At 45.6% G+C, this 263,667-nt stretch overlaps 4 protein-coding genes across 5 annotated transcripts; 2 read left to right on the plus strand and 2 right to left on the minus strand.

Moving 5' to 3' along the window:
• Nucleotides 1-29,659: 29,659 nt before the first annotated feature.
• Nucleotides 29,660-83,035, minus strand: LOC119178587 (uncharacterized). The gene is made up of 5 exons (XM_075883551.1): nucleotides 82,857-83,035; nucleotides 64,997-65,148; nucleotides 35,065-35,132; nucleotides 31,121-31,207; nucleotides 29,660-29,824 (listed from the first exon to the last, which is right to left on the minus strand). Exons 1-5 carry the CDS (start codon nucleotides 82,974-82,976, stop codon nucleotides 29,688-29,690), a joined length of 564 nt encoding a protein of 187 aa, XP_075739666.1. The 5' UTR covers nucleotides 82,977-83,035; the 3' UTR covers nucleotides 29,660-29,687.
• Nucleotides 83,036-91,157: 8,122 nt separating this feature from the next.
• Nucleotides 91,158-107,735, plus strand: LOC142785148 (uncharacterized). Its single transcript, XM_075883599.1, has 3 exons — nucleotides 91,158-91,243; nucleotides 96,405-96,447; nucleotides 107,186-107,735. The coding sequence occupies exons 1-3, from the start codon at nucleotides 91,206-91,208 to the stop codon at nucleotides 107,603-107,605; spliced, it is 501 nt and encodes a 166-aa protein (XP_075739714.1). The 5' UTR covers nucleotides 91,158-91,205; the 3' UTR covers nucleotides 107,606-107,735.
• A 7,545-nt stretch (nucleotides 107,736-115,280) lies between these two features.
• On the plus strand, nucleotides 115,281-212,915 carry LOC119178608 (uncharacterized). Its single transcript, XM_075883552.1, has 22 exons — nucleotides 115,281-115,477; nucleotides 119,553-119,644; nucleotides 120,153-120,242; nucleotides 124,394-124,512; nucleotides 125,301-125,417; nucleotides 126,405-126,489; nucleotides 126,674-126,741; nucleotides 131,569-131,625; nucleotides 134,956-135,095; nucleotides 137,193-137,322; nucleotides 138,823-138,939; nucleotides 141,426-141,542; nucleotides 144,808-144,988; nucleotides 146,347-146,435; nucleotides 149,593-149,621; nucleotides 158,141-158,231; nucleotides 179,620-181,908; nucleotides 183,922-183,989; nucleotides 185,112-185,245; nucleotides 195,316-195,622; nucleotides 206,038-206,138; nucleotides 212,091-212,915. Exons 1-22 carry the CDS (start codon nucleotides 115,431-115,433, stop codon nucleotides 212,168-212,170), a joined length of 4,548 nt encoding a protein of 1,515 aa, XP_075739667.1. The 5' UTR covers nucleotides 115,281-115,430; the 3' UTR covers nucleotides 212,171-212,915.
• A 10,646-nt stretch (nucleotides 212,916-223,561) lies between these two features.
• Nucleotides 223,562-234,186, minus strand: LOC142785117 (zinc finger CCCH domain-containing protein 10-like). 2 transcript variants are annotated; one of them, XM_075883553.1, is made up of 5 exons: nucleotides 233,850-234,186; nucleotides 233,132-233,373; nucleotides 232,325-232,477; nucleotides 227,787-228,032; nucleotides 223,562-224,442 (listed from the first exon to the last, which is right to left on the minus strand). In XM_075883553.1, the coding sequence occupies exons 2-5, from the start codon at nucleotides 233,273-233,275 to the stop codon at nucleotides 224,071-224,073; spliced, it is 915 nt and encodes a 304-aa protein (XP_075739668.1). In that variant the 5' UTR covers nucleotides 233,276-233,373; nucleotides 233,850-234,186; the 3' UTR covers nucleotides 223,562-224,070. The 2 variants fall into 2 exon arrangements, with proteins under 2 accessions (XP_075739668.1, XP_075739669.1); XM_075883554.1 differs by lacking the exon at nucleotides 233,850-234,186 and adding an exon at nucleotides 233,545-233,657.
• Between the last annotated feature and the right edge of the window lie 29,481 nt (nucleotides 234,187-263,667).

Below are 263,667 nucleotides of genomic sequence, written 5' to 3' on the forward strand. Positions count from 1 at the left end.
CAAAACAGAAGATGGTTTCTCGCTCTACAACATACCTCGTGGCATCCGGAATAGTGCACGCCGTGAAGTGTGGCTACAAAACATTTCACGCGAGGACTTCCGTGCAACGCCATCGACGCGGCTTTGCGAGGTGAGTTGATTTATCGGCTTTTGTTGAAACGCTTCACAACGCGCGTCTAACGCGCGTCTAGTACGTCACCTTCGTTACAAATATTTGTGCGTATGCATGTACGGCTCAATACAGCTTAAATGACTGCACTTTCAGGAGCATTTCACGCCAGACCAGTTTGAGCCACTTGCTCTTGAACGCGGCGTAAAGAAGCTCAGACGCGACGCTGTGCCAACGCTTTTTAAGCCTTCCCGGCAGCGAAGGCGCACGAAAAGACCTCTGCTTTCAGGTATGTCATTGCGCTGTTTGTATTACTCGTGCTGCATTATCTGAATAATCGCACTGCTCGATATCTTGTAGGAGCATTACACGTTTAGTTTTTAGGTAGACAAACAAACATAGCAACTTGAACATAGCTACTGAAAGAGATTGTCGGGCTGTACGCGACGGATATTTGGTTCCTGCGGTAAGCACGGGATGACTACACTGAAAGGCGCAGTGGAGTAAAAATGCATCACAGCTGATCTCGCTTTCGCGCGATGCTGCAAGATTGCTAGTTTGCACTGCCAGTATACCATCCCAACCCCCCCCCCCCTACCCCCACTTTATTTGTGAGTGGTAACGCCGGCACAGGAACGTTTTGTCTTCACGTTTTAATTAAAGAACATTCTGCATTCGCAAGAAATCGATAGACTGTGAAAAAAATCAACATGTACGGAGAGGGAGAAAATTCAGTTTTAACGTTATTTCTGTCATCAATACGTTACAAGGAATCACTTGCAAGAGCTAATCACTTTGTTCGAAATAACCTGGTGTATTTCTTACGGACTCGCATGCATTAATGAGGGAAAAGTCGCATGCTTTATGCCTTACGCATAATTTTACAATATAACTTTCTGGGGCTGCAGCAAAGGGACTCATTAAAGATGTACGCACGTATGAAGCACACCGTATGATCAGTTGCGTTAATGCTGTCATGTGTAAGTGACGACAGGGGTTAGCGACCGCATCGAAGCTTTGTGAGCCGCTGAGACCACTGAGGTGCTTGGGGCACCTGGCCCTCCGTGTTGGTTGCTTTGTGCATTGCCCGTTGGGGCCATCGAGTAATTGAGTGCTTCGGACGTCCCCTAATCGAAAACTGATTGTCTTAAGCTGAAGCCACCATTGCTGAAATGACGCATTACGGATTCGGAGTTTCGAAATGACAGCCACTTGGCAGCAAACAGCATTTAAGGGTTGTGCGCTCCTTGCTACTGCAAACAGTTGAAAATGCAGTCATTTCTCCTCTGTGTCTCTATTTTTGTTGGTCCGTTTACAGCGCTTCATTTCACCAAGTTAGAAATGCATTTTGGTGCACAAATAAAACACATGTACGCATTGTTGCATGCAATCCACGTGGTAGCAGTTGGAGGCCATGCAACAAAATCCAATGTATTTTGTTTTCCCTTTGTGCATGTTTAAATCTTGCAGCAATATTACGTGCACTGTTGCATGAACTTCAACTGCCCTGCCTTAATTTGCACAGCTGAACATGGTCTCTGGTTTGTGCAATCGATGCGCCCTTTTTGATATTTGTAGCGACAAATGTTACGTGCACACAGTAAAAAGGAATGTGTCCATCGATTGTGATTACGTGTACATGAAAGCATACGCTTAAGATTCGAAGCAATGTTGTGTCTCACGTATTCATCAGGCATCCCATCAGTGTGGCATACACGCTAGTTTTGTGTTCAGATGCCGGAGTTGAGGAGCTGTGTGACAATAAACATTGAAACACTAACACAATGAGTGCAGTGAATTTGCTAGGTTGGCGTATAAGGAGACTTCAAAGTTTGTTAACAAAGCGTCGACTTCTTTGGAGCGGTTTAAGTGAAAGCAGCTGCTAGAATGGTTGAATAAAACGGCATTTCAATCAATTGTACTGCCGTTGTCTTGTTTGATTTTATAGTATCTGCTCATTTATGAACGACATTTTCAGAAAATGGCATGAGCATTGACAGCAGCTCAATAGGACATGACCATTGCTACTTTCACGGATCTCATGAGAGTGATACTCAAGGTACGATCGCGGTGACATTCATGGTGTAGACATGGAAGTAATGCTTGTAATTAACCGAGATGGGTGGCTTCTATCTTGTAGAAATGTCCCCAGAGGATACGCCCCACCTTTCAATTGAAGCAGAAGTGGTTGGCCAATGTACTCTGGACATTGTGCAACAGAGTTCTGCATGCAGTATACCAAGTAAGCAGGTGTATGTTTATTGCATCATGCACGTAACTATTTTTTTTTCTTTTAGTGAAGAAAACAATTTTTGAAGTTTAGTCCCACTACTGCACAATTTTACTACGGGGCTATAGAAACCGACTCAATTTGCTGCATAAAAAAAGAGTTGTGTACTCGCACTACAAGGTTTTAGGTTTTTTTATTAGCACTTTATTTTGTATGTTCGTAAATGCATCATCCTAGTGGAAGTATCTCCTCATGACCATGAAATTGGCTTGCGTAGTTCCACAATGAAAAAGAAAAAACACTGCAGTGATTGTGCGCATGCACAGCTGGGCCACTTGGAGTTCGTTGCTACACACATAATGTTTGTAAACAAAGAATACTGAAAAAGGTAGACCTCCTTAAACTGTATCGGATGCTAGTACTTTATTGTAATTTCACTGTACAGCTAAGCTGACGCACCGTTGTCTTTCGAAGCAGACCTAAGTTATGCAACTTACTGGCATTTATGATACCATGTGATGCACTTGCAGTGCTATTTAAGGAAGCGCATTCACACTGCATGTGCTTAGGTGAAGCGTCAGGTATTTTGAAGCTTCCAATTACTTGAAACTCGTAACGCTGCAGTTTATGCGCAGGGAATTTGTTTACGTTTTGTTGCGAAAATAAAATTTATTCATTCCCGTGAATGTTTTTAGCTATCACTGTCCCTATGAAGCTACAGATGATACACGCTTCACGAATTCCATGACGGCGTGGAACTGAATGGAAGAGCTTTTTTAAAAAAATGGCTCGAAGCTTGCACTAATCTACGCGATGTCGATACACAGCTAAGCTGATCGGCGCCATGCTTATTTATTGCTGTATAAAGACACAGCATTTGCTATAAGGGTGCTTAAATTTCGCTGCAGCGATGTTGATGATTTGATTGATTTGTGGGGTTTAACGTCCCAAAACCACTATATGATTATGAGAGACGCCGTAGTGGAGGGCTCCGGAAAATTTTGACCACCTGGGGTTCTTTAACGTGCACCCAAATCTGAGCACACGGGCCTCGACATTTCCGCCTCCATCGGAAATGCAGCCGCCGCAGCCGGGATTTGAACCCGCGACGTGCGGGTCAGCAGCCGAGTACCTTAGCCACTAGACCACCGCGGCGGGGCGCTGCAGCGATGTTGAACTTTTGCTTGAACTTGGCTTGGTGGACCCCAGTATATAACTCTTCCGTGTTAAAAAAAAAAAAGCAATAATATGTATTGTTAAGCTGCGAACTCGCTCCAGGGGTCTGAAACATGCTGACTGCAGCCTGCAGAGGACTGTCTTCGTCCCGTATTTCTTTTTTTTTTCATTTTCTTAATAAGTGTAATCATGAGCTCCACAGACATGGCCGGCCTCAAGCATTCTTTTCGTGACGCAGTTCATTAGGCCATCACACGTTGAAACATGGTCGTGGAACGAAAACTCTTCACTCAAGAATTGGCGTCGATTTCAGTCATTACGAAGACAGGTATCGTTATTTCTCGAACCCTGACTCTAAATACCCTTCGTAAATTAGACACATATGTGATATGGGGAAACCGCTCTTTCAAGAGGCAACTATAGCTGTCATATTGTTCAAACGCACCCACCGATCCCCTCGCCCACTAGTTCACACTGCGCCTGCCTTTGCAGTACTCAATGTAGTGTCTTCAGCTCGCTGGCTGAGGTGAGCTTGAGAGCCCTGCTTTACACAAACGCCTTTCTTTAATATGTAGACTAAACTTGGTATTGCAACGAGATGCAATACTCTCGCCATAAATTATTTTCGTAAACAACACTCCGACGATACTCTCCCAAATTCGGAAGGATTCCCACGCGATAAAAAAAGAGATTTCCTCCAAGAGAATCTAGCAGCAGACTGTTTTCAGTTCAACAGATCTGTACTATTTTTTAAATACATTTGAGATGGTAGCTGAAATGACTTGGACGTTTCACGTAGAATAACCCAGATGTCATTGTTTTTTATTTAAGTATACATCCTTTACTTGGAGGTACAGCCTCACATGCAGCTCTGTTGGCCAGAATAAACGCTCTGGAACGACAGCTGACTATTGCGAAGGCTAAAGCGAGGATGAAAGAGCGGGAGCACAAGAAACTTATGCTTCACCTAACTTCGTACATAAATGAAGACCAGTTCACCAGCTTGCATCGTTCACCAAGAGGCACAGTGTGGTCCGAAGAAACATTGACCAAAGCATTGAAGATTCGCCTATCCTGTGGCTCGAGGGGCTATGATATGGTCAAGGAGGTCGGCCAGCCATTGCCTTCACAGCGTACACTTCAACGTCACATCGAGCACTGCAAGTTTCGTCCAGGGCTGCTGGTGGACATTATGGACTCTCTCGCTGTTAAGGTAATCGTAACGAATTTGTCCATTTTGCAGCACTATGGAAGTTCCGATATTTTAAATTTTTGTTTGCATTTTCTGTACTTATGCTGGCATGCCTCATAATACAATCACGGTGTTCCCGAAAAATGGTTAGCACTCCATGGTTGCCTGAATGGAAGTTAGATAGCATAGATTTCTCATTTTAGCTGCAACCCATCTAATAACAACCTAGGCCGTGCAGGACACTACAATACAATCTAAGCCATCAAACATCCATTTGATTGTTGCCTGATCATGACAGGATGCAAGAGAGTTTTGTGATAGGAAGCTTATAGTTTATAGTGTAAGGTAGCGGGAGATATTGGCCAGATAAAGTGTGTTGTTATATAAAATAACGAAAGTGTTCATTGCACGTTCTGGTTGTGACAAGCGTACCGAATCAGTGGGCTGCGCCAAAACCACGAATCATCCCTGATTGACTGAGCATGCATATTCCTGACGACGCTTTTGCGCATTGCAAGCTCTCAGCGGTATCTTTCGACGGCTCATGTGTTTGTGTCATGATAAGCAGTTATTTCATTACATTGGTCGACCTCATTCAAATGGATGCTTGGTTAGGCAGTGCTTCTATGGAGGCGACCTTAACCTTAACGGAATGATTACCTTTGACTGTGGGGCTGTTTACGTTATGGCACCTTATTGCAGCCTACTTGTGCGACGTAATGTACTTAAACACTAACACTTCTTTTATTTCCTGCCTAACCTTTCATGTTAGTTATTCGTATCTTCCAATCATGCGCAGGTCAACTGCATGACAGAGTACGAGCGCCATGCGTGCCTCATGATGGATGAGATGCAGATCACCCCAAGCCTCATATATGATCCTTCAGCTGACGCAGTACTGGGCAGACCTACGATTCCCTTGGCAGATGGCAGCCTCCCTGCAGACACCTTGGCTACCCCTGGCCTCGTATTTTGCTGGGTGGTGTTACTACCAGGTGGAAGCAGGTCATTGGGTACCATTTGACTGGAAATTGTTTTCATGCACTCTCTGTCAAGCAAGAACTCTTGAAAATGATAAGAGCATGTGAAGACATTGGCCTTAAAATAGATGCTGTTGTTTCAGATATGGGTGGTGGCAATCAGGCTCTATGGAGGTTATTTCTTGTCAGAGTCGGCAAGCACAGTCGGCCAAATTGCAGTGCTACACACCCCTGCGATTCGAATTGGAAGCTATGGTTTATAGCAGATGCCCCTCACCTGTTGAAAAATCTGCGCAATCACCTCACCAGGGGCCAAACTTTGTATCTTCCTGATGAATTGTTGTAAAAGCTGGTCTCTCCACAAATGCGGTTCTCATTGAACCAATAAAAAACTCATTGAAATTGACAGTAAAAGAGACTTCAAATTGGCTCCGCACCTAAAACAAACTTGTGTTGACCCTGGTCATTACGAAAAAATGAAGGTGCGCCCTGCTTACAGTCTTTTCAATGTGGATACTGGGGCTGCACTGCGCATCCTTGTTGAGAAGGGCATGCTAGAGAAGTCCGCGCTTGCCACTGCTTGGTTTATTGAAACTGTGGCCAAGTGGTTCCGCATCATGACATCACGAACAACCAAACTTGCCTTGAGTAAAGTTATTGAGACAGAGAGGCAGGCAAGTATTGACTTTCTCAAGAATTTTGTTGTACTTTTTGGAGGGCCCTCTATCGGCACCGTCAAAAATGCCCCATGGAAGCCTGTGCAGACAGGGGCTATTCTCAGTACGCTCTCTGTACTTGAGCTGCAGGAGTATTTCCTATCATTTTGCAAATTCCGCTTTCTGTTCCTTAGCAGGTCAAGATGCGCTGGAAAATTTCTTCTCTACTCTTAGAGCTAAGCATCCGATTCCCAGGTTATATGAATTTAAGTGCGCGTTGCGTTCCGCAACGCTAGCACAGTTTCTACACGCTAGTGCTGATGGCAGCTACACTAAGGACGGTGGCTTTTTACTTGCTGGTTTGAGCTCAGACAATGAAGACAGCACCACAAAAACAGATTTAATTCCTGCTGACATTCATGACATGAATATGTTGGAGCACGAGTCCTTTTTGTACTTCGCAGGGTATGTTGTTCACAGTGCTAAGAAGTTAGTAAAAGACGGTGATGCTTGTTTAAGTGCCATGACAGGGAACAAAGACGTTCCGCGACTCACACAGCTGAAATCGTACAAAGAAAAGTTAGCGTTGTGTGTAGCTTCTGAAGCAGTTGTAGAAGTTCTAAAGGTAGCGGAGTCTCACTTTCAAAAAAATAAAGAGCAGCATATCCATAATCATGTTCCTGTATCAGCCACTAAAATTGCTGTTAAAAGTGTGATATCGTGTAATACCTTGTTTCCACACTGTCATAATGTATTGGAGGCTATTCTTTCCGTGTTCTTCTCCGCAAGGATGCACATACAAGTAAGGAAAGAGACATTGTCTCTAAGCGTGCAAATCGACAATAAATGTGGAAGTAAAAGTGTAGGAATGAGAGCTGCAGTGGCCAACCTTCCTTAAAAAATAGCAGTGTAGAAAGCGCCCTTGCAGCCAATGTGGCGTGCGTGCCAGGATAGCTCCTTGGAGAACGCATTTTTATTCTATCTAGCTGCCTGCGCACCTTCAATAGCCTTGTCAAAATCTTCCCATCTTGCACGTCGTGCGTGGTTGAGAAACTGAAGTACCAAGAGCCATACTGTCCGAGTTCCTTAATGCTGCCATTGTCAACATCCTGACTAGATATACATTCCTTGAAAAATTTAGTGCAGCCTAGGTTCACAGCACTATCCCACGTGTACCATGCCATTCAAGTAAGCGGAAGTATAAGGACCAAAGCACAACCTGTTTTGGTATGTGATTGCTGTATTTTTCATCGTTTTAGAACATGCTTCCGGCACGGGACAACTCTTAAGGTACCCTCTGTAGTTTACAATGTGACATGACAGCAAGTCACATAGATGAGCGCGATAAAAATAACCTGTACCTTTCCATCTTCTGCCATGGATGCAGTCATGTACAATGCGAAAATTTTTCGTGCAATGTTTTCATGTACTCATTGCATTCTCTTCAAAACACACATACACACACAATGCCCAATTTACCTTCCTATAAGCTCGCACGACAAATGAACGAGAGGCACCTTAGGAACATCTCTTTACACAAGGTAATATTTCATTTCATTTGCACCATGAAAGCATTACCATCACTTGTGCAAATCGTAAGTGCAAAGTGTCCATTGAATACTTGTTCAAACAGTCTAGTTACTCCTCTAAGCAATGATGAACATGCCTGTCTCTTATCTGTTATGTAACGTACGACCAAGGTTTTGCGGTAATGTGTGGATATATAAACTGTACTGCTACGTTTATGCCACAGGGCACTTGTTTAGCTAGTGGAAACGGTAGCTAACTGTTACAATGCAACTTCCCGTCACTTTGGAAATATCAGTTTTTTTTTTTTTTCAAACGTTATTTCACCATACTGTCCTCTAGGCATACGCACAACGTGGCAACACCTTCTCTGCAGTTTACATACACCGTTGAAGTGTTCCTGTCATGCAGACATTCGTGTATAAGTTTGTGGAAATTGTTACTCCAGTGTTTTACTAGACATCTCAAATCACACAGGTCATTTTTGCAAGCATTATTGAATGCGCCTTTCACTAGTACGTCATGTGACATCACAAACTGTATTGTAACACGTCTGTGGATGTAGTGTGCATTGTTTAACTTTCATGATCCGATGCGGACATTTGTATGGAAGTCTGCGGAAATGGTTAGTGCAATGCTCTACTGTGTCATCACCTGTATATTTGAAAACACGTATTATTGATCCGAAAGTTACTCAGTGAATCTTGCTGTTATACACCTCATGTATATGACAACAAGCTGCAGTGGAAATCGGTTTGCATGTTCACCATTGTTCATGCCATTAAGGCATTCGTGTCTGTGCAAATTGTCAGTACAGTGTGTTGCTAGGCCATTGATTGTATGTTTCAAAGCACGCATGTTCATGTTGAAAAAAATGTAACGGTGAGTCTTCCTCTGGTACCTGTTGTTCAGGCAATGGTCAAGCAATGTTCTACATTGAATGTCACATGCTGCAATTTTGTTCATAGTTTTATTGTTTACTGACAAATGAAATGTCTTGGTGTGGTTTGCGTGCCTTTGCGACAGCCCAGGACATGCTTGTTTATTCATAGGTGCCTGCTATGAAAATGTTGCCAGAGATTGTAACGAAGTAACAAGAATAAATATTTGTAGTCAACATTGTGCCTCATTGTTCCTTCAACATTCCGGTGTCCTGATTTACAGAGGATGTTGAAATAGTGCCGTTGTACGTAGCTCAGTGCATCTATTGATGCATCAGCGCCCTATTTTTGTCTTTTGCAGAACGAACGCCCCTGCCAGCGTTCTTGTGTTGACGCTGCTTGCGTCCCCTCAATTGAGCGTGCACTTCAGCGTTTAATAATTTCATAACCGATAATTCTATATTTGTGTATGTGTATCAGTTATCATCTCTACAAGTTACATGTGTCGCCTAAGGTTCCTATTTAAGCAACTTTGTTTTATGTGGGCGCCTTAGCCGCACCCATCTGCAGTTTTTTTTTCACAATTTCCACCAGAATAGCAGCATTCGACACTTCGTCTGTCATCTCTAGCTGTCTGTTAACGTTACAGTAACGTTTTTTACTTTATTGTTCTTCGGGGGTTGCTCAACTACTTGTCAAGCTTTTGGTTTGCTTTGAAATTAGCCCCACATGTTACCACAGCTACATTGTACTTTGAATATCACGGGAAACAGCTGAACACTGCACAGCTGCTTAAAGTATTAACCAAAAAAGAGGACAAATACCTTTGTGGAAAAAGGTTTAGCTATGGGGCTGTCTTTAAGATTATATTCACTAAATGGTAATAAGTGCTCAAGAAATTACACTGGAATTCTAAATATTATTGTTCCACTGCGGGCAGGGCAGCAAGATCTAAGGTGCCTAGTTAAAACAAGGAACCTTGGCAAGATCCTTCCATCGCTTTCTAAGGGGTGGCATAGGGTGCGGATGCATGCTGGAGGTGAGGTGAGGGCGAAGTGCTGGTCGGTGCTTCTGACTGAAATTACAGCCCGTACTGGCTCGGGTGCACTCTGTAAAGTATTCGGGTGTGCGGGAATGTAGCCACTCCAGCCACTCTGTCGAACGAGTTAACAATGACGGTTACAAACGGCACAATCCCGTGCACAACAGAGAAGCGCTAGTGGTGCGCCAGCATTTGGTTAACATGCGGGAAGACCAGTGCTACAGCGAGTTTGCTGGAAAAGCCACGCTCACTATCACGCTTTTCTAATGCCCATTGTTCAGTATTCCAGCACATTTCTGCTACTTGCCACTGATGGTGGGGCGACGACATCGTCGCAAAGTTCATCACTTCAGGACAGTGAATGCGGCGATGAGTCACAAAGGGCACAACGTGCGTGTCTGTTGTCACTCACAAACGTCTCTGTACGCGCACGCTGTAGTGCCGGGACACCCCACTCGTAGAACCCTAACTTGTCGTTAAGTTGCGTGCACCCGCATTGCGGTGCCGCAGTCTCTTTCATAGTCACCCAGATAACATAACATGCACCACGATTACCTGTCATCCTTATTGCGAAAGTGGACGTATTTTTTCAGAAAAAGCTGTAATCGCAGTGCTGCTAGTCAAGCGTTCGTTCCAGACTGGCCGCGGTTTTTCCCTGTGTGCTCACAAGCGGCTATGATCACTCGTCACAACGTCACAACAAAGTGCTGCCCTGTGGTAAGTCAGGGACACAGGATCCAGCAAAAAGAACGTTAACTGTGCCACATCACATGCACGAGCAAAACACATTCGGAGAACTGGACGAACTACGACGTACGATGCGAGACGCCATGGCTAATGGTGTGAAATATAGAACTTGCACAACGTTGCCAGTTGGGTAACACACATCACGCTTCTTCTTATGTTGCACCGCTTATTTTCAACTAAGTAACCTTTTATCCTAGGTCTCATTTACTTCTCATTTGGTATAATTGTTTCTATCCGTCGTAGTAACTGAACACAAACGTTCGCTTTTTTATGCACGCTTTGACCCTTCTTGGGGGCGCTTCAGGCAAATAAGCGAGGAGGAAAAGGGAGGGTGTCGCTACCTTTGTTTCATCTAGGGACCTTAGTAGGACGAAGTGTGAAGTGCCACGCCAAGCATCCATATTAACCAAGCTATTCAATAGAACTGAATATTGCAATAAGATTCACGACTAACAGTTAGTGATCTGTAAGACAAAGTTCCCCTTGTTGACCGCACTAGAATTTGCGAAATTATAGATCATAAGTTCAGATATCCCAAAGCTTGTTGAAGATAGGTTCCAAAAACGCTTACTGACCAATTCAAACTCCAAGTGGATGGACGTTTTGCACTGCTACTGATAAGTCAGGGATGATTTGTTTTCGCACACTGTTTCACCCGTGACGACGCTTGACAGTGTACGCAATCGCACAAACAACGCAGTGGTGACACTACTCCTTTTCACATTGATTGACTGATTGATTGATTGATTGATTGATTGATTGATTTATTGATTCATTGATTGATAGGTGGAGTTTGACGTCCCAAAACCACTATATGATTATGAGAGACGCCGTAGTGGAGGGCTCCGGAAATTTGGACAACCTGTGGTTCTTCAACATGCACCCAAATCTAAGCACATGGCCCTGCAACATTCCTTTTCACAAATACCGAAAAAGTCAAGCAACTAATTAAGCGAACTCCAGTTAGATAATGATGGTCATCATTTTCCAAGTCCAAAAGGGCATATTTAGTGTTTATTTCATAAAATGTGGGCCATAGTTACAGCTGAAATATACTGTGAAACTCTCAACAATGTGAAAAGTGGGATAAACATTGATTACGTCACAAATTTTCATCCAGAATCGTCCTCCTACATGACAGCACACATCCTTGCACCCTAATTGATTGATTGATTTGTGGGGTTTAACGTCCCAAAACCACCATATGATTATGAGAGACGCCGTAGTGGTGGGCTCCGGAAATTTTGACCACCTGGGGTTCTTTAACGTGCACCCAAATCTGAGTACACGGGCCTACAACATTTCCGCCTCCATCGAAAATGCAGCCGCCACAGCCGGGATTTCATCCCGCGACCTGCGGGTCAGCAGCCGAGTACCTTAGCCACTAGACCACCGTGGCGGGGCATCCTTGCACCCTAGTCAGAACCAATGGGAAGATAAAAAATTTTGGTTAATAATACAGATTGCACGCCCTACTGTCCTGAGCCAACACCATGTTAATATTTCCCCTTCTTTTACTTGAAACAGGAGCTCGGCGTACGATTTGAAGAAAGCGAAAAATTCAAGATCACCTTTAGCAACAGGTTCAATTACCAGGCGGCACTTTTATATGCATATTGACAAAAAAAATAGTGCGATGGTGCGAAAAGTGCTAAGAAGTTACTGGTGATTCTGTAGAAAAGTGAAGTAGGTTTTTGCTTAACTAATCCCACCAATAAAAAGTTTTGTTAATGAATATTTAGTTCTTGGGAACCAAACGGTCCTTACTCTTTGAATGACCCTCAAACTTTTTCTGCTTTGCATTGACAGATGAATAAATCAGTTTTCTTTTTGTGTCAATGGTGCATAGTCATTAAAGACACTGCTCAAACCATAGACGACCGCACAAGCTGAAATCACATTTTCATTCTTCACTACTTCCTAACTGTATACGTCACTCTAAACATAGGTATCATACAAAACTAGTTCTTTTGGCTTCATATCCTAAAGCATTATCAAGGAAATAGCTGTTAGTACACTTTCAAATCATCATGTACAAACACTGCCAACGCTGTTAAAAATAAACATTCTTTGACATGTGTAAGAATTTCTTGTTTTGTGTGAGGTCTTTTACATAGAACAAATCTTAGTTCAGTAGAACGTCGTTATTTGAAATCGGTTAAGTAAAAGCGCATAGCCCTGCGTAATTCTATGGGGAAAATGTCTCGATAATTTGAACACATTAGTATCCACTTCGGTTAATTCAAACTGGGAGCCCCTTATTTTTGTTGCTGCTCGCACAAGTCTATCCGGAGGGATCACAATAGTTTGCAAAATCAAACCAAACAAAATTTGCTAGAGGTGGAAAACAACTGAACAGCAGCAATTTTCAGCAGATGAGATTTCAGATGCTGAACTGAAGCCCTTGGGCAAGGTATACGAAGAATGGTCCAAAGAGTCACAGTCGAAGAAATACAAACGAATGCAAAAAACTGATTAATTCTCATTTCGATTGCGTCAACTCTGTCATGTAAACGAACATGTTTTAATGCACAAATATTGCCATACGTTTCAATATTAGGGGTCACTGCTTGCGTGCATGCCGGTGCTTCGTTTTGGCGTATCATCAGCCTGATTACACCCACTGCAGGACAAAGGCCTCTCCCATGATCAGCAAATCAACTTGGTCCTGTGCTTTCTGCTGACATGTTATACGTACAAACTTTTTAATATCATTGGCCCCCCCTAACCTTCAGTCTTACCTCATGTGTTTTCCTTCTTTGTGAATCCAGTCAGTTCCCCTAATGACCAGCGGTTATTCTGCCTGCGTACTACGTGCCCAGCCCATGTCAATTTCTTCTTCTTGCTTTCAACTATGATATCCTTTACGCCGGTTTGTTCCCTAACCTACTCTATTTTTTTTTTGGCTCTTAAGGTTACACCGATCATTTCCTTTTCCATTGCTCGCTTCGTCGTCCTCAATTTAAGCTGAACCCTGTTTGTAAGCCTCCGAGTTTCTGCTCCATAGGTATAACCTGCAAGATGCAGCTGTTATATACCTTCCTCTTGAAGGTTGGTAATTATCATTCATGATTTGAGAATGCTTGCCGAATAACATCCACCTTATCCTGGTTCTTTTAGACAATTCACTCTCATGGTTCAGCCTTACGGTTGCCACCTCTGCAAGACATGTCTCGCTTAAAGAAAGGACGAGTTCTTGCACATTTTCTTTTTTAAGAACTTTGACAGTGTCACTCCGACCATACACGCGGTATTAGTAACTTTGTTTCAGCACTACTGTAGCTCTACCTACTGCTGCCTTCTAACAGTCTTCACATTCACCTAAATCTATACCTAATGTCAAAAAAGGGCTGCTAAATATGCACTACTACAGGCCCATTCGTTACCAAGTTTTATGCGATACTCTACGCAAAGTTTGACTCGTAGAGTGAAGTACAGTATGTGCACCCCATCACATGCATTGTCCAAGAAATTTGAAGCCTGCACATTTCCTTTTAACTGAGTAATTTATAAAGCAAGCACCGACAATTTGTGCACCCGATTTCGAACAGCTTAAACATACCGCACACCATCACTGATTTTCAGTATAAGGCTTCCATTTGTTCTCCTGGTATATTGGTTGCGCATGGGGTTGTCACTATGGCAATTTTCGAGCTTCTTATGAATTGATGTTGGTAGCTTGAAAATCAATGGTCTCTTTTTTGTCCAGTTTTCTGAGAAGAAAAAAAACAGTCATGAAGAGGGTAATACAAATGATGAAACGAAAATAGGTTCAATAAATAAAGTGTCTTCAACCATACCTTGCGAGTATTTCGGCCCATGAGCTTGCTTTCAGTAACGACACATTCCCCGCTTACTTGAGTTAAGTTCAGCAATGAAGCATGCAAGCGTGCACTGATTTGAGCAGTTCCTTGCAGGCTGGGGTTGGGTTGTAAGAGAAAAAAACAGTCCTGGTTACTTTGGTAGAATCGTGAACAGATTTGTGATTCATGACTAAGAAGAATGTATACGGGAACACTGCATATAAGAAAGGTATCGTGGACATAACACTGCTATTTTTATGCATTTGTCTTATGGATGGCATTTAAAGAGTTTGTTTTAATGACGTTCTTCAGAAGACAAAGCTAGGAAATTGCCCAACTGAATGGGCTATATGGCTCATGCTAATGTAATATCCTTGATCGTAAACTTAAAAAGTATACAAACGCGTATACGTACTAAAGGTTCACTTGGCTCTACCATGCGTTGAACTTATGAGAATATATTGCAGCCGACTCATTTTGATCAGAAACAGGCAAAACTTATGCTGTTATAATGTGATCTGTGTTAAAAGGGTATAGCAGCAACGATATTTTCAGCGAATGTGGCAACGAAGTAAACAATCTCAAGCATTCACAACGTGTGCATCTCATTAGCTGTACAAGTCAAAAAGCCTTATGGAATGACAAAGACAGTATTACATGCAAAACAAAGGAGCCATGTTTAGATGCAAAGCAACAAATTCTCACTCACCGGCGAACAAGCCCACATTGCGCATGACTATTCCTTTTTTGTATGCCGTCTCCGAGCGATTTGCCGGCGTTGGATTTTCACGTTGGGGTCTGCGCAGCTGGACGTCGATGAAGCACAGCAGCTGACACGTTTTACTATCTTTAGAGGCGTTCAATTCGTCGTAGCGGCGCGTAAAGTCTGACACACAAACTCGCATTGATGTATCAAATCTGAATCAAAGCGGAGCTTCGTAATGCCGATCGATAAAAAGCACCACAGCTAACCGCGGTACAATTTAAACAAATGAACCGACCGAAACGCAATCCATGCCAATGGGCTGCAGCTTTTCCAGCATCAGGATAGCCCCGACGCGGTGGTCTAGTGGCTAAGGTACTCGGCTGCTGACATAGGTCGCGGGATCAAATCCCGGCTGTGGTGGCTGCATTTCCGAAGGAGGCAGAAATGCTGTAGGCCCGTATGCTCAGATTTGGGTACACGTTAAAAAACCCCAGGGGGTCGAAATTTCCGGAGTCCTCCACTACGGCGTCTCTCATAATCATATGGTGGTTTTGGGACGTTAAACCTCACATATCAATCAATCAATTCAGCACCAGGGTAATTTTAATACATAAGTTCGAACAGTCAGCGCTCTTTTAATAATTTTAAAGGAAAGAAAAAAAACAGTTTCCTCAATTTTTATGAAAAGCTATGGTAACTATTTTTAACGGTCTTTTGATACATCCTGAAATCAAAATATTTGCAGCGTTGAGCGCCCCTAAAAGGGAAAATGCACACTAACTTACCCGACCGCTAAAAAAGGAGTTAGTAGTTCCACTACACGCGCACATGATGAAACTCACCGTGGTCACTTTTTCCGCCCTCTACGGCCATCGCTAGAACTTGAGAGTTTCCGGGCACGCCTATGGGTGACCAGAACTGGATAGGTGGTGCGCCGAAAAAGAGCACCTGGCGGAGAGTCGCGGCACAACTCAGCTGCTTGCACCCAGACAACCGGTCACTCTGAGAGCACGCGCGTGCGCTGCTGTCGTGCTTAATTTTGGAACAAGCAGTCAAAATCCGTTGCGCCAGTAATACTGCACTGTGGTTTAGAAAAATAACTTTGTCCGAAGACTACTCTTACATAAAAAGCACTAAATAACGGAGAAAAACCTGGCAAAGCGGACGGCGCCTATAGTTATAGTATCGAAGGGACAGTGCTGTGCCGTGATGACAACTCCCTCGTCCTCATTTTCTAGTTGCGTGCAGAATTTTGCGCTAATATTAGCTTGCGCTGGCTGACCTACCCCCATTGATATGTCCGTGCTACGACGATACCACGCTGCCAATATCTGCAGTAAAACAACACAAAAACAAAAGCATAGTGAATGGTAGATGCGTCAATTTTTTTTTTTTTGCATCGTTTGTACGCCCTGTCCGCAGTATCTATACAGGGGGACGTTGATCAGGCATATTACTGTGGCAGCATAGCACGTGTGGTGTCGCACTGCTATTCTTGAGGGCACGGGATTGATTAGCGACCACGGCGGCCGCACAGTGATGAGGGTGAAATATAGAAACAACACCCGTGAACCAAGATATATATTTGAAGAACACCAAGCAATAACAATCCTGATACGCACACTACAGCGTACCTCTAAATGATATCCTTTTTGGCACATGAAAGCCTAGCAATTAAGGATGTTACACCTTCACTTTAGCTTCATCTTCACTTTAAGCCGACACAGGCAAGCTGAAAAACTAAAGGTGTGTGTTAGGCGAACTAAACAACGAGGGAAAATTGAATGCATTTGGTGCTTCTCTAGCAAGGCATATATTTCGATGTTACATAGATATGGCAACCAGTGAGAAAAACGCTTACCGCATCGCCAGACTCCAGAAATCTAAGCTTGGAGTAGTCCGCTGCTTCGCTCGTCACTAGAACCCTGTCTTTTGCATAAATTAATTTGAACAGAGAACTCGGCACCGAATGTTCACCGCGAGAGTATTTTTATAACTGTTCAGAGGCGTTGGTGAACGTGGCCCCGCACAAGTTTTGGGGACAAGGCAGCTTTCCTTTAAAACTCTTTAAAAAATACGCAACTCTTTAAAAAATATTACTACCTCGTCGCTCGAGCCCGGCGGGCTGTCCAAGCCAGAGGGTTCCTGGAATAAGGGACCCTCCCTCCTTCACTCACAGGCTTCATTCAATAAATGTTTTTTTCCCTCTCTCTCTCTACTTGCCTATCGTATCATTCTCTTCACGAGGCGCATCACGTGAAGTTTAATGGTGGTGGTCAGATGAATGGATGCATAGAAACTTTGTTAGTCCTGAAGTGCACGAAAAATTCTACATATGCCGCATGTTGCACAACACGTTCGCTCTGTTTCCGGCCAAACGCCGTTTAAACTCGACTGTTCGGTCCTGGTTTTCCGGGTGGCTGTCTTCACTACCGAATAAATATAGCGGACACGTGCCATTCGGTTTAGAAACGAGCCCGACAGCACTAGAAAGGAGAGCAAGAGCAGAATTTCGATCTTTTTTTTTTTGCTTGGATGCAACGCCACCTCCTCTTTCTACGTCTTCCTTTTGCTTTGTACGTCCCCCCCCCCCCTCTCTATTTATACATTGTTGCACTTGAATGCGTAGCAGTACGGCCAGCGCCCTTTGGTTTTGTTACGGCGATGCGCACCCGCACCACCTCTACCAGCTACCACTCTTCGCTGCGGGAGCCGCTGAGAAGTGCGTGCTTTGACCGCTAGGGTGGTCGTAGAAACTCCAGCGCTGGCTTCCTACTCCTGGCACGTGCGCGCGAAACGTCCCGAGAGACTGCGCTATGATGGCTAGAAGGAAAGGTGTCAGCATCGTCCCGGCCACGCCTTGAAAACAGGCATTCTGATATTTCATTCCGCCGCAAAGCGGCGTGCAAGTCGCCACCACGATCGGTCGAGAGCGCTTGCCAGCCGCTAGCGCGGCACCTTTAGTCGCTCGCTCGTGTGCTAGCAAACCGCAACATTTACGCTTTGCCTATTTGGACTTGTTCAGGATCAATACGTGCCAATGTGACCATGCAAGTGATGAGTAAACAGCAAAGACACAGCTTTGCACCTGGATGCAATGAGGGATATGCTTCGGTCCGAAAACAAGGGAAGAAAGCGTCTCTCTTCTCTGCTCCCGCCGACGATGAACAGCGCAAAGCCTGATAGTGTACGGTTCCTCGCACTGACAAACCACTGGAATATAACTGCGTTGTGTGCGAAGCTCATTTCGACGAAAGATTCATCGTCCATAGCGACAAGCATGTTATCAACGAGTTCTTAGCCACTTGAGAAAAAGATGTGCCTAAGGAGGGTAGGTTCCTGAGTGAATCAACTGCCCAAGGACTCCGCGACACTCTAACCAGCACCCTTTCCATCCGGCACTATGTCACGAAAACCTTGGGTTATAAATACTTGATGACGTCTCGCCTCTGCCAAGATGCACTTAATTTTTTTTTTATTTTGCAACTATTGTCTGGTGTCACAAGGTCCCGTTAATTAGGAAGCGCCTTTTTTGAGCGCTCGTTTTGTGACATCTGGCTCGAATGATCACCCTTAGCCGACACAATTTTGTATCTTGGTGAATTGCCTCAGTTCATACAGTTTGGCACAGTCACCCTCCATTGGAAACATATACCTTCTGGAGTACTGAGCAGCTTTCTATGTCCTGGCATTCACAATAATTCAATAAAATGGCAGAATAAGCTGGGTGAGCTGCTAGATGTGGGGCGTCTTAATGAGGTCCATGAAATTATTGTTGCTTGTGAAGCCCTCCCTGACCACACTGATCTCATTGGACGCAAAATTTCCTCCCGGATCACATTACTTCAGTGGCTATGTGGCCTGGAAGGTGGTGAAAAATACGAAGTGACACGAATGTAGCAGGCTGTTGCTTCACTACGAATTCCAGCTTACTTCCGGCAGAATCATGCTTTCTGTACCCGTCCGAGTCCTTAACAGACCTGGCCAGAGCTATGGAAGATGCGTTCACCTATTCCTTCAGTTTCAAGACGTTTAAAAGTGACCGCATAACAGACCTTATCTCTTGCCTGTCTGTTAAGAGGTTAAGTATGGTCAGCTGTGAACCCCACAAACTGGGAGTGACAAATCAGATAATTAGATTTTTACACAAACCACAATGCATTTTCTCGTTGCTGGAGAAAATGCGTCCAATAAAAAAAAGGAGAGAAAAAATAAAGTTCTTGAAGTTGAGACGTATGACTTAACTGTTATAGTGTTAACTCAGAGAACAATGTTTTATTTTATGTTTTTGTGCATCACTCACACTTTATTGTTTCTTGTGAATTTAATATGGTCTTGTTCACATTGTTACAAATCTCCCGTAAACAACAGTAATGTCACTGTCTGGCTATGTTTCACATACGCAGAAATCAATTTTTTCGTGAACTGGTTTGTGACTATATTTATGTTTGCCAATGAATTCTCAACGTTATGTGTGTATGTATGCACATTGTATAATCGTATATTCACTGTTTTCTTTATTTGCCTTATTCACATGCTTCAGCTGAGTTTAATATAACTTGCAGTTTTCCTCTACCTTAATACATATGTTGTGTTCAGTTTTCACGTTGTTTTTTGCTTTCGAGAAAATAAATGTCTCACTTGTAAAATTAGACCTTGATTGCACAAGTCATGAAAATAACGGTTGCGGGTACCTTCACGTGCATTCAGACTTCACAGAGAACACTGCGGCATAAATTTTGAAAACTGCATGGACTTTGTTTCGGTTTCAAGCTCACGGCATGTCATTTGATTCTCTATGTTCTAAGCTACGTAGCTGATATACTATGAAGTGAATTGAAAATACTAGTTTTCAGTGTCAATACACGCTTTGCGGCGCGTAGCCAGAATTGTGACAGGTAGACTTTGTTATAATCCGCAGGGTAGCGTGAAATATTTGCAACAAAAACGACTGATGTGCGTCCGCGCGCGCGAGAAGGGGCATCTCGAAAGCGATGGCAGCGCCGCCGCATCCGGATGAATTCTCGCTCGCTCTCTGGCGCGCTGATGCTGACACTTCTCTTTCTAGCCACCACAACTCCGCGCACGGCGCCCCAGTCGACATCCGCTACCGGATGAGAGGCGTTAAACGTCATTCCCCGCTCCCCCAGCGCGGCAGATTGCAGAGGAGGGGAGTCATGTCGGGACATGAGAACGCAGAGAGTGGCCGCAAAGCCCGCGTAAAGGCAGCGGGCTAGCCTCAATTCCCACAACATAAATGAACAATGATGACAAAACAGTCTACTTCTCAAGCACGTTTAAAATAAGTGTTTAACGACTCAGTCTACTTGGTAGTCTAGTATGGGAGATCAGAAAGCCGTCCTAGAAAGACTTGCCATGTGTTATGTTGTGTTGTGTTGTGTTCAGAAAAAGTTGATGATTTAGAGGACGATGCACACTATTATAGGTGAGAATAATGCCGCCCCGTGGGCCTCCCACTTTATGAGGTCGTGGCGACAAAAGTTGAGTTGATCCCTACAGTGTAGTATCCGTAGAATAAACATGTGTTTAGAAAAAGTGGTAACAATTTAGAGTACTTAGTACTCTACTAGGGTTGAGGATAAAGCCATCCCGTGTGCCTGACACTTCACGAGGCCCTGTTGGCAAAAGTTACGCCGGTAACGGGTTCACAGCAATCTGATTTAACAGGAAGTGTCAAGAATAGTGGTAAACAATTTAGAGTACTTGATACTCTACTATGGGAGAGCATAGAGCACTCCCCTCGGCCTCACACATGGTGAGGCCCTGTCGACAAAAATTACGGCGTGAATGGGCATGGGCACCAGAGACTCCACGCCACTTGCTGCGCCTACCGCCTGACGTCAATAAACTGCACTAACTTCTTACAAGTCCATCCGTCTGTCTGTCTGTCTGTCTGTCTGTCTGTCTGTCTGTCTGTCTGTCTGTCTGTCTGTCTGTCTGTCTGTCTGTCTGTCTGTCTGTCTGTCTGTCTGTCTGTCTGTCTGTCTGTCCGTCGAACCGTCTGTCCATCTAGTGAACATTCAATGTACCGCCATCTCGCATCTTTTCACGGTATATTCATCAAAAAAGTACCGCCATCTATCAGGCATTCCAAAAATTAAACGATAGGTGGCTTGTTGCAACTACATACATTGAGGACGCACGAACCACGGCTTAAGAAGCTTCACCTCTAAAACCACAAAAAAACGAATATCCTGTCCTTGAGTATATATCACGCGTATTCACTGCTACCGAAAGACTAATCGCGCAGAAACGCAAGCTGTTCCACATGACCTGCCTTTTAGGTTCTCTCACCATGATGTTACGGCGTTTCTTACAGTTGAAAACGTGCGCTCGCTAGGCTCGCTGGGCACGCTGGGCACGTCTCTTCCTTCATCCATGCATCCGTCTGTTTGTGCGTGCATCTGTCTGTCTGCCCGTCTACGCGTCCGTCTATCTAGTGAACATTACAAGCACCGCCATCTCGCATCTTCTACTACTTCTACTACTATAACATATAACTACTACTACTACGCCCCCCCCCCCCGCGGTGGTCTAGTGGCTGAGGCATTCGACTGCTGACCCGCAGGTCACGGGATCGAATCCCGGCTGCGACGGCTGCATTTCCGATGGAGGCGGAAATGTTGTAGGCCCGTGTGCTGAGATTTGGGTGCAGGTTAAAGAACCCAAGTTGGTCGAAATTCTCAGAGCCCTCCACTACGGCGTCTCTCATAATCATAAGGTGGTTTTGGGGCGTTAAACCCCACATATCAATCAATTACTTGTACTAATACATACATCGCGAACGCACGACCCACGGCTTCAGGAGCTTCGCCCTTTTATACATTCGTCCTGCTGATTTCTTCGAAACTTCAAATACTAGCAAGTCAGAAGTCGAATCGAATTCTCTTTTGGCCATTATTCCACTCGAGCTCAATACCCAGGTATCCGTACCGACCTTGATACATTGAAGAGCGGAGCTGTTTTAACTTTACATTGCACCAGCAAGTGCGAGCAAAAATTATCATCACCAGGAAACAGCATGCGCTTGCTTTAATCTTACAATGCATGTATAGTTGTTTGAAATGCAATAACTCTAATGGGTCAACCTGATCAAGTAAATACAAATCACGTAACATCACGTAACAACTGGTCGCAGGACAAAAATCACACGGCAACTAGTCGCGTGAACAAAATGAGTAAACATCGGTCAATTCTATAAAATTACGCAAAATCACGTCAAACTATACTCACGTCACTAAACATCGCATAGGATCACCTAAAATCTCGTACCGTGACAGAAATTTAAATAACAACACGTAACTTCTGGTTACGTGACTAAAGCTTCGTAACAGTCGTAAGACATGAGGCTAAAAGATGAGGGAACATCGGGTATGTCCTAACATCACATAACAGCTACAGTACCTGTGACTGCAACACGCGATGTCATGCAACAACTAGCGAAGTGGTTAAAGTTACGTGACATGCCTAACAACTGGTCACGAGACATGTTCCCACCGAAACCATCGTAGCAGCTGATCACGTGACTGTAGTCATTACAGCCAGTAGCAGTTATTATGGTAACAAGTTCTCGTTTAAACCACGTAACACGTGCGTGGTGTAGGGAATTGGACGGAACCCTACCAGACTAACCAAGTCTGGTCACACTTAGCACGGATGCAATGACACCTGTTAGAGAAGTGGAGCGCGTGCCTATGGATGCTGTTGTTGTCGCCAGCTGCTATCTCTCGTTAGCTACAAGCTTCCCTTCATGTTTCAACAGTAGCGCTAGGACCCAGCATGCAGTATTACTACGGGAGGTATCAATACAGCGTCGTTCTTTGCATATTTCTACAGGAAATACCCGCTTCGGCGGCCGGCTTGGCACTCTAAAAGAGTGTGGTTCTGTCAGCCAGAACCTTACATCTCCAGCTAAAGCCGGACAATACTTGCATAAATCACAGACGCAAGCTTCCAGACGGAGCTAGGTTAGGGAGACTTAATGGGGGCGCGTCTTCATTCATTCGTGTTTACCTTTAGTCCAGTGTGTGGGTTGCGACGTAGATTAATATTTCACTTCAGCATAGGAGCCAATACCCACAGATGCCCCTCACACAGAGAAATGCTAGCGCTCACACGTGGCCGCGAATATTGGAAAGATGGCGTTTGTGGGTTTCGTTACGTAATTCAATTTAACATGGGGAAGGCTTCGGGCGTGTGGATCATTTACCGTTTGTAGTATATGGCTTCAGATGAGGCGGCACTCACTTGCCACCAACAATTAACTTTATTTTCCTCCGAAACCAGGAGAAATATCTCTTCTCCTAAATACTCGAAACAGAATAGTTGGTCAGAGTAGAATAAATCTATCATGTAGGCTCACATTACCAACAGCCGGGCATGCAGATGAGGCGCTGGCTCATCTACTTTGAGCTATTTTTACCCATTAAATTGTAAACAGTTCAATTGTTGCTTTTAACAGTGCAGATCACTGTAAGAGATTGAATTTCTTTTGTTGGATTCCTTGTTATACTCTGAATAGCATAACATTACTTTTGGAGCACGAAATGTATTATGAAATTACAAAACTCGATCATATAGTGGCGAAGTTGTCCGCCGCCATCGTGGCAGTGTAACAAAACACGCACAGTAGAAATGGCAAACAGTATTTATGCTATATGTTGCAGTATCTCCGTGGTATATGCGTTAACACAATGAGGTCTGTAAAAAGTCATCAGAATTGTTGGCTGCTTGGAAACACTATGAGAGGGAGAAATAAATAAAAGGAAGAGACAGGGAGGTTAACCTAGACGAACTGGTTTGCTACCCTGTACGGGGGTGGGGAAAAGGGTCGGAAAGAGGATAGATATAGAGAGATATAAAATAAATTAGAAAAAAAACACACATGCGCACTCATTCAGAGAGTTCCGATCACAGTCGTTTGGACAGGCCGGTTGAACGCAAGAAGCGCAGGAGCGCCTTCACAGCCTTCTTCTGCGACATAAAGTCCTGTCGGCAGCGCAGGAGGCTTTCTTCCGAAAGAGGCTGGTGTTCCAGTTCATCTAGTGCATTGCAGAGTGACTGTCTCTGCGAGCAGTATTGTGGGCATTCACACAAAATGTGCCAAGTTGTTTCATCACTGCCACAATGGTCACATGCAGCAGTGTCGGCCATTCCGATGCGGAACGCGTACGCATTGGTAAATGCGACGCCCAACCATAATCTGCACAGCACAGTAGCATCTCGTCGGCGTAATTCCGGAGGAATTCGAAGATTGAGGGTTCGGTCTAAAGTACCTAACCGTGCATGGATGAAATGTGACTCATTCCATTGTGACGTGGTGCGCTTGCGAGCAAGCATGCGGAGTTTCCGTGCAGCGTCAGTTCTGGAAAGCGGAATCGATATTTCATCGCTTTCAGTATGGGCAGAACGGGCAGCTCGATCGGCCCGTTCATTGCCACTTATTTCACAATGACTTGGAAGCCATTGGAAGGCTATTTCATGTCCTTCCTCAATGAATTGGTGAGTCTTTTCTGCAATCTCAAATACCAGCTGTTCGTATGGGCCGTGGCGTAAAGGTGATAGAAGGGATTGCAGTGCCGCCTTTGAGTCACTGAAAATTGTCCATTTTTGTGGCTGTTGATCGCTAAAGAATTGCAATGCGGCACGAAGAGCTGTGAGCTCTGCTCCCATTGATGTCGTAAGGTGGGAGGTCTTGAATTTTTTTGTCGGGTCTTTTAATGGTATAACAAATGATGCCGTTGAACTCTTCTGTAAAACAGAGCCGTCGGTGTATACGTGTATACAGCCTTGATACGTTTCGTATAACAACAGCAGAGCAAGCTGTCTAAGAGCAGGTGAGGACATATCTGTTTTTTGTCTTGATGCCAGGTATAGTTAGCCTGATATTAGCCTGAGTCAGGCACCAGGGAGGAGTCGAAGGCCTGGCAGCGGGTGTGAAGCATGTTGGCAAAGAATCGCGGTATGTGGTGACCGTTTGGCAAAATGACGAACGTGGTCTGTCTGCTGGTAAAGAGGGTAGGTGATGGCTGGGTGTCCGAGCAATATGCCTTATATGTGTCCTGAGTGCCTCAACGTCGATATATGTCGTGATGAGGTGGTCAGGGCGATAGCAATAGTAGCCATTGTTGACGCACTACGAGGCAAGCCAAGGCAAATCCGGAGTGCCTGTGACTGAACACTCTGTAGCATTCGAAGGCTTGTTTTGCTTGCATTGGTCAATGCCGGTAAATTGTACCGCAGGAAACCGAGAAAACGTACTCTGTACAGCTGTAGCATTGCACTGGGAGACATTCCCCAAGTCTCACCTGCAAAGAACTTCAGTATATTACAGATGTCCATTAGCCGTTTCTTCATGTACGAAACGTGATCGCTCCATGATAGATTCCTGTCAATTATGACACCCAAAAACTTGTGCGATCGAACGTATGGTACAGTTTGACCATTGATGCTAGTGTACTTATCCATAGACTTTCGTGTAAAAGCTACGAGGGCGCATTTCTCGGAAGAAGTTTCCAAGCCTCGATTTCGGAGGTAGCGTAATGTTTCAGTGGCAGCTTTTTGATCTCTCCCTCGTAACTGCAGGCGTGTTACAGCCGATGCCCAAACGCAGATATCATCTGCGTACATTGATAGCCTGACCATGCTTGGCAGATGCTCAGTGAGAGCAATTAACGTAAGATTGAACAGCGCAGGGCTGAGTATGCCACCCTGGGGGACGCCACGGTTGCTGTATTGTGGAGAGGTTGGACCGTCTTCAGTGCTCACAAAGAAGGATCGCATTGACAAATAACTACGTATCCAGCGATACATCCGACCACCTACTCCTATACCTTTGAGAGCGGTAAGAACAGCTCCATGTGTAACGTTGTCATACGCCCCTTGGACGTCTAGGAACAAAGATGCGCAGAGACGCTTACGGCCTTTCTCGTGTTGGACATAAGTGACCAGGTCGACTACGCTGTCAATCGATGCCCGACCACGCCAAAATCCTGCCATGGCATCTGGGTAGATGTTGTTACACTCCAAGAACCACTCCAGGCGTCCCAGGATCATCCTCTCCATAACTTTGCCTACACAACTGGCCAATGCGATCGGACGATAAGATGAGCGGTCCAACGGTCACTTGCCTGGCTTCAGAAGTTGAACTAGGCGACTTGTCTTCCAGCTTGTCGGGAGCGTTCCATTTTGCCAGGATTTGTTGTACAACTCCAAAAAGGAGGATTCTCGCGCGTTCACCCAGATTACAGAAGGCCCTATAAGAAATTCTATCGGGCCCTGGTGCTGACGTGCGTCCACACAAAGCTAGTGCTGCTCTCTGAGCTCCACGATGGAAAAACGCATATCCAAGCGGGAATCCAGTGTTTGTGGACAGTTAGTCGAGAGCAAGAAGCTACTCGGCACTGCGATTGGCCCAGATACTCTGACACAGAAGTCTTCTGCCACGTCAATGCCGCGTCTCTGTTCAGAAAGTGCGAGAGCCCTGAATGGTGATCACTGAGTGGGTTTTGTGCGGAGACCTCGTACCGTCTTCCACAATTGGGATAAAGGTTTGCGTAGGTCAAGTGACTCACAAAAAGCAGTCCAACGTTGTGACTCGAGTTTATTTATCCGGCGCTGAATCTTCTTTTGTATACGTCGAACAATCCGTAAGTCTTCTATTGCCTCCGTGCGTCGGTATCTTCGTTCAGCACGCCGTCGGATTGCTCGAAGTTGTTCTAGCTCGATGTCAAATTCCGTTACTTTGGGAGAGCAGGTGAGGGTACACGTAGTATCATGTATTGTGCTTTTAATTATCTCCTCTATGTTGAGGGATACGTTTGCTTCACATTCCTCTTCCATGTGAGACTGGAATTTCATCCAGGCCCCGTCGCGGTGGTCTAGTGGCTAAGGTACTCGGCTGCTGACCCGAAGGGCGCGGGCTTGAATCCCGGCTGCGGCGGCTGCATTTCCGATGGAGGCGGAAATGTTGTAGGCCCGTGTGCTCAGATTTGGGTGCACGTTAAAGAACCCCAGGTGGTCGAAATTTCCGGAGCCCTCAACTACGGCATCTCTCATAATCATATGGTGGTTTTGGGTTTGCTTCACATTGCTCTTCCATGCGAGACTGGAATTTCATCCAGTCCACTCTCTGAACACTATCGCGTATCTTAGCATGGGACAATCCTTCGATTTTGACGTAAGTGGGAATGTGGTCACTTCCATGCGTTTCTATGTCTGGAAACCACTCAGCATGCCTGACGAGGCGTCGTGAGACAAAAGCCAGGTCAAGGCAGCTGCTATACCTTGAACCACGTAGGAAAGTTGCACTGCCATCATTTAGCAAGAAAAGTTGGTTGTCGGAGGCGAAGGAAACCAATTTTCTCCCTTTAACAACAGCCAACATCTCCTTATATATCATATCAATAGAAAAAACATTGGCCTTCGAACTTCCCCAGATTGTATGATGGTCGTTGAAGTCACCAATTATAATGCATCGGTGAGAAGTTGCTGATAGGATACCTTGTAGTCTTGTATGGTCGAAACGACTTGACGGAGAGAGGTAGGCACCCACAATCGTGATGGTAAGTGTCCTTTTCACTGTTATACTTATATATTGATTGTCGTCATGGGGTGACACCGGATGATGAATGTAGGTGAGGTCGCGGCGAATAAACATCAGAAATTCGCTATTATCCGCAGTTGTAGACGACATGTATGACTCATAACGAGAAAGTCTGATTTTTTTCTGCAAATTTGGCTCGCAGATGACAATAATGGAGAACTTATTGGTGTACACGAACCGACGGAAATCGGTGATGCGTGACCTCAGTCATCGGGCATTCCATTGAATAATCGCTGCCTTTCGGACCTCTTCTCTGAAAGACAGTGGCTGGTGAGCCATTATTTACTCAAGTGCTGCGAGTACTGTACTCAAAGCGTCCAGTAATTGCGATGCACTACTTTCTGACGGTGTGTGCAAGTTGCTTAACAACAAGCGAATGGCGTTAATTAAGGGTCGCAAAAGAGCTATCACTTGCTGATCTGCGTTCCGCAAGTCCTCCATTGCAGCAGCTTGCTCTGAAGAAGACGGCTTCTGGTGCGGCTCCTCTGAGCGTTGTGTACGCGTAAGTGGGGTCCACTCTTCTGTAGAGACTGGTCTGCCCCTTTGCTCTTTTCCAACGTATGTGTTTGCCGTGCTGTAAACTGCAGCTGGTGACCTTTCCTGATGCGTCGACTTATCGCCGGAAGTTGGCGCTCTCTGACGTGAAGGCCTTCGACGGCGACGTCGTCTTCGCCGGATTTTCTCGGCAGCTTCTTTGTGGCTTGAGCTGTCTCGTACCATTTGCTTCAGAATAGAAAATTCTTTCTTTATGTGCGGACAATCTTTCGAAGAAGCCTTGTGAGCACCCAGACAGTTAGGACACTTCAGTGTGGTAGCACTACAGTTGTCTTCCGAGTGTGGTTCGGCGCACCGGGAGCACGCTGCGGAGCTCCTGCAAACACCCTTTACATGGCCGATCTTCTGACAATTGAAGCATTGCACGGGTTTAGGAATGAACGGTCGAACTTGTGGACGAAAGTGGCCAACCTTCACGTATGCGGGAAGACGGTCACCTTTGAACGTTACACTCACACAGCGTGTGTTACCAAGCCGTCCAACACTGACAATGACGTTGTCTTGACTCGCTGGTTTTATAAGTATTGGAAGGTCTGCGTTTGGTATTTCTGTGTTAATGTCGTAAATGACTCCTGATGTGGTCACACCATCGACTCGTATGATGGACCTAACTGCAATGTTTCCCAGTTGTGTTACTTGTGGCAGCGCGCTCAACGCACTCGAGTGCCGCACATCGACAGCCAGGATGTTTCTTCTTGTATTAAGCCGTAGGTCTTTAATCTCGTTCTGCACAGTGTTCTCAAAATAGAGCGAAAGCGCTTGCCTGTTCAGAACACGCAGACTTTTGGTAGCGTTCTTTGGCACAAACAGGATGGAATGGGGCCATCGCTGGGGCGCCGTTTTCACGGTGCCTGTACTTGACACCGGCGATGGATTGATGATCTGTCGCTTGGCCTTTTGGTGCAGGACAGGTTGAAAGCCATCGTCTGAGGACTCGTCGCAAGATGCGGAGTACAGCTCAGTGTCATCGGTCTAACTGGATGTGTTTCCTCGCTTCCTCGAGGTAGTAGCCGCGGTCGAACCGGAATCGGACGTCACCTCGTGAGGTTGTACATCCATTACCGCAACCTACGGGGCAATACACCCCACAACTGCAGCGAAAAGTCCAGAAAGCACTGAGACAAGCGAGATGTCTTCTACAAAGAATTACTTCGACCTTGGAAACAATATGAAAAAAATGGAAACACTAATAAATTTGTGCTTGGTATGTACTGCGCGGGAACCATAAAGCTATGACCGCGTAGCACAAGATCGGCAAAAAAAATAATAAGGGGTGACAAATGCCGAGTCACCTTGCACCTTTCTTTTTACTTTTTCAGCTGTTTTGCGCTCAATAGTCTCAAAGACAGTGCACATTCATTTGGGTTACGTCTGGGCATCGCTCCAGAAAAACATCGGTGGTAGAAACTGACGGGAAGAAGGCAACGATGTCGGTTGCGGCAAGTATGGCAGATTTATTTAGTTGAAGTTTTCGAAGGCACCACAGGACTCTTGGTCATAAGCCAGTTTTCCATCGTCGCAGTTGTCTTCGTATTGATCTTGGCAATCTTTCGGAATGTCGTTGACGACATTCCAGGTGACCCACAGGACGCATTCTGCGCCAGGAGAGATGCTGTCAGTGCACGCGCAAAAACAAATGACCAAGAACAGCCTTAGCTCAGTTACAACAAATCTGACACTTCAAAAGCATAAGTTTTGTACAAAACTTTGTATGGTCCATTTAAATGCATAACTCAGCTTACACTTGCCCCTACCCCCAAAACCCTACTTCCTGCTTTCAAAAAAAATAAAAAATAAAACACGCGTTGCGGAAAGCTTGCACAACGGCTGTCTTTGCTTGTTTGCGTCAGCTTTTCTAGAAGTGACCTGCATTTATGTGTCCAAAAAATTGTTTACCTCTTTTGAAATAAAGTTTGCATTTCATCATAACGTGTTAAAGTATAATTAGGGTGGAAATAAGTCTTCATTTATTTCAACGGTTCCGTAATTCTGCTGTGCTATTACCGTGGTAGACTGCAATATCACCATGAAACATGTCAAGCTAATTCGGAAGTCCTCACGGAGGAGTCAGGATGCGGAAAGTAAAATCAAGCGACAAACGTTCTACCAACTGATATAAAAGCACTGCTAATCTTGATATGTTGCTGCATTCTTGGATGAAGATGTCCCGAAGAACTCGTGCGTTAGATGTGTTGGATCAGAATGTGGAATTCGAATAATTTTACAACGACGTTCCTGTTCATAAAGACTCCCCACTGAATTGGCATACGGGTTTGGTCAAGTAGCATTATTTATTTGTATTTCCTTCTTGCTGCAATTATCAGTTATGAGGCAAAGAAGTGCTTCACTTCTGACTCTACATGGTGATATGGCTGTTGGGTGCGACTGCCAAGTATTAACTGATATACGCACATACACCTGCAAAGTTTGCATACTTATGTTAGGCCACATAAAAACATCATTTTGTTCTGCCAAGACAGTCTGACTGGCATTCTGGAGATAAAAAAGGTTCATTGAATACAACAAGAACAAGGGTATAAAGGAGAGGGGTGCAGGCAGGCCCCAATTCCTCATTGTGCATGTAGTTCAAGTTTCTATAATCGTCTGTGGATAGGCAAGTTATCCATCAGCTCTGTCCAGAAACTCCATTCAGGGAATACCGGGAGAGCTATTGAGACAAGTTTCCTCTTACAATGCTGCTGACTGCAAGAACGTGGATTTCAGCAGCGATGATCGAGTCACTGCGTTAAATTTGCATTAGCTTTACACTCAAGAGTTTCTCTGTTGTAAGGTGTTATTTGAATGATCCCCGAATAAAGCTTTGTTACTGTTCAATGGTGGAAACGTGGACGCAAGCTTCTCGTTCTTTGAAGGCCTCGCTATTTTTTTACCTTCACTATCATTGTAAGGCATTTCCATGACGACGCAGCTCTTGTAGTCTGTGTAGTCGTAAGTGCCCTCTTGAACAGGTTCATCGGCTGAAAAGTAAGAGAAAAAGTTTCTACTCATTTGTGGCAGGAGAAATATTCATGACAGCATGAATATGCGTTGTGGAAGGCAGCATCAGTTGGCGTGTACGTCCCGAAACTTTTTTTTGCTTGGGCTAACTCGCGCCTGGAAGGTGGAGGGTTCGAATCATAAGAACTTCATGTTATACATTGATAGTGGCGAGAACAGTGCCGGCCGCCTTGTGCTCTGATCTGCTAGGAAGAGCATCGGCATTTACACGCGAAGCATCGAATATTGGAGCCTTACCGCTGGTACTCTCGTAAGCACTCGAATAAACTTGACTACTCGCGTCCAGCGCGTACACTTAATAGCATTATTCTGAAAATGTTCCACCTCCTCAAACACAGCGGGGCCGTTAGTACCTATAGCGTTCCCGACATTCTTTGCGGATGAAACCTAAACTCACCTGCCATGCCAGCAAGGAGAAAGGAAGCTTTTATATGTCTTTCGTGATTAAGAGCCTGAGGTAGCTTCTATTATTGAACGTACTCTTTTGAAGAAGTTCCATTTGTGCCGACGTCTCCTCCCACAATACGCTTGGATCGTTGCTCTCTCTTTAATAAAGCTTCCTTCCTCAACAAGCCGCGGAAGTCATGCTTCCTGTGACCAGGCGCTTTGAGAGAGCGCTAGAAAACGTACCACTTAGTCACCTAATATATCATAACCACGTGATTCAACGCAACCGCAAGAGCTGCTTATGTAACAAAGGAACGCCGCGAGAGGTACTGGCTGCTGTACCGATAACTAGGAAAGAACTGGCGAGGGACGGGCAATGCGTTGGAGGCTAACGTTTGAGGCATTTAAATATATAATGTCTTGCTTCCGACCTCCGTATTCAGTCTGATTAGAGCACCATGCATTAAAGCGGAAAAAACGCCCTGAACGTTCCATGAAGATTTCTGTATCGTGTGTTTATGTCACAGAATATTCACCACCTTGCGCCAAAAGCTCAATAGATGATTCAGGAGACACCATACTGCTACCAACTCTGCCCGGTTTATGAATTCGTTTTAGTGGGTGCATTTTACTGAGACATTGAAAAAGTCTCAGCTTTGTCGTAAAGACGAAGCAATGAACACGATAGCAACAAACTGACGAGCAGAACGGAAAGCAGATCGAAACGTGCCCCGCGTTTCTGACGCACAAATAGCGCACGAAACGTACTCACAAGTACGTATGCACGCGAATAAATGTATCATTTGTTACTTTGCTTTGTCTGAAAAGCGCACGCTTTTCGCAAATGGCGACTGCAATGATTGCAGTGACCTTTGGGCACCCGATAATTACAGCAGAATCGTTCCTGGTACATGCAGAGGCCAGCGAAGACGTACGATCCTCCCCTCCTCACCACCACGAGATAAGAACGCGCGAAGGAGCGTTGGTTCCCTTCTCTAAGCCGAGCAATGTACGCGTAGAAGATTTAAGTGGGCGCCACCACGAAATGTGGCGACGCGCACTCATTGCGCCATCGTGCTGGTAATGCTGAAAACGTAATTATCCCCGAGATGCTCGTGAGCAGCGGCTAGTGGTATATATATATATATATAAAACAATGACCCCGTATCTACATGTTTCACTGCAAATGTCGTCGAACGACAATAGTCTTGCGTGTGGAGAGAGTGAACAAAACGTTTATTTACTGTTCTGAGTGACGAAATCAGTGAATTGTATTCTGCAAGCGCTGCGTTAGAGACTCTCTCGATTCGTGCAGAGAAGGCAAACGAGCGCATCGAGGCACGTTAGACACAAGCGCCATTTGACAGTTATCTTCCAAAACGAAGGAAGGTGTGAGCGCCCGCGGAAAAAGATGCGCACCTGTCTCGGAGGCGACAAGGAGTAGAACGCAAAGCGACGGGCAGGTGCCACCACCCTGTCGTCTTAGCAAAGCGTTGGAAACACTTGCCTATTTAGCATCGCGTTGCATTGCCAGCGCAGCGGGCTAAATGCTACGGTCCTTAGAATTACGTGTGTGTGCCTTCTCCAGTATAAAGGCACCCATACAAAACATCGACGTGTTGTTATGGTACCTCAGATATGCGCAGTAAGTGTTTTCAATTTTACATCGCACATGTATGAATGCTGAAACTTGAGCAATATTGGTGGACGCTGCGGATGGGGTTGACCGTTCAAGGGATCGTTTGGTGCCTTTAAGGGTATCCAAGATTGTTGCCACAGACAAACAGACAAATGTACAGACAGGAACATACAGGATGGACATACAGGCAGAAAGACCGACCATAATTTTGGCGTCGAAGGTCCCCAAGAAAGATATCGTCTTTAATAGCTTCCCGTATTGATGGTGAAAGACGTGCTCTGGGGTGGCAGAGTATACTCCAGTAAAATATCTAGGCGTGTCTTTCCAGCACTACAAAGACACCAATGATTACTGGCCTGAACAAATAAAAGAAACGCGCGAAAGGACAGCGCAGTGGAATGGCAACTGTCTCTCAATGTTTGCCAGAGCCACTGTATGCATCCTTTTTTTTTTTTAATGAGCAAATTATGGTATGTGATGCAGGTTTTGTGTTGCTCACGGGTGCATGTGCAAAAGCTGCATAGGATATTTGCTGTGTTTATATGGGGGTCTACTTGGGAAAATTGTAGTAGGAAAAATCTGTTCCGAAGAGTAAAAAAGGGGGGACTAAGCCTGTCGCATCTGTTCGTGCGACAACTAGTTAATCGTTTTATTTTCTTTCGAGATGTTCAACACCTCTTCTTAAGAACAGTATGCCAGTTACGCCTTTGTCGTGTTCTGCCTAACTTTGTGGTTAGCACCGCAAGCATGCCGGGAGCTATTTGAGGTTTCTTTAAGGAAGTTGCAGACAGTGTCCGCTTCTTGTCAATTCGGTTTTCCAATGAATACCTTTTTTCGGTCGGGCGAAAGAAATTGCATAAAGACATATGCGACATGATTTTTCCAGTTCCTATGTATAGGTTAATTAATTACGGGGGAGAAGGCAATGATGTTCTTAAGCGTGTTAAGAAAATGCTAATTCAGCCTAGTGCAAAAAGCTTTTTCTTTAAATTACACTCCGGAACACTACCAGTTAAGACTTTTTTAGAAGATAGAGGAGTTTATATGCCATGGGGTTCGAACTGTTTGTTCTGCCGAAAGCCGGAGACAATTGATCACGTTTTTCTGCATTGTTGGGAAGGGGTTTACTTCTGGGATGTTTTACGGGGAACTCTAAAAAAGGAACTTCCCTTACATTCACTGGGTATCAGGTTTTTAACAGTAGAAAAAGAGGAGGGACTGCCTTTTGATCTTATAATGCTGCTTGGCCTCCATTGTCTATGGCGGGCAAGAATGGCCGGTTACTACTGTGACTCTCACAGGCGTCCGGCCCGTATGCTGTTCCGCGAAAGCATAGCTCAGTACATTGATATACTCAAACAACAAGATTTTGTTCCGGAATGGCTCTCCAGGGTCGAACCCCTGGCGAACCTGAAGGAATTTTAGCACTGTAATCACTAATAGTTCCGCGGCTGTTGTGTCATCACTTCTGTTTGTATGTTACTGTTTACAGTGACTTATGTATATGTGTGTACCTTGTGCGAAACCGGTATTAAAGAAAAAAAAATCTGGGTTGGCTGAGTGGTTAAAGCCTCGCTTTGACGACGCAGAGGTCTCACGTTCGATTCCGCGCAACGGAGTGAATTTCTGGGTCTTTGTTTTTCTTTCTTGCATTTTCATATATATAGATGCGGTTCTATATACGGTGAGTGACGGCGACACCAAAGCCGGCGGCAAAATCTAGCTCAGAGTGTCCTTCTAATTGCTATCGCAATAACATTGATCCTTTGACGTGCGTGAACGAGTACTTACTGTCTTGGTTTTTGAAGAGAAACTGGTTAGGTTTAGGTCCTGCACGAACTTCATACGAGATGTTTTGCCTGGAATTTGAATCAAACATTCATAATAAGTAAAGTAACGTGCCTTATTGTTTTATAGGTTACCTTAGACCATTCAGTGCAGTCCTATATGACAAAATAGTTCTTAAACTTGAAAATACAACCCGCCATGGTGGTCTAGTGGTTAACGCACTCGGTTGCTGACCCGCAGATCGTGGTATCGGATCCCGGCTGCGGCGGCTGTATTTTCGAGAGAGGCAAAAATGATCTAGGCCTGTGAGCTCATATTTGGGTGCGCATTAAAGAACTCCAGGTTGTCTAAATTTACAGAGCCCTCCACTACAGCGTCCCTCGTAATCATATCATGGTTTTGGGACGTTAATCTCCAGCCATTATTATTATAACTAGAAATACAGTAAAGTCTGTGGTATCCACTTTTTGTATATCTCTATAGTTTTCTGGCCGGAAAGATTTCATGGAGATGCCTGGTTAAAAAACAGTCTGCCCTCCAGCCGCAGGGCACTGTCCTCAGCTATCTTCCTATTTTAGTATACACAAAAAATATCTATTCTTTTCTTAGGCTCCAGACAACTGGTTTTTACTGAAGGTCGGTATCAAGACCCACCAACACTTGTTTCCAGAGTCCTTTATTTGTACCGCGACAGCCCGGAATCTAGAGGACACGATGTATTTTGGCGCGCTTACAATAAATTCGCCAAGAGATTTACATGGCCTCACATGAAGAAAGACGTCAGTCAGTACGTTCGTTCCTGCCATGTGTGTCAAGTACACAAGGATAAAGAGCCTACGGGTGCTATTATACTACCTTGCCACTCGAACGTACCTTTCGAAGTAGTTCATCTGGATTTCGCCGAACTAAATAGGAAACGGGATCGAGTCAAGAAAACGCAAGCTTTTCTTCTGGCCATGGATGAATGCACGAGGATGGTTGCCGCACGGGCAGGAAATAAGATGCAAATAGCGTCATAACCCTTCTCAAAAGAGACATGTTTAAGACTACGTGGTCAATCGTATGCGATAACGGGCCTGTATTCAAGAGCGAAAAGCTGGCAACATGGGCTCGGGATCACAATATATCGATCAATTTCTGTCTTCATACCATTTCGCAGCGAGCTGGCTGGCAAAACGTGCCATACGGGCCCTGACACAGTACAATAGTTAAGATGTACAATAGTTTTCCTGGTGGATGGAAATGTTCTTTAGAAGCCGCCGTGAAACATCGTAATCGATCCTATACACGTGGCTTGGGGTGCAGTCCACAGTACGCTTCTTCAGGAGAAACCCCTATTCTGCAGGCAGACCGTGAGTTGGGACTCCTGGAAAATGTCAAGATTGTCGAGGAGAAGCAAGAAAAATTACAGGAGGAGAGATACTGAAAACGAATGCAAAAGAATTTCGACAAGAGGCATCGAGCAGACATGTTATATATTCTGGTCACTGACCTCGTACTAGTGAGAAAAGGAATCAAAGGTGAAAGCACCAATTTTACGGTCCCTACTATGTGACCAAGTGAGCCCCAAAGAACCAAATTTTGAAAACTGCCTGGTACACTGGTGAACGTGGATCAGTTGGATGTGCTTCAATTGGAAATGTCTTCGAATATTACCCCAGAAGAGTGTTATTTAAAAAAAGCCGGGAAAGATGAAAGTGGTATGAGCCTTGGGACAGGAGAAGGTGCACGAGAGCCGGGGGTCAGGAAAGAAGAGAAGGATGAAGTTAATGAAGTTAGGGATAAAGCCAAGGTAGACGCTAGTTCCATACTGAGGCTATAATGCTGTTCCGTTCTTTAGGTAGGAACACTACAATTTATATATATATATATATATATATATATATATATATATATATATATATATATATATATATTGCCACTAGTACAAGTTCTGAAACTATTATTTCTACAGATGCTAGCATGCTTGTATGTGCCACTGTTCAGAAGAGGACAAAGATGCGCGTGCAGAGAAAAACAATAGTCGTACTGCCGTTGTTCGAATCAGTTTGACGTCCTTGTGTGCCCTTATCAGCAGGTTACAGTCACGTTGTAACGTGACACTGGTGGAGGTGCTGGGTAATAGTCTATGCACTGTTACCACGAGGAAGATCTCGGTCCCAACATTGACACCTTAGTAGAAACAGCCAACCTTCGACGCAGTCGGTGGCAACTAGGCCTACCACCCCAGTTCAGCCCTCTTCCGGAACGCTCCAGAACCATGGCATATGCGACAACTGCAAGCCAGACTGAACCGTCCGCGACTCCGCCAGCACCATGGCTACCAGCCTCCCGAACGCCAAAGCCCTTCCATGGGGAGCCCTACGAAGACGTTGAAGACTGGCTGGACCAATACGATCGAGTCGCCGTCGCCAACGAATGGGACGAGCACCGGAAACTGCGGTATGTCTATTTCTACCTGGAGGATTCGGCGCGTATTTGGTTCGAGAATCACGAGGCCGCCCTGACAACCTGGCCGGTGTTTTGCACTCAGCTGCGGAACACGTATGGTAGCGCTGACCGGAAAGAACAAGCCGAACGTCTCCTCAATTCTCGCAATCAACGACCCAATGAAAGCGTGGCCATGTTTGTTGAGGAGATGTCTCGTCTGTTCCGTCGAGCGGATTCTGCAATGACGGAAGACAAAAAGGTGCGCATTCTGATGCGGGGTGTCAAGGAGCAGCTGTTTGCAGGACTTGTACGAAACCCACCAGCTACCGTGGCAGAATTCCTCCGTGAAGCGACGACAATGGAGCGAATGCTGAGACAGCGATCTTCGCAGTATGAGCGGTCCGACAACCTTGCATGTCTGTCAGCAGCCTTGGTAACATCCGATGTCACGAGCGTGAGAGACCTTGCTGAGCTAGTCCGTAGCATTGTACGCGACGAGCTGCAAAAGCTTCACGCAGTGCCATCACAGCCTCAAGTGGCTGCTCTGACAGACGTCGTCCGTGAAGAGGTGCGGCAGCTGGTACGACCATTAGCGCCACCTCCAACCGAAGCTCCTCTGCTAACGTATGCGGAAGCTGTACGTACTCCTGCACCGGCAGCCAGCTATTTCCCCCGACCGACTAGCCTGCAGACGCCACAGCACTTCTCGGGCGGGCCACGCTATGAAAACCAACGACTGCAGATGCCGCAGTACTTCTCGGGCCCACCACACTATGAGAATCCGCGACCCAATTTGCGTAAATCTAGCGTGTGGCGCGCTTCCGACAATCGGCCACTATGCTACCACTGTGGTGAGCCAGGTCACCTGTACCGGGAGTGCTCGTACAGACAGATGGGCCTACCTGGATTTCGGCCAGACACTCGTCGGCCCAGGGACGGCGAACGACCCCGCGCCATCGCAGAATACTTGGCAAGTCTACCGTCTCCGAATCTTCAGAGACGCCAATCACGCTCTCCGTCTCCTCGACGCTCTACGTCCGCGAATCAATACTCCACTTTCGCCGATGTTGTTGCGGGACGATCCGCTAGGTCCCCAAGTCCACGCCGGGGAAACTAGAATCAGCGGCCTCCGGGGGTTGGACCGCTGTTAAGCTATCGTCAAAACAGCCTCCTCCGACCCTTCCACCGACCTTCGACGATTCCTTTCAGCCGACACCTCACATCGCTGACGAACCCGTTTCTGCTGACATTGCCGTTCGTGTCGACAACCATCCAGTGACTGCTCTAGTCGACACTGGCGCCGACTACTCAGTTATCAGCGCTGAACTTGTGGCTGAACTCAGGAAAGTCACGACTCCTTGGGGGCATGGACCAAACCTTCGGACAGCCGGTGGTCATCTCTTGACACCAATCGGGAGATGCACCGCAAGGCTGCAAATCTGTGAGTCGACGTTCGTTGCTTCTTTCGTTGTGCTTCCCGAATGCTCCCGGAAAGTAATCCTTGGCATGGATTTCCTTCATGAGCACGGCGCTGTTATAAATCTTCGAGACTGCCTCGTAACGTTTGCTGACGACTATGGCCCGAAGCCTAGAGATACCAATCCGCAGAAGACTGCGCTTCGCATTGTCGACGACACCGTCACACTTCCGCCACGCACCAGTATGTTCGTTACAGTACAGGGCGACATAGACCATGACAGTAGTGGTATCGCTGAAGCCAACCTTTCGGTGCTCTTGTCTCAGCAAATCTGTGTTGCCCGCGGCATAATTCAATTTAAACGTGGGATGACTGAGTTGTTGGTCACCAATTTTAGTGGATCATACCAACATTTGGCCAAGCGAACAACTATCGCTCATTTCGAATCCATTGACGATGAAGCGTGTACGACAATAGCCCCAATTTCTGCAGCCGTTGAAAGTGACACCGCGGTAACCGATGCAGTCGATGTCAATCCGAAGCTGTCATGTGCACAGAAAGAGCAAATCCGCTGTATCCTCCGCATGTTTAGCGACTTTTTGGCGTCTACATCCAAGATAAAACAAACGCCAACCGTAAAGCACCGCATTGTCACTGACCATTCTGAGCGACCCATACGTCAACACGCCTACCGAGTATCACAAAAGGAACAAGAGGCTATACGCTCTCAAGTGAAGCAGATGCTCGAAGATGGCGTAATCCAACCCTCGAACAGTCCATGGTCGTCCCCCGTCGTACTGGTAAAAAAGAAGGACGGCACTCTCCGATTTTGCGTCGATTACCGCAAACTCAACAAAGTCACAAAGAAAGACGTTTATCCGCTTCCGCGCATCGACGACTCACTAGACCGCCTCCGACACGCCCGATACTTCTCCTCTATGGATTTACGCAGTGGCTACTGGCAGATCGAAGTTGATGAACGTGACCGAGAGAAAACAGCATTCATAACGCCTGATGGTCTGTACGAATTCAAGGTGCTGCCCTTCGGTCTGTGTTCTGCCCCTGCGACATTCCAGAGGATGATGGATACAGTGCTCTCCGGTCTCAAGTGGGAAGCATGCCTTGTTTACTTAGACGACGTCGTTGTCTTCTCCCAAACGTTTGAGCAGCATTTGCAGCGACTTAGATCTGTGTTTGCTGCAATTCGCACGGCAGGCCTATCACTGAAACCCGAAAAATGTCATTTTGGTTACAACGAATTAAAGTTCCTCGGTCACCTTGTTAGCCCTGATGGTATTCGGCCGGACCCAGACAAAACATTCGCTGTCGCAGATTTTCCACCACCTACCAACAAACGTGATGTGCGTCGATTTTTAGGCCTCTGCGCATACTACAGACGCTTTGTGCAAAATTTCGCAAACATTGCCGAACCCCTCACTCGTCTGACAAAAGACGACGTTCCCTTCGTGTGGGGCCTTGAGCAAACACGCGCTTTCTCCGAGCTCCAGCAGCGTCTCCAATCTGAGCCCTTACTCGGACACTACGACGAATATGCCGACACTGAACTACACACAGACGCCAGTAACATCGGCCTTGGTGCAGTCCTTGTCCAGTGGCAAGGCGGTGTCGAACGCCCTATTGCTTATGCGAGTCGGATTTTATCATCTGCGGAGGCAAATTACACAACAACTGAAAAGGAGTGCTTAGCTGCTGTCTGGGCAATAGCTAAATTCAGACCGTACCTGTATGGTCACCCGTTCAGAGTTGTTACCGATCATCATGCGCTCTGCTGGTTGGCGAACCTTAAAGACCCTTCCGGACGTCTGGCCAGGTGGAGCTTACGCCTTCAGGAGTTCGATTTGACAGTCGTGTACAAGTCTGGCCGGAAGCATACTGACGCGGACTGCCTTTCCCGAGCTCCTCTTAAGACAGTGTCAGGTGATCACGATCTCGACGGCCGTTTTCTCTGCGCCGTTAGTGTATCCGACTTGGCCGAACAGCAGAAGAACGATTCCGAGCTTCGACAATTCATCGAATATCTCGAAGGCCGTACGCCGCATCCACCACCAGCATTCGCCCGCTCGTCATCATCGTTCTGCGTCCGCAGAAATATCCTCTATAAAAGAAACTTCGACCTTTACGAAACTGAGTACCTGCTCGTTGTCCCGCCAGCGTTACGAGCCGATGTCTTGTCCGCCTGTCACGATGAGCCTTCCTCAGGCCACTTGGGATACACACGTACCTTGGCCCGGATTCGCCAACACTACTACTGGCCTAAGCTCAGTCGAGACGTGAAGCATAACGTGAAGACGTGGCACGAGTGCCAGCGCCGTAAAGCACCACATCAGCGCCCAGCCGGCTTTTTGAAGCCCATCGCTCCTCCGACACAACCGTTCCAACAAATAGGCATGGATCTACTCGGACCTTTTCCCAAGTCTCGTGACGGCAACCGCTGGATTGTAGTCGCTACTGATTACATGACGCGCTACTGCGAAACGAAGCCATTACAACGTGGCACCGCCATTGAGACTGCCCACTTTTTTATGAAAAACATCGTCCTCCGACATGGAGCACCAGCAGTTGTCATAACTGATCGTGGCACAGCTTTTACCGCCTGGATGATACAAGACGTCATGCAGCTTAGCGGCACAGTACATCGAAAAACTACTGCATACCACCCACAAAGCAACGGCCTTACAGAGCGACTAAACAAGACGATCGCCGACATGCTATCCATGTACGTTGACCAAGACCACAAAAACTGGGATGACATCCTCCCTTATGTCACGTTCGCTTACAACACCGCTGTGCAAGAAACAACTGGATTCACACCATTCCGGTTGCTTCATGGCAGGGAGGTCACTACAATGCTGGATGCCATGCTTCTACCAGACAGACACCAGATTAGTGTCAAGACGAACGAATTTATCAGACTGGCAGACGCGGCTCGTAAGCTTGCAGTCGAACGAATCCATAAGCAACAATGCATCGACTCGCTGCGGTACAATGCTCGTCGTCGCGATGTCTCTTACCAACCCGGAGAACGAGTATGGCTGTGGACTCCCAATCGACAACGGGGCCGGTCGGAAAAGTTGTTACGCCGCTATTTTGGTCCCTATAGAGTTCTCCGTCGTCTCAGCGAAGTGAACTACGAGGTTCTTGACGAGGACATGGCTCGTCAATACCGCCGTTTACAACAGCCACACGTCGTCCATGTTTCGAGGATGAAACCATTTTACCAACGCTGACTATTCGTCACACTCCCTTGAGTAGACTTACAGTGATTGTGAACACCCCCTTGTGTACTGCTTATCGTGTGTGTTTTCATCTGGCAATAATGTTATGACATCGGGACGATGTCCTTTGGGAAGGGGAGTAATGCCACTAGTACAAGTTCTGAAACTATTATTTCTACAGATGCTAGCATGCTTGTATGTGCCGCTGTTCAGAAGAGGACAAAGATGCGCGTGCAGAGAAAAACAATAGTCGTACTGCCGTTGTTCGAATCAGTTTGACGTCCTTGTGTGCCCTTATCAGCAGGTTACAGTCACGTTGTAACGTGACAATATATATATATATATATATATATATATAGTATAAAAAGAGGTCGACAAACGTGCGAAAAAACACTAGTTTTACTAACGTTTCGGCAGGTGGGCCTGCCTTCGTCGGAGTGAATGGTTACACATGGCACACAGGGCACATATATAAGCCGCTTCTTTGCGTATCACACGGCTAAGTCATTATCAGTAGTATAGGAAACAAGATTATATATCACCAAAGGTACGTGGCTATAGTGTATATACAGCTGAAAACGCGTATCATTATACAATAGTGAATTGGCACGTATTAGATACCCTACAACTAGTGTGGAATGAAACAGGTCAGCAAAATAACAAACTGCGCACGCAGTAGCTCACTCGGTCATACGTTCTGCGGGATAAACACAGCCTAAAAACATTCAGTAAGCCTTTAAAAAAGAAAAAGAAGTTTAGAGAGATAAACAAAATCACAAAGCAGGCAGAGCAAAATGAATGCGAGTAAATGATGAAGTGACAAAGGCCACCTACATTATGTAGGTAATATTTGACAATAGGCCAACATCGTGCGAAGAATATACACTTGTCAGTAAAACAAAAAAAGCGATTTACTAAGGCAATATGCAAGTAAGCGTACCCGGGCTCTCGTTCATGCCGGCAGATAGTGTTTTAAATTTATGAATTAAAAATGACTCTTTTACTTCGCGTTCATGGTGTGATTTAAAACCCGATTCCAGTATTGTAGCTTTCATGTTACTGAATGAATGACCTGCCTCGGTGACATGCCTTGAAATCGGTAAGTTAGGAAGGGCATGCACATGAGCTTTATGATTATTGAAACGGTATCGAAAAGCAGTTTCAGTATGACCTATGTATTGTACATGACAGATTGAGCATTCTAGCAAATATACGACATTTGCAGTATCACAAGTAAAACTGCCCTTAATTTTGAACTTGAAGTTCGTCGCAGTACTGGCTGCCAGTGTTGTTGTCGTCATGTGTGCGCACACTTTACAGCGGGGCTTTTTACAAGGACGGCAACCAAGCGCCTGGTCGTTATTGCTCTGTCTGGTTTTAGAGGAAGTTAATAAATCTCGCAAATTTCTGCCTCGTCTGTATACAACACGTAGTGGTTCTGGAAACGCTTTTGCAAGGCGTTCGCTCTGCATAAGTATGTTGTGGTGTTTACGGAAAATTGATGCTACGTTAGGTGCCGATGCGTTATGGGTTAAAACCAGGTTAACCTGTGAATGACTTTTAGGATTTTTCTTGGGGATGCAGAGTGTTGTACGGTCTTGTGCGTCGGCACGCCTTACTGCGTCATCGACTAACTTGGGCGGATATTTCTGTTTAAGAAGTGCAGTGCGTAGCTGGTTACAGTTATTATCAAAGTCAGATTGCTCAAAGCAAATTCTCTTAAAGCGTAAGGCCTGGCTGTAAGGTATGCTGGATTTGCAGTGCCTTTTGTGGCTGCTTTGAAAGTGTAAATACCTCTGTCTATCAGTCGGCTTGCGGTACAGTTTAGTGCTCAATTTTGCATTATCGAGACAAACGGTTACATCGAGAAAGTTAATGGTCTCTGGTGAATATGTGTGCGAAAAGGATATGGAAGGGTGAGCATTATCAAAGTCCGAAATAAAAGACAAAAGTTCCTCCTCTCCATGTGGCCAAATCATGAAAATGTCGTCAATAAATCTTTTATAATAAAAAGGTTTTAGCGAACGACCCAACAAGAATTTGTTCTCAAGGGATCCCATAAATATATTTGCATAGCTTGGCCCGATCTTAGTACCCATAGACGTACCACTTACTTGAACATAATGCACTCCATTGAATTCAAAGTTGTTGTACTGAAGAATCATTTCAAGCAGTATAGCTATAGTCGAGCTATCAATGGACTTGTCGAGAGCGGAGTGATCGTAAGCCTCAACCACGGACCTTATACCATCCAAGTGCGGTATGCTTGTGTAGAGAGACGCAACATCGAGAGTTACAAGAAGAGCGTTGTTAGGTATAATAAGGTTGGCAATATCAGAAAGGAAGTCGTTAGTATCTCGCAGAAATGACTGGAACGTAGGGGGTATCTGGTTTATCAGGCTATCTACGTAACGCGACAAGTTTTCTGTCACGGTACCTATGCCGGAAACAATTGGGCGACCAGGATTGTTGTGTTTGTGGATTTTCGGCAACAAATAGAATCTACCAGCTGCCGGACTAAGAGGGATTAGAGAAGCTGCCCTATCATTTAGTTTTTTCTCCTTTATTAGTTTTCTTATTGTGCCGTCTAATATCGCTTTATAATCCTCAGTCGGATCGGCCTCGAGTCGCTTATAAAACGACCTATCATCAAGTTGCCTGTTCGCTTCAGCAATATATTTGGTCGTGTCCATGACAACGATGGCACCTCCTTTGTCCGCAGGTTTTATTGTGATGTCGGTGCGTTTGCCAAGGTTTGCTATAGCTTTTCTTTCTAGGGTCGATAGGTTTCGACGAAAGGACTGGGGTTCATTATAAGCTTGAATGATATCTCGCTGCACTGCTTTAATAAATATGTCCAAGTGTTTGTCACGTTGTGACCCCGGTGTCCAACGTTTAGCCGAGGGTAAAGCGGTTGGATCGTCGGCGGGAGTCGGCTGATCGAAGAAATATTCGCGTAGTCTCATATTTCGTGCGAAGTTGTCTAAATCTTTGTATAACTGAAATTCATTATAGTTACCACTTGCTGGACAGAAGCTTAAACCACGGGATAAAAGACTAAGTTCTTCTTTAGATAAGATAGCAGTTGAAATATTAATAATGTTGTCGGGTGCAGGTTTACATGTTCTTTCCTTGGCCGAAGATGGAGGTGTTGAGTTTCGAAGTTTTACACCATCTCTGAGCAATTTTTTGCGTTTCTGTGCGTTAAGCTTGGAACGTTTCTTTTGCTCATATGCTCTTAGGGACGATGATTCCTCTGGAGAAAGGCTAAACTGATCGAGTAGTTGGCGCTCCCTGTTTATCAGCGATTTCACGGAAGATCGATAATGGTTTAATACAATGTGTACTAGCTCAAGTGAGGCGTTCTTTAAGGTGTCAAACCACTTCCTCGCGTTGCATTTCGATAGCTTAGATGTTGCTGGCTGTAGACAGAGACTTAAACCTCTAGGCGGAATGGAAGCCGCTAAATATGCTTCTAGAGTAGACACATGTAGCTCGTAACGGACACGTTTCTCGACAGACTTCCTAATTATTTGAAACTGCTTAGAACACTTTGAACTCAGGATACTATTCGACAATGAATTTTTCTTTTTTAAAGGCTTACTGAATGTTTTTAGGCTGTGTTTATCCCGCAGAACGTATGACCGAGTGAGCTACTGCGTGCGCAGTTTGTTATTTTGCTGACCTGTTTCATTCCACACTAGTTGTAGGGTATCTAATACGTGCCAATTCACTATTGTATAATGATACGCGTTTTCAGCTGTATATACACTATAGCCACGTACCTTTGGTGATATATAATCTTGTTTCCTATACTACTGATAATGACTTAGCCGTGTGATACGCAAAGAAGCGGCTTATATATGTGCCCTGTGTGCCATGTGTAACCATTCACTCCGACGAAGGCAGGCCCACCTGCCGAAACGTTAGTAAAACTAGTGTTTTTTCGCACGTTTGTCGACCTCTTTTTATACTGCATTTTCCACCGGATCCATTGAATATCACCCCACCATATATATATATATATATATATATATATATATATATATATATATATATATATATATATATATATATATATAGTATGAGTTCATTGGACGCCATCTTCCTCATCTTCTGTCAATAACCATCACCAGTCTTCGCTCCGTTCCTCTTCATCATCGGCGCCATCTTGCTGTTGCTTGAGTAAAGCGTGAGCTGAACCGTTGTATTTCAAGTGGTGGAAGGTGCTTCCCGATCTCTTCGGCCTCTCTCCATCTAAAGCCAGCTCCTGGAGCTCCGTTCGGGACGTCGCTTACGCCAGCAGAGCACCATGGTACAAGAGCAAGCCCAACCGAACCACCCGCCGGCGCAATAACCAGCCGCCAACCCTAGCCCGGTCAACAACCCCCCTAGGGAGCCTCCGATCTTCTCCGGTCTGCCTGGTGAAGATGTCGAAGACTGGCTCGACAGCTATCACCGTGTAGGTGTCTACAACAACTGGAACGAGGTATCGAAATTAGCACGCGTCCAGTTTTGCGTCTCTCAGGTTGCCAAGACGTGGTTCCTGAATCATGAAAGCGACTTCCGCGATCGGTCTTCCTTCAAAGACCAGCTCCGACGCATTTTCGGCACACCGACCGTCCGTTCGGAGGTTTCTCGCAAGAAACTGGCAGAACGCGTTCAACATTGCGGTGAGTCCTACACTTCCTATATTGAGGATGTGCTTGCACTTTGCCACCGTATCGACGACACCATGCCAGAAGGTGATCGTGTCCGCCACCTTCTGAAGGGTATCGGACCTACCGCTTTCAACGCCCTCGTCGCGCACAACCCTTCGACGGTTTCCGACGTCGTCTCTGTAAGCCAGCGTCTTGATACCTTGCAGTCAATCCGCCTGTGACCCGACTTCTCTGAGAACCACCTGGCAAATAGTATGGAGCTCCGATCCATCATTCGAGCCATAATTCCTGAGGAATTTCAAGCCTACAGTTTACCTCCTTCTAACAACGTTCCCGCTCAACCCGCCTCTAGCGATGTGCGTGGCGGAGAAGACGCACGAGAGCCGGAGGTCAGGAAAGAAGAAAAGGATGAAGTTAATGAAGTTAGGGATGAAGCCAAGGTGGACGCTAGTTCCATACTGAGGCTATAATGCTGTTCTGTTCTTTAAGTAGGAACACTACATTATATATATTATATATATATATATATATATATATATATATATATATATATATATATATATATATATATATATATATATATATATATATATATTGTATGAATTCATTGGACGCCATATTCCTCATCTTCTGTCAATAACCATCACCAGTCTTCGCTCTGTTCCTCTTCATCATCGGCGTCATCTTGCTGTTGCTTGAATAAAGCGTCAGCTGAACCGTTGTATTTCAAGTGGTGGAAGGTGCTTCCCGATCTCTTCGACCTCTCTCGATCCAAAGCCACCTCCTGGAGCTCCGTTCGAGACGTCACTTACGCCAGCAGAGCACCATGGTACAAGAGCAAGCCCAACCGAACCACGCGCCGGCGCAACCACCAGCCGCCAACCCTAGCCCGGTCAACAACCCCCCTCGGGAGCCTCCAATCTTCTCCGGTCTGCCTGGTGAAGATGTCGAAGACTGGGAAGAAATGTCAGCGTTTCAAAGCACCCAACATGCTCCACCATGCATCCAACCTGCTTCGTATGCACACATCGTTTCAATGCAACCCTCGCCGTCTCAAGTACAACCCGCTGTGCCTGATCATGAACATCTCGCACCTCTAGTCGCCCCTCCACCGAACCCAACCTACCATTCTTCCTGGCGGGTCCCACGGCCTATTTGCTACTGCTGTGGAATTCGAGGACACATTTCCCGGGTCTGTCGACGTTGGCAGCAAGATGAACGTCGTGGTTATGCCACTTTCGAACGAGACGACACATGTGCTCGAGGTTACTAGCGTTATGCCGACAGTCGTTCCAACTACCGATTGCCGTCTCCTGTGCGCATTTCCAACATGACCAACAATACACGTGCGTCCCGACCACGCTCCCCTTCGCCACTCCGACGCTCTGTTTCACCACTTTGCCCTGTTTCTCAACTGGCTGCCCAGCGATCGGAAAACTAAACAGTGCAGTTTTTGGAGGGAAAACATCGCGGCGAAATGACACAAGTCTTCCTAAACGACCGTCAAACATGTTATTGGTAACTGTGCAAGGTGTGCGGGTGTTGGCTTTGGTGGACACGGGAGCAACTATTTCAGTGCCGACTTGTGTTCTAGATTGGGGAAAGTGAAGACACCCTACCTTGGATTATCTTTGATTGGGGCCAATGGAGCAATAATTAGACCATCGGCCTAATGTACAGCGCGTGTCTTAATTAATGGTATTCGTCATCACATCACCTTAGCTGTCTTACTTTCATGTGCTCATTAACTAATTTAAGGTTGGGACTTTCTCTCATCAGCATCTGCATTAATTTCTTGCCGTCAACGTGTAGTCGAAACGACCAAGACCGATCACTGCAGCGAACACGTCGACAAAATACCATTGCGTTTCTTCACAGCTTCCGAATTCATACTGCTCCAGGGTCAGAAGCAACTCATCACCATCACTTCTCCGAATATTGCCAATGGTGACGTCCTTATAACCCCTTCCAGCAGCTGTCTAGCTCGCAGCTTTGTAGTCCCCTCCAGCCTGGTGTAGTTCAAAAACAAAGCTGTGATAATCCTTGACCTGAAACCTACCCCAGAGCCTGTCCTCCTACCCCAAGGTTCTGCAGTGTCATGTAATGTGGATACCCAACCGGTATCTTTGGTCTCTCTTGACGCCTTGACAGCTCCACCACGACAGGCCCAGTCTGCTGCTTCCTCCTCCTTTGCTCCCGGGATAAATCCTGACCTTTCTGCTTCTCAACGTGAGGCGTTGCTAAATTTGCTAACGAAACACCAGCCCTCTTTCGACGCCAATGCTTCGGCACTAGGACAGACCACAGTTGCGCATCATCCCATCGGCACTGACGGTCACACTGTTGTACGCCGTCGTCCCTACCGAATCTCCTCGGCCAAGTGCGAAATCATCGAGGAGAACGTGACCGATGTGCTAAAAAAGAAACATCATACCACCCTCTACCAGTTTTTGGTCATCACCCGTTGTGTCTGTACAAAGTAAGGATGGATTGGTACGATTTTGTGTTGATTACCGCGCGCTCAACAAGATTACCCGAAAGGATGTATATCGGATGCCCCGTATAGATAATGCACTTGACTCATTGCAAGGTGCCCAACACTTTTCCACCCTTGACCTTCGGTGCGGGTATTGGCAAATACGAATGGATGAAGCAGACAAAGAAAACACCGCCTTTTCTACGCCCGACGGTCTTTACGTGTTTAACGTAATGCCATTCGGCCTATGTAATGCACCCGCCACATTTGAAAGGATGATCGACACTGTTCTTCGTGGCCTCAAGTGGAAAACTTGTCTATGTTACCTCGATGATATCGTCGTGTTTTCTTCCACTTTTGCTGATCATCTGCAACGCCTGGATCAAGTGCTCACATGTCTCTCCAATGCTGGACTTCAACTAAACACAAACTAGTGCCATTTTGGCAACACAGCTATAAAAGTTCTAGGACATCTCGTTTGTAAAGATGGCATCCAGCTCGATCCTGACAAAATTTCCGCAGTCTTCAACTTTCCGTGACCCTTTCGCTCCAAAGAACTACGCAGTTTCCTTATTCTCGCATCGTACTTTCGCCGCTTCATTCGCAACTTTGCCACTATTGCCCCTCCTCTCCACAAGCTCCTTGCCAGTACCGGTTCCTTCGATTTGAATGATCAATGCGAAGCCTCGTTTCAAGAACTCAGGCAGGCACTGACATCCCCACCGGTGCTTGGTTATTTCGATGACAGGGCACCTACGATATTACACACTGACGCTAGTGGACAAGGAATTGGCGCCGTACTCCTCCAGCGCGACCATGGCTTTCGCGAGAAAGTTGTCGCGTATGCAAGCCGCACTCTGACCTCTGCAGAAAAGAGGTACTCGATAACCGAACAAGAGTGCTTGGCTGTTGTCTGGTCCATCCAAAACTTTCGTCCGTACCTACATGGTCGACATTTTACTGTTGTGACAGACCACCATGCTCTTTGCTGGTTGTCCACAATCAAAAACTTGTTGGGACGACTTGGCCGCTGGAATCTCCGATTACAATCTTATGCCTTTGACGTCATCTACAAGACTGGAAGAAAACATCAAGATGCCGACGCTTTGTCACGATGCCCTTTGCCGCAGTTTTCGGCACACGTCACATCCCCTTGTCAAATTGGCTATACGGAAGGCGCCTCGTTGATATCAGCCATTTCTTCCCTACCTTCATCCACCCGTCCCTCAGTACTTACTACTCACCAGCGAGCCGATTCTTACTGCACTGACATCATCAGTCTGCTTACCGGCGCTTCATCTTCCCCTAATTTCAGGCTCCGGAAACAACTCCGACTATTCAAGTTGGAGGACGATGTGCTATATCGATACATTTTCCACCCGGAAGGCCACCGATGGGTTCCCGTCGTACCACGCGCACTACGCACTGAAGTTCTGCGCGCTTCCCACGACGACCCCACGTGAGGACACTTGGGTTACTACAAAACATACGAGCGCATCTGAAGTCGATTCTTCTGGCCAGGTCTTTCTACGACGGTAGCTAAATATATTGCCTCGTGCGCAATTTGCCAACACAGCAAGCGGCAAACAACTGCTCCAGTCGGGACCCTACAACCACTTCCTTGTCCATCAGAGCCGTTCTCTGTCGTCGGAATTGACCTCTTCGGGCCCCTCCCAACTACATCAGATGGCAAGAGATGGATCGTCACCGCCGTTGATCACTTGACCCGGTACGCTGAGACAACATCGATCACTTCAGGAACTGCTTCGGAAGTAGCAACTTTCTTCTTGAATGCTATTTACCTACGTCACGGAGCCCCTCGCGTTGTTTTGAGCACGGGGGCAAGACATTTCTTTCAAGCACGCTCAGTGAAGTTCTGCAAGCATCAAAAACAGTTCATAAAACAGCATCTAGCTATCACCCGCAAACTAATGGCTCAACGGAAAGATTTCATCGCACGCTGTGTGACATGCTGTCCACGTATATCTGACCGGACCATCGCAATTGGGATCCTATACTTCCCTTTGTCACGTATGCATATAATACGTCAGTTCAACGAACCACAGGCTATTCTTCATTTTTCCTAGTATACGGACGCCAACCGACATCACCACTCGACGTTTCATTCTTTTCTAGGCCCGTCAACTCTTCACCATTCGTTTGTGACCAGTTTCTGTCCCGTGTTCCTCGATGCCGTCGTCTTGCCCGTGTAAACACCGAAGCTAGCCAAGAAGATCGCAAACATCGTTACGATGCCACTCACCGCGTCGTTCTCTACCGCCCTGGCGACAATGTAATTTTGTGGACTCCTGCGCGAACGCCTGGCTTATGCGAGAAGCTTGAGTCACGGTATCTTGGCCCCTACAAAGTTGTCGAACAGACCTCACCGGTGAACTACCTTGTCACACCTGTTCATGTTCCTACTTACCAACGCTGCTGCGGGACAGAGATTGTGCACGTTTCGCGTCTCAAGCCCTATCGTTTGCGTTCCCCAGATTAATTCGCAACAGGCTGGCCGCTTCCGTCGACGGGGGAATTTAAAGTACGAATTCATTGGACGTCATCTTCCTCATCTGTCAATAAACATCATCAGTCATCAGTCTTCGCTCCGTTCCTCTTCATCATCGGCGCAAACTTGCTGTTGCTTGAATAAAGGGTCAGCTGAACCGTTGTATTTCAATATATATATATATATATATATATGTATATATATATATATATATATATATATATATATATATATATATATATATATATATATATATATATATATTGTAGTGGGGAATTCGCAAGGCAATGACTAGTGGGACTATCGCTAAGTGCGAAGCGCGAGCGGGAGCACGAGCTGTAGACGCTGGACTGCCTGAGCATTTGTTTCCGTGCCGGATGTCAGCCTATTACCTGGCGTCACTATTAAACCCCCTTGCAAAGTGGTGGAGGTGCTGGGTACGCAAACCTGGAACTTCGAAGCTGGAAGCTGCCCACTGCATCAGCAATGCCTGATCAGACCACCGAGCAAGGCACCACCCAGCAAAGCATGGCCCAATCTCAACTGGTAATCGTGCCTACCACCCTGTGCCAACGAAATCCGCCCTTCTTCAGCGGCACCGAGGACCAAGATGTGGGGGACTGGTTGCAGCTGTTTGAAAAGGTGAGCGCCGCCAACAAGTGGGACGACCCCTCGAAATTGGAGTATGTCCCATTTTATCTCAAAGACGTCGGCAGCCTGTGGTTCACAAACCACCGTACTGAATTTATTACTTCGGCCGGTTTCAAGACCACCCTCCCAGCTGTGTTCAATCGCCCTGCAGTGCGCAAGCTGCGCGCTGAGCAGCGCCTACGCGGACGTGCACAAAGGCAGGGCGAAAACTTTACTAGCTATATTGAAGATGTAATCGATTTATGCCGGCACTTTAACCCTTAGATGACCAAACATGACAAGATCAGGCATACCTTGAAAGCCATAGACGATGATGACTATGAAATTTTACTGGCAAAGCGCCCAAGTACCGTATCCGAACTTGTGACCTTGTGCCAGAGCTTGGAAGAGATTCGGAAACAACGCGCAACAGTTCGGAGGTCGACGACTGCAGACGACTCTCTCGCTGCCCTGGCCGTCGGTGGTGACAGCTGCCTGCTGGAGCAGATAAAAGAATATGTACGCGAAGAGGTCGCACGACAGCTTTCGTGTCTCTCGTATCTGCCGACCACCAAAGCACCAACTAACCGCCTAACGCCGACAATCAGACAGGCTATTCAGGAGCAGGTCTCCGAGGCGTTGCCATTACCTACGCCTGCCTCTCCACCAACCCCTGTTGCCACGCCACTGACTTATGCGGCCGTCGCGGCAATGCCTCCATCTCGTCTGCCAATCTATACGCCACAGCCTGTGCGACCATCCACCGCGCCGTTTCCAGCTACACAGCAACAGGCCGGAAATCCTTGGCGCACTGCTGACAACCGGCCCATATGTTACTTTTGCGGAATTCCAGGTCACGTTGCACGTCTATGTAGTCGGTGTTTCACAGTTAACGCACCAAGATATCCTGACTATTCGTTTCGGCCTCCGTACCACGCGCCTCACGTACCCCCTGAAGTTCACGAACGCGATGCGCAAACTGCTTCCGGTGCCCGAACATTCGCTTCTAGACGTTCTACTTCCCGCTCGCCTTCACCTTTAACAAGTCGTCGTTCTGTATTGCCTATGCGTCGACGACCCACCCCCACTGAGACGGAAAACTAACTGCCACAGCTCCGGAGGCACGAGCTGCGTCATCGTCTAATCGTTTAAGTCCTCGCCTGTCTCCCGCCAATCTTATCGATGTAATCGTCGAAGGTGTACGAACACTCGCACTCATCGATACCGGTGCCGCGATATCTGTGATTAGTCAAAGACTCTGCCACTCTCTTCGTAAAGGGACGATGCTTTCTCCCGTGGTTTCTCTTAGTACTGCGAGCGCCCAACAAATTGAGCCCGTCGCGGCATGTAAAGCAAAAGTGGTTATTCGAGACGTCTTGAACACCATTGAATTTCACGTGTTGGCTTCATGTTCCCACGATGTAATCCTAGGATGGGATTTTTTTATCACGTCATCACGCCGTCGTGGACTGCGCTCGGGCCGAAGTGGAGCTGTTGCCGTTTCGTGATGCGCCCTCTGTTGATGCGGCCGTATCTAGTGTGGCTAACCTTGTCGTCGCGACGGACATAGACCTTCCTTTTTTCAGCGCCCAGTTTGTCCCTGCCTGCTGTGCTTCACTTTCTGACGCTACCGTCCTATTCACGCCATCTGACATCTTCGGTAGCCGCCACCACACATCGCTGCCATTCGCCGTTCTTGAGCTTTGTCAAGACACTACCGGGATATTTATTTCCAATCCCAGCTCGTGCCCCCTCAGTTTGCGCCGCAACGAGACGCTCGGCCACATTCAGCTTATCGAAGAAGGTACTATCGTGCCTGCCGATTTCTTCGACACCAAGCCGAATATGGAGCTGAACGCGTTGGTTCCTCACTTCGCCTCAAAAAGCGTGTCTACCGATGCATTTTACCGTTCTATTGACAGCCATCTCGCCCCGGCTCAACGAGAGCAGCTTGTTACCCTGCTGCACGAATTGAAGCGTCGTTTGACTTTCCCCAAGCGGTGCTAGGAAGAACTAACACCGTTGTGCACAGAATTGATACAGGAAAGAGTACTCCTTTAAGCCAGCGCCCTAATCGTGTGTCGCCAGCAGAGCGTCGGGTAATTGCAGAACAAGTAAACGACATGCTACAGCGTGGAGTAATCAAGCCTTCTCGTAGTCCTTAGTCTTCCCCAGTTGTACTCATCAAAAAAAAAAAGGATGGTTCAATCCGGTTCTGTGTAGACTACAGGCGCCTAAACAACAATACGAGGAAAGATGTTTACCCTCTTCCCCGCATAGACGACGCTCTCGATTGTCTCCAAGGTGCCGAATTCTTTTCCTCGCTTGACCTTCGCTCGGGTTATTGGCAGGTCCCAAATGGCTGAGTCTGATCGTTCAAAAACGGCGTTTGTCACACCGGATGGCCTGTATGAATTTACCGTGATGCATTCGGACTCTGCAATGCGCCTGCCACATTCAAGCGAATGATGGACAGCATTTTACGCGGTCTCAAATGGAACATTTGCTTGTGCTATGTTGATGACGTTGTGGTTTTTTCACCCGATTTCACTTCGCATCTCACTCGTCTGCGTCAAATTCTACAGTGCCTTACAAACGCCAGGCTTCAGTTTAACCTGAAGAAGTGTCACTTCGGGGCTAAACAACTCACCATACTTGGTCATGTCGTCTCTAAAGCCGGCATTCTTCCCGACCCTGACAAGCTCCGTGCTGTTGCCGAATTTCCTGAGCCGACTACTGTTAAATACCTACGGAGCTTTGTGGGCCTGTGCTCCTATTTTCATCGCTTTGTCCGGAACTTTGCCTCCATCGTCGCTCCACTCACCAAACTCCTTGCTGGCCCTGCAGATCTTTCTAATTGGACAGCAGCCTGTGACGAATCCTTCGCAACACTGCGCCAACTCCTTACCTCACCACCCATACTGCGCCATTACGACCCTACTGCGCCAACCGAAGTACACACGGATGCAAGTGGCGTCGGCCTTGGTGCAGTACTCGCACAACGCAAGCCAGGTTTTACGGAGTATGTGGTCACCTATGCCAGCCGCGCCCTCACTAAGGCAGAAGCCAACTATTCTGTTACGGAAAAAGAGTGCCTCACGATTGTTTGGGCGTTAAACAAGTTTCGCCCCTATTTGTACGGTAAAACTTTTGATGTGGTAACTGAACATCACGCACTCTGTTGGTTGGTTTCGCTGAAAGATCCTTCCGGCCGCCTCGGACGTTGGGCACTACGCCTCCAGGAATTCGACATACGCGTCGTCTACCGATCGGAGCGAAAGCACTCTGACGCAGATGCGCTTTCACGATCACCCGTGAAATCTGATGATACGGATATATCAGCCCTGAACCTTCCCGTCTCTGCCGTCAGCGTCACTGACATGCCATCCGAACAGCGGAAGGACCCTTGGATTGCCTCGCTCTTGAATATGCTTTCTCACGCATCAACTTCCGGTTACCCGCGTGCTCTTCGCCGCCAAGCAACGCATTTCGCCATACGGGATGGCCTGTTATACCGTCGCAAGTATCGAGTGGCGGGTCGTAAATGGCTGCTAGTCATACCCAGCCATATGCGGTGTGATATCTGCAAATATTTCCATGCTGAACCGCAACACGCACACGCCGGTGCGCTAACGACGTATGAGCGGATCCGCCAACGTTACTACTGGCGGGGTATGTACACTCTTGTACACAAACACATTCGCTCATGTTCCTAGTGTCAGCAGCGCAAGACATTCCCTCATTCACCCGGTCAACTGCAGCCTTTGCCTGGTCCTGCACGCCCATTTGACCGTGTTGGGATTGACCTATACGGCCCGCTACCGTGCTCTGTTGGTGGTAATCTATGGGTGATTGTGGCTGCCGACCATCTGTCAAGGTACGCCGAAACGGAAGCGCTACCTTCGGCTGGCGCTCGTGACGTTGCAACCTTCATCTTGCACCGGTTTGTTCTTCGTCATGGTGCACAACGGGAGCTCCTGAGTAACAGAGGACGCGTATTTTTCTCCAAAGTTCTGCAGCAGCTCCTACATTCATGCCGTACGGTACACCGCACATCAACAGACTACCACCCTCAGACGAACGGCCTAACGGAACGTTTCAACAGAACCCTCGGAGACATGCTCGCTATGTATATTGATTCCGACCACTCCAATTGGGACGTTGTTCTTCCTTTCGTGACGTACGCCTTCAATACGGCGATTCAATCAACAACAGGCTTTTCTCCATTTTTTCTTTTATATGGTCGTGACCCATGCAACACACTCGACACAATTTTTCCATACAATCCTGATGCCTCCGAGTTCAGCCCAGTTTCTGAAATGGCCGAACATGCCGAAGAGTGTCGTCACTTTGCACGGTCCTTCACAGCCGATAACCAAGCCCTCCAAAAAGACCGCCACGACCATGATCTTGTTCAGAATACTTTCCCCGTCGGTTCTCTCGTGTGACTCCGACTGCCTTTCCACTCTCCTGGACTGACTTCCAAGTTTGCACCGAAGTATACGGGCCCTTACCGCGTCATTTCTGTCACCTGTGTGATTGAACCGCTCAAGCCGTCTACGGACAAGCGCCGCCTTGGTCGTGAGACGGTCCACGTCAGTCGCCTCAAGCCCTGTTACGACCCTCATGTTCTCTCGTCACCTTGAGTCGCCAGGATGGCTCGTCTTCGTCGCCGGGGAATTGTAGTGGGGAATTTGCAAGGCAATGACTAGTGGGACCATCGCTGAGTGCGAAGCGCGAGCGGGAGCACGAGCTGTAGACGCTGGACTGCCCGAGCATTTGTTTCCGTACCAGCTCTCTGCCTATTACCTGGCGTCGCTATTAAACCCCCTTGCAATATATATATATATATATATATATATATATATATATATATATATATATATATATATATATATATATATATATATATATATATATATATATATATATATATATATATATTGCAAGCACATTTATCGTACTTCATCATTCTCACTTCTACATAACCATCATCATCGTGATTGGGCTGTTCGGAGCTAACACGAGGAAGATCCATACCTGACAGCCTTCAGTAGTCGAACTAATTTTTTTTATTATCGCGCTGCACCCGCCACGCGGCACTATGCCAACTTCGTCCTCCTTGACGAGCGCCGCATTCTGGAGTGCGACAGCCCCCCCCCCTCCCCCGTAGAGCGAGAGCCATAGGAGTCACCAGAGGAGTCGCCCAGTGGACATGCTTGGATGTGGGCATCCCAACGGAAGATTGAAATCCCGTGGCCGCGAGAGCGGCGATATACGCAGGTTTCAGTCGATCAGCAGCCACGACGTCTTCGCGGCCATTGGTGTCCAGCGTGAACGTCTTAGGTGTACGATTGAGTACGCGGAATGGGCTATCATAGGCTGGTGTTAGTGGGGGCCGTATTTGGTCACGCCGAACGAAGACGTGACTGCAGTCATGCAAATCGTGGCTGACGAAGACAGAATGAGGGTGTCGGAAGGCAGGGATTATAGGAGCAAGGTCTTGAAACGTGGTGCACAGCTCTCGAATGTACGAGGAGGCATCGCGAGTGGAAGGTGGCAATTATGGCTCGAAGAATTCTCCTGGAAGATGCAGGGAAACGCCATCGACTACTAGTTCAGCTGATGAGCAGCCGAAATCTACTTTCAATGCTGATCGGGTGCCCAGAAGTACGAGGGGGGGGGGGGGGGTCGAGCCAAGGTTCCCTTGGCTGGTGAGCAGTGAGGGCAGCTTTCAGTTGTCGATGAAGCCGTTCCACCATACCATTGGCAGAAGGATGGTAGGCAGTTGTGTGGATGTGTGAAATGCCCAGGATATTGGCAAGTGCGGTGAAAAGGGCCGATTGAAATTAACGACTGCGATCAGTGGTGACGACAGAAGGGCATCCAAAGCGCGACACCCAGCCATTTGTGAAAGCCTTGGCAACTGTTGGTGCTCTAATGTCGGAAATTGGAAACGCTTCCGGCCACCAGGTGAAGCGATCTTCACATGTCAGCAGGTAACAGGCTCCTTGCAATGACGGGAGAGGGCCGACGATGTCGAGATGGACGTGGGAAGAAAACCTTGCTTCTGGAGGCCGAAAAGAGGATGTTGCCGTGACTGTGTGATGGTGAACTTCAACCCGCTGGCACTCAAAGCAGGCTCGCGCCCATTGTCGGACATCAGCATTGATGCTTGGCCAAAGGAAACGAGATGTGACTAGCTTCTGGGTCGCACGAATACCAGGATGACTCAAGTTGTGCTATTGATCGAAAATTGCACGACTAAAAGCTGAAGGCACGAAGGGCTGATGGACAATAGTAGACATTTCGCACGTTATTATTAATGATGTAGAAAATGTAAGCGGGTACTCAGTGAACGATAGAGACGTGGATGAAGAGCGAAGACGATGCAGCTCAGGATCGTTGCTTTGGGCAGCTGCTAGCTCTTCCTAGTGGTGGCTGGGTCGACAAGGCATCGATGTGGCATACTGCATCAGCAGCAGCATTTTCCTGCCCATGTACGTGTCTGAGATCCACAATGAACTTGGAAATAAAGCATAGTTGACAGACCTCCCGTGCAGTATAATTGCTGTGATTTCGATGGAAGGCAAACGTCAGGTGCTTGTGGTCGGTAACGACATAAAAGTCCCGGCCCTCCAATAAATGACGAAAATGTTTGATGGCGTGGTATACCGCGAGGAGTTATCGGGCATATGTACTGTATTTTGCCTCCGGTGGCTTCAGTTTTTGCGAAAAAAACATGGGGCTGCCAACCGGATATGTACATGCTGCTCGAGAACGGCATTAACTGCCACACATGATGCATCGGTGATGAATTGGGGCATCAGGGAGGGGATGTATGAGCATGGTGGCGTCTGCCAGAGCCTTCTTGGCAGTGTCGAAGGCGGATGCAGTGTCCTCGGTCCACTCCAGTGGCGCAGCCGGGTCTTTCTTTTTAGCCAATAGGTCGGTCAAGGGCTTTACGAATGTGGCTCATTTTGGAAGAAACCGGCAATGGAAGTTTAGTAAGCCCAGATATTCCCGGAATCTCTTAAGTGGAGTCGAAGGTGGAAAGTTTTGAATAGCTTTCACTTTGCTGGCCAGTGGTCGGATACCCTTTGGAGTAACAAGGTGGCCTAGGAGCTCTAGTGTAGCGACGCCGAAGAGGTATTTATTTGGATTAATTACGAGGCCGTGATCATCCAGGCAGTGGAACAGGATGCGCAGGGGGGCTTCATGCTGAAGGCTGGATGAGCTTGCTACAAGGAGGTCATCAAGATAGGCAAATACGAAATCGAGGCCTTGCGTGACTTCGTTGATAGTGCGCTGAAAGGTCTGTGCAGAGTTGAGCAATCCAAAAAGCATCCTCACATATTCAAACAGACCGAATGGGGTAGTGATGGCCGTCTTCGGACTGTCAGCTGGTTCTACAGGAATCTGATGGTAAGCCTTCACTAAGTCAATCTTATAGAAGATTGTGCACCCGGCCGAATTGGACGTGAAATTCTGTATGTGAGGAAGTGCATAGTGGTCTGGTAACGTGTGGGCATTGAGAGCGCGGTTAGCCTCACATGGTCTCCAGTCACCAAGATCTTTCTTCGGCACTATGTGGAGTGACGGCGCCCAGTTGCTGGAGGAAGGCCGCACAATGCTGAGTTCCAGCATGTGCTCAAATTCACGGCGGGCGATGGTGAGGCGTTCTCCAGATAGTCGACGGGGTCGTGTAAAAACAGAAGGTCCAGTGGTCACAATGTGGTGAGTGATGGAATGCTTCACCGGTGACTTTCTGGTGTGCGGCTTCGTGATGCTGGGAAAGTCGGCGAGTATTTTTGCATACGATGAAGCAGGTGTGAGAGCTCGCAGTCCCGTTGGCGAGGAAGTACAGAGTACACCGTTGATGGAGAGGTGGGTGTTGAGATAAATGAGGCGATGAGTAGGCATGTCCACAGCAAGGTTGAAAAAACTGAGGAAGTCCGCTCCAAGAACAGCTTTCGAGACGTCAGCGAGGATGAAAATCCAGTGGAACGTACGGCGTAGTCCAAGATCAAGTGTAATAGAGCATTGGCCGTATGTGCGAATGGCAGAATTGTTGATCGCTTGCAGTGGGCAGGTCTGTTCGTTGCAACGGCGATCTGCACACGTGGCCGGGAGGATGCTAACCGGGGCTCCTGTTTCTACTAGGAAGCAAGCGCCAGTGATCTTACTAGAGACATAGAAAAGGCGGCATGATTTTCGACCAGTACCACTTGCCGCCGTTACTGGCCGGTCGTCGCATTTCCCCGACCAGGAGCGTGGGTGAGTGCACTTGCGAGCAGAGCCACCGAATCGACGATGGTACCAGCAAATATTTGAGAATGAGACGTCCCGCGGCGTGTCGGTTGGCTGAAATTCCGGGGAACGTGAGGGCGTCGGGGAGCGACTGTGTGTTTAGAACCTGGGTGACGGTCGATGACGCGCAAATACAAAGTCATCGAGGTGCCTGACAAGGGCGTCCAAACGGTTCTCGATGCTCGCGAGTGCCGGGTCTGCAACGGTGGCCGGTGGCAGTGTGGTAACGGCGTTGAGGATATATGTGCCCGCGAGCAGTCCGCCACTCAGTCAGCCATTTGAGCGCGTGTGTCTACTGGGACATCTGCGGCTACGATTACCGGGACCATGCGCTAGAGGAACAACTCACGTACCACCTTCTCCTCTTGGGGGGGCGGACGGGCCACCAAGAAGCTGGCGCATGCGTCGCAGGAGCTGTGATGGGCGACGGTCACCGAGCTCTGTAGCCGTGATGAGCTGTTGGAGTCTGCTTAATGAGACTCGGACTTGCGGGAAATGATAGCTGTCTTACGTGTCGTAGGGATGGCTCGAGTGTGGCGACGCTAAAATATCAGCTAAGTCGTCGGCTACATACCGAGGTAAGCAGGACACCAGATGCCAATACCTGGCCTGTTGGCTGGTGATTTGCCGTAAACGGAAGTGTGCCTTGACCTGCAGAAAGCATGTGCAGGGGCTGTTAGGCCAAAATGGTGGCAGGTTGACATGGTGAATCGCTGTGACTGCAGCACTGCTAGGTCTGGCGTCTTCTTGGGCGTCAAACCGGTAGGATTGGTGGAAGAGCAGGCGAGACCCATGTGGGTGATCGGGGTTGTGTGTTCTTTGTCGGGTCACCATTAACTGCCGGAGCTAACACGAGAAGGATCCAGCCCTGACAGCGTTCAGTTTTCGAACTGATTTTTTTATTATAATCGCGCTGCACCCGCCGCACGGCCCAACGCCACCTTCTTCTTCCTTGACGAGCGCCGGATTCTGGGGCGTGACAGGCTCATTCGTTGCTGTTCTGAGCCAAGGCAATCATCCCGGAATAAACGCCTCTGCTGGTCCTGCCTAGTGAAGTCTTCCTGCGTCACAGAGAGTGTTGGGGGTGCCGTGAAAAGATCCCAACGTCCTCCTTCGTTCATGCCCCACCTGGAGCAACAATCCGGTCGCCTATTGCGCTCGGCCACCCCCACAGCTATGCCGACAACGGAACCAACACCTAGCCTTAACCCTTTCCTACTAATGCCTACGGCCACCCTCCCTTCGTCCACTGTCACCAGACTTAATCGCGAACCACCCATGTTCGCAGGCCTCCACGGTGATGACGTCGAGGACTGGCTCGACCTTTACAACCGTGTGAGTTCAGCCAATTGATGGACCGAAGCGGAGATATTGAGTTATCTCCCATTTTATCTCACCAGCGTAACCAAAACGTGGTATTTCAACGACGAAACTGACTTTGTTGATTGGTCGACCTTTGCCACGAAGCTTCAAAAGATCTTCAGATGCTCGTCAGGTCGTTCCAAAACCACACAACAGAAGCTGGCAACGCAGGTTCAACATCCACACGGGAAATACGCTTCGTATATCGAGGATGTTTTGGCTCTCTGTCACCGTGCGAAGAGCAATACGACGGAAGCCGAGCGCGTTCGCCACATCCTCAAAGGAATCAGCACGATTGCATTCAACGCCTTGGCTGTAAACAGTCCCACTACAGTTTAAAGCATGATTTCGACATGCCAACACCTTGATCAGTTGTAGTCGCTCCGCCTTCAACAAGACAGCGATCCCCACCTTATGCCTCCGTCCGCACGATCATCTGTGAAGAACTTCGAGACCTGGAACAGCTGCGGTCCACTGCCGTCTCAACTCCATCCGCACCATTCGACTTGCGGAATCTTGTGAAGCAGGAGTTAGCGGCTATGACAACACCGACAGTGCTGGTCTGCTCCATCAGCATGCCCGCTGCCCACATACGCTGATGTGGCCTCCGTGATGACACCGACAGCATCGGTTGATCAACCACTGATGCCCACATATGCATATATAGCAGCTATTCTGCCTTCTGCGACCACATTCGGGCCTGCTGCAATTACTTGTGGCCATTCGGCTTCTGTGCGATGTGGCGTACCTGCTCCAACTTTTTGTCCTCAGTGGCGTTCTTACTGTCCTGTTTGTTTTTTCTGTGGTATCCGAGGTCACATATCTCGTTACTGCTGTCGCCGCCAGCAGGATGAACGACGAGGCTACGCTGAGTTCGAGTGAGACAGCTATCGACGGCCCGAATATTATGTTCCAGAGTCCTACTCTTTCACGCAGTACAAGTCTCCGTCTCCTCCAGCATCCCCGCGTCAACATCAGGACTCCATACGATGCTCTCCATCACCCTACCGACGCTCGGCATCGCCGATTCGCTCCCTTTCCCGCACTGTTAATTAACAGTCAGAAATCTAAGGGTAGCAGTTTTTGGCGGGAAAACTGCGTCCAGTCGATGATCAAAACTACCTCCTGGTTCCCCGGCTAACGTGCTGTTAGTGACTACTAAAGGTGTTCCTGTGCAAGCGTTCGTTGATACCGGTGCCGCTATTTCTGTTATACGTAGTGTCTTGTGCTCGTGGCTGCGCAAAGTAAGAACCCCTTATGTAGGACCTATGTCGCGTGGCACAAATAACGCACTCATCCAACCTGATGGACAGTGTACGGGCTGGCGTTTTCATCGACGGCTTACGTCCCCACATCAAAATGATTGTGCAACGCACGTACGTTCATGAACTTATCCTGGGTTGGGGCTTCCTGCATTCCGCCTCCGCTGTCATATCAAGTAAAGAACACGTCGTTCACATCGGGGATACATCGGAAGCATCTCTGTCAGATCCGCCTTCATTGGTCTTCAACTGAAGACGCTGAAGTTGCTGAAGTCGCTGAAGGCTGTGTTTTGCACCCTGGTCATGAACACGTGGTAGCTGTTGCATCTAGCCAAGTAGACGATGGTGACGCCCTAGTTGTCCCTGCTCCGCGCTGCACTCATTGTGGAATTCTCGACACCTCCTGTCTGCTCCGGTTGTCTCATGACCACGCTCTTCTGCCCATTTGCAACACAACTGCAGAATCAATGATGTTACCCAAGGGGATGTCTGTAGCGACGATGGACGCCTCTCCACTGACCTCCATCGCAGCACTTTGCCCGTCTCCATCATCACTGCCCACGTCAGGTGCGAGTTTTTCCTCCTTCCCCGCCCTAATCTAACACCTTGGCCCTAATCTAATAATCATCCCTAATCTAACACCTCCACAGTCCACAGCGTTACTTGCGCTTTTAGCTAAGCATAAGGCCTGCTTCGACAGCTGTGTCATGACACTTAGCCAGACTCCCGTGGTTGTACAGCACATTGAAACCAATGGTTCTGGTGTTATACGCCGTCGGTCTTGCCATGTCTCGCAATCGGAAACGAAACTCTTCGAAGAACAAGTTGACGATATGCTATCACGCAAGATATGCTATCACGCAACAGGAGATGGCGTAGGGCTAATCTAGTCGGCCAGAGATGCGCTGTCGTAGTCGTAGGGGACCGGCGGCAGGAGGTGGCGTAGGACCCACCTAGTCGGCCAGAGCAGCGCTGTCGTCGGAGATCACGAGGGCACAACCAGTCAGCACGGAATCTAGCGAACCCCCGTGATGTACTCCAACAAGAGTTCGGGACGAGTAACGGCAACAGAAACTACAGTGAATTCATGGTGTGCTCCAATTGAAAGGACGCGTTAACATCGGTCTAAGAGTACTACGTGGTAGAAAACATGGACGGGAAAAAGTCTGCACTTGTCCTTGTCTTTTTCTCATCCGTGTTTTCTACCGCGCAGTACTCTTAGATCATGTTTCACCAACTGGCCCAATCGTCCACTTTGGTTAACATCGGGCAAGATACCTGTGATGAACGGAACTTTAAGTCGACCCATCCGCTGCTTCGCCTGCTACTCATAGTTATATTTAGTGGGATATTGCGTAGTTTTTTTAACTACGTCATATATTTTAAACACAATGTTAAATGAGTGCTGCTTAGCAGACGAGGTGCCGTTTTTGCGGTAGTTTATTTCTATTTATACAACATAGCTGAGAATCTCGTGAACTACCTTTTGACGACCTTATACGTCATTCGGAGCAGAAAGACCAAGTATGATATGGTCACTAGCCGATATAAGATGATTTCCGATGTCAAACCATCGTAGTTAACCACAGCTTTTTATGCATTATCAAGCGAATCGAAGTTGCAAAATACAACAATCACTCACGCTTTGTGGCCATTTAAACCTTTAAGAAACCAGACGTAGGTAGCGGTTGATGAATGCTTGTCGTAGTATGTGCGTGCACCACTCAAACAATCGAGATCCCCGTCCTTGTCTATATCAAAGATGGCGACGACGCTGTCAAAATTATCAAACACCTGAAAAGATACACCAAGGGGTTTTGTTAAGGGCAGGGTGTCAACCTTTCCCCTTCATGATGAAAAGTAAAGATTATGTTATTTTATTTTGACAGTGAAAGCAGTTTAGAGGTCACAACAACAACACATTTTGGTGGTGTAGTGGTCCGCCACCGCGGCCGCTTTCCGTAACTGCCGTAGCGCACAATGAGATAAATATATCCAGGACCGAAAGGCAATCAAACTTAACCACTTTGCCATAGCAGGCCTGAACCCTTTTGAAAAAAAGCGCTATACGGGGTTCGTGTAGGGCAAGGAATCGTCTTAACAGATGCAACAAGACGCGACATAAAAGAATAACACCGGGCGTCACACAATGTAAATGGCCCAATTAAAGTCATCCTCAAATGGCTCAGGCCTTTTGTAATAGGTGCACTGGCGTAAGCGCTTGTGCACGTACACACGCGCTAACTTTCAAGAGAGATTGATCTGGACAGACGAGATGGATTGCAACGGCGTCACTGAAGCCGGCAGGTTGTATTAACAACACAGTGGGGTGCGATGTTTGTGAGGTCATGTTACTGTTATCAGTGGAGCCCGTGCTATTTGTACGAGCGAACTCCCGCTAACTGTTGATGTTACAAAATTTCGTCCTCAAAGATAGCCCAGAGCAGTTGTTTTTCATAATAATTAATTCGAGAGGAACGAACTCCATTACGAACCTACGTATTGACTTGAATTTTTTCTAGACAACCTCAGGTAGATGGCCGATGCAGTTTTGGGGCGTGTTTTGCTTAAAAAGTAACTGCTCAATAAGTTGGGCCTTGTGAAAAAAAAAGATGACGACATATAACCTTCCTTTCGTAGGTCAATGTAACTTTCATTTCCCAGGTTCACTAAATATAAAGATTAAAGTACAACAATAATTACCCTGCTATTTCTGACTCGCGTAAAAGAAGCGTTATGATATGCATGTAGTTATTATTGAAAGGAGACAGGACTACACCGTGAAAAGTGTATTTGTATACACAGTATTATTTAAATACGCTGTTTGCTTGTTTGTACGTTTGTTTGTGCCTTTGTTGTTGTTGTTGTTGTTCTTGTTGTTGTTGTTGTTGTTGTTGTTGTTGTTGTTGTTGTTGTTGTTGTTGTTGTTGTTGTTGTTGTTGTTGTTGTTGTTGTTGTTGTTGTTGTTGTTGTTGTTGTTGTTGTTGTTGTTGTTGTTGTTGTTGTTGTTGTTGTTGTTGTTGTTGTTGTTGTTGTTGTTGTTGTTGTTGTGCTTCCGTGAGAGAAATCACAGTTATGGTTCTTGAGAGTTTTTTTGTTTTTCTGGGTAAAATTACAAAACTCATTGATCTTGGGTGCTAGGCACACATAACTTCCTTCAGGTCATTTTTTAAGTTATCTGTTTCTTGGTTTACACTGTCTACTCGTATGAGAAGCTGTATTTTATGTTACCGATTTTATTGTCGTGCTCTTCGCACTGACTTGGTTATACATAATGCCACGTTCCATTTCCCAAGTTTTTGTTATCGTCCCAAAACACCACACGATTCTCAGCGCAAACCACGCCTGCAGTTTTCGAGAAGGTTTTGGACTGTAGTAGATCATTTCGATAAGATCGCGCCCACTGTGCGAACGGTACAGAATATTCTAAAACCTACGCCACCGCCAGCGATAACGCTAGAACATTCGACGGCAAGAGTATAAATGCCGACGCGCTTCGCCGCTTGTCAGTTGTTGATCGAAGGCTGACGCTCCGTTCGCCGCTATCAGTCCGAGACTGCTATCTGTGCAAGACTGCTGCTGTAATTGGACTTTCCATTTACCGGGCACAGGTTCGCCCAAATAAACAGTTAAATCCCAACACGAAGTCTCCTGTCTTCGGCCACGTCACGACCCCGTGACAATATCCTCCTCCACATCCTTCCCTTCACAAAGCAGATGGTGCCGCTTGGCGGCAACTGCAGACCAATTGATTTCCTTGCCTATATATGCTAAATCGCTTTCATCCAGCTCAGCAACAGCCCTTTCTATGGATCTGCACCAGCAGCAAACGAGGTCTTCTGCAAGTCTAAATTTTGAAGCAGCCCATACAATTATCTAGTAAATGTGCATAAATTGAAGTGACGAACTGAGGCGCTGAACGCTGAAGCAGCAGCAAGCAAGCTCTCTTCATTGTTGAACCCTCTCATGAAAACAAACAGGGTGACAGCGGGAATCCTCAAATGGCCACGACTACTATTTCCGATCTAATTAGACCGAAACGCGCGTCCATGGTACTCGGTGCAAGTGTTGCGTTAGCGGGAATTGCATCGCAGCCTTTGCTTAGGTTAAGAATCTTGGTGGTGGAATGAGAAATTGTTGTTGTATGCATTGATGGTAGATATCACACGAGCTAAAATTTTAGAAACGAAAGTGAAATCGCTTGAAAACATTGAACACACTCGAAAATGAATTGCGGGTAGTGTTAGACAGCTACAAAAGAAGAAAAGGAAACATTATAGGAGGTTCCAAACTGAAACATTCTAAAACACCTAAAGCATGAACGTCTACTGACGAGGTATGTTATTTTGATATTAAAATTCATTTGCGTATGCTGCACCTACCGACATCAACACTTGATTGGTGTTAGGCCACTACAGTACCAATACTAGCGACTCAAGAAGTGGCAGCCAGGCTATTGAAATGTCAGGTAACAAAATTTCTGAAATAGGCGCTTGTGCGTCACCAAAACATTCAAAGAGGGCGCTTGTGTGTCGCCAACCCATAGATGAGCCGCCAGGATTTCTTATATAGGATAGGGGGGGGGGGGGGGCGGAGCAAGTGAGTACATCCTGGGGCCGTATCAACCGCTAGTGCCCACAAGCGAGGGTCTTTTCAGCACCGCCGCTGTCTCAAAGTGTGGAGCGGGCATTGCTGCTGACGTCACGATATCTTGTAAGCATGTGAAGAGAAAATTTGGACGTCACAGCACACTCGGGGCGCAGTTGAAAGATAGACTTGGTTTAGCAGATAGTGCGATTCGAGAAAGCTTGTAAAATTGAGCTTTTTTTGTGTGTTATCACAATTAAAAAGAAAAAAAGTCTTTACGTCATGGACAACCAAGACAGCATTATAGGTACTTTGTATTAAATCTGCAACATTTCTTTGCGAACTTTAGTTATTTTAAGAGTATCTATATACTTGGCCACTTACGTTTGGGTGTTCTCGTCCGAACACGGCTGCTGACACCAAAGCCCGAGAACTCGGAACGAGGCTTCAGCTACCTGCCTTCGCTTTTAGGTGCCAGGGATGGAATCGTCAGCTATCTCAATTTTACATTATTTTACCTAATTTTCCGCCCACCAGGAGCGATGGTAGGCATTCTTCGCAGCTAGCAACCGGAAATAAAGTTCGGGATAGTGAGCTGGCCAGAAGGGTCGCCGAAGCACAGCAATGTGCGGCAATCTAGAGCGGCCCGAGAGCCCGTCGTCACCCTGCTTCCACTTTCCCTGCCACACCTGCCCTCAAATGATTCTTCCGAGGATCAATAGAGTCCCTTACCTACCTCAGGCATATTTCTTCATCTCCTACACCCACAATGTGAAAACATATTACGAATAGAGATTGCACAAAAAACTTCAAATATTGCAATTTTCTCTTCAGATGCAGCCTTGGGCAGGAATATTTTAAGGGCTCTGAGCAACTCTCACTTAACACAAGTAAACGACACGTCGAAATCCATATCGGAGAACCCGGTTCTCAATAGCTTGCACTATCCTCCGCCGCGCAAGTGTTTCAACGGGTGTGTAGATCTTCCTTTGGATTGTAAAATAGGGGGAGAGCGCGAACGCAGTCCCCCACTACCAAAAATTGCATGCCCCATCTGCCCCAGTTTGGGGTAGTGGCAGGGGTCAGCACGAGCCCGCCAGGTATGATGCCAGCCAACGGGTCGCACTCGGTCAGCACCCATCGCGACGTCTTGTGTCATTCTGGTGAGGTGCAGACGACGGTCGAAGATTACTGTTTGCTTCTTATATATTTTGAAGAGCCATTCGAAGAAACACTAATGGCACACTAATATGCATCGACCTGTTAAATAAAATCGAACGTAGCTCTGATTGATGTATAAAAAAAGCTCAGGTTTGATCAAATATAATAGCAGTTTTATCGCAACAAGGTTGAATCATCTTTACGCCGCTAGAGGCGCTAGCGCTACGGTCAATTAACGGAGGGCGCGCGTTTTATCCAAGGCTATTCATGTTCATGCACTTGTGCATGCATTTCCAGCTCCACATCATGACGTTCCAGTCAATAAAGAAATTACAGCACAGTCACTTTCCATGTGCAGGTTTCGCATAACATCGACTGCGAAGATACGTGCGATCTACTAATTGTTTTTTTTTCTGCGATTCGGGAAGGGATGTTTTGCATATTCGTACATTTTGATCGACCCATTTTTTGTTATTCGAAGGTTTTTTTTTATGGAAAGCAAGTAGCGAGTTACAACGCACCCGTCCTCTCGTGCTTGTGGTACCTTTGTCTTGGGAAAAAAAATTCATGGGCGAAAGCCAATACGATTTTAAAGACTCAGCTGTGTATAAAAAACTGTCATGTGAAACTCAGGCAGTTTGAAAACACTCTGCGCTTTCATATTCACACATCATTTTCGAACGCATTGGTTTGAACTGGGCAAAGGAGGTCTTCTGCAAGTCTAAATTTCGCAGCAGCCCATACAATTATCTAGTAAATGTGCATAAATCGAAGTGACGAACTCAGGCGCTGAACGCTGAAGCAGCTGCAAGCAAGCTCTCTTCATTGTTGAACCCTCTCGTGAAAACTTTTCAGCGTCTTTTGTTGTAGATCTCAAACAGGGTGACAGCGGGAATCCTCAAATGGCCACGACTACTATTTCCGATCTAATTAGACCGAAACGCGCGTCCGAGGTACTCGGTACAAGTGTTGCGTTAGCGGGAATTGAATCGCAGTCTTTGCTTAGGTTAAGAATCTTGATGGTAAAATGAGAAATTGTTGTTGTATGCATTGATGGTAGATATCACACGAGCTAAAATTTTAGAAACGAAAGTGAAATCGCTTGAAAACATTGAACACACTCGAAAATGAATTGCGGGTAGTGTTATACAGCTACAAAAGAAGAAAAGCAAACATTATAGGAGGTTCCAAACTGAAACATTCTAAAACACCTAAAGCATGAACGTCTACTGACGAGGTATGTTATTTTGATATTGAAATTCATTTGCGTATGCTGCACCTACCGACATCAACACTTGATTGGTGTTAGGCCACTACAGTACCAATACTAGCGACTTGAAGTGGCAGCCAGGCTATTGAAATGTCAGGTAACAAAATTTCTGAAATAGGCACTTGTGCGTCACCAAAACATTCAAAGAGGGCGCTTGTGTGTCGCCAACCCACAGATGAGCCGCCAGGATTTCTTATATAGGATAGTGGGGGGGAGGGGGGGGCTGAGCAAGTGAGTACATCCTGGGGCCGTATCAACCGCTAGTGCCCACAAGCTAGGGTCCTTTCAGCACCGCCGCTGTCTCAAAGTGTGGAGCGGGCATTTCTGCTGACGTCACGATATCTTGTAAGCATGTGAAGAGAAAATTTGGACGTCACAGCACACTCGGGGCGCAGTTGAAAGATAGACTTGGTTTAGCAGATAGTGCGATTCGAGAAAGCTTATAAAATTGAGCTTTTTTTGTGTGTTATCACAATTATAAAGAAAAAAAAGTCTTTAAGTCAAGGACAACCAAGACAGCATTATAGGTACTTTGTATTAAATCTGCAGCATTTCTTTGCGAACTTTAGTGATCTTAAGGGTATCTATATACCTGGCCGCTTACGTTTGGGTGTTCTCGTCCGAACACGGCTGCTGACACCAAAGCCCGAGCACTCGGAACGAGGCTTCAGCTACCTGCCTTCGCTTTTAGGTGCCAGGGATAGAACTTGTACCACTCTACGTGGGAATGCTGCGCTCCGCGGGGTGTTCCTCTCATTCACAAACCTATTCCTTCCTTTTGGGAGTCTACAATGCTCAGATTACGCCAGCAGGAACAGTAGCAGCTGTTCCAGCGGACTCGCAGGGTCGCACAAAGCAGTAGAGCTCTTGACTCGGGTCCCCACTCAACCTCGGCTCCCCATATATGCACTCGTTATAAAAAGTTTGTTATCTCTTGGCAAATAATTTGTAATGTCATCCTAAATCATAATATGCACTAAGCAGTCACATACAAATATTATTGCACAAACAACTAATTATTGATGAAGATCTAATATTTTAGCGGTATCTATATGGCCGTTATGTACCATGTTTCAGACAGAAATTCTTAGTGGACACACTGTCTCACTCACTCTCAGCATTTTTGTGCATTTCAACATCTTGAATATCGCCAATTATATAAGGTACCCACTGAAGTTTGTTTTTAACAATTTCTGCGCAAATCATTAAGCAGTCGATAGATATGTCAGAGGATGGAGTAGGTGTGCTTTAATTAGAAGCAGTGAGCAGAAGTCAGCGGGGTATCATGTAAAAATGAAAAGCACTGCTTTGGGACGACTTCAGTTAATAATGCCGTAACAACGAAGACGTGGCACGACACGATGTAATGCTGTAGTTTCAAATAAGGGTCAACTTTTTTGGGTGATTTTGCGTTCTTTTAACTTACTACAGAAGGTTATATGGTTGAAATGAAAAGAAAAACATCATGCTGTTTCTCTCAGCGTTGGTGACAGCTGTCGCTAAGCTGAGGTGCTGGTCAATGGTAACACAAACTAAGTTCAATTTAAATCAGTAAATGACCCCTGTTGTAGTCTTGAAGTTGTTAAGAGTTCAACAATATAGTACTATGGCTTGGTGCTCTTTCAAGTTGCGCTCTTCTTAATGGAGTTAAGAAAACTGCTGGTGACATAAAAATATCCCCGTAGGCTGATGTCTTGGCAAAAGTTTGTTGTACAAGCAGATTACGGGAAAGCATGCTTCCTTTCCTAGTACATGCATCACGTCAGAAGCTGTGAAGGCAGATGTTCAAGAATTGGCCTGTGGCAGGAGCCATTAGCGGAAGTTACAAACAGTCCATTTCACCTTGTGAAGTTCTGAGGAACATGACGAAAACTTAACGAATAGAGCCAAACAACGAGGCGCATTCCAGAGGACTAGGAGAGAGTTGAAAGGAAGCTTGGCGACTATTTCGAAGAAATGATTGATAGTGACAAGAATGGGCAAACGATGTAATGATGGGGAAGACCCGCAGTTTCCACCGTAACTGGAAATATGCCAACACGGTGACATTTAAAATGGATGTGGCTATGTTCAATCTGGTTGCGTTGAGCTAGGAGTTAAAGTTCTCGTAGTGGATGCACAATGAGTTGCGACCTCGTTCCGCTACAAGGCTTGTATGGAGAGAACGCCTGCTTCTTCACCGTCATCGACGCTGAGATTCGTGGAGACGCTATAGCAGGAGCCATTGCTTGCTTCTAGCGAACACTTTTCGCCAACGTTGGCGAAATGTCATACTGAGAAAGAAACCCAGCTAGTCGAAATCTCCAGAGCCCTCCAATGCGGCATCTCTTATAATCATGTGGTGGTTTTGTGACGTTAAACCCCACATATCCATCAATCAAGGACACACGGAGGGTGTACATCGCTTGAAGGAACAGCGATGGTATTGGGAATCAATCAATCGATCAGTCAATTTTTCAAACAAACAACAAAAGTATATTAGGTGCGAAGCAGCTCTTTGATTAGCCTGTGTAACGCTGTCCCTGAGTTTACACCACTCCCATCGCCACAGGTATTGGAGTGGTGCCAAGTAGCTCACGCCCACCTAGCAGTGCATGCGTGGCAACCTCTCTCCCTCGCCTGCCACGAACTCGCCGCGTGTCAGCTCTTTCTCGCTTCACCCTCTCAACCTCTCTCAACGCTCGAGCCCACCTTCACGTGGGCATCATCTCACCCGCGCCACCTCTCTTCAACTGTCGGCGAGAAGAAGCCGCGAGCCAATGGGTGCGCGCACAGCGCGCGCCTCGAGAATCTCGCAGCGCTGACAATGAGCCAAGATCTTCTAGGCCGCAAAACAATGTGGAGAGCGAGCCGCTGCTTGCCGTGCGATCATGCTGACGGGTGGAACGCCATCGCGGCATGCTTCCAGCTAGTGTGCGCGTGCCTTTCGCGGCTGTCGCCAGCGTTGCGATGGTTAGCAAAGCTGATCACGTTTGCAAATGGTGACGTCCACACCGACGAGACGCTAGCAGGAAAACCCGAACGCAAGCTTCGGCAGGGGAAGACCAGCGACATCGACGAGGTGCCAATCAAGAACGCCGATCGCGTTCGAGAATACAGACCACGCGCAGGTAACACCGACGAGACACCAGCCAAGGAAGCCGAGCGAAAACACCTTCAACGCGTCCCACCTCCCGTATCTTTGCATTTCAAACAAACGTTTGCTCGAGTAATCCAAAACTTCTTGCCTTCGGAGTGGTAAACACCTATCAGGATCTCCGCGAGGCTCACCGAGCAAATATATACAGTTGCCTGGTGCAGACCCCGTCAGGCAGACGACTCCTGATCGCCTACACGTTCGGCATGAATTCCACACAGAGGAGCGGGTACGAGTGCCCGAATAGTGGAAATACGCGATTCATGTTCGATCCCTCCCCACCAATATGTCACGTGAGTCGCACGCTGGCCGTCGAGAGGCGCGGGCTTTTGCTCTCAGGCGCCACTTCGGCTGTAAACAAAACGTATTTTACACGGGCATCGCCGGCCCTTACCGCGGGGGTTGGTATACGGCTGCGTGGTCCACCAAGATAGGCAGGTGGATGGTCTGTCTTTCCGTGCAACCAACTCTACCCGTGCTAAAGAGGTGGCCATAGCTGTGGCTATATTACACGACAGTTCTCAAATTATATCATCAGACTCCGAAGGAGCTTGCCGAAATTTTCAAGTGAGCTGGATAACACCTCTAGCTGCCAAAATTCTTAAATATTCTCCGCGAGTAGGTTACCCCTCTCCGCGTTCAATAATCTGAACCTCTGGCCATCAGGGCCTCGCAGACAATGAAGTGGCGCACGCTGCAGCCCACGCACTCATTCCGCGGGCCACTGCCTTGCCCACCGATGACCCCTGTGTTCCACAAGAGAACGTTCCTACCCTAACTTATAGAGAGATAATTACTCATTACCGGGACTCCCACCACCGTTTTCCTCCACCCTGAAAAGGACTCAGGAAGGTGGACGAGAGAATTCTTTTCCGGTTACTTACCAATACTTTACTGTGCCCGGCAGTGCTTAAACACTGTCTCTTCCTTTTACGGCCTCTGCCAGTACTGTGCGGAGGTGCCTGACACATACCACATGATATGGGCATGCCAGCTCAATCCTTCTTTACCCACGAAACCACATCCAACAAGAGAGGACTGGGAGGTGGCCCTGCTCGGTTGCCAGGATCTTGCGGCCCAACGAGCCATGATCCAGCGTGCCAGGACAGCGGCCACGACCAATGGGGTCCCTGACAAGATACTCCACCTAGTACTGCAGGGGCTGGTCTTCCTGGCAACCTCTTTTTTTTTAAATAAATGTTTACTACAACTACTACTAGTAGAGTAAATGCTACACGAAGTTACGCTTCAAACCGTTCTTCCAGCACCCGCGTCGACGCCCATTTCAACCGAGTCAACGCTGTGCGCACTGCTGTTACTTCGCATCCCATCAGGGTTCCCTTCGGGGAGATGGTTCATAGATTTGGGGGACGAAGCTTCCTATGCTGTTGGCCATGCGTCTACAATGTATGCAGTAGCAGCAGCAGCAGCAGCAGCAGCAGCAGCAGTAGTAGTAGTAGTAGTAGTAGTAGTAGTAGTAGTAGTAGTAGTAGTAATACGTAGCCATCTCCACGACCAGACTAGAGGAGCGGCACACGCGCATCCTTTTCAATTAAGGTGGAAACCCATGCACGTTAATGATACATAAAAATAGTTCTTTCTGATGAAATAACCTACAGAGACAAGTATCAGTGACTTAATCTCTAATAAAACTTGCCTTGAATTTGATGTTTACAAAAAAACAACTACTATCAGAAGGACGCACTTTCAGTGCTATCTGACCAGAAAGGGTTGCCACGTTAAACTCGCTGAGCACAACCTCCTTGGTTTTCGCAATGTTTAGCGAGGATTGGACCGCAGTGCCATGAATATAGTGAACTAGTGTAGAGCCATGAACTAGAGGCGGTGAAAGGTGGGATGCAGACACGAAGCGCAGGCCGTAAGAAAGTGTGCGAGTGCCACCTCTCGTTTAGTTCTTGGAATGTCCGCTGGATGGCGGTAGTTTTGTGTGCTGAATATATGATGGAAAGATACGAGATGGGGGTACTTGGAGTTTTCACTAGATTGACGGACAGATGCACGGACGGACGCATGAATGAATGGACGCAGGACGAACGCATGGACACACACGCGAATGCACGGACGGATGGATGCACGGACTGTCACATATACAGACGCACGGGGGGATGGAAGCGAGAACGAACGGACGGATGGACGCTTCGCCCCACTCATCATCATGCACTCCGTCAATATGCCGTGATATTTTTTTTTTCCGAAACGAAAAATTTCATATGCGAGGGTTCTTTATACCGGTACATAAAGTAGCTATAGTGGTCGTTTCAATGCAGCATAGAATAAAATAAGTAGAGGTCCACTAAGAGGAAGAAAAATGAAAATTAACATATAAATAGATTCATACTCAGCTATACAATTACCCTTCTAATACATTGGTACTAATTAGTTCGCAACTTATATAGCTGAAATACATAGGTGCTCATTAAACAATAAAAAGTACACAATACGGATCAGCTCACACAAGTTCTAAAGTATGCATAGGTTTACATGTATTTAAAAGTTGATAAAAAATTATTGCACACTAAGTTGAAATTGCGTGCAGTTTTATTTTAAATGGATGTCACATTTCATGTTTCAGCTCCATTAAACACTGGTAGTATATTGTCATAAATTTTATGACATATAAATAAATAGAAGTTTCTGTTTGAAGAATTTCGCATATTGCGCATGGGAATAGAAAAAACATTGAACAAGGGGTGAGTTTCTAATAGCTGTATTACTGATTGAAGCAGCAATTTTGTAGACTGTAAACAACGGTACTCAAAGAATGCCCAGTGATTGGATGCATGACAGTCGCTGGTGAGAGAGTGGACGTGGCGTGAAAGAATGCAGGCTAGTTATCGTTCATTACAGCCGTTTTTGTATTCCTCTAAACACTGACACTCCTTTATCATGGCATCACCAGCAGGCAATGTCTGCGTACCACTAAACTGAACTCGTCATCTGGCAATTTAACAATCTAGACTTACAAGTTCTTTGCCCTCAATCTCGCACTACAGTACATGCGTTAACCACATGTGCTACGTTGGCAGATTGACGGCAATGGAATACTAAATCTAGATTGTTCGATAGTTATCAGACCACGCATATTAATACACTAATTGCATTTACATCTTCGAGCCCATAAGGACCGGCTATATCAGTACCGCACATAACGTCTATTAAGTGAACCAGCAGGAATGTTTTCATGAGACAGTGGCCAGTATGAAAGTACGACATAATATACACATCTGGTGTCTTGAAATAGCACTGGTACGTCTTCTGCTGATGAAAAACATGACGAAGGTGCGGTGTTGTACCAGGTGGTGCTACGTAACTGTAGTTGTAAGAGGCAGGTTGCACAGTCAGTAACAAAACTCGTTTATGTATTCTCTAAACTAACAATAATATTGATGAAACCCTTGATATGTTGCTCAAAAAGTGCAAATCGCATAGATGTTGCGTGCCGGGCTATGGTGACATGAGTACTATACATGGCAAGGATGACAAAAAATCTGTTCCGCAAGTCGAGCACTCCGGAATAGAGTACCAAAGTTTGATAAGTTTTTCGGGTGCAGCCAAGCTCGGGGCTCAAACAGGAATGTGACACCCAGTGTCGAGAAGTCTTAATATCTTACATCTATCACCCTCCACGTCCAGTACACGTCATCGCCTCGGTTTTATATGTCTACGGCGTTTTGTGAATGAGTGGTGCATGCGACGTTACTTCAGCGCACTGCAACGCCTTGATGGAAAGGTTACGGAAAGCGGTGTGAGGGCTGAATAGCTCATCTGGTCACCTCTCGTTGACAGCCTAAGCCATGGCCAAAAATTGGCAGATCCCACGTACAGTGGGAATCAATTATATGTGAAGCACGAATGAGAACTGTTGATATGTCACTTTAAAATCAGCGCAACGTTACGAGGTGGAGGTAAATGATGCCGTATACATGACTTCCGTGTCATGATTATTATGTTTATGTGTCGTTTACCTTCGTCATCTATTCACTTCACGTGATACCAAATTTAGTATATTTTGAGCTATCGAAACGGCCGCGAGCACGCTATGAGCGTGGTATGTTGTCGTGTTCTTATATGACACGTGTGTCAGGATTATCATGTTTGCACCAGTCATATGTTTCCTCATTCATTGACGTCACGTAACACCAAATTTGGTATATGTGGAGCTAGGAAAACGGCCGCGATTGCATCATGAAGAGCCCAATATACTCCAATGTAGCGTTGACGCGCGCGCACGCTGGGCACAGCGACGCTACGTTATGAAAACGCGAGCACTCTATAGTCTGACGGCAGGCGCGACCAGCGTCCGTCCCCGCAGCCCGACGGCAACCGGCGCGAAATGCGCATGCTGCATTTCGCGCCGATGCGTTACCAAGACAACACTGCGTCTCCCTGTTTTCGTGACGGAGGGACGCCGGACGCGCTGAAACGCGCATGCGTCAAAGCAACGCAGCGCGGCGCGCGCCTGCGAGTATTTGACAGGACCAGCACCTGGTGTGGCAACGCCGGCATGACGTGACGAAATGAACACCGGCAAGCACGCCCACCGCGACACGTCGAAATATATTAGAGAGTTTTAGTACTGCTTACGCTGCGTACGTGGCGGCGTTGCGTACGTAAGGACGCCACGCTCTGCGTAGTGTGCATGCGCAAACCGCAACGCGCACGTATCGCGTTACGTACGCAGCCGCTACGTACGCACGCATGAGATGCGTGCGTGCGTACGTATGAGCTGATCGCGCCGCTCTCGAACAAGTTCGCGACAGCGCGAGACTTCGTTTTGCAAAATGGCGGCATTGAAGGCAAGCGCTGACTGGCTCTGTGGCTTAAAATATGGCCATAATCTGGCTATAACACTTGGATTGGCTCACATTGGCTGTCAACAACACGTGCTTCTACTTTGATATACCAGATGACGCAACACGCTTGACGCTCGTTACGTACGCGGGTACTACAGCGTACTAAAAGCCGATCTGTGGCAAACGACGCCACGTAACGCAAGGCGCTTGCGTGATGCGTACGTAGCACCATTCCGCAGTACTAAAACTCTCTATTGGCGCTTTGACTGTGGCATGTAGTCATGTTCACACGTGACATGCATATCATGATTATCATGTTTGCACCATTCACATAACTTCGTCATCCATTGCCGCCACGTAATACCACATTTTGCATATGTGAAGCTAAGAAAACTGCCGCGATCGCATCATCAATGTGGCATGGTCTCATGTTGTTACGTGACACAGATGTCGTGATTATCATGTTTGGACGTGTCATTTACTATGTCGTCTGTTCGCGTCACGTAATACCACGTTTGGCACATCTGAAGCTAGCGAAACGGCCACCAGCGCATCATGAGCATTGCAAGTAGTCATGTTGCTACATGACACGCATCTCATGATTATCATGTTTGCACCAGTCACATACCTTCGTCATCCATTCACGTACTGTAATACCAAATTTGGTATAAGTGACGCTAGTGAAATGGCCGCGAGCGCATTATGAGTGTGGCATGTAGCCATGTTGTTACAAAACACACATTTTATGATTTTCATGTTAGAGTCTGTCGCTTGTGTTCGCCATGCAATCATGTCATACCATACCAGTTTTGCAACATGCCATGTGATCGAAACCACCGGAAGAGCTGCAGGACCATGAAATGGAAACCATGACATTCATGACATACATGTCATCATTTTAGGGGCGAAGTTCTTTGCAGTGGCACCCGTTCGTCCCTCATAGCTGTTGTAGTGCGTAACAAGTATAACATTTTGACCTCCAAGGTGGTGCCGGTGTATGCCCCGCCGCGGTGGTCTAGTGGCTAAGGTACTCGGCTGCTGACCCGTAGGTCGTGGGTTCCAATCCCGGCTGCGGCGGCTGCACTTCCGATGGAGGCGGAAATGTTGTAGGCTTGTGTGCTCAGATATGGGTGCACGTTAAAGAACCCCAGGTGGTCGAAATTTCCGGAGCCCTCCACTACGGCGTCTCTCATAATCATATGGTGGTTTTGGGACGTTAAACCCCACAAATCATCAAGGTGGTGCCGGTGAGAGATTTCTTCTGTGCGTTGTTGAACAATAAAAAATAGTGCTCAGTGTACATGCCAATGGCTGCTAATGGAGAATGAGAGACAGAAACATTCGACATTTAGTTATCGCGCACGCTGCGATCCCCATTAGCAGCCATTGGCATGTACATTCAGCACTATCTGACAAGAAAGAGTTGCTACGTTATACCTGCTGGGTGTAACCTCCTTAGTTTCAGAAAGGTTTAGCGAGCGTTGAGCTGCAGTGCCATGAATACAAAACCATGTAGTATATACCATGAACTCGAGCTGATTAAAGGTGGGAAGTATATATGAAGCGCAAGCCGTAAGGAAGTAAAAGCCGAATTCTCCTGTCTCTCATTTCCCATTAGCAGCCATTGGCATGTACATTGAGCGCTATTTGGCTGGAAAAGGTTGCTACGTTATACTCGCTGGGCGTAACCTCCTTGGTTTTAGAAAGGTTTAGCGAACGTTGGGCAGCAGTGCCATGAGTACAGTGAACTAGTATATACCATGAACTCGAGGTCGTTAAAGGTGGGAAGTAGACCTGAAGTGCCAGCCGTAAGAAAGTGTGCGTGTGCCACCCCTCGTTTAGTCCTTGGAAGGTCCGCTGGATGGCGGTGCTTCTATATGGGTAATATATGATAAAAAGATGCGAGATGGTGGTACTTGGAGTGTTGAATAGATGGACGAAACGACACACAGACAGATGTATGGATGGACGCATGAACGGACGTAGGGGCAGATGCATGGACGAACGCAGGGACGGACGCACGAACAGACGCACGCACGAACGGGCGGATGGACGCATGGACGTTCACAAAGATGGACGCATGGACGAACGGAAGCAAGAATTAATGGACGCACGAATGCTTCGCCCCACTCTCAATCATTCATTCCGTAGATATGCTGCCAATTTTTTTTTATGTTATGAGTAGTTAAATATGTTCTTCATACAGTCATGTTATGCCATACCAAGTTTGGTATTGATACCATTATCAAAAACGCCAGGAGAGCTAAAAGCGTAGGCGGGTAGATTAGATAGATAGATAGATAGATAGATAGATAGATAGATAGATAGATAGATAGATAGATAGATAGATAGATAGATAGATAGATAGATAGATAGATAGATAGATAGATAGATAGATAGATAGATAGATAGATAGATAGATAGATAGATAGATAGATAGATAGATAGATAGATAGATAGATAGATAGATAGATAGATAGATAGATAGATAGATAGATAGACAGACAGACAGACAGACAGACAGACAGACAGACAGACAGACAGACAGACGGACAGACGGACAGATAGATAGATAGATAGATAGATAGATAGATAGATAGATAGATAGATAGATAGATAGATAGATAGATAGATAGATAGATAGATAGATAGATAGATAGATAGATAGATAGATAGATAGATAGATAGATAGATAGATAGATAGATAGATAGATAGATAGATAGATAGATAGATAGATAGATAGATAGATAGATAGATAGATAGATAGATAGATAGATACGCTCAAAGTCACCAAAATTTGCTAAAAAATGCTTCGCATTTAAAAGTGAGAGCATTTGTAGTGAATGGTCATGCTGCAGATAACAGACCTCAATGGCTCGGTTCTAAGCGGTTGGATGCCAAAAGATTGATTTTGGGATAAGTTGAAGAAAACGATGAGGAACGTGCACGTCGTCACATTCTTTGGCTCGATCCCGCGACATGCGGGTCAGCAGCCGAGTACCTTAGCCACTAGACCACTGCAGTGGGGCGGACCGAGCTATTCCGCTCTATCATTAAAAGGCGCGCAGAAGTCGCTCTCGGCAACGTTTAGTTCGATCTTTAGCAAAGTAATAGAGACACTTCTACACAAAAAACTTGGAAAGTGAGTCCATGTAAATTATTCGTATACGCTACAGACGCAATTTTAGACAGACGTCAATAAAACTCTGGGCGCTGATGCGAAACTATGAGTAAACAGAAACATAATACTTCTCAAAGAGCTGAAGGAAGAGAGTGTCCGATCATTTTGAGTATTTCGTACTCAACTATGGGGCAGTGTGTTTTCGATGGGCTCACTTCTTTATCGGGCAGCTAAATGAATACAACAGACAGTTAGGCCCATATAACCACTCCGCATGAGCAACTTTCATATCTATTCAGTCTGTGATTTTCCCACAGCCATCCTGTTACTGTTCTGTATATTGATTCCGCAGACACTCTGATTCCTAATTACATAGATATTCTACTTACTTTAGGAGGTTGCTTTGCCGAGACAGCCGACTCGACATTCTGTGGTCTAAGAAGACTAAAACTGTACACGCTGAATATAGTTGGCTGACGCTATTCTTGGAGAAATGCACACTTATGTTGGTTTTTTGGTGCAAATATTAAAGATTTCCGGATTCACAGATTGCTTTCATTTCAAAGGAATTGATCGAATTTTCGTGAGCTGGTGGCACGTGTTTCTTAATTAATTACAACTGCTGACCATTAATTGGGCATGAACTGCGAACAAGTGGATACTTCTATATGCTTGAGAATGGCCTGTGCTTGGGGTGCAACAACTTTAAAACTTATACACTTGTCACTTGAGAGCTCACATAGTACTGTGCTGTATTTTACTCAACTATATAGCGTTATCAGTGAAGTGCTTGCCGTGTTTCAATCGCAAATCTGTGACTGACGTCGGCAGACACACGTAGACGCATCAAATTTTGTCCAATGGCTGAGTATTCTTGCCCTCAGTATTTTAAACTCTACTGGCTGACGGAACTTTGGGCGGATTATTCTAATTGTCACATTTTTTTTAATTATATGGTCTGCACGGGTCATCACAGAACCCACTATTTTTACATGAAATCAAGTATCCGTGTCTCCAAATGTGGTCCTCGTAATGAATGGGTAAAAGTGTATTCCAAAGAATCGGAGGCAGTTTAAAGATGGTTAGCAGCAGATCATGGCAATGCCTATACAAATTCTAATTTCGGCAGACAGTTGTTATCTGTGTAATTTTCGCAAGAAAAAGCTCTGCCAGTTTCATTTCGAGAAAATTCTAAATATTTTCACCTGTAAACGAATAGTTATTTCCATGATAACATACCTGATGAGGCTCTAATGTTTTTTTTTTTTTTGGAAGCAACATTTTGTCGATGTCACAAAACAAGTACAAGTACAATTTGCTGCAGTTTTCGGGAATGCACAGAGAAACCCTTATGAGTAAGACGTATTGGGCAGTGTCGGAACGTAAAGCATGTGAAACGGGAAAGCACATACCTTTTTAACGTCGGCGATTTCATGTTTCAACTGGTGTTTGGCTTTTCCGGTAGAAAGTGGCACTGAAATCAAGCAAATAATGGTAAGAGAATTAAGGATCACTTGTGAAACTGGCGCCATTTTAGATGTACACCGGGGCGTTCTCCTGTAACTGTGTATATCATTCGGAGTGGGCCCAGGTAAGAGGAGATATGTTGACTCGTATATATGTGTATACATAAGCGAATCACCAGCATGCATCTTCCTCAAAGCAATTAGTGGTATCAGTCAGCGACGTTTGCGAAGTTTAATTAAACTTTCTTTATTCATAAACTATAGTCGTCTGCTATTGTGCACGTCATGTATGACAGTTCGTCAGATTACCAAGAAAATATTAAAATAAAAAACAAACGGCATTTACATCCCGTAATAAACACGCGTCAATGTGCCAAGATAAACGCACACAGACACACACAAACGCACACAAACGCACACAAACACACACACTGGGTTAGAACTCGGCTACCAGCTCCCAAGTGGCGTTCGTGTGTTTCGAACAGTTGACGTAACTATGTGAATGATCTACTGCCACAGAGTGAAGTAGGAGACATAGCGAACGTAGAATGCAGCGGAGATGAATAGAAGCTGAAACTAAGAAGGTGGGAGAAGGGGAGTAGAGCCAGGTACAGCTCAAGGATGAAGCAAAGAGCGTTCTAAAGCACAAGTGACGCCATTCACAATCCTCTAATCAAGCATCAAGCAGCCGAGGGAACCGTGCTTGTTAAGGACATGGCTTGTAGATTTCGTCCCAGCAGGGTGACCAGTCTTGAATGACAAAGAAGGCGTGTATGCACAGTCAGTTCTTATCTGGTCAAGCAACGTCGTTTTTTCTCTAAAAATTCTCTGGAATACGCGTGACTTCTCGGGAAACTTTGGGATCGATTGATTGATTGATTTGTGGGGTTTAACGTCCCAAAACCACCATATGATTATGAGAGACGCCGTAGTGGAGGGCTCCGGAAATTTTGACCACCTGGGGTTCTTTAACGTGCACCCAAATCTGAGCACACGGGCCTCGACATTTCCGCCTCCATCGGAAATGCAGCCGCCGCAGCCGGGATTTGAACCCGCGACCTGCGGGTCAGCAGCCGAGTACCTTAGCCACTAGACCACCGCGGCGGGGCTAAAAACTTGGGGATCGCCCTGAAGTGATTGCGTACTACATCCTTGTTGTTCTGGTAAGTTTTAGGAGTTCTTATTTTTGGAACGCAAGTTCGTGCTTCGCATGCAAGGGCGTCAGCTTTTTCCTTGTCTTCATTTCCAGCGAGGAATGGGATCCACTAAAATTTTCATTGAAGCTCTTGCCAATGAGGTGTTTAATGAGCGCCAGAGATTGTCCTGTAATTTTTTTTTTGAGGTAGCCCTCCATGCAGTCACTGTAACGATGACTGCGAAGGCGTTAGCACTACCACGCCTCGTGCAGAAAGCGTTTGCAATTTTCGCAAAGCCGCAGTGACACAACACGATCTAGGCTGCCCGACCATGACATGCCCAGGGATGGTATGCAGAAGCCCGTTGCGTAGCTATCCATCTATGTGCTCACTAATCCGACTGTGTAAACTTGTAAGTGACCACGGTACATGGTGATGAAATGATCCAACACCAGAAACTTTTCTTCCCCAGATGAAACAGTGCGCTTCCTGGGCAGTTTAGGAATGCTGAAGTTACACGCAACATCCACAAAGGACCATGGCGGGTCGATAGGGCTCTGTTGAGGTGATTTAAATCCTAAATGTCGAAATGTGTTCAGCGCCGCGTGAAAACGTAAGTCAGTTCTTGCTCTTAGCCACCGGTGAGGGGCCGAGCCTGCCTCGCCCAGTCTTGATAGCTGCGTCAACAGTGCATGAGACGTCTGTAGGCGGAGTGCTAGAAACTCGGCTTTGTTACCGACCTTGTTTGACGCTGCCTTAGGTACTCCCGTCGCAAACGAAGACCCTTTCTGTGCACTGTCTCTAAGCGTTCAAACTGGCTTGGTGACGGCGATATCAGTGGCAGCTGGTAACGAATGCAGCTTGTCATGAGAGCAACATTCAGCTTAAGCATCGACATAGGATTATTGCCCCAGCGTATACACCTGCCACGCAACGAAGTGCGTTGAGTCTCTGCGCGGATGTGGCCACAATACCATCAACCGCTCGTCACCATAGTAACTTATCATCGATAGTAACACCCAACAAACGAACACTCGTCACACGACGAATGGAATGGCATCTGATATTCAGCTACAGGTGCGTTGACTTCTTTCGCACCACCGGGAAGAGCATGAAGGCAGATTTCTGCGCTGATAAAAACAGGCCAAGTGTCGACAAATGGCTTTCAGTGATTGAAATGGCGCCCTGTGCTATCCGGTCCAGACGTATCTGTTGGTACTCTGAGATCCACATGCAGATATCATCAGCATACATGGATACTTTAATTGCTTTCAAAGCTACTTACAGAGTGCTAGGAAGGCTGGCCATCATAGCAAGGTAGGACCCTTTCTTGTGGAACGTCGAGTGAAACGCTTTGCTCTCCGTTCGTGACACTCCCAAGCTAAACCCAGACACAGGGGTCTCCGATAAATTTATATACGAAACAAATAGCATTTCCCGATACCCCCATGGCTTCTAATCCGTGGGCGATGCCTGTATGAACTTTGAAGCACACGGTCATATGCTTTGCGACATCCATGAAGACGGCGAGTGTTGGCAGGCCGCTGACATGGTGGTGTTCGATGTGGCTCAGCAGGTTCAAAACACCACAGACTATTCGTGGAGCGGAACACCGAGCGCAATTGTCTGTTAGGAGAACCTCCATGGCGACCTTCTTGCGTGGACTGATGTACACCGACGTTGCACTCAGTTTTCGGCTTCCTATGCACACTTGCATCGCAGCAACTTCCAGTGAGTTTAAACAGACGTCTTGCACTGGTAATGCGACTTGAGGCACTTCCCGCCTGCTGTATATTGTGGCGCTGTATATCATGGTCTACATTATTTATTGAAATAGGATGGAAATTATAAGGACACTCTCAGCTGGAGTTTGCTGCCTACGTCAGCGTCGGCGTCACCGTCACTCACCGAATATATATATATATATATATATATATATATATATATATATATATATATATATATATATATATATATATATATATATATGTACAGAAAAATACTCCGGCCCAGGGAATCAAACGGGGGACCACTGAATTGCGAGTGTGAGGTGTTAGCCACTGCGCCACGCTGGAGCACCTCTTTCAACATTTAAATGGCAATCTATTTATATCCACCAAGATGGCGCAATGAGCATGCGTCGCCACATCATCGTCACGATGCAGCGGCACCCGTTCTCATCTCCCACGCATTCTTTGCCCCGCGAATAAGGTGCAGGGTGAACGCTCACGCATGTGCTTGCTTATCTCGTGGGGGAAGGGGCAATCTTACGCATTGACTGGCCTTGGGCTTTCACCGGACAATTCTGTTGTAGGTACCGGGCGCACAAAAGTCACTTCAATTGTTGCACAGTCTTCGTTTGCGAAAGGGCACGTTTTTCAGACTCAACGAAGTAACAACTAAGGCACTTACTCGCGTTCATCTATACCTGTGAGTACGTTTCGTGCGTGATTAGTGCGTGAGCAACACAGGGCACGTTTCGATCTGCTTGCCATTCTGCGCGCGCGTGACCTTCCTATTTGTTGCTAAAGCGTGCATTGATTCACCTTTGCGGCAAAGCTGTGACTTTTTATTTACTGAGTGTTTGCTTATTTTTCGCGATTGCGGTTACGTACATCGACGGCGGCTGCGGCCAACTACGGCGCCGTACGTGACCCGTGACCTCATAACAGCCTTCGCTGTAAAGTTACTTAGGCGTGATTGGTCAAGGCCCCATAATTTCAGAGCCATGCATGCGATAATATAATGTTATCGCGGAGGCTTCGAGGTTATTTTTGGGAGATTTACCATCGTTCTCGCACAAGTGGGTCCTCAACAGTGGCGTACGTTGACATTGTGAGGCCTGACTCCCTCGCAAAGACCATCCCCACCTTCTTCCGGTCCTCGTCCACCTTCCATAGGATCTCTGACGCACGAGGCAGGCACAAGTAAGGCAGAATTCCCTGTCGACAAGTTAGAAAAAAAGTAGCTCCATCTCCAGCAGGCACATGCTAGGCTCAGTTCTCTTGGATACAAAGGCGTCTGATCCATAAACGTCTACCAGTTTGTCTTATCAAAGTTGTACTGCATGCCTATCGTCGAAGTGTCAGAAGTGACCGCTAAAGTACGCTCTTCTTCGTCCTGGGTGACGCTCTTCGGAGCGATGGGTGATCACGTGGCTTCTGCGGCGTAAGCCACTTCCTACTTCCCGTAGCGAAGTTTGTGCATGACGCTCAAGGAGGCACCAGCGTCAGTGACGCAATCTGCAATAGCATGCCGGACCTGTAGTTGTTCTGTTGAGGTATCAGCGCCACGCCATCCTCTCGGCCAAGTTCCAACTATGGCGATGGCAGGTGAAGTCAGACCCGCGGTGATATCGATGTGGCCTATGGCTCGTTTGCTCCCCTGTAGAAGGCTGTCGAAGAACTGGCCAACCTGTCGACCACTTCCTAAAAGAAAGCAGCTTTCTTTTCAAATGCAAGAGCTTGTTCTTGTTGACCATCTCTTGTGGCTCATGCCTACTGTGAGGGACTGACCAATAATTTAGTGGTCTTATAAAATCTTATTGATAAGTTTAGAGTAATGAAGGTTATAAAATGAAAATGCTACAAATTTTGGAATGAGTGAATGAATTAATAAACATTATTTAAAGTATGGCAATTTCCTTCGGGTGAGATGGGGGAAGAGGGGATTAACTCCTGTCCTTTCCCACCTTTCATCGGTTATGAACAAAAGTTTGAAGCGAAGAGCTTGTCTTGTCTTGTCTCCTAAGAGATCTGTCAGAGCAAAAGTGGCTCGAGACACGTGCACAAGCTCACGCGCCTTTTCTTCTTCTTCGTGTGGTTTCTTTTTTGGACTGTGGACGCTCAAAAAGACTATGCACCATCTCTGAACAGATTTGCTTCTTCTTGAGCTCTAAGGACGCCTGGTCAAATGAAAAATGTGGAATTCTTTGTAGGATAAATTGCATTTCACACTTGTGACTCGATATTTATACTGTGCCCAATTCTGTCCATACACCAGTGAATGTTTAGTTTAGTGAACTTTCTCACAAGTGAACTATATTCAAACGTCTCTTGAAGTTCACGCATGTGATATCTAATTTTAAATAGCATTGTAGAAGAATAAATAACGACCAGGTGTCACACACTGCACATTGTGACATGAGGCGAATTGCGTGAACAGTGGCCCATTACAAAAGGCTCTGCCATAATTTCTTCATCGCCATTGGCCACAGCGTCAAGAAGGCGCACGTAATGCCTTAATGCGTGTCTCAGGTACCACTTCCACTATAATGATGAATAATCATATATTGCTGCCTCACTACGGCGCGAAAATTATCGTGATTACAACACCATTATTTTGGCGTCGTAGTGAAGTGGTACGCGTGGCCCTGTGGTATACCGTTCAAATGTACTTCAATTAGATGCCAATGTAGCCCATGAGGCCCCCATGAGCCATGCCCCCAGTAGCTCAATAGCGTCCTCTCTCGCTCTCTCTCTCTCTTAGGTTAGCGTATCTATTACATTGGAACTTATCCAAATGGGCTGCCATAATCTTTCATTGTCATCAGCCACCTCATCAACATAGTGCACATAATACCCTGCACATGTGTAGCGCGCACCTCTGCGTTTAACTAAATAATGACGTAGTTACTGCCCCCGATTTGACGAAAGCAATAATTAATGGCGCGGCGGATAGTATGCAAGTGTATTTGCATTAGTAGCCCCAAGTCTGTTTATGACGCGTGTGCCCTTGATCCTCTCTCAGCAGGGCCACATGTGCTTGAGCGCGCTCCGCCATTGGCCGGCTTTTTTCACCCACCGGGACAGCCAATCACGCTCCTGCTCTCTCTTCCTTTCCGCACCACCTGCTCGTTCCCGCAGTGCTGCCCTCTCTGTCCGTGATGATAGTTATAGTGCGAGAAGAATACGACGACACAGAGACAAGAAGGACACGAAAGACACGTCTCTGTCCAACTTCACACTCCCCATGTCGTTACGCTTTTTCTACCAGGCTAACTAGCTGATTTAGGTATTCCTCCCAAAAGTTTAGGTTTACTCTTTCTCTCCCTATTGTAAGGCTTTGCTCTCACAGTTAGACACAGGACGATCGGCAGGAATTTACCTCATCCTTAAACAGCTCCGCAGTTGAAGTGTCGATTTCCCGACTGCCAGGGGTGTAGCTAGGAGTGGCGCACCAACCACGTGCCCCCCCCCCCTTCCCTCCCCTCCCAAGATTGTTTTCGCCATGGCATAGAGAGTGAAAAATGGCCATTCTGAAGAGGGGCCCTTCCCGAGATCAAGGTGCCCCCCCACACCGAAAAAAAATTCTTGCTATACACGCCTGCCTCTTGCTCTGTGCTTACGTCTGAAGGTGTAAATTTACATTAATCATCGATTTCATGGTTATTCCCCATAGTTATAGAAGTTTGTAGTTTTCTCCATCGGGAAGGAGCGAGGAGGCACAGATTTATTGACCCTCCCTCGCCCCCTGTTGCAAATAAAGGAGGAAGAAGGTACAAACTCCAGTTTGTCTCCCCTGAATCCCAAGCAAGTCGATCATTGGTACAGCGAGCAGCAGCGCTGTTACGAGCTGCACTCAACCGAGCACGTGGACTCCACGACCATCTACGACGCCGCCAAATATCACAAGAAGATAGCGCCTGACGCAAGAGACCTGCGCTGGATGTACGAGCGCCACACTTCACTCCTCCAGCACTACGCCATGCGCATCATGCAGGGATCCGGCGCAAACGAGGGCTTTCGCCAAGCGGCATCAACCGTGATCAACCAGTCGTCTGGAGACTTCTGCAGTGATGTCTCCAGAAACACCATCATGCGTAAGACTCATGAACATGAAAACGTCAGCTCGATGTGCGCCATCGTTCACGATGCTGGGACAGGCGCCGACAATCCGCTCACGGCAACAGACTATGTGGATGAATCTCCGCTGCCTCTCAACGCTGCCGAGATTCCCGTTCTTGACGAGGACACTGCACGATGGAATTAAAAATCATTTGGCATCGTCATCGTCCTCGTCAACCGAAGAAGAGTCGTCGTCGACATTGCAGTCTTCATGCAGCTCAGAAGCACCTGTGAGCCAGGCACACGCTCAGGACCACATGACACTCAAAGTAATCAAGCAGCACATGATCGCGCGGCAGAGAGAGAATCTTCAGATGCAACACCAGGAGCAGATCATGTTCACCTCCCCAAGCGTCACCACCTCCCCAGAGCCCTCCGTCGCCACCGTGTAACAACCCCATCCTTTCTATTGTTCGCATTTCACTCGCCGACGTCCGCCTGAACTTATGCCGCTGTGCACCCGAACATTGCCGCGAGTTTCCGCAGACGCGGGAGTGTGTTGCAAATAAAGGAGGAAATGGGGGTGGCGTCCACGAGCACGAGTCAGGAGTGCTGGCTTGCTCAGTTGATCCCTTGACCTTCAACGCAGCCAGATGATAGAGTCCGAGTCCCCTTCTTCGTTTCTCATGCCAGCCATTGGTCGTCCACAAAAGACATGTTTGATGGTGTGGACTTGTAGCGCACAAAAATTTTACGCTATATGTACAACCAACTGGCCCATAATCTGTCTCTTCTGGCATGCATCACCATTGATGAAAGAACTAGAATGAAACGATGGCGTGCTTTCCACAATGTACTTCATTTTGTCCCTGGCTTTCCGGCAGCAAAGGGGGTAAGTAGTTTCTGGAATGTCACATCGCCCCGCCGTAGTGGTCTAGTGTCTGAGGTACTCGGCTGCTGACCCGCAGGTCGTGGGATCGAATACTGGCCGTGGCAGCTTCATTTTCGATGGAGGCGAAAGCGCTGTAGGCCTGTGCGCTCAGATTTGGGTGAACGTTAAAAAACCTCAGGTGGTCGACATTTTCCGAGCCCTCCACTACGGTGCCTCTCATAATTATATGATGGTTTTGGGACGTTAAAACCCACATATCAATCAATTAAAATGCCACATCCGGGATCTTCGGCCACCGTTATTGTTGAGAATCTGCGTGGTCGTAACCATGCTCTCAAAAACATTGATGACACAGCTCCGACAGACTAGAAATGCGGGTCAGACTTCAACCCCTCTTCCCTTTTGGTGATTACGCTCACGACGCACTCCTACGCCCATAGTGGGTAGAAGCCAATATTAAAGGACCAAGCAAACAACGACAATGTGGGTCAGCATTCTGGTGACTCATCTTGGTCTGTGGTGAGTATTTCGACGCTTTTCCCGTGTCTTTTTTTTTCATTGTCGATGTGACTGTTGGGCGGGTGGTTACGTTTCAAAGGCTGTGTTTCCCGATCGAACGTGCAAAGCGCTTAGCTGCAGACTGTGTGTGTTCCCTGGTCGGCTTTTGTCGCTTGGTCGATGCACTTTATTAATGAATTGGAACCACCAGGCAAATTTGTGAAACTTAATTTCCAGCACGGGTTCTTTATACATATACGCTCGTAACTTCCATGAAATCCTTAAAATGTAGTTTAGTTCGAGTGTCATGAACCGCAAGTGCCAGTACATGCAGAAAGCCTGCGTATTTGTTTATAAATGTAATGCACGTCTGGTGCTAATTTATACGCACTTATTTTCAAGCATGCTGCTAAACAATCATTAAGTGTGACATTTCACTTCAGAAACATAGTTGTATTTTTAGGCTCAATTACGCTTTTTTAACTGTTGTATAAATGGTAATAACTCTCACGTGTATGTCCTAGTGCTTCTACGTACCCATTGTGTTGTTGTTGTTCTTTTTGTCCAATCAACTCGCTTATTAAATACTGTATTTAGTAAAAATGGTAAACATTTCGGGGTACTTTGTTCTTTACTCTGAGCCTTCCCGCTAGGGAAAAAAAATTGGGGGACTCTTAAGCCTCGCCTTTAAGAGTTAAACGCGATAGCAAATCCAGCCCCTAGTGCGCCCTTCAACCGCTAAGTGCATAGTTATTAATATGTTTTGTTACACACACACGCACAGAAACGCGCGCGTGCACAAGTGTGACGTACCTATTGTAATGCAGTGACTGTGCACCGTGGCCACTTCCCTCTGCTAGAACGGCGCTCTGCTGTAGTCGAGACACGTTTTTCACAATGTTTCACAGATGGCACACTGACACACATACACGCGTGCGCGAATGGTACATACAGGTTTTTGATCTAAAGCAAGAATCGCATGGCCTCCAAGATACACGCCGCGCGCTCGCCATCTCGGAGGCTATAAAGAGTCTGACAATGCCTCACAGTTGGCAGCACATTATCTAGCATTGTCTGCTTGATCAATGCCTCTGGGAAGGCATATGTTTTCCGCTAGATAGACATAGCTGTCAATTTTTAGAGATGTTTGAAAGTTTCTGTGTGTTTTTAGCGGCGATGGCTGCACTATCCCGGCCTTTTTTGACGTAGTTTGATGGTCTCCCAAATGCGCCTACTAATCGCCGAATGGGCTCGTTTTCGTCGTACCATCTTTCGAACAAAATGCGTTAAGAAGACTCCTTCCACTACATGACATTCATGTACAGTTTCTTTTTTTTTCGTACAAGCTGTAACATCGTGGCTTTGTGGTAGGACACCAGCTTGCCACGCGAACGGCCCGGGTTCGATCCTCATTGGGACCGAACAATGTATTCTTTATTTCATTTGCTTCTTTCGCGATTTTAGATGCGGAAGCATCTTATACTCGCGCCTTGTAGTGCGCCGTCCGCGCCGTCCGCACCGCTTCTCGAACATTGGACAGCTGACGCGCGCGCATGCGCCGTCGTGCCATCGCCCACTCTTCCACCATCTGTGCATCCCTTCCTCCTCTACACACCGCGCGCGCTTCACTCCTCCACCATCTGTGCACGCTTCCTCCTCTACACACCGCGTTCGACATCTACAATTCTCCTGATTCTCCAGTGGACGCGCATGTGGCGTCGCGCTTCGAGAACATTCAACAGCTGACAGTGCATGCGCCGTCGCGCGGTATATATACTCAAGGTCGGCGCTCGCTCGCTCAGTTGCCGCTCGTCGGTTGGTTTGTACGGCGCGTCGACGTCCAAGGTCGCGTGAAATGAATTCCAACGAATCCACAAACACAATGATCGACGTCCCTTCGACCAGCGCCGCCCTTTCGCATACGTGTGTACGTGTTCACTCATTTAACACCCCCTCCTACAATCACGTTAACCAATTTAGCCATCGACCCAAGTAAGTCGCAATTTAACACCCCATTTCACAACCACGTTAACCAATTTAGCCATCGACCCAAGTAAGTCGCACTTTAACACCCCGTTAACCAATTATATGCTCCGCATCCTCCTCAGTGTTCCCCCGAGGGAAGCTGCGGGCAATTTTTTTTCGCTCACAACGAACGGTACCGATGCCGACGGCGCAATTTCTGCGACACGAGCTCTGAGAGGGGCCCAGCCAGCCAACGGTCGAGAGTGAGGTGCGAGTGGATTGGAGAGTGGGGCGCAGAGAGGAGAGACAGTGAATGGCGAGAGAAGGAGCAGCGAAGCACTGCACCTACCCATCTCCTACACTCTTGCAACACATGCCGGAGATTCGCTCGCAGGATTTCAAGCTGGACGGTTGTGCCCTCGCGATCTCCGACTTCAGCGTAGCTCCCGCCGACTGGTTCGCCCTCCGCGGTCTCCTGAAGCCGTGCAGCTCTCGCATTGTGGTGCCCCGCCCTTGGACTGCTTCGACCGGATCCCCACTTTCCTATCTCCTTCTTTTTCCTCTCGTTGGCTGTCTTCTCCTTCTATTTTCCTTCTATTCTTTTTATCCCTCCTTCTCCCCAACCCTACAAGGCACTGTGCCGTGTCGCCTGAAGGCAGACAGAAATTAGGTGCCTTCTTCCTCTTCATTGTAACCACTACCACCACCAACACATGCCCCGGTTGCTAGTAAAGAAGTTTTATGGCGCATGCACACCTGACAAGTGAAGAGAAACGAAAACGCCGCAGGCGCCGGAAAACCACAGCCGCACACGTCGAAGATGTTCACATTCGCTCTGCCCCATCCCGCCGCCGCTGCCATCGCTACCTTGACAATTAATTCGATTTGGCCTGCTTCCTGAGATATAAAGTTCGTATTATAGTCATTGACACAAAGAAACAGCTCGCACCTTTTCAAACGTTGTTTCGGGATATAAGCCAGCAGAAACGACACAAGCGAATGCACCGGCAGCGGCGGCGCGGTTTCAACCGGCTGTACACAAAAGCAAGACATGTTAGGACATGCTGACTCGCTGCCGCTGCACCATCTACTTCCAGAGTTCTCGGCGATCGTAATCCAAGTCAGGCTCTCGATGAACGCGTCCTTGTTGATGCCATCAAGCTTCGTCGTGCTGCACGGGTAGTTTGCGATTTGAGCCGATGCGAGTCACTACCGACTCCTGTGCCGCAATGTTGAATATCTGGCCAGCTGGTTAGGTCACGTGGTTCAATCTAGCGCAGGCAAATCCGTGAAGCGGAAACCGGATCCGGTTTCACGTGGCGAAAAAATTGGTCTCGGAGCTATTCTTGCGCACCAGCTGCGCGGCATGGTTTTCCGGCCGCTTGGGCGGCGAAACGAGCCAGCTTCCGGTGAATTTTACCGGTTTCGCTCTCTTCAAGGCCAAGTGTGAACGCGCCTTAGCCGTGTAACGCGTTTGGTTTGTTTTGCTATCTGCCATGCTCAACCATTCAAGCCAGAGGTGTAAAGGGGGGGGGGGCACCTTTTTGAAGTGGCCATTTTTTGCTCTGTATGTCATGACGAAAAAATGCAGGGGGAGGGCGGGAGTGGTCATGAGTATAGTGTTCTAGCGCAGCCAGGGCATGGCCCAGGCTACGCCACTCACTCAAGCCAATTGTCTTTGGCACCTCTAGCAACGTGTACTGCTGTATTTGAAGAAAATAAAAGGCACTATTATCAGTATCGTTGTTGCTGTTGTTGCTGTTGTTGCTGTTGTTGTCGTTGTTGTCGTCATCGACGTTGTTGTTGTTGTTGTTGTTGTTGTTGTTGTTGTTGTTGTTGTTGTTGTTGTTGTTGTTGTTGTTGTTGTTGTTGTTGTTGTTGTTGTTGTTGTTGTTGTTGTTGTTGTTGTTGTTGTTGTTGTTGTTGTTGTTGTTGTTGTTGTATCGGGTCTTCGATGGCACCGTTCGAAGTGCCATATTTCTAGCAGCTTTTGGCAGACAAGTGAAGTGAGACAATCAGCACTTCTCTGTGTCACCTCTGATGTTCATTTTTGTTGGAGCCTAATTTCTTCCAGATAAGTTTTTTTATGCAGTGACCCTTCAATGCAGGGTCGCCACTGACGTTCGTGTGAAATTCGCCAAATGACGAGCCAAATGTCGCCAATAGTTGTGACTTTTCTACAATTTTCACCAATAACGTCGCCACTGTGCAGTGTATGTGTGGCCTGCCTAGTGATAAAAATTCCAAATTATGTGTAGCCTAACGGAGTACGGTACCGTCCATAAACCTTGAATGAAATTCACGCTTTTTAATGCCAGTCACATCACCAGCTTCACCATGAAATAATTGTCGTTCAGGCGCACAAAAAACAAAGCAAGAGAGGACCTGCATATCCAACTAGCCCAACGTTCGATTTTGTCCCTATATGAGCACTGAGAAAAGGTACGCATTCACTAAGAGCGTCCGTGAATGCTAGCACCTCATAACAACAGTTTGATATGGTTTCAACTGTAGCGAATGCAGATTGAAGCAGTCGCTACAACAAGAGAGGGACACCGTGCGTAGCCCTTCTGTAAATTTAGATAATTTCGCTGCAGTGGAATTATTAGTGTGATAGTCAGAGAAATTATTCACAAAGCAACGGAAATAAATTCAAAAGCACTGCATAACCGTCACAATGTACACATAGCCATCACAATGTACGTGTGCGTCAACGCTGCATTGGAGTATATTGGGCCCTTCATAATGCGCTCGCGGCCGTTTCGCTTGCTCCCCGTATAATAAATTCGGTATCACATGACTTGAATAGATGACGAAGGTAAACTAGACATCCATACATGATAATCATGACACGTAAGTCATGTACAACATCACTTACCTCCACTTAGTAACATTGTGCTGATTTTAGAGTGACATATTAACTTTTCTCCTTCGTGCTTCGCATATCATCGATTCCCACTGTACGTGGGATCTGCCTTTTTTTTTTTTTGCTAAGAAGGGCCTTTCTATACAAAAAAAATTGCTTGGAAGAATCAACACACCTCCTAAAAGTGGTGTCAGTGCCTCCTTAAACGCCAGATGCTCGAAATTTCTGGAGCCCCGCACTGCGGCATGCCTCATAATCGCGTTTAGGTTTTGACATGTAGAACAGCTGGCATTACCGAGCACCCTCACTGTTTAACGGACATATTTATTTTTTCTTTCCTTTGACTTTCAGGGACTGGTGCATTTTTCCGAAATGCTCATACTGCTGCTTCTGGGTAAGCTCGATCGCGCCCTCCACCGAAGCGCGCGATGCTCATGTCACTGAAAAGCGCTTTCTTTCGCGAAACCCAGCCGTGAAACTACCGTACTTACCCGATTGTAACGTGAGCTCTACTTTAGGTAGCGAAAATTTTTAAAAAAATTAACTATTATGAAACTGTGTTCAGTGAAAGCATGAAGCTGTTTAACTTACTACGTGTCTTTTTTTTACATTCCCAGTGGAAAGCCGCATCATAGAATGGCGTATGTCTTTTTATTAATTTTACCGCAAATCGCAGTGTGGGACTAATCGGCCTTCTTTTTGCATGCCTTCGTAGAAAGAAAGAAAAAAAAGAAAGAAAGAAAGAAAGAAAGAAAGAAAGAAAGAAAGAAAGAAAGAAAGAAAGAAAGAAAGAAAGAAAGAAAGAAAGAAAGAAAGAAAGAAAGAAAGAAAGAAAGAAAGAAAGAAAGAAAGAAAGAAAGAAAGAAAAGACCACTGCAATGTTGGGTTCTTGAAACGTTGACCATCTGGTGTTGTTTAAAGGGGTCATGCCACCCTATTTTCGATTATGATCAGTGTTACGAGCTTTAATTATTGTGCGTAACTGAACAAGCTGAAGAAAGTTGAGTGCATTGTGCCGAGTGTTTAATTTATGAATAAACGTTATGAACGCGCGGGTTGCCGGAGAGTCGGCCTTAACGATGCACTCGCGAGCCGTGACGTAACAAGTGACTAGCTGTGCGAGCGTCTGAATTCCAGCGAACAATATTAGTCCATGCTCTGCTCCGCGTGCAGTCGAAATAACTTGGCTTTTTCCTGCTTGGCACCGAAACTGAACCACTCGCAGCGCCTAAAATTTGTTAGAAAACTACGGCTCCCTCCTTCCAGCTCATGGCGTCACACGCACATGGTGAAATGGCAGTCACTGGTGGTGGGCGAAGTATACGGCCTGCTATTTCTTAGCACTGAAATATTCTTCTATGGCGCATTTTTCATCTCCTTATAAGCATAATGACGCTCTACTTCTTGCCTGGAATGGCCCCTTTAAAAGGTTATGAGAGGCTGGAAGTAGAGTGTCCAACCTGTCGTGGCCCCTTTAAAGGGCCACGACAGGTTGAACATTGAACCATGAAAGGTTCAATGTTTACATTGATAGTGTTACGTGAAGGCACACGAGGAGCTGGGCGTTTGAAGATATATTTACAGAGCACCAACGCGCAAGCCAAGATGGATAACAAGAGCTGTGCCCTACACCAAATCACGTCGTCTTCCTCGGCGCCTATCTAACCGATTTAGTGTGATACTGTGCCATAACATAACCCCGGGTGCTGAAGCACCGTCTCGGTGCTTTCTATGATGTTGCCGAGTGGTAAAGCTTAAGGCGAGATACATGAACAATGTCTGTAGATAGTGAAGGGGAGGAGGAGGAAGACTCGAGCGGGGCTATCTCGTAGGTCACATCTGTCACCAGGCTCAATACGCGGAAGGGTCCCGAGTAGCGGGAAAGCAGTTTTTCAGAAATTCCAGAGCGCCTAGTCGAAGTCCACAATAGCACAAGAGAGCCCGAAGTAAAGGAAACTTGGCGATGATGGGAGTTGTAACGCTGCCGCTGCTGATCTTGCAATGCTAAAAGGCGCTGACGGGCAACTTCTCGTGCTTTGCGAGCTCTGGTGATAGCATCGCAGGCGTATTTGGTCGTCGAGTCGACGGCTGTCGGAAAGATGGTGTCAAAAGGTAAAGTTCGATCACGTCCAAACACGAGATAGAAAGGTGAATAACCAGCTGCATCGTGGTGTGAAGAATTATAGGCGAACATAACGAAGGGCAATGCAACGTCCCAGTACTGGTGGTCAGATGATACGTGCATCGCCACCATATCAGTTAAAATGCAGTTAAATCGTTCAGTCAGTCCGTTGGTTTGCGGGTGGTAGGCTGTTGTAAATTTATGTTTTCTCTCGCAGGAGTGAAGCAGGTTGTCGATAACTCGGGATAGGAAATAGCACCCACGATCTGTGAGGAGTTGGCGTGGGGCGCCATGATGAAGTATGTCGTCGTGCACGAGAAAATCGGCAACGCCCGTAGCACAGCTGGTTGGCAGAGCCCGTGCAATGGCGTACCGGGTTGTGTGATCCGTCGCAAAAGCTATCCACTTATTCCCAAAAGTGGACCTAGGAGGTCAAGACGATTCCCAGCATTATCGCAATGGTGGGCAGAGTGTCCCATTATTGCCCAATATCTAGCTTCTGCTTTCCATCATTTCCACTTTACCCATCATCTGTACACCAAACCACCCGGTATGTCCCGGCATAACCACCATATTTTCCACTACGTCCCACCATAGCCATCATAATTTCCACCATGCCCACTATTATTTCCACTACGCCCACCATGTTTTCCAGTATCCACCATGGCAACTTTTCCGATAGGGCAAATCGAAAGAAGGGATCGAAGGGAACGTCAAGTGGTTGGAGGAACCCGGCAGGACTCATATAGAAGGTTTTTTCGGCGTTGACACTGGTCGCATGGGGCAACGTAGCTTCGAACCGAGCGATGAAGACTAGGTCAATAAAATCGGCGCTGTACGCGGTCATACGTCCGAGACAGTTCGAGGTGACTGGCAGTGGGAGCGTCGTGGAGCTGGCTGATCACGCTCGCACGTAAGTGGGAAGGTACCACAGGGAGCAGTTTGTGTCCATCAGGGCGGACGTTGTAACGGTACAATGTACCATCCTTGAGCACGAACAATCGAGTAGACGGATAGGGTGCCGCAAAATGAAGATTCTCGGTGATGTTACGTAAGACAGGATCTCGGCGCTGTTCCTCACCAATGTTGCTTAAAGCGGAGAGAGTCAGCACACATGGCGCTTCATCGAACGCCTCAAGTGGGTCTACTGGATTCCGAGATAAGCAGTCAGCGTCATGGTGTAAACGGCCAGATTTGTAGGACACCGAGTAGTTATACTCTTGGAGTCGTAGTGCCATGCATCGACCAAGGCCCCCAGTCGGGTCCTTCAAGGATGCGAGCCAGCTAAGTGCGTGGTGATCGGTTGTGACAGGGAAATGTCGACCATGTAAATAGGGCTGAAATTTTGCTACTGCCCAAACGAGAGCAACGCATTCTCTTTCGGTGGTTGAGTAGTACTTTTCCGCCTGCGAGAGGAGATGGCTGGCATAGGCGATAACGCGGGCGCAGCCACTTTGATGCTGGACAAAAACAGCAACAATTCCGCGGCCACTGGCATCGGTGCGGACTTCTGTAGGGCAAAATGGGCCAGAACAGTTGGTTCTGTTAGTAACGTAATACGTTTAGAGAACGCCGTAGCCAGCGTCGCACCCAATGTGAATGAGACATCTTTTCTCGGTAATTTTGTGAGAGGACGGGCTACTTTCGCAAAGTTATTCACAAACCGTCGAAAGTACGAGCACAGACCGAGAAAGCTGTGGACTTCTTTAGTGCCGGTCGGAATGGGCAAGTTCCGCACGGCTCGCACTTTATCAGGATCAGGGCGTACCAGAGGAGTCGGCAAGTGGCCCAACAAGGTTAGTTTCTGGCGTCCGAAGTGACAGTTTGACGAGTTCAGTTGGAAACTGGCAATGCGAAAAACAGCCAGTATTGAGGATAGGCGATCGAGGTGGGTCTCAAAGGTTGGAGAAAAGACAATAACTTCATCAAGGTAACACAGATAAATTGACCATTTGAACCCACACAAAAGAGAGTCCATCATCCGCTCGAAGGTGGCCGGAGTGTTGCATAACCAGAAGGACATGGCCTTAAACTGGCGTGACAAAAGCGGTCTTTTCGCGGTCCATGTCATCGACAGCAATTTGCCAGTACCCTAATCTTAGGTCAATAGAAAAAAACATACTTAGCGCCGTGAAGACAATTCAGGGCGTCGTCTATGCGCGGTAGCTGGTAGACGTCTCTGAAGTGATCTTGTGCAGATGTCGGTAGTCAACACAGAATCGCCAAGTGTTGTCTTTCTTTTTGACAAGAACTACAGGGAAAGCCCATGGACTGCATTATGGCTCAATTATATGCCTCTGGGGAGCATTTCGTCAACTTCTGCTTGAATTAAGTGAATCTCGGTTGGAGATACGTGCTATGGCCGTCGATGGACAGGGGAGGCATCGCCGGTGTCAATGCGGTGCTTTACAGCAGTCGTTTGACCTAGCGAACGATCACAAAAGTCAAATACGTCCCAGTATGACTTAAGAACGTGAAAGAGTGCGTCAGCTTGATGCGGCAAAAGGTCTGACGCGATCATTTCTTTAACGTCAGCAGATGGGCTTGCTTGCGAAGATCGAGCATGCGTGTAGCTGCAGTGTCCAGCATCGTTCGAAGACAGAGCTGAGATCATGCATTCGTCAGAGGGAGTCAGCATGGCGAGGAAAATTCCACGCGGGAGCACTTGTGGACACAGATCAAAGTTGAGCACAGGAACGCAGGCGCGGTTTGAACGTAACTGATTAACAGGTGTGGTAAGGTAACACTGTGAGTCAAAAGAATGCATGTGATGGGCGCGAGCACATAGTCGCCATCAGATACAGGTGGTGACGGCTTTACGGTGATGCAGGTCACAGTTTGCGGTGACAAACGGACATGTTCAGCTGAGCACATACGAGCTTGGGGTGGACTGGGCGGATCAATCAGACATGGTAGGTCAAGTTGCACAGTACCAGCTGAACTGTCGATGAGGGCGGAATGAGCGGACAAAAATACAAGACCGAGGATCACATCATTGGTGCAGGGAGAAAACAGTGAAGAGAACTGAAGTTTGACGGCCGGCGATAGTAACGCGTGCAGTAAAGACGCCAATAACAGAAGCCGTACCACCATCAGCAAAACGAGCACTGCGTGAAGGGGCTGGAGTAAGGACTTTCTTTAAGTGGTCACGAATGTGCAGGCTCATCACAGAAATATGGGCGCCAGTGTCTACCATGGCTTTAACAGATAAACCGTCCGCTTCAACGTCGATCAGGTTCTGATTAGTCGGGAGCATCAACAGAGGAATTGGAGAGCAAGTCGTATCAGCAGCGTCACCTCCAGGAGCTGCAGCCGTTAGTTTCCTGAAGAGAATCGCCGGGCAGAGGATGGGGACGGGGAACGAGGGGGTGGCGGAGACCTGGGAGATCTACGTCGAGGTGAAGGTGAGTGACTGTACTGGGCAGTGGTCGTATTGGTCGGGTCGTAATTATCTGAGCCTTCACGCCGTGGTAGTTCCTGGCCATAGAAATGGGCTGGTGAGTGCAAGTTGGGGAAGCTTGAGTTTTCCCGATACGGTGAGGTCCACGTGCTTCGGCAATGACGGGAAATGTGCCCCAAACGTTCACATCGAAAGCAAATCGGCCTGACGTCAGGCGTCCTTCACGCATTTGGGTCATGGTTACGTGGAGCAGGGCGGTGGTAATGCTGTGGGTGGCTGGAGGTAGATGAACTGACAGTGTCGGGACGGTGCACAAAGCAGACTGTGTGAATACCCGCGTTGGCTAGTTCTTGGTGAACAACAGTCTGTATTAGCGATATGGTCGGCTGAGGATCACTCGGTGCTATGCTTTCAAGGGTGCGGGTGATGTGGCCTCAATTTCGTGGCGTACGATTTTCGTAATGTCACCGGAGTGTGAATTGGGCTGGGTCGCTATACGGAGATCCTCGCAAGCTGACATCACAGCAGAGTTGGGAAGGCGCGTAAAGTGGTGGGAAATCCGACGGCTTTTAGCCTGTTGAAAGCGTTGGTACTCCAAGATAACATCTTGCACAGTGGAACCGCCTTTGCACACAAGGAGGTTAAATGCATCGTCTGCGATGCTCTTGAGCACGTGCGCTTCCTTGTCGGCTTCAGCCATGGTTTGGTCAACTTTACGGCAGAGTGTCAGCCCATCTTGTATATACGCCAGGTAAGACTACACGTGCGCCAAGTTCTTTCCTTGCGGCCTGCTTGCAGCAAGCAGATTGACCAAACAACCTGCGTAACTTGGTCTTGCATACGTCCCAGCTCGTGATCGCGTCCACATTGTTATTAAACAATGTCTTGGCCGTTTCTTGCAAATAAAAGATGATGTATGCAAGCATTAATGTTTGGTCCCACCTGTGATTTTGGCTGACGAGCTCGTAGAGTTTAAGCCACTCATCCACGTCCCCACCATTCGTTCGCGAAAAGTTGCCGGGATTGCGCAGAGGGAGCGGCCACAAGAAAAACAGGGGAGGTCAGCGCCGTTGATGCATTGTGCGCGGCAGTTGACGAAGTGTCGCTGCCGGTTGACATGTTGGAAGCAGTGACTAGGCGTCCGCTGCGTAACTCCGTCGTGCGTTGTAACCCAGCACCTTTCACCGAATAGTTACGTGAAGGCACACGGGGAACTAGGCGTTTGAAGATATATTTACACAGCGCCAACGCGCAAGCCAAGATGGAGAACACGCTGTACCCTACACCAAAATCAAGTCGTCTTCCTCGGCGCCTATCTAACCGCTTTAGTGGGACACTGTCTCATAACAATAGAAAATAGGTTTCACAATATATATTGGTGCTTGGCAACTATAACACCAATTCAAGGGCTGTCTTGGAGTCGGTAAAGATCAACCGCTGTTGAGGTAGTTGTTGACTGACCAAACGAAGCGCAGCACGAACAGCGGCAAGTTCAGGAGCTGTCGACAAAAGAAGGCTACTCCACCACAGCAGCTGGACGCCGGTCATGTTTACTAGTGCTCTATTGTCATTGTTGCCTCTATGACGAGAGTTAATTCTCTGATTACACCGTGATACACCATAATGCGCCGTTTACCATAGGTGCGTGAGCGTGGACTTTTGGTGGTGGCAACTTTATTTCAGCGACTGACGTGCGTAATCAATTATTAAGGAAACCCTCGCCGCAGAACAGTGAGAGAGTAATCCGAAAGTGTGATGCGATAGACAGAAAAGCGTCGCTGATTCAAAGCAAAACTTGGGATAAAGTCACAACGGTGGCACGTATGCTGCAACGTGCGTCATGGTATTAATGGTTGCTGTGAGTGACACCGACGCTTCAGATTATTTGCTGGCGAAAGTCAAGGCCCAACCTGGAGGGACCTCAACTCAAGTGGGAAGAATATTCAGCATGCTCCCCTCTTCTTTTACAGGCCTGAGCTTTACCCGGGAGTTACCTGTTGAAGGCAAAATCCGTCTCCTATATATACATGGAAATTCACTTCGACCGAAACCATACCTGCTGATCCTGCGCACCATGCACACTTGTAGTTCACTTTATCATTTTCTTCTAACCACTCTAAGCTTGTGAAATGGGTCATCACTTGTGGGGTCCTGAGAAATGTCATGGTTCGCTGCTGCATGCTCCACTCGATCGCAAGCTGCTGGCGTCGCTAACGCTGAGGCTAAGAAAGAGCGGCTGGACGGAGAGCTGATCTTCGTTGACTGCAGCCCTCGAAGGTCCACGAAGGTACGCATCCCCCTGCAGCCTTCAAAGTTCAAATACTGGGGTAATTCTTAATTTGCACAGTGTTTCCCACTGCTTCAAGAAGGTTGATGGACGAACGCAAGTCCATGTGGTACTCTCGGCCCACAACAAACAAAGCTCCCTATGCAAGAAAGTAAATGAAACGGATAAAACAGGCAAGTAGTGTGGAAAAAAGCACGCCAAGACCTACGTGGCTTGCCGGTGCGAAGCGGCGTACCCGACAACCTGTGGGAGCACCTATATTGGGCAGACGGGCATTTGCTTAAACGACCATCTGCGCCAAAAGGCAAAGAGCCTCGAGGCAAGAAGTGGTAGCGAAGTTCACTATGCTAAGTGTGGCTGCCTGCCACGTTTTCGGGGGACTCGGATGTTGCACACGTACAAAATAACAAACTGCACGTGAACTTTGGGCTGCTTTCTTCATTAAAGGAGAAGATGAAGAGTGTCTTAGCGCAACCTTGATTAGCCTAACAGACGAAGTATGTAGCTATCGACAAAAGTAATCTCTTATGACTAAACAGAAATATGCTGGTGGACACAGATGCAATCAGAACATTTGAACATGTTCAGAACAGAACATGTTGAGCTTCTCTGAGGAGGAGGAAGAGGAGGAAATCATTTATTATAAAAATACGGCGGCCTTGGTGGTACGGATCCCACGCCTTGGAGTCAGCCAGGAGCCCTCCGGCCCTGGCGGCGTCCTCTGCCAATCGAATTGCCCAGAGCTGTTCATCTGGGTCTGAGCTGAGCAGCATGGTATCCCACTGCTCATCATTATCAGCTGTGACCCTGTCAGACCACATTTCGACAGGCCCAGTGGATCCACCTTTCCCTTACATAATTTGCACCTATCGTTGTATTGACCTGGGCAATATCGGCTATATGCCACCGGGTTCGAGTATGCGTTTGTTTGAAGGAGGTGCCAGCAACCGCTAGCTCCTTGCTGAGTGTGTGGTGCGTGAGAGGATACTGGGCCCTTTCCAATCAGTAATGGTTTGTGATTTCCTTAGGCAACCATGCGAATTCCTCTCCTATAGTGTGGCTTCTCCGTGACTCGGCGTGTGAGTCCTCGAGCCGCGGCATGAGCCGCATCGAGTTTCCTGTTTCAATGTATGTGCATGCCCTTTTCAATAAACAAAGCAGTTGGCAATCAACGCTGGTCCTGCGTGAATTCTGGTCCGTGTTTACTTCACACTGTTTTTAACTTTGTACGTAACAAGTGGCTCGTACTAGCGCTATTTTAAATTAGCATGTCCAGCGTCCATTGCCGCAAGCTGAAAGGTTTTCCTATTTGTTATTAGGAACCAGCCAGTCCAAGTGCGTGAATTACGGCTGTATGAGCGGGCTATAAGTGGCAAAGTCACTGGGTAGGCAATTATGCAGGGAGCAGGATTGGCAGGCATTTTCCGGCAAGCTATTTATTGCGCGCGTCAAAGCGCAGCGGCAAGACGCATTCATTAATTTCATATAAAGTTTCTGCCACGAGATGAAGTTAGTTTCTGTCGTGAAGCCAGTTTCAGTGCAGCACATTGAAATCAGCTTGAATCTTGGCGCCAAAAATATTGTTCAGTGTTCGTTCAGCCCATAAAGACGGGTATATCGCTGTTTTTCAGCGTCAAAGCATATGCCCAATGAAGTGTAAAATCAGGCACCCGTTGGCGTTACAGCTCGAAGAGCAAGAAAACTTTTGTGACCAAGTGATGCCGTCACGTGATTAGGTCAATACAGTAGCAAGATATTATGTACCATGCTTTCTCATTCATTGCATATATGAAAACATATGCGCCCCTTCAACTTCCTCTTTCAACGCATCTTATAGGCACAGGTATACGTTCGGCGAAATCGTGTGGTGTGTTCTTCAAAGGACAGGCCCACAGTAGCCGTTAGATGGTGGCAAGTAACACTGCCAAATTAGTGTGATTGGGCTGTCTGTTTACCACACTGAGACTCCGCAATCTTGAGGAACTGTCAAAAACTAATCAAGTCGGTCAAAGCCGTTAATGGGACGCGTACGATAAGAGAGCGCATGCGCAATTAAAAGAGACTGGTTTTGGTTTCAGGTACATGCATAAGGTGCACTTTCTTGGATGCGGCCAGTAGCTATCCATGGGGTGCGTTGTAATGTTAGCTGCCGATAAAATGTCCTCAATTTGCTGCCATTTACACAGCAGGAGTTCAGATTTGCGCAAGACCTGCTCGTTCTATCCGGAAAAGAAAAAGAATAGACATGTCCAGTGTAATTGATGTGTTCTATTTATATAGGGTACCATTATTAACTTGTAAACATCTGGCGGTTTACACTTGCCAGCTCATTGTAGGGAGTGTGGCTGCCAGCCAATGGAAGAGGAAGCCTCTTGTTTGTTTGGCCATAAAGACCAATACAGTAGGGGCGCTGGGGATGATGGAAGCATTCTACATTGAAAGGTAGGGGGAAATGTGCGTAATTAAAGCGTCTGTAGCCCTTGGTGAAAAGGAACTATAGGTTAGATACTTGGGTTCAGGTTTGTTCTTTTTTCTCGGGTGTTTACACACGTGATTAATTTCGTCACTATAAGGTAATGTTTGCGCTCTATTTGCTCTGCTGCGCAGACGCCATGCCACGTGGTTACAGGTCGGCCGCTTGATATGCGTGCGCGTGCCATTCAATAAATTTTCTGTTGCGAGTTCAGCACCTGTGTCGTGTCTTATTCAGTCCTCGTATCTATTTCGCGGTGTTTTTACACTCCAAGCATGAACCTACAACTATCCCAACTTTCTCTTCTACTTCTACCACGCAGTAATATTAATATTAATTGTTGGCGTTTAACGGCTGAAATGCAGGATGCGATTCTAAGGCGTGCCGTAGCTGAGGGCCTTGCAAATTTCTACCCGCCGGTATCCTTTCAAGGACACATAAGCCTATAGGAACATGGGCTCTCGGCACTTCGCCTCCATTGCATGTGGCCACCGTCTCGAGGACTTGATTCCGTGACCTTTGAGTCAGCAGTCGAGAATCATAATCACTGGACCGTTATGACGGATATAAGGAAAGCACGTCTGATAAATGACGAATTTATATGTGGGACACAAATACTCGCCAAATACCCTTGTTGTTCTTGTTAGAGAATGGAAGCGTCTTCAAGGCCTGATATAATGTTCATTCAAGAGACTGGGTGTGCTAACACGCACACACGAAAGAAGTCGAGACATCACAAACGCCGTGGTGTCCTTTATTCTGCTCGCTCTTACTCTAAGCATATACAGTGACTTTGTGCATGTTCCAAGCCTCTACGGGGACTCTATATCGTTGTGCAACATTCGTGCAGCCATGCAGGAAGCCTCCCAAACGCAAGCCCTTCTGCGAGCGGCTGCCACCAGGGACGACGGGGCCCCCGCTTCCGTCTCGAGTGCCGTCCGACACGTCGAGCACGTGGAACGAGAACGTGTACGACGACGTCGAAGTGCCCGGCTACCGGAAGTCTTACCTTCACCTGCGCGACAAGGACGGGTCAGCCGAAATCTCCTACGAGTCCGTCCCTGAGCTGGACGACGTCGAGATGACTACGTCACGGGACGGCAAGAAAGGCGACGTCTCGCGCGGCGCGGAGGGCTCTGCAGCGGCGCACGGTGCCAAACCCAAGGAAGGGGCCGACTCTGCCAAACCCAAAAAAGTGGTCGGCCCTACCGTACCCGCAAGCGAAGAGGAGCACATCTACGAGGACATCGATGAGCTCCATGCAAATTAACGGTGGTCTGCAAGGCTCGCTTCAAGATTTATTATATTGTCCAGTGCGGGCTTTAGATATATATGCGCGTGTACCCCCAAGAGGGCGTATTTGACAAAAAAAAAAGAAATTTCTAAATTTAGTGACGAAAAGGCTGTGCGTTTACGCAATGAAAGAATTCTATCGGAAATCGTAGACGCCGGTGTGCTTTTCCTTTGCAGCGATTTGAACATGGCGTCGACAAGCTTCACCGCAATGCATTCAGTCTCTTAGAAACGTAAGAATTACATCAGGCGTGTCTTCGATACCGCCGTTTGTGATTATTTTTTTCGGCAGGGACGCGGCTATTATTTATTTATTTATTTATTTATTTATGTATTTATTTATTTATTTATTTATTTATTTATTTATTTATTTATTTATTTATTTATTTATTTATTTATTTATTTATTTATTTATTGGTCCCTCAAGGTTCGCAGATAATTACAAAAGAGAAAGGTCGGATGTAATAGCAACTATCCCGCTCCCACACCTTGAAAAAGAGGACTAAATACCTAGAAGCAATAGAATCTGTGCTTGTGATTATGCAATAATATTGAGCGAGAGATACGATAAAACAAGGAATTATAACATAAGCATAAATATTAGATAAAGTAACAGCGTGCTGTTTATAATCATATAATAATATCAAGTAACAAATTGGAATTGAATTTCATTTTAAATTTCAAGATGAATCATCTACCTTAATTTTCTCTGCTAATAATGAACTTATGTGAGTGAAACTTTTGGCATTAGAGTTCTCACAGTACATTTTGTCAATCTAAACCAAGTCACTCTTTCTCCTTAGTGTTCCTTCAATATCTGAGGTCCACCTACGTCGGGCGTGGCAATCACCCATACCTGAAAGTGTGCAGATACCACCACCTCCATGAAAATTTCTAATTCAGTATGTGTACGTATACAACACCCATTCAAATATGGTAGAATTCTCTCCTCCCCCCCCCCCTAAAAAATAAAGATCAAAGGGGGTACCAAGTCTGTCCCATGCTCGTAGCCAGAATTTTTTTTCGGGGAGGGGTGGGGGTACTTGTGAAAGGCTTTAAAACACCTATTTTCATTATTTATTCTCGGTAAACTACCACCTTCGGGAGGTGGGGTAGCTTATAGGCCCTCCCCCTGTGCCAAAAGTGTGGATATCTGGACTTGCTGGTTGGACATGCTTAGAAAACAAGGCGAAAAGCTACAGGACACATAAAAAGGGAACGCACACAGCGTTGTGTGCGTTGCCTAGCTTCAGTGTGTCCTGTGTTTTTTCAAGCTGTTTCCCAATCATAACTCCCACCCTTTGGCTACGGGCTTGCTTGAGACACACCTATTGTTATATTTGTCCTCGCTAAAACACCCCCTTCGAATTTTATTTTTTGGGGGGGGGGAGCTATGGCTTTCCCTCTTGGCTATGGGCCAGGTCGGATGTGTACGTTACTTATTAAAGTGTGGGTTTATACAACATCAATAATGGCGGCCGAGATATCAACCAATGCTTCATTTCAAGACCGGTACTGATAAGGGGGGAGCCGTTGTGAGCAACATGTTATCACTTCATCTTCATTTATGCAGGCATGGCAAATCTCAGTGTGTTGTTTCGGATCTTTCAAGGACGCCGGGTATGAAAGGGGCCACTTGCCCTTCCGGCAAAACTTTTTTTACAGCGAAAGCTATTATGAAATCACAACTCGGGTCACGCCCGGCATCGTAAGGGTCTTGATTGATATGTGGGGTTTAACGTCCCAAAACCACTATATGATTATGAGAGACGCCGTAGTGGAGGGCTCCGGAAATTTAGACCACCTGGGGTTCTTTAACGTGCACCCAAATCTGAGCACACGGGCCTACAACATTTCCGCCTCCATCGGAAATGCAGCCGCCGCAGCCGGGATTCGAACCCGCGCCCTGCGGGTCAGCAGCCGAGTACCTTACCCACTAGACCACCGCGGCGGGGCCATCGTAAGGGTCTGCCGCCACTAGTGTCGGTAGCCCCTATCGCACGAAATAGAAACCTAGAACCAAGGACACAGACTCCAACCCGGGTGCGCTGAGTGCCAGCTCAGTATTCCACCACTGAGCCACACCGGTGCGTGGGACTTGTTCGCAAACTTGTCTTAGGCAGGCTTGATGCCGGAAAAGGAATCGCATTAATATGAGTAAAAAATCGTTTTAGAAAAGCAAAAGAAAAGCCAGGCGTCACGCAATGCGAATAGCGTAACGAGTGGGTCGTCCAATGCTCCAATCCATTAGAAAAGCTTGTTCGGGATCACCTATTAACTGCGGCGCATACCCACTTTAGGCATAATTCCTCATCGTGGTCAGCCACTGCATGGACTATTCGCACAAAATGCTTTGCAAGTGTTTAGCCGATAACACGCTTCTCAGAAGAATGACGAGGGATAGCATAGTGAATGACGGCATACAACCCAGAAATTATTACCAATAATGCCGTAGTGGGTACCCAGCAAGTGTGCTTGCAGCAGTTACCCAATGAGGGTTTAGAAAAACCTATCAAAGCCGCTCTTATAGCTTTCACTGAGACTGTGCTGCGCCTTCCGCGCAGGCCTGGCGTTTTTTTTTTTACGTTCAGGGTTTTTATTTCAACCATGTCGTTCTTGAATGTTTTTGCGCGAGTGCACATATATACGCACATACGAAGTGTACGCCCAAGACTCTCCCAACACCACTGTTGGGACTCGGGAGTAATCAAGCGTAACGTTGCTTCCAGCGCTCTCACTGAACGTCGCACACACTAAGGGCACGCCATACAGGACCTTTTCTCATATAAACATAACATTTGGTGCCATTTACTTTCACCTTGGCAGCAGAGTGGCGTCACAGTACATGAATTGTGTTTTTAAGACGTTTCGCGACATTCGGTACTTTATGCGTTTTCAATATGCCCGCGCTCTACAACTCATTGTCAGTGTAGAACAATTTTTGGTTTATTTTAAACGTTTTATTGCATAAACAACGTCTTTATAATTTATTTCAATGCTGTCGACATACTAAGGTGAGGCACGGGTGTGTATTTGCATTTTGAAAGCCTCGTCACTTCGCATAAATCAAGGCCTCCTCTAAAAAAATGCCTGTGGCATCACACGCTTTTGAAAAATTTCTCATAGTTTGGTAATTTTTCCGCAAGGAGCGCTCGGAGCCAACATTACTACTTTTGCTAGGTTCAGAAGAGGCGTAATCGCAAAAACATGACTGTGTTGCCTCCGAGACGGCACTAGACATTTTTTTTTTTTTAATCTTAGAGGCTGCAAGGTTTAATGCGGTCGCTGCACCAAGCGCTCACAGCCGACCCTGTTCGAGAGAGTGGTGGAGAAGAGAACAGGACAAGGATATAACCAACGGAGGAATGACGATAGTTATAGCGCGAGAACAAAACGACGACACAGAGACAAGAAGGACACGAAAGACACGAGCGCTTCGTGTCCTTCTTGTCTTTGTGTCGTGGTTTTGTTCTCGCGCTATAACTATTGTCATGCCATACCAACTAGCCCAAGCTGCCACACTTCCACGGAGGAAGGTGATATAACCTCTATGGAACAGAAAACGGTCGGGAACCAGATCTTCGGCTCAAGTCGCAGGCATCTTTCTAAAGGATACATTGCATAAACAACGCCTCCTCTAGAAGATGCCTGCCGCATGAGAAGAAAAACGGCTGCCACACCCTTTCTCTCCTTTATTTTAGAATGTTCTCGGTCGCTAGCGTCACCTGTGGCGGACGGTGCAACAACACAACACTTTGCATAGCCTCCGAAATAGTGGTGCACAGTTGCAGGTCTCGAACAACTGTCGACTGGCGTGCTCCTATGGGCCGCAGATGAAAAACGCCTAGCCGTAATGGATAGATGAATGGATAGATGAATATGGCTGTACCCTTTAGATCGGGCGGTGGCTAGCCCCACTAAGCCGTAATACTTAACGTACCAAAAACTACATTTTTTTTAAGTGAGTGTGAGGATTAGTACTTTGCAGTGGAGGGTTTAATTTTCACTCGTGCCTTGACTTTAGCCACCAATCAGATAACCTCCTTCTAGTTAAGGCTATCCGCTTAAAGTCTATTTTGCCCTCCCGGTCCCTAAACCCCATTGCTTTGAAAAACTCTGCGCCATCATCCTGAACTATAGGGGGCAGCCCTTTACAGAACATTATCAAGTGTTCGGCAGTTTCTTCTTCCTCTCCACACGCACTGCATACTGTGTCTACCTCTTCGTATTTGGCCCGATAAGTCTTGGTTCGCAGTACTCCCGTCCTGGCCTCAAACAGTCGAGAACTACCCCGAGTATTATCATAGATCCTTTCCTTGGCAATTTTCTGCTTAAAAGTTCGATAGATCTCTAGTGCGGACTTCTTAATCATGCCCATTCTCCACATGTCAGTCTCCGTTTCCTTCACTTTCTTTTTAACCGATAGTTCTTTTTGGTTTGGCCACTGCTGTTTTCTAAGTATTTACCAGTCAATTTCCTGGTTCGCTTCCTCCATTTTATATCGACATTCTTCATGTACAAGTAGCTGAAAACCTTCCTAGCCCAACGCTCCTCCCCCATTTCTCTCAATCGCTTCTCAAATTTTATCTTGCTGCTAGCTTTCCTGCCCTCAAATGATGTCCATCCCATATCACCTTGTACTCCCTGATTTGGTGTATTCCCGTGAGCTCCTAAAGCAAGCCTACCTATTACACGTTGCTTAATTTCTAATTTTGCTTGAACTTCTGATCTCATGCACAAGACCGCATTGCCAAATGTCAGACCAGGAACCATGACCCCTTTCCATATTCCTCTCACAACATCATACCTATTGTAATTCCACAGTGCCTTATTTTTCATCACTGCTGCATTCCTGTTACCTTTAGTCGTCACGTATATTTCGTGTTCCCTCAGGTACTCGGTCTCATTGCTTATCCATAAGCCCAGATATTTTTATTCATCTGTTATCTCTAGCGTGACCTCCTTTATTCTAAGCTCACTACCTTCATTGTCATTGAAAATCATGACTGCTGATTTTTCCTCACTGAATGTAAAATCTAACCTACCTCCCTCATTACCGCAGATGTCCATCAATCTCTGCAAATATTCCTTGTTGTTGGCCATTAGCACTATATCATCTGCGTACATTAATGCTGGTAGTGCCTGATCAATGAGTTTTCCTTGTTTGACTAAAGAGAGGTTGAAGCCCAGTCCACTTCCCTCTAATTTGGCCTCTAATCCTTGTAGGTACATCATGAACAATAAGGGTGACAGGGGACACCCCTGCCTAAGCCCCCGTTTTACCTCTGCAGGCTTGGATACCTGTTTTTCCCACTTTATAACTACCTTGTTACCTTTAGAGATATCCTTTAAAAGATTAGTGACTACATGTTCCACGCCTAGTGTGTCCAGTATTCCCCACAATTCCTCTTGAACCACGCTATCGTACGCTCCCTTGATATCCAAAAATGCTAGCCACAGGGGCCTGTGTTCCTTTTCTGCTATTTCGGTGCACTGTGTCAGTGAGAACAGATTGTCTTCCAACCTCCTGTGTTTCCGAAACCCATTCTGCAGTTCCCCCAGCACCCCCTCGTCCTCTATCCATGCCTGCAGTCTTTCCTTTATAATCGGCATCGCCAGCCTGTAGACCACTGATGTCACTGTTATAGGACGGTAGTTGTTTATGTCAGCTTTGTCCCCCTTTCCTTTATAGATCATGCTCATCCTGCTAAGTTTCCATCCATCGGGAACTTCACCATCGATTATTATTTTGCTCACTGCCTCTCTCAAAGCCTGCTTAGACTTCGGACCTAATGTCTTTATCAGCATAATTGGAATGCCATCTGGGCCTGTTGATGTACTACTAGGAACCCTTTTCTCAGCCCTTTCCCACACTGGTTGTGAAAATGAAGCCGTTGTACCACTTGATTCGTCCTGGATGGATGGATGGATGCATATGGCTGTACCCTTTAGATCGGGTGGTGGCTAGCGCCACCAAGCCGTAATACCTAATGAACCAAAAACTATATTTATTTTTTTTCCTTAAAAAGTGAGTTTGAGGATTCGTACTTTGCAGTGAAGAGTTTAATTTTCACTCATGTCTTGACTTTAGCCACCAATCAGATAACCTCCTTCTGGTTAAGTCTACCCGCTTAAAGTTTATTTTGCCCTCCCGGTCCCTAAACCCCAGAGCTTTGAAAAACTCTGCGCCATCATCCTGAACTATAGGGTGAAGCCCTTTACAGAACATTATCAAGTGTTCGGCAGTTTCTTCTTCCTCTCCACACGCACTGCATACTGTGTCTACCCCTTCGTATTTGGCCCGATATGTCTTGGTTCGCAGTACTCCCGTCCTGGCCTCAAACAGTAGAGAACTACCCCGAGTATTATCATAGATCCTTTCCTTGGCAATTTCCTGCTTAAAAGTTCGATAGATCTCTAGTGCAGACTTCTTAATCATGCCCATTCTCCACATGTCAGTCTCCGTTTCCTTCACTTTCTTCTTAACCGATAGTTCTTTTTGGTTTGGCCACCTGCTGTTTTCTAAGTATTTACCAGTCAACTTCCTGGTTCGCTTCCTCCATTTTGTATCGACATTCTTTATGTACAAGTAGCTGAAAACCTTCCTAGCCTCCCCCATTTCTCTCGATCGTTTCTCAAATTTTATCTTGCTGCTAGCTTCCCTGCCCTCAAATGATGTCCATCCCATATCACCTTGTACTCCCTGATTTGGTGTATTCCCGTGAGCTCCTAAAGCCAGCCTACCTATTCCACGTTGCTTAATTTCTAATCTTGCTTGAACTTCTGATCTCATGCACAAGACCGCATTGCCGAACGTCAGCCCAGGAACCATGACCCCTTTCCATATTCCTCTCACAACATCATACCTATTGTAATTCCACAGTGCCCTATTTTTCATGACTGCTGCATTCCTGTTTCCTTTAGTCGTCACGTATATTTCGTGTTCCCTCAGATACTCGGTCCCATTGCTTATCCATACGCCCAGATATTTGTATTTATCTGTTATCTCTAGCGTGACCTCCTGTATTCTAAGCTCACTATCTTCGTTGTCATTGAAAATCATGACCGCTGATTTTTCCTTACTGAATCTAAAATCTAACCTATCTCCCTCATTACCGCAGATGTCCATCAATCTCTGCGAATCTTCCTTGTTGTTGGCCATTAGCACTATATCATCTGCGTACATCAATGCTGGTAGTGCCTGATCAATAAGTTTTCCTTGTTTGACTAAAGAGAGGTTGAAGCCCAGTCCACTTTCCTCTAATTTTGCCTCTAATCCTTGTAGGTACATCATGAATAATAAGGGTGACAGGGGGCACCCCTGCCTAAGCCCCCGTTTTACCTCTGCAGGCTTGGATACCTGTTTTTCCTTGTCTCGGTCGCGAGCGCTACTGCGCGGCACTTGCTCAAAACTGAAAGCAGGCCAACTCCGCTGGGAGCGCGAGCCATTCCCCAGGCATTGTTTAGAGGAGGCGTTGGCATAAATATAAAAAAATGTTAACATTCAAGTTATTACCTATAAGACACTAAAAATTTTTTTTATGGTAAACTAAAAATGTTTAATAGTTTATTTGTTTATTACGTAGATGAATAAACGTAAAATGTGTTGCTTTCTTCGGAGCTGCTGTGACGTCATTTGCTGCCCTCTTTCAAACGGTCAGAGCTGGTCGCTCTGGTCGGAGGTTGTGCACATTTGAACGGTGTTGCTGCTTTTCGTTCGGATGTCCTAACCTGGAAAGGCCGTTTTCCTTAGTGCGTGGTCTTTTATTGACTCCACCGCCGGGAACTGAAGTGCCAATACGATGTCGAACATCAAGGTGGCAGTGAGGGTCAGGCCGCCGATTGAGAGGTGAGTTGGTACTTAGCGAACCTTGCCGCCGTGCTCACGCTAAGGTTTCGACAAATTGTTCACTGCTTGCTGTACGAGCCGTCGTTGCGTCTGTCACTCCCATTGTGCTACTTGAAAATTGCATGACGTGCTACGTAAATAATGAACGCTGGAACTGCATCGACTTCGCAGCATAACTGTCAACCACGGCACCGGGTTGTAAGCGAACCTAGCCATGTCGGCACGATAGCCGCATCTGCAGGTAAAAAGTTGGTAACTACGACTTTGACGGAGGCACAGTAAATTAATTGACGTGGTCGACGTTTGGCAGTCATGTTCGGCTTAGGTAGTGGGATCGAATGTCGGCTGCATTTCCGATGGAGGCGGAAATGCTGTAGGCCTGTTTGTTTAGATTTGGGTGCACGTTCAAGAACTCCAGGTGGTCAAAATTTCCGGAGCCCTCAACTTCGGCGTCTCTCATAATCATATGGTGGTTTTGGGACGTTAAACTCCACATATCAACGTTCGGCTGAGGTCACAGTGTCATAGCCAGTGGGTGGGACTCCAGGCCCGTGACCCTCGAATTTTTTTTTTTTTCGTCATTTATACTTAGCGCAAAAATGACCATTTGCCAGCCTGGTCCCCACTTTAGATGAGGAAAGTGCCCTCCCTCTTAAAAAAATTCTGCTTGAAACCCTGGCTTATGATAGTAAATGCTTAGAAATTGGGGCTGCTGGCGTATGTGCACCCTCTCTCGTAACTGTTGCTGGCGTCTGAGCCACAGAATGGCCGTAATTCGAAATTCAGCCATGTGCTCGGAAAGCTAGACTGCGCCGCTTGGATGAGACCACTCTGGGAGCACAAGATTCAGGAACCTTAGCATGTGCGTTGTGGCTTGCATAAGGTCACAAAAGCCCTATTGACTCTGAACGACCACTGGACTTTGTCGTTGCTTGTGAACTGCTAACATGTGTTGCGTTGAAAGCATAGTTTGCCGCTAAAGAACACCCACACAAAATCGGGAAACCGTCCCTGCATTTCGGGAGCAGCTTGGTTTTGTGATGTCACTCATTCAACTGATCTAACTGGCTTGTCGGCTAAGGGGGGGGGGGGGGGGAGTCGTGGCAGAGATCAACCGGACAAATGTGAAGTGTGGCATGTGTGATATACCATGTGCCGCCACACTATTGTGAACTGTGGAGCTTGTTCCGCATGTGTGAAATGTGGCGCTTGTTCTGCTCAGAGACAAAGTTGAATAGAAAAAGCATGGCTTGAAAAAAGGCTGTCCTATTGTCACTGTTGGAGCATAAGTTATGCTACAAATGATTCACTCTAGCTGCAGTGAAACTGCTGAACCATTTCGGGCACTGTTTGTAGACTTTGTACATACAGAAACATTGATTGGATACTTTCAGGAAGATGCGTGTTGAAGCTCCTGATGAAAACAAAAGCCGTTGTGTTTGGGTGCACATTGCAATATTGTTCTTAAAGAATACTTGTGATAGCTCATTTTGCAATGGCTAAAGCTGCGTGATCTTATCAGTGCTTTTTGGGAATTGTACTTGTGCAAGTCCATGAGGCCACTTCATGACAGGACTGTCGTAGCAGTTCGCCAACTGATCATTGTGTTCATGTTATTGCTAACTGTGTAGTTTATCCTAAGCCATTTGAAGAACTTGCAGTAATAGTTGTATACAGTTTAGTGTTCTTGTAAAAAAAAGAGGGCAATAGTCTTGCTGCGCTAATGTAAGATATGAGCCAAAATAAACAGTACATATGCCTCTCATTAAACTAGGTTGTTTAAACTAGCTAACCAAGACGTGTGGTAAACTCAATAAGTGCATCACAGCACAGCTGATGGCACTACCAGCATGTCGCAGACCGACATTCCTTTCCCTCCGTCCGCACCGCCAACAAAGGCGTGGAGAGGAAAGGGGAACCGGTCCCCAAGTCTGCCAAGTTGAACGAACAATAAAGTTAGTTGGTACTGAGACTCTCAGCAACACGCTTCGTCTCTGTGTGACTCGCACGTTGTGCACGTATTTACGTCTTCAGTTTGCTGCGCCTGTTTTCGTTCAATTGGTATTGTTGTTCAAGATCCCCTCGTCTTCAGCGTCGTGCTCGTATTTGCACAGAAGCACGTGCAGTGACACGTGCTTCTTCTGCAGTAGCGCATTTGTGCGACCATCTCCATACATCTGGTGCACGTGTTGTAATACAGCACGTGCATCGCATGCAATGAGAGAAGGGATGCAGCTGTAGTGCACACATAAAACATGACATTGCCGCGATGAACTAGTTTCTGCCACAGGAGTGCTTGAGGCATGGTGCACGTACACCAGCTGGCTGAGGTTGTGTTTATAAAATTCATGAAACGCACACTGTATTTCGTACGAGGTCTGTTAGAAAAGTATCCGACCTTATTTTTTTGCGAGGACCTGATGGATTTGAAGCTTGCATCAGCTGACTCTGAACCTTCGAGCTCATGCGGGAAATTTTTTTCCGCCTGCCAATAGCATCAGTCGCTGAGATGCAGCGTTTGAGTGAGGTAGTGTGCAGTGCTCTCGTCGGTTAATTGCAAGAAAAATGACGAAGTGACTGGAGCAGCGCTACTGCATCAAGTTTTGCTAGAAACTGGGCTAGAGCCAATTGGGAATCATAGGGACCATCAAGACAGCTTTTGGTGACGACTCAATGAGCCGCACACAGATTAAGGAGTGCTATTACTGGGTTAATGATGACTGCACGACGGTGGAAAGCGAGCCACGCTTCAGTTCACCATCTACATGGCAAAATGGCCGGGTCATTGCTGAAGTGAACACTGTGGTGATGCGAGACCATTGTGCGACTATCCGGGAAATTGCAGAAAAGGTGGGTGAAATTTGTGCCAGAACTGCTCATGGTGGAGCAAAAGCAACTTCGTGTCTGTCTCACAGGGCACGCTGGATTTCACAGTGATCCTAATTTCATAAACACCATTATCACTTGGGTGTATGGGTACGATTCGGGAACCAAATCCTAGTCGTCCCAATGAAGCGTTCCACGTCAAGACCAAAGAAAGCCCGCCAAATGTTCAGCAATGTTAAAGTGATGCTGAGTGCTTCCTTTGGCTCCCGTGGGGTGGTACACCGTGATTATGCACCCCAGGGTCAAACAATCACCAAAGAGTACTTACTGCAGGGATATCCTTCATTTCTTACTTGATGCTGTGTGGCACAAGAGACCTGAGGTATTGGCTAACAAAAAATTCGTGCATCCATGACGACAATGCTCCTGCACGTTCCTCACACTTGGCTCACACTATTTTGGCAGAAATCCACTACTGTAGTTCAACAGGCTCCTTACTCTACTGATATGGCTCCCTGCGACTTCTGACTGTTTGCCAAATTCAAGAGTACATTTAAAGGAGAATGATTTCAGACAAGGAATTACATTATGGCTGCAATGACAGCTGAGCTAAACTCCATTCTGAAAGAGGCCTTCTCAGAATGCTTCCAACATTGGCAGCACCACTGGGAGAAGTGTGTGGAGTCCCAAGGGGACTGCTTTGAGGGAGATTAGGTTTTCAACGCTCCAATCATGGCGTTTTTTTTTTTTTTCTTTCACCAAAGGTCGAATAATTTTCTAACAGACCTCATATGTATTATCACGTGGTGCTCATGGTTAAAGGAGTAAAAATGAGATGCAACAGAGCAAGAACTTCAACATAAAAAATAGATGTGAAATTTCGCGCGAACGTGTACTTGCAAAAATAGTCGCTACGCAAAAATAATGCAACATAAAAAAAAAGCGGAGTGTTATAGTTTTTAACCTTCGACTGTACAGCGAAATCAAATTACAAAATTGCTCTGTTTCTTCTCTAATAGCGTAGAACTTCAAAGGTTTGATAGCCAATCATACATGAACCATATGATAAATGCCTCAAGCAAAAAAGAGGCAAGCGTAGTTCAATCTCCCAAATCTGGACTACTGTGTATGGTCAAATCGGGCAGACAAGATGTGAATACATTGAATAAAACTGCGGGATCATTATTCTAAAGTCTTACACTTTCATAATGCACTTGCTTGTCTTGCCCATAAACTTTTTCTCTTCCAGGGAGATCAAGAATGGCGAGAAGCCCATCTGGAAGACACGGGACAATACAATATATATGGAGTCTGGAAAAATCAACACGTTTCACACATTCGGTTGGTTTTTCTCTTTTTTTTTCTCTTTTTTGTTACAGCTTTAGTACAGAAACTTGTGCAGGCCTGCATGTTTTATTTGTGTAGGGGCATTTTTTTGTTCACAAGTTGCACTTGTTTCTGCACATACTTGTTTCAAGTGAAAACAAGATGGAAGCTTAACGTGATAAAAAGTCGTTGCGCCGGGATGTTTGCTGGAGCCAGTGTTTGAGCAAAAATACTTGTCTTTGCCAGTGCAGAGGTTGCTCTGCTTGTGTCACAGCATAGTAATAGTATGCTTGATTCATTCAAAAGTTTGCGTTGACTAATCTTTAAGCCATAGCATAGCCCTTTCCGGGAGAGCAAGTTTGCTTTTAGTCTACTCATCTCTCGAAGTCTGTTGGAATGAAATTAAAATGAGCATTTAGAAAATTTGGTCAGTGTGCATTAGTGTTCATACCTGGAAAAGAAATTTTGTCATAGCTTGAGTTGATTTGCTACTTTTATGTTTTTCCCCCCTGCCAATCAACAGACCATATTTTTGACTCCAGCAGCACCAATCTTCAGGTCTACCAACAGTACTGCCATCCAATTGTGGAGTCCGTCATGCTTGGCTTCAATGGTGAGACCCACAATGCGTAGTGTGAACCAGGAGGGCCTTTCCTGTGGCATGTTTATTTTCTCATAGGCAGCGCTTTTTGAAGAGAAGTCATGGAAGGATTAGGGGTGGAAGATGGGCGGCATCAATTACATTGCACTTACATCGGTGAAAAGTAGTTTTTTTTAATGTTCAGTATAGGTTTGTGCTATCGAAATGTAAAAGTGTGGTACCAACGTACAAACTACGCCTTGCATAACTTTTGAAACTAAATTTCAAGCTTTCCAACATGACTTGCTGGCTCATCTCGCTGTATACAGGGTTTGTGTAAGAGGTACTCGAAAAATCGTTGGAAAAATACTTTCATGAAGTTATTGCTACAGTGCCAGGCCCCAGAAACTGGGCGCTAGTTTCGGTTTCAAGGAAAATGCAGGCTCGTAGTGGTTGTCGGTCATCCTAACATCCGGTTGAACGGAGTGAGGTTGATGTGAATGTTCGCATTTATTGGCTTTCATAAGTTTTTGCAAATAAAAAAAAATTCGATACCCTTGTGAAAAACTTCTCTTTTGGTTATGGGTTTTTTCTTATTCCTTATTTTGTGAATTTTAAATCAGGCGATCGCCTGATTTAAAATTCACAAAATGCAAGCGCTACAAAAGCTTTGTCAATCACTTCTCGCACTACGAAGCCTGGGAAGTGATTGAAGCGAGAAGTGATTGACTGGCGCGCGAGAAGTGATTGACTGGCGTTCATAGCGCTTGCCTCCGCTCCTCCTCGCTCAGTGATACTAGCAGTTGGATCGCGCTCAGTTATCACGCTTGGTTGACTTGTCAACTACAGCAAAGATAAAGTGGATATAAACAGCAAGTTGTGGCGGGCAGATAACGAAAGCCGCAGTGGGCTACACTGAACAAGTCAACCATGCATACGTCGAAGATGGCTTAATTGGGCAACACATGTTTTCCGCGGCTCTGCGGTGTGCTGACCTGGGGATTTCGAGTTCCGCAAAGGTTTTTCAGCGTTTCCTAAAGGCAACGGGTGAGCACAAGAATTTGGGTCCACTAGTTAAGTAGGTATTGATTTTGCACGAGTACATACGATTAAATCCAATTCTCTGCAAGCCTGACTGAACTGACGGAATTGCAATGTTGCTTCACTAATTGGTGAAGACGACAACCAAGCTCCTGTTTGTAAAGTGCCTTTATTGAAAGACTCGAATTCGAGTTGGCTCGGCTTCATTGTTCGTTTCTTTTACTTTTAGCATGTAGTTCAAATGATGTCAAGTAACTATAGGCTGCTTCCTGCTCATGACACTCTTGTAGCAGCGGTTTGAAATTTTGCGAGTCTTTACTCTAATAGTGTCACTCAAATAGACATTTTGGGCTAAATTCTTCTAAACATTATTAGAGATTACGTCGATGGAGCCAATGTTTTGAAAAAGAAACTTCTCTTCCTCAAGGCAATACTGTTGCCCTGGCGAGGACAAGTCAATTTGCCGAAACACTGTTTCCAGCGGCATTCTTTCTCAAAAAACTTGTGATCGCTTCAAGCCTCTTCTTGACTCTGAACTTCAATCTCGTTTTGTACTCAAGTTCTGTAAGAAAACTATGCGCGCCGTCACAGCAAACATGATTAAGTCTAATATGAAGTGTCCTACTCTCAATTGTTAATTTTCGCATTAATTTAGATATTCTGGATTCAACGTTTGCTCATTATGTCCATATATCAGTTGTAAGTTAAAGCTGTCTTTATAGATTGACACTTTCACACTACGTGTATGTTTTTTTTATACAAAGTGTGCAACAAAGAGTTCATTTTATTTGAGCCGATCGAGTTTCGTCTTACTGGGAAATCAATCAGCTTAACTTTCACCTCTTCAGAAAACAGGAACGAAAAAGTTGAGCAAAAGAAGGTAAACAAAATTTTACGAATAGCTGCATCTCCCAAGCAGCCCGTGGACCTGAAAGAAGGCACGAGCGTATTTCGCTTGCATCGAAGCGGGAAAGGAGGGCTTCCGCGACAACGCTCCTCCTCTCAATATTTCATCCTTTCCCTCTATTTGAGGATCTTACCAGTGACGTCATGAAAGGAACTTTCTGTTCGTGATTTATCTCTAGTTGGATGCCCGGCAACCGCCAGTGGTAAATGCGGCGCTGTCGAGAGCAAATACATGGGAAATATACGAAGTTTCCACCCCCTGACAGTGCCTCAAAAGTCGTCATAGTGGACGCCCTCAGCGTTGATACACCTCTGCCAGCATATTTTTCACGACTTGGAGGCAAATTGCGTTCCTAAATAAGTACCAACATGATTTTGATGTGCCCCAAAATTTACATTCTTTGGTTTTGTGATATTCACTATCCACGCTCCATGCACAAGAACACACTAGAACCTGACATGAGTAAGATATTTTGCTCTCATTTTAGTTTATCACCCAGCATCCGTAAGCCATTCCCACTGCAATGTACATTATCACGTTGAGCCAACACAGTCCACTGGGTTTTCGAAGTCTGAGCCCTGCATGTAGCCAAAATGGCAAAAATCACCGTCGAACTCACTGGACCACATTTTTCTTATGGTTTTTAATGTGAACCAGGCACAACCGACCACAAATGACTGAGCTGGTGCTAGTGCTTTTTCGCAAGTTGCAGCCTTCCATGGTGCCAGACTTGTGTTGACACATTACTACAAGCTACCTTCTTGATACCGAAAGTGCCTCGAGAGGAACTCTGGGGTGTTTTTTATATTCACCAATTTCAGTAAAACTTTGAACATGTGTTCTCGTCGGTACCGTGGCGATATGTGCCAAATTATAGAAACCCTTAGTCATTCAGTTTTTTAGAAAACAAATTTTAAATTTATTATTAGATTCTGGACTCTAACGTGTAAATGCCGGTCACCCTTTGGATGTGATGTAAGTGCCTACTCTATTTCAGAAACCCTGCCTTTGCCGGCAGACTGATGCAGCACGTGCTTTCTTCTCTGAGGCGGCGACGACACAAGCACTGTTCAGTTTTGTCAGTGGCATACAGAGTATTAGGTATCCTTGACATCGAGTTTTATAATATTTAAGTCAGATGCTTCCACACTCAGATGGTAGCTGCAATTATCGCTGAACTTGTCACTGGTAAGTTCAGACGAGCTGGCACAGCTTGATTCCGCATCGGCTGATATTGCAAACTTGCCTTTCACGCATCAGAAAAGGCATGTTAGCAATGTTTACACCTTGGCCAGCTGTGACAGGGTGTAGCGAATTTCGTGATGTCATCCAATATCCACCATGAAGGACGGAGCAGCTCCCTGTTTGGGTTTCTGTTTTGACTCGTTCGTTACTTAAATAAAATTATTGAATATTGCCTGGGCAAAATTAACCACCCCAGCTGTTGCAGGACTTTCAATACTACGGTATTTGAAAACAGCATTATGTCAGTATGGTAGAAAATGCACTGGAGTTCCCCTCCAAGGCTGCGGTGTTAAAAATATGTGCAATGCATTCCCAACACTGTATTGAGAGTTCTCATCACCAGTGTTTTTATGTAGAGCAACAAGCCGAAAATATTTATTTCGCGTCTGTACTACTTTGAGGGCATGTGTATAAGCTGCCTTGACAGCACCTTGTGTTTCATGGTGGTGTCCTTTGAAAGAGGATATTAGTTTTGGGAATAGTAAATATGTAGTCTGCTGGTGCGAAGTGGCAACTGTAGGAGTGTTAGGAAGTTATCATGATGTTGTTCATCATGACTGTTCACTTACAGCCAAAATGCAATGTTTGGGCTAACAGCTGCCTTCCTCATTTTTAGTGAACCAGTGTTGAGCACTGGCACTTACCCAATATTCATGGCACATGCCTGTTGATTATGATGATACATTTTGATAGGGTGCACAGATTATGGCTAGCTTAACCCTGTTAAAACGCCCCCTAGCCTGTATGAATGCTTGCAGCAGCCGGCTGGTGCTTGGCGCGTCTTGGAAGTCTCATCTTCCACCACAGCACATGCTTAGTACGAGCATGCTGTGACCTAAAATCATGCCGGGAAAAAAAATTTGCTCACGATACTTTTTATACGGTCCCTGAGATATCTCTGGGATATTGGGAAGTTGTCGATGTACCAGCAGATGTGCTTCTGCATCTGAATGCATGTGTTAAAACTTGCACTCGCTCATTGCTTTTTCAGGGACCATCTTTGCGTTTGGTCAGACGGCCTCTGGCAAGACTCACACTATGATGGGAAGCAGCAGCCAGCCTGGACTTATCCCCTTAACCATTGATGCTATTTTCGACATCATTCAAAATGTGAGTCTCTCAAAATGAGCTTTTGTTGCTTGGCCATTCGATGAACGCTGACTCTCAAGTTCACAGCAAAACTTTAAGACTGCGCCAAAAGCTTAATTTCAAATACCATTAATATGAAAGAGCTTTCATGCAAAATTTTAAGTGAGGTATATGCGCAGGGCTGTCGTGAAAATCATTCGCCTGTCATGATGTTCAGTGGCTATAGGCTTCTCATTGCTTCCATTTTTGAAATATTTTACTAATATAGTGAGCAATACATTTTTTGTTTTTATTTAACTGTTAATACATCATATTCAGACAGTTATTTGCTTTCTATTTAGCCAGTTAATATTTGTGGTAATGAATCGTGGTATGTCTGCTCTGTCAAGCCGGTTTTTCTTGTTACCTTTGTCAATCTTCTGGTACACATGCTTGTTTTCAATCATTCTACAACCTTTATTTAATCTGCATAAACAATTCGGTACGATTGAGATGCGCAAATGCACGCTGTTTTTTACCAAGCAAAGGGCCGAAGTGTCCTTAAGAAATGGGGAAGGCGGTTGCATGAATCGAGTAGAACTTGTTTAGGGGTGCTGAAATTTTTTATAAATGTGCTTAGTTTACAGCCAGTGCCTGGCGTTGTTCTGTATATCATTTGTGATGTTAGGAGGTTTAGCTAGATCCAGCCCATCTGTACAAGCAATTACACTGCCATGGCTCTGATAGAGCAAATGGTCTTGTAAATACTAATACAATGACGCTATTGTTGAAAGTGTTTGGTAACCAGAATGTGCATTTTCTGTTCACAGATGCCAGAACGGGAGTACTTGGTACGAATCTCGTACATTGAAATCTACAATGAAAACGTCCTGGATCTTCTGGACAAAGACTACGGGAAAAAAAATCTCCAGATTAGGGAAAATTTGGTGAGTGGTCACAGTTCAAAATGAAATGAACATTATAGAATGTCTTGCCATTTATAGGGGCAATGTTTTAACCAGCAATATCTATGGAAGCTACAATGCTGGTAGTGACTTCTTGTAAAGCAACTTAATCTAGGTGCACAGAGTAATGATAACAGCAAGGACTTATTACATTCTGCTTTATTGCTGGTGCATAATGTCTATTGCAACAAAAATGTCGGCTTTTTTGTTTTCCTCAACAAGGCCTCTGAGAACAAAAGCATATGAAATGCATATTTGTAAAAGAGTCACTATAAAGTGCTATTGCCATTACTACTGTTGTTGATAGCTTTGGTAATCTATTGGCCATAACACCCAATTTTCTCGAATATACTGTGTTATGCGTGTTAATCTTAGTTCCTTGGGTGTTCACAAACTTGCTGGCGAAATTTCAGTGCATTTGGTTAAGTGCTTAATTTAAAATATATAGACACAAACGTGTCTCAAGAGTCTGACAATACTGGCACACTCACGAGCAGTGGTGTAACATGTTGCTTTCGGTGCAAGCATCTGCATTACGGCCCACAATTTCGTTTCAAGGTCCGCTAAGCGCACAACAAAGTTATTTCAGCGCTCTGCAGCCAGACATCGAAAATTGAACTACGGTACTTGTAGCAGCTCAAACATGGGTAGATGACTACTACACTGCATGAAGAAAATTTCACACATGCCATGGCCAAACGGTAGATGCCGGCAGTAGACGGAGTTTCTAGCCGGTAACTCCTCAGGCTCTGAAATATTTTTTTTTACTTTTCATTTCTCACTGATGTTCAGGCTCAAAAGAACTTCTACTTCTATATTTCACTTGATATCGCAGTTTGGTTGGCGACTGTGTTGTGGTTCCTCTAACAGTAATGGTTTTACCTACAAGCACAAATTCAATGGCCCCGAGCGCATCTGTGCAACTTTATTCGAGCTTGTTTTACATTTTAGTGCTTTCTCTGTTCGTAGGATGGCCAAGCTGTTATATCCGACTTGACAGAGGTTGCAGTTAGCTCTAAAGAAGAGATCATGTCCGTGATGAATGGCGGCGAAAGTAAGTCTTTTCTCATGCATTTCGCATGCCCAGTACGCGTGAGGCTCTAGTGGCATTGAGGATAATATGTGTTCTACTGCTATAATGTTTGTACTGTATCTGTGGTAGCTTTTTTGGTGTAGTTTCCAGTTTGCACGAAAAGGACGAAGCGTTCGCCTCAAATTCTCCCATTGAACTTTCCCAGGTCTCCGCCACGTGGCCAGCACCGAAGCAAACCAGCGAAGTTCCCGGTCGCACGCGATATTTAGGATGGTGAGTTTACCTCCTGAAATGGTAACCAGTGTGCTAACTTTGTATCTGTGACGAGTAAGGATTTTGAAATTGCATGTTGGTTCCCACTGTAATAGCAGTGCATGTCGTCTCAATAAACACCTGCAATAGACTATTGTTATGGCAGCTCGTAGGTAATTATCACAAGTCCGCCGCACTTGTGTACTCGTTTTTTTTACCCCTGTGAAAGAGGTTAAACATCTGTAGTAACATGTGCTTGTACTCTCATTTCATTATTGTTCCATCAATTTATTTAAAGATTTACATATACTTTATCTACTCATGCAGATTGTTATAGCGCCCCGCCGCGGTGGTCTAGTGGCTAAGGTACTCGGCTGCTGACCCGTAGGTCGCGGGTTCGAATCCCGGCTGCGGCGGCTGCATTTCCGATGGAGGTGGAAATGTTGTAGGCCCATGTGCTCAGATTTGGGTGCACGTTAAAGAACCCCAGGTGGTCGAAATTTCCGGAGCCCTCCACTACGGCATCTCTCATAATCATATAGTGGTTTTGGGACGTTAAACCCCACATATCAATCAAATCAGATTGTTATAGCGAAAGAACAGAACGACGACAAAGGGACAAGACGACGAGCGCTCTTCTTCTTGCCCCTTTGTCATCATTCTGTTCTCCCACTGTACCAACTAGCCCGGACCGCCACACTTCTAAGCTACTATTGCCATTGCACATAAACTGGTAGCTTGCTTGTTTTGGCAATTCAATTTGTAGAATCCTCTCATTTCGATAAAGGATCAACAGGAAAAGGAGAAATGGCATCCACCTGCTGTAGCACAAGGCTACAAGGAACTCTACGCTGATTCCTAGTAAAAATCCTCCCACCACACTCGTATAACGCAGATTTGATTTGCCATATTCTGCGTCCATGTTCTTTATTTGTCAACTAGTTTGCCCTGCTGTTGCCTGTTCTTAGCCTCCCGGTTAGCAATTGGAGGATCCACCGCCCCAGATAGACGTTCACTCATGTTAAACTCGCAGACCAGGATGAATTTTAGGGGCGAGGCACCTTAGGTCTGATCCACGTCAGTCTTGGGGGGGGGGATTCGCCGTTGATGTGTGTCACAAAAAAAAAATTGAAGAGCAGACTAACACCAATCATAATTTTGACAGAACAATGTAAAATGTCTAGAAGCACAAACTTATTATATACCGTATTTATTTGCATTATTCTCGCACTTCTTTTTTTTAGCGGGAAACCGATGAAAAGTTCGGGAGTGCAGGAATTACGCAAGGGAAATTTGTGAAGTGGAAAAAAAAACAAGAAAAAATGAAGTGGCTGTAAATCTGGATTCTCATGCTAGCAACTAAATTTAAGAAGCTAAGCTTTGAGAAGTACTTATCGAGACTTACCTTAAAGGGACACTAAAGGCAACTATTAAGTCGACGTTGATTGTTGAAATAGCAGGCCAGAAATCACATGGTGTCACTTTTGTGCCAAGGAAAGTCTTGTTTTAAAATAAAATCACGTTTTAACGGTCCGCATCGGGAAAGCGCACTTCAAGTTACCCGCCTCAAGAAGTGGACCATGTCATGTCCCTGTTGCCATGAACAACATTGCCCGGCTTTACTGCGCGGCCGCCAACACTGGTATTTATTTATTTTGATTTATTTCGATTATTCATTTCGATTACCCTCAGGTCACATAAAAGCGTTACAAAGGGTTTGGGCAATACAACAAAAAAATGCAGTAAAAATAGAACATAAAAATACAAGTCAGCGAGAATACATGTTTAACAAAAAAAAAAGTTATTTAAGGCACATAGCATAATCTGTCAGTGCAGCTTTGAATGATGCGTTTTCAATGCAGGAGATAGAGAAAGGAAGGCGGTTTTGCTCGCCGCTGGTTTTTGGCAGAAAGGAGACGGAAAAAACATTAGTGCGACAGAGAGGAGTGAAAACTTTATTCTCATGATCAAGACGTGACGATATTTATGACGGTTGTAATATGAGCTCCTGTTTAATTGAATTGTTCAAGTTTAGAGTTTTTTGGAAAAGGCATAGACGAGAAATTTTTCTTCTAAGCTGCAAATAAAGTAGTCTGAGATCTGATTTTATTAATGAAAAGCTAACGAAACGCTGATGAAAAGCAGCAGAACGCAAGCAACGGAAACCACAGCAGCAACAACAGCCATTGAATAATTTCCTGCCATTGACACATAAATAGCAGACGTGTTTTGGTGCAACTGGGTGCCTCTAGATGGCACGACCTGTCCAGCTTAACCACGCAAAAATTGAATTTTTAAACTGCTCGCGCCATTCCCCATGTAACGTCCAACGGTTCTTTTTTCTATGGATCAAACAGAAATGAACAAGCAGCATTTTATTGCACCTCTTGATGCACGGAAGGTTTTCTATTTAGTGCGGCTAGATCGATTACAATTGATTAATTGTAGGCAGTTTGTTTGACGTCATCGGGAACATATTGAAAATGTCCTACTGTGGCGCATGTATTCTTATGCATTTACCTTAATTTCTCAGTAAGTATGGCGCTGCCGTTTATAATATTGTCGTTTTGGATGTTGTCATACATTGAGCTTTCACTGTGACAAGAATTCTTGTTTGACTTTAGTGTCCCTTTAACAATAACAACACAGGTTCAACTCAAGGCAAGGTTTATTTGAGACACAAAAGCTGCAAGCAATTAGTAGTTTCAGAATATCGTACGCAAAGCTTGCGGGCGTAGCATGAGCCTTAGTCACTCAACGGGAGCCCATAAAAGGTTAGCGTACGGCGTTAACCTTGGGCTGATGACCATCTTACATGGAATCGTCTGTAGTTACCTTCGGATGAAAAAAAAGTTCACGAAAGTCCAAGCGCGTCGTGTGGCTTTCAGCTGCTCATGCTGCTGTCGCCAGTAGGGAACACAAAACCCGCCGAGTCTAAAGTGCCTGCCAGCGGCCCTGTTGTCGTTTAGTGCACGATCAATCATTCTCAATTCGAAAGCAGCCATGTAGCTTCTGTATCACCCCATAGCTTAACAACAGCGTAACCACAGAACTAACACAACGTACACTTACACGCTGCAACGTGCACAGGCCATGTTGGCTTAGCTTGGCTTGGGGCTTTCTGCATTGATAGTTGTTCTAAAGCTTAAGAAATGGTGCCAGGTTGTCGTGCACTATCATTATTAGTGGTCGGAAGGAGCAGACGACTCTATGGCTGCAATTTTCAGGAGTGCGATAATTAGTCGCGGAAAAAAAATATACATATATAGTATTTTTGTTGGGCAATGCAGGGGGGTACGAGAATTTTGCGAGCGCGAGGATTACGCGATTAAATACGATACTAGTCGGCAACTTCAACGTGCACTCGCGCAGAAATTCCCAATATCTATTCATGCCGTTCATGGATGGATATAAACTGTAAATTGCTTGTGGCACATACCAGCTAATGGGAATTTAAAACAAAAGATGTTTACAGTGGATGAAGAACAATCATAAATGTGACAAAACATAAAGCACCTACAAGAAGAAACTCTTTATACTAGTCGGCGACTTCAAAGTAGACATTATGGGCCTTAGCACCAGCTTTGCTGGCGACTCATCATGCGACATTGTCACTTGTTACATAATATGGGGCAATACAGGAGTAACATGCTGTTACTCGCTCTTAAGATTCCCAGAGCTGTACCCACTCATCATGATTAACTTTGGGAAGACTCGTCAATTTTTTTTCACCAACTAGGATGCACTCGTTTTTGAGAAATTCACACGGACATCTTTGTAGCCTCGCTTTGCAACAGGTGACCCCCACCAAACCTTTTTTGTTGTTGTTATTGTTGTTGTTATTAATTGTTGCTTTATGTGACCGAAATAATTGTCAAGTAACTTGCTAAAAACTGATCTGAAATTGCAAGAAGACACACAAGGGTGAACAGAACAAATAATTTGCCATTCTACCAGAAAGTCTCGTTTTCAAAAAAGGTGAGCCACTGAAGAAGTAGTCCTGCCGTGGTGGTCTAGTGGCTAAGGTTCTTGGATGCTGACCCGCAGGTCGTGGGATCGAATCCTTGCTGCTGCGGCTGCATTTTCGATGGAGGCGAAAACGCTGTAGGCCTGGAGCTCAGATTTGGATGCATGTCGAAGAACCCCAGATGTTCGAAACTTCTGGAGCTCTCCGCTACGGTGTCTCTCATAATGTCATGGTGGTTTTGGGTCGTTGAACCCCACTTATCAATTGACTGAAAAAGTAGACCCATATCAGTACTGTCGCGTATTCTGACAGTGAAGAGCACATTTTTCTCTTCACCGTCGATCAAATGATTGAACTCGTTGATGAGTGGATCGGTGCCAAGAAAAATGTCGCTTGCCAGGGTCATTGGCTGGTACCGATTTCTTGTGACACGCATCAACTTTTTGTACATTTGTCATTGTTCATTCCAGCATTATCAGTAAAGCTAGTCGAAATTGCAGAATGGACTCATTCATATGCATTCTCATAACCTGCGCAGAACACTCAAACATTGGAGGAAGTTTCCATACACCCGCACATAACCTCCACTGAGCAATGATAAGACCCCGAAGAGTTTGACAGGGAATCCCGATCTTCAGGATGAGAACTACACATGTCAGTCCATTTTCTCGGGGACCACTGGAAAGTAAGACATGATCCAGGAATTAGTAACATGTGGTAACGGTTGCCTGAGGCAGGTTGTAAGTGGGACTTGTGTTTCAAGGTAGAAGTGTCGGGGAATGTAACGAATAGAAAAGCATTTAAAGGGTTTCAATGTGTGTGTACCTGAGTCTTGGTTTCCAACTTTTTTCCAAGTACAGTTTTTTCTTGTTTGAATGCAGGTGATCGAAAGCAGTCTCAGGGATGGATCAGATGGTGCCGTCTCAGTGGGCCAATTGGTGAGCCTTCTTCATCCTTTCAAAAAAAGTAACAAATTTGCAGGCCTGTGCGGTACGTGCTGCACAGGCACAGCGAAAGCTCGAAGACTGGCTTTTCTTGAACATTTTTAAAACTCTCTTGTATAGGCTTGTGAAATAGTGAAATTTAGGTTCGAAACGAATGGCGATTTTGGTCAAATTATTTTGAATCGAACTCAAATAGTTTATATATCGCATACTATAAAGAAAAATGGGCATACTTGTCATGACCTAACTGACATGCACAATATTTTTTTCAGAAATTGATACAAGGCCTGTGCAAATGCCATTCTTGGCATCAAAGAAAGCACGAACAACTGAATAGTAGCAGAATTAGATTTTTGGCAGAATACAAGTGATAGCTTGTAAAACAAAATTTCTTATACTTTGAACATATAAGTCGGTATAACAAGCTTTCAAACTTACAAAAATGAATTGATGTGAGGCTAATGTCCTCATTTAACCTTGAAGTGGGGCTTCACGGCAGTGTGGATTTCTTTTGAGTGGGTGCTTTCACGGCTTAGCACCTCTCTACTGCAGCGAAACCACCTCCACAGGCTGTCACGTGCGGACTAATATGCATGCATTTGTTCGATTCGAATTATTCGAAATTTTCAATAACTTAAATTTGGTTCAAAGCGAAATCAAATACTTCATTATTCATTCACATATTTCGAACTATTAGAATATTCACACTGGCCTACTCTTGTAGAAACTACTACAAGTACACTTGCATGGTACCTACATTACCAATCATCTCAATTATTGTGGAGTCGGGAAGTGTGCACTGTTCTATTAACATTTGTCATTTTTTGGAGAAGTGAGGTACCTGCTACACATCTGCTAGACATTGTGCACACTTTGTTGATACTGTGGCTGATGACAATGAAGAATTACCTCTGAACCTTTTGAAATAGGTTGGAAGCATTCAACGACCCACTCCTTACGAAATTCGCATTGTGTGTTGCCAGCGTATTATTTTACTCTTTGTGAATGCTTTATTACACATTTTAACCTGTTGACGAACAGGAAGTCTGCATAGGATCAGTTTGTAACGGTGTTTCAAACACAAGGGTGGCTCTGTGATAAAATAGTCGAATCTCATTATTTCAAACACACTTAATTCGAACTTCCGTTTAATTCGATCTCACGATGAGGTCCCGTCAAAGCTATGTGTATTCCAATGAGCGAAAACGCCAGGTAATTTGAACGCCCAAGCACTTCCGACGGTTCATTCGAACATACCGCGCTCCCAAAAGGCTCTCAGTCCCCCGCCCAATCCCGCGGCGGCACTTGCGACACCTCAATCCTGCTGGCGAAGGAGATGAAAAGCAAAAAAAAGGCTGCGGTGGAATGTTTGCTCTCTTCCAAATACCGATCTGCGGCGCGCCCAAGTCGCGCTTCTCCCTTTTCCGTCCCTGCCATGTAAAGACCCTCCTCCTTCCAACGCCGCGTGCGAAGAGAGAGAAAAAAAAAAAAGCCGTCGCTGGGTTGAATAAATGTGTGGTTGAAAGAAAGAAAAAAGGCACTATCTTCTGCAGCCCTTGCCCCTTGCGGGAGCATGGCGCTGCGCCTTCAGGGGGTGTCTCTCACACACCGGTGCCACGCTTCCCCCTTTTCCTTCCCTGCCACGTAACCCTTCTTTCAAGAAGAGGGCAAAAAAAAAAAGCTGCCGTGAAGTGTTGGTTTTCTCTCAAATACCGATCTGCTTCTCTCTGTGTGGAGACGCTCCTCTTTTCTTGTCACGTGCTGGCCATGATGCTGCGGCTGGGTAGCGGAGAGCGGGAGGCTCCTGCACGCAGCAGTCGTTGTTGTCATCGTCTTTAGAAAGTGTCCGAAGTGTTTAGAAAGTGTTTAGAAGTTGCCCGCAGCGCTTGGACTTCGCGTGCAACTTCTCTTACCAGGAAAATGCTGGCCCCGCCGCGGTGGTATAGTGGCTAAGGTACTCGGCTGCTGACCCGCAGGTCGCGGGTTCGATTCCCGGCTGCGGCGGCTGCATTTCCGATGGAGGCGGAAATGTTGTAGGCCCGTGTGCTCAGATTTGGGCGCACGTTAAAGAACCCCAGGTGGTCAAAATTTCCGGAGCCCTCCACTACGGCGTCTCTCATAATCATATGGTGGTTTTGGGACGTTAAACCCCACAAATCAATCAATCAACCAGGAGAATGCTGAAGCCGAAGAAGAAATGCTTTGCAAGCTGCGTGCAAAATTGACTCGCTGCAAAGCAAACGTGTGCAGATGCGCATCACCAATTACTTCAATGAATAACGGATGTCCTGTGATTTGTTGAGCTATCAAACTTCCCCCTCGTTTGATAGCTCAACGCTCATGCCCCACTGCATGGAGCGCCCTCCGTTTATTTAGCTTTCATTAATTCGAACTTCTTTTAATTCGAACAAAATTTTTGGGCCCCTTCGAGTTCGAATTATCAAGATTCGACTGTGCCGGGCTGTCATACAGATGGTCCAGGGTTGCATTCGATTTGATTTTGGTATTTTCTAGTCATTCTGTTTTTTCTTATTTCGCAGATAGTGGTTACAAACACCAGGAGGGTTAATGTATTTGCACAAAATGCATAGCTTATGGTAAACTTTAGGGATGGGCGAATATTTGGCCGCTGCGAATATTTGCAGTATTCGAAGTAAACGAATATGTGTATATACTATAACCTCACATTCAACTTTTTGTAAAGGTGGTTTCACTGCAGTGCAGCAATAAACCAGCCGACCAGGCAAAGATTTCACTGCTGGTAAGCAAAATTTGAAGGTTAAAGAAGGTTAAATGGGCATATTACCTTCAACTCAGTTATGCCTAAAGTCTGAAGGAGCGTTGTAAGGGTTTATGTGCACAAAGTATACTAATTTTTAACAGAACATATTGTACCAGTTACGACTTGCATCATACTGCTATTCAAGTCTTGCTATTGTTCAAAGTTGCTTCCACTTCCCTTCAAACGAAAAGTGATGTGCACACATGCCTGGTTCAAGTGCAAGTTAGTTGGGTCATAACAAGGATGCTCCCTTCTTAACAAAAAACTGAATTATACTGTTCAAACAATTCGATTTGAAATTATTCAACCAAATCTATATTCACGTTGAACTTCAAATTTATTGTTTGTCTATCTTTAGTAAACTAAATGGAAACTTGATGTGATTTATATGGAAACCTTATAGAATTCTTGCCTTTCTCTCTTTCATCATCTCCAGAGACGCTATATTAATTTTGGCCTTGGCAGATGCGCTGATCGAGGCAGCCATTTGCATTGCTTGAGTGGCTCATATAACCCGGAATCCGTTTGCTCTTTTTGCGCAGAACCTGGTGGACCTGGCAGGCTCGGAACGATCGGAGCAGTGTGGGGACAGTGTAGGAGAACGTTTTCGAGAAAGCTCCCGCATCAATGTCTCTCTCTCGTTCCTCACACAAGTAATTTCCAAACTCAGCCGAGGAGAAAGGTAACGACATAATTAGTACTAACCTGTAATGTATTGGTGACTAGGGTCTTCTCTGTAGAGTTATGTCACACAATTGGATTGTTTTGGGAAATCCAGCTTCAGTTGCTGCAAAGAACCTTAAAATTTAGAGCTTCCGGGTTACTGTTGAGGCTTTCGGAAGCACTTTTATGATTTATGATAAAGATATGTTTTCGGTTACAGCATTATTCTCGATCAACAAGGCCATGTTGGTTTCACTGTGGTCCGCATGCTCTCCCATCGGACTTACCGGCTACAGCTGATGGGTAGAAAATTGCTTGCCATTAAACTGGCTAACAAAAAAGTTATGTGGATGCGATGGCATGTGTTGAAGAGGACTCGAAAGCATATGCATCTCGAATTAGAATATTTGTCCTGCGCCACAGGCACTATTGCAGAAAGTCACAGTGATAAGGATTGCAGCTTGCACATTGCTTTTACGCAAAATAAAAACGAGATTTGTCGACTCATCTAGTAATTTAGTGTTTTGACGTAATAGGCATTTAATAGTTCGATGACTTGAAATATGTTTTTGCACTCTGCAAAGGTGAGCTTCGCATTACATTGTGCATCAGAATAGCACACCTTAGAACTGGTTATAAGGGTCATTATGAAAACTGCCTTCCGCTTCAGTGTGATGGTTTTTTGCTTGCTTTGTTGCCGCACCCATTATGCTAGGAAACTGGTGGAACAGCAACACTGTTGCAGGAGGAAGAGCGAGAACATTTCCTTTAACAGTAATGGAAGTGCTGCTCCAAAGTGCACCAAAAAAGAATTGCTGCTTCAAACAGTAATTTTTTTTACTAATTGCTGCCGATGTGCTCCAAAATGACACCGAGAGAATGAGAATGACACACTTTTGCTGTTTGACCGACTTGTAAGTGCTAATGAAACTGTAAAAAATCTGTGTACTATGATCCCAGTGCAGCATTATCGGCTGTGATCTCATTTGTGCAACAATCAGCATATTAAGCATATACTAGTAGCTCATTTGGCTGTCCTTTTTTTCAACTAGGTTTGCAGGCTAATAAAGGTAAAATACGAAAATTAGCAGGACTGCTTTTATCTTGTCCTGATTACCTACTGCTTATTTGAGAACATTTATATGGGACTGTGGTTACTTCTAAAATGTGGTGCTCAGCTTTTACAGTTTGATTTGATTTCTGCCACAAATACTAGCATTTTAAATTGTAGCTCATTTCACAGCCAACTTTTGAGAACCTGCTATTGTTTGGTACTTGGAATTGACATTTATTGTTGTCTGGTAAATGTATTTCTTAAGAAATATTATCTATGAAATGCTTTGACAATGCTCTGAACTCCCAATACGCAAATGTTGGCAAATTTAATATCTGCTCTTAAAACACCAATAGCTGCGCTAAATTAGTATTTCTTTGTGCTCCAAAAACGCTTATGGCTGCTCCAAAGCAGTGCTTTTCCTATTCCAAAGTATGCTCCAAAAAGTAAAAAGGCACTTCTATCACTCCTTTAATGAGCACCATGGGGCACATAGTTTGGTGTGCTGACATCACTGTTGAATTCTTTTCATGCTGCATGATCAGCAGTATAAATATATCACATTTTAGCAAAACAATGAAGAGCCCCATGCGCGATATGCCTTTTTGTTCATCCTCTACCTGCTGCTTGTTTTGTGAGACTGAGGATGACAAAAATTTAAGCTTCTGTTTACAAGCTGCGATTTCGACTGAGAGGTGAGATGGTAACTGTGTTAACTTGCGTTAATGCGGGTGGTGGACAAACTATGAACAGGTAACTTGGTGCTATGTCACTACTTCTGTGCTTACTGCTTTCAAGCTGTGGCACTATAATTTCCTAGCTATATTGCCACTTTCATACTTGGAATAAGAATGTCACTTTATTTTTATTTTTGGAGCTAGATACCAGGAAAAGCTAGTTTTCTTTTATTTTATAGAATTACAGGGCATGTCCTGCGTACAGAACTACCAAGGATGAGATTGTGGGTTTCTATCTTTCTGCAGAAAATTACATGGTTTTCTTGATGTTGCGTTCTTTTGATTTAGTAATTTAGCTGAACACTTCAACCAATTTTCATTTCAGAGGTCACATCAACTTCAGGGACTCCAAACTGACTCGCATTCTTAGAAACTCCCTAGGTGGCAACTCGCACACAGCCATAGTATGCACAGTCAACCCCTGCAGCATGGAGCAGACGCTCAGCACACTCAAGGTGAGAGAGAATGAACTTTGTTTATATGAACAAGTCTTTGTTCAGAGGGATGGCAGTCAGGCCATGCCTGACTGCCACCTCCTTGGCTCTTTGTATGGCCGTGAGCTTTATCTCGAGGCTCAGCAGACTTGGGGTGATAAGTTGTACAATTTCTGTCATTGACATTCATGGTCTGTAAAAGCGTCCTTTAATTCTGTATCACCAGTATCAGATTTATAGTTGAAGGATTTTTGTCTAACAAGCCAGCGTATCGATGATGGAGCACAGTAACACTTGCAAGCAATGAGTAATTTCGACTGAAAACAGGGTGTGTGTGCTGGAGCCGATGTTTCGACTAGTGGACTCAAGTGTTGTTTTTGAGAAGGCATTTGCTGGCGCATTTATCGTTCTGTGAATATGAGGCTGTGCTTCTTGTTGTTATGACGGTAGCTCAAGTCGTGTGTGTAGTAAGATGACTATTATTCATAGTCCTTGATGTGTGATGTGGCCTTAACTCCTTTGCTTTTCTGTACAAATGTGCTGTATGACAGGAACATGTAAACATCAGCTTTGATGAGTTAGTGCATCAGGCATTTTATTTCACTGTCCTGTCATAGATTGCATCCTTCTCTATGCATGAATTAACTACACAGCAACACGTATAACAGAAAACCTTGTTTATCCTGATCGCGTTAACTCTGAAAATTGGGTAAAGCCTGACTCGCAGCGTAGCTCGAGCAAAACTGTGTATACTACTTCCATTGTGTCAAATGCTCGTTAATTCAGAGGTATTCAGCTGCACAGCGGTCAACTTGGGCAACTCCAAAGGGTACCATCAAGACTCCGTAACTGTGAGAGTCGCGCAATCTAAGCAGTTTGGAGGCTCAAGCACTGCTTGCCGCAACCGACGGCAGAACCGTAGTTTTAGAGAAACTGGAACCGGATGAACAACTGCGGCAGAGTGTGATCATGATGATAGTGAATGAGGAGGAAGTGGCTCGGTAGCGCTAATCTTCACCTGGCGGAAGCACTTGAGCCATCAGTGCATCTTGTGTCTACTAAAAAGCATGGATGACGAGACGGTTTGCATTACGTGACATTGCACTGTGCAGGAAGCCGCCGAAGCTCACACTATCTTTGGTTTTCGTGACAGCTAGCGTGTGCTGCACCACCTGGTGGAGTCGAAGATCATTGTAGCACAAATTCTGGCGACGAGGCAGACACAAATAAAGGTTTTCATGAAATAAAGGTTGTCTGTGAAGAGCACTCATTTTCCTTTTGTTTGCACGGTCTATTCAATAATCCAAAATTTGGTTCTCTTGACATTTTCACCGGTCACGTGACATCTGGGTTAACAAGGTTATACTGTAATATGGCTAATTGTTCTCCATACTTTGTTGTAAAAACAGTGATAACATTCAATTGCTCCTAGTATGAATAATGTATGCCACTATAATTTATCTGGGATCGCATGACCTTTTTGCTGCCTTCGATTGATATTGAGCTTTCTGCATTTTTCAGTTTGCAAGCTCTGCAAAGAAAATACAAAACACTCCAACGGTGAACGAGATTCTCACAAACGAGGCTCTGATCCGCCGCTACCATATGCAAATTCAAGAGCTCAAGGATCAAGTGAAGGTATGTTTGTATCACTTCTTTTCTTGTGTTGTTCAGTTAGTATGAATAATGCCATGCCTCAAATTAAAACGCTGCCGTGGTCTACGTATAACCATATTATCTGTCTTTAATGCTATGTTATATTCACGGTATTAGTAACCAAAACACATTAATGATTTGGCTTTGGAAGCTACATCATAAACAAAATGCACAGGAAAAGTGTGCATCGGTTGTTGTATCACTGCGTCCATTGTATAAAGAAAAACTGAAAAATGAAGCAATCGTAATTGAAAAATGAAAAGTAAAAACAAATAACAACGAAAAACATTAAATGCTGATCATTGCATGAGAACTGAACCAAGGACCTCCATCGCAGAAACCTGCTACTGCAGTGTTGTGGATACATTTTGATGAGGTAAGTAAGAGGCCTTTAAGAATTTTCCTTGTGCAAGCTACACTGACAACATTCCCTCTTAATATATTCATATGGGTAAGTATAGGCCCCACACTCGCTTCTGGGTTACTCTCTTGCTGTAATGCACCCTACAATGCTCCACCAGTCTATAAGGCGGTCAGCGGTAAATGCCTGCAAATTTGAGAGCACTTTAAGCAAGCTTGAGCATTTTGAGTTAGCTCACCCTTATTTAACTAAATTTCTACACCATGCATTTCTGGGCCGTATAAATCTGCCATAGTCCGCAGGGGATCCGGAAGTATATCTGAAATATATATAGGCATTAATACATATCTCTGTTTTTGCTTAGAAGGGGTCGTAGTAGCTGTTAAGGGGGGGGGGGGGGGGCATTTATATTATTTATTATTCGTACTTTTAAGGCCCGAAGGCACAGAAAAGAATGGTGTAAAGAATTGGAAGTGCAGTTTTAAAAAACTTAAAGAAAGAAAGAAACAAAAAACAGGAAAAAAATTTACAGGGCATCATGTAAGGCGAGCTTGAAGTCCTTTAGGTCCGTTATCCAGGAGATGAAGTCGAAAAGGTGGTTCCAGGCGGTGCTCCTCCTTGGCACAAATAAATCGTCTTACAGTCTCGCGTGACAGGAGGGTAAGCCAACCTTAAAGCAATGGTGTGTGCTTGCTGATATGAATCGAGGTGGATGAAAGAGGGTGTCCTTCAAATGGCTGTTATAATGATAGATTTTGTGAAAAAGGTTAAGGCGAGACAATTAGTGTCGAAATGAAAGATCAGGCAGGCTTAGGGTGTCTTCATGGATGTGACACTGGAATGACGTGAATAATTCGATAAGATGTAGGTAAAAATGCTGTAAGCCTGTGTTCTTAGATTTGGGTGCATCAGCTGGTTGAAATATTCGGAGCCCTTTCACTACAGCGTCTCTGATAATAAGTAGTGGTTTTGGTACATAAAACCCCAGATATCAATCAGACCTTTAAGTGTATCTGTCACCTAAATTCTTCAAGCTGTAGTCATTAGAAAACTCTCCATTCAGTACTCTAGCACTGCTTATATACTATGTTTCCTAAATATACTATACGTTTCTATCGGCAGCTGAGTATACATTTCTGTAGTTGATGTTTGTGCGAACAAGGCTCAGCTTAAACACAGAAGGGATAAGCCCGCTACGCATGTATAAACCAGACACACATACGCAGGCACATACACTGCACTTGTGTATGTGTGTCTAGTTTATACATGTAGAAAAGTGTACATTTAAGGGCTCGTTTTCTTTGGTACATACACTTTTAATGAGATCTAACAGACAATCATGCCAAAGAAAGTATAGGGGATGTTATATGAGGTAATTATAATGTAAATGTGAAGAAAGAAAAGTGTATGAAAAGACAACTTGCCGTGGGCAGGGACTGAACCTGCGAACTTCGAATAGCGCGTCCGATGCTCTACCAACTGAGCTATCACAAAAAAGGATGACTGCGCTACATGTGTAGTGCAGTTATCCCTTTTGTGTTGACATGCACCAACTCGGCCAGCAACAAGTTCTTCTCAGCTTAAACATCATCACATAGATGCTTGCAATATTCATGTCAGTTACACAGGTTAACGGGAGAAAGCTGTATACGTGTGCAAATATATCTTCCCCGAAACTAAGTCGTTGAAGCATTTCTTTAAGACTGCAATATTTGAGATCCTGTCTCGCTGGTATAGCAAGACTAAAGCATCCAGGGAAAATTTCTTCCATATCTTAGTTAATTGTATTGAGGCTCTACTTGTTGCAAGGGACGTGCAAGGCTTTTCCAAGTGGCACGAGTGCATGCCTGAATACTTCAGGCTGTGCTCTACATATTCTCTTCTTTTGTAAAGTAAAGAGAAGAATTCAATAAGCCTTGCGGCTGGGCGAGTCGCTTCATACTTCGAAGAGAAAGATGGTTGCTTACAGACTACACATAGACACAGAGTACAAGGACGAGCACAACCGTGTTTCCCTTGTCCCTATATTCTGTGTCTTCGTGTGGCTTGTGCGCAACCATTTTTTTCCTTCCAAGGAGGATGGGGCTTTACTTAATTTTACATGCAGGTCATGGAAGAGACACATCTGACGAAGGCTCTTGAGGAAAAGAACACCCAGATCGACGAGCTCAAGAGCAAGGTTTTGTCGCTGGAGAATAAACTGCTCGTCTCCACCCTTCCACAGGCAAGCTCTTTTACTCTGTTGTTTCTTACTGTGAGGGTTTGATGGGTCAAGACAAGTACTATGCCAATTTTTTTTTATGATATGTGATAATATTCGGTAGACCTTCATTAAACAGAACAAGCAAGTTTCATTTACTGAGACATGAACAAGGGTGCAGAATACAAGTATCAAACCAATCCTGCTGGAGGCATCTGTTCCATTTAGGCAGTAGTTCCGTTTAACAGATTTCCGTTTACTGAGAGTCTACTGTGCTACAGTAGAATCTCGATGATATGAATTCATAGGGTGCACGCAAAATATGCATGTCATCCCAAATTCGTATGAACCAGAAACGACTTAAAGCTGATATTGAAGATAAACTAGAGTCTTATTGGCAAATCCTTCTTGCTGAAAGAAGCCCATAATGTTCTTTGGAACTTTTCTGCCTTCAAAATCTCTCAATAAAGTGTCACGGTTAATGTCACGGTTCGCTCACTGATGCTGCTGGCGCGGCGCGTTCACACTTGACATCAAAGGGAGTAAAGGCGAGAAAACTTATTGCAAATGCACTCTCTTCGTCGTTTAAGTGGCCGAAAAACCGTGCCACGAAGAAATATCAGTCCTGGAGTATTTACACTGGAGAATTCGAGTGAAAAACACCATAGCTGTTAGAAAACCACGTCCGGGCCCGTAGAAACACACTAGTTCTGCCCCTCGTACGTATGCCATCCTGCTTGAGAATTCATTCCATTCTGCCTGTTTTTTGAGCATTTATGTTGATACATGTTCTGGTTATGCATGCAAAGAACTGATAGGAAACAGTTTACACCTTTACAAACGTTGTTTCGGAAGATGCACCAGCAGAAACAAAACGAGCGGACGCAGCGGCGGCGGTGGATTCAGCCAGCAGGGCAAAAAAAAAAACGAGACGCGTTAGGGCATGCAGACTCGCTGCTGCAGCACCTTCTTCTACTTCCGGTGCACTTCACGGTCGTAATCCAAACCAGGCTCTTGGTGAACGCATCCTTGTCAAGGCCGTGAGCTTTGATGTGCTGCACGGGTAGTTTGGGATGATGGCAACGCGATCCACCGCCGGCGCCTTTGCTGCCATGTTGAATTAGCGGCTGGTTGGTTACATCATAGTTTTCTATGGTTTACATCACTTTTTTGAGAGCTAGAGCAGACAGTATAGCCAAAGCCGTGAAGCAAAAAATCTGCTATCGTGTGGCGGGAAAATTGGTCTCGGGCCGATTTTTTGGCGGTGTGTTCTTCCGGTCACTAAAGCTAGGAAAATTCCAGCGAGTTTTGCCGTATTCACTCTCTTCGAGGCCAAGAGTGAACGTGCCTTCCTCGCACAGACAAGCCGTGTTGCGCTTTTGGCGTGCAGCGGTCCATCACACATTCGTATCATCTGCGGTGGCTGGGGAAACCATTCGATAACATCGATTCACGGCATAATTTATATAGTGTAGTCTGTACAAAACGACCTTAAAATTTGCATCACTGTGAAACTGCAACAGTTGTAATCGTATCATCGAGATTCTATTATTTTTCAATTTGGTTCGAAATTATTCGTCCAAAATCGCTCATCGCTTCGAACCTACAGTCCACACAACCCTAATCTGTACTGATTGCCAGAATGACTGAAATGTGGGTGCCAATTCTAAAATATAGAATCTTATTTCTAGGCTTGTGCAAACAGTGTATTCAAGTTCAAAGCGAGTAGTGATTTTTGTAGAATAATTTTAAATCGAACTTGGATAGAATATATGACGTGTAAAGAAAAATGGGCATATTTATCAAGAGCTAACTAACGTGTACAATATTTTTTTTAGAAACAAGACCTTTATGCAAGAGCTTTTTTTTTATTATTCAAAGACAGTCTAAACAACTTTGTGAAGTAGCAGGATTTGACTTTCAATAGGATGCAAGTGATAACCTGTAGAATATGTAACTTTATTGTACAGTTAGTGTATAAGCTGGCAAAACAAGGTTTTAAGCTTAAAAATTATCAATAGATTTGAAGATAATAGGTTCATTTAAAGAGGCCCTGCAACAGTCTTTCAAGTAGCCGTGTAATGGATTCACTAAAGAAGCTCTTTGCCTTATGAATTAACCATCGCAAAAAGTTTTAGAATTTGTTCAGTATGAGTGGTGTCGCAAAGATTTTCCACGTGCTGCAATTGCGTTCTCTCTTCTTGTTCCAACGAAAGCGCCTAAAGCAAAGCCGGGAGAAATGGCATAGGGAAAGAAAATACGTCACATGCGGGTCGTTACCTTGAGCACTCTTTTTCTCTTTTTTTTTTTTCTTTTGAATACGCGGCTTTTCAGTGCGATCACGCATGTACGCATGGACATGTTTTGGCCACCCGCAGCAGCCCCAGTAACGACCGAGCGCCCCATGCTCTAATCGGCTAATGGCTGGTACAGTGGTTGTGAGGAGCGATTTTGCACATTGTGGCGTTAATTGCCGAGAGAAGGCAATATTTATCTGACTTTCAGAATGTATTGTGAATTTCAGGTCGTGTGCTGTGCTTTAATATTTAGCTCGCGCGTTTTAGGTAGCCTCGACTACCGATCGGCAGCGTTTGCCGATCAGGCTCAAAAAAAGTAGCAGGGCCCTTTAGATTTAAAGTGGGGCTTCGCGGCAGAGCAAATTTTTTTCTGGTGATATGTTCTCACGGCTTAGCAGTCCTATACAGCAGTGAAACCATCTTTACAGGCAGTTACATGCAGTTTAGTATACATTATTTTGTTCATGTCAAATACTTCGAAATATTCGATAATTTAAGTTCGAATCAAAGTGAATTCGAATACTCTACTATTCGTTTGAATATTTGAAGCATTCGAATATTCGCACAAGCCTACTTTTTTCTACTTTCAACATTACTGTGTGGGGTGCGTCATGGAAAAAAACTGCTTGAGATCAGTGACGTCTGTGTAGCTGGTGATTGTACTTGTGTAGATAATTCTAGAAAAATTTGAGATGAGGTCAGTCATGAGTGAACAATTTTAATAGTAAAAGGTCTCCGGGTTGTCTGTTTGACACCGGTAATGTAAGCTGTATGGCCACGGCCAAGGAAATGTTCGCACAAACATTCCATAACTCCTACTCTGTCTCAATTCTTTCCTGTTCTACTCATTATGTATTTATTGTGCATTTAAATTACACAATATAAAAACATGCCAGGCAGGAAAGTGCGGGGTAAATGAGAAAAGACTTGTGCACCAGTCTTTACTTGTTCTTCACATGTGCTGGATGCACGCTGCGATTTGCTTCTTGCAGAAGCGAAAACAGCGCAGAGAGACGTGGGCAGCGCCAAGGAGCATCAGCAGCTTGCCTAGGCCGCTGGTTAGCCCACTGCCCCAATGGACACCTTCGCCTCCATGTGCAATGGAGGAAAGTCCAGACATGGGGCGAGGAGGTAGACTTTCCACTGTCCTCGAAGAAACAGAGTCATTCAATGGTACAGCTTTTTCTCACCACTGCTCTGTTCAATTAGTTTTGAGACTCGTACAAGGATAAAAATTTTAAATGTGAATCGGGTAGTGCCAGCAGCACACAGAATGATATTGATTGAAATCGAACTGAGGGTTTTTTTATTTCACTACAAGTAGCACCTTTGCGTGCTTGTTTGAGTATAGAGTGCACTGTAATTTTTCATGTTTACACAATGTATTGTCATTTTTGTTATGTATTGATACTTTGAGTTCCCCCCTCCCCCTTGGGCGCTGTGGGTACTGTGATGAACAAAGAAATCAAAAATTATTTTGACAAATAAATGCAATTGCTAATACTTTTCAAGTGATTTTCTAATATTGAATAGCTGCTTTCTACATTTTATCAGAAGTGTTGCTTGCGTGATGGTATTCAGAATTTTATCAGGTGAACAACATATCGACCACTGTGAACAAATAGGCAGACTGTTTGCATACACAAAATGTAATGTGTGTGAGTGATCTTTGTGTAGGTAATCAAGTCTGGCTCTACAGTGTTCTGCACTATGTAAGGTCTCATACATTGTGTTTATACTATACTCACAGAAACGAGATATTTTTGGCCTACTTTATTACCACATTGGGTGTAGTTGGCCCGGCTTATTACACTTATTTGGATCGTTGAGCATTTGGCCACCATCCGGTTCATTCAGACAATCCTCTGAGCATGCCAATCACAGAGTGTCTCAAAAGTAAACCATATATGAATATAAGTCGCATATCAAATATAAATCTCAAAGCGCTGTGACATAGAACACCGAAAACTTCATTCGGAAACATTGTTCAAACCTGCCCTTATACTGAATATATTAGGAATAGACATAACAGATGTCCTGGATTAATCCACAATTGCATTGCTAGTTCATAATAAGGTATGAAATCGGAGCATGTTTTGGCTTAAGACACGGGCTCTTGAGCCACGTTCACATTGGCAACGATATTGCAAATGGCAAAAACTGCGACTCTTAATTCCTGGATTTACGTATTTCTCAAGAAAATGAGAGTGCATTGATGAAACAGACATTTGCTAAGTGTTTTCTTGATACTTTCGAAAACTCGGCATTCGGTTGATTCGGACAGGGTTTCCAGTCCCATGAAATTTCAATTATACAGCTGCTTTTACAGTATTAATAATTAATGTATGGCATCTTCTGTTTTGAAAGAGAGAACTGACAATAATCCATTTGTAGCATTATGCTAGTACTAAATCTGTACTGATCTGTCTGGCCTCGGGCTACAAATAAATGTTGGTCAGTGATCCCTTTCATAACCCTTCCATCGCCTTGTGACACTCTGCAGAACTGATTTTAAATGTTCTGTTTTGTAGCCATTACTCATGACGACTTTGAAAAGGAGCTTCAGAGGGAAGAGAGGATTCGGAGGTCAGCTGCTCTTCAAACAAGCGACTTATCAAATGTAAGTGCTTTCGTTTGAGCAAACAGTGAACTTTCTTTCCTTTTATCGTGAGGAGGCAAGATTCGTTGGCCAGTTGTGTTAATTTATGCATTATATATTAAAATTATATGCTTATAATTATCGAGAAGCCTGGATACTTTGTTACACATCATGCTTAACATGCTCAACGTTTTTCGCTCAATCAGAACTCTTTCTGTTAGAAATGCACGTGCCTTTTTGTGAGCTAGTGAAAGAAGATATTGGCTTGACAGAGACGCTCGTGCAGTGCTTGGCCTGTTCGGCGTTTAGTAGCCTGTGTGGTGTTTCAGTATGTCCTGTGTGGCACATGTGAGTAAATTATTCTTTTTATTATGAAATCTCAAGTGCTTCAAGGACGCCGCGTAGCTAATACACTAAAGTTTCGTTAATTTGAACTCGGTTATTTCGTAATCTCGCTTAATTCAAAGGATTTCTGTGGTCCCGTATTTCGCGATGTAAGTTTGAGTGGATAATTTGAAGTGGCGGCCGGCACCAGTCTGGTTAACTGGAAAACTTTGGGTGCTATGTGCCAGTTCCATATCCCGATTTCGCCGCGAATCCGCGGAAACGGCGGCCATTAATTGCCACAGGGCAATGCAACGTATCGATACTAATGAGTGGCAGCTGAAGCACCCCAGTCTCGCTACTTCCAGCACAAAAAAAAAAAAGAAAGAAAAAACGGTCTCGTGGTCAACGAAAAAGTGTGCCTGTGGAATATGAACTATATGCTTCACTGCAACACAGTGGTACCACGCGGGTAGCTTATTGCATGTTTCTCGCAACATCAGCGGGTCATGGTTTACCCATTCTTTCTTGGATTGTAAAAAAATAATAAAGGTCAGCTAAGCGGAAATCGCGATGTATGCGAACCTCCGATTGCGGGTTGCTCCAGCAATTTGTGTCTTTGTCCTGCTGGCGGAGTTCTTGCCAGCAACACCTACTTCGAAAATTAAGTTCGAAAGTTTCAAAGATAATTTTTTCCAGCTAAATACATCGTGAGCTTTGTCATACTGGACATTATTAAATTCATAATTATAATAGAAATAATGTTGTGCGAATGGTCGCATCATGACGTGCTGACACAGCGAGGAGCAGGCGATATGCTGCCCGCGTGTCACTACTGTGTTGCAGTGAAGGTGCCTTGTTTTCTGCAGGCGCACCTTTCAGTCATGATAGTTTTTATTTATTTTTTACCTCAGTGGCAGAAGCGAGACTCGCCGTTCCATCATGTTCGCGGCAAAATTAAGACCATGTATTCCTGAAAAACATAACCTTTGAAGCTGCTAGCTAGCCGGCAAAGCAAACGACAAGCACCGATTACTTTGAATAGTTCCAAGTTTTTTGCATCTCACGTTTTGTATGTTCTGTTAGTTTAAAAACCCGTTTAATTCGAAGCTTTCTCGCGGCCCCAGCGACTTCGAATTAACGAGGTTTTACTGTATTTCTAAGATCGAACATTTGTTTGGTGGCTCTGGGACATGTTGCAGAGTTATAATGTAATTGAGATATTTTAGGTTTCTTCAGATTGATACTGAAGTTTAACCGTTTGTAGCGGCTGGAACTTTGGGAAAGGATGACAGCTACCCTTCTTCCAGCAACATGGCGTCACATGTGCCATAACAAAATGGCTGTCGCCAGCAGTGGGTTAAAGTTCTTACAAGTAACTAAAAGAGCGTCATTCATGTCAGTGCACAGGCACCTGCTCTCCCGTGTGCTTTGTAGAATACAAATGAAGTTAGTTGGGCTGCAAAACTTGAAGAACATGGCTATTGGGTGAAAAAAGGCTTGGGCAATTTTTCCGCTAAGGCACCCAAGGGCGCTGCGGTTATATGTGACATAGTAGCAAAAGTTCAGGAAATGAATAATGGGAAAAATAGCTATAAATATGGCATTGTTATGTGTACAGATGCAAGTGGCGTGTTTTAATAGTGTCCGACAGCATGAAAATGTATGGTACGCACTTTTTAGTGCGTGAAAGTGCTCATTTTTGATGGCAGCGTTACTGCAAACTCAGCGGCGCTAAGAAATCGCTAACCTTTAAAAGTGGCACACTGGCTTTTCGCCCCCCTATTCAGAAATGCTGCTTGACTTGTCACTGACTTCATTGCAACACAAACGCGTTTCGAACGCGCCGTCTTTAGGCTGTGCCAAGGCAGCACAAACGCACAGATGTTTGAAACATGCTGCATTGAAGGCGGTTTTCAGTCAAGGAGCGTTTCTGAACACGGGGGTTGGAGGATCATGCGAGTAACATCTTGTTTGTTTGCATCTTGATTGGTGCAAAGTACTTAGTCGACCACGTTTTAGTCTGTCTGTACGGTAGTTCCAGATGCGTTGGTATGCCAGCTTACTGTGCCAATGATAGCAAACTCTGGTACAACTGCAGAAAGCTGTTTTCACTACAGCGTAAAAAAAATTTGTTTCCTGCGTGACATGCTAGAGGCACAGCTGCAGCTCCTAGGAACAAAGTTGACGTGCTTTTATGTTTTTAGTGACTTTACGGTTGGTCGACATTACAGCTTCAAGGGCTTGTTTTGCTCGGAATTATCTTTTTCTTTCACAGCCAACTTTTGAAACCCATATATAGGCATAATAGACCTTGCACCTCTCTCCCTTTTTTTTTTTTTTTTTTTTTTTTGCTGAAAACAACGCATTGTTGGGTTACCATGTATGGCCCCTTTAAAAAAGCTTTCTTTAGATCGAAAAAACATCGGTCAATTTACATCGCAAATTTTCTGGGAATGTCGAAAAGATTAGTAACGCATTCAAATCCATTAGTCTGTCATAACGCGTGACGTAAAGGCTTTTCAGGAGATTGTGTAAGCCCACCGGGTGCGTGGCATTAAAAACAGCCCTGCTTGCACACTGCGATCTATCCTCATCGCGACTGGCAGGTCAGCTGCAGTTTTATGGTTCGCCTCATATTTCTTATAAGCAGCGGAGCACCACATAATGAACAGGCGGTAACAGCGTTGTGGTGTTTGTTTGAACAAATCCTTCTCAAAAATAAGCCAGGGAGGAAACTTGTTTCTCATGCTAGTATTACCATGGGCAAACATCTTTTTGTGTCTCTTGAATGTCTTTTGTAGGAACTCGCCCCGGCATGTTTCTCAAATTCAATTACATTCTTGTTTTACAGACTTGCTGCAGCACCACATGCGCTGAAAGGTAAGCGGTTCGGGCCATGCTTTATTGCAAAATGAAAAATAATGGAATGGTAAACATACTAGGATTGTAAACGCTTATGTGACTTAGTACTATGTAGAACATTAACCCTCTACTGCCAAGTGTTGCGAATTCGCCACATACTGAAAAACTTCGAGCAAGCAAGTCGCGAAGCGCGGGCCACATTTAATACCCGCTGTCCAGTACTCACGAAGAGCATAGCTTTCAGCACGCAAGACCCATCGCAGTGTCGTGTAAGGCATTCTATGCTAGAACGAAATGTTGTGGAGGGATGGCGGAGAGTGTGAAGCACATGCAACAGTTCTCACTTGTTTGTTCTTTTTCACCCGAGTGACACGAGTTTAATTTGTTTTCTTTTTTTTTTTTTACTTGGTGTGTATGCACGCAGAGGTGGCACAAGACATATTACCTAATTATGGAGTACTTTTTTTTGCAAGATTCTAGTGTCTGTGGCATGTCAAAAACTCGCAATGTATCTAGAAGTATGCATTAAAGTAGTATTTTAGATAATTTAACTCTAAAATCAATGAACAGTTGATGTTTAAAGCTGCAAATTGACAATTTTTTTTGTTTGGCGGTTTCATTATTCAGGCGTTAAAGTGTTAATGAGAACTAGCAGACCATCAAGCCAAGGAAAGTATAGGGAATATTATTGGCAGTAGTCTCTTTCTTTCCTTCTTAAGTAGTTTGTCGTAGCATTCAAGGTTGAAACAGCTGCACCATTTCCACCATCTTGCGCCGAACTGCTCTTGTTGTGCCAAATTCATTCATGAACACTGTACTGTGCCGCATGATCTAAACTTAACCGCAAGGTGTGACAGCCATCAAGCCCGTGTCTGAAAACATGGCTGAAACATGGTGTTTTTGGTTTATTGGAAGCTATTATACCATATTTGCTCACATATAACCCGTACCAAAAATTGAAGAAAAAAAAAGTTACCTGATCCGTGAGGGTGTGGGTTATCTGCGAATAATCCGGATGCAGAGGTTAGATTCACGGCAATGCATTGCCTGCTGTGCAGTCCGCATCCCCATCGTCAACGTCTGGTGCAAAGCCAATGAAAGCCAACACAGGCCATAGACAGATCCCCTCTGTAGCGTGTTTATTCACTTGTCTGGTAAGGCACCATGAGTGGGTCTCAACGGCAATATTTCATTGCGAAAGAAGAGCTCGAGGTTATAGCTGCTGAAGACATCGGCAAGAGCTGCTGCGAGGAGTGACGAAGTCGACGAGTTTTGCATTCGCGACTGGTGAAAGAAAGGGCCTCTCAAAAATGCACACAAGGAGAAATCAGCATTTCGCGGCCCAAAGACTGGTGCATACCCCCTTCTTGAGATGCAGCTTGTCAAATTTGTTGAGCAACGGAGGAGTCGCGGCCACGCTGTGTTAACAGAGATAGTGCCAATGGAAGCGCTGAAGTTGGCCCGCGAAATGAACATGTCACGCGAGTTTCGTGCAAGGCGTGGATGGCTCCAGCGATTCATGGACCAGGCACGGATGTTTAATGTGGCGACAAACGTTGGCACAATCGCTTCGAAATGAAGTTCTTTTGTAAACGAGATTTTGACTGTGCAGTTGGGACTTCCCAAAACTTTTTTATTTTTTCGGAGAGTTCAAAGTTAAGGTTGCAGGTTATATGTGAGAAAATATGGTAGCTTCAGTTTCGTCAAGGCTGTGATTGCTCGAGCAGCAGTTGTGAACTTCGATTCTGATGGCATAGCCGCGATCACTGGCGTGCTCACCAACTCGGCAGGCATCAGCACGAATGGCTCCTGGATTCTTCTACGAACTGTACTAGTAACGCAAGAGGTGTTGCTCCCAAAAAAGCACTTCTGCTCGGCGCAGCTGTATTCTTTTACACCAACATTTTGTAGAGTTATGCGATATATCCAACAAAAAGGTTAGTTGCCTGCCTTTGTATTACATACAATTTGTTAATGCATCAATTGCTTCACCATTGCAGTTCAACTCTTTATTTTCTCTCATAGCCCAATGGCAGTGCTCAGAAAAGAGATAAAAGGTGCACAAAAAAATGGGAGTGGTGTCTGGTTCTCAAAACAAGCGAAAACAGGGGCACAAGACTGCTCACTGGGCTCGCACCTATTCTCGTTCACTTCGCCGCTGTTATCCGTTATGAAGTGCTTATACACTCGGTGATTGACGTTTGTGTGTTCAGGTTTAACAAATGGGCAGTTGTGCCTAGCTAAACAAGTCCCAACTTCTGATCTCGCGTAACTCTAGAAAATACTGGTGTAAGAGAGCACAGTCACTCCAGTGGTGCAATTTTATGCGCGTTTTATATCCAGATGGCGGCGTTCCGTTCCATCTGGTCGCTCGTAATTGGCACATTTCAGCCGTAGGGAATGCGGTGGCGTTCTATGTCATGTGAGCCAAATTCGGACGGAGGCGTTCTGCTCCATACAGTCGCACGCGATTGGCCCATTTGAGCTGTGATGAATGCCGTGATGTTCTATGTCATGTAAGCCAAATTCTGACGGAGGCGTTCCACTCGTTCCACGGAGGAGTTGGTGCAGCTCGTCCCGCACGACGCTTCTTATGAACTCTGCGAGGGCATGCCTCTTGCTGTCAGCCCCGATAGAGCATGTAGCAGTGGTCGCGTCGTGGCGTTCATACTGTGACGACCGATGCTGGAGAGTACACTCCATTGTGGTTGCCTCGTTTATGAACTTGGCCACAGTCGTCGGTGGGTTGTGCACGAGTCCGGCGAAGAGCTGCTCTTTTACCTAACACATTAAATGCCGCACCTTCTTTTTCTCGGACATTGCAGGGTCGGCACGCTTGAAGAGTTGAAGCATGTCCTCGACAAACATTGAAACTTTCTCGTTAGGTCGTTGGTTCCGAGACGAGATGGCCTGCTCCGCTCTCTTTCCTTTCAGTCCTGTGGTACGCATCACGAATTTGTCGGCTGAACTCTTGCTACGTCGCAAAGGAACGCTCGTGATTCTCATACCACGTTTCGGCAGAGTCTTCTAACGCAAAGTAAACTCTCCGCAGCTTGCGAGCTTCATTTCATTCGCTGATGTTTCCAACTCGATCGAAGTGTTCAAGCCACTCATCAACATCCTCATAAATGTCCCCATGAAATGAGGGTGGTGTTTTCGGCGCATGAAAAACATGCGGGAGAAAAGAATAGGCATCGTTGGTTTGACTCGCCTGGTTGGTAGTCGAAGTTGCCATCTCCTCTTGAGAGAGAGGACTGTGTTTGGGAGATAGTCCTTGCAGGCGGCGACTGCTTCTTGCCGTGGGAGCTGTAGCTGTCTCCAAGTAGCTCGGTGTATCGACTGAAAATCTGCAGCCGAGGCGCATTTACCCAGCACCTCCACCAGTGCCACGAACGTTTAGGCGAAAATGGGCGAATGGCCCATTTGAGCCATGACGAATGCCAAGACATTCTATGTCACGTGAGCCAAGGTGTCACGTGTCTGTTTTCGTCCGTTTTTCGCACGGAGGCGAAGGAACGGTCGGAGAGACCGTCAGAAATGAAATGGATGGATTGAAATGTCTGCAAGATGGCATGGATTGGATTTAAATGTAAGTGCTTCGCGCCTTTCGGTATCTGGATACATTGAGAACGTGGCGTCGCAGTGGGCCACATGCACATACGCTGTGGCTCAATCCCCCCTTCGTTGTGGTCTGTTTGTCTGTGTCCGTTGTCGTATACAGACACACAGATGGATGGGTAGCTAAACAGACTGACGGACAGACAGGCAGGCGCACAGACGGACGAAGGGACGGATGGATTCACGGTTTGCCGATGAAACCCTTTGAAGCTTCGCCCTACTCATCATCATTCACTCTGTGGTGTTACGAGCACGCTGCGTCCCTTGCAAGAAACACTGAGTGAGTCTGTCACGGACACTGGGGCGCGTCCTTCGCAGGTCGGAGACACGGCGAGTGTCTTACAGAGATGCCCTACGCGTCTGTCTTTACACGGGGCGCATCTCACAGAGACACTGGACTCGTCACGTTTCAATTGCGCTCAATTGGTCCTCAAGACGACGTCAAAATTGTGACGTAAGCCTCAATTTTCCACATTTGCTTTTCGCTTCGCCCCGTTTTTGCGATCGATGCGGACCGCCCACTTTTTGACGTTATGAACGGAACAACTCCATCCGAACTTAGAACACCTATAAAATCGCACCACAGTTTGAGCAACAGTTTTCGCAGTCTCTTCACGATGAGAGCGCAGCACGTAGAAGTGTATGCGTGCCGTCCTCTCATGGCTACCGAGCTGGCACACATGCCAGCTATCGCGAACACGCCATTAGAAGCAAAGTTCACAGTTGCTACTCGAGCAACACCCCCTCCCTCCCCTCTCCCTCTACCACTCCCATCTGCATCTCGTTCAAACGGGTGGTGTTTCTTCTCTGCTTCGACGGCAGGCCTCCCGAGCGGGGTGATGTTATAGCACGCGCCCTCTGAGTGACAGAGAAAGGCCGGCTTGTTCGATTTCTGCTTCAGCCTTATTCCTCGACCCCGCTTGGGCACACATCCGCGGATAGAGCATACAATGCGCGAGAGTATGTTACCAATATGGATTTCATAAAGGACATGACGGCGACTGCAAAAACTTGTTGAGAGTGATTGCACAGTTGTGTGGAAGATGCAGCATTGGACAATTGTTGCTTTACAAATGCTGTGTAACGGGTTCTTCTCTGAATGTTATGTCTCGGTCTCTGGCCAATCTGAACTTGCTTAAAGAGGTCTTTCTGGCTGCTCCAAGCTTTCTCTAAAAAGTCTTTCCGGATGCTCCAAGCCTGCTACAAAAGACACTTTTTCCCTGCTCCCAGGACTGCGCCCAAACCCATGTACCCAGTTCCACCCCTGAGCATTGCTTATAACTTTAACTGACACCTTTTTCATGAACTGATAGTTTGCCAAACACTTTAAAAAATTCTGAAACACCAAGCAAGTGTTTGTGTACTAAGACTTGTAGTACTAGACCTTCACACACGTCACTCCCACCATATGTGACACACAAATCTGACCTTTAAAAAAGGCAACGCTTTTTTCCTCTTGCATGCCTTTGTCTGTTGTGCATTTAGTTTAACTACAGTTGTACCATGTATGGGCATCGTTTATTAGCGCATCATAGCATTTGTCCTTTTAAGAGGCCGTCATAGGCATTCGCTCCTTGTATTTAACAGAGCCTGTCATGGTATCTTAGTGGCTAACTTGTTGCACTGCTAAGCTCAGAAACATTGGTATGGCTCCTGGCCATGGGCGTGCAATGCGAGAACGCGCACATACGTTAAAGCACAGCTGCTATAAATTTCGTTAGCTATAGGTTTGAATATTCAAATGAATAAGGCAGATTTTAAGTATGATTTGAATCGAATTGATATTTTTGAGAATTTTGAATTATTCAAAATAAACGAATAGGTGCATATTAGTCTGTGACACTTCGTAAAGATGGTTTGACGGCAGTGGAGTGGTGCTAAGCCACGGAAGCACCTATACAAGTGTAATTTGTTTCGCATGTAACCCTCAGTAAAAGTGGATTCACACCAGTGAAGTGATGGTAAACCGTAAAAACGTATATTTAGAGAAAATCCGCACTCCCCCGAAGCCCCGCTTCAAAGTCAAATAAGAATGTTACCCTCACATCAGTTCATATTTTTATGTTTAAAAACTTGTAATACCAACTTTTGTGCTTCGAGTATAGCAAATTTCAAGAAGTAATATATTTTATAAGTTATCATTTGCATTCTACCAAAAGTCAAATCCTGCTACGATTCAAAGTTGTTTTTGCACCAACGAAGATGCAAAAAAAAAAATGGCATGTGTACAGGCCTTGTTTCAATAGACCTCCTTCAAGCAATCCCACAACGCCTCGCGAGCGCGCGATACATTTAGGAAAATGTGTTCGCCGAGTGAACCGGCTTTTCCTCTGCTTGCTGCTCATTGGTGCCATGTGAGCACAAAACGAAAAGAACATTCTGCCGCTTGTTCAATAGATACGTCCGAATGCACCTGCATGTATATTTATGTATGAAATTTGAAATGGACAACGCAGTCAGTGTAGAACCTAGCTGATGAGCAGCATGCGAGTTTTTGTGTTGTTGTGGGGAATGTGAACTGGAACACTGAATTCATAGCTATTCAACTATGAACTACTCACAAAGCACTATGGCATTTAATACTATTGCAGTTTGATCGGGCCGTTGACACCAGACTGCAGAAAAGTGCTAAGCTAGAATTTTTTTTTTATTTTTATGAACATCCCACACTGGAAAAAAGGAAAAGTAAACGCATTCTAAACATGTTTAAAGACGAAGGGATTGAACTAAAATTTACTTGCGAGATCCCTTGCTTTGATAGTTTGTAGTTTCGTATAAGGTGTTTAAGTGTCACTGTGGAGCATGTTTGCTGGCAGTATATTCCACATTGAGTGAAACCTCTGTTGAATTTTGTGGTGGTGCATTCAAATATTGTTCAATGAAGAATAATGATGATGTACTTACGCATGGCAAAGAAAAAAAAAGAAAGAAAAAAATCTAGGGCACATTACATGAACAACAGTTTCCAGCTGCAAGGAGGTGCGGTATCCTGCCCATTACATCACATAGGTTTGTGAACAGCTCATTCACTCTGCAAGCAAAGAATAATTTGGATTACCTTTACCCGCAAAGGCACTGAATATTGCAGTTATTTTATGCATACGTTCTGCACAGTCTGAAGGGAAGTTTGGAAGCGATACGAGGTGAGGTTTGTGTTTACTGCAACATAAGCTTAGTAACATTTCTGCTGTAGAGCGCAAAAAGTCGCAGGGTTTTGCAGTGGACAGAGAGAAGTACGATGAGAGGCATGTCAACTGTTCTCTGAATTTTAATGCAAGAGCTACTCACCGAATTTTTTTCTTGTCTTCACATATACATAGGCTAGACTGATTGGTGTATCAACACGTGCCTCAGAGAGCATCCAGATTCACTGAATAGAGCCATCCCATTGTACTTTGCATGTTCATTCATGCAAATGAAATTTCATCTTTGAAGGCATAGCAATCTGTCTCCGTCACCCTGACCAGACCATGCGAGAAATCTTTAAGACACCGCACCGTGTTCAAGTGAACCTTCGCTATGGCCCGCTGCTGTGGTCTAGTGGCTAAGTGTACTCGGCTGCTGAACTGCAGGTTGCGGGATCAAATCTTGGCTGCGGCGGCTGCATTTTCGATGGAGGCGGAAATGTTGTAGGCCAGTGTGCTCAGATTTGAGTGTACGTTAAACAACCCCAGGTGGTCGAAATTTCCGGAGCCCTCCACTATGGCGTCTCTCATAATCATATCGTGGTTTTGGGACGTTAAACCCCACATATTAATCGATGAACCTTCGCTTTAGTTATAACACAGGAAATTTGACTTTAATAATCAATTGTAAACGCACACTTTGGTTGTTTGCCTTTTTATGCCTCTTTATGACGTGCGCAATAACCGCCATTTCCTTACATATGTTTTTTAATAACCTTTCAGTTGTGAGTGCGGGTTTCTGGTGTGCATAATACTTTCCTGGTCCTACTTCTATCTTTTTGCCCAGCAAGCTTTATAGCAACCGGCAGTTACTCTGCCAAGGGAGCTTGGTAGGGGCATATGCTGCGAGCACCACACAGTCGTGTAGTCAGTGTTTACGAAATTGCAATTATTTCTAGGGCTTCTTTTAAATACGAGAACATAATATTTCACTTTTAAACAGCGTCAAAGGACATTGACTAATGCATCCATGTATTAATGGACAGTACTTACACCATTTAGTCTACCAAGTTGTACTTGTTTTTATTTATGCTGAAGACGGACTGACACTGAAAGATTAAATGGTGCTGAAGCATTAAATGGTGAAGGATTAAATGGTTAATTAAATGGTGCTTTTCAGCCGCAAAACTGGTTGAGCATGGGGACAGCTGGAAATCGTAGACGGGCCGTAGCAGCCAAACAATGAAATTTGTGAATCAGGCAGTAATGTATCGCACCTTGCCGAGTTCTCTTGATCTGAGGAGCGCTGGCACAGCGCAAACGGATAGTTAATGCGTGAGGCCTGTGCGCTTGTCGCGATGGCTGCTTCGGAGTATCGGCTTTTTCCATTAGCGCTTGCATACTCGTTGGCAGAGCTAGTGTGCTTGAAAAAGGTCTTTTAAAGAATGTTGTGCAGGTTAGGTCATGACAAATCTGCCGATTTTCGTTTATAATATGCGATACACTGTTCACATTTGATTAGAGATTATTCAACCAAAATCGCTATTTATTTGCACAAAGCATTGCGTTTTAACAATGTTTCGCTTGTCACTGCACCCAATCTAAAATTGAAACTGAAGTGTTGTCTTGGTCTTCATGTGTGTATTGTTCCTAAGGTTGTTCTTTAATCCTGTGCAAAATAATGTTGTCCCAGTTCCCTGTCATGAGCTCCATCTCTGTACCATTTTATTATCTGGTGCTGTGGTTTTTGAGCTTCAAACACTGTGTTGTGTTTGACTAATGTTCTGTTTGCAGAATTTCGTTCTTGGAGAATGAACTCAAGAACCTGAGGAAAGAGTACAAGGAGCTGCAGGAGCTCACTACGCTGGAACGATTAATGTGCAAGGTAAGTGTACAAACCAACCCGTATTTGCGGCACCCAATAGCCGGTGCACCAAAAGTATTGCTTATAATTGTTTCATTAGGAGATTTACTCACCGTATTTACTCACGTGATAAACCCACTCGCATAGGGAACCCACCTCCCACTTTGGTTTGGAAAAAGAAAGAAATGTATCTGTTCATTTTATTTCTATGTGATAGCCAGTGATGTTAATGATCAAATCAATGTTAAGTGAAGCCATTATATCACAAAATAATGATGCAATAAAAGTCAAATCATAGTTTCGCAATTATGCTAAACAGCTGTGAGCAGCGCGAACGCAGACGACGTCAATCAAAATTTAAGTCGCACTTCTTCCTGCAGAACACTATCTGTTGAATTCAGGAGAAACTTCTTAAGACCCCTCTATTTTTCAAAGGTAGTGCGAAATTCAGGTTTTTTCTGTGTTAAGAAACCAACTCTAACCACTCGGCGCCCCGCCGCGATGGCCTAGTGGCTACGGTACTTGGCTGCTGACCCGTTGGTCGTGGGTTCAAATCCCGGCTGTGGCGGCTGCATTTCCGATGGAGGCGGAAATGTTGTAGGCCCATGTGCCCAGATTTGGGTGCACGTTAAAGAACCCCAGGTGGTCGAAATTCTTGGAGCCCTCCGCTACGGCGTCTTTCATAATCATATGGTGGTTTTGGGACGTTAAACCCCACATATCAATCAATCAATCTAACCACTCGGCGCCCGAGACGCACCACCTGAGGTAATATAGAAAAGTGGGAGAATAAAGTTACTGCCACTAGGCAAATAGTGGCGATTGACTTGCTGGTCGCTTGAAGAGGAAGCAAAAATGCTGGAGAAGTTCTAGTTAGGCTGCGAAAAACTTGTATTTACAGACTGTACATAATTTACATAAGTACGGACATCAAAGTTACAAAAAAAACAAACTTTTTGGAGATGAACTGTCTTCTGTAGGGCGACCTTACAGGATTCGGCAGAGTCGACGGTGCCTAACACTTCAAGGCCGGTTCAGAACGACTGGCAGAACTCTGGGGCCTCTTCTTATTCTCTCGGTGCTTCGCCCTTACACAACGGTCAGCGAATCATCGCCTGTTTGTCCTCTGGTAGGACAGTGCTCTTGTTCAATCACAAACCCGCCACAAGGACACCAACTTCGTGCACGTGAGGACTCATGCCCTCTCCCCAAATAACACAACAACCAAAATGTAAATAAAACAGTACTAGAAAAGGTCATAGAGGTATAGGCAAGCTTAGCGGCACACAATTATTTAGACTTGGCGCTACACGTACTGGGCTTTGCCGCCATAGAGTGGCTTCCCTGTAATACGCCAACTTCTTGACTACGGGGCAATTATCCACCTGTCCCATGTGCGCTGTAAGAGGAACCGCTCGCTGATTGCATGGGGTTCTCTTAATGAGCTCATTTGCAAGGATTAACACAGAAGCAGGCAAAGATATGCCAATGCGACAACACGCACCAAAGCTGCTGACCGGGCACCCGATTACCGTAACGTTGGCCATGCTTTCATGTGTCGCAAGCCCGCCCGCTTCCGAGAGCCACGAGAAGTAAGCCAGATTGTGGTAAAAGGTCGACGGCGATCTCACGGTATCGCAACGCAAACTCCCCGCGCCTTGAATCGGCAGCGAGCTTTAGGTGCGCGAACAGAAAACGTAAGCCGAACGTGCCGTGAGGCAATCGGAGGGGCGGTGTCGTCACAATGAAGTTTCCATTCCTACCCCTTCAACGCCAATGTGGGGGTTGTTTCCTTTGCCCTTGGTTAACAGGAACTCGAAACGCTCGATAGTCTCGGGCGCTGCAGCACTTCTCGGGGTGTCATGCGGGTGCTGCAGTGTCTGTACAGTCAGTGCTAATCCAGTTGTACACTTTGACTGAGCGCTGTCAAAGCAATGCTGCTAGTTGGAGCAAATGCAGTACAATGGCTGGCATGCCTCCGCAACCTTACGGCACAAAGTAAATAAAAGTAAATCAGAGACTGCGGCACAACCACGTCTTATCGCGGTCCTACACCACCTCTACGCCTCTCCCCTCTTCTTCGTCCTTTTGTGCTTTCCTATTGGGCCAGGCGCTACACTTTAATATTTATCTCTGATGACCCTTTTGCTGTTGCCTCTGCTCTCCTTCACCGCTTGCGGTCTCGCTGAAAACGACGCCATTATCGTGTGTAGAAGCACCGACGCACGTGCGCACTGTACTTCAGCACAGGCTTTTTACAGCTTTTCAAAGTTCGAACATGCCATCGACTGCAGCGAGATGCCAAGATGTTGCGCGTTGGCTGCTCAAACAGCATTGCCAGTGAGGACAAGCTTTTTTTTGTTCCTCGTGGAAAGGAAAACCTTAAACGGCGAGCAATATGGCTTCATCGCATCGGGAGAAAGAACTTCAATTGCTGCGAAGGGAAGCCTTGTGAGGTAAGTCGATCAATGTGACATTCTTTCACGAGTATTTCGCAGTTTCAATCCTTTAGGTTAAGATAAAGCTCTATACTGATGTCTTAAAGTTGAAGAAAAGAAAACAGCATGACATTATCGGTCACATTTTCTCGGAAACAGTACGTACATCGCAATACTTATCGTTGGCAATTTACCAATTGTTCTGAGATAATTTACTGCAATGTTTTAGAAAAAAAAAATCTTTTGGAAGAGCTCTATTTCTTCGCTCAGACCTGGCACGCCTTGTAGATTTCACGAGATTGAATTATTACAAGTCTTTAAAACTTACTCTGAGAAAGCGAGAAGTCTCTTTTAAGGGGTTATTTTGCCAAATTGCATAAATAGAGGGTGGGGATAAGATGTGCTCGATAAGGATAGACATGGCAAATAAGTAGTATCGTAAAATAGGTGCACTTCAATTAGCAAAGCTACAAAAAGGTCCGCATAGACTTGATGTAAAATTTCTGCCATCTGTCGGCGTCGTGTGCATGCCGCCATGTTAGAGGCTCGAGCCCGGCGCATTACACACAGTCTGCGTGTGTTTATGTATTCATAAGGCATATCGACGCGAAGCGTGTTTTCGCTGATAATCTCAATTCCAATATACTTCTGTATCTCTTGTTGGAAACAGAGAGGAACTCTGAATGCTGAAGGAAGAAAAATAAGCCGAAAACTTTGACCCTTGTTATTGTTTCAAGCTTATGATGTTTCCAGAATGTTCTCTGGCTACTGCTCCCGAAACATGTGTCTAGGTTCTCCTTTCTAAGCAAGTAAGACGTGCAATAGCATTTGTACCCATGTTCCCTCAAATTGCTACATGCCGAAGTGAGACAGTTTTTGCAACGTTTTCACTAGCACCTGTTTAACAAGGGAAGGCGACTTGTACGCTTCACGCTAAAGCCACGTTCATGCATTAAGCTTTATTGCAGCTATTCGCTGCAATAAAGCTTAATGCCTACATTTCGTTGAGTGTGCCTAGCACATCGAATTCTTCAAAAACGTTCGCAGTCATGCGCAAGTCATTTCACTAAATGGCAGCTTGTCACACTCCAAAAGAGAATATGAAACGACATGAAACAAACATTCTTTAACACCATGGGCTCTTCTCTGAACAACGGATGACACACACTTGCTTTTAATTCAGTGTATACCGTAACCGAAACCAAATAAACAAAACGCATTCAACTATATGTAGGTGTGCACAATTAGCTGTGCTGAAGCTTATTGGGTGAATATGGATTCTGCGTGAAGGAAACGAATTGCCTTCACTTGTTAAATGGCTGCTAATGAAAATGTTGCAAAAACTCTCTTGTTTTGGCGTGGAGTAATTTGAGGGAACATGAGTACAAATGCTATTGCACATCTTACTTGCTTAGAAAGGAAAACGGAAACACGTGCTTAAAAAGCAGTAGCCTGAGGCTGGAAGCGTTATTAGCTTTAAAAGATCACAAGGGGCAAAGTTTACGGCTTATTTTTCTTCCTTCAGCATTCAGAGTTCCTCTTTCTGTGCAGCAAAGGACGCAGTAATACGTCAGCATTGCGATTATCAGCCAATACACGCCTCATGTCGATATGCCTTACATATACCTAAACACTAGGCTTGTGCGAATAGTGAATTTTCGGTTCGAAGCGAACAGTGATTTCGATCGAATAATTTCGAATCGAATTCAAATGCTATGTATGACATAGAAAAAAAGGAAATATTTATGATGACAAAACTAACCTGCACATTATTTATTTTAAATTGAAACAGGGCCTCTATGCAAATGCCATTTATTTTTTTGGTCAAGGGAAGTCAAAACAACCTTGAGTAGTAGTTTCGGTAGGATGCGAGTGATAACCTGTGATGTACTTAATGTTTTAAAATTTATTATGCTAGAATTATATAAGCTGTCATAATAAGCTTAATAAAATGAAGAATTGATTTGAGGGTAACATGTTCCTTTAAAGGGGCCCTGCAGCACTTCTTCAAGTAGCCATGGAGCCAGTAAACATGCTTGTTGCCTTAATTTACTGCAGCAAAGTTTCTAGAATCAGTCCAGTATGAGCAGAGTTCCAAAAATTGGCACACTCTGCAATTGCATTCTCTCTTCTTGACTTGACGAAATAGCTGGAAGCTAAGCAGGGAAGAATGGCACGGCGAAAGAATTAAAATACTCCACGCGCACCTCTTCTTTTTCTTCGAATACGCGGCTTTTTAGTGCGATCGCACACGTACTTGTGGACAAGCGCCCCATGCTCAAATCAGCCAGTGCCTGTGACCAGAGCCATATATTTCTTCTAGGTTGTGACAAGTGATTGTTGAGCTTCCAGTGTCACTTCCCGAGGAAAAAAAGCAGTTTTTAGCTTTGAAATTTTATTGTGAATTACAGGCCATGTACTGCGCTACTATATTTGCCTCGCGTGTTTTCGGTAGCCTCGACTACCGATGGCAGAATTTTCTGACCATGTTCAGTTATTGTTGCAAGGCCCCTTTAATTTGAAGGAAGGCTTCACAGCAAAGCAAATATTCTTTAAGTAGATGTTTTCACTGTTTAGCACTCCTAAATTGCAGTAAAACCACCTTTACCAGCGGTAACCTGTGAATTATTATACCCCTGTCACACGGGCACTTAAAAGTCTTTTAAGTAAGCGGTCTTTTTCCGAAAAGGTGTTCCTGACAGCAGACACACGGCACAGAGCGAACTCCTTTTCAGAAGCGGTCTTTTTTGTAAACTGAGTTCGTCGATCTCTTTTACGGCTCCGAATGAGTAGCCTCGAAACCAGTGGGCGCCAGCAATTTTCGAGTGGTGGGAAAAAAAGAGCGAATGCTTATTTTTCTGTCACCAAAACTCTTTGTAAAAACAAATTTCATATCCTGCAGAAGGTGTATTGAACTCTTCTAATGGTTATTTCCTTTTCTACTCTCGTGAGCACCTACGACGCGACGGCAATATTACGTGGGGACGCTCGGTCTCGCGCCGAGCCATTTTGCACAAGCGAGGAAAGCGTGGCAGTCGTGTGTTTGCCCGTCATTCAAGTGGTCAAGCTTGTATAGGGCAATGCCGACTCGCTTCTCTGGAGTGATGGTTTCACGCATGCTCGTGCACTGTCTTTCGAGCTCACTGCGCCAGCTTTCCACAGTGGTGCCGGACGGACTTGTGCACGTCGCTAGTTATGGGAATGCTTTCTTAACTAGTGCAACAAACTTTCACATTGGTGTTTCTTCATCTCTTATTCTTAAATTTATTTGAAGAAAAGAGCAGTGCAACAAGTCTTTAATTTGTACATCGTGATACATCGTTTGATTTTCATTGCTTCTCTTTTAACTGCTAGCGCCACGCTTTCGCTAGCGCCTTCGAACGAAAACACTAAAAGGAGATCGTTGCTGCCGTGTGTCTGCGCCGCAACACCTCTTTGTTAAAAGTCTTTCAACTTCGTAAAAGACCGCTTACTTAAAAGACTTTTTGCGCGCCCGTGTGACACAGGTATTATACTATTTTTATTCGTCCATTGCGAATACTTCGAAACTATCAATAATTTAAATTTGAATTGAAGCAAATTCGAATACTCAACTATTCATTCGAATATTCGAAGCATTCGAATATTCGCACAAGCCTAGTAAACACACACAGACAGTGCAGACTGCGCCACGCTCACGGTTGTAACATGGCGGTATGCACACAATGGCCAACAGATGGCAGCAATTTTGCATAAGGTCTATACAAACTGATTCGAAATGCATGTTTGTTCTCTGTCTCTGGTTATTTTTATCATGAACTATATGTTCATTTCAGGTGGGTGGAGGTGTACTGTGTTGTTAATTTTTGTACTCCTAAGTTTACCCGCAATTCTCAGTCTTTTTGCTATTGATTTTTTGTTTTGAATATAAACTATTGTAAAACAGTTGCTGTATTGTTGCTCTTCAGTGCGCTTTATTATTTTGTTCCATATTCTAGGTGCACATTTGCCTTGTAAATACACATGAAGCTATCCAGAACAAGAACACCATACTGTTTTCATTTGCATTTTTGTTTATGCAGGAAGCAAAATGTTTTGCAGCGTACTTTGCCAGTATTTTGTTAGACAAATTACAGATGGTCCAATGGAGAATATCTGTATTTTTCAGGAACATTTCATGGGCGATTAGTTCGAGCCAGTCATTCCTGAGAGAACTGGCCACAAAAAGCTCAAGTCCAATGTGGTTCCCTCCCTGTGTAGTTGATTGATTGATATGTAGGGTTTAATGTCCCAAAACCACTTGATTGTGAGAGACACACACACACATCGTGCAAGCTATGTGATAAGAAGAATCTCAGATGATCCAGAGAGTTGTGATGCAGGCATGCGCGGATTGTGATGTGTGATTCGTGCTACCAACAGTATTGAACCTCGAATTCGGGTCATAGTAAAAGAAAAGTATGTGTGTCAATATCGCTTCACAAATACGTTTACGTTGACTTGTGCATTGTGTGATTCTTCGTGAAGACAGTAAACAGTAATATTAACGCATATGACGTGTTTGTAACACCTTGTTCACAAGTGCAGGCGCTTACAACGTATGTCGTGGTGCACTTTTTTGCTAGCCTTAGATAACGCACTGATGCATGTAATGTTGCAGATATACATACAAAGAATCAACACTGCAGACTGTATAGTTGCATTTTGTAAAATACTAAATACGGTAAAGGTAGAGGTGCCACAGCAATAAAGGTAAATGTAAGTAAAACATACACAAAAGCAAACTAAACGAAATAAACTAAGAAGTGTTCATTAAAAAATATCTTTGTCGTCAACAACACATCTTCTGCACACTCCTTTTGTTTTTGTTTGCTAATTGATGTATGCAACTACTGAAGAGCCAATCGCTGAAGCATTTCAATGTATACACTGCTAACTACACATATTGACCAGCTATGTAAGCTTTGCAGCACTTCTAAGTTCAAGGACAGCCACAGTGGTTGCATTTCTATTGGGGAAAACACAAGACACCTGTGTGCTTACATTTATGTGCTTTTTAGAAAAACCAAAGGTGGTTGAAAATAACCAGGAGTCTTCTACTAGGACGAGTCTCGTAATCGTACTGTAGTTTTGCCATGTGAAATCTTCCCCGCCGCGGTGGTCTAGTGGCTAAGGTACTCTGCTGCTGACCCGCAAATCGCGGGGTCGAATCCCGGCTGCGGCAGCTGCATTTTCGATTGAGGCGAAAATGCTGTAGGCCCGTGTGCTCAGATTTGGGTGCACGTTACAGAACCCTAGGTTGTCAAAATATCCGCAGCCCTCTGCTATGGCGTCTCTCGTAATCGTATGGTGGTTTTGTGGCGTTAAATCCCACATATCAATGAATCAAATCAGCATGTGAAATGCACAGTAATTATTATTATTATGCTAATTATACAAAGGGCAAAAGAAGGAAAGAAAGACAACGGAGCAATAGTGAAGTGTAAAGGGGAACTTTACGGTCAATTAGTGAAATTGTGGCCTGTAATTGAACAATTTAAGGGAGCCAAAGCTTCTACAGTGGGACTCTATACAGTACTGGTGATTTAGGACCTAACATTTCTAATTTAATTTGTCAATTCTCTTGTTGCATTGGCACTTTTTCTTGATCCTCTGTCTGTGTTTTTGTTGATAAATGGTATGTTCCGAATAAGCCTTTTGCTGCAAAACATGTTTACAAAAGTGTTATTTTGGCCTGGTGAGCGGAAGGTCAGGCTTCCTTGGCATCACCTCAGCGAGATGCCTGCATACATTGGTGCAACGTATACTGAAGTGGACTTCTTGTATGAAGTAGCTGTCTAATTCCTTTGTGTAGCACATGCACTCTTCAGTGGCTGTTGAAGTGACACTGAAGAGGTGCTCCGGAACACTGGCTTTCTTGGGGAATGCAAAGAATTGATTTTTGCCTGAAAGAGGTCCCCTATCTTTGTCTAATAATGTGTCATGGCATGTGCAGTCAGTGTGTCTCAAATTAAGAAAGTCCTTTGCAAGGGTTCCAGTGACACGATATATGACATTCTCATATATCATGTCATTTGATTGTTGTGAAGGTGCCTGCTCTTGGTAACAATAAGTCATGCTGTGTGCTCTGGCAGACAGTAGGTGTGCTGCTTAGTGACACAAATGCCGTACCCACCTCGATGTTGATGAGGAACGCATTTGTTGTCGCTTCGCAGTTTCGCTGCGGAGATAGTTGGAAAAGCTTTCCAATCCAAATATGTTTTAAGGCTGCTGTGAATTGATAACACTGGCTGCTTCATTGCAACCATGCTTTTGACGAACGGGTGCAAAGAAGTTTTCCAACAGGTTATGTTGCAAGTGTCGTGTAAGCAGAAGCCGAATTTTTTTTTTAGATCTTGCCACAGCAGAAGCAGGGCTTTCATTGTGATTCACCATTTCTTGATCGTGTGTGGCTGTTTGTCCTGAGGCCCACAGAGGTGCCAGCCAGCATCCAAGTTATACACTGCTTAAGGAAGGTGTGGTGTTCAGAGCCATGTGACATGGCATGCTTCAATTCGTTGTCCAGTTTTTTCACTGCTGAACTGTTGAGGCTGTCAAAAAGCTTGTCCATTCTCTCTATGAATTCTTCTGTAGCTTTTGCATCTATGGGAAGCTCTCCAATGTCCATGAGAGTGAGTAATGAAACAGAAACAGATTCGCTGAAAACCTGAGTTGCAAACTTCACTCTCATGTCAGCGAAGGGCATCCTGTAGATGTGTTGCTACCAGAGTTTTTTTGCCAATCTACTCTTCAAATGTTTCGTATATTTGTTGGGTGCCAGATGTGTGTGACGTGTTCTTTTGTAGCAGATTTAAATGTGTTTCCAGTCTACAATCTGTGATCCAATTGTAAGTTTTAGTCTCCTCAAATTGTTTCGTGTGCATTTAATCATGTGTGTGGTGTCAAACATGAAGTATACTTTTCTCTTGTTGACCATAAAAAAAGGATTCATGTAAAGAATGGAGAAGCATTTTCGACAGACTCACATTGTTTGAGGCTTGGTCACAGATCACAGCTTTTACCAAGTGACCTTTTGTTTCAAGCTGTTGAATTAGGTCGAGCAAAAGCTGTCGCATTGCAAGGGCTGTAGCTTCATTGTGAGACACGGCAAAGGCCACTGGCTGCATCTAACCTTTCGATATACCACACACAGCTACAGCAAGTGCTGTGTTTGCCACACGAGAAGTTATGCTATTTCCATCATTTGTAAACCAATCGCAATGTCCTTGGACCAGTCTTACATCAAATTTTGTTTCAAGGCTCAAACATCACACAGCATGCCCTGTCTTGAACTGACCAATCTTTTGTTATCTACTGAATTGTGTCTATGGCAATAAATAAAAATAAGTTCAGACCAAATTGTTTCGTTTTTTTTTTTTACCATTGCTTTTTGAATTTTGGGAAAAAGCAGAGCCGAGTTTGAACTATCACCAATTCAAAAAGGTCTCTTGGTACATGGGCCTCAATTCTGTTCAGTTCCTCAATACAGGTGACATTTTTTGCTTGACGTTTGCGTCTGATTCGTGCCAATGCTGTTCGGTACTTGTTGCGACGGGTGACAAAGTTGGGCATTCATTGTTTTTTTTCTTGGGGTGTATGCAGAGGCTTGTTTTCTACGGGCTGGCTTCGGTGTTTGTGTTCCTGCTGTGGGGCCCTCCGACTGTCTTGCAGTGGCCTCTTTATGCGCTGAAGGCACTGTGGAAGGACCACTACGACTAGCAGGAGCTAAAAAAGCAAGATTAGTTTTCTTGGTGCGATTGAATACATGTCACATGCAAACCAGAAAAATCATCCTGTATTACTTGTGGGTCAGCAATAAAGAAATTTACGTGCAAGCTAACTTTCTTTATTTGCAAGCACCATACAGAGCCTTTCGCAAGTAGTTGTGCTTCGTCTGTTGCCTTTTTTTTTTTTCGCCTATGTGGCTTTCTTAGCTTACATAGCATTTCCTAAAGTGAAGTTTTACGATATGGATTAATGACTCTTTGCTTTAACCGTTACATATGACCTGTATGATTGCTTAGTTACACTTCAACACAAAAATTAATGCTTGCACAAATCACCGGTGCTCGCAAAATATTTTTTTTTTCAATACTTACATCTTTGCATACAATTACTTTATATTGAAGTCCTGAAGTGTTGTTAAGAGTAAGCTTAAAGCATGAAAGCATGGCAGTAGGCATGCCACCATATTGTGGCTGCCCGACTCAACTGTGTTGAATAGTTTTTGACATTTACGGTAATTTGTGTTCTGGCATCTTTCAAACTGCGGTACTAATAGCTATGGTGATACAATGCGACATTTAGTGAATATGCTTACACATATCTGGAGCACTGAGTAGCTTTGGGGTCTGCGCCAGAGCTGTGGACACGTGGGGTGTGATCAGCGGTGTGGCTGGTGAGGCAAGTGGTGTCACTGCAAGGGAGAGGCTATCCTCTGAAAGTTCTGAAAATAAAAAGCAGTATTACATAAGCAGGAGGTGTTAGCCACAATGTTGTGTGTGTCCAAAAAATAAACTTTTTAAACCAACTCCTCATTTCCGTTTCTCGTGATGAGCTGTTTAATGCAACTTATGCTGTCGTGTGTGCTTTTTGCCCATCACAACTTGTAGTCATGCTGTCGGACATTTAAGCGTGGTAATGGTGGCTGAAGCAAAGCACAGGCACATAAACCTCGATAGTTAAGATATTCTGCGTAACGAGATCACAAGAGCAGTGGAAAACTTACCAGATGAGAAGTAGTCATTCCAGATAACTGGATGGTTGTGCATAACACTCAAAAGAAAAATGCTTCATGTTCAGTAAGAGTGACAATACGGCAGCATTACAAAAACACATGACAATCTTGAATATGTAAATGAGTAACCAGCACCTTGTTTAATGAGAAGCCTTTCTAAAAAGTTAGTCAAGGACTGTACCTAAGTTCAGTCTTAAAAAGTTGGGTTCTTTATGCTATGGTACATTATAGTACAGCGTTTTATGGGTGTTTACCATAAACTTGGTATGGACAAATACCGAAGCTGTCGTCTTGATATCAGAAAAGATCTGTAGCATTTATTACTGCTCGTCTTGACCTGGCACCTGCTTTCTTGCGCTATACATATGCCAATTTCAATTGAAGCTTACATGTTGCCCTGACTGTTCATGAACACAGAACAGAATATGAACACACATTCTGTTCTGTGTTCATGTTCGGTCTGTCCTCACATTTGTCTACTTGTTGTCTTAAGTATACCTAACTGGTTTTCAAATCATTTGATAATGACCCTTCTGGATGTTTCTTATGCATTTCCCAATGTTTCTTGTTGCACATTAGCTGCGTTAGCCTCTATGTATGTAGAAATAACCATGTGAACGTGTAGTGGCACCTTTGGGCAGTAACTGTATCACCGAAAAACACTATTGACATTGATGAACAAGGTTGATTGGCAATCAGATCTGAAGAAATGAAATTCAAAAACATAGCCATCCTACATACCTGCTGAATTCATCCGTCTTGCTCCCACTGCTGCTGTTTGGCAATAGTCTGCAACATGATTATGTAGTGTTAAGTACTGGCAAAATCACTGGACAAGGCAATGAGGATTCATTTATTAACAATAAGTGCATGCAATATTTACATTGCACATATCGTAGATGCTTACCATGTTAGAGGAGGTAGTGGTGTGCTAGTATGTCCAAGAAGAGAAAAAAAAAATAAATTGCAACTAACTGCTCCAACATGTAGGCAAGTATATTAATGAATAATGCATACAAATGTATTCATGATGCATATAATTTATTCATGCATTAGATATTTTGCTGTTGTGTATATTTGGCCGGCACGTTGTGATTAGAATAAGCGTCACTTTGTTACGTATGTGCCTTATTTTGCGTCGTAGAACTTTCCAAATCTGAAAAAAAAAAGGAACAGAGAAATTTCAGTTGGTACATCATGAAAATCATTGGACAGTGAGCTGTAAACGTAAGTGGACAAGCACATACATGCAAATGTAAACTAAGAGAGCTTATTTTCATTTGAATCATTTTTAGCATTGTCAGCATTATCATATCTCTTTGAGCATCATTATTGGAGTGGTTGGTTTGTGGGTCAAGCATTGTTGCTTGTCCCGAGAGACTAGATTAGCACGCTGCGGGTCCCTTTATTTCGTTTCATTTTTTTTTTTATTTATTCACATCCCCCTGCAGAATCTTGACCTGGATAGCATCCACTACTACTGTGTCGATGACAGGGGTACATTAAGACACCTCGTTGTAAAAATTTGGGAACAGGTAGTCGCTCAACTACCCCAAACACATTTTAAGGAGAGAGCTTTAGATACCGCATCAAACGCCAAAAGCTGCTGTAGTCGTCAACAAGAAGTGTGTCAACGTTATCATGATGTAACGAATTGTCAAACTGTCACGGCATCGCATATTGTTTCTTGGTCAAGATGCAGCTATATCGAAGTCATTGAAAAACTATGTGAGGTGCAGAAAGCCTTCGAATGGCAGTGAAAGGAATCGTTATAACTGAGTGAGAACGATGTGACCTTGCTCTTCGTGTTGCCGTGGACAAATGCATGAGAAAATCTGTGATCTTTCTTAAGGGGGGAGGTGGGTCTTTAGACAACTTTTCTTATTTTTACTGCCAGCTAGATGAAAATGGGCAGTCTTGAGCAGTTTTTTACGCTGATTTCAAGTCTGTAATTAGTTTTTTGATAGCTGCAATAGTTCATAAAATATTGATGTCTGATATCAAATTAGTTTCATACTCGTTACGGGGCTTTATGAAAATTTAGTCTTGCTAAACCAAAATCTGAATGCATGAAACTGTTGCTAAAGATCTACTGTAGGGGGTGATGCTATTTTTATTCATTCAGAAGTATTTTACATGAAAAAAAGGATCATGAATTTACTATGGACATTTTTTTCTAATTAGCAGCCACTGCTACACCTAACTGTAAATTTCATGGGAGTGCACGAGGGATGAAAATAGCATCACCCCCCAGATCATTTCAATACGAATAAAATGATACCACATTTGCCATTTTTGCTCAAATATAACACAGAAAAAACACCCGTAAGGCTGAGTACGGTGTGCAAAAACATAGAACTGAGAAAAACGCATTTGAAGTTTCAACCCAAAGTATCTTTTCTTGAAATTAACTTACCACAATACAAATGGTACTGTTTTGTAGCTCTGCGTTTTGTGAACATGGCCGCACTAAATGTGTGACTGCAGACTCTCAAAATAATAGTTTAGCGGCCACCGAAACGGCATGAGAAACTGTATTTACAACGCTGTGTGTCTGTTTCAGTACATAGCAAGCAAAATAGCACTTGAACAGCATGGTAGCAAACACTTGAATAGTATAATCAAGTGGCTCTTCCATAGACAGCATATCTACGCACAATGTTCCAGTCCAAAATGCTATTTTTGTCGGAAAATTGCCACTGCTGTCCTCTGAAACTGCCCTACAGCATACCAGGACTGTAGGCCGAGTCTCTTGCTGGTTTGTGTCGCTTTGCAAGGCGGGTTTTTGTTGAACAGCTGTCAGTGTGCTTTTTCTTAGACTTCTCCAGCCTGATGTTGTCTTTTTAGAGGCTGCGGAGCACCGAGCGATCTCCAGGGCTGTACCCTAGTTTTTCCGCCATTCCTGCATTGCTCCGCGTGACACCTTGGTTGAAGCGGCTGACAGCTTCAGCCACTGCCCTTTCGACGCTGCGCAATGAGGCGTACTGCGTTTTCGAAACCTGCTGCCAAATCACAGAGTGCTAGCTTTCACTGGGGTTCTGCGTGAGGCCGTCGCTGCACCTTTCCAGAAGGGCCGTCTCACTAAGGCGCGTGAACACGGGCTCCAGTGCCTCGCACAAAAAGTCGGGCAAGCTATGGTCGTGCGGCGGCAGCTCCTCATTGTTGGTCTCAGCCCTGTTGAATTTGCACCATGACTCCGGGCCTTCAGGACAAAGCTCATGCCTGGGTGTCTGGTCAGTGGATTACATGTGCTTCAGCGTGGCCAGCAGAGCCTTCTGCATCCCTGGCACATCATGCTTGTGACTGCGCAAGGCATAACCATAGTAGGAGGCGATCTTCTTGATTTTATCCTGAGTCAGCCTGCCCTTACCACCAAGTGGCTGACCTTGAGCTTTTTTTTTTGTCGCTGAGGGTACGCAAGGCTGCAAACATTCGTTTATGCACATGGTTTATGCAGTATTTTTTTGCCACCTTGATGTAGCCGTAGACTTCATTTGTTGTGAGGGCTTGGTAGGTATTGCTGTCCCCATCTGAAAGCATTGTCGTATATCAAAGCTTATGCTTTTCGAGTGGCCACTGGAATAATAGAAGGGCTGCTTCCACTTCCATTTTACCAGCCTTGCAATCAATATTTCTTTGGCACACAGGTGCATGATCAACAAGCCAGGCAGCGTATCCTTCGTCATTTTCTTTAGGTCCCAAGGTGCACCCCAAACAAAAGTTTGACAAGACAACATGGTCTATCACTAAACCTGTATACATCTCGATGACGCACCCGACACATATGTGTGAAGTGTGCCCACGGGTCAACCAGGGCCTGTATACATCTCGATGACGCACCCGACACATATGTGTGAAGTGTGCCCACGGGTCAACCAGGGCCATTATAAATCACGTCGATGTTCCCAGGTGCGTTGCCCAACTCCGCATACAAGTCCTTGATGCAAGCAACACTAGCACCTTCACACTCGGTGGCAGTGGCACTGCAGGCTTTCTGCATTGTTTTCATGTGGCTTTGGAAGGTTTTGTGGTGCAGGCCTCGATGAGATACATTCATGGCAGCAAAAAAGTCCGAGAGAGCTGTTGCCCCCTTACCGATGCTGCTGATGGCCTTCATTGCACGCAAATTGACTTCAAAAGGCCTAATCTTGGCCTCACTGTCGCCGGCTACTCTTGGGGATGAAAAACGGTCCTCGCGAAAGGCGCAGTCACTGCACGAGAGCACAAGCTTTAAGCACAGGCCGTAGTCTTTTTTTCTCTTGAAAAAGTCATGCTTTTCGCACCACACTCGGGGCACACGACGAGCCCAAACAACGAGTTTATCACGGCTATGTCGACGATTGAGAATTCCGTGCCGTTTTCTTTGCCGTTGTCCTCCAGTTCAACGTCGAGTAGCTTGAACTTTCGTTCCGTCGCGCACTGTGATGCCAAGGCCTCCTTCAAATCCGTCGCATTTCTAGTGCGCTCGGCTGTCTCTTCCGCACTGAAGAACATCGTGTCGACACGGTCTTGAATATTGCTTGAAGTACCAGGTGACCCGATAATGGGATCACCTGAGAAAATGCTGCAGCTAGGGCCAGGCGAGAGCACCACCGCTGGCACCGCTTCGGCTACGACAGGTAGTTGCGGCAGCGTGCCGTCGTCGGAAAGAACTCCCTCGGCCGCATCAGGAGCTCTTGGCAGCACGATATCGTCGCCTTCCTTCCGTTGCGCGTTCCACGCACGCCATTTTTTCTCGCCGTACGCTTGACGAGTCTTCTTTTTTAGCCGAGGGTCTCCGCTCACACCGGCCATAGCGTTGAAACGAAAGGCAGAACACCACACGCGCGCGCAACAACAACCGCTGCGGTGGACCGGCGGAGCAAGAAAAAAAAATTATATTTCCCGATCGAGTTCAGTGTTGAAACTTTCATGGCAGGTGCTTATTGGTGCAAACATTCGAAAAATGCGGTTTTCTCACAAACAATTTTTTGGTCATTTTTGACCATTCTAAGACCTGCCTCCCCCCTTAAATTGGCGTTTGAAGGGCTACAACAGTATCTGTCTAATGCTAACTTGTATTCACCTGGATGCACCAAGGACCTGAGCCTCGGCTCCTGCACCTTCACAGAGGGGACTGCTCCTCGCATGAATCTTTTTGCAATCACTGCTGGTGAAGCAGTCCCTTGTGAAGTGCATGAACCACAGCACTGGTGTTGCATCAACTTGGGCTCTTGGGGTGTCCTGAAGGTCAGTCGGGTTGGCATAATAGAGCCAAGCTTCAAATCTAAAATCATTTGTAAGGGAGTTGATTGTACTCTTTGTACTTCTCATACACTCGGTGTACTTCTCATACAAATAAAAAAAAAAAGAGAAAGAGAACCCAAATCCCAATAATAATCCAACCTTTGTTTTTCTTTGTTTGGGTAGCTTGCAGTAAATTTCATGCAATGTTATGTTTTATAAGTTTGTGATACATTCATCAGTAAAATGCACATTTTCTGTTGCTTTAAGCTCAATGGAATAACTTTGTGCTACAATCTAACAAGTCTTTCACATATATCCTCGGGAAGTTTGCAAGTGCATATGTTACCAATTGTACGTTATTTATGAAAATATGCTAATTAACTTAATGACAAGGCTGATGGCCAGGGCTGACCGTTGTCAATATGCCAATCCTGTGTGAATTGCGATGTTTACCACTTTGTCCTCAGAATGCTCGTTTTACGCAAGTACAGGATGTGGTGTCTAACAGATCTGCCTGTTTTTGCAACACTGGCTTACTTCCTAAGTGCACACATCGAAGCAGTACTTACACAATCGCAGATCTACGTGCGCGATCTAATTCGACGGCTTATAGGAACAACCGCGTTTTGTCGGTTACTGCGTCTCAGTGATATATGCGTCGTCTTCGCGGTAAGTTGTCAGAGTAATTTCCACAATTGACTACGTTCATTTATTGACGAGCATGACTTGTACACTGCTGCAATGTACTTTCATAAGTATAAATTTTGCCCCAAATCTGTCCTAAAAGCTGCTGCAGTGATCAGTATTCCAATTCACACAGCATCACGAATTTCATGTGAGACACGTTAAAACTCTGCTAGTGTGTACACGTATAGGTTAATTTTCTGCTAGCGAGTTCAGGATGCCAAGGCACTGATGATGCGCTGTGCGTACTGCTGCTAAGCTCTTCAAATAATGTATTGAAACATAACGACGAATTGCTACTGCTTCGCTTAACTTTCCAGATTATCATGTGAAAGGAGGGGGGAACGAACACAAACCTGTGGTCTGTCAACACTTTAAAGAAATTCTCTGTGCCGCTTCTTCCAGAACTGCTACACCACTTTGCGCAGCAGTGGACATGATAATTGCGAGGCATTCTGCCAAACCGCTGATGCTTCTAAAACTGCTGAAACCGCTTTTCTTGGAAACCTGCGCCAACTGGAAATTACTGCGCCATACTGCTCCAAAAGGGTCTTTTTTGTCGAATTCGCACCATTGCTGCGCCACAAGGTGGTTTTGAAATTGAAAGTAATGTTGACTACACGCATTGTGAGCAGAAGTCTAGAATAGCATCACAAATATTATGCGATGGTTGCCATCTACACTTGCACTGCTGCAAAAGCATGGAATCAGCCGATCAGTTATTCCAACTTCTAAGCAATTGGGTGGTACCTCTTCTGGTAATGATTGGCTAAGAACAAAAGCGATGTGGCAGCTACCTAAAAGCAGGCCACTATAACTTATCGCCGACAAAATTGGCAAAAAGCCTACTCGTATGACCTAGCGCCACTTTAAGCCTACTTCACGCTTTTAAAAACAGGCGACTACCTTAGCGTGCAGGGACGCTGATCACTGCCGCCTCAATCGTGGTGCGGTACCGTGTTCAGCGTGCACAGATATGCACAAACGAAATCAGCTCGCTGTTGCCGAGTTGAGCATTGTGGATCGCGGACACCGAGAGAGCAAGCATTGCGCTATCGTAACCATATTGCACGCTTTCATAAGGCGACAACCCAAGCGTGTCTTCGTCTGCTGCTAGGACCGCTAGCGCATCACTTGCAGAAAGCTCACATAACCGCGTTAACACAATAGTCTCTCCGCATCTGTGCGCGGTCTGAAGCGGAGTACCAGGGCACAAGCAGCTCGTCATGGTTTGTATGTCAAGTAGGCGAAGCGCTCCATGCAACTAGCCAGTAGATTGGCTCCCTGCCACCGTGCAGTGTCTCGAAAAAATCTGTGCCTGTTTTTGCTAAGTAGCAGATCGCGGTACACATTTATCGCGGACAACCGCATGTGTCTGTTTCGTCACTATGCCAGACGCTACGCCAGCTGTGTATCCCGGACTCTACAGTAGTTTTTAAATGCTCATGCTCCTTGATGTCGCCACCGCATGCCATCGGAAAGCCGTGCGAGAGTGCCAAGCATTTCTGAAAATTGGCAAACAGGAAGGGATGACTTGGTGGTGGGCACTTTAGGCATTGTTTGCTGTGACCCTGTGCTTATTCTATCTTTAGAGGCGATGGCACACTTGAAAAATTAGTACTTGGTGATTAACGCACACTACGTTTAGCATGCAGCTAGCCGCGTTTTGGCGCATATGTACATATTAACTAGGTTTTACTGTAACAAGCTTTGAATGTGTATTCGTGGGAGAGGGGGACATACGGGGGCTCAGGGTTCCCTTTCAAAGGGGCAGGGGGGGGGTGGCAAAGGTTCGTCACAGTGCCCCCTCCCTATCGTGTCAATTTATCAGGCTGGCTTTGCGCGCTCGTGTTGCTAGATCTTCATGCTGCAGCTAGCTTGTTGGTGGTATATCCTTCACTGTTTTATGTCTCTTCTAATGTATGGCATACTGCGTTTGTCTATATTTCGTGCTAATCTTGCAGGTTCGCTGCTTCTGTATAAACGATTATGTACACTGAAATAACATTAAACTAAAACAAACCTATATTTTGTTTCTCGGTGTGTGTCATGGAAAGCTCTTGCATTGCTCCAAACGCAAAGGTAGCTGCTCCAATGGCTGCTCCGAAATGCTGGAAGGCATTTCCACCACTGCTTTCCTGCTTTTGCCGCTTTCATTGCTTTCTCATTATGAGATCGTCTGCTGCGGGCACAGCTGTCGTCTGCCCCCGCCTCTGGCAGCGTTCCCATTTTACAAACGAGAACTCGTACACCTTTTGAATAACTAACCTCACTTTTCATTTTGCCTTATTGGGAAAGCTATTAATTTTACTAAAAAAACTCTATTCCTTTCACGTAAAGATTATATATAAAGACTTACCTGGCTTTCGTTGCCGCTGCTGGCACTACCGTAGTTTCAACGAGGGCGACACCTGATGGCGCAAATGCGAAGCTCTCATCATGCCACTGGCTTGATTCAAGTGCTACTGTTGCATTAATTTTGTCCATGAAGTACAAATGCTGGTCGTTTTCGTTCTGTGTTCACAAAAAGGTGATCCCATGTGAGCTCGGTACACTTTTATGTGGGTTTCTGCCATCAACTGGACATGCAACGAGGATTTGCAAAATACTGAAGTCTGGGTGGCAAAGGCAGGTGCGATTTTATCGCCAGTACCTTGAGTTCGGAATTCAAGATGAAACAAAGGTTGGAGCTTCAAGAAAAGTTCTTCGGGGGTATCTCGAGCTCGCCAACAGGGAAACTAAATTCATGTGGCAGCAGGAGTTGGCGCACCTCCGGACACGTATTCCTGCCAAGACGCCAGCACCCGCAAATCTTGTGCATGCATCTAAGGACGTGTGCCTACCAGAACTGGTCAACAAGGCCCTCTCTTTAGGGTTGTAGTTTGCGATCGAAACTAATCAGTCACTCCACGAATTGTTATTCTTGGTTAGACAGATCTCGAAGTACGTGCCAGAAGAGGAAACAGCCCATATCGTCTCAGCAAGTGTTGACGTCGCCTCTCGATGCAGGATGCCATTTTCAAAACTTTCTATCAAGTTGGTGGGTTCCTGTTTGGTTGATAATTCGTTGTGTGTCTTGCTATTGGACTAAGCGGGTGGTTTCGCCGCATTCTCCCTAGTTCAGTACGGCGAAAAGGCTGGTGTAGCCATCACTCTAGTTTTTGACAAACACAGTAATGCGAGCCTTCCAAAAATAAGGGATGACGCTAAGAAGCTTTGTAAGCGGCTGAAGCTGGAAAAATTGGTCAGAAGTATTGAAAAAGAAAAGTTTGATTGTCTACAGTGTTTTTCACAGCAGGAACTCACAAAATAGATGTGCCCTTCAAAGTTATAGTTTCTGAGCATGACACCTGGCAAAAACAAGTTCCGTTGTTTCTTTAAGCAACGTTTGATATTATACTTATCTGTGACCCTTTCCTTGTCAGGAATACGGAAGAGGTTGCCGATTTTATAAAGCTAAATTATGACGAATGTTTTTAGTCTTTTTTCTATTGACGTTAAAGATTCGCTTTATTCTACACTTTGTGCCTAATAGTTACATTCTAGTGAAAAAGTCATTGATGATTATGCTGTCATTAGGTTTCAAAACGAGGTTGGTCTTTTATGTGGTCATAACTTTTGACGTACTATCTTAGGTCTACTTTCATTTTACAGTAGGATTGTGCACTATTGCAGCATAGGGGTATCTGTATTGATTCAGCAGCTGCTCTGGTGAATAGGGAACTATATGTTAGTCGTAGAGCCTTTTGTTTTGCGACTTCCTGCCTTTTTGAGACAGTACTCTTGTTACATTGAGACAGGCAAATCAATAACACCTCACTCTCTACTTTGAAGAGTCTGAACAATACTGAAGATTGTGACAATTGTCATTACTTTTTTTTTGTTACAGTGCGTGCATGTGCTGAGCACATTGTTTGAAGGGACGGTGCAGTGTGATAGAGGAGAAAGTCTTGGTTAATCAGCTACATAGTAGACCGGGTAGATCAAATGAATACTATTGCCAAAATGTGTATGTAGCATGAGTAACACTGTTAGTGCTTGATAGAATGAATACTTCAATTTTGGTGTATACAGTAATATTGATAAGCCGTCAGTCCTTTCTATATGCCTCTAATTAGCACAATAATCAACACTACATTTGAACTGTAAAAAATGGGATATGTTCACTAATTAGTATATCTGGTTGTTAAGCTCGCAGAAAAAAAACTTTTTTAGTGTTTTAGCTAATTGTGCTTTTCTTGAAAGGTGTTCTAAAAAGTACTGGCAGACTTTAATGATTGTGACACTGTTTTCTAAATCTGTGCAGACATCTCGGCGGCCTGTTTCATCAGAGAAGCCAGATCAACTGGAAACTACAGCATCGGATACACAGTCTGAATCCATGCATACGTGCCCACTGCACATTACTCCAGAGAAGGCAGGCCAAATAGCCAGCACGCCACTCTCTCGTATGAATGAATGCTGCATCCAGACGCTAATGGCATCTCGGCAACTGCTTGAACGGGAAAGCCGAATCACTGGCACTTTCTTTAGCCCTTTGGTCACCAGCCCTCCACTGGCCCAGCACGATGAAAGCTCAGAAGCCAGCTACACCAGTCCAGACTGTGGTAAGACTGGAGAATCTTTACAAGGAACGAGACTACAGACACCAAGGGCTGTGCTGTGGACACCCAAACATTCGCCAGCTGTTTGCATGAATGGCACTCCCGTTAGCCAGCCAAAATTTGTTAGCAATCAAAAAGTCTCTGAGCCAACGTGCTGTGCCAGAGCAACACAAACCGATGACATGCCGTTTCTGCAGGCACCACTGCAATCCACTCAGACAGAAGACAGTCATGTGTCACAGCAAGTCCAGGCACCTACAGTATATGCAATGTGCCAGACAGACTATGAAGATGCATGTGAAAGGCCAAGGCCAGTACCAAATGAGCTGCCTAAAAATAGTGTTGCTGAGCATGTAGTTGATGGCTCAACATTGATGGATGTTGGCTACCAAGCAGAAACTTTACTGAAGCCTGCGGGAGTTCAGACAACGAGTTCCTGTTGCAATGTACTTGAGAGACCACAGGTCGCAGATGCAGCGATTCTTTGCTGTATGTACTCCGAACAACTTGTGGAGTATGGCATTCAGACAGAGCCCTGCCACACAGAATTCAGAGCCGCGGAGCCAACCAAGCAGGAGGCAGTGTGCGAGCCTGTTGTTCTAAGCGACCAGGTGCCTCTTATGAAGAGTTGTTCCGTGCAGGCTTGTGGTGTTCAAACCTGCATAGTCGCAAAGGACTGTGAATCGCAAGTGAATGTATCTTTAGCCGAGGATTACAGAATAGATTTGGAAATCCAGACAGTGGTGCCAAATGGCACTTGCAGCAACGTCGAAGCCATTCCAGACATGGACTATGCATCACAAGTGAGCACATCATTGGTGGAGAAATATAAGAACGATATTGAAACTCAGACGGTGATGCCAGGGAGCACTTGCAGTGGTGTACAAGTCATTCTAGATGTTGTAGACTATGCCTCACAAGTGAACACATCTTTGGTTGAAGAATATAGGAAAGATTTTGAAACCCAGACGGTGATGCCAGAGAGCAGCTGCTGTGGTGTCCAAGCCATTCCAGTTGTGGAAGACTGTGCCTCTCAAGTGAACAAGTCTTTGGTTAAAGAATATAGAAAAGATTTTGAAACCCAGACAGCAATGCCAGGGAGCACTTGCTGTGGTGTCCAAGCCATTCCAGATGTTGAAGACTATGCCTCTCAAGTGAACAAGTCTTTGATTGAAGATTACAGGACCGATTTCGGAGTGCAGGTCATGGCGGAGGTGCTTAGCTGTGCTTCACAAGTAGATTTGCAGCTGACCAGACCAAAAGCCACGGATTGTGCTGTTCAGTGTGAGTTGCTAGTGCAGGACAGTGAAAAGGACACGCCAGCTTCGAATGTTGTAGACTGTGGGGTGCAGGCCACACTACTAGTACAAGAGTGCACAACACAAACTCAACAGCACCTCTTGCATTGCAATCTAAAAGAAAGCGGTGTGCAAGTCATGCCATCTGTGCAAGACAGCACAACACAAAATGAATGTTTCATAGGCGACATGTCAGAGTGTAGTGTGCAGACTACGCCACGCTCCTTCAGTGATAGCTCCACGCAGCCGGACTGCCATGTTTCTCTAGCTTCAAGTGTTCAATGTAGGGTTCAAGATGTTCCAATGACAACAAGCTCCGTGTCACAGACAGAGGTATCTGCAAAGTGTCAGGACAAATCTGCCTCAAAATCATCGAAATGTTCTTTTGCCAAAGATGGCAGTAGCCAATTTAGCGCATTCTCAGTCAGAAACATTCTAGCCGGTAGGCCTGGAAGTTCAGTGCCGCCAGATGTTCCTAAACCTATTACAGCAAGTGGAAGTGCAAGGCGTCAACAGTTTGGCCAACCTGGTAGGGATATCCTGGCTGCCCTCAGGGCCAGTCAACGTAAATTCAACGAGGAGGAAGGCCGTGCTTCCTTGCCAGCTGGTCACCCAAAGGCAGCAGACAATACCCCTCCGGGCCCGCTAACTACAGCCTCTGGAACAAAGACCTGGCGTCACCAAAGCGAAACGGTGAGAACCTTTGCCCAGTGTAATGGCGAAAGGGGAATAAGCATTGGTGCTTTTACTCTCACTCCAAGTGTAAGTGGTTATTATTATAAGGAGCAAAATCACCGTTGAGTTCAGCCCAAGCTCAAGGAAGGTAGGCACACCAAAGCTCAGATCTTCATCCTTTTCATGCCAGATGCCAAATAGCACCTCTTGCGCTCTTGGTATTACACACTTTCTGATGTGGGACGTCTTTTCACTCAATCTGTTACTTTCTTAAGGGCACATGGCCACATTTCTTCACTATGATCAGACAATGCTGCCGATCAGTATTCAAGGCTTTTGCAAGCATGCGAGCCAAACAATATAACGCTGGGTACAGCCTGAAATTTGCGACTTGATTTTCAGTCAGCTAGAAATATCTCGCTCTTCCCAAATGAAGTTGCCATAAACACAAAATCCACGGCCATTGGCTGATTTGAGCATCGTGAGCTGCCACCACATGATGACGCAACATGGCAGTGTGTTTATTCACGATCACATTGAATATAAGCCACGCATTTGGATTGAAAAAAAAATAAAAGTGCTCAAGGTCATGACGCATGCTAACCAACAGACCTTGCTTCTTGCGCCCTTGTCATCCCCCTCTGCATATCTTTCAGTGCGCTCGCTGGTTCGAAAGGAGAGAAAGGGCTTTTGAAATGTGCGACAACATTGTGGGCCTCTTTAGTCACTTGCATAACATTTTGTGTTGTTCGGCAGTTGTATATCTGATGCGCGGGTGTTGGCCTTGTCTACAGTATTTGCATGCAATATGATTGTAATTTCTTATTCAAATACCCTTATTCTTCAACTTTATTCGTGTTGCAGTTGTTGCTAGTGCACAGTGTGCAATAACTTCACATATTTTTTTAGTGTGTAACCATTACACCTTCATTTTAACAATTGTTTGGCTTTATGCACGATAGTTGCTGCGTCATGCCTAACATGAAAACTGTGGGGATAACTGCTTCAACTTTTAAAGCAATATGCGTATTTTGTATTTTTTATGTTGTATTCTGCGCTAGAGAGGCAGCACTTTTTTTTTTTGTGCATAGACTGCTGGCTTACGTAAATTTCTATTTTTTCACTATTGCCAGTTAGTATTTTTATTTTACGTTGTCGTTGTCTCCTTTAACATGAGAATACAACTTATTTGGCTTGTATGATGGATTTTCTATGAATGTATAGTGGACCTTTCTGGTGTGTTGTCAACCACCCGGCACCCACCCACACGTACATTGCACATGCATGCACTCCCACAGTAACACTAACCTTGTGAAATTGACACATCAGAAAAACGTGAAGGTGTTATGATGGCATGGTTTCAGCAGTGAGTAAGTCATGCGAGAGCCTCATGTTTGGACCACTATGCCATAGGCACGTGCTTAATTATGCATGATGAAATGCCTGAATCTTGCATGCCAGTCATTGTGTTCACGTGCCTGGGACGCTTCACACAGTATTGATGTTTTTCTCTGGAATGTCCACCACACAGGCTAGCATGTTGAGATGTTTAATCACTTTTTACAATATTGTGGTAGTGTCGTTTGGTCACAATTGGGCTATTTGTGTTGAAATACTTAACTCATTACTATGGCTCTCAAGGAGTATCATTGAGTAGCTGCTATGCCATTCGCACTGACAATAATTTATACCAGAAAGTTCTTGGTGCAATATTTTCTGTAGCTGTGCTGTTAGCCATTCATGTTTCATTTTGCAATTTGTTCTGTCTCTTAAATCTAATGGTCTTTCCTTGCTTCGCTTTTTCTGTTGTTGTTGTTTTTTTTTTTTCAAGTATAGTTGGATACCTTTAATAGCCTCGCAAAATGAAGCAAATTTATTCTTCTTTCATCATTCTTTTCCTCTTCCGCATTTTTACTAAGTGTTCATGTCAGTGACTTTGCTAATTTTCTTAGTTCTGGTACTGCCTCTTGCACACGCTTGGACTGTTTCGCTACATTTTGTGACCATACAATGACTTACCTTTACCTGCAGCTCAAGAAATCTGCTGCTGTCCAAGCAGACATCTGGAACACTCGGGAAATGAGCCTTATGGAGCATCGGTACACTTATTTCCTTATCCTTTCAGCCTATCGAGTCGGACCTGTAGATCGTTGCAAAATTGCAGTCCACAGAGTATTCATTAGCTAGACCGCCTAACAAGGTGGTCTAGCTAATAGTCACTAGACCACCTAACAAGGTGGTCTAGTGGCTATTGTGCTGGTCCGAAGGTCACCGAATCATATCTCTGCTGCGGCAGCTGCATTTTTAATGAAGGTGAAAAAGGCTTGAAGCCTGTGTAATTACATTTAGGCGCACGTTAAAGAACCCCAGATGACTGAAGTTTCCAGAGTCCTCCACTACAGCATCTCTCATATAGTTGTTTTGAGGTGTTGAACTCCAATATTTATTATGATCCCAGCCATGGCAGTCACATTTTGATGCAGGTGATGTACAGAAGTTCCACTGTGAAATGTCAATGCACATTTACAACACGGATGATTAAACTGTTTGGACTCCACTATCGCATCTTTCACAACCCGAATCTCTTTGGGACATTAAACCTTATGAACTAACCAACAAAATGTAATTATTCAGTAATGTTTTAATAGAAACAAATGTCGAATGAAACTTATTTGTCTATTTTTACATCAAATTAAATGAAATTTTGCTGAGCTGTGTGAATCTTTGTGCTTATTTCAAAACTTATTGTGAAGTTTTGTGGTGTAAGAATATTTTGATTCGTACAACTTTCTTGCGAATTGAATATTCTGTTTAAAACATAAGCACACCCCTGATTGCCGGAGTGGCAGTGTATTTCACAAAAAAGAACACTATTCCTATATTCCCATGTTCATTAAAAAAAATGTGCCTTCTTTTCAAAGCAGATATTGCATCATTCCGTACTCCAGCTTGCTAACTGAAAGATTGTGATTAATTGATATCAGTCTTTCTTTAGCATTTAATTTTATTTAAACTTGAACTTTAGTGGGTTTTTTTCTTTCTGTTTTGCAGGGGCTCCTGCTTCTATAAGTAGTGAATCTTGTTTTCAATATAGTACCGCGTAATGAGAAGCACACCTTTCTTTTCTGTTTTTTAACCGTGCCCTTCTAACCAGTTGCCCTTTGTTCACTTGCACTGCTGCGTAATAACGGTAATCTGCCAGTGGGTGTGGTTTTATGCAGGATGGACCAGTACAAGAAAGAATTACAGCAGCGGGAGTCAGAGTACAAGCTTCAGGAGAAGGCAGCCAAAAAGCGAGAGATACAGCTCAACGCTGTCATCAGACAGTTGAAGAACAAGGACAAAGACTTGATAGGTATGAGACATTTTTAACCTACGTTGGCTGCATTTCTAGTGGCACAATATTGAAAATCACCCGTTTGCTTAGATTTCAGTGCATGACAGAGCTTCAGGTGGTCAAAATTAATTTTTAAGTTCCCCATCACTGCATGCCTGGTGATTATATTTGGTGGTTTTGGCACGTAAAACCTCATGATGTAAAATTAGTGGCTTTATGTTACAGACATGAGGAAACAGAGAAAAAGCATCTCAATGTACGTGAAAAAGGTTGGGCATCTGCTGCATATACTACGTAATATATCAAAGCATTTTCTACTGCTTTTAGGAGTACTGACACAAAATTTTGCACCAAGATAGTTTGTGGCATCGATTATCGTGAAATTGCCTACATCATCCGATACCAAAATGGATTATCGCTTGGAAGTTAATTCATATGAATTTTGATGTTTGTGTGCATCATTCAATGCTATACGCCACACCTCGTGATGCTGACATCATCTAAGTCTACCTGAAGGTGGCCCTGAGCCTCCGAGACATCACTGCTGCAGCAGAGCTGTAAGCTGGCACAGCTATTGTGGTGTCATAGTCACCATTGCACTTTTGCCTTGCTTGCGTCAGCTGGCTACTTTTTGGTGCCTGCTCACACGTCCATGCGCTTGGCAAATGTGCTAAAAGTGTGGAAGTCTCAATAGTCATTTTTGGATGAGGATGACGGCGCAGCATGTGCAACAGGCAAAGGAACACCAGAGCACGGTGCAGGCAGCGCGAAAGTGCTTCAAAGTTTTGCGCGCAATTTCACACACTACATAGCATTAGCTGCACCCGGCCGGCGGCTTGCCTTTCTTCTTAACTCTTTCGTTACCATGCCTATTCAAATCGATCATCGGTGATCGTCACTTTGAATCGTCAGTTTTTACATGGTAAACTTGTTTCTCGTGCATCCAGCCTTTCTAGTAGTTAGTCCAACCACTCTACTTTCATTGTAAATTTGAATTTGCCCGTTTTGGCTACATAGTGATATTTTACAGACCTTTATGCGAACTAATGTACGTGTGTTGTCGGGAAAATGCACTTGACTGTTGAGCTTGACAGAAGTTCGTATCCCTCGTGATAATCCTACCGTAATATTGAAGTTCTGTAAGGATAAGAACGTTTACAAGCCAAATATCAAACAAAAGTTCCACCTTCATCATTTAACAGTCTTGAGCCTCATAATTGCCAGAAATTTATGTCAGCTATTCAATAGCGAGTTGTTGCTAGGAGTCACTAAAAAGTTATTTGCGAAGGTCCGCAGCAGCATGTTTAATGTCTTGAGGTGGACTTCTCAGTCGGTTTCCAGCAGCTTTGGTTTTGCTTGTATCGTTAAATCAGACACACGGTTGCATCTAGTGTCACTATTCGCACTTATGTCCTCACGTGAGCATGGGTGTGCACCAGCGCTGCAAAACACACGTGTCGCTCTAAACTCTCTTGGAACAGCACCTGAAAGGAATAAGGACAAGTGAGAGTTCGAGGATGACGGCACCTGAGCCTCAAGTTTTATGGAGACGATGTTTTGCGTCAGCCTGAGACATCCGCAGCTATTCATGGTTTTAGTTTGTTTACAGCGTCGAGTTGTCTCCTCTGCCGCAAGTGCGTAGCTGCGGATCTTTGTGCACAGGGTTATAGCTACACTGGTTACGTGCGAGGTGCACATGCCACTGGGGTGCGGTGTGCTGGAGCCGGCTGCAGTGTTCCTAATGGCAAGAAGGCCACCGGAGCACAGCTTGGCCCTGATTACGGAGCAGCGCAAAACGTTTTAGAACTGCTCGCGATATTGATTTTTTAATACGATGTGTAAAATTCTAAGAAATATGTTTCAAAGCATATAGAGTAACGCCAACCTATGCTGAGTGAGGGGGCTCATGAAAAGAGGTGACGCTAGACGAAATAGCGAAGTTGATTAGACATGTGATTTATAGAGGGATTATTCAAGGCACTGGCATCCAACTATGTTAGAACACCTAGAGGCTCTAATCGGGAAAAAAAAATGGTGAGAAGAATCAACAGGTTTCCTTGTGTCTTACGAAAAACCAAGCAATGCTTCGCTGTATGGCACGAGCAACGAAGCATCACTTCGGTCCCAATTTTTTTTTGTTTATGTAAATGGAAATATTTTGTACAATATTTATTATTTTTTTATATTGTTCCTGGGTCATTTGTCTTCAAAATGTATATTGTGAGTTATGTTTCTCTTGAATATTTTTGCATATATAGTGTTCTCGTTGCACTGTTTACCAGCTGGCAGCCAGAAGTTACACTTTTTCCATTTTTATTCATTCGAAAATATCTGTTTGTTCACAATATATATTTTCAGAAAGAGCAATTCATTGTGCAAAATTTGTTTTGCTGCAATGCATGCTGGAGTACTTTTCAAACTGGCAAAAGTGATCTTTCCAAGACATATGAAAAATAATCATTTTTGCACGGTTAACGGTGTGTGAATACCAAATAGTACCTTTCATATCGAATACCAAATCAGATGAAGGAAAACTGAATATCAAATCAAATATTGAACGTTCTATTTTCGCAGACCTCAATTTTCACAAGTTTTCGTGCCAAATGGGGTACTTGCTTCAAATTGTCGGGAGTTGACTTCTCTTCAAAAAACTTGTGGCACTCGTTCAGGGTACTATTCCAGGGGACTGCTATTCACCGGGCCACAAGAACTGACCTCGTGTTAGGACAAAAACTTTTGGAGTTCTTGTTTAGTTGTTGCAACAGCGGTGAATGCAGCATGACGAAACAACCAAACTTTCACACGTGTCGAGCACTCAGGTTTTTGCGAGAAGTTAGGACAACTTTTGAAGTTTGTGGTGTACATTACTGAAGTGGTCTTTCGGTGACATGCGACATAGTCATGCAAAAAGCATGCGTCTTCACTTTTATAGACGGAATACAGAGGACACAATTTAAACAACATGGCCTGGCCATCGAAGTTCATGAAAAGGGCAGTGGCTCTAGTTAGGACAAGTACTAGTTGTTCGGATTACTAAACGTTAATACATCGTCTTTGTGGAATGTGGTGGACGACTTGGTTTTATCTTATTTTTTTCTTTAAGGGCGATGTTGGGAAAAAAGGAAGGGGTACCGACATCTAAATTTCTGTACAATGTGGTTGTTTAAGCTGTCAAAATAACACGATGTCATCCAAATTGAGTATAAATATCATTTGTGTTTCAATATTTCCCAGCTCACGACGCTCCTTACAACACCGCCGATTTTAGCCCATTTTGATCCATCAGCTCTAACCGAGGTTCGCACTGACGCTAGTGGGCATGGCATCGGGGCAATGCTAATGCAACATCAACGCGGACATGACCGTGTTATAACATATGCAAGCCGCCTGCTATCTACAGCCGAGCGCAACTTTTCAATCACGGAACGTGAGTGTCTCGCTCTTGTGTGGGCAGTCGCCAAGTTTCGCCCATACTTATACGGGCGTCCATTCCGGGTAGTCACCGACCACCACGCGCTCTGCTGGCTGGCCTCACTCAAGGATCCCACAGGACGCCTTGCTCTTTGGTCCCTACGATTACAAGAATACACGTTCACCGTAACGTACAAAAAAGGGAGGTGACATAAAGATGCTGATTGTTTATCACGCTACCCTGTGGAAGAGGCTGCCCATACTGACGCCTTTCCAGACCTTCTGTCTGTGACGCAGCTACTCAACCTTGGCCACGAACAACGCCTGGATGCTTCCCTGCAAACCATCATTGACAAGCTTGAGTCAATGCCTCGCGACGCATCTCTACAAATGTTCCTGGTAAAAGACGGCATGCTGTATCGCCTTAACCTCGATCCATATGGCCACAACTTGCTCCCCGTCATACCAGCACATCTTCGTACGACTGTTCTCAACCAACTTCATGACGCTCCTTTGGCAGGCCACTTGGGCATCTCTCGCACATACGACCGTGTACGTCGTCGTTTCTTTTGGCCTGGTCTTGCCTGCTCTGTTCGACGCTACGTCGCCGCTTGTCAGCCCTGCCAGCGCCGCAAAAAGCCATCTTCCCTACCAGCTGGATTCCTTCAGCCGATCGACATTCCCATTGAACCTTTTTTTCGAGTTGGTCTCGACCTGCTTGGCCCATTCCCAATCTCCAGCTCAGGCAACAAATGGATCGCTGTCGCCACTGACTATGCGACACGGTACACTATCACGCGAGCACTTCCGACGAGTTGGCAACCGATGTGGCGGACTTTCTGGTATATGATATTATTTTAGTACACGGAGCTCCGCGCCAACTTCTCACTGACCGAGGCCGGACCTTCCTATCAGCAGTCGTTGATGAAATCCTGCGCTCTTGCTCTGCCAAGCACAAGTTTGCCACTTCGTACCATCCGCAAACGAACGGTCTTACAGAGCGCCTCAATCGCACCATAACCGACATGCTTTCTAAATATGTAGTGGCCGACCACCAGGACTGGGACGTTCATTTGCCATTTGTGACGTTCGCATATAATTCGTCACGTCACGACACTGCCGGCTATTCATCATTCTATCTTCTATACGGCTGAGAACCCGCCCTACCATTTGACACCTTGCTGCCCTCGGTCACTGAGTATGCCGGCGAAGCCATCGCGCGAGCCGACCAAGCAAACCAACTCGCCCGCAGCCGCCTGCAGGCCTCACAGGAGCACCAAAGACAGCTCTACGATTCCCATCATCGAAACGTACACTTTTCACCGGGTTCCCTTGTCCTCCTCTCGTCCCCCACTCGTCGTGTAGGGCTTTCTGAAAAACTTTTGTCGCGCTACCCTGGACCATACCGCGTCGTTCGCCAGGTGACTGACGTTACATACGAGATCGTTCCAGCCGATTCAACGTCATCATCGTCACCTTCGAGTGATATCGTCCACATAGCTCGACTCAAGCCTTATCACCTCCTTCCACCACATCCGAGTTGCTCAAGCACCGAGACGGTGCTTCTACCACCGGGGGGTTATGATACGCAACAGCCGGCACTGCCTGTCTGCAAGAAATAGAAAGACGACGTTGGTGGCTGGTTGTTGATGAACTGTCGCCATCTTGTTTGCCGAGCACAGTGCATCGTATTTAATTTATTAAATAAGTTACCCGTAACATTATCATTGAGTCGTGGTGCGTGAAGTTGTTGGAGTGGTTAAATTACTGAGCAGTGGCTAGACAATAAGTACTATTCATGGAGCAACTATTTGATTTTCGGTCCAATATTATACTAAAGAATGTACACATCATTAGGTCTCGGAGTTTCCCCAGATTGAAACTGTGCCTGGTCAGATAATTACAGTAATTATCAGTAGCACGCTTCATCAAGTGATGTGCCATGTTATGACTGGTGGGTCTCCAGCAAAATATTTGCAGAAAGGAAAAAAATAGTCATATCAAAGTCTTTTTTTTTATCAATACCTCTTTAAATTTAAATGCAGGTTACTTGGATTTCTATGCCATCTTGCAGTATCTCGAAATGCACAAAATGCGTTTATTGTAATCTCAAGTAGTGCTGTGGTCTTTTAATCTCGGCATGCTTTTATAGATGAACTTGGAGAGGAGATGGGGGTGGAGGAAAGAATGTACCACTTCTTTTGAAAACACCTCAACAAGGTGACAGTGTGGCAGAACGTGTTGCCTTTCAAGAACAATGCAGTGTGTCAAAACATCAATGTTATGAAACTGCATTGCTAAAAATCAACAGTTCATAGCTTGTAATGCTTGGGCTTGTGCAAATATTCAAACGAATAGTACAGTGTTCAATTTTGCTTTAATTTGAATTTAAGTTTTTAAAAATTTCGAAGTATTCCCAGTGAACGAATAGATGTAGTATGTTATTCCGCAGGTAATTTTTTGTAAAAGTGGCTTCACCGCGTTGAAGGATTGCAAAGCCCTGAAAACGCATATCCAGGGGAAAGACGCGCTGCCGCAAAGCCCCACTTCAAAGTTAAATGAACGTGTTACACTCGAATCGATTCATAGTTTTTTTTTTTTACGTTAAAAGCTTGTTATGCCACCTTATATGCTTTCAGTGCAGTAAATTTTAAAATGTTGCATATTTTACAGGTTATCACTTGCAATCTACCGTAACTCAAATCCTGACATTATTCAAAGTTGTTTCAGCTTCCTTTGAACTGAAAAGAAATGGCATTTGCACAGAGGCCTTATTTCAATTTAAAAATAAAATAAGTATTGTGCACGATGGATCATAGTATGCCCATTTTTCTTTATATGTAATGTATACTATATTCGAACTTGATTCGAAATTAATTGTCCAAAATCACTATTTCCTTTAAATTCACTTTAAACCTAGAATTCACTATTCACACTAATAATCCCAGAGGCCTAATGAATAGTGTGTTGCCTTTTACTTCAACTCCATGATAACAATGTAATCTTGTGCAGTGATGCAAGTGCTGCTCCAATTGCTCCAAACTGCTCTGAAAGAGAAATGCTGCTCCAAAGTGCAATATTTGCTAGTAACTGCTTGAAACATGCTCCAAAATGGGGTTGGCAAACTAAAGAAGTAGTTGAACGAATGAAGCTGAACCATGGGAACCATCCCGTGAGCCTAAGCGAAACCAATAAAAAGCTGTATTCTATCATCCTAGTATGCTACTCAGTGGTGTAAATGCAGAAAAATCGTAAAATCATAAGTGGTGACGCATATCAGGCCGTGCTGACCAATTGGTATTTTCAATATGGGTTGCATTTTTGTTTATATAAGAATTAAATCGTGCTTTCAAATAAAACATGAAAAAAAAAGAGTGTCATGATCGAGCTCGAGCATTCGCATTATCTATTCAGCTTTTTTTTATTTACCTCTTTGTGATTTCCATAGTTCACACAGCTTAAGGGCATTTAACACAGCTACGCAGTAACAGATAAAAAGCCTTTTAAAAATTTGATTGCACTATACTTAACTGTTAACTCAATTATATCACGTACTAAAGCTAGATCTAAAGGGGGCACTTGCAAGGGCTGTCCTCCACAGCCTGAACACAAGAAATGTCCAAACTCCCGTGACCTCCCCCCCCCCATCATGATTTACGCCAATGATGCTACTATACGGCTTGTATACTAGCTGCATACTAGCATGCAGCATGTGTAATAATAAATATAAATATTTATTGGATTGTTAAGTGGTGTTTTAGATTTCAGGAGTCTTTAGGAACACAAATCTGCTCCGAATACACCAAAAGCAACCTTAGCTCTAGCAATCTTTTCCGCTCCAAAGAGAGTTAAGGCTCCTCGGCTGCTCCAAAGCACAATTTTTTCTGCTCCAGGATCTGCTCTAAAAAGCAATATCTCGCTTCCATCACTGCTTGTGTTTGCAAAATTCAAAACTGAAACACTTTGCCGGGGAACTTGCTGTGCTATTCAGATAGTTCGACCCTTGAAAAAGCACTTCGGACAGTTTGCGATTGAATTGTAAGCAGTCAGTTCAGCATCACTCGCGAACCAATCCCATTGAAGTGTACTCTACAAGAATGTGTTCAAAAAACATTGAAGTATAATTTCTCTTGTACTAGTGGCAAGAAATGTGGTTCAGTTACTGCTGTAAAACTCTGCATGCTTTGAACTTCACACTATACTTCCTTTCATACATCAGGTACAACGCTGTGGAGGCTAGTGAGACTTCTTGCAGTATGTACACTCGCACCAAAAAACATTTCAATGATTTCACCACCCATTGTGGGATTTTTTCTGGAGGGAAGGGAGGAGGGGGAAGACTGAGTACTAAATGAAGGTGCTTTGTGGCCCAGAAATGAACAAGCCCTGTTGTACGGTTCTTAATACCACATTGTCCTGGACCACCTAGCGTCTTTGTTTTTTAGTTTTTGTGTGTACGTTTGCAGTCTGTTGCGATGCCTCACAAGCATTTATGATCATTAAAGCCTAACGTGATATGTGCGGACTCGCACATTTTGCTTACGCAACTTCTTGCATCACTTTCATAGTGTTGCACCTGATGTATGAAGCAGAGTAGACTCCCTGGTATAAATATGGTATTACGTAAGTGTCCCCAAGAAAATTTTTAAACGTGTTGTAGCCACAATATACGTTACAAGGCGTACTGCAAGTCTACGCTCTTTGCCTTTGTGTCTGTCTTACGTAAGAGTAACAATAATAATGTCCGTGGCTTAACGTACCGAAACCACTGTATGGTTTTGAGGTGTGCTGTAATGGAGGGCTTTGAAAATTTTGATCGCTTGATGATCATTACAGTGCGCTGCCATCACATCACTGGCCTCTAGCATTTCGCCTTATTGAACCCCCAACCTTTGGCTCAGTAACCGAGCACCATAACCGCTATGGCACTGTGGTGGACAATTTTTTTTTTTTTGCATTGGGTTTCCTGTTGTGTCTTGTTGGAATAAATATGCAATGAAGTCTTATTCTCTGAAAGCTTTGTTAATTAAATCTATCACATTGCTTGGGAAGCACACATTTTGCGAGCTAGAGTGACAGTAATCTGCATTTCGTGCTTTGCTGCTGACTTGAAAGACACGAGTTCAATCCCAGGCTTTGGCGGTTTCATCGTGATGAAGGTCAAATGTAGAGGCCCATGTATTTACATTTAGGTGCACGTTAAAGACTCCCAGGTGGTCAAATTTCCGGAGCCATACAGTACAACACACCTTGTAATCGTATTGTTGTTTTTGGCACCAGAAACCAAAACCCTAGCAATTGTTACTAGTGCCTTGTACAGTCGACTCCTTTTAAACGAAACCTGAAAGGACCAGGAAAATGAGTTTTTTTTTAAAGGAGTTTCATTTACTGAGGGATAAATAGGGGTATAATATTCAAGTACAAAACCAAACATATTAGGGGCAGTTGTTCTATTTAAGCAGCAATTTCATTTAAGAGAGTTTCGTTTAATTTATACCATGGGGGCTAATTTAATGTTGCTACGGCTGCTTGCTTTATGGCTACTACACTCTATTATAATTTGTTTCACTGTAGTGCAGGGAAAAGTGTAATTGAAGATTGACTTGAGGGGGATTGGGTAATGCAGTAAAACAAACGGTATGCAAGATTTTTCGCACTACCTACAAAATTTAAGTGTCCTTCAGTGTGAATTTCATTGTAAGTAGTCATTGTGGCTAACTGCGTACATGTGATCGCTCACATCACGTCACTCACTTTGGCTATCACAAGCTGTCAAAAACAGCTGCACAGCTGTGAGCACACCTACCAACTATCCCGATTTTCCCCGGGAACAAGGTGTGTGACCGGCCAGTTGGTTGTCATAGTTACATAAACAGGGTGGAAGAGCCATGAAGACAAGGGAGTTTTCCCAGATTTTGAGCTCTCCTCCCAACTGTACGAGCATGGCCATGAATTTTCTTTTAAAAAAGGCACTGCAGCCATCCTCAAAACAAAATAATCAGACATCCGTGCTAAAATGAGCGAACTTCATGCAGAACACTCAAGTCATTTTCGCCACTGTACACTCGTGTCATGCATAAGAGCACATTACGACTGGCGGGGGCTACTAGCAGCTAAGGGAGACTGCATATTTTGTCCCTTCATTACTCACATGTGCATGCAATGTATAATCAGGAGTACCGATACGACAGCTAAAGTTTACAAACCTTCCTAGCAGTCATTCATTTAAGACACTGTTGTCGTCCTGAGATACAGTAAGTTGTTACATAGACCACTTTTTGGGTGTTGCATGAGACATAGTCTATTTCTTTGGTGCCTTCAGGTTTCTTAAAAGGATTCCAGTGTTTTCTGTACAAAATTATGCAATGAGGTCATACAGTACCCAAAGGAAGCAATCTGGTAGATGATGAAGAGTGCAAACGGACAAAAATGAAAATTGAATACAAAATAGATATTGGAAATGAAAATTAGCAAAAATAGGTTCATGGGATAATAGCAAATAAAAGAAAACAATGTTCAAACTATGCGAAAAACAGTGGTATAGAGTATTGTTACAAAGTTTCCAAGCTTTCAATGCAACAGTAAACAAATAACATCCACCCATGTATTAAGTAAAAGGTTTTCTCTGAATTTTATAACTGAACATATAAATACAGTCTTTATATTTTGACCTGCAGTTACAACTCCTTGTGCAAGCTCAACGGCAATGGCAACCTCGTCAGTGCGCGAAGCTCAGCAGCCACCTCTGTGCGCTGCCGCCAAACCACTGGGCACCACCGAGTCTGCCGCATCTCTGGCTCAGCGACTGAAGGCAATGACCCCACTTTCACGGGAGGGGGCTCGGCTCATCCACTTTGTCCAGAGCCGCAGGGAACAGGCCCTTGAAGAGGAGGTGCAGATTGCACAACGCAGGGCCTCTCTCTCCTTCAAGACCCAGCAGCTGGCATCTGCACAAAGGAGGCAACAGGCGTGGGCCGAGCTAAGGTGGGTGCCTCAATCGCTTGCGAATGAAGAATACATCATAGGCACAAAGAGAGCAGCATGCGTTAGCGAGCAGAAAAGAGTAGCCAAGTAGTTTTTGTCCAGTGGCATGAAATCTATATGTATACACCGATATCGAATATGGTCTCACCATATCGGATATTCAAGACAATTTAGTTTTGTGTGTGCAGGTTGCAAAAGGTGTCCTGCGTTACTCATCTTCACATTGGAATTTTTCGTATGTGTTCGTACATTTTGCGCATCTCTCATTGGTCTTGTTCATGTCACGACACATTTGCCGATTTGTCAAACGAAAGTGCATGCAAACATGGACACAAGAGAGCTCAACGTCACAAACGCTAACAACTGTTTGTGGTGCCTCAGCTTCCCTTTTGTGTGTGTGTTTGCACATCCAGTCTTTTAACGTGAATATGTGCCAACTAGGACTATTCTGTATGACGAATTGTTTTGCCATGTCCCCACCCCCCTTTTTTTTTTGACAGCAATGCATTTAATTTTTTTCCTAATGGCAAGGCATAACAGCCTTTAGGCTCTTTCTGATTTTCTTAGAATGTGCACAGAAATAATTGTACACTTAAAAATTTGGTGTACCAACAATGCAATCTGCCAAACAGATAGGCGATATTTGTTAGCCATGACATGTTGCCAAAAGAACTAGGGCTCATTTGAGAAAGTGAAAGGACTAGTTGGACTGATGAAATAAGGAAAACTTAAAAGGCATTAGAACGAGCTTAGTTGTGTGAGGCAAGATTTAGTGATTGCTTTTTGCTTTCACTTGTTTTCTTCGGTACAAATGAGACACTGGAAATTTTAGCATAGTTTTTTCACAAGAAAGCCCACTTTTTCAAAAACTGTGTGGAACAGTTCCTGAAATTTTCACTTCACATGGTCGTTGTATGCTGTGTTTGCACCACGTCGTTCACTTCATGTAATGGATGTTGAGGCGGATGGAAGTGGCCTAAGAAAGCTTTGTTTTAAATGCTCAGCTGCCTTCGTGGCAAGCTGGTGCAGACAATTTAATTATAAAGCCTCCTGTCAGTGGAAGCAATGGTTTTTGCCCCTGTTACTACAAGTACGAATTTACTAATACAGCTGAATTTACTTGCTCATATGTTTATTTGGTTATCAGGTGTGCTCTTTTGTATCCCCTTAGTGGCTCTTTTCCTAAGCAATCTATGCTTCTAAAAGAAAGGGGCTAAGAAGGATGCTTGCGTTGACATAGACAATTCAAGCACAGCCAGCCCCTCCTCAATTTTTTCAGTGCCCGGGCGAAGGAGCGGATTTCAATGGGAAGCGGCCGTCAGTGCTAGTGTGGCGTTTTGCCGCCAAGCACCAAAACTGGAGTAGAGATGCAGCCACGGTCGTTTCTCGCGCAAACAAATGCCGCGGCTGCATGCGAAGCTGCTATACGGCTCAGTTTTCGGCTGTGTTCGCGTTGTTTAAAATGTAATGAAAAATTGAAAATGAGAATTGTTAAGCATTTGTAGTTCTGGACACTCGGCTCATTTCAAAGGCATGTGTTGTTTGCGACTACTTGATCGAGGCACTCGCGCATCATCTGCTAGGCCGATACCAGATAGCTGATGCCAGTAATCCGCAGAAGATTGTTTTGTCATTTTAACATATGGTGTAGCAGCGCATCGTTTTGTCACCGTGGCGTTAGCTTGCCTGAGAGTTGCTTTTTTGACTAACTGAAAGTTGAGTTTTGAGAGAAGCCTTTGCCAGGAGCTAATATTAAAAGCTTGTGTGCCTAGTGGCGTTGCACATTACGCGCAAGCCTAGAGTTCATGCACCAAATAGAGCGAAATGCCACTAGACTGCTTCCAGGGATATAGGTCATAATCCGTTCTCTTCGCAAAGCATTATATTGCCACGACATAGTGCCTGCATTCAAACAACGCGCCCATCACCACGCGCACAGAGGCATACATGGGCGCCGTCTAGTGTTGCGCAGAGACGATGATGATAGCACGAGAACCCAGCTGGCCCCTGCTGATGTGTGCCACGCGCTTGGGACTCTTCTTGAAGAAGTAGAGGAAGAAGACATCTTGCCGTTCTGCTGTAACGTGCTACGACCATAGCCCCTTTGAGTTGTGGGCACAGGTTCGCCCTTTAATAAATACGTTTTATTATACCCCGAGTCCTTCAACATCGTTACATTTCTGGTGGAGGTGCTGGGTAATGAATCAAAGCCCTACGAACGCAAGACAGCGTAGCCCCGACCACCAGCCAGTTGATACTGCGGAGCCGACACCTGTGCATCAGAGGACCAGTTGCCGTCTTCGAGGTGATTCACCAGAATTCAGCCCACTCCACTTTACGCCAAGGGGAACTCAGTCAATGGACGCCGCCACCATGACAAGTCATGTAACACCAGCCCAAGTGGTGATAAATCAGCCTCACCAGCCACCAGTATTTCATGGCGACTCGTATGAAGACGTAGAAGATTGGCTGAACCTCTTTGAGAGAGTGGCACGTTTGAACGGTTGGGACGAGAGAGAGAAGCTCCGCCGCGTATACTTTGCTTTGGAGGACTTCGCAAAGACGTGGTATGAAAACCATGAAACCTCCTTTACGACCTGGGATGAATTTCGGCGACAAGCACTGGCGACTTATGCCAGCGCGGATCGCAAAGAAAAGGCGCAGGCTGCGCTCGAATCCAGGAACCAACTCACCAACGAAAGTGTCGCAATGTATATCGAGGACAAGATCCGCCTGTTCAAGCGCGCAGATACCCATATGATTGAAGACAAGAAGCTACGCCACCTCATGCGTGGGGTGAAGCAAGAGCTATTCGCTGTTCTCGTCCGCAACCCACCACGAACAGTTGCGGATTTTCATACGGAAGCGACAGCCATAGAGAAAACGCTAGAACAGCGGGCTCGACAGTACAATCGAGACATAAACTATGCACCTGCCAATGTCTTCTCTGGACGCCAGCGAAGTGACATGGACGCTCTGCGAGAACTCATCAGGTCGGTGATCAGGGAAGAGCTCAGCAAGTTGCAAGCACCTCACACTACAGCAACACTGTCTGTAGTCGACGTAGTACGAGATGAACTGAGGCAGATGATACGTGAGCTGGAGCGTGCGCCACAGCCGATCCAACGCATACCAACATACTCTGAAGTACTCAGACAACCCGCGGCGCACACCAATGCAGCAGTTACGATGGCCTCTCCTTGCCCACAAACGGTACGCAGCGCACCTCGTCCACTGGAACCGACGGCTACCTACCTGCCACGAGCCCGTGGTGTAGCTCGCTACGTGGATCAAAGGCCCCGGAAAAGTGACATCTGGCGTGACCATGAGCGCAGGCCTTTGTGTTTCCATTGTGGGGAAGCAGGTCACCTGTATAGGTTCTGCCCTTACCGACAGGCAGGATTAAGGGGCTTTCCGTTGTACGCACCATGCCCTCGAAACGGTGAACGGCCAACCGAGATCGAAGAGTACTTGTCCGCGCGCCAGAGCCCACTCACTCCACGCCAACATCAGCCAAGATCGCCGTCGCCCAGGCGTTACCGATCACCCAGCCCACGTGCTTCTTCCGCACGGTCTGGGCACCGTTCTACAAGCCCACACCAGGAAAACTGAAGCAAGCGACCTGTGGAGGTGAGGCCGCTGATAACGACAGTTGCGAAGATCCTCCATTGCGGTTTCAAGGTGACGATGCTATGTTTACAGAGGATAAGCGCAGCAGTGCGAAGATTACTTCAGATTTGCGGTTGAAAATAGACGGATACGAGCTGAATGCTTTAGTTGACACCGGCGCTGATTATTCGGTAATGAGTCACAAATTGGCAAAGAAACTGAAAAAGGTTGTAACAAAATGGAGTGGGGCACAGATACGCACGGCAGGTGGCCACACTATTACACCGCTCGGCAGAAGCACCTCAAGGCTCGAAGTAAGAGGCTTTACTTACGTTGCTGACTTCATCGTGCTGCCGGACTGTTCAAGGGAGCTTATACTAGGAATGGATTTTCTGCAAGCCAATGGAGCCATAATTAATCTGCGCAGATCCAGTGTAACGTTTTCGACAGAACAAGCTATGTCGGTGGAGGAATCGGAAAAGCTACGTCTTACTGCTCTGCGCGTTGTTGATGATGACGTCACAGTGCCACCTCGCTGTAGTGTAATGGTGCTTGTTGAAAATAAGGCATTTTGTGACCACGAAGGAATAGCGGATGGAAACGTAGAGCTATTTTTAAACAAAGGAATTCGCGTGGCAAGGGGTGTTGTTCACTTAACGAATGGCCGCTCAGTTGTCCTCCTTACGAATTTTGGGAATGAATGTCAGCACATCGCGCAAGGTATGGCTATCGCCTATTTCCACGAGTTCTGCATGGCGACTGAACTATGCAGTTTAGCGACAACGCCAACCACTCCACAAGAGACCTGCAACGTCGACGCATCAGTTAACGTCAACCATAGGCTCCCAGAATATCAAAAGAAACGATTGTTTGCCCTTATAAAAGAGTTTTCGGACTGCTTTTCAACGTCCTCTAAGGTGCGACGAACGGCTGTTGCAAAACACAGGATTATAACAGAAGAAGCCACGAGACCGATTTACCAACACCCATATCGAGTATCGCAAAAGGAAAGAGACGTCATCAAGAAACAAGTGGAGGAGATGCTTTCAGATGACGTGATCTAGCCTTCCAGCAGTCCATGGGCGTCTCCCGTAGTGCTTGTTAAAAAGAAAGATAACAGCCTTCGATTCTGCGTCGACTATCGGAAACTGAACAGCGTAACGAAACGGGATGTATACCCTCTGCCGCGTATCGATGATACACTCGATCGACTACGGAGTGCGAAATATTTCTCCTCCCTTGATCTCAAGAGCGGATATTGGCAAATTGAGGTGGATGAGCGCGACCGTGAAAAGACGGCATTCATAACCCCAGACGGACTCTACGAATTTAAAGCGCTTCCATTCGGCCTGTGCACAGCGCCAGCTACGTTTCAGAGAATGATGGACGCTGTCATCGCGGGACTGAAATGGCAGTCCTGCTTGGTGTACTTGGATGACGTTGTCGTATTTTCCGCTACATTCGACCAACATCTAGAGCGACTCCGCACAGTATTAGAAGCCATTCGTTCAGCAGACTTGACCATCAAGCCAGAAAAATGCCACTTCGCTTTTGAAGAGCTTCGATTCCTCGGACACGTCGTCAGCTCCGACGGCGTTCGGCCAGATCCCGAAAAGACAGCTGCCATCGCGAATTTCCCGACACCCAAAGACAAGAAGTCAGTACGTCGCTTCCTGGGTTTATGCGCGTACTATCGGCGATTTGTGGAAAATTTTTCGAACATTGCTGAACCACTTACTAATCTGACAAAAGACGAGGTGCCCTTTAGGTGGGAAAGTGAACAACAGGAAGCATTTGATGAGTTAAGAACACGCCTGCAAGCCTCTCCAATCCTCGCCCACTTCGATGATACTGCCGAAACTGAAGTTCACACTGATGCGAGTAACGTCGGCCTCGGAGCCATTCTAGTCCAGCGGCAAAACGTGCTAGCGTATGAAAAGAAAAAGTGCTAGCGTATGCCAGCCGCAAGCTTTCGAAAGCTGAGACAAATTACTCTGCAACCGAAAAAGAGTGTCTCGCGGTCATTTGGGCCATAAGTAAATTTCGGCCGTACCTCTACGGTAGACCATTCCGAGCAGTAAGTGACCACCATTGCCTGTGTTGGCTGGCGAATCTTAAGGATCCCTCTGGCCGACTAGCAAGATGGAGCCTTAGGCTACAAGAGTACGATGTTACTGTGGTATACAAATCTGGGAAAAAGCACAGCGATGCCGACTGCCTGTCACGCGCACCAGTGGAGACGAGTGAGCCGGAGGAAGAAGACTTACCCTGCGGCGGCTGCATTTCCGATGGAGGCGGAAATGTTGTAGGCCCGTGTGCTCAGATTTGGGTGCACGTTAAAGAACCCCAGGTGGTCTAAATTTCCGGAGCCCTCCACTACGTCGTCTCTCATAATCATATAGTGGTTTTGGGACGTTAAACCCCACATATCAATCAATCAATCGAAGAAGACTTCCCGTTTCTAGGCGTCGTCCAGGCATCAGAAATCGCTGAACAACAACAAAATGACCCCAATTTGCTGCCGCTTATACAGCGTCTCCAAGGACTCAACGTTAAAGTCCCGCGCACTTTATCCAGAGGGCTCCCTTCGTTCTGTCTTCGGGAAGGGGTCCTTTACAAGAGGAACTTCAAGCCTCATGGTGACAAGTTTTTACTCGTTGTACCTGCACCTTTACGAAACGAGATTCTGCACGCATGTCATGATGAGCCAACATCTGGGCACATGGGTGTCAGCCGTACATTCGCCAGAATTCACCTAAAATACTGCTGGCCAAAACTGTTATCATCAGTTCAGCGCTATGTGAAAACTTGCCGTGAGTGTCAAAGACGCAAAACTCCATCCGTGAAACCTGCAGGCCTCCTCCAGCCAATAGAACCACCGCATGCCCCATTCCAACAAGTTGGTATGGATCTCCTAGGCCCGTTTCCGACATCGACTGCACACAAGAAGTGGATAGTCGTAGCCACAGACTATCTCACTCGCTCTGCTGAGACTGACTCGCTGTACACTGCAACATCTCTTGAAGTTGCCAAGTTCTTCATCAACAACATAGTCCTCAGACATGGTGCACCCAGCGTGGTAATTACAGATCGTGGCCCAGCTTTTACTGCAGACCTAATGAAATGTCTGATGCGAATGACCCACACAGACCAGAGAAGAACTACAGCATACCATCCTCAAACAAATGGCCTAACGGAGCGCTTGAACAGAACTCTGACTGATATGCTTTCAATGTATATCGACGTCGAACATAAACTGTGGGATGAAATATTGCCCTACATCACGTTCGCATATAATACAGCCGTTCAAGAAACAACGCGAGTGACACCATTTGAACTTGTATTCGGCCGAAGAGTCACCACTCCACTGGATGCCATGTTACCACCGAATGATGAAAGCAGCAATCCACCTGGCCTAGACGACTTCCTGCAAAGAGCCGAGGAAGCACGACAGATGGCGAGATACAGAATACGCCGCCAACAACGTATCGACTCCTATCGGTACAATCAGCGTCGTACCGAAGCGCATTTTCAACCAGGTGACAAAGTATGGATATGGACCCCAGTGCGTCGCCGCGGACTTTCTGAAAAACTTTTTAGCCACTACTTCGGGCCTTACGAAGTACTCCATCGTGTAAGCGATGTAACTTACCAAGTCAGATCCGCTATACACGGGAGCTCAAAACGCCGCAACCCTACAGAGGTTGTACATGTAGTCCGGATGAAGCCGTACTATGAGAGATCACCGGAAGACCAGTGACGCTTACGCCTACCACGAATCTATTCATTGCCTGACGCATCGGGACGATGCGTGTGAGGAGGGGGATTATGCCACGACATAGTGCCTGCATTCAAACAATGCGCCCATCACCACGCGCACAGAGGCATACATGGGCGCCGTCTAGTGTTGCGCAGAGACGATGGTGATAGCACGAGAACCCAGCTGGCCCCTACTGATGTGTGCCACGCGCTTGGGACTCTTCTTGCAGAAGTAGAGGAAGAAGACATCTTGCCGTTCTGCTGTAACGTGCTACAACCATAGTCTCTTTGAGTTGTGGGCACAGGTTCGCCCTTTAATAAATATGTTTTATTATACCCCGAGTCCTTCAACATCGTTACAATATGTGTTGCCACCGAGAAAAAGCAAGTGTCACAAAATGATTAACTATGACATGTTATTCACCATTCGAGAGCTTAAACAATGAAATCACCATGAAGTAAAACAAGAGCAGCTCCATATGCGGTGCGATTCCAGCGATCATGGCCTATGAACGGGCGCTGTTAAAGTCTGAAGTCTAATGCCGACTCTCAACTTGAGCCAAGGTGACAGGCGTAAAAAATGTGGCCTGTGGTCGGTTGCTTGAGCCTTACTGTGTATTCGTGGACGGATTGCTGTAGCCTTAATATCCGGCTGCTCAGCTCTGTTTTTTTCTTCTTCCCTCTGGCCGTTTAATTCGGTGGCGAGCAGAGTAGAGCCGAATGGCTGTGTGGTGCCCATGAGCTCCCATTCAGATTCGAGGCGTTATGTTAGCATTGCACACGGCAGTGATCGCAAGGCAGCGTTAATACTGATAGACTCCTTTGTTGACGGTTCGGATGCAGCACACTCCGGTTTAGTAATACCAATTGCCTTTTTGCCAAACGAGACGAGTAGTCTTCAGTCACCACTACTTAAAATCTATAATATATTCGGGTTGTAAATGACGGCTACATATTAGAGTGTAGTACGAAGATTTGTTAGGAGACCAATTGTCCTGCTTGTTTACTTCAAGCACGTTCCCCCCAAACACCAGCGGAAGCTGCAATTTCATAGAGCTACAGCTGTACAGTGCATAAAGGCGATAGCTTTAAATGTCTCATAAAAAGCGAAAAAGTGATCGTCGGCGGCATCCAGCATCTTCTTACTTTGGCTGCGTGAACACGAGTGATGCAAGAAATCATTATTACATGAAAACGTTATCATATGACGTCACATATCATAAATGCTTGTGACATATTGGAAGGTCACATAACTTGACAGCATCATATAACGTGTTCGCTTAGTTGAAATGGGCCGATCACGAGGGCACTGCATAACCAGCTGAGGAGCAGAAAGCGAGCTTTGTCTTCACTTCTTGAGGCAGTAAGAAAGTCATGTTAGGCGCAGAAATATCCCGGAAGGAAGTAGGAAACATTCCGTGCATTGAATCGGAAGAAAATGGGCATAGTTTTTGCCTTTCAGTCGTCTCAGGTGAATCCATGAGGTGACCGCCGAGTGTTTTTTTTTATGGTAACTAATGAGAAAGGGAAAAAAAAAAGACCATCTGATTTTTTCTGTCACATATTCAGAGTGATACACAGCAGTATTATATACTGACGCATGCAAATAATGAGGTTGCGATAGCTTGAAAGAAAAAAATAAAACGCGAATGCTTTTAAAACTCGATCGCATATATCCAACCGGTAGCACAGCCTGACAGAGCCAGCTGAAAACAGCGTGCCGCTATGTCCGTGTTACTTTTCGTCCTCCCTGCGTCCGTGAAAGCCGTCAAGAAGCATGATGGCAAATGAACTCTTATGAAAAAACGAATTCGCGAGCTTCCTAATCTGCTGCCGTTCAGCGCCAGCATCCCGTAGTCTACTTGCGCAGCGCCATCATGCGGCAGCGGCGAGCGGAGGCGGAGCGCGCACTCGACGGCCTGAAGGAAGCATTCGCCCGGGCACTGAAAAAAAATAGAGGAGGCACTGGCAGAGCACAAGTGCACAAGGCAGAGCACTTTCCCTCTTTGTCGGCATCTTGTACATTTCATGCTATTTTTAATAGCGTGTTGTGAAATTTAGGGTGCGAAACAAATTCAAACACTGAAAAGTGAGTGTGCGAATCGAATCAAATATTTTTCTAATGTTTCTTGACTATTTTTCTAATTTTTGGACGTGAAATTGAGGAGAAAAAGTTGGCGAGGATATTTAAGCATGTCCTTATGAGATAGTAACATGAAAGTCTTTTTTTTGGTTAGGTTGAAGAAGCATTGGTGGGGTGCTGTTTCATAAGTGTTTTATCAAAAACGTAGCAATGCAGAGGTAAAATTGTATTTATGTACGTGATTTGGGTGCATCCAAAGTGTCACCAACAACACCTTACACGTGAAAGGCAGAGATGCTATTTTCTCAACTTCTCCTCCCCTTTGAACTTCTCTGGAAGCCCAACTGACGTGGCGGTCAATGGTGTGCTTCCTTCTAGACCGGAGTTTCAAATCTGCTTCATAGATGTCAGAATTAAGAGCATCTGAAATTTCGGATTCAAACAATCTTCGCCGTCTGATTTTTCGTACTTTCTGCCCAAATTCCCGGTCCAAAACAGCATTGAGTTTCACCTCTGCCACATCTATCATCTTCATGTTGGAACCGGCATTTTCTTGAGTCAATGCATTTGCCACTGTAGCAGAGCCTGAAAGGCAGCTGTGCCGCAGTACGAGAGTGGGACGGGGTGAAGCATACTGAAAATCGGAATGGGCCACTTTCAATTGAATGTTGATTGTATTTGTCATAGGGAAGTTCGGGTTGTTTGTATCGTAAAATTATGGTGCGAATCGAATATAGGAAACACTAAAAAATATTCGATATTTCAAATATTTTTTTGAATATTTTTACACCCTTAATTTTCACCACTTCAGTAATACTCTGTAACAACTAGTCCAATTCGTTGGTGGAATGCTTCTCCGTTACATTCTCACTTTTAAACTCTGCTAGATCTGTCTTCATCATTCACGTCAAGTCTGACGGCAAAAGTACAGTCGCGTGAGGCACTGTGTGCACTTTTTTTTTAGCTCACACCCTGCAGGAGTTGAACCACGCAGTCCACTAAGGGAAGCGAACCAGGAGGTTCCACAGACAAGGTCCCCAAGGACTCCAAGGACTCCCAAAGATGGTACGTATATTTTGGCTTGTGTGGCAGGTCGGGAACCTGCTTCTAATGGCCACTAACAGCTTTATATTCAGTTATGACTGTTAAAGAATGCAATGATCATCGAAGAATGTCTAATTGGCATGTAACGTGCATCGCAATGGCATCTTGCTGGAACAAAATTTCTTCAATAATGAAAAACTTTTGGTTCCCCATTCATTGCATGTAAAGATATGGTATGAAAACAGTATTTGTCATTGCGTTCCCCCTCTTTCTGGACGGTTGTATTGAGTACAAAAACTGAAGTCGCAGCCTCGGCAGTGCATTTTTGGGGAGTCGCACTTATTGACAGCTGAATGGAGTTCATAGTGGCACCCAAGGAGCCTTCGTTCACAAGGTACATAATTGATGTATTTGCTGAAAATACTTTTTGCTGTGCCAATAGTTCAATGCTGTCTGTATATACATAACAGCCAGTGACAACAGCAGTTATATGCCACACCGCTATGTGTTTTATAGTAAACCTGTGATCGCTTCGCACATAGTTTGTGTGAGCCATTTCCATTGTGGCTCAACTTACTAAAATTAGCTTTTCATTAAAATTACCTAGATCTTCATTGTGACATAACTAAACATATCTGGTGGCATAAAAAAAATTATAAAACACACTGGCTGAAACACACTTGCCAGCTCAGGACATTGCAGTGTTTTGGCAATTCCTTCAGCTTTCTCGCTCACCACCTATGCCGCTGCTTGTAGAGACCAATGTATCTATGCAGCAAATGACTGAGCATCGATACATCTCATTGTTTTGCTCCCATGTGCCTACCGTCCGGGTCACGGCATCATAACTAGACTGGATTATAGGCAAATGCCTATTTCGTTTCCTGCATTCCTATCGTGCTACTTTGACATATGCACATAAATTAGAGGTTGAAAAAAGCTTTTAGTGTTTTTATAGTGCCTATAAATACCTAATTTGGACGTTCGTGCCTAAATTCCTATGAGTGCCTATAAATGCCATATTTCAAAATCGGTGCCTATGTGAACGTTACTTAAGCTCAAATTTTGCTTTCATGTGCAGTTGGAGATTAGTATTTATGTCACTGGACAAAATTTAGCTTTAGGAACTCTACAGGGTGCAACCTTTACTCCGTCTCATAAGTTCCTTTCAGTATTGCAAGGCTACAAAGCCTCTTAGCCAATAGGAAGGCCAATTAGCGTCTACACATGTATTCATCTGCGTTGCGTTGTCTGCTCTGCATCTGCCAAGCAACTGCTTGCATGCATAGGAAACGGGAGATGCTTCTTTGCAGCTGTGGGATAATGAAAAAGGAATGTGACACCGTAGAGGGTCATCATGGGAAAGTAGAGTGAAGATTTTTTTTTAAATGTCCACGTGGGTTTTGTTTTGTTTGTCATTTACTTCTTAAACTGCGCTTCACTAGGTCACATGAGAAATTTTACCTAGGCACTGGAAGTTGCTGCATGCCCAATGAAAAGCTTTGTACCACTAAACTTTTAATTGGTCTATGACAAGTCGCGAAAGCATGATGCAAAGAGGTGAGCTTGACACCTTTGCCACTTGCCCGGTGTAGACTTCGTTAGCCAAATTCTTTTCCTTCCCTCTTCGGTATCCGAGCAACCCGGAGCCAGAAAATCACACTACGCAGACGCATCAACAAGTCATGTGAAGGCAAGGTTACATTCGCATGACATGCCCATGCCAGGTCATGCATGCAAGAGCTTATGTGTCGTTTCACCGTTCTCTGTCTTGCACTGCCCGTTTCTGTGGGATGGATCCTCCTATGTGCGCATGTTTGAAGAGGCTAGCATAGATCATCTATCTTTACCACGATACATCGCATCGCACTGCTGAAACAGCTCGAAGGGACGATGCACCAAAAACAAACTAAGCGTTGTGAGTGCTGCCTGCGACATGATGCGGAAATGGCGAGAAAACCAACACGAACAAAAAGGAGGCAGCCTAGTCTCCCATCTCGCTCTATACAAAGTTAAAAAAAATAATGCGCATGGATTCTGTTTGCATGTTTTAATATTTCAGTCAACCTTCATACTTCTATTCAGGCAATAGATTGCACAAATTACACACGTCACCTCGAATATTTGTCGCAGTGTCGTGTACTACTTCGACATACACAGGACCATTTCTTGTTGTATACGTCACCTCCACCATGCTAGGACGCACGCCCATGAGGTAAAGGTCAAGTGAGGTTCAGTCTGATATTTCACTTCTTTTGTGGGGCGTACCATTGCAAATTTTGGCAGATGAGATCGTGACCGCCCAGTGCATGCATTTTTTTTGCCTCCTCGAAATTCTCAAACCGGGTGAAGGGCCCTTTAAGATGTTTGCAGACGCAGGAGAAATTGGTCCTGTGCTGTTAGACCAAGTTGAAAAGAGGCAAAAAGACCCTTCTGGCCTATTAGGGGTCTGGCTATTCGCTCCAGTTATGCCCTTCTCAGCATTGGCGAAAAAAGGCACATGAGTGTGCTTATTCGACGACGAACACTTAACTCGCCATGCTGGACTAGAAAGGAGATACTGTATTCTGCAAATTTCACCGAAAAAAAATGCATGGCTATGCTAAATCATTGGCACCTTTGTACCATTATAAGCTAAATTATTTCTGTTTGCTTTCTTGTCGTAGACACAGATACCACATGTATTTCTTCCAAAATTTGAATTTTGCTCAAGTTTATGGTGCATATATTTACGATTTTGTGGGCCTCGAGCAGTGTTTTGCCCGCCTATCTTTTGCCAGCCTAAAACCCAGTTCTTTAGTGCCTATAAATCAGGCCTCTAGTCATAACACAGAATTATTTACGGAAATGAAATTTAAGCTGGCTACAACGAAGCTGTTATATAGAGTCACTTAAAGTGTGCCATGGGTGGGGTATCCGTTCAGTTGTTTTGAGCAGATGGACCTACAATTAATGTTTAAAAATATTATTTAGGAAAACATGTGAGCATCCTTTTGAGGTGGCGGAGACTGAACATTTTCGCGTTTACCATGGTAGATTGCGCTTGTTCTGTTCGAAACTCTTATAGTATATGTATAGACCACTTATAGTGTAATACCCCTGTCACACGGGCACTTAAAAGTCATTTAAGTAAGTGGTCTTTTTCCGAAAAGGAGTTCCTGACAGCAGACACACGGCACAGAGCGAACTCCTTTTCAGAAGCGGTCTTTTTCGTAAACGGCGTTCGTCGATCTCTTTTACGGCTCCGAATGAGTAGCCTCGAAACCAGTGGGCGCCAGCAATTTTCGAGTGGTGGCAAAAAAAGAGCGAATGCTTATTTTTCTGTCACCAAAACTCTTTGTAAAAACAAACTTCATATCCTGCAGAAGGTGTAATGAACTCTTTTAATGACTATTTCCTTTTCTACTCTCGTAAGCAGCTACAACGCGTCGGCAATATCACGTGGTGACGCTCGGTATTGCGCTGCTTTATCCTCTCCTTGGCGGCTTTTGCAGCGTCTGCCTCGCTTTCCAGAGCGAGAAGGCAGGCCGTGAGGCTTGCGATCCTCGCTTTTTCTCCCGTATGGTCGCCCATAACGTGTCGAGAGCAGTCGAGAGCAGCGAAAAACAAATACGGTAAATAAAAGCACAGTGGTGCCAGACGGACTTGTGCACGTCGCTAGTTATGGGAATGCTTCCTTATCTAGTGCAAAAAAACTTTCACATTGGTGTTTCTTCATCTCTTATTCTTAAATTCGTTTGATGAAACGAGCAGTGCAACAAGTCTTTAATTTGTACATCGTGATACATGGTTTAATTTTCATTGCTTCTTATTTAACTGCTAGCGCCACGCTTTCGCTAGCGTCTTCGAACGAAAACACTAAAAGGAGATCGTTGCTGCCGTGTGTCTGCGCCGCAACACCTCTTTGTTAAAAGTCTTTCAACTTCGTAAAAGACCGCTTACTTAAAAGACTTTTTGCGCGCCCGTGTGACACAGGTATAAGTCTATGGAGTCCCGAATATCCGAAATATAAGCAGTATCACACTATAATCAAAACAAACTCTTTCAAGAGCCGCACTTGCGTGAACCGTGTGGAGCATGCAGTGCATGTGTCCGAGAATCGAAGCATGCAATGCATAGTGCTTACAGCCATTTAAATTTCCGAATGTTGAAAAAAAATTTAACGTCCAAACAACCACTTTGCCAACGAAATGAACACAAAAAGGGGAGATAGGGGTCTAACACAAGAAAGCATTACCATGAAAATTTGACTACTTCTCAGACTGCCCCAATTATGCGCATTACACAGAAACTGTGGAATCATGTTCAAACGTTTGGGTGCTGAAAGACACTGATCGCTTGATTTCAACGGTGCGTACCCGATGTCAAGACATTTCAATTTAATTGTAAACCACCATTCGAGCGCTGGGCGTGTAGCCCTCGTTTTCATTAATGATATTCCCTTCCCTTCAAGTACAGCCACCTCAAAAAGTTTAGTTTATTCTGCACCAAACCGCAACTTATATAGCACGCGACCACTATCGAAAAGCAACCAATGTTGATTAGGTCTAACCTGTTATTCAGTATGTAGTGGTGGCAAGTTTGGCCAAGACATGAAGATCGGGCGTCAAAAAGATCGCGCTCTAGCACTGAACCAAGAACAGCTTGCGTGATGCATGATACGGAGCTTGCGTTCACGGGTGGGAGATCATCGACGAAAACCCACCAAGCCCATAGTGATTTGGTAGCAAAGGTGAAAGCTCCTGTCATAAAGCTGTAAAGGTTTTTCAATTTACGAATGAGTGAATTAATGCGATATCTTTAGCATGCTCAATATTTACAGCGCTTTTCCCCGATTGATAAGGACGGGATCGCATGTGCCATGTTAAGTCGCGCACAGCCGGAGGCACACCAGCAAAGCTAGTACACTGTAGCCGCGTCGGTGCCGGTGCAAAGGATTTTTCCGCCGCCTAAGCAACCGCCCTTCTTCTACTCAGCTAGCGCGCAGAGCGCCACAGTCTTTTTTTTTAGATGCGAAGCTGCTCTTTTACTTATGTGCGTGATGCCCTACGTACATGCGTCTGTATGAATGCGCCACTACACGTTTTCATTGCCACAGGAGAAGTGGTGTTAAGTAGGTCACACTGCAGCTGTGCGTTGATGTCATGTTCTACTTGTACGTTACCCTCGCAGGTGCGCGCTGACCTAACTCTCTCCTTCACCTGCAGCACGCTCGCCGCAGCACCCGCAGCTGCCACTTTGAGGTTGCGTGTCCGCAAGAACCTTTCAGCGTACACTTCACCGATCACAAAGCCGTGGTAGTCAAGGCGAAACACATGCCTGCTGCGGTACTATACTCGTGTCTTAACTCAAACGACTACGAAGTCTTGTCAAACACTTAATGAAAATTACATGAAACCCAACCCGCCTCCCATGTACATGAAACCCAACCTGCCTCCCATGTCTTTGCATTTCAAACAAACATTTCCTTGAGTAAACGCTACACAGACCTTCGCTTCAAACCGTTCTTCTAGCACTTGCGTCCACACCTGTTTCAACCGGGTCAACTACGTGGGCATCGCTGCTGCTTCGCATCCCATCAGGGTTCTCTTGGGAGAGATGGTCTGTAATTTCTTGTTTTCTTTTTTTACTCCACCCTTCGTTCATTCACTCCGCGTCCCCTTCTTCATAATGACATCTCCGCTCACTCTCCAGCGACGCACCCGGCGCACCGCACCTCCTTTCAGACGTGCACTTGCTACCGCATGTTTCACCAAGATTTTCTGGCAACTGCATTATAGCCAGTCTTTCATCTTGGAGGACTGTACAATAAGCAGTATGCGTATACATGGGGTTTCGTGCCAAAGTAAACAAGAGTCGAAAAAGACTGCATTGTAACCGGCCCTGCACTATAAGCGGTTACATTATAAGTGGTCTACACTGTATATACTCTTGTTGTTACAAGGTGCCACTTCTTTTTGCCCATACCTACAGATACGCTGGATGACACGGAGTACATTCCACCGATGAAGTTCATCCTCGATGACCTGGAGAACCTCGGCTCACCACTGTAATTGACATTGTCCTTAACAAAGGGTGCAATATCGCTCACCCTGCTTTAGCATGCATCATTTTAATTGGTTTTAGCATTTAAACTCCAACAACGTCAATTAAATTCAGCATTTTATCAAAAGCTTTAGACGACTGCACACACCCGCAGCTGCCACCAAGTCATCTGGCTTCAAGGTGTTAACACTTGCATGATTGGCGACAAACCTTTTGAAGCATGAAAGGTGCAAGCTGTGTCAAATGCCACGAAGTCAGTGACGAAGTGCGTGCTGGAGATTCGTGTGAAGGCTTTTTTTATTTATTTCCAACATGTTGTGGTAGTGTGAGGGATCCCCTCGCTTTCTAATCTTTGTGGTAAAACCATGCTGCAGCACAAAGCCCATTGCAAGGTGTTTTCAACCACCAGAGTGGCCTTGCGGCGTAACCTATACGTGCGCTCTAAGACAACCCAAGTGAATGCATGCCACAGTCGGCAACTTGGCCTGTTTTATCTCTATGTACCACAACCACAGTCAAATGTTTCAAGATGGCAAGAAGGATACTAAGTCTGATTTTGAGGAACACTTGTTGCCTTGTGCATTTGTAAATAAGAAATGTGAGTAGATATAACGAAGTCTTTTATTACTTGGCTCGCTGAAGCATGGTTACTATAGAAGAAACCAGGCCATCATTTCTTGCACAAAGGTAAAAAGAATTCAGTCACTTTGTTGGAACTGTTTCAATTTCTTAATAAACTTGTTTGAAAACGAACCATTTGAAGTCCTTTATTTTCTTTCAATTAGAGGACTATGTTTAATGTGGTAGGATTTCTTTATTGTGCATTATACTGTGCATGTATATTATATTGGATTTTTGCACTAACAGGCTTCTACCCGTTCCCACAACGACCTGTTCGTGCTCTTACTCGGATAGTCTCGTGTATATCTTCAAGATGGTTGTACAGGAGGTAGTTTGTGCTGTTTGTTAGTGGAGATTGACAAATTAATAAATATTTTGTCCTATATGACGATCTATATTTAACCACTTGCAAAGGAGTCGACTTTTGCAGAGCTGTTTTCAGGCTGTCTTGTGCCAGAAAGCTTTCTAGGGCTCTTAGCATGCTACCCAGCCTGTACCTACAGACTTCCATTAGTTAACATACTTATCTTGGTTTGAGAGCGGTATCCTTTCTATGCACTGTTTCACCACTGTGGTTCAGCACTACCAAAGCTATGGGCTGTAAAAAAGCCGCACGCTTGCACGGCAAAACCTAGTCCCACATATAGTCAGTGCCTTAAAATTGACAAGGTTGACTGAAATTGGCGTTCGTTTGGTGTGTGTTATGCCACTTCAATTTGTTTCATGTTTATTCTTTGCATTTATTTCGTACGCATTAAATTATTTGTATTGGTTACCCCTGCTAACTGACACAAGTAGAAATCAACATGGCAGTAATCAATGTGGTTTAGAAATCAACATAGCAGCACCCATGCAGAAGCGACCGATCGCTTTGGTCCGATCTTACTCTTTCTACTTGCTCTCTGCGCTAACAGCAATAAATGGTGAAAGCAGCCATCGATTTGTTTCGTTTTACTCTGATGATAAAGCATCAGGTACGTTTTGTCATAAGTGAAATATGCTGCTTGCTTAGTCGCATCCGCTAAGCTTAACGCGCTGAGGCAGTGCTTGGGCTGTGTCACAAGACCAGGAAAGCTGCATCTCCAACTGACATGCAACCTGGCACAGCGTTTCGGGCGCGTCGGATCCTTTTTCAGCGGAAACAAATAACAGAAAATTATTGCAGCAGGAGACGCGAATAAACGCATCGACGGAGAAGCAGTCATACGAAAGCCATGAACAGCGTCTGAGAGAAACGGCCGCAAAGTGAAGTGATCCGCCAGCATGAACGTCTACGGATCTTTAGCAGAGCAACACGTCCACACTTCCTAGTTCCTAGTGTGGTTGCTTGTTTCAGTTTCACTGTATTTTAAGTTAGTGAAACAGCCATATCTGCAATGAGTGTGTATAGACAATTTGGTGAACAGATGCCGTAAAGATGAAGAGCAGATGGCATGGCATGGATGAATACATGTGAAAGGGCTAATCGCCCTTTCTATTGGCCGAGGGGCCCTGTAGCTTCCAAAGTGCTGAAAAGAACTTCTGAAACAGAGAATAGCAAATTTTTATTGCTTTCCTCTGTGGGAGAAGAGTCAAGACTATCAAAAGTTATGAGATAAGCTTGTAAAGTACTTACCCTGTTTACTATTGCAAATAGCAGCACTCTAGCTAACACACTCACACAAGACATCTTCCGGTTTTCCTGTTCCCATTTTCGCAAGACCTCTTCCCGTCAACAGTGCTCTCTGGTTTTTTTACATAGGGCCCCATATTTACACTGCGATAACCACACTTGTTGGGAGTATAGGCAGCTGCGATTCATGAAACTTCGTCTCTGTCTGATCTTTTGCCTCGCTAGTGAAATGGGACAGTTCTTCGTGCCTTATGTAGTCTGACTGGTGCATATGGGGTCTGTCATAGCTTCAGTATGGGGATTCCCATGTTCCCTCATTGCTGTTGAAATACTGCTTGCAGTACTGCCCAATTTTATATACAAAGACACTGCAAGAACATTGAGGTGCTACCCAGTTGCACGATTTCAGACAAAGATTCCTCTAAAATGTAATGCTGACCTCATCATCAGAGCCTCTCGCAAGCCTTTAACCAACATTTGTTTGTGCATGTGTATGTACATACAAAAAATACATGCGAGATTGAAACACATTTGCATGTATGTATTAAGAGAGCTCATTCAGCACGCTGGTTGATGATCGAACTGAGCTTGAAAATCGGTGGTTATGATCAGTGCCAGCCAACTGCTTCTTGAGCTTCATCTAATTAACATGCGGAGCGATCCACTTGTTTTAAACATTGTATTGCAGCTTAATGAGAGGAAATTTGGTTTATGCCTTAGCATAAAGTACTGGCGCAAAAATTCTGGCCTCACATGCTGCCATGGGTTGCCGAGGACCTACTGGTCGTAACACGGCACATCATTTGCTGCAGCATGCAATAGATAATTAATTACAGGCTCTTCATTGCCGACCAGTTTTGATTGGAGGCAGCTCCAAGCACGACAAGCCACCGGGTGCAACTATCACCACCTAGCGCGTGCAGCGCTCAACCACGTCAGTACACAAAACTGTGATGCACTTCTGCATTGTTTGTATTTGGATGTCCTTTCGAATAGAAAACTGAACAGCAGTGTCATAAAACACAAAACTTCCAATGTATGCACCATGGCCGTGGACTCGAGAGCATCCGCCGAGAAGTCTAGACTGCTGGAACAAATGCAATAAAAAAAAATGGTCTATGAAGTCATCGTAACTTGTTTTATTGACTTCAGCATAGCGACATGAGGGAAGTAAAGAGATCACCACGTGGTGTCAATACCTTCACACTTCAAAATTAATGTAAAATACCAAGTGATATTCACTGCTGCTATTTTGCAGATAATATATGAATGTTCTAGGAAATCAATCTTGCATGCTATCCTGGGCATGAAGTTTTGTTGGTACCCGTTTAATCGGTCATTGCTATCGAATTCAGAGTGCTGCACAAAAATATTCGTGCTGCTGCCAGAAAGGTGAAGCATCAATATCAACGCCAAAGCATTTGGCAATTACACTAAGGTATACTTTTTAGCAATTGCCCTAAGGCACGAGCTACCCTCCAAAAAATATTCAGGATCAAATAAGATCGAACCCAGGATTTGTCTTGGCACTTGAGTATTCTACAGGAGAGCGATGCTGGTGCTTGAAACTCCTTTACAAAAAAAATTGAGCTTCTCCCGTTAAAAGGAACAATGTGTAAATGTGAAGCAACAGGGGCTAATGCTTAAACTGGCGGTGACGACGCTGGCGCTCATCGCAGCGTTGCGCAGGAAAGAAACCTGGGGAGTCGCAAAGCACGCAGTGATAGGCCGGTGTTTCTTACTAAAACATGCCAATCGCTCCTAATGGGTAATGACTCGTGAGAGACAGAAGACTCGGATTGGACACAGAGGCCCGTAGTCCGCTTTTAGTCGACGCGCACACTGCAAATTTTTATTGTTCTACAACGCACAGGAGAGATATCCCACCGGCACTACCTTGGAGGTAAAGATGAAGTGCCTATATATATATGGGGTGACCAGTGAACGGTTGTGCTCGAGCAATTCGTTTTTTCAACCAAACTCTCTAGCAGACGTTGCCTGCGTTGGCATTGCGAGGCGAGAAAGGGTGGAGCGTAGAAGAGGAGAGGGGACGTGGATGCGCGATGGGTGTGAAAACGCTGCTGGGATGATGATGATGATGAAAAACATTTATTATAAAAGAGAGAAGAGAGAGGTACGGGGCCAAAGCATGACCCTGCTACATGGTCGGCGTCCTTAGTCCGGGACACCGCATGACGAGGCCCCTACTCGCGCCCGTCTCACTAGAGCCCGTTGAGACTCTAGTGATGAGCAGTTGAGGAGGGCAGTCTCCCATGCCTCTCGGGAAGGGGTAGGGGAAGGGGGTAGGTGGGGATTTTTCGGACATGCCCATACCATGTGGAAGATATCACACGTCTCCCCACAGTATGGGCACCGCCCATCTGTGTTCGCATCGAAATGTTTTAGGATTGCAGGACAGAGTAGAGTACCTGTCTGCAGGCGCCTTAGAGTTCGCTCTTCCGCCTTACTCAACCCCTTTGCAGGAGCCGGGTAAAGGCGGTGAGTGTCACGATAATAGGTCAGAATTTCTTTGAACCGCAGCAGCGGTGTATTGGCCTCCGAGTCATAAGAGCCAAGGTGAGGAGCCCGGTGGGTAAGCGCTCGGGCGGCCGCGTCAGCGGCCTCATTACCTCGTAAGCCCTGATGGCCAGGAGCCCATACGATGCGTTTCGGGGCTGGATCAGCGAGAGCCCGTTTTAGAACGCTGCTGGGAGGGATGCCTAGAGGAGAGCTGGGGGAGAGAACGTGGGCCAGCAGACTCTGCCTGCATCGGCGTTGCAAGGAGAGAGGGGGAGGGGCGTACGTGTGTTGTAAGGGTGGTCACACTGCACACCGGATCGAGCTGTTATTGGTTTAAAGCATCCCACCCATTGCAAGTCTCGGTCATTCTCCATTATCAGCAACAGCATCAACAAAGCCCACAAACGCCTTGTAATGTTAAGCATGTACCTTTTTCTCTCTCTCTCATTTTTTTTTTCCCGGAAGGAATCGTTGTATAGTGGGTATACCTTGTACCTGTTCTTTTAGTAGTCGCTGCTAAAGAGTTTGCGACAGGCTCGAGAAAGGGCAGTCCATCTTCCGCAGCGACTGAGCTGTGTGTTCCACACAGGCATGCATGGTGTTTTTCTTCCATTTCCGACTGATAAAGTGGCACAGTAAAATAGAATTGTAGTCCTATGCTTCGCTAACAACTCATTTGCAGTAAAACCTCGTTGATTCGAGCTCGGTTATTTAGAAATCCCGCTTAATTCGTAGGATTTCTGCGGTCCCGTATTTTCCAATGTAAGTTAGAGTGGGTAATTTGAAGCGGCGGCCGGCACCAGTAAACTTTGGGTACCATGTGCCATTTCCATATCCCGATTTCGCCGCGAAAACGACGGCCATTAATTACCACATGGCAACGTAACGTATCGATACCAATGAGTGGCAGCTGAAGCACCTCAGTCTGGCTACTTCTATCGCAAAAAAAAAAGAAAAAAAAAACTGGTCTCGTGATCCGCCAAAACATGCACCTGCGGAAAACGAGCCGTGCTTCACTGCAACACAGCAGTGACACGCGGGCAGCTTATTGCGTGATTTTCGCAGCGTCAGCGGGTCATGGTTTACCCATTTTTTCTGCGATTGTAAATAAATTAATGAATAACAGTTTAGCGGGAATCGTGATGTATGCGAACCTCCGATTGCCGGTTGCTCCAGCAATTCGCGTCTTTGCCCTGCTGGCGGAGTTCTTGCCAGCAACACCTACTTCGAAAACGAAATTCGAAAGTATTTTTTTTTCAGCCAAAACACATTGTGAGCTTTGTCATACTGGCCATTATTAAATTTATTATTATATTAGAAATAATGTGCGAATGGTCGCATCATGACGTGCTGACGCAGCAAGGAGAAGGCGACATGCTGCCCGCGTGTCACTACTGTGTTGCAGTGAAGATGTCTTGTTTTCTGCAGGCGCACATTTTAGTCGATCACGACCGCGTTTTCTTTTTTTCTTTTCCGGTAGCAGCAGCAAGGCCCACCGTTCCTCTATGTTAGCGGCAAAATAAAGCCAAGGTATCGCTGAAAAGCATGACCTTTGGAGCCGCAAGCTAGCCGGCACAGCAAACGACGAGCACTGATTAGTTTGAATAGTTGTTCCTTGCATCTCACTTTTTCTATGTTCTGGTAATTCTAAGCTTTCTTGCGGCCCCAGTGCCTTCGAATTAACGGAGTTTTACTGTATATCGATTTATGTACGTCAGCTTACTATGTTCCATTTAATTTATGCTACGTAGTAGTTTTAATGTGACAAAAAATAGCATCAATTCACCAATTATGCTTCTAAAAGATCCAAGAAGGTATCCTAGGTGCGCCAATTTTTTTTCTCCATTTCCGTGCACGCGTCACATGAAGTTGACTCAAAGCATATCTTGACTACATTTTTTCTACTATTGAGGACAGATGTTACATGCAGCCTAAAGAAAAGCTATAGAACTGCAAAGGTGACATTTTGTTCTGGTGGCATGTGTGAAGGTGAAGATGGTGAGTGAATGTGGTTGGCATGTAAGATTTGCCACCGTCACCACTTTTTCTTTAAATACTTAAACCAAAGAAGCCTGTGTGAGGTGTCTACATGCAGAGCGAAGTGCAGCAGCCGTATTGGTGCTCCACACAACAGGGCGAGCACGGGGGCTCTTCTATTCTTCAGCTTATTAAGTTTCTCGCATACTTCAGGGACCCTTGAAAACAGCCAACGGCTAGGCATGGCGGACTCTGACAACATGTTCTCTTTGTCAAATTATGCAGGCTATAAACTAAGCCTGTTCAGCTGATGGCTTGCAGCACAATACAAATTCGACTACTTACCTGCTGGCCCTTTCTGACTGTTCAACTGGCAGAATACTCGGCAAAACCCAAATATACCTACAACAAACCCGCAAACTTCAAATCCTTCTGTATAAGCAACATTAAGAATCTCTTCTTAAAGGTACCCTACAACACTTTTTCAAGCTATCGTCAAATGACATCATTAAAGGAGTTTATTGCCTCACGAATTGACTACCACAATTTTCAGTCTAACAGAACTTTGCTGCACAGTGTAATTGCTTTCTTTCCTCTTTCCCTCACGAACACACAGGAAGCCAAGTAGGAAGGGATAGCATAAAGGAAAATAAGTTGCATAAGGTGCACACTAATAAGTTGCATCACGTTTGTTTATTATAAGAATGTGTGGCTTATTTCCTGGGTAATCGCAGATGCATAATGGCCGCAGTAACTTTCAATTCACCCAATGGCCGCGAGTATGGGTATATGGCGCAGTCATCTGAGTAGATGGCATCATTTGTTGAGAGATGCGGGAGCGATTTTCAGTCGACATGGAGAACCTGTTGTGAATTGCAAGCTGCGTGCTGCGCTATAACGTTTGGCTCGCATGTTCTCAGGAGCATTGATTATCAAACAGCAGCATTTCCTGACCCTGCTGAACAAGTGTTACAAGGCTCCCTTATATATCAAAAATTAAACATGAGAAACAGCACTTATTCATATCTGATCTTCTTACACATATGGTTCAAATCACACAGTGCCCAATGTACCAGGAAAGCAGAGTGGTCACGAAAGTTCAATATACAATTAAATTACTTTGTGAGGTTCCCAGTCGAGGAAATTTTAGATTCCCATTCTCCGGCATGTACTGAAGGCATTCACTGTTCTCATCGACCCAAGTTCACGAAGCTAACCTGGCACCTAACCTGACTTAATAAAACTTTTCCTGAAACAAATTAGTAAAAATTGGGGATTTTTACCTAATTTTAACCACTTGTTTTTCTTCGAGCATGCACTCCAACACTATCGCGGTATCACATATAGTTTGTTGCTCAAGTCACAACTTCAATTTTAATTTTTATTTTAATGTGGCTGCATGCCACACCCATGCAAAGAACATTGGACCCGGCAGCCAATAACCCTGAATACCAGGCGGCGCTCGGAGCAGCATTGTTTAGTTGTCCCTTTAAATGCTCCCGCAGGAACACCAGAGCAGTCGCTTTTGTTATTCCATTACTTATGCGACAGGTGGCACCGATTGTCGCCTCAATTTTTTTGCTTGGCAGGTTCGTGCACAACCACTGCTTTCGTTCTACCCATCTTTGCATATCGGAGCCCATAGGCGTGCGCATGAGACCCTCGCCCCCCCCCCCCCCCCCCCTCGCCTAATAGGAAATCCTGTGAATGCCATTGTCAATGCCTGTGACAAGCTTCACATGATGTGACCTCCATCGATGGGGCGTGAATGCTTGCATTTGCTGGCCGCCTTTGCTGACTTTTTTCAGGTGCAAGAGTGGGTCAGGGGCAAGTACAATTCTGCGGTAGCTTTCAGGTGTCGCTATGTTACAATTTTACATTTCCAAGGACACAAAAATTTATTTCCAGGTTTCACAAACTTCTTGATTTAACTAAATCCGTGGCATCACTTTGTTAAATAGAGTATCAACTGCACTAAGGCTCAACCGCATTTATATTTTCCATGACTTTTGCAGACATAATAAATCTCAGCCAGGTCAGGACTTTCAAGCTGTGAAATAAATGTTTGTCGGCTCGCGAATGAGGGGTTGCTACCATGCTAGTGCAGAGTAAATTTTAGGTTCATAGCGAATTATGATTTGGTTCTAATAATTTCAAATCGAATTTGAAAAGTATATATCACATACTAGCAACAAAAACGAGCATATATGCCGCGACCACACTAACCTGCACAATATTTTTTTAATTGAAACAGTGAATGCATAAATGTCATTTTTGATTCAGAGAAAGTGGTAGAACTTTGAATAGTAGCAGCATTTGTCTTAATGCTAGCAACAACCAGTAAAATGGTATATCTTAAGGTTTGTTATGCTTAACGCATATGATCCAGCATTAACAAGCCTTAAAGTTAAAAATGGAAAGAATTGATGAGAGGGATGTGTTCATTCAACCTTGAAGTAGAGCTTCGTGGCAGTGCAGATTTTTTCTGAAAAGGTGTATTTACAGTATGGCACCCCTCCACTGCAGCGAAACCGCCTTTACAGAAAGTTGCAATAAATTGCATTTTTTTGTTTATTTTGAACACCTTGAAATTTCCCATAATTTAAATTCGAATTGAAAATAATTTGAATCCATTAGTATTTATTCGAATATTCGCACAAGCCTAGTTGCTCTCATTCACACTGCAGCTGCATCAGAAAGACGAAGTGCATACATTGAAACCTATAAAAAGCACTTTTTTTTTTAACAATGCAGCGAGCAAAGCAATATACTCTATTCAGGACCAACTATTCTGAATTAATCAATTCTCAAGTCAATACACAAGCCAACAAATTCCAATTCAAAGGCTGTAGCATTTACTACTTCAAAGGATGCCAGGCAAATCACAGTACCATCTTCTTTCAGGTGAGTTTGTACGAAATTTTGACACGGGCAAACGTGAAACATACTCGCACACTACTGCGTCTATGGCTTGACGCAGCCAAGTTAGACATGCTGCGTGTTATTTACAAAAAGACCGAGCCTTGTCTAAAATTTTCAAGTGCAGCTCAGAAATTAATCAAACCTAAACATGCTTGCTGGCGAAAATTCTTTGTTCAAAGGTGAGGGTGCAGCTATAGTGCAAGTCTACAGGGGGTATTTTTCAATATTCAGAGAGACTGAAAGGGAAAAAAAAAGCCTGAAAATATAATGACAGCGTTCTACTGTACTTTCACTGCACAGCAACGACACTGCCCACCAAGTCAAGGAGTCAAAGTCTTGCCAGCCAGTAGTCAACACAATCATCTTCAAGTGGTGATCTAGCATCTATCCAGAGCTAAAACTACAAGTAATCACTGTTAAAAGTAGTGTCAGATGTAGCAACGTTTGGCACCTGCATTATCGAATTCCAAAACAATTCAGGGGCAAGTGAGCCATACTAAACAGTAGGCTTCAATCACAATTTGCTCACGCATGCTGTAGTACAACCTGTTATGTATAGTGGCGAAGCAGACTCCGGAAGCACAGAAATTCGCAGGACACAACGTGAAAGATTCGCTAAACATGCAAGCAATCGCCGAGATAGCAAAGGCAACCAGCTGCCTGAATTACAGGTTGCCAAAACAATCCACTACGGTAAGTAATGCTTGCCAAAGCACCATTTCGCAGCACTTTCTCTAACTATGACACCCCTACTTTTGTAAAGAAAAAAAAAGAAAATACGGCATTGTAACAGGTTCACAGCTTCCACCGATGGGAGTAGTGAATGATTTTGAGCGTTGATCGAACTTTAACGACACGGTACACTGATTTGAGAACTACCTACTGCATTGTGTCCACTCTGTGCCTTCACATGAAGTCTGTGTTGCACGCTGTGTGAATATGCACGCTACACATGAAAAACCAACAAGGCCAAAACATTTGTAAGCTTTTGTAGTGCCCACTGCTTGATAAACAAGATTTGCAATTTTGCTTCATATTAAAACAAGCAAAATTCGCACTTTTGCTGTTATCTTCAGTGGAAAAAAAAAGGTCGCCAGGTGGGCACCCCTGTCTAAAGGTCAAAGTGCAAATTGAACACACCGCACCTCACCTGAAAATAGGGAGCCACTGAGAAGCTACATGCAATTCGGTCCACCAATATGCCGTCTGCAAACTTTTCTTTTTCAAACAGTGCTCCCCTCACATCAATAAACTGTGTAACGACTGCGATAAGGCATTGCGTGGGCAAGAATACCAAAACACGTAAGCAAGGTGGTTCAAGAGACTACATAATGCATGACTGGAAAAAGATTAAAGCAAAAGAAGTGCAATGGGACACTACAGCACCAAAGAAAGCACAATTCTATTTCATTTGTGAATGTACAAAAAGGTATAATATATCAAACAATTTAATGAAGGTGCACCCCTGTAGAGATGGTTGCTCTAGTAGTTTGTTGTGGCCAGTATGAAGCATGACAAAATAAAAAAGTATGAAAGAATGAAGAGTAGCATGCATGATGAAACCAGCTGCAATAATGCGTGTTAGTGATTGTACCACAATTCGCAACAGCCAACATGACGTGACAAAACTCAATACGCCCACTTAATATATGTTGTACCAGACCAAAAGCCAAGAATACATCATGCCTAACGACAAAAAAAAATCCATTTGTAAAATAAACAGTTTGGCTCTGACAATCGCCCAAAATTTAGAATGCTGGCAATAATTTATTTTTTTTCCCAACCAGGAATACAAGACTGCGTCTGGTTTCCTTCCAAGCCACCAGCTCACAACATTTGCACCAGGTCTCAAATTATTCATGATACAGCTTCCCCCTTAGCATCAGACACAACAATGGCAGCAGGAGAGCTGGTGAGTTGAAATCCGAGTTCACACCGCAAAATCTGGGAAGGAATGGCTTTTATCCACAGAAACTCGAAGAGGGGAAAGTGAATGTAGGTGGAGTAGAGAAATGACCTCTGTATCACCCGTCCGGATTTTTGTGTCGGGGCCAACACAGCAGTAAAACTACCAGCATCAAATACACCTGCCATGCGGCAGCAGAATACGTCCATACCAACAAGACAACGCCTTGGAATTAGGCAGAGGCGTTTGGCAAGAACACTCGGCCCTTGCCTCGACCAAGAGGTGCGCCCGTCACACAATCCAGACTGTGCAAAAGAGATCGGGAACATGGGCCGTCACTTGGGGCGGGCCTAATGAGTCATGCGGTGAGCAATGACTGGGCGCAGGCTTTGAGTCATGACAGGGTATGAAACCAGGGGTGCAGACGGGCTGCTCATGGTGATTATGGTTTGCGCGAGGCTCTGTGAAAGAGAAGCTGGCAGGCTGGACGATATCGACACTGGCACCACAGGCATCATGGGTGTCATGCTCTGCGGTGTGGAAGTCAGGTCGGCTGTGCCACCCAACGGTGTCACGGGCCCTAACGCAGCCGCCGTGGGAATCACGCCAAGTGGCTGAGTGCCAGCGGGCGACTGCTTGCTCAGCCGCAATGCTGCGTTCTGATCCAGCAGGAACTCGTTGGTGGCCATCAGATCAGCCACTTGCTTCTTCAAGTCATCCACCTGTGAGACGAGCGATATAGGCATACACAAATTTTTACGGATCTAGGAAGGAATTTTGCTTGTTTTGCGCACATAGGATTAAAAACATGGCACACACTTCTATTAGTAACATTTTTTGTGTTGAAAGGTATCAGACCACCGAAATATAAACTTGTGACTACAGCATGGCCGTGCCGTGGATTAGAGTTAACGGCTTTAAAAGCCGTTAACATTGTGTGTTTAACATTGCATGCAAAGGCTAGACTGCTAAAACATATTTGTTTTGAAACATGGTAACAAGTATACGAGATAATCGATCTGCTCTGTGGAACTAAGCCACAGTTCTAATTTTTTTTTCTAGCCAGCCTTGCGAGTTCATCATTTAGTGAGCACACGAAAGGCCAGTCCATAAAAGTGTTAATGCTTTAGTGCATCACTTGTGCGCGTGGAGCTACCTGGATGTCTTCGTAGTGTCTATGCTGTAGGCCTGTGTGAGCACAACTAAAAGCCCTAAAGGCAACAACAAGACATGCCTGTTCACAATCAACGGTGTGAAAAGTGGTCAACTAGCGCACTGACAAAAAACTCAGCAAAATAATGAAACAAATCATCCGAACCTGTGCACACCTTCTGTTCTAACTGTTTTGCGAAAGCTGTTGGAGCACTGTTCAAATAACTTTCACAAAGTTGTTGGAATAGGAGCTGTGCACAGGTGACAAATCGACTAACAATCTGAATTTTATTATTTTATTATTTCTTACATATTAAAATTCAGATTGTTAGTCTATTTGTCCATAGTTCATTTCTCCACTTCAATGGCTTCCTACATGCCTTTTACATATTAGGATTTTCAAATTGTTAGCCCATATTTCACTAGTTTATTTCCTACTTATCTTTTTACCTATTTAGACAAAAAATAAGAAAGCGACTCTTTGAAGAGCATGTGGTAGGGCAGTGCAAATGCTTCATCAATGAGGAACTGCAAAAAAAAAAAAAAGCTTTTACCTAGTCAGCTCTATTGATTGCTTTATTTAATGAGACTTCTCCCTACATTGGTAACACTGACCAAGACTGCTCAAGGGCCTGGTAGTTCACTACCTGGCATTTATATTGAGTACATCCCCAATCACATGTAGTCATTCAGGAAGTAGGGAATTCGCATTCTTATATAGAGGTAGTATGTTAAATAAAAAGTTAAGAGTTTTTAAATGCATTATCGAAATGTATCACACACCAAGCCTCAGTTTTGAGTGAAACCAAAACTGCACAAGGCAATAGTCGGTGAAATTCAACCATGTGTCATCTCGATAAATAGGCTAGTAGTGCTGTCGAAATGTGATTCACCCCTGCCAGTTACAAGATGGGAAGACAAGTGCAAGAATTTTAGACGTACATGTCCAAAGTATTAAGATTGCGTTAAGAAATTTAAAAAAAAAGACATATGGAATATTCTAAGGAGTTTCCATAGGTTGTTACTACCCTATTTCAGGATGGGGAATAGTACAGAATAGGTCATCAATGAACTTCATATTTTTTAGGACATAATTAACTAATTTAATCTGCATGCTAAGCTTTCTGTCAGCTTGCATTCATTCACAAAATCACAGTACAACTAAAACAAGAAAGGGAAATGAAGCTCCGCATGTAAAACCAATCTAAGTATATATAGGCTTATGCGAGCTTGCCACTACTCCACCTTCTTTCACATGTATCTACATCTGCTGTTATGACAAACATCTTGTCTCTCATTTAGATAATAGATTTGTAGCAATGTAAGAAGATGAAAAAAAAAGAAAAGCTAAACTTTAAAACTTGTATTGGCTCATAACAGGATTGTCTCACGCAAAAAAAATGTTTGACAAAAGTCAGACTTGCCAATGCCGTTGCTTCATGATACTTAATACTGAAAGGTGTACCGACATACTTCCATTCTTAATTTTAAATTTTTCTGCACCATATGAAGCGTCCTCAAAGCTCGGACATATTTGTAAGCCATCTTTTCTGCCAACAAGCTGTTCATTTCAGATAAGGCAATCATGTCAAAGAAGAGCATTGCCAACATTTTGGCGCTTGCTTAAACACGCTTTGTCACCTGCAATGCCACTGCATTGAGCTGTAGCCCTGGAGGCACCGAAAACCAAACAGGCTGCCAAGATGTCAATATGTTTTTCTGTTACATGATCTGTATGATCACTATACGTGCAACTCCTGGGTATACATACTACTCAGATAAGCTAAACTATTGAGCAAGTTCCAAAGATGGCCACTACTTTTTCATTTTGAGATTGACAACCTTTTATTGGCGAAAAAAAAAACACCTAAATATTGAGACATGTAAGAAAAGCATGTTTATAATAGAGACTAAAGCTCATTCGCATTGTCATAACAATGTAATCTGACAAAGGACCAAATAACGAAAAATTTGTAATAAAACATGCATGTTACAGAGGTTAGTTGGCAATCAACTAGCACAACTGCACCGTCCATTGCACTCTATCTCTCTCTCTCCCCCACTCTTAAGCTTTCTTCAGTAATGTTCAGCAGCATAAGCACAACTTACAGGTTATGTTTTGTGGCGACACGCTGAAACTTTTCAAGTCATCTGCCGTGCCTCAAGTTCACTTCGCGACAACTAAAATCTGTCTTTATGCTGCTCTCCGGGGTTCCCGAATACACACGTTGCTGCAGCAGTTCGTCCACCATTCAGAATCCGGGACCTGTCAAATTTCGCAGCCTTTGTACTCTTCTGCGCCGCGCTTTTTGCAGTGCCGCTCGCAGTTTCAAGCACGCTTTTGCCTAAAACTTGCACACTTCGCCACGCTGCAACGCTCTCGCCCACGCATTCGCCACGCAGCACTGCGCTGTCCTTCCGCCATACTTCCGCTTGCAACTTTGCGACACAGTTTGCCATTGCCACGCGCCCTTGCAACGCGCTACTAAAGATGCGTGTATGCGCACTTATGCACAGACCTTGCTCGTGCGTACTCCACACAAAACGACAATGCACTTTTGCCGCACCTCCGCCTGCGGTTTCGCCTAGCATCGACAGTTTACCATAGCTACATGCTCTTACATCGTGCTTCTAAAGTAGCGTTCGTGTGCACTTTCACATTGCCATTTCGCGTACATTTCTGCCTTGCATTCTAATGCTTTGCCCGTCACAATATGCTCTTAGCGTATGCATATGCCGCTTTTTTCATCGCATTCAGGCCCTAACTGCGCACTTTGCCGCACTGCACCCCGCGCTCGCGCCCCCAGCCCAGGTAAGAGAGAGATCCACGAGTGGGGGGACGGTGAGTGCCCGGCGGGCAGTGAAAAGGCCTTTAATGCTGCAAAAATCGGGAATAGGGAGTGGGACGGCCGACCTTGCGGCGTAGGATGGCATTCTCTTGCTGCAGCACCCGATAGCCCATCTCATCGTCCAAGGCCCGTCGCTTGGCTTCGGGCTCCTCCTCACCTAGGTGCCGGAACTTGCAGCGGCCTGCACGACGGCAGTCTCCTTTCAGGAAATCCTTGCAAACGGGCGGGATCAAGCCGACCACTTGTGGCGGCTCTGACACGCCCCCAGCCGATGGTGGCAAGCGCCCTGTTGTGCGGAACAGTTCTTCCTCCTGTGCAGGGCATACACAAGCAGACTCAAGCCCTTCAACACCGAATTATTTTTCAATGTTTCCAATGTTTTTCAAATATTTTGCTTCTGACACAATAATTTCTATATCATTCGCTTTCTGCCAATGTTTTCTTTGGTTAATAACAGTTGAACCACTTCGTGAAGACACCGATCTAAAAGAGGAATTTAAAATAGGAATTGATCAGGAAATGGGAAACTAGTACCCTGCTTATAAAAGACACCTCACGTAAGGCTCATGTCAGAGACAAGACTAGCTCCCCGTGCATGTCTATCAAACAGGTTCCACCGCACTCCTAATTAACAAATGAAAACACTCTAACCTCATTACAACAAAGTCCAACCTGCACGAAAATACATTTTATTCGAAAATTCGTTATAAACATATAGTTGTAGCACTGTAGCTATGACAAAGTTATGTTCAATTTATTTCGTTATAACCGATAATTCGTTATATCAGGGTTCCTTACATCGAGGTATGAGTGTAGATAAATCCGCTCCTAAATGGAGCATTCTCTAATACAGTGTACTAAAATGTGGTACACTTGACTGGACTGATACGCTATATGAAACGGCTGAGTGATAAGAACTGCTGGTGTTTTACATCCCAAAACAACGATGTGGTTATGAGAGAAACTGCAGAGGGGAGGGGGGGAGGCTTCAGAATGCACTGGACGCTGTATTAAACAGTCCACTGATAACAATGGTTGGAGTTTTACATCCCAAAACACGATGTGATTATGAAAAAAAAACTGCAGAGGGGGGCTACAGATTACACTGGGGTTCTTTAAAACCAGTGATTCATGGGCACTCTATCACAATCGGGGCCTATCTGAATTGGGCTTCAAGATCGTGATAACAAGGTAATCACTGCTGCATGGTACAGCCTTATCCTGGTTGAGTTTGGCACTGACGTGAGCCAAATCGCGATCACGGAGTCAGGTCATGATGCACAGATTGGAATCGTATTGATCCCACTGACCACAATTAAATGTGACCATGCAGTAAAACCTAGCACAGCTAGACCCTAATATGAATCGGCCTTGATCACATGATCAAAAGTATCTATGTGATCCCATCGGTATACCATGAGCCTAACCGTCTTTGGAATCTTTAGCTCATTTACAGTCTTCCACTGCGCTGCTATAGAAATTACACAAACAGCTCCCCTTCTGGAAACGCCTTTGCCCATACCATTGTGAAAAATTGTGAAAAGCTTGAGCAGTAGAACTGTTAAAGCTTTTTGTTGCACTGACTAACGAAAACATTTGATTGATTGATTTGTGGGTTTTAACGTCCCAAAACCACGATATGATTATGAGAGACGCCGTAGCGGAGGGCTCCGGAAATTTCGACCACCTGGGGTTCTTTAACGTGCACCCAAATCTGAGCACACAGGCCTACGGCATTTCCGCCTCCACCGAAAATGCAGCCGCCGCAGCCAGGATTCGATACCGCGACCTGCGGGTCAGCAGCCGAGTACCTTAGCCACCAGACCACCGCGGCGGGGCTGACTAACGAAAACAGAAATGAAGCAGTGCACACTCGCTTGGTCGTCACCTTTTGCTTCAATCCCACAACACGTGCGCTTATTTTTCCAGCTGCGGAATGCAACAACTGCGATGGGCAAATATGTTGACCAAAGATCAAGTAACAAGTCACAGTACTAAAATTGTGTAACATCACTTATGAACTAGCAATGTGACCAAAAATCACATCTATTCACTTTAACTAAATCACATAACATTACATATTAACTAGTCACACAACATTAAATTAAAGTTCACATGATTAAAATCACGAAACATCAAGTAACCACTACTCACGTGACCAGACATCCCGTAACATTTCGTCCTAAATTCGAGTAACCATAGTCACATCACATCAAATTACATAACAGCTATTAACATAACAGCTGTTAACGTCACAGCTAGTCACGTGAAATGTTCCTGCCATAAACCACATAGCAGCTGGTCACGCAACTAAAGAACACAAACACTTAGTCACGCGACATCTTCCCACCAAAACCACGTAACAGCTAGACACGTGACTAAAATACTGCAACATCACAAGGCATCTATTGGCACGACTAAAATCGTGCAACTAGTCACGAGACCAAAAATTACTTATCATCACTTGACCTTTAGTTATACGACTACAATCACAGAACTGGTGATGTGGCATATTCCGACCAAGAACTGTAAACAGCAAGTCACATGACATGCTCTTACCAAAACCATGTGACATGTGCAAAGTGTTGAAGAACTGATCGAAACCAGAGAAGCATAGTGCAGCCTAACAATACTTGGTACTCCTGACAAAAACTTAGCATTTCGAGAAACTTGAGAAAAACCTAAGTCAAACACTAGCTCTACTATGGCCTAGTGAGCCTTAGTGGTTCACACTTGGGCAAACAGAATTTTGTTATTCATATCATTGTTGTCACGCTTTGACGCAACAAATGAGCAAAACTACATTTTTCCAGATGCTTGTTGCCCTCTGCGAACAAAAACTGAAGACACAGCCAACCGCAACTAGTCTTTAGCGCTGATGAGACTCCACATAGGGCTGGACGTGTGTGAACCATGACTGCACGTACTGGACTTTGAGAAACAAACATTGCTACTGCAATACAACCCTGTGAGCACCAAGCACAATGAATTCAATTTCTGCACAAGTATAGCACATAAACAAGCTTCAAATCCAAATGCTTGTTGAAAACCTAACATTTCATAAGTTTTTTTTATTTTTAATACAGAAATTTCAGCAAAACCTAAGGATGGATTTAACCTTTAGGCATTGATTTCAGCACAATCCATGCCTAAATGCAAGGATTCTGTTAAGGGCACAGTGCCATATTTTTTTCATACATGCACTCAAATACACATAGACAATGACGTGGGCATGCACGCACGTTTTCCTTCTGCGGGCGAGTCATGCAACGATTCTTCCTATTATGTTTACTTCCCCAAAGCCAAACAGGACTCAATTTCATTAGATGTCAGCCACTGAGACACCAATCGCCAATTCGAAACAGGAATCTGACAGAGGAGTACTTATCCAAGGAGTGGATGTATATATGATGAGACTGATTGATGCAAAATTGACAGTAACCTGGTTTTCATATATATATTTTTTGTGAGACATGTTTGTTCCAATGAGCATACGTAGCCAGTTATAAATATAGGCTTCTTTCTCATTTTTATTGTTTATGAATAAGCAGCCCCTCTATACTTAAGTCAAATATGTTTTTGCTCACTTTCTATAGCCAGAAAAATTTGGGAAATTTTTTTCAAAATAGCATGGTTTTAGCATTTTAAATCTGCAATAAAACAATCAACCCTTATAGTAAGCATTTGACAAAAATATTGAGACCTCAAAGAATTAATAACGACAGTTTGATTGAAGTACATAAGCTCGGCCATTTGACTTGATTTGCATACCATGTCTCTTATGCATATGAAAATAGACCGAACCACAGCAGAAAACAACCACAACAGCACTGCTTAAACAAAACACGATCACCACTGATACTTAGAGTATTTACTGGCAAAAAAATTCTGGTGCACTTTTATGCCAACGAACCAGCAAATTAGTGGAATGGGCTGAAGGACTCTTATTTACAAGATGCAAAAATGTTCAGTAATTATGTTCAGTCTCTCTAACACCACTGCCTACACATTCGGTCACAATTCACATGTGAACAAGTTCATTTGGTTGAACGCGCTTTCATTACTTCTCAGAGCTGGCACCAAATTAATAAAACTACAAATGAACATAGTTTCGCATCAATAACATTAAATTGACAGTGCGACAAAGGTACCATGTTCGCCAATGCTGTAGACATGCCACAGCACAGCGCCCCAATACTATCAATTGTTACAGTAATTTGGGGCAATGCCTGAAACTAGAAAGTAGTTGTATTGTAGGGCACGCATGTGCCAATTTGTTGTCATCCTGCCAGGCAGGTACACACTTTTTGTGCTGTTTAGTTCCACACAGAAGGTGAACACTTGTGCAGCATTTACTTGAGCACTGCATGCCAGCTTTGCCTTGCATACTTGTCAACTATGTGTACTGTCTGCTTTTTTTTTTTTCAGTGTACAGTACTGTAAATCAAGCAATCTCAAAAAAACAGAACGAAGAAGACATGGATACACACTAAGGGCATGGCCCACTACACTGTATACCTTTGCCAGCTAGTACACCCTCCTTCAACCTGAACCCTAGCAACGTGTGTACATTTCCTTCCAATATGGGGCACTTCCAACTCACCTGACGAGTGCAGTGAAGAAATTTGCAGTTTGGTCGCAGACACTCGGAGTTCTGGAAATCGTGGCAGAACACTGGCTCCATGGTGCCACGGATGTCATCGTTGTCTATTCCCTCAGGATGCACAAACTTGCAGCGGCTGCCTCGGTGACACACCTGAAGGCTCAAGAGAATGCGCGCAAGCAATTGCAGTGCCATGGAGAACAGAGGCCACTTACAGCGGAGAACATTTATTTTTTTCTTGCTAAATATCGAGGAATCGTCTCTTAGAAAATATATGCGTCTCACACGCACACGACCTTAGCTTTGTTTTGATTAAGCACTTTACAGAATCTCCCTCCCTTAGCCCACGATTGCTAATTAACTCTGACTACAAACGTACTAGGATAAAGTAACAGGTGGCACTAAAGAAATCCTTGGATATTCAGAAGGCTTCGCACCCGATACAGTGAACCGTAGCAAAGTCCTGAGTATGTTTGGTTTAATGGTAGGCAGGCCCATCGTGTTTTGAAAGGATGTGAGCACAGTCCTTTCTGCTTTAAGTTTCCCTATGCAATGTAACAAGACGAAACTAACGAAGTGCGCCTAAAAATTCCTCAGTACGATCGCAGACGAAAACGGGGGAAACTAAAACTACAGCATTAACTTAGCATCTCGGCTAGCGTCAATCGATCGACTCCCATGTGCGCGTGCATTATCGCTACGCGTTAACATGCTGCGACGCACGCAGGTACGATCGCCGTTTCATTAAGTGCACATCTCACGAAACGCCGTGCTGCTTCCCTCTAACGAGCACAACAAAGCAGTCACCTTGCGTAGGAAGTCTCGGCACACGTTCGGCGCATCCAGTCCACCGTTCGTACCCGACACCGCCATCAGGGATTCGGTTGGTCTCACGGCGCCCACAGCGTTCACAGCGCCGACGGCAAAGCTCAGATCCTGATTGTCGCTCATCAAGCCGATGATGGCAAAGATCACCGTCAAACGACGCTATCAGCAGCAGTAGCAACAGCAGCGGACCGCAAAAGCATGAGACTTCGCCGCGGCAGCGCCTGTGCAAAAACAACAGCAGCATTTGACCGCCGGTCACTACACGCTACAGCCATGGAACACTACGCCAAAAAGCCGCTATCTTAAATACAGAAACCAAAGCGCGAATGCTCGTCAGATCGCAGCGCTTTGCCCTCGCTCACAAATTCTGCAAAAGCAGCTAGACTGCTTACGTGCTACGGCGAGCCTAAACTGCGATGATTTACGGCAGTCGGCGCACAAACGACGCGCAGGTGCTGAAGACAGGAGCGGCGTTCGACACGACGAGCGCGTGCGAGGCAGCTTTCGCCATCTGATGATGATCATTAAGCAAAATGCGCATGCACAAGCTACAGTAACGCCGCATTGGTGCAGTGATGAATCTAACGCTAGAAGAGTAGTCGAAGTTGCTTTTATTGTCACACCGCATTTCAGAATCGCCATTGGGAGAACACTCTAAAGTAAAAAAATATATATATACAGGGAACAGGAATTCTACCTTACGATGTGCCCGGCCGCATCTGTCGTAGTGCCAGCGTCGTGTAACGCTGGTTAGAAAAGTAATCGCACTCCAAAGTCACGGATTTGATCGCTTGCACTCACGAGAAAACGCACGAAAACACGCAAACACGCGCACGTAACGTCTTCCGAATGGAACACGACGCCTGCGTGATCGGGTTGTTGACTTGCCATGTACAGGCGCTGCTTTCTTAGCCGACTCCAGGTGTACACAAGAATTAAGAAAACTGACACGTGCGTAGCCCGCAAAATAATCCTAGTTGTACGTAAATATAGCCTCCCAAGATGTGTTAAGCTTTGCGGTATGTGACCAGCGAGGACTGAGTGTCGAACTATTTTTTATTGCGCATGCACCCGGCACCTTGTAAAGGAGGAGGAGGCCGCGCTGGTGCCCTGAGGCTCTGGGCTGCGCACGTTACGCCGTGCATTGATAGCCGTGTGCAGCAAATAAGTACTCAAATATGCACAGAGTCCCGCAATCTGTACTATAAATAGCGTTGCGCTCACGCTACGGGAATTTGACTTTAGAATGCCTAGTATTTAAAAGATTGATACTTGGGCATCTCAAGTGACAAAACGCTAGTTCTGGTTTCGGTTCTCCTGTTCGCGTTCCTTTCTTAAAAAATATTAACTAATTGGCTTCAAGGTTTAATATCTTGACTAGAGGTTCCTCATTACTGCCTAAAGCATAAATGCTTCTTAAAACACCAGTAATAGTTTGGCATATCTGATTTCACTCCACGTTAGCTTTCTGCAGGCGCCATTTTGTTCCGAACATTCCAATATGTTAGACCCAACGTTAGCGCTCCTTCCCATTTATGTGTGAGAAAAATTATGTTGTCACCAAGACATGGAGGTCACTTTGCAAACCCGACAGTGAAACGAAATATATTAGACTGGTCTTCTTGTTAACTGCCGATTATGCCCATTTGAGCGAACCACGTACGATTGCAATAACTATGATACGAATTGTTTACAATGCACATAAGCAACAGCCTTTTAAATGCGAAGCATTTCTTGGCGGACTTCGGCGATATTGAGCGTATCTATCTATCTATCTATCTATCTATCTATCTATCTATCTATCTATCTATCTATCTATCTATCTATCTATCTATCCATCTATCTATCTATCTATCTATCTATCTATCTATCCATCTATCTATCTATCTATATATATATATATATATATATATATATATATATATATATATATATATATATATATATATATATATATATATATATATATATATATATATATCGTTTCTCGGATATGGATCTACAGTCTATATATATAACCGTCTACGATGAGCTCTCCTGGCCGTTTAGATAATGGTATCAATACCAAACTTGGTATGGCATAACATGGCTGTATAAAGAACATATTCTACTAATCATAATGCGAAAATCATAATATGGATTACATGAATGTCATGATTTACATTTCATGGTCCTGCAGCTCTTGTGGTGGTTTCGTTCACATGGCATGTTGAAAACTGCTATGGTATGGCATGATTGCATGGCGAAAACAAGCGACAGACCCTAACATGAAAATCATGACACTCGTGTCATGTAATAACATGACTACATGCCACGCTGATGCGCTCGCGGTCGTTTAGCTAGCGTCACATATACCAAATTTGGTATTACAGTACGTGAATGGATGACGAAGGTATGTGACTGGTGCAAACATGATAATCATGAGATGCGTGTCATGTAACAACATGACAATGACATGCTCATGATGCGCTGGCGGTAGTTTCACTCGCTTCACTTATACCAAATTTGGTATTATGGGACGTGAATGGATGACGAATGTATGATTTTGGTGAAAACATGATAATAAATGAGATGCGTGTCATGTAACAACATGACTACATGCTACGCTCATGATGCGCTCGCGGCCGTTTCGCTAGCTTTACATATACCAAACTCGGTATTACGCGACGCGAACGGACTACATTGGTAAATGACACATTCAAACATGATAATAATGACATACGTGTCATGTAGCAACATAACTACATGCTACGCTCATGATGCGCTCGCGGCCGTTTCGCTAGCTTCACACTTGCCAAATTTAGTATTACGTGGCGTCAATGGATGACGAAGGCATGTGACTGGTGCAAACATGATAATCGTGAGATGTGTGTCATGTGAAAACATGACTACATGCCACAGTCATTCGACGTGGCGCGGTGCGCGTGCTCGCCTGTGTTCATTTCGTCGCGTCACGCCGGCGTTGCCACGCCAGGCGCCGGTCCTCCCATATACTCTTTTAGGGGCGAAAAAGTGAAGTTTATTTTATTGTACACTTAACTTGTACGTACACAAACGAAACATCGAAAACAAGTAAAGACAGTGTATATAAACATCTTACAAATGAGCACCAAAATCTAATTCATCACTGAGTATCCAAATGTTACAAGTGAAAGGAAAATTAAAAGGATCAAGTTAATCACATTTTACAGGATAACACTTATGCATGCGTACTAGAGTGGGTGCATGGCTAGTACGGGACAACTCGAAACCTCAGCTGTCCCTCTCTTACTTTGAAGAAACGTGTGTGCCATCGTCGAAGGAAGGCCTCTTCGCTGTGCGTTTCCAGCTGCTGATCTAGGTAATTCCACACAATGAGCCGAATTTTCTGTAGTGCGGGATAGGTGCCTCTATGCGGCTTGTGCCGTACTTCCGCTAAACAGCGTCGCCGCCACAGTACGTACAAGGTTAATGTAAAGACCAGTCTTGCAAACAGCCCACGTTCTGTTCCTATGCGCGCCGTGCGGTAGCCAAAGAGGCGTTGTACCATGTGCCAGACTCCTCTCGCCACCGAGCACTGAAACAGAGCATGTTGGGCCGTCTCTCTTTTGCCGCAATTTGGGCAGCGGTCATTTGGAGCGACTCCCCAATCTTCTAACCAGTCACGCGTAAGCAACGCCCTCAATCTTCTCAACCAATCAAATTCGCGCACCTGGTTAGCAGGGGCGGCGCCAGGATGTTTTTACTGAGGGGAGGGGGGGGGGGGCAACCACGAAAAGTGAGTTCCTCCGGGGGGGCAAGCTAGCTCTGCTCCTACTAGGTTTTCAATATATGCTTCCGGGCACTTGGGTGGGCATGGGGGGGGGGGGGGGCAGGCGAGAATTTTGAGGAGGCTCCAGACCACCCTTGCCCCCCCCCCCCCTGGCGCCGCCCCTGCTGGTTAGGTACGCGATTACAACACCATCGTTTCTATTTTTTCGTGCAGGATGCTGGTTTTTCCTGTTTGCTCAGTGTGCTACTTGTCACCATTTCGCTTATTTCTTGCGATGAAACATCTTCCAGACTCCATGAGCATATTGATTCCACTGTTCGTTATAAGCCACTGGCAGCTCTGTAAAACTTAAGTGGAATTTCTGCTCGTGGTCCGATGTACGGATTGGCCGTGAAAGTACCTTTTAGTGTACTGCTCCAGTACATCATGAGCCTGTACCCGGGGTAGTTGCTGTCATCGAACAGCTTCTGTGTTGTTTTTGCAGCCAGCGCTCTCGTGAACGTTGGTATATATGGGAGGCTCAAGCCTCCATGGTTTGTAGGAAGCTGTAAAAATTTCGTCCGTACCTTTGCTGGTTTTCCTCCCCAGAGGAAGGTCCCCGCCACAGAGGCGAGGCGTCCTGTAACACGGCGAGGTAGCAGGGCGATGTGTGCTATGTAAAACGCAAAAGCGCATGCCTCTGTCTTGATGACTGTTGATTTTGCCGTTAGTGACAGGTTAAAATGAGTGGCTGCTGCTATGACATCGGTAGATCTCCTAAGCACGTCATCCCAGGTCTGTTTTGATACATCACCTTCCTCAAAGTAAACGCCTAACACCTTAACAGCTTGAATGTATTCCAAGTCTCCTGGCAATAGTTCTCTGAAGCCTCCAAAGCGCAATGTCTTACATTTGGTGGTGTTTAAAAGAGCACCAGACAGATAGGAATACTCAGCAAAAATGTCAAGGAATGTACTATAGCTAGACAAGTTACGAAAAAATACCGAAATATCATCGGCGTATGCGACAATTTTGAAGGTTTCCTTGCCAGGCATCGGGAAACCCACTCTGCGCTCGCAGTTTGCAATCTTTCTAATCAAAGGCTATAGAGACAAAATGAATAATACCGGAGTCAACGGACAGCCTTGCCTCACCCCTTTTTGAATTGAAAAGCTTCTGGTCACTTCTTTGTTGAAATAAAGAGAACTTGACAGGTCCTGATAAAGTATTTCTATACCAGTCGCACATACTGCTCTGGGAGGCCAAATATGCGCAAAATAGCGAAAAGATACCCGTGTTCAACTCTATCAAATGCTTTGGCCTGATGAAGAGAAATATATACTCCTGGGATTTGTTTTTCTTTGGCATATGCGAAGAGGTCTCTGATGATTGTAAGAGGTACGAAGACGGAACGTCCTGGTACTGCACTAGACTGCAAGGGGGACACAATCTCTTCCAAGAAAGGCGGCAGACGCCGTGATAGCAGCGTGGCTACTAACTTATAGTCTGTGTTTAGAAGGGTAATGGGCCTCCACGATTTAGGATCTAACGGCTCCATACTCTCTTTCAGTAATAGAATCACCCTTCCTTCGCTGAAGGACTGCGGTTTATGGCCATCACGCAACAATATATCTTTATGGCCAAAATATATTTATGGCCATCACGCAACAATACTTGTGCGCAAGTATCCACAGTGCAAATACAAAACTGAAGTATAGTACGTTAAAATGAATTTCACAATGTTTTTGTTGATAAAACTACGGGAGGCGTAATCTTTGTCCCTACTTTGAACCATAAGATCTAAAGCATTGCCTCCGAGATGCGGCGCACAGCAATTCATCTGTAGAGCAGACGACGGATGACAACTTGCCCTAAAACATGTTCTTCAGTCTAATGCGGCAGTCTTCGTGCCCTAAAGGATAAAAAAATGTTATGAATCGTTTATGAACTCATTCAACATTCAATTCTCTTACACAACGTGTTGCAAACACATGGCCGTCACAGCAGTTCCATCTGTGCGTCAGTAATGGGGAGGCACCACATATTAGAAGTCTCAGTGCTTTACGTATAAAGTGAATTCAGATACTGTAGAGTACCGTGTTCAAAATAGTTACTCCTTTCTGCTAAAACAGCCTTTCTTCACCAAATGCGGTCACGTTTACTCGCGTTTGAAGCTTATTCCCGCTTTTCCGTTCCGATTTCCAGATTTCTCTACTTATCAGCGCATTCTCGAAAAGCTCTGATTTATACCACGAATATTGTTAATATTGTTGCTAAAAACAAAATAATGCAACATGTTTTTTCATATTACTGTATGATGGCCTTCGGTTGTCTATTTACGAGATTTTAAGAAAAATCTAAGATGGGGTTTTTTTATTATTCAAATTTCAGTGCAGTACACTTTTTCCAATATGAGAACTTTGAGGCAATATATAAAAATTTACATTTGCCCTACGGCAGCAATAATTTATGTACCTAATGAACACACTATATCCTTAAAACGTGTCAAGTTTGAAAACGCTGCTTGCATTACTTTCGGAGAAAAAAAAAGGGGGGGAATACATGACTTAGTTTAAACTATCGCAAAATTAGACATTTTTAAAAGCTATTTTCTTAAGGTCTGCAAACTTGAAACCGTATAAATTCATTCATTCTTCATTAGACATACATTTCAGGTAAAAAAATATGTTCCTTGAAACAAAACTATTTGTCTTTTTATAGCATCTGCAATTTTCGAAAATGACAGGTGTCGAAATTGGTGCCTCCGTGTTGGTGAAGTTTGATATTTTTTTTCTCGTAAGTTATGCCACTAATCATAAAACGAAGTTGAATTTCGGGCTACCTGGTGAGAGGTGCACGAAATATAAAATACTCAATGAAATCTAAAATATCAACTTTTGGACCCGTGTCGATCTCTCGTGGAATCACCCTCCTGTTGTTTTACAAGATCTTTGAAACCGCAAGCATGGAAAGTCATAAAATATAGCCTATCCATTTAAAATAAATTTAGGGGGAAACGAAACAATCGTTTTTTTTTTCTCTTTTTTTTAACAGCGATGCGTAAGGGGATGGTACGGCCTCTTCTGTGTCAAGTGGCAGTGTATGAAGTCAACGTGATGCTCACGCGCACAGAGAGAACGGACCCAGTAAGCAACACCAATAATAACAAAAATAGTACACGCAGCAAGCAAACTAACTCACATGATGCAATTACTATAACAGGGCATAGCCACCACACCATAGAGCTCACAAATTGGCACATGAAGTTTCCTTCGTGAATGACAGTAACGTATGGAATACTAAACAGTTTGCATGCATCGGAGACAACAAATGCATTGTGGTTGTACGACTGGGAAGCAAGCATTGCAACGGTAAAGACAACAGGAAGCGGAAAGAATGGATGTGGGCAGCACAAATTAAAAAAACATTGAGTCCTCACCCGCATCAGGTGATGGATCTCGGTTTGGCGAATCCTGGATACTCGGGGCTTTTTGGATGTTCCGGAGGTGGTGACATCACTTCCACTGCTTGAACTACCAGGCTTGGTGCAGCGCTGAGAGTTTGTGGCTTTAGACAACTTGTCGGGAGAACACGTCAGGAGACAAAGATACCGATCGTCAGGCTTGCGAAAATCTGTCACTCCTTAATTTTCGTGATGGTTACCGGCTCCTATGATGTCTGTATGTCTTGTTGGATGCTTCTTTTTGGGCCTGTACAGTGTGTGTGCGAGGCGTGTTAGGTTTTCTTGAAGAAGTGGTCTTTACTTCTTTCGTGGGCGTCGTCTTCATGCTACCTTCCAGACCCACAGGTGGCCGTTCATGGAGCTCGTCACTTGCACTTGTTGCCTCGGAAGGTCAGAGCGATTTTCCCGGTTGGCCAGCGCTCCGAGATGCTTGGGACGCTTCCTCCAGCGGTGATGCGTTCGAGGATTGTTCGTTTTCTGTGGCCTTGAGTTCCTCTGATGAAGACGTAGCGGACGCACTCGGTGTCTCCACAGCGTTGCTGGGATCCTGTGACGACGTTGTGGGAGATGACAACGCTGCGGTGTCCCTAGTCAGCGCAGAAACGTCGTTGTCACTCGTTGTGCATGGCGACGGGGCATTAACGCCACTGGCATCTTCTGTCTTGGCGTCATAAAATTCTGTGTTGGTTGCGGCGTCTTCATCCCAATAATCTGGAATCTTCTGTGGCCGTGGCTTGGTTTTGCGTTGCAAAACCTCCATGTGCCTGGAGGTTCCAATTTGGGTTGTTCTCTTTGAAGCACTCTCTCCAAGTTCTGGGAATTCCTTCGGTGACTGTGAGGTGCTCTGCGCTGCGTCTGCGTATGACTTGGGATGGAAGCAATCTTTCGTCGCGTGGTCCCCATTACAGCGCTTACACTTGGACACACAATCCTCAGATGTATGGCCGAAGGCACCACATCGTTGACAGAAGGGTGTTGTGCAAGTAGCCGCAACATAAGCTTCTCTGCTGCAGCGTGCGCATACTCTGCGCATACCACGATACTCGAGCATCACGCGGTGACCTTGAATAGATAGAAAGTTGGGGGCGCGCGGGCTTCGTTATCTCGATTCGGATGATGCGGGTACCAGTGTACGTTGATTGATGCCTTTGCAAGGTAACAAATGTGATACCCTTCACTTTTCGTATGGCTGAAGAGCTGAAAGAACTGCGTCATCTTCTGACACGTACGGCGGGAGGCGGAACACACTGACTTGTACGCTTGGCGCCCCAACTGCCTCAACTTGTACCTTGTGACCTTGTAACTTTAATCCTTGGTTTACCATCAACTTGGTTGCTTGTGCAGCCGACCGAGCCGCAACTAGGAACTTCGAAGCTCCGAGGTGTTGCAGGAACAGCACCCCTTCACTCCCCACGGCGTCTTCGAGGCCATCGATGATCTCGTGGACGGAGGCCATCCCCTCCGGGACGGTGAAGTTGAAGCAGTGCTCCTTGAGGGGAAGCGCCGCAGGCCTTGACGCTATCCTCGCTGGTCCCGGCAGGGGCCGACGACGATGGTATCAGGCCTCAAACAAACTGGCTGGCAAAGTCGCGAGTGGACACCCGGCAGCAACGCCGCCGGAACGCTGACTGCGTTGAAGACTGGAACGCCGAAGCTCCTTATAGTGACACCCGTTCGTCCCTCGTAGTCGGTGTAGGAGTGTGTAACAAGTATAACATTTTGACCTCCAAGGTGGTGCCGGTGAGAAATTTCTTCAGTGCGTTATTGAACAATAAAGGATAGTGCTCAATGTACATGCCAATGGCTGCTAATGGGGAATGAGAGACAGAAGAATTCGGCTTTTAGTTAACGCGCACGCTGCGAATTTTTTATTGTTCAACAACGCACAGATGACAAAAAAGCGGTGCTACTTTATACTCGCTGGGCGTAACCTTTTAGGTTTTAGAAAGGTTTAACGAGCGTTGAGCCACAGTGCCATCCATATAGTGAACTAGTATATACCATGACTCGAGTTGGTTAAAGGTGGGAAGTAGACACGATGCGCAAGTGTCACATAACGAGCGCTCAAAAAGGGCGCGCCACCAAATCCTCGCGACGAACCGCCGGAGTGACGCGGCGAGGTCAACGAAAAAGAAAGAAAAAGAAAACAAACATCTAAAGGCTCCCCGGGCGCGCGAGCCTCTCCTCTTGGAAGCGTGGCTTCGCCGACGAACCTCCTCACCCCACATCGGCGGCCGAGCAAGCACTGGAAATTTCTAGAAGGAAAGGGGCGTGTTATGCCGGGTTGAGTCATCTGTCGGGGACGGCCCTCGTACAGTCTCGCGCTATCCCCCAGCCTTCGCTGCGCATCGCGCCGACGAATTGAGGAGAACTTTCTGGAATGTCGTGCGGAAGGTATTTAACCGAGTAGCGGAGACGAGAGATCAGGAGAAGACGGAAGTTAGCGCCAGAGCGCGTAGGGATTCCGCCGTGTAGTCGGCGAAGGTTTTGTCCGTAGGGACAAAGCAGGAGAAGACGGAAGTTAGCGCCAGAGTGCGTAGGGATTCCGCCGTGTAGTCGGCGAAGGTTTTGTCCGTAGCGACAAAGCAAGAGAAGAAGAAGAGGATTTCCACCTGAGGGGTGAAGGCTCGAGCTACAGGCAAGAGCGTGTGTTTACCGCTATCGAGCGAAGACGCGTGGCAACAGCTGCGTGTGTGAAGCCGACGTGTTTCCGGCGAAGAAGTTGGAAGCTTGGAGAGAGGCCAACTGAAGACGCGAGGTTTCCTGGAAGAGAAACTTCAGGGGCAGCGGAACGACAACAACGCTAGACTTTGAGTGAGTGATTCTCGGAAGAGAATCATCCAGACTTTTGTTCCAAGGACTTTGGACTGAATAGGTTTTTTTTTATCTCTTTAGTCTTTAAGTGTCTTGGTTGTTCAATGCATGCGACTGCATTTTAGTGCGTATTGTTGTCTGTGTCCGTTGTTTCGAGTCTGGCTGATTGTACTGTGTAGTACGTTGTTTGATTGGTCACATATTGTATGCAACTATTGTGGAGTGTACATTCTTGTGTGTTGTTTTCGATCTGCCATTATTGAGAATATAATTTTGTTTGTTTATCAACTCTCGGCTCTGACTTGTTCTTTGGGCCACAGCCGGCGTCCGCTGGCGCGCCAAAAAGGACCACTTCTAAATTGTCCACGCTTTCGTGGTGCGGTTCGGGGGGCCGATACTTCGGCCCTTGGAATTAGCCCGGCGATCGCCTCCCTAATTAACGGGACCTGTGTGACAGCAAGCCATAAGAAAATGTGCGTGTGCCTCCTCTCGTTCAGTTCTTGGAATATCCTCTGGATGGCGGTGCTTCTATATGAGGAATATATGATGAAAAGATGCGACATGGTGGTACTGGGAGTGTTGAATAGGTGGACGAACAGACACACGGACAGGTGCATGGATGGACGCACGGATGGCTGCACGGACGGATCGACGCATGGACGGACGCAGGAGCGGATACATGGACGAAAGCAGGGACGGACGCACTGATGAACGTGCGGACGCACGAACAGACCTACGCACGGACGTGCGGATGGACGCACGGGCGGCCACACAGACGCAGGCATGGATGGCGGAAGCAAGAACGAATGGACGGACGGATGCTTCGCCCCACTATCCATCATTCGCTCCGTGGATATGCTGCCATTTTTTTTCTTTCTTTATTGCCTGTGTACATATAACATTCACAAACAAATGTACATCAAACAAAGGACAAACATGAAACAAAGAAAAGAGGTAAAAAGCGTCCAACTTAACAGGCTTTCAAAAATTACTTCATCTGTAGAAGGCTTTCTACTTGAGTAAGAGGTGCCATTCGGGCACCTCTTACTGAACCTTTTGTGATTCCACAGACCGATTGAAAGAAGTATCGCTTAACCGGACGTGTATTAACATCAGCATGGCGCACCGCCATTCTAGATTGCCACAAACGGTGTCGGCCCAGTAACATAACTAGGTCGAAAGGTATTCCTTCTTTATTTGACACTGGTAGAAATCCGATGCCATAGGCATTGAGAGGCAGATCCTTTTTTAAAGTCCTTTGGAGAACATCCCAGAAAATGACTGCATCCCAGCAGTCCAGGAAAACAAGTTCGATTGTTACAGCTTTTTGCGGAGAAGGCAACCAACACCCCAAGGAACGAATAAGCCTTTTTCGTGCATCAATGTTTTCGCGGGCAAGGTCCCAGTGTGCAATTTAAAGAAAAAGTATTTCGCTCCAGGTGATACCTCCATTTTTTTACACGGCTTAAGACATTCTGACCTGGGCCTACACGGTATAATGTTCTATATAGGGGAACAGGAAGAACTGTTTCTAATAGATTTTTGTATAACTTTTTACGCGAAACCGTACTGGGGTATTCCAATGAAAAACGCGTTTTTAGAAAGAGACATGAATCAACAACTTCTTTTAGGAAACCTCTAATGCTTGCTTTCATGTGACCAGATGCTACCACAAATTCTGGCAACCGTCTTCCAAGCTTAAGCTGCTTAACAGTACGTTTGAATGGGTCTCAATTATTTCGGAAAGCATAAACCACAAATGACGCAGACCAAGTCCCCCAGAGAGAACCCGCCTGAACTAGCAGGCACGCGCTGCGCTGCGTTGCTTTGACGCATGCGCGTTTCAGCGTGTCCGGCGTCTCTCCATCACAAAAAAAGGAAGACGCAGTGTGGTCTGGGTAACGCATCGGCGCGAAATGCAGCATGTCGCATTTCGCACCGGTTGCCGCCGGCCTGCGCCGACGTACGCTGGTCGCGCCGGTTGCACCTAGCGTAGGACTATAGAGTACTCGCGTTTTGCTAGCGTAGCGTCGCTGTGCCCAGCGTGTGCGCGCGTCAACGCTACATTGGAGTATATTGGCCCTTCATAATGCGCTCACGGCCGTTTTGAAAGCTCCACATATACCAAATTCGGTGTTACGTTGCATCAATGGATGACGAAGTATATGACTGGTGCAAACATGATAACCCTGACACGCGTGTCATGTAAGAACATGAGAACATAGCGCGCTCATAGCGGGCTCGCGGCCGTTTTGCTAGCTCCACAAATACTAAATTTGGTAACACGTGACGAGAATAGATGACGAAAGTAAACGACACATCCAAACATATTAATCATGACGTGGAAGTCATGTCTGGCATCATTTACCTCCACCTCGTAAAGTTGGACTGATTTTACAGTTGCATGTCAACATTTCGCATTCGTTCTTCGCATATCATCAATTGCTGCTGTATGGGGGATCTGTTATTTTTTTTTCTATCACCTTGCATTCTCTGAAGTTATTTAGCGCTATGAGTGCCATTACGATTATTAGTAATGAATATATTCCTGGTTTTTTGTATTTTTTGGTACTTTATTTATATATCTGTCTCTTTTTTTTGTGTGTGTGTGTCTGTGTGCTTCCTTCGGTCAGTGTGCGCAGCCTACAAGGAGCACGTGCTCATTCACGGAGAGTTCTTTGTTTGCTAGATCCAGAGTTACTGCCCAGGGGCCATATACAGTTGTAATAGGGGATATTCATTTTAGGTGGGCACATGTTGCCACAGGTTCCGCTTATTAGGGAGGCAATCGCCGGGCTGATTCCAAGGGCTGTCGTCCCCCCGAAGTGCACCACGAAGGCGTGGACAACAGAGAAGTGGTCATATTTGACGTGCCAGCGGACGCCGGCTGTGGTCCAAAGAACGAGTCAGAGCCGAGAGTTCATAAACAAAACAAAGTTATATTCTCAAGTATAGCAGATCAAACGATACACAAATATGCACACTCGACAATAGTTGATTATGATATGTCACCAATCAAACAGCGTACTACACAGTACAATCAGTTACACTCGAAACAACGGACACAAACAACAATACGCGCTACCATGCAATCACACGAATCGAACAACCAAGGCACTTCAAGACTAAAGAGTTCGAAAACTGATTCCGTCCAAAGTCCTTGGAACAAAGCCTGAATTATAATCTTCCAAGAATCACTCACTAAAAATCCAGCGCTGTTGTCGATCCGCTGCCCCCGAACTTTCTCTTCCAGGAAACCTCGCGTCTTCAATTGGCCGCTCTCCAAGCACCAAACTTCCTCGCCGGTCACACGTCGGCTTCCCACGCGCAGTTGCTGCAACGCGTCTTCGCTCGCTGGCGGTAGACACACTCTTCTGCTTGTAGCACAAGTCTTCACCCCTCAGGTGCAAACTCTCTTCATCACCTGCTTTGTCACTGAGGGCAGAAACCTTCGCCGATACAGCGAAATGACCCTACGCACACTTTGGCAAAACTTTCTTCATCTCCTGAATACGCACACGGGCGTAAACTGTCTTCATCTCCGGCCTACGCTCCCTGGCGTAAACTGTCTTCTTCCGCTTTCCCTTCTCGGCTGCTTGCTTAAATATCTTTCGCGCTAGATTCCAGAAAATTCTAATCGTTTCGTCGGCGTGATGCGCAGCCAAGGCTGGGGAAAGAGCGAGACGTTTCGAGAGCTGTCTGCGACACGTGACGCAACTCTCCATCACCACGCCCCTTTCCTTCGAGATCTTTCCAGGGCTTGCTTAGCGGCCGACGTGAGGAGGTTGGCCGGCGAAACTACGCTTCCGAGGGGGAGACACGGCGTGCCCGGGGAGTCTTTGGATGCTTGTTTTCTTCTTTATTATTGACTTTGAGGCGTCTTTCTGGCACTTGGTCTTTTTTGAGCGCTTGTTTGTGACACTGTCCCCCCCCCACTTTAGGTATATTATCCCATAATATTCAAAACCACACAAACGAGTGCGAACAGTCACCACACACTAAAGACTGTAACATAGTCCGTCGCTCATGGCGCGTCACATTCACAATAGAACACTCAATACAAGTGCACATCACAATTCAATCTCACAACACATGAAATATAACCACAGGTACATGAGTACAACACTCCATCATATATTTCAAACAATACAAACGTACAAGGGTCTCCGCCTTTACAACCCTGGTACAACCTTGTCGATCGCATCACATCTCCGCAACAAACATTTTGTCTCGCTCGACGTACACTTGGGACACAGGATAACAACAACACAACACATTTAGGCTCAACACTGCCAAGCACATGCCGATTCAACCTTAGCACCTATCCTGTGTACTCGTTCTGTTCCGGCGAGCGCTTCAAATCGACGGTATCTGAGGCATCGTCTCAGCCCTCGCTGACACTTTTGACACCATTAACGGGTCATAACGTCCAGCCGATCTTGTAAGATTATTCACCAGCTTGTTCACGTCACTACATTGGGCCTGGCTGGCCGACTCCGTCACCTTTTCACACTTGGTCAGTTGAGGTCGTTCCGCCACAATTCCAGCTGCACGGCACGTTCTCTCGTTCAACACGATCATCTCCCGATTCACTGTCCTTTGTACCCGGGCTTAACCTTGAGCACGGGTGAAATCCGTCGCGTGATGCTCCTCCACTGTATCCCACGGTCCCTGCGTTGAGGAGGGCTCCATCTAAGGGTCTTCCCCCAAACGTGCTGGATCGTTCGGCCCTCGCGCTTCGTCGATATTTCCAATGATGAGGTCGTACAGGGGGGTCGTCATGCACAGGGCAGTAACCCTTCCACTGAAGTAAGGAGTTTCAACCTCAATCTCAGCTTCAGGAACCATCCGAACCATACGGTCAATTAGGCAAACCGACTTCGTTTTGCATGTTAACTCGCTTTTCCGTACCGAATTTCTCCGCACGATAACAGTGGAGCTACCGGTATCTCTTAACACCGTAACCTTATTGCTCGCAACTTTTCCAGGCAGCGTAGGCATTCCCTTCGTAACACCGGTTGGCTGTTTTGTCATTACAGCACCCACAATAGGAAGTTTCTTGCCATTTTTCAACTCTACGAATCCATTAGTGACGTCGTCATCATCGGCTTTTGGTGCCGCCTGCACACAGGCTACTTGGTGAGTTTGACTCGCTCCGTTACGACATGCGTCTACCTTGTGCCCGGTCTGACCACATTTGAAATATTTTACAACCGTATGGCTCGTCGAGTTAGTTCGACATTTGTTGGCGCTATGACCAACTCGGTTACACATAAAACATCGCGGAACACTCTCCGGTGCATGCTTCTTTTCTGCCAATTTCTTCAACTCTTCGCTACACTCCTTCCTAACCTTGGCCAGATTTGTGCCACCTTGCACTTCCAAGCATTGGTCGGCCAATTCAAGCATGTCTTCAAGTGACTGAGCTCTACTCTTTTTCAAGTACAGCGACAGACATGGGTGGCAACTGGTAAGAAATCGCTCTCTAATAGGGAGCTCTCTAAGCTCATCATACTCCTGTGCTGTGCCTGAAAGTTCTATCCATCTGTCAAAATAATGGCTTAGTCGGGTGGCGTACTGCGTAGCTGTCTCACCATCAGCTGGTTTTTCTGTCCAAAATCTGTCCCGGAATCCTTCCACAGTAAATCTAAATGGCTTCAGCAAAGCAGCTTTCACCTTTGCATAGTTGGCTGCATCAGTCGGCGTCAGCCTGCCGTACACACTGAGCGCTTTGAGCACTCAAGCAAGTACTCAAAGCAGTTTCCCATTGATGTTCCGGCCAATTCTGGCTCCTCGCAATCGTCTCAAATCGGTGAAGGTACGCGTCAAGGTCGTCCTTCCTTTCATCAAACGCTACGAGCAGCTTGCTTGGGTTCAAGCGGAAGCCATGATCTTCCCGTTCGCTGCTTTCAACTCTAACTTGGACGGGAGTTTCACTTCACTGTTGCGAACGGAGCCGCTCGAATTCCATCTCGTGCTGCCGCTGCCGTTCCCTTTCCTCTCTTTCTTCTTTCACCTGTCGCTCCTTTGCCTCTCTTTCTTCTCTCGCCCTTTTGGCTGCCAACTTCTCTCTCTCCAGCTCCAACTTCAATTTCTGCTCTCTTTCTTCTTTCAGCTGTCGCTCCTTTGCCTCTCTTTCTTCTTTCGCTCTCTCAGCTGCCAACCTCTCTCTCTCTAGCTCAGCTGTTTTTTTCTTCCTTGGCTCTCTCTTTTTCTTCTTTTTTCTTCTGGGTGACCCACTTCCGTAGTTCGACGCCAGAAAGACCCATATTCTCACCAAGAGCGACTAACTTTTCGAGATCCATTGTATCTCGCAAATAAAGTCTTGCCGCGTGTAAAAAGTATCTGCCTAAATCAGTCTATCAGAACACTCCGCTGCACTCGTTAACGAGAACACTGAACAACACACAAAATCGTTCCGATAGCACTATCAACAACTCGAGGCTCTTTTTCACTACTTTGGACACACTGTGCACCAAAAGGTCCTGTCGCGGACGCCAGAATAATTGTCACGGGTCCCGTTAATTCGGGAGGTGATCGCCGGGCTAATTCCAAGGGCCGAAGTATCGGCCCCACGAACCGCGCCACGAAAGTGTGGACAATTTAGAAGTGGTACCTTTTCGCGCGCCAGCGGACGCCGGCTGTGGCCCAAAGAACAAGTCAGAGCCGAGAGTTGATAAACAAAACAAAACTATATTCTCAATAATGGGCAGATCAAAAACAATACACAAGTATGCACACTCCACAATAGTTGCATACAATATGTTACCAATCAAACAACGTACTACACAGTACAATCAGCCACACTCGAAACAACGGACACAGACAACAATACGCACTACAATGCAGTCGCATGCATTGAACAACCAAGACACTTAAAGACTAAAGAGATAGAAAAACTTATCCGTCCAAAGTTCTTTGAACAAAGGTCTGGATCATACTCTTCCGAGAATCACTCACTCAAAGTCCAGTGTTGTTGTCGTTCCGCTGCCCCCGAAGTTTCTCTTCCAGGAAACCTCGCGTCTTCAATTGGCCACTCTCCAAGCTTCAACCTTCTTCGCCGAAAACACGTCGGCTTCACACACGCAGCTGTTGCCACGCGTCTTCGCTCGATAGCGGTAGACACACGCTCTTGCCTGTAGCTCGAGCCTTCACCCCTCAAGTGGAAATCCTCTTCTTCTCCTGCTTTGTCCCTACGGACAAAACCTTCGCCAACTACACGGCGAAATCCCTACGCGCTCTGGCGCTAACTTCCGTCTTCTCCTGATCTCTTGTCTCGGCTGCTCGATTAAATACCTTCCGCGCGAGATTCCAAAAAGTTCTCATCATTTCGTCGGCGCGATGCGCAGCGATGGCTGGGAAAAGGTCGAGACGATACGAGGGCCGTCCGCGACGGATGACTCAACCCGGCATCACCACGCCCCTTTCCATCTAGAAATTTCGAATGCTTGCTCGGCCGCCGATGTGGGGTGAGGAGGTTCGTCGGCGAACCTACACTTCCGAGGAGAGAGGGAGCGTGCCCGGAGAGCTTGTTTTCTTTTTTCTTTTTCTTTCATCGTTGACCTCGCGGCGTCACTCCGGCGTTTCGTCTCGAGAATTTGGTGGCGCGCCCTTTTTTGAGCGCTCGTTTTGTGACACTCCTCCTCTCTTTCTTCTTTCAGCTGTCGCTCCTTTGTCTCTCTTTCTTCTTTCGCCTTCTCAGCTGCAGCCCTTTCTCTCTCCAACTCAGCTGCTTTTCCTTTCTTGGCCCTCTCAGCTGCCAACCTCTCTCTCTACACCGCCTCTTTCTCCTTCCGGCTCAGCCACTATCGTAGTTCGGCGCCAGAAAGACCCATCTTTCACCAAGAGCTACTAACGTCTCGAGATCCATGGTGTCTCACAAATAAAATTCTAGCCGCGTGCACAAGATATCTGCCTAACTCAGTCTATAGAAACACGCTATGCACACTCGTTAACGAGAACACTGAGCAACACACAGCAATTCTTCCAATAGCACTATCAATGACTCGGGGCTCTTTCTGGACACACTGTGACCCAAAAAGGTCCTGTCGCAGACGCCAGATTACAATCAGTTACGCTCGAAACAGTGTACACAAACAACAATACGCGCTACCATGCAATCACACGCATCGAACAACCAAGGCACTTAAAGACTACAGAGTTCGAAAACTGATTCCGTCCAAAGTCCTTGGAACAAAGCCTGAATTATAATCTTCCAAGAATCACTCACTAAAAATCCAGCGCTGTTGTCGATCCGCTGCCCCCGAACTTTCTCTTCCAGGAAACCTCGCGTCTTCAACTGGCCGCTCTCCAAGCACCAAACTTCCTCGCCGGTAACACGTCGGCTTCCCACGCGCAGCTGCTGCAACGTGTTTTCGCTCGCTGATGGTAGACGCACTCTTCTTCTTGTAGCACAAGTCTTCACTTCTCAGGTGGAAACTCTTTTCATCACCTGCTTTGTCACTGAGGACAGAAGCCTTCGCCGACATGGCGGAATGACTCTACGCACACTTGCTCAAAACTTTCTTCATCTCCTGCCTACGTACACGGGCGTAAACGGTCTTCATCTCCGGCCTACGCATCCTGGCGTAAACTTTTTTCTTCTGCTTTCCTTTCTCCGCTGCTCGCTTAAATACCTTTCGCTCTAGATTCCAGAAAATTCTAATCGTTTCGTCGGTGCGATGCGCAGCCAAGGCTGGGGAAAGAGCGAGACGTTTCGAGAGCCGTCTGCGACGTGTGACGCAACTCTGCATCACAACACCCTTTTCCTTCGAGATCTTTCCAGGGCTTGCTCGGCGGCCGATGTGAGGAAGTTGGTCGGTGAAACTACGCTTCCGAGGGGGAGAGACGGCGTGCCCGGGGAGTCTTTGGATGCTTATTTTCTTCTTTGTCATTGACCTTGAGGTGTCTCTGTGGCGCTTGGTCGCCAGAATTCGGCAGTGCCCTTTTTTCGGGTGCTCGTTTGTGACACATGTCTTAAAAAGGGCCTTCAAGAAACTCAGCCAATGACTCAGCCGAAACCTAAGGGGTACGCTGTTACCAGTTTTATAGTGTACTGGAATCATATTTTGGTATATACCGTACTCGCTCGCATAATTGGCGCACCCCTAATATTTTGTCAGCGTTATGAAAAAAAATATTGACTCGCACAATTTGCGCTTCCTGACCCATCTAACCCAGCTCGCTAGGGCGCGCACGAAGATGCTTTGGATTCGAGTTACTCCATAGAGCAACTCTATTTCTATTCTGGACTTTCGGATTTTTTAGATGGGCGTGCCGGGGGCGTGCCCCGCCGATCAGGCGAGAACAGTGAAACGGACTACGAGCTCGAAGTCACTTCTTCCAAAGACTTCCTGTGAACTATAGTTCATTTGATACATCAGGTGCAACGCAGTGGAAGCTATGCAAGAAGTTCGGCCAGCAAAACGTATAACTCCTCGCGTTTCGTGATCGCTCGCGTGACATCTGATTAGAGCCGGTGCAGCCTCGCGTTTATTTGTGCTCCCATTTGGCGCGACTGGCGAAAAGAAGAAAGCGAGGTGAGCACAAGAGAACGCGGGTACCGAACGACCCTGTGGTGTCCTATCCTGAACCGACACTGAAAGTCCAGGTGGCCGCCATCGTGACGTATCTAGAGTAGAGAGCCTGCATGTGACGTCACGGGAAAGCTAAACTATACAACCGCATAATGTCAGACGTTCAAGGTCATTTTTGTTTATAAGGCACATAATCAGTTACTTCTCGCCGCAATAACGAAAAAAATATTGGTGGTAAAAACATCGAACTACTTTTCATTGCTAACACATCGACTGCAAGAAGTATGGCTAGCTTCTGCAACGTTTCATCCACATGATGTGTGACTCTGTTTATAGGGTCCCTAGAATACCGTGCACGAACACTCAAACCTGTTGACGGGTCGCAGGAACTGCTCGATCGTTGGTCCCCCTATATCTCTCCATTTCTAACCGTGTGAATCCAAGTTCGCGTCACAACAAAGACAACCTTCGGCACTGCAGGCGTGCGACGGCCTGTCGCGCCAAATGTTCCCCTCGTTATCTGCTTTCGCACTGCGACGCATATTTGGTTGATTTAAGAAGTTTATGTTACGCCATCTGTCCTTCGCGTTTTCACTGTTCTATTGTGATCGGCAACAGTATTTATATATAAGGCGAAATTCAAGCTCGCTGCTGTCAAGTTTGCTGAAAAAACTGGAAATCGTACCACCACGAAGCACTTCAGCGTGAATTTTTCCAACTTGTGACGATCAATGCGATCGGTCTGAATTAAAGAAAGAGCACGCTTGCTGATACAAGTTTCCTGCCTTTGAAGATGACTTTTCAATTATGTGCGAATGCTTAAGTCTTCCGGTATCGCCGTGTTGGGGGACCTAATTTCTTCCAGCATTGTCGAGAAGAGCTTTGAGAAAATGGGGCATTCGAACGCGCTAGACAGAACCGAGGGTGTTGGCAGCGGCCGCGACAATCGGACCTCTGAATCAGCGATTCCGACTAGACGTACCGCGCGTGGCTGTGTCTGACTCGTTAACGTACGCGCTAATTTTGTTCAATAAACACGAACACCAGGTTGGGGCTTCAATTTATTTTATTTACTTTAATGTATATACGCGCGTTAGGAGTATTGCTCATTACTTCGTATGCATTCGCGAAATCCCCGCTTAATTTGCGCACCCCCTTCTCGGATTCCCAGTTTCGCGAAAAAAAGTGCACAAATTATGCGAGCAAATATGGTACGCTGTACCAGCCTCGACCAAATTTAGCGTATTTTTCTGTGCGCCGCCATTTCGGTCACAACCACCGCTTCCCGGAGCTGAACACCACGAAACACTCAAGCTGTTCACAAAGGGTATCATGGCTGGATTTTTCATGCGTCATGATAACTTTTCACGCGAGCTTCGGCTGCGTGGTTAGGCCATCGCGGACAGAGTTCTGGACAGAGTTATGGCCCGCCCTCCGCAGTTTGCGCTCCCTCTTTCTGCGGAGATCATCGTCCTTGTCTTTCGCGAACTTTGGTCAGTCGGAGATTTAACTACATACACTAGTGGCCCAATTTCATGGTTCCCACAGAAATGTAGGCACAACACTTCCTTGGCATCGCAGCTGCTCGCAATCTGGTCACTCACCGACAAACACGAGCACAAACACAATTTAGCAGCACATATCACAACTGCGAAGAGCACAATGTGCATAGAGAACGTTGCAACATTCTTTTTTTCTCGCGCTGCTTACAACATCAAACTCGGCATGGGATGCCCGCTAGCTCGTGAAGACTCCGGTATACAAGTCCAGTGTCGAAGCACAGTAATGCTGCTGGGACTGAAACGACGATGCAAACGCGCCGCCGAATGCCGGCGTCGGTGGCGTTGCAACCAGCGTCGTTGCCCCGTTGACGCTGGTTGCTACGCAACCGACGTCAACATAATAATAATAATAATAATAATAATAATAATAATAATAATAATAATAATAATAATAATAATAATATGAACAAGAAGATTTGCCTGCGGCGAGCAGCATAGCCAACGCTCGGCTCTCTCGGCTCGTGCTTCGGCTCGCTGCTGTAATGATCTCTGCTGGACGGTTCTTCACACTGTCTTGCCGTTGTCGTTATCGAGTAATAAACCTCGTCACATTTGGTGGAGAGTGCTGTTCATCCCCGTCGCTACACCCTGGAACTGCGAAGCCGCACGCTAACGCCCGTCATGACTGACAACGCTAACCCATCGGCATCGTCGCCTCAGTTCAACTGCCCCGGCCATCCTAGGCTACGGGACCCAAGTGTCTTCAGTGGTGCGGATGGGAACGACCTGGAAGACTGGCTTGAGCACTACGAGCTGGTGAGTGCCATTAACAAGTGGGATGAAGCCGACAAGCTCGGCCATGTCATATTTTATCTCACCGGCGTCGCAGAATTGTGGTTTAACAACCACAAACACATCCCCACATGGAGCGTCTTCAAGACGTCATGTGCTGAAGTGTTTGGTTGGCCGGCTGTCCGCAAGCAGCGGGCAGAACAGCGCTTGCGCGTCCGCTCTCAGCAGACTGGCGAAAATTTCACCAGCTATATTGAGGATGTCGTCGACCTTTGTCGACGCGCGAATGACACCATGCCCGAGTCGGACAAGGTCAAACACATCCTGAAGGGCATCGACGATGGCGCATTTAAAATGCTCTTGGCTAGAAATCCGAGCATAGTTTCTGAAGTCGTCAGCTTACGTCAGAGCTACGACAAGTTGAAGAAGCAACGCTCTCTGACTCGACAACCTCAGCGTGGTGGTGAGTCACTGTCCAGTTTCGACACCATGCCTGACAATTCACCATTGCTTCAGCAAGTCCAAGCCTTCGTCCGTGAGGAAGTCGCCCGCCAACTTTCTCTAGAGCTTTTTGCTCACGAGACCATCACCCGTCTACCCGCCCCGCTTCGCACTGCTATATCGGAAGAGATTGCACAAGCTGTTCCCCTTGCGCACTATGAGACGCCTCTATCTAGCCGTGTCCACTGCCCGCGTGTCGCACAGCTGGTGCCCCTGTCGCCTAACCGTCAGCCGTGCAGCCTGTGGCCGCACCCCCAACGTATGCAGCGCAGCCTGTGCCTCCTCCTGTCGCCTGTTCGCAAGAGATGCAGCCCGTAGCCGCCCCGCTCACATATGCAGATGCTGTGTGTAGGCTTCCGCAACCGCCCTACACCACGCGCTCACAGCGCGCACACCCGGCTGCTTATACTACACCTTGGGCGGCACCACCAGTCGCCAATCCATGGAGGACTCCCGATTACCGACCGATTTGCTGCGCCTGCTTCACTCCCGGACACGTCGCCCGCTACTGCTGCCGTCGACCTCAGACAATCGGCAACTATGCCCGGTCGTTGCAACCCGGCAGCCAACCCTTCGACCAATGCGGGCCGGTCTCGTCACCTCGCTATGCTCCTACTGACCACCTTGACTTCCAGCCGCAGCGCGCAACGTCTCCTCGTCGGCGATCGCCCTCCCCCATGCGTCGCCGGCCCGGACCTTCCGAACAGGAAAACTAAGCAACGCAGTTCAAGAAGCAAGAACTGCGCCGTTTTCGAACTGTCTAAGCCCTCGCCCCTCTTCTGCTAACGTGGTCACAGTAACTGTTGAAGGTTATTGTACTTTCGCCCTTGTGGACACCGGCGCAGCTGTTTCTGTTATTGCCGCTAATCTCTGCCGTTTATTGCGCAAAGTCACGACGCCGCTTTCGGGACTGTCGCTCCACACCGCAAGCGCACAGCAAGTAACGCCTCTCGCAGCCTGCACTGCAAGAGTGTCCATCGAAGGCAATCTTTACATCGTGGAATTTATTGTTCTCGCTGTCTGTTTGCATGACGTCATCCTCGAATGGGACTTCCTATCCCGCCATAATGCCGTCATGGACTGCGCTCGCGCCGAAGTTGAGTTTTCACCCTTGTGTGATGTCCCATTACTTGACGCTCTTCATCAGCCGGCGAAGTTGCTCGTTCATGAAGATACCGATATTCCACCTGGAAATTTCGCCCTTGTTCCCGTTTCATGCAACGCCTACACTGACGCTACATGCCTTTTTATGCCTTCCGATATCTTCAAGAGTCGTCGAGCTCTGCCGCTGCCTTTCGCAACAATTGACCTTGCCGCCGGAAGAAGCAATATGTTCGTAAGCAATGCGCTTTCCACACGTGTCACTTTGCTTGCGGGGGAATGTCTCGGCCGCGTGCAGGATCTCGACCCTTCGGCTTTGGTTGATGTCCCGGATGACTACTGCGACCACCCAAAATCACTGGCGGCACTCGAGGAGTCGTCTAAAGATACGTTTTCTAGCGCCATTGCCGACACTCTCACTCCCACCTAACATGCCGACCTGCTGGATCTTCTGCAAGAGTTCAGGAGTTATTTCGATGTGTCGCAGCCTCAACTGGGCCACACGTCACAAGTCAAACATCATGTTGACACCAGCTTACACCAGCCACTGCGTCAAAGGCCATACCGTGTCTCCGCTGAAGAGCGCCGCGTCATCAACGACTAAGTCGAAGATATGCTTCGTAGAGACGTCATTCGACCATCTCACAGTCCCTGGGCGTCACCTGTCGTCCTTGTGCGTAAGAAAGACGGCTCTATCCGATTTTGCATGGACTATCGTCGTTTGAACAAGATAACTCGCAAGGACGTCTATCCTTTGCCGCGCATTGATGACGCCATCGACACCCTTCACGGAGCGGAATTTTTCTCGTCGCTAGATTTGCGGTCTGGCTATTGGCAAGTCCCAATGGCTGAAGCCTATTGCCAAAAAACGGCATTTATTACACCAGACGGACTATACGAGTTTAACGTCATGCCCTTTGGGCTCTGTAACGCGCCTGCCACGTTTGAACGTCTTATGGATGATACGCTAGGTGGCCTCAAGTGGAATATGTGCCTCTGTTACCTCGACGATGTCGTGGTTTTCTCCCATGATTTTCTTACGCACCTCCTTCGCCTCAGGCACGTTTTGACTTGCCTGACCAACGCTGGCCTGCAGCTTAACCTGAAAAAACGCCGCTTCGCTGCACCCGAGCTCGTCATACTAGGCCACATCGTGTCCAAACACGGCGTATTACCTGACCCGGCAAAACTTCGAGCAGTCGCAGAATTTCCCAAGCCGACGACCATGAAAGAACTTCGCAGTTTTGTAGGCCTATGCTCGTATTTCCGGCGCTTTGTTCGCAATTTTGCATCTATCATGTCACCATTCACCCAGCTTCTTCGTGGTGACGTGAACCTCTCCTCCTGGTCCCCTACATGTGACGTTGCCTTCACTACTCTACGCCGTCTGCTCACCTCCCCACCTATTCTTCGCCACTTCGACCCGACGGCTCCTACCGAAGTGCACACCGACGCCAGCGGCGTCGGGCTAGGCACCGTCCTCGCTCAACGAAAGCCCGGCTATTCAGAATACGTTGTAGCCTACGCTAGCCGCACTCTGACGAAAGCCGAAACTAATTACAGCGTGACAGAAAAAGAGTGTTTGGCTCTGGTGTGGGCGCTTGGAAAATTCCGGCCATACTTATACGGCCGCCCGTTCGATCTAGTAACTGATCACCACGCGCTTTGCTGGCTCTCCACATTCAAAGACCCTTCTGGCCGCCTTGCGCGATGGGCACTCCGCTTCCAGGAGTACGACATTCGCGTCGTATACCGCTGCGGACGCAAACACTCTGACGCTGATGCCCTGTCCCGCTCACCTTTATCACCAGATCCGACGTGCGGAAACACTCGCCTCGAGACCTTGTCATCGCTAAATCTCGACTCGATTGCCACCGAACAACGTCGTGACTCGTGGATCGCATCTCTCATCGAATATCTATCTGGCACGCCCAACCTTCCAGTATCTCGATCCCTCCGACGTCAAGCTTTCCATTTCGCCATCCGCGATCAACTGCTTCATCGACGCAACTACGCTCCCGATGGCCGCCGGTGGCTGCTGGTCATTCCACGCACTTTACGATCGCAAGTATGTGCCTCTCTTCACGACGATCCGCAATGCGGCCACGCCAGAATGTTCAAAACATATGAACGCCTTCGCCATCGCTATTACTGGCGCGGCATGTACAATTTTGTACGCAAATTCGTGCAGTGCTGTCCTGACTGCCAGCGACGCAAACCAACGCTGCCACGCGCTACTGGTGCATTGCAGCCACTTCGATGCCCTGCCAAGCCATTTGATCGCGTCGGCGTTGACCTCTACGGCCCTCTTTCATTGACATCAAATGGTAATCGGTGGATTATAGTGGCAATTGACCACCTGACACGCTACGCCGAAACAGCCACTTTGCCGAGCGCTACTGCTCAGGATGTCGCCTGTTTCATTTTACGTCGCTTCATCCTTCGACATGGTCCACCTCGAGAGCTCCTTAGTGACAGAGGCCACGCTTTCCTCTCCGAGGTCGTTGAAACTCTGCTTTCGGAATGCCACGTCATTCATCGGAAAATGACAGCATACCACCCGCAGACTAACGGGCTAACGGAACGGTTCAACTGCACGCTGGGTGATATGCTCTCAATGTACGTGGCATCTGATCATAGCAACTGGGACCGTGTTCTCCCATACGTCACATTCGCAAATAACACCGCAGTCAAACCACCACGGAATTCTCACCTTTCTTTCTTCTCTTTGGACGCGAGCCTTCCCATACAATCGACACCCTACTACCCTACCGTCCTGATGCTTCCGAGTGCCCACCTGTCTCCGATGATTCTCGACAAGCCGAAGAGTGCCGCCAGCTCGCCCGTGCGTTCACCTCAAAAGAGCAGAAACGCCAGAAAGAACACCGTAGCACCGCCCTTTCAGATCCCAGCTATGCCCCAGCGTCTCTTGTGTGGCTCGCAATTCCACGCCAAACACCGGGACTCTCCTCGAAACTTGTACCCCGGTACGAGGGGCCTTACACCGTTTTGGAGAAAACCTCTCCAGTCAATTTCCTAATTGAGCCAGTTTCCAGATCGGACGACATGCGCCGGCGCGCACGTGACATCGTCCATGTTTCCCGACTGAAACCATACCATGAGCCTCTGCCTGAAACTTCTTAAGTCGCCAGGATGGCTCCTTTTTCAGCGGGGGCAATTGTGAAGAAGATGTGCCTGCAGCGAGCAGCATCGCCAACGCCCGGCTCTCTCGGCTCGTGCTTCAATGATTGATTTGTGGGGTTTAACGTCCCAAAACCACGATATGATTATGAGAGACGCCGTAGTGGAGGGCTCCGGAAATTTTGACCACCTGGGGTTCTTTAACGTGCACCCAAATCTGAGCACACGGGCCTACAACATTTCCGCCTCCATCGGAAATGCAGCCGCCGCAGCCGGGATTCGAACCCGCGCCCTGCGGGTCAGCAGCCGAGTACGGCTCGTGCTTCGGCTCGCTGCTGTGCTGATCTCTGCTGGACGGTTCTTAACGCTGTCTTGCCGTTGTCGTTATCGACTAATAAACCTTGTCATAATAATAATAATAATAATAATAATAATAATAATAATAATAATAATAATAATAATAATAATAATAATAATAATAATAATAATAATAATAATAGGTTCTTTATTTTTCATCAGGCATAGGATGAGTGAGGCAGGGAGATAGAGAATAAAACATTTATTGGTAATAAGTCGCTATAGTGGTTGGATCTCCTAGTACGAAAGACCATTGGCTCTTGCCGTCATCCGGGCTCGGTCGACCAGGGCTTGTTGCTGCACTGAATCAGGGCTGCACAGGGTCGCCTAGCACTCGACTAATGTAGGATTATGATTGTCCGATATACTGGGATTATTTCGGCACAGAATTTACACTGCGGATTGTACATCGAAGGGTCTATCCTAGACAATACATAAAGATTTGGAAATGTTGATGTTTGTGGTCGTCTCCACGCGACTTGTGATGCCTTATCTAATTTAGGGTCAGGTGGGTGTAGAGTGCGTCTACTCAGCCTCATGTGTTGCAGAATGTCAGCATACGAAAGGAGGGGCTGGGAATTGTCCTGGTCAGCAAGAAGGTGCGCTGTGGTTGAAGCAACGGAGGCCCGGTGTAAGAGATCGTGGGCGGAGGCATGAGCGTGTTCATTGCCTCTAACTCCTGTGTGCCCTGGTACCCATAGCAGTTGTATCCACTGACCCTCTTGTCGACGGGCCGCAGCCTGTTGCGAAATTGATTGTGCTAACCGGCCGACGTGACCTCTGGCGAAATCACGATACGCCACCTGGGAATCTATGAGGACAAAGATGCCTTTTGGGTTACGCAAGGCTATACCGGCTTATGGATGTGATGTCTACCCCGCTAGCTGAAATGTAGTCCACTACCTGTCTCCTGTTTACCACGGCTGCCGTGGCGTGGTTGTGAAGGGGTCCGGCAGCATCCACGAAGAAGGTGTCTTCAAAATCTGAATATTTGTCATATATTTTAGCTCTGGCAGCTCGTCTGTTTTTGTGATGGGTGGTGTGCATATTGCGTGGCAAAGGTCAAAAGTGGACTTCCTTTTGCCATTCTTGTGGCAGTGATAGTTTACCAGCGACGTGCATTGGTGGATTTATGCCGAGAGCATCTAGCGTGGCGCGACCTGCCTTGGTACGTGTGAGCCGGATCACTTGGTTTGCGTGGTAAGCTTCGAAGAGCTCTGACGCTGTATTATGTATGCCCATCGCAAGTAATCTGCCATTCATGGCCCACGGGGGTAGATTGAGGGCTTTCCGATATGAAGGTCGAAGTAGACGGTCTTATTTGTTTTGATCTTTTTTCAGGATGCAGGTACGGAATGCTCTAAGTGACGCGACTGATCACAAAGGCTTGTACAAGACGCAATATGTCCGCTTCCTTCATGCTTCGGTGTCGTTTGGCAATACTAGATTTCATTCGTGAGATACTTGTACAGGTATGATGTAACTTTTCGATCGCTACCTTGTTGTTGCCCTGATTATTAATGTGCGCTCCGAGGACGCGGATGGTTTCCACTTCCTTGACTGAGGATGGATCAAGTTGGACATTCAAAGGAATGTAATTGCCACGTTGCCTGAATACCAGCAATTCTGATTTAGTGGGGGAGCAGTGAAGTCCGCATGTTCGACTGGTGCGTTCCACAATATCCGCAGCCCGTTGAAGCCCTTCTGCAATTTGTCCCATGCTGCCGCTGTTCGTCCAAATGGTAACGTCGTCAGCGTATATTGCGTCCTTGATTCCGGGTATCTCGCTGAGTGCTCTAGGGAGATCCATCAATGCGATATTGGATAAGAATGGCGAAATTACGGCCCCCTTGAGGTGTTCTGGAGTCTGACATTGTGATGGGGGCCGATTTAGCGTTGCCTACTCGCGTGGTCAGTTGATGGTTGTTGCGCACGTAATTGTAGGCGCGTTGACCACTTCCTATTTTAGTCAGGTTAGCCAGGATAGCCGAGTGCCGGACATTATCAAAGGCTTTTTCAAGGTCTATCGCCAAAATGACGCACTCCTGTTGCGTGGCTCCCCTGAGACGATTAATTATGTCGTGATTCAAGTAAAATACAACATCCTGTGCCAAAAATAATGCTCGGAAACCATACATGGTATTTGGGAAAAGGTTCTTAGCCTCCATGTATTCAGTGAGCTGAATATACAGTGCCTTCTCCATTACCTTGCCGGCACAAGGAGTTAAGGAAATGGGACGAAGGTTGTCTATATATTGATCGGCTTTCCGGGATTCGGAATATAGGTAACTTCGGCCGACATCCATTCCTGAGGAAGGACGCCATCGATCCAATACTTGTTAACCAGATCAGTATATATTGAGCGTGTCGTCATTTAAGTTGCCCATCAAAGCGGTAGTAATTTGGTCAGGACCTGGAGCCGTTTCACGACGCATCATGTCAGTTGCCGCTCTATCTCGGACGCCGTGAAATCTCGATTCTTTTCAGGATTTGCGATTCCGCTGTAATCGGGAACGTGGTCAGCGCTCACGGAGGTATTTATGTATTGGTCCTCTAGATCTCGAAATAGTTGAGCAGTGTCTCCTGCATTAGCATGGATAGCCCGCTGAAGGTTTCGATGGGTGGCTCCATGGCACGTGGTTGTTCTGGGTCTATAAGATACCGGAGTAAGTGCTAGGCTGATATAGTGTGTAATGTACCCGTGAGTGCGTCACACTTCGTGAACCAATTATCTTTTGCAAGTTTGGTGGCATTTCTCTGCTTGTGCTGTAATTTCCGCGATGCGAAATTTGAGCTTGTATTTGAGTTTCTGGCGCTTCCATTGTCTGGTCAGCTGACGTCTTGCGTACCAGAGGTGCAGCAGGTGCTGATCTACTGCTGGTGTTTACCGGTCGGTTTTGATTTCTCTGGTCACTTCCTTCCTCAGCTGAGTGAGTGTTCGTGACCATTCGTCATATGGATCGGGCGGCTGGTGAAATCGAAAGTTTTCCGTTTTGCGGAAAGTGTGCCAATTTACCAGTTGGACTGATGTATCGCGTGCTTTATGGCGGCCTGTTGTTATAGTGATGTGGATGAGATAATGGTCGCTACCCAGCGCTTCCTGAGAGTTCAGCCATTTTGGTGGCGGAACTTTGAGAGCCATCGTAAGGTCTGAACATGTGTCTCGCGATACGCTGTTGACGATCCGCGTGGGATATCTGTGAGTAGCGTGAGCCCTTCTATGACCATTAAGTTGTGCAACTTGCGCCCTTTCGCATCTTCGACTAAGTAACCCCAAGGGGAGGCAGGGAGAAAAAGCTGACGAGCAGTGTTTGACTTGCTCCGATTCCCCCCAACCACCCCCATGGTTTCGATATCTGACACATGTTATTATAACCACAGTTGGAAATACAATAGATACGAATTGCTGCACAAGGTCATCTGAGAAGTCCGAGAGTCGCATCTTCTCTGCAATGAACACTTTTTTTCTTTTTGAACGCCTACCTCAGATCGGAAGCACGCGCAGTGGTTCTGCTTTGCGAAGCGATGCACCGCGGGAAGCTGCTGTCCGGATGAGTTTTGAAGCACCCAGAGCTCCG

The sequence above is a fragment of the Rhipicephalus microplus genome, unplaced genomic scaffold (assembly GCF_043290135.1).
Source record: "Rhipicephalus microplus isolate Deutch F79 unplaced genomic scaffold, USDA_Rmic scaffold_18, whole genome shotgun sequence".
Taxonomy (NCBI): Eukaryota; Metazoa; Arthropoda; class Arachnida; order Ixodida; family Ixodidae; genus Rhipicephalus; species Rhipicephalus microplus.

What these genes read in the sequence shown, in the direction of transcription:
- LOC119178587 (XM_075883551.1), bottom strand. Translation starts at nt 82,976, where the DNA reads ATGGCGCCAGTTTCACAAGTGATCCTTAATTCTCTTACCATTATTTGC. An exon ending in AAATCGCCGACGTTAAAAAG is followed by an intron (nt 65,149 to 82,856) that starts GTATGTGCTTTC and finishes GTATCTTTTCAG; the next exon opens with GTGTTTGATAATTTTGACAG. An exon ending in GGTTTAAATGGCCACAAAGC is followed by an intron (nt 35,133 to 64,996) that starts GTGAGTGATTGT and finishes TTCAAATTCCAG; the next exon opens with GCAAAACATCTCGTATGAAG.
- LOC142785148 (XM_075883599.1), top strand. Translation starts at nt 91,206, where the DNA reads ATGTGGGTCAGCATTCTGGTGACTCATCTTGGTCTGTG. An exon ending in GTGACTCATCTTGGTCTGTG is followed by an intron (nt 91,244 to 96,404) that starts GTGAGTATTTCG and finishes TTTGACTTTCAG; the next exon opens with GGACTGGTGCATTTTTCCGA. An exon ending in GCTCATACTGCTGCTTCTGG is followed by an intron (nt 96,448 to 107,185) that starts GTAAGCTCGATC and finishes ACATTCGTGCAG; the next exon opens with CCATGCAGGAAGCCTCCCAA.
- LOC119178608 (XM_075883552.1), top strand. Translation starts at nt 115,431, where the DNA reads ATGTCGAACATCAAGGTGGCAGTGAGGGTCAGGCCGCCGATTGAGAG. An exon ending in AGACGCTCAGCACACTCAAG is followed by an intron (nt 137,323 to 138,822) that starts GTGAGAGAGAAT and finishes TGCATTTTTCAG; the next exon opens with TTTGCAAGCTCTGCAAAGAA. An exon ending in CAGGCGTGGGCCGAGCTAAG is followed by an intron (nt 195,623 to 206,037) that starts GTGGGTGCCTCA and finishes CTTTTTTTTTAG; the next exon opens with CTCACACCCTGCAGGAGTTG.
- LOC142785117 (XM_075883553.1), bottom strand. Translation starts at nt 233,275, where the DNA reads ATGAGCGACAATCAGGATCTGAGCTTTGCCGTCGGCGCTGTGAACGCT. An exon ending in TTCTTCACTGCACTCGTCAG is followed by an intron (nt 228,033 to 232,324) that starts GTGAGTTGGAAG and finishes TGCCCTGCACAG; the next exon opens with GAGGAAGAACTGTTCCGCAC. An exon ending in ATGCCATCCTACGCCGCAAG is followed by an intron (nt 224,443 to 227,786) that starts GTCGGCCGTCCC and finishes CTCGTCTCACAG; the next exon opens with GTGGATGACTTGAAGAAGCA.